Here is a 288,358-nt window from a genome sequence, read left to right as displayed (position 1 = left end):
CCAGAGTACTCCTGAGAGGCAAGAATGGCAAGACTTCATCTAACGGACTTTGGATGTGTTGTCAGGAGACCCATAACTGGAGAAGGACATCATGTTTGGTAAAGCAGAGGGGTGGTGAAAACGAGGAACACCCTTATGGAAATGGACTGGCACCTTAGCTGCCACAATGGACTCAGGCATAGGGACTGGTCTGAGGATGGCGCCAGACCAGGGTAGTCTTTCGTTCAGTTGTGCATCTAGTTTCCATGGGTCCAAGCTGCCTTGATGGCACACACAACTGGTTGCATGTCTTCCAAGACCTATTTGTTTCTTCTAGTAGTCACTGACACCGTGGGGCTCAAGTAAAACATATTTTGGAAATGATAAGGGCAACATATGTGCAAATATTCTTGATAAAATTGATATACGGAATGGTGTAAGAGCCTCCCCCCAAAAAATAATTTTTTAAAAAGAGTCATCTGAGGCAGTGATATCCCTTCCTCTCCATCTACTTATGAATTTATTTTAGGTCCCCTCCTGGTATTTGAAATACTCATGACATAGCTTCCAGCCTTTCAGCAACCAACAAGATACCATAATATGACACATTGACAGTCAAATGGTAATTTTCCTTAGGGGATCATTGAAGCATTGTTTGTGAGTCTCCATAAAAGTAGACTTAGTGTTCTGAATTAATTGCATGTCTATACCTAATTTATGATTTTTCATTTGTCATAATTTTAAATCTCTTCATTTTGATGTAGATGCCTATAGAGTCTTCTCTGTATATCTCCTTTACAAACTATGGTGACATGAGATCCTGGATGAGCATTCAGTGACCTGACTTGGTCATCACGTATCTTTTCATCAGTAAATGACACAGCAGATTTCAAAATGAGAAAGAAGATTTATACATATAAAAGAAAAAATGTCTGGAGAGTAGTTGAGAGCATGTAGAAGGCCTAGGTAAATCAAACGGCATTGTAATGAAATGTGAAACATTTTTTAAAAACATTTTGTTCATCTAGATCATTGGTTCTCAACCTTCCTAGTGCTCTAATGCTGTGAGCCTGTCATACAGTTCCTCATGTTGTGGTGATCCCCAACCATAAAATTATCTTCATTGCTACTTCATAAATGTAGTTTTGCTACTGTTATGAATCGGGCGACCACTGTGAAAGCGTCGTTCGATCCCCAAAGGGGTCATGACCCACAGGTTGAGAACCGCTGCTCTAGATCTTCTGATGGTAGTGTTTCCTGCAAAGAATTCTGAATTCTTTGATTTTCAATATATTAAAACAGTAGCCTTGGCATCTTTCAGGGACTCAAATCATTTTTCTCTTAAGTATTTGTGTTTTCAGAATGAAAGTGGTCTAAAGGTGCAAGATCAGGGCTTTGGAGTGATTCAGATAAAATTTTCCAAGGAAATACTCATAAAGTAACCCTGCTAGCATCAAAGAAGGAATAGGAGCATTATCATAATGGGGAAAATGGTCCTCAGTGTAATTTTTCTGGCCTTCTTTTTCACCAATGCACTTTTAAATTTCCTTAAAACATCTTATTAAGTCACTTGATCTCCCTGTGCCCATAAAGAAAACTATTAATATTATTGCTTTGGAATCCCATCTGAGTTGATCACTCTGGCTTGAATTGAACTGGCCAAGCAAATGTGCTATGAACCCACTGTTTGCTTTGACTTTTTCTTTTGAAGATACTTAAAACTAAAATACATGTAACTTGTCTGACGCAACTTGTCTGAAGCCATTCACTGAGCACAGAGACATGTTTAAGTTGGATTTGTTTGGAAAAAACTCTGGTATATATATGAAATATAACCATAGTATTTATGAAACACTTTTAAAATTTATTCTCATATAGTTTTCTTTTAAAATATTTTTATCATTTTCTTTTTATTTTGAAAATGTTTATTGTAAATTGGTGAAAGTGTATAGGGCAGAATGACATTTTTACATTAAACCGTTCAGACGCAATTTTTTCTTCATTTCATCCCTCGCAAGCCCTCCAGTGTAACCTCAGTTACCCTACTTCCCCTCTATGCTTCTGGGATCCCTTCCTCCTCCTTTCCCAACCTTCAAAGCTTTGTCCTTCAATGAATGATGCTGTTGTGATCTCAAATGGCTCATTTTCTAAGGTATACTTACCTCATTCGTGTTATTTTGTCCTTAAAGACTCAATTATTCAGCTATAACGTGAAGCATAGGATCAGTTCTGTTCTACACCTGAAGTACAATAAGAGTCAGAGTTTGGGGGCTTCCACCAGTCTCTATAAGACCGGTAAAGCTGTTGCATTTTGTTATTTTCTGATTGGGGGTTTTGTTCCACATTTTTCTTTTACTCTGTCCAGGACCTTCGCACGTGATCCATGATCATTAGATTTGTGTCAGCTTGATGATACCTGTGTGGAGTCATCGATGGATTCCAGCCTGTCATTTGGGTCGCAGGCTGTGTGTGGTGTGTGGCATTTTTATGAGACATTTCATGGTTATTGAGCAAGCTTGTGGCCTTCTCCTTCCTGCTTGCCTGAATGCATGTCTGTCTGAAAAGGTTGGCAGTCCCTGTGCACTTCCAACTCTGGGAATTATGGTACCCTGCCGGGCTCCTGCTGGCCTTGGGTCCACACTATTCTGTAACCTCCCAGCTTCCTTCTCTGCCTTCCTCCATCGTTTGAAAGCAACTGGATGAGTCTGTGAGTCTCCAGCTAGCATCTGATCCAGGAACTTGAACTGGACCGGTCAGATCTGCTCTCTTGATAAAAAATTAATTTTTGATATAAAGGTTTTTTATACATATACAAATGTAACAATTTGATATTAAAAATATGTCAGTAGATAAAAGTGGTCACAACTTCCATAAAATGAACAATACTATTTTAGTACAATCTATGTTAAATCATTTCACACAGATTTGTTATTCCATTTAATTACTAGAATAAAGTCTCAGTTTATATTTTATTACTTAATAACTAAAATAATGGAGATTCAGAGAAGGTAAATAATTTGCCAAGGGATACACAACTAATGAATGACAAAGCTGGTGTTTTAATTTGGAAACTTCCTACTTCCAAAATGTTTCTGCTTTTCACTATACTTCAAAAAGTATTTTTGAAATAGCTGCTTAAGGCCTGGAGAATACTTGCTTCCAATAAATAACTTGATGAAAGCAAAACATTAAAAAATAAAAAGAAAATTTCACATTGGATACCAGTCAAAAATAACACAAACTCATTAAATTAAAAAGTCATTAAATTCAACTTGGAACTTGAATACTCAAAATAACTAAAACCACTTTTATCATCTAAATTTTAATATATTATTTCAATTCTTTTTGGTTATTTTTCATTCATTTATTATGCCCATGCATTGACAGTACTTTTTGATTACAAATTTAACTCAATGCATCAGAATATATTAATGAGGGAACCAATCTCACAAACTTCAATGCAAGTGTCTTTATTATAGATACTCATTAAAGAGATCAGATGCTTGTTAAGGAGTAAGGACAAATGATAAATGTTTTATAAATGAGAACATGATTTATCAGGTGCAGAAAGAAAATCAGTAAGAAAATCAGAATGACAATAAGTCATTCATATAAGCAAACCTCGGACTATAGTTTCTGAAGTCTTAAATCACTTTCAGATAAAAAAATAGGTTCTTGGTAATTTCTGAAAGATATTTGAAGCTGGCTTTGTATATAAACCAAAACAGAGAAAACATAATTATTTCCTTTTGGGCTATGATATCCATTGAAATAGACTTAATATTCTGTTAATTTAATATTATAATGAGTTAGGTAAATCTGAAACTGGAGCTGTTGTCAATAATTATTCTCTAGGGACTTTATTTTAAAATGAACCAGAAAGTTCTTTAGCCAAGGAGACTTAGAGCACAACTCATCCTTTAGAGAGCCCAGAGATACCATTATTTAGATTGGAAAAAGCTCATTTATGTTAGGGGGGAAAAGACAAAACTTTATTAGCAATATCTTTGAAGTGAAATATAGGCATTCCTGGATCTATTAAACCATGTAAAAGAGCAACATGGCACACACAAGGAGATAAGGGCTGAAGAATAGGCAAATTGGGAGTAAAGCTTCTCCTCTGACAGGTTAAAGATTGATAGCACAAGTAGCTGCTAGAGCTTATTGCGTATACCTTCTCGTGGCTGGTAAATTCCATGTAGCTATATTAAATCCGTTTAGATGCTTACTACATCATTGGTCAACTTCAAAATGTCTGAGTTTAAAAAAGAAAAGTCATATGTTGGTCTGTATGAATGCAATTGGAACTACCTAGCTGAGGATTTTGGCTGTTAAAATGAAGATTTTGACACTTTTTGTGGACAAAACCAAGAACAAAGTATATTTCTAATTAAATAACAAGCCTTAATTCTATTTTAATTTCCTACATATCACAGTAGCACTTATCCCTGTACCTTGAAAGAATCTGTTTACAGTCTGGCCATTAAATAATCTGAGATTTTGTATAATAGACTCCATGTCTAATTCTTCTTCAAATCACAAAAGCTTGATTAACACTATTAGTGGAATACAAGAGCAGACCAACATGATTGTTAAAATAAACTAAATTAAGTGAGAATCCATAGAGACTAAGCAAAAGGAATTTCTGTTATTACTATTGTTGTTACTGATGCCATTAAGTTGGTTCTGACCCATAACAGCCTTGTGAACAACAGAGCAAAATACCGCCTGGTCCTGCAGCATCTTCACAATTGTTGCTATGCCTGAGCCCATTGTTGCCGCCACTGTGTCCATCCAGTTCATTGAGGGACTTCCTCTTTTTCACTGACCCTCCACTTTGTCAACTGTGAAGCCCTTCTCCTGGGATTCATCTCTCATGACAAAATGTAAAAAGCATGTAAGACAAAGTCTAGCCATCTTTGCCTCTAAGGAATACTCGGGCTGTACTTATTCCAAGACAGACTGCATGTTTTTTTGGCAGTTGATAATAATTTCAATATCATTTCCTAGCATCCCTATTGAAATAAATGAATTCCGATCTGGGATTCCTTAGTCAACGTCCAACTTTCACATGTATATGAATCAATGGAAAGTATCAAGGTCAGGTGCACTTTGGTCCTCCAAATAACATCCTTACTTTCCAACATTTTAAAGAGGTCTTGTGCAGCAGGTTTAACAAATATAATGCATCGTTTAATCAATGCTAATTCCATGAGCATTGATTATGGATCCAGCAAGATGAAATTCTTGACAACTTCTATTTTTTTTCCATAATGAGTTGGTCCAATTGTGAGGAATTCGGTCTTGTTGAGTTACATAATGCGTATGGGATTGTGGAGTAGGGCGCAGCCTTACATCCAGACTCGGGCCTTAATCTAAAATGCTGGGATTTCTTTTCCTCATCTAAAAATGTAGAATAAAATAGATCCATCTATTTTAAACCCTTGGGTTTAATATTGTTAATGTTTGAGTTTACCTATAGAGGTCTGTTCTCAGAGGAAAACAAGCCATACACTTAAACATATCCTAAACAGTAAAAATATACGTTAGCTGGTTGAATCAAAGGCAAATAATCTCCTCACCATTACTTTGATCTTTTCGAATAAATCAAAAGCAATCCATAAGGAAATGCCACAATAATAATGTCAAATATCTCACTTTTAAATTTCTATTGTAGTACATGATCTATAATTAAAGGGTAACTATTATAAATAACTAAAAATATACAAAAGGAGGAAGATTTGAAAAATGATGGAATCAAGGGAAGACGGGGAAGAGTGCAAGAGTTGAAGATGATATGCTGGCTCCAGATAATGGTTAGCTCTGAGTAGAACCGGGAAAATCAAATAGGAAGAACAGTCCTTGAAAAATAGGGTCTGTGTGACAGAGAAGAACTGAGGATTACATAATAGAATTTTATAAGACCAACAACTTATTTATTGCAAAAACAGGTATTAGCAACATAAGTGGAAATTATTTAAGTGGAATTCACCATAGAAATCAAAAGGACAGAATCTATGAGAAGAGATGAAAAACCAAAACAAGACCAAAGGCTGTTCATAGACCATACCATCAACTGCTTATATGCTGAGAAGTAGTTGATTATTTAATGTGGTCCTTCTAGCAATATTCTAGTGCCTGCAACAATGGGCTGAGGCATAAGAACCATTGGGAAGATGGCACAGTACCAGGTGTTTCCTTCTGCTGTGCATGAGGTCGCTATGGGTCAGAACCAACTCTATGGCACCTAACAAAGCAGCAGCAGCATTCTTACTGTTCACGATCCATTTGTTATATATAGGAGATTCTAGACTCCATGCTGGTGGTCATGATATCATTTTGGAGGCAATTCTGTTTTACAGGATTAGGGTGGGATACATTTTTGGACCCTACTCACATTTTGGAGGCAATTCTCTATTACAGGGTTAGGGTGGGATGCATCCTAGATCCTATTTTACTGGAGGGTGTAATTTAAGTCCCTGTGCTTTGTTTTACTGAGAGTATGGTTGGCTCAATGATTTAAAGAAAAAAAACACTTCTCCATCAAAAACTTCCCTGGAAGCATAGTGGTTATGAGTTGAACTGTGATCCACAAACTCAGCAGTCCAAAGCCACCAGCCAGTCTATAGGAGAGGGGAAAAAACTCCAGAATTTTGGGAATAAGACTTAATAACAACCTGGGACATGTAGATGACACGATCTTCCTTATTTGTTGACAGTAAGGCGAACTTGCGCAGAGCGGCCAAAGCACAGAGAGGACTATAGGGCCGGTGCCACCACGAGACACGATGTCACTCACTGACTCATAGCGATATAGGGGACAACACTGGAGACACAGTGTGAGAATTGTGCCTGATCTGACCCCACCACACTGAGGCTAAACACTAAGGACGTGCAAAAGAACAGCAAGGGGAACAGAGCAATGAAGTCCCCAAGGGATACCAAAAATAGACTTTGGGCCCAAGATGTGGCATCCCATTCGATTCGACCTGAAAACACTCCTAAAGGTCAGCAAACAGACCTTGAACTATGTACAGGCTTTCCTTTCTTTTTGTCGTTGGTTTTTGCTGTTGCTGTTTTGTTTTCTTTTGTTGTCTTGTTTTACTCTGTCTTGGTTTTTGTGCACATTATTACCTCTGCAGGTCTATCTAGATAAGATAGGTGGGAAAAACCATCTAGAAGAGAAAACAATGGGATCAATGGTTCTGGGGGGACAAGGGAGACAGGGGAAAGGAAGTGAGTGTTAACAAACCCAGGGACCAGAGAACAATAAGTGATACAAAATCAATGGTGAGGAGGGTGTAAGTGGCCTGGTAGGGCTTGATCAAGGTCAATATAACTGAGAGGAATTACTGCAATCTAAATGAATGCTGAACATGATAGTGGGACAAGAGGAAAGCAAACAGAAACAGAGGCAAAGGGCATTTATAGAGATCTAAATACAGGCACATACATATGTAAATATAAGTATGTTTGATGATGTGGAAATATATGTACTATAAATATGCATATATTTATAGGGTTAGTATTAAGGTAGCAGATGAACATTGGGCCTCTACTCAACTACTCCCTCAATGCAAGAACACTTTGTTCTATTAAACTGGAATTCCATGATGCTCATCTTCCCAACATGATCGCTGAAGACAAAAAGGGTGCATAAGCAAATATGGTGAAGAAAGCTGATGGTGCCTGGCTATCAAAAGAAATAGCGTCTGGGGTCTTAAAGGCTTAAAGATAAACAAAAGGCAATCTAGCTGAGCAGAAACAAAGTCTACATGGAAGAAAGTATCAGGCATAGAAGAACAAAAAATCATTCCATTGTGATTGAGGGGGAATGCAGAGTGGAGACCCAAAGTCCATCTGTAGGTAACTGGACATCCCCTTACAGAAAGAAGGGTTGTGGGGATGAGATGAGCCAGTCAAGGTGCAGTATAGCACCTTGAAGCATAAACTTTCCTCTAGTTCTTTAATGCTTCTTCACACAACCACCTCCCCCCACCCCACCCCACTAACACGATCCCAACTCTACCTTACAAATCCTACTAGACCAAAGGATGTACACAGATACAGATAAGAGATGGAAAAACAGGAAATACAGGACAGATAAACCCCTCGTGATCAATAATGGGAATAGGGATACCAAGGGGAAGGTGGGAGAGAAAAGGGGAATGGATCACAATGATCTACATATAACCCCATCCTTGGGGGACAGACAACAGAGACGTGGGTGAAGGGAGACACCAGTCAGTATAAGACATGAAATAATAATAATAATTTATAAATTATCAAGTGTCCATGAGGGAGGGAGGGTGGGGGAGAGAAGGGGGTAATGAGGAGCTGATACCAAGGGCTCAAGTAGAAAGAAAATATTTTGAGAATGATGATGGCAACAAATGTACAAATGTGCTGACACAGTGGACGCGCTGTATATACTTGAGTATTAGCTAACCCTAATATCAGCCGAGGCACCTAATTTTACCACAAAACTGCATTAAAAGTGTGCTGAAAAACTCAGCTTATAAACGGCTATGTATGAATTGTGATGAGTTGTATGAGCCCAAAATAAAATGATTTTTTTAATTTAAGGAGAACTTGTAGACTTACTGATGAAAATCAAAGGCTACAGCCTTTAGTATGGATTGCAATTCAGAGTAAAGGAAATCGAAATCTTCACTACTATGTTTTGTAGTAGTCACTATGCATGGAGATAATATTGACGTTGTCAAGAATCTCCTTGTCTTTGGACCCACAATCCATGCTCAAAAAGCAGCAGCCAAAAAAGCAAGATTTACTATACTGGGCAAATCTGCCGCACAAGAGAGCTTTCAATTACTGAAAAGCAGGCATGTCATTTGGAGAACTAAGTGAGCTTGACTCAATTCATTGTATTTTCAATCACTTCACATGCATGTGGAAGTTGGACAATGTATAAGGAAACCCTGAAAAGAATTGATGCATTGTGTTATGGTTTGGGAAGAATAATGACAGTATCATGGACTGCCAGAAAAAAAAATCTGTCTTGGAAGCAGTACAGTCAGAATGCTCCTTAGAAGCGAATTATAGTGAGATTTGATCTCACATACTTGGACATATAATCAGTAGAGACCAGTCTCTTGGGAAAAATGATATAATACTTGCTTATGTAGAGAACTAGGGGAACAGAGGAAGACTAAGTGAAATGGATCGACCTATTGGCTGCAACAACATATAAAACATGGTGATAAATTGGTATAGCATAGTACACACACAATGTTCTACATGCTCTTTGACGAGCACTTAAGAGTCCGAATGCTCAGGAGTGGTCATTGAAGGGACAACTCTTGTTCTCTCCTTTCCTAGAAGAAAGAGGAGTGATGAAACTGGAAATATTATTAGTTAAATTCTCTAGCACACCACATAAACAGCAATTTACACAACCCTGAGACCAGAAGAACTAGATAGTGCCAAGCTTCCATAGTCAAATTCTATGACAGGGATTAAATTAGAAGCTCCTAGATAGAGTAGGAGGAGTATGTGGGGAAAACTGTGTTGGATGTAAAATTGATGGTCTGCTCTGTCACATTTCAAAGCTGTGCTGCATATTGTTGGTATTATTGAGCTAGTGTTTCTATATGAAGTGATGTCTATACAAAATAATTTAAATGATCAATACTAGGAAACTACCTTTTTCTCAACATTTTTGTTTTCATTGATAAGTTTGCTTTTATTTTTGCTACTGCGTTAGTCTGGGTATACTAGAGAAACAGATTCATAGAGATTCATATGTGAGTAAGAAAGAGGTTTATATACATCAGCAATTGAATATTGAGAAAACATCCCAGTCCAGCTCTTGTCAAGTCTATTAGTCCGATATTAGCCCATATGTCCCATACCAATCTATAAGGTTCTCTTCAGACTCACGAAACACATGAAATGACATCATATGCTGGAATATCATAGTCCAGTAGATTGGATGTCTTCTGGATCCAGTGGAGTTGAAAGCATCTCAGTGCTAGCAGGGGTTTCTATGTGGCATCCCCATCTCCAGAGATCTGGTTGCATCAGGATAGGTCCATGTGTCTTCTCCAGCTCCCAGGGCATAGCACATGTGTCTTGTCAGTAGAGCATCTCTCAGGGAGTCAGTCTTAAGTCATGTCAGTAGAGAGTCTCCAAGGGAGTGAGCAGAAAGAGTGTGTCTCCCACCTCCAAAGAGGAAATACCAGGGTTCCCAGAATTCTCATGGTAGGCCCATGCCTACATGGAGGCTTCATTGACTATGACCCAACTGACAGATTAGACCTCACCCCTTCACTCTTAATTGTCTCAAGTTCCAAATTGACAGATTATGTAACTACCACAGACCACCCCTTGTCATTATGAAACTTTCACCTAACTCTTTAGCCATATATAATTTTCAAACTAACAATAATGAAATCATATCTGTATCTAACAGGATAAAACTAAAATGCATACAATTTCATATATGCCACCCTCATTTGAACATAATATTCCTTAAATGAACAACACACTATTCTATGCCTAACAGTTGAGGTTAAGTACACAAACACCTTAATCCTATAAACCTATTAATATATTCCCCAACCTATGAAAGTTTGTACGCCAAGCACGTCATGCCTTTATCCCCCAATTTTGTGTATCAACTCTCTATTCTGCCCACTTACATCAACCCAGTGCTCTAAGGAGACAATCATATTCTTTGGTGTGAAGAATCTTCATTCCAGTTGGAACCTTGTAAAGTCTGCATCCATAAGCAAAGTCAAATCAGGGCAAGGCATCCAATAAAGTCTTTAGCAATATGCACCAATTCACAGGCTCTAACATCTTCCCTTCATCTGGTCGGGTTCTGGTCAACTCAATGTGGGATGCCTCACTTAGCCTCACCATGGGCCACCAAGTCACCAAGAGGCCTGAGCTGCCATCATGAAGAAGATATTGTCTGACCCACAGAGTCATAAGGTTGGACATGCACAACAGCACTCCATTGTTCAATGGAAGTGGTATGTACGACATCAGGCTAGAGCAGGACCTGAAGGTACAAGTACGTTGCATGAAGAAGTAGCCCAAATACCCACAGTCTCCACTCCCGTCACAGCCCCTTCCTTCTTCCAGCCTGCACCTAGGGCCTCCTGGGGAGTTCCTTTTGATAATTTAACTGAAGAACAGAAAAGTCATGCTTGGTTTACTGATGGCTCTGCGCGATATGCAGGTGCCACTTGCAGCAGCAGCAACACTACAGCCCCTTTCTGGGATCTCCCTAAAGGACAATGGTGAAAGGAAATCCTCCCAATGGCCAGAACACTGAATAGTTCACTTGGCCATTCAGTTTGCCGATAAGGAAAAATGGCCAGATGTGAGATTATATACTGATTCATGGGCTGTGGCTAATGGCTTGGCTGGATGGTCAGGGAATTGGAAGGAACATGATTGGAAAATTGGTGACAAAGAGATGTGGGGCTGAGGTATGTGGATAGACCTCTCTAAATGGGCCAAGAAAGTAAAGTTAATTGTATCTCACATGAACGCTCACCAAAGCGTTACTTCTGAAGAGGAGGACTTTAATAATCAAGTGGATAAGATGACACGCGCTGTGGAGACTGGTCCTCCTCTTTCCTCTGCCACTCCTGTTATCGCCCAATGAGCACATGAACAAAGTGGACATGGTGGCAAGGACGGAGGTTATGCATGGCCCCAGCAACATGGACTTCCACTCACCAAGGCTGACTTGGCCACTCTCACTGCTGAGTGCCCCATCTGCCAGCAGCAGAAACCTACATTGAGTCTAAGGTATGCGACCATTCCTCAGGATTTCAGCCCGCAACCTGATAACAGGTTGATCACATAGAACCACTTCCATCATGGAAGGGCAGCATTTGTTCTTACTGGAATGGACATCTACTTTGTGTGTGTGTGTGTGTGTGTGTGTGTGTGTGTGTGTAATCACAAATGTCCTGGTTTTGTTTCTCTAGAGAACCCTATGTAACGTAGCTACTATTTATGATTCTTCCATGTAGCTTCTTTTTAATGCTTAATTTGGTTATAATTACTAAGGATGTACATAAAATAAAGATGTCAATAAGATATTAATAATCATCTCTCGATTGTAATGCATATTAAGTTTTCAAATTGATTGTTCAATTACTTTATAAAGAAAACTTTCTTAATATGATTAAAATATCACCATATTCATGCTGTGCATAATAAATTTGAGTGCAAAGAATTTTTTAGTATAAATTTATTACCTTAAATATATTTTAATATCAAAAAAGGAAAAAATATTTAAGTCTGCTACAACTGGTTTAATGCTACAAAAATGTGGTGTGCATGGTGTTAGCTTAGTAATTATTTTGTGATCGTGCCACTCACAGAAGTGCTAACGTTAAGGCGCGCGGCTCAAACTACCAGCCTCTGTGCATGAGGAAGGTGAGCCTACCTGCTCCTCTAGAGATACTCACCTTCAGACACCCGGTGTCAGATCTCTGTTCACCAGAATGAATTGTATGGCAGTGGACTTGGTTGGTTTGGTTGCTATTTTGGTTTGTTTTGTACATACTGGCTTGCATTTGACGGTGTATAATTGTAGTTGTTAATTGGGTAGTGTCCAGATCACCCCTAGGTGTAAAGACACTATCTACAACAAAGCCGAACCTTGCCCCATGATGTGCCAACCGCACATTTATTGCTGTGCTCGAGCCTGTGTTTGTAGCCTGTCATTGTGGCCTATTGCTGTAGTTGAGTCTTTCACTGCAGCCTGGGATAGCAGCCTGTTGCTATAGGTACGCCTGGTATTGCAGCCAAGTGAATACCGCAAGGTTAAAAGTCTAGAAAGGTGGGTGTCAAGGTTGATTTCCTCATCACAGGTATTCAAACTGTATGCTGTACAAATAGAGAATCTGGAATATATGCAGAAAAAAGTGTCATCAAGATTGGAAGAAGGCTTACTAACAATGTGAAAAATGCAGATGGCAGTCTTGCCTGCTGAAAGTGAGGACATCAGGCACGTGCTGTTGGGAAGCAAGGATTGCAACCGTCAGTGTGGATTAGAACTGAACATGAACAGAGAGGACTCCTCCCAACTAACCGATAGTCACCCTTCTGATAAATGACGGAAAGATGGAAGTTGTCAAGGATTTCATCTTCCTTGGATCCACAATCAGTACTCATGGAAGTCCCTGCCAAGAGAACATTGCATTGGGAAAATCTGCTGCACAAGAGCTCTTAAAGGGTTGAAAAGCAAGGCGGTCACTGTGAGGACTGATGTGGGCCTGACCCAGCCATGATATTTTCAGTTGCCTCTCATGCATGTGCAAGTTGGACACTGAATAAAAAAGGTAGAAGAATCAATGAATTTGAATGTTGATGCCGGAGAAGGATGGTGAACGAGCCATGCACTGCCAAAGGGACAAACGGACCAATCTGTTTGGGAAGCACAGCCAGATGCTCTTCGGAGATGAAGATGGAAAGTGCATCATGCTTGGTAAAGTAGAGAGGCGGTGAAAAAAAGGAAGACTCTTACGGAAATGGATTGGTACCGTGGCTGCAACAATGGACTCCAATATGAGAATGATTGTGAGGCTGAGGCAGGCCTCAGCAGTGAGTCATTCTGTGGTACAGAGGGTAGATGAGAGTCAGAACGTACATCACTTCACCACTGGATCAGCCTTTCTCATTGAAGATCTACTTGTTCACTAACCGGTTACTTTATCAAGCATGCCATCCTTCTCCAATGGCCTGTCTCTCCTGGAAACATGGCAAAGTACATGAGATGAGATCAAATCTCAGCTCCCTCACTTCTGGTGAGCAGTCTAGCTCCACTTCTTCCAAGACAGATTTGTCCTGGCAGGTGATGGCCTGTTTAATATCTTCATCAACTCTGTAATCCAGACATATCAATTCTTCCATCTTTTTTATTCATTACCCAGCTTTCACAAAACATCAAAACACACCAAACTGACCACTGGATGGTGAACCTTGCATATTCAGCTTCTCTCTACTAATCACAGCCAATTGCCCCCTCATGGTGCCCTCCTTTGTGTCAGTAATATTGTGCTTCATTCATTTTCAACGGTGAATTTTTCAGGAGATTAGTAAACCTTCTTTCTAGTAACTTCTGGATAGACTGCATCTCCAAACTTTTGATTAGCAATTAAATATTAACTGCACTATCCAGGGACTCCTCTTTACTTATATAGAAACAATTTGTATCAGTAACATTTCTCACCAATAAATATAAAAATATGATTTCATTTTATGTAACTGGAGGATAAATATTCTTTTGAAAAGACATTCATGTATTTGTTGTATATTTAAAATGTAACATTTAAATCCAGAGTAAATTTTATATCATGCATTTGTGCATTAATGCAATTATTTAGATAAAGTATGCTCCATATCACAAAGAGAATAGGCAGTAAACCAGACCATTGTGTTTTCATGGAGGATACATGAAATTCAATTAATGATAATACTTTACATTTCTGGAGTACTTAACTTGTGTCAGATACTGTTATAAAATGTTCAGGGATGCTAAGCAAAATATGGCATAGGAATGGATTGACTCAAAGTTCCACCTCCAAGAAATACCTATCTAATCAGAAATAGCTCATGCATGGAATTGCATCTCTGTGTCAACCAGGTAATCTGACGCTCAGCAAGTCACCAGTGCAACTATTGAATCCAGGAATACACTGCGATAGTGTAACTAATGACCAGAAATTGGGAAGCTTTATCCCAAATGTTGCAGCATCGAGAGTGAACTCACTAATTGTCCACAGCAAAAAAGATGTTTAAACAACACATCTATTATGGCACTTAGATCATTTCCAAATACAAATGCCACACTATTTTATTTTAATGGTAATAATTGAAATCAGATTCATACTCTTGCTACAAGGAAATCTAGGAAATGCAATTTTAGTTTTTCAGGCCCTATAAGACAAGAAGGAAAACTAGAAAGAAGTTGGCTTGAAAACCGATCTGCTGTGGTCATCAATCCCAAGGAGCACTCTTGTATACTAAGATTAACACAGTTTTATAAACTGAGATTGGCGATATCAAAGATTGGGTCAATTCCTAGGATGAAGAAAGTCTATCAAGTAGGCCTTGTGGTATAATGGATTAAATATTGGGCTGCTAACTACAAGGGTGGTGATTTAAAACCACAGCCATGCCATATCTACTCCTGCGAAGATTCACAGTTTCAGAAGCCATAAGGAGCAGTTCCACTCTGTCGTGTAGGGTCACCAAGCTTCGTCACCATTTTCAGGGCAGTGGTTCGGGCTTTTGGCTTTTATACATTTCCTCCAAGTGTATGCTCCGTAAAATTACATAAATGTATTTTTATTAAATAAACATTTTAAATATTTGGGTAAAGGAAAGGGAAAAGTGAACCAAATATAAGCCAGGTATTTAAAAAAGAAAAACTATTGCTAGATATAAAGTCTTTGTGGTAAAGATGAGGTAACACAATTGAACAAAATGACCACAATTCAAAATCCATAGAAGGGCATGCTACTACAAAGTTTTAAGAAAGTATTCCATGATATTTCAAAATTAAAGTTAGGATAGAAGTGAGCAAGAAGGATTCCTAAGGCGTGTCATGGTTAGTATTTAATTAAAAATATACTTTCCCCCTCAAGCAAAATTTATCTTCAAATCTATCTAAAATGTTTTTTAGTTTGAGGTAGGATATAAAATAGTTGGTAGAAGATAGGTTCCAGAAATTCAGAATTTTTCAAATAATAAAGGAAAAATTACTAGCAAGGTTTAAAATCCTCTCCGTTTGACATTTAGGGGGCACATAATGAATGCTGGATTTATGCGTAATAAAAATTATAATAACTATCAATCATAATCTGTATTTAAAATATTTTATCACAGCATAACATCCATAACCGCAGAAATAATATTATATGGCTTAGTACCATAATCACGGTAGTCTAAAAAGACTTCGATTTAATTATCTTTACTGAATAAAAGTAAAAAATGACATGATCATCTTACTTGATATTATCCAAATGGAAAACTTCATCGGTTATATTTCCAGTGACCCATCTTCACTTTTGGCAAGTTCAGTTGTCCCCTGAGACTTCCAGCAAACATGAATGTGTGGTATATTTTCTAGTAAAAAAGAGAAAGACAATTAAATGGTAGTAACCCCCAGCAGGACTCAAGGTTACAAAAACTAAAGAGACTGAAACGCTTGAGCAGCGTAAAGGAGACGGGAAGACAGGGAGGAATGAGAGACTATGACCCAAACAAGACCCGGCAACATAAGTTTAGGAGTGCTGTAGATCGTGTGGGATAGGAGGGAATTGAACACAGAAGGAAAAGTACCCTGAACAAGATAGGATCGGATCAGCTAACGTAAGGCAGGTGCAAAAATAGCAGGGAGGGGAGGTGCCCCATCGAGGGTCTTTACAGTGTAGAACACTTGTGACTAGACATTATAATCAGGATGAAGTTTGTTCCCTGAGTACTAGAGAGAAGTGTGGATCTTGTCGTTGGTTAGTGACCCAAGAAGCTGTATTATGGAATGACCTTACAAAGTCTGTATTAAAGCATTTAATACTGTATTACATTTAATAATGTGCTCCATTTATTCCTAATCACTTTTTTAGAAACTAAATTTGTCTTTCCAAAAACAAAATGTCTTAACTTTTATCTAAGACCATTTTTATAAATTAAACATAAATTATAAATTCTTAAAATCAAATCTGAGAATAAGAAAGGAGATGAATGACCATTTTTAGAATGTCTCTTTAATATCTTGTATTTTTTCAGGTAGATAGTTTGTCTCCATGTACTGAACCACTCTTCTTCCTCTTATTGCCTCTCAGACTCTCTGTTCATAAAATTTCTGGGAATGCAAAGGTAAATATCAATGTACAAATATTCTCTCTCAAACCTTTGTATATATTTATGGGTAAACTCTCACTTTCCCTCCCACACTGGTTCATTGGACAGTCTATCCCTGCCTCTGCCCGTAGACAGTCATTGCTAGAGGATTTGCATACAACAGCATTTCCCCTGCTGCCTGTCACCCTGGCACACCTCCCAGTGTCTTCCCCCGCCTTTATCATATTTTGTTTAATGCGGTGCAGCATCTAGAGGGATAAATTCTGTAAGCTTCTTAGGAAAAACCAAATCCTATGTCACTGTGTTAGATCATGGGCGAATCCTGGCCCACCCAAGTTGACTACCATAACCGATACAGAGAAGACTTGATAAGGAAAATAACAACAGCAACAACATCATATCTACTATACCCGGTGCAGAGAAAGAAGTGATGGGAACAAAAAAAGACACATGGCCACTTGGTTCACTAGACAAATGGCGCACATGCACCTCAGTGTCTAAGACCAGGAGATCAGAAAAACGGAGTGATCTGTGACTACCACTACCAACTGCTCTGAAATGTATCCCTTAGAAGTCCCTGGATAAGGTGGCAGAATAATGTGGTTGAAATCAAAAGTAAGACCAAGGTAACTGGTTGAATAAGGGACTAGTGGGACCCCCATACTGTAGCCCTCAGCCACCATTTAAGTATGGAACTAAGCTCGCCTCAGTAATCCAATTTGAGGAACCCTGGTGGTGGACTGGTTATGCGTTGTGCGGCTAAACACAAAATCAGCAGTTCAAATCCACCAGATTCTTCAAGGAAAGGATGAGGCTGTCTACTTCCATAAATAGCTGCAGGCTCAAAACCCCACAGGGGCAGGTCTAGCTTGTTCTGTAGGATTGTTATGAGTCAGAATCAACTTAATATCCGTGAGTTTGGTTTCTAGTGTTTGGGTGACACAATACAACCAAGCAATAGAAAAGTCTATAAGGGAACATTAACACTAGTGAGATATACACACCTTAGAAGAATTGACCACTTGAGATCAAAAGGGCAGCCTTTACCAAAGGTCAATTTTCAAAAGGATTACACTCAAAAGAAGAAGGAATAGAAATAGGTAACACAGGTAGAAACTGAGATCAGTGATATTATGGGACTTATAACCAATGAGATGAAACAGAATGTGTCAAAATTGCTAAAACTGGTCAGTAACATTTCATCCAATTCACAAGAAAAAGTGTAAAATACAAATCAATCAATTAAAAAACAATATTTCTTTTTAAAAGATACTCTTGGATGGTTTAATTCTCAGAGCTCACTGTTCCTGTTTCAAGTTTTGTCTAAAAATATTTTTGTAAATATAGTTTATATTTTATTATTTTCATTTAATAAATCATTTTATTGGAAGTTCTTACAACTCTTATAAAAATTCACACATCAATTGTATCAAGTAAATTTGTACATATGTTGCCATCTTCATTTTCTTTTTTCTTTTTTTTTGTAGTTGAGCCCTTGGTATCAGCTCCTCCTTTTTCCCCTTCATCTTCTCTTTTTTTTCCATTTTCTTTTTTTTAATCATTTTATTAGGGGCTCATACAACTCATCACAATCCATACATACACCAATTGTGTAAAACATATTTGTACATTCATTGCCCTCATCATTCTCAAAACACTTGCTCTTCACTTGTCTAAAAAAAATTAAAGGCATCGTTTTCTCCCAATGTGTGCTTCTAGGTAGCACATTGTTGTAAACATTTGGATCGAAATTGTACTTATGTTCCTCACCTTCAATATGTAATTTTGTGCCTAAATTTACAACTATATCCCCCATTTCCTTATTAAACATAAAGATTCAATGTGTTGTATAACAAATGCAACATTTCATGACTCTTACCCATGTTGCTTGCTTACAGTGGCAGACAGCCTTGTTCATGGGGGTCATGAAAAGATTCTTCACACTAAAAATAGAAAACCTGTGTGTGTGTGTGTGTGTGTGTGTGTATTTTAGTAGAGGAGTGATCTAATTTGGTATTTCTGTCCCTAGTTTATAAAGGTAATGTCTTAGTCTGGGAACTCCTAAGGCAGCTGCACCCTGATCTGACCATCACAAAACAAGAGACTTGAGAACTAGAAGGGAGAGGTTCATCAAGCCATTTATTCCTCTGCCCTTCAATTAAACCCACATGTGTTTATCGGCCAGGTTGGCACAATAAACTCACTCAGGTAATGCTTAAATAAAATCTTGCCAATCTGAGAGTTAATGATGCTCTTGTTACAAAATAACTAAATAAATAAGTGGAAGTTTTATTAGAATCTTTTAAATTTTTCCATTAAATGTCATTGATAATTTGTAGGATATGAAATGTACTTATTTCTATGAGTTTATCAGTTATACAGAGATAAGGTGTGCATGCCAAAGGAATTCATAATGGTATACAGTGAATTATCAATAACAAAGCATGTCTATGAGGGAAAGGTTATTTATGAGTCTAGTAAAGAAGGAAATTGCTTAATGTGGAACTTGACCTGCATACAGAAAGATAAATACATGCTGAAATATTGCTTAGCAACTGACCAGTCTCACCAAATAGATATATTTAGCTAATAAGTACTTTGTCCTTGGATGTATAGAAACCATTTTAGACTATCCATAAGCATTCTAATTTCTGATATAGTTACATTTATTTCATTTTTGTTTCTTTGTTTGAGGGGGACATATTAAATCCTAGATCCAGGATGATTACCCTGTATATTTATGTAGGATTGTTAAGGGAAGGGAGAGTGGGTTCAATACGGCAGTTAAAGGAAATTATAGAATCCCATGTATTAAATAGAAAAGGTTAAAATTAAAGCAGTGGGAGGAAATATAGCAGACATTTCTCAGAATTTGGGAATTGTCTAACTATAAAGAGCAACTTTTATCATATGTGTACTCTAGAACTGGGGTAAAAATCAGGGTTAGGGGTTGTATGCTATCATTTTTAAGTGTCATACACTATTTGGGACACTGAAAATTATAAAAACTATTAATAAAGGCTCATTCATGAGTTCAAAAATCAGCTATTTGTTGGCAACATGGGCATTTCTGGGAAAATAAGATCTCTTTGATCATATGGCCTGCGACTTGGCATGGCACTCAGTGCATAGGCATTGGAGAGTATATGTATAAGAATGACGCTGTGAGGAAGCCTAGCACATCTTTACACATCACCCTTGACATATCAGGCATGGTATAACATATATACATACATAATTTATGATTTTCATTAAGTTGTCAATGATTAGTACAGGCATACTTATCTAGCTTGATTATCTTTACAACATAGAAAGTAGACCACGGATAATTTATGAACATTGAATAAGGAAGACTGACAAAGAACAGATGCATTTGAATTGTGGTGATGGGGAAGATTATTGAAAGTACTGTGCACTGGTGAAAAGAAAAACCAATCTGTCTTGGAACAAGTATGGCCAGAGTGCTTTAGAGGCAAGCATGGTGAGATTTTGTCTTAATTATACATATATATATATAATGTACATATATATACAATGTCATATATATGACATTATAATTAGAAGAAAATGTATTAACAAGATATGCGGATGACACAACCTTGCTTGATGAAAATGAGAAGGACTTGAAGTACTTGCTGCTGAAGATCAAGGATTGCAGTCTTCAGCATGGATTACCACTCAAGGTAAAGAAAACCAAAATCTTCACAACTGGATCAATAGGTAACATCATAGTAAATGGAGAAAAGAATAAGTTGTCAAAGATTTAGTCTTGCTTGGATCCACAATCAATGCTCATAAAAGCAGCAGCCAAGATATAAAAAGCATGTTGATTTAGAAAAATCTGCTGCACAAGACCTATTTAGGGAGCGTATTGGAAAGAAAGGATGTTAGATACTTTGAAGACTAAGATGCGGCTGAGCAAAGTCATTGTAATTTCCTTTGTAGTGTATGACTGTGAAAGTTGGACATTGACTAGGGAAGACCTTAGAAGAATTGCTACATTTGAATTGTGGTGCTGGAGAAGAACATCGGGGGCAGTGGAACAGAGGAAGGTCCTCAGGGAGATGGCCTGGCACCATGCTTGCTGCAATGGGCTCAAGCATAGGAACAATTGTGAGACGACACAGGACGAGCCAGTGGTTCCTTCTGTTATAAATAAGGTCACTGTGAGTCAGATCCAAATGAATGGCACCTAACAATAACAACAGTCTGATAAAAAACCTTTTGAAAGCAAATACTGAAATGAACATTTTTCTACTTTTCATAATCTAGGAATAAAATTTTTTAAATGTATTTTGCTCAAGTGACTGATATCGGACAAGTTCTTCATTGTTGTTAAAATAAACTAGTTTCACCAGATCAAACATAAAGCATGTAGAAGATTAAAATTTACTCTCAGAATAATTATCTCAATACCCTAAAAATTACATGTAAATTATCATAATCATTACTTCAAAAGATGATTTATTTATAGATGGGTGTTATCATGTGCCCCTCAGTCAATTGAAACTCAAAAGGACCCTACATGGTAAAGTAGAACTGTCCCATGGGGTTTCATAGGCTGTAATCATTATGGAGGGATCTCTCCAGATATTTTCTGCCATGCAACCTCTACTTCATTGGAATAGTTCACTCTTTGATTCGTTCCCTAGCATTGACCACTGCACAGCTAGGCTCCTGGCTGCTACGCACCAGATTAGCAGATCAAACCCTTAAGAGAAAGATGACTGTCTGATCCTGTGTTGATTTAGAGTCATGGAAACTGTGTGTGGAGTGTTCAGCTGTTAGAGTCAGCTTGATGGCAGAGAGTTTTCTGGTGTTTGTTTGTGGGGTTTGTGTGTGTGTGTGTGTGTGTGTGTGTGTGTGTTTCATAACACAATCACTCTTGAATGTACAGAAAACAAAAATCCTTCACTTCATGATAAATCAAGGAAATATTTAATTTGTTATTTTACCTAGATCATCAAAAGGCATCCATGAAAGAAACAACCAAGAAATAGAATGACATATTATAGTGGACAAATCTACTGCAAACAACTTTCTTAACATTTTGAAAAACATATCCATTTTACAGCTAATGTGAATTCGACCCAACTCAGGATTATTTTAATCACCTCAGAAGCATGCAAAATGTGTACAATGAAAAGTGAAGACAGAAGAATTGATGCTTTAGGGTTGTAGTGTTTACTAAGAATTCTGAATATAATGTGAATTACAAGAATAAATATATGTATATCTTTGAATATATATAAACAGAATGCTCCTTATGAACAATGATAACAGGAATGTGGTTGGGTTATTTTGCACATATCATCAGAAAAGACCAATTTTTCTAAATGAGAATCATGGTTGCTAAAGTGGAAGGTTAGCAAAAATAAAAGAAAGTCTCAATGAGAAAGATTGACCTAACAGCTTCAACACAGACACCCAGCATTGCAGAGACAATGGTAATGGAAAGAAAAGGGTCAAGTTTGATGTCATAGTACTTCAGGCCCCCTGAGTTTGAGTTGATGCAACAGCAATGGACAAGAACGATAACACAGTACATATTATCCATTTCATATATATAAATAAATACCACTTTCATTATTCACAAACATTAATTATTTATTTATGGGGCTGTTGCCGGTGCCTTTCAATCAGTGCCAGCACAAGAGGACCCTATATGGTAGAGTAGAACTGTCCCATGCGGTTGCATGGACTGTTATCGTTATTTTTCTATGTATATGCATATATGTGTGAAATTGCTTGAGAACTAAGGTGTATTTGACCCAAGCCATGGTATTTGTACTTAACTTATATGCATGTCAAAGTTGGACATTGGATAAGGAAGATTGAAGAAGAATCAGAATGACATCACTGGTGAAGACGAATGTTCAAAGTCCTTTTGGACTGCTAGAAGGACAAACAGATGTTTTGGAATGAGTCCAGCCAGACTGCTCCTTAGAAGGAAGGAAGGCTCCACTTCATCTTGCGTACTTCAGATATGTTCACAGGAGAGGCTACGCCTTAAAGGAGGACACCACACGTGGTTAAGTAGAGAGGCAGTGGAAAAGTGGAAAGCCCGTGACGAGATGGATGGGCACATGGCTGCAACAGTGGACCCCAACATAAGAACAATTGTGAGAATGGTGCAGGACCAGGCGGTGCTTTGTTGTGTTGTACCTAAGGTCACTAGGAGTCTCAACCAACTGTATGACACCTCACAATAACAACTATATCTATATAGTTATATAGACAGAAAACATCGAGTGGAAACAAGCCAGTACTAACTGTTTAGCACCCAACAGCCGCACCATCTCATACACAGATCTATGTAAATTCTAACAATTATTTTAAATGTCACTTTCTCTAAGCTTCTAAAGTATCCATAATATCATGCATATACACAGAAAATACTTTTCTGTACATTAATCTATACACAATAATAAGAAGTTAAATTATACTGAAGTCACGAATGCCAGAATTGGACAGGAGGTATATAATCCATTTATGATTTATGTGCAGTTCTTACATGCATGTAAACACAGGGACTCTTTTCTTTCTAGGCACTCAGAGACCTGGGTAAGTAAAAACTTAACCTTGACTATTTGTGTAGGTTACTACAGCTGGGGGAATAAAATACACTTAACCATTAATTGAATTTAAGAGTTTTAATTAAAAATAAAAGCAAAACCCTATGTCCTATTAGCCAAGAAAATCATGCAGCCACAGCAAACTCGGAAACAGCAGAAGTAAGTATATCCTCTTTATGTAGTACTATGAAGACATGTTAAATCATTTCTCATTTTCACCTGGAAATATGTATGCCTTAGAGTGGCTAAAAATAATTATATAATGCTTAAAATAATATTGCGAAAACATTGCAAAATATTGCATTGGGGAAAAACCTAAATATCTATATTCTCTTACTAGTGTACTAGTAAACAACTCAAAGTCAATCTAAGAAACATACTTCATGTGAATTTTTATATCTTCTAAAAAATTCTAAAAGCAAATCATTATTGGACAAATAATCTATTCTTGAGGTTTTACTGATTAATATTTGGCAAAACAATAAAAATAATAATCTAATGTCTCCTTGACAATTACTTTGAGGACTTAGTAACTTTAAGGAATAAAATGCGCCTGACTCAAGCCATGATATTATCAATTGCCTAATATGCATGTAAAATTTGTACATTGAATAAGGGAAACCAAAAAAAGAATTAATTCATTTGAATTGCGGTTCTGGAGAGGAATATTGAAAGTGCCATGGACTACTGAAAGGACAAACAAATCTGTCTTGGAAGACATACTGCCAGATACTCCTTGGAGGCAAGGAGAGTGAGACTTCTCTCATGTACTTTGACATGTTGTCAGGAGAGACCAGTGCCTGGAGAAGGACATCATGCTTGGTAAAGCACAGGAGTGGGGAGAGAGAGGAAAGCCCTTCACATGATGAGACTGACACGGTGGCTGCAACAATGAGATCAAGTATAGGAACAATAGTGAGGATGGCGCATGACAGGACAGTGTTTCAAATAACGTGACTGAGTTAGTTAAATTGAATTGTGTCAACCTGGCCAATAAACACATGTGGGGTTAATTGAAGTGCTGAGAGATAAATGGCTCAGTGCGCCTCACCTTCCTGGTTCTCAGGTCTCTTGCTTTATGATGATTGGAGCAGGGTGCAGCTGCCTTAGTCAGTTCCCTGCTTCAGCCGGCAAGGTCACTTCCTGTAAGACATCCCTGAGGAGAAGCCACATGGACCTACCCCAATTCAGCCCTGAGTGCTGGAGCAGCCGTGTGGAAACCCCTGCCAGTGCTGAGATGTTTACACATTCACTGACTCTACTTTCTTCCTGCTGTCTGTATCATAGTGTGTGTTTTGTGAGATGGAGGAGGACTGTGTGGATTGGTGTTGGACATATGAGTTAATGCTGGGGTTGTAGGCTTGGGCAACGCTGGGTTGGGATGTTTTCTTGATGTGCACTTAACCTTTATATAAAACTCTCTTTTATACATGAGTTTCTGTGGATTTGTTTCTCTAAAGTGCCCAGACTAACACAGTGGCTATGGGTCAGAAAAGGCTCTCCAGCACATAACAACAACGATGTCTCTTCAAAACAAGTACAAATAACAGTGAAACAATTGAATTATTTAGTAAAAAGAAGTCCTGAATGTGATATTTGATCACTATATTCCAATGTGCTAAACAAATAATACCTAAATAAATAATGTTAAGATGCTTAAGTTTTAAGGAAAAGTTTCTGAATAACTTGAAAATTGCTGTCTCCAAATGTACCTGTATTTTAAGTCATAAAAGCATTTAACAACGGTTTATGTACTGACCTCCTTTTCTCAAAAACCTAAAGCCTGTGAAAATGTGTTCCTTTCCAGAAGTAATTTTATTCCACGTCTGTGGGGGAAAGGTTAGCACAATCAAAATGGATACATTACTTAAAATTTTATATCTCCTTAACTCTATGATTCACTGTATCTATCTTTTAAGCTCCTGGCCTTTCAGCATACCCGGATACAAATTCAAATTATGTAAAAATATATTACACTGTAATCAGTGTAAAATATAGTAAAATGTCAGGTTTTCATGGAAATGGATAAAAGTTAGGACCAAGGGAGGCAGCTGTAATCTTCAGGACACAGAATATTTTTCAAAATCATTGGGAGAGAAAGCTGGTCAAATCAATTATCAATGCATATAATTATAACTACATAAATATATTGATATACAGTAAAATCATATATTATGGGCCTTCAAAATGTATACAAATATAAAATTTTAAGTCATAGGGATTTTTCTACAAACTTTTGGAGGCACCTTGTATTTATGTGTGACTATAAATTGTATGTGTGTTTGTGTGTGTGAGAAAAGAAACATTGCTACTATTATTTCATTAGTACATGTGCAGATTTATTCCAAACCAAATGTATTTCCATGAAAATTCACAGCTGCAGACAATTTCACTCAGTAATACACTTGTCTTAATTTTGATAAGGTGCCTTAAATATATAGATATATATGTAATATATAAAATTATATATATAACTCAAACAGTGGCTTCCAATGGGAATCTGCTGATCACTTAAATTCAAAGCTGAGAAGTCAACTCAGAGGGTTTTGGAAACTACTTTTTGGTTTTCCCAAAGGGTACTCTTGATAGGCACCTCTTTTCAGTCAGCTTGCTGTACTCTGGAGGTTTGTGAGTTTCTGTGACGCTGGAAGCTGTGCCAAGACACTGGCAAGGTCACCCATGTTGAATGAGTTTCAGTGGAGCCACCAAACTAAGGCATGTGAGGAAGACGGAATAAGCAGCCTACTTGTGAAGGCTTAACCACAGAAAACTTTATTAACAGCAGTAGAACATATTCTGAAATATTTCCAGAAGGGAAGTCCACAGGTGAGAAGGTACTCAAAATATGATCTGGGAAGAGTTGTCTTCTAACAGAAGCCCATCATTGCCATTGAGTCAATTCTAACAAAACAGTGACCAGTGCTCCTGGAAACAGCAGTCAACAATTCAAATGGCACGAGGATGGGAGGTGAGGAGGGGGGCGGGAATAGGAGCTGAGACTAAGGGCTCAAATAGAAAGTAAATGTTCACAAAATTAGGACGGCAACATATGTACAATGTGCTTGATACAATTGATGTGTGGACTATTATAAGAGCTGTAAGAGCCCCCAATCAAATAAATATAAAGAAATTCAACAAATACTTTCTGAGTAAATGACCAACTGAATGAAAAACAAAATCAAATGGCACATTTCATTATGTTTAAAGTGCTGAACAGCAAAGATGACATCATTGCGAGGACTAAAGCGCACCTGACCAAGCCATGTTATGTTCAATTTCCTCCTATGCGTATGAAGTTTGAGCTGATTAAGAATGACTGAACAAGAATCAGGCATGTTCATTATGGCACCAATGAGGAATCTTGATAGTTCTGTGACCTGCCAAAGGACCCACAAATCTGTGCTAGAGAATTCTCCGCAGAAGCCAGGATTGAGAGCCTTCCCGTAGAGAACTTTAGACCTGTTAGCAGGAAAGTCCAGTCCCTGAAGTAGAAAGTCAAAGTCGGCAAAAAAGAGAAAGACGTCTGATGAGATGGCTGACACAATGGCTGCAACAATACACTCAACTCTGACAACGATGTGAAGATGACACGGGACCAGGTAGTGTTTCATTCTGTCGTACGTGAGGTCACTATGGATCAGAGCTGACTTGACGGTTCTAACATGAATAAAAAGAGTAAAAATGTGTCTTACGGTATTGTACATTTTTAGGGCACTCAGCATCAGCTTTCTCTCTTGGAGCTTCTGATGGGTTTGAACCAGGGACCTTGCTGTCAGCAGTCATTATGTAGGTGGATGAAGCAACAATTCCAGGACCTTCATTCACTAATGGGTAATGAATTAAAAGGAGAAGAAAAAGCAGTGAACATCCATTAATAATTGGAAAGTAGAACATCCAAAATATGAAGCTGGAAAAGTTGGAGGTCATCATAAATTTTAATGGAACTCATATAGATACATATGCTAGGCATCAGTGAGAGGAAGTGGACAGGAATTGGCCATCATGAATAGGACTAATGTGGATTACTGCAGAGGGAATGTCAGATTCAAGAGTAATGGCATTACATAGACTATTTGATGGACTTCAAAGTAATAAAGGCTGTGCAGGCATATTATGGAATGGAACCAATAATATCATATATATATATCAAACTAGTCTATGCCAAAATATTTAGTAAAACAGCTACATGAAAGTGGTCCATGTTTACTCTCATTCCAAAGAAGAGGACTCAACAGAAAGTGGAAATTGTCAAACAATATCAACATCACATGCAATTAAAAATTAGGGAAGATAAAATTTTGCAACAGAAGTTGAAACATAGAAAGGGATCTGTCAGAAATTCAAGCCAAAGTTAGAAAATGGCTTAGAATAGGGACTAGCATTGCTGATGCCAGATGACTCTTGCTGATGGCAGAAAGTACCAACAAGACTCTTAATTTTTTTATTCATTGTGCAAAGGCATTGGATTATATGATCATTGCAAATTATATATAACATTGCAAACATGGGGAATTCCAAAACACTTAATTGTTCTTATTCAGAACCGTAAGTCCAAAAGATAGTTGGTCACACAAAACAAAAGCATAATGCATGACATAAAATCAGGAAAATGTATGTCAGAGTTATATATTTAAACTACATTCATTTCATTTGTATTCTGAGTACCAACCTGAGAATCTGGACCCCCAGAAGAACTCAGCATGTGATTGGAAAACTACTCATTAGCACCCTGCTATATGCAGATAACATAATCTTGCTAGCCTAGAATGAAGAAGGTTCCAAGGATTCAGTGAAATAGGTTAAAGACTATAGGATTTAGTATGGATTATTTCTCAACATAAAGAAAAACAATTCCTCAAAATTAAACCAAACAACAAATAAAATATTAAAATTATTTCATTTTATTGGCTGAACAATCAATACCCATGGGATCAACACTCAATAAATTAAATGAAGTATTATTGTATTGGAAAACCTCATGCAGAAGACCTCATTGGAGTGTTAAAGAGCAAAGATGTCTTTTTTTTTGTTTTAAATCATTTTATTGGGGGCTTATACAATTCTTATCACAATCCATACATACATCCATGGTGCCAAGCACATTTGTACATTTGTTGCCATCATCATTCTCAAAACATTTACTTTCTACTTGAGTCTTTAATATCAGCTCCACATTTTTCTCTCCTTCCCCACTCCCCCCTCCCTCATGAAACCTTCATAATTCATAAATTATTATTATTTTGTCATATCTTACACTGTATGACGTCTCCCTTCACCCACTTTTCTGTTATCCATCTCCCAGGGAGGAAGTTATATGTAGATCCTTGTAATTGGTTCCCCCATTCTACCCCACCTTCCCTCCACCCTCCCAGTATCACCATTCTCGCCAGTGGTCTTGAACGGGTTCATCTATCCTGGATTCCCTGTGTTTCCAGTTCCTATCTGTACCAATGTACATCCTCTGGTCTAGCCAGATTTGTAAGGTAGAATTGGGATCATGGTAATTAGAGGAAGAAGCATTGAAGGTCTAGAGGACAGTTTTGTGTTTCATCATTTCTACACTGCACCCTGACTGGCTCATATCCTCACCATAACCCTTCTGTAAGGGGGTGTTCAGTTGCCTACAGGTGGCCTTTGGGTCTCCACTCTGTGCTCACCCTCATTTCAATTTAAAGGCTAAAGTGAACCTGACCCAAAGCTATAGTTTGTCCTAAGTCATCTCATATACCTGTGAAAGTGAACAATAAGTAAAGAAGACCAGCGAAGAATTTCTCTATTTGAATTATGGTGTTGGTAAAGACTTGGAAATATCATCAACTGGCAATGTAGTAAACAAACCTGTCCAGGAAGAAATATAGCCAGAATGCTCCTTAGAAGTTAATACAACAAACACTTGTCTCACCTACCTAAGGTATGTTAGTAGAAACGACCAATTCCTAGAAAAAGACATCATGTTTGATACAGTCAAAGGTCAGTGAAAAAGAGAAAGATTCTCAACAAAATTGATTGATATGTTGGCTACAACAGTGAGCCTAACCATAACACCATCTGTGAGCATGTTTCGAGACTAGTCCCTGTTTTGTACTGTTGTGTTGGGTCCTTATTTACTGAGACTAACTGGACAGCAGCCAGCATGCACACGTCAACAGTACTCGGTTTCACAGCAGGGAAAAGTAGAACAGAAACTGTGGACACATGTCACATTTCACTAACAAATTGGAAAATATTTAAATTTGAATAAGGCAAAGCAAGGCGAAATATGACAGAAGAATGATAGGGAAAAAAACAGATGGATATGAAAATGGATTACACACAATAAATCAATGAATGAAGTTAATAAAATTGGAAAATGGACTTTAAAAATATAAAATAAATGAGATAGCATACTTAATACATTAAAATTACAGTGCACTGCCAAAAGAACAAACAAAATATCTCTTGGAAGAAGTACATACAGAATCCTCCTTAGAAACATGGATGGTGAGACTTCAACTCCAATGTCGTGGATCTATTATCAGGAGGAACCAGTGCATGGAAGAGGACACACTGTTTGGTAAGTAGAGGGATGGTGGAAAAGAGAGAAGCTCAACAAGATGGGTTGGCAAAGTGAGTGCAATAACGGGCTCAAAGCTAGGAACCATTGTGATAATGTTGCAGGCAGTGTTCTTTTGTTGTACATTGGCTTACCATCAGTCAAACCAAAGTGGTAGCACCTAACCATGACAGCAACCATAGTGTTGTTAAACACAATGCAATAAACTTTACTATTTGATGAAGATGCTTAAAAATTACTTTCTTAGATATGAGATGATAATCAGAACTCGTATTATTAATCTTTGACTAATTTGTAAAGAAATGATACATTTTTAACATCCTGCAGCATTTTGTAAGAAAAAATTAAATAAAACAGAGTTTATAGCATTAATAAGAGACTCAGTAAATCATGGCTTATTTATTTGTTTGTATATTCATAGACTATGTCTTAATGTACTAGCCATTTATTATATATATGGGCTAGAATATAGACAGGTTTCTGTGAGGAAGTAACACAAGGTTATTTGAGAGAGAAAAATATTGTAACAGTGTTATTGACATGTAATTCACTTATAATACAATTCAATATTTCATTCACCTTAATAAGAGGTGTACAATCATCACAATCAGTTTTAGGGCAAAAAGGAGAAAAAATATTTTTAACATGGCCAAATTGTGATAAATGAGTTACTGCAATAAAGGAATCACAAAGAACTGAGGCAAGACAGCAGCATATGGAACGGCATTGAGAGAGGACATCTCAGTAGCAGAAGAAATGGAAAAATATGTGAATGGGAACATGGGATGGATATGTGCACCACAGTGTGTGAGAGATAGATGTGCTGGACCGTGCAGAATATTAGACATTGAAATTGTGTGTGTGTGTGTGTGTTTTAATAGAGAGTATCGCCTCTTCTGGAGATATATATCATGAAAATATTTTCATTTTGAAAGGATCACTTTGATGATGGTATAGTGAATGAGTTGGAGAAGGTTACAGTGGATTCAATGTGATTGGTCCCGCATAAAGTGATGATGATAGTGATTTAAATGGAGAAATGTGGACAACTAGAGACTTTTAAGACATCTGAGCACCAATCCTTAGTTGTCAGCTGACTATTTTTTTGTGCTTATCTGTGGATGAGATAAACACAGTTTGACTTCTAGGTTTTTGACTATTACAAGAATTTGGAAATTGTTAACATTCATTAAGAAACGGAATCTCCAAGAGGACCAAGTGCAAAAGTAGATGACGCATAAATATCACAATTTGAATCCTGAATAGCACTGAGTTCCGGTGATTTTACATATCTGAGATAATTAGACAGTTGTATCTCAAAATCCAGTTCTACAAAAGAAGTTAGAACTACATATAAAAATTAATTAAATTAATTTCCACAATGGTAAAATCTTCGGAAGCTTCATTTGATGATGGGGCATGATGCAAAATGAGAAGAAACAGCTGGGAAAACCAATTAATAATCAAAACTTTGAATATACAAAGTATGGATCTAAGAAAATTTGAAATTGTGTAAAATGAAATCAAACTGTTAAAAAAAAACAACATTTAGACATAAATGAGCTGCGATGGACTGGATTGGCCATTTGAACCAGAAAATCATAATATAGCTTATTATAATATGATTGAAGCAATCAAAAGGAAAAAACCAACCAGCATAGTTAGTGATGAAGAAGTTGAAAAATTCTACCAGGTCTTCATTCTTAAATTGATCAAATATTCAATCAAGATACATTGATAATTATTGGCAATTGGAATGATAAATTTGGAAAGAAAGGCAAAGGACAGTGTTTGAAAATGTGGTCTTGGTGATTGAAACAAAGCTGGAGATGACATGAGAGAATTTTGCAGGGCCAATTAATTTGCATCACAAATACATTTTTTCAACCACACAAAAGTGAACTCCATATGGAATATACAGAAACCAAATTGACTAAATCTGTGGGAAGAAACAATAAAGAAGCTCAATATCAGCAGATAAAACCAGGCCAGGGGCTTGCTGTGGAAGAAAAACAATTGCTCATATGTAAAATTGGGTTGAAACAGAAGAAAATTGGGGTGGGGGTGAGGTCAAACTCAAAGCTTGAGTCTATCCCACCCCAATTTTGTGAACCATCAAGAACGATTTCGCACACTGAACTTTGATGACAGAAACCTGATTAGCGCTGAGAGGCATTAAGAACATCATCATCCATGAGAGAGCAAAAGGCCATTAAAAAGACAGAAAAGAAAGGAAAACATCAAAGTGTATGCCAGAAAAGACTGTACTTGATCTTAATTTTAGAGTAGCTAACACAATGGAATAAACAGTGAAGTCAAACAGCTGAAAACAAAATTTCAAAGGGAAGCTCAAGAAAAAAACACCCAAATATTATGATGAAACATGCAAAGACCTAAAGTGAGACAACCAAAAAGGAAGAACACGCTCAACACATCTTAAACTGAAAAAAAAAATCAAGAAAAAGTTCAATTCTCCCCTTGCAATATTGAAAGCTTCTATGGGCAAAATATTGAATGATGCAGGAAATAGTATATGAGCAAGAACCAGTAATATTGAAGGAAGAAATTCAAGCTGCACTTGAATTAATGAGGGATTTGCATTAGTCAAAAATAAGACTTCAGGAATTTATTAAATAGAAATTGAAATGTTTCAACAAACTCATGAAGCAATGGGAGCCCTCACTGGTCTATACCAGGAAATTTGAGAGAGCTTGTTGGACAACTGTCTGGAAGAGATCCATATTTGTACCCATTCAAAAGAAAGGTTACCCAACAGATTATTAAAGCTATAGAACACCAATATCATTGATATCACATGCAATTAAAACTTTGCTTAAGATCATTCAATAATGGTGGTAGCGGTACATAGACAGGAAGCTCCCAGAGGTTCAGGCTGGATTCAGAAGAGGATGTGGAACAAGGGATATCATTACTGATGTCAAATGGATCTTGGCTCAAAGCAGAGAAGACCAGAAAGATGTTTACTTGTGCTTCATTGCCCCTGCCAAGGCATTTGATTGTGTGGAGCATAGACAACTATGCCTGTAGCCTCGAGAAGACGAGGAATTCCAGAACACCCAATTGTGCTCATGCAGAACATGCACACGCATCTCAAGCGACAGCTCTGTGAACAGAGCAAGGAGTAATGAATGGTTTAAAATCAGGAAAGGTGTCTGTCATGGTGTGTCCTTTCACCACACTTATTCAATCAGTAGGTGGAGGAAATCATCAGAGAAGTAGCGGGATTATATGCAGGAGAATGCGGCTTCTTAACAACCTCCCATACGTAAATGACACAACCTTACTTGCTGATGTGAGGAGGGTTTGAGGCGTTTGCTGTCGCAGATCAAGGATTGAGCATTGAGTAAGAAAAACTGAAGAAGAGCCTATGCAAAATGATGAAACCATGAAACACCTAACATCAACAATATGAAACCTGCAGAAGAGAATATAATTATCAATATAGTAAATATGTTCAGGTTTATCTTTAAGGAACTGCATAATTTAATAACCTCTTAGGGAGAGGGGAGCTTGCATAAGGGACTACTAAGAAACATCTAGATAAGCAACTGCATTTCACTTTTAATAGAACATTCAAGAAGGAGCTTGATCCAATTGCAAAATCAAGTAAACTGATGATTTAAAAGGTGACACTTAACGTGAGTAAGATAAGGATTACATGGGGGTAAAGTAATGGACACTGAATATAGAACACATCTGCTAGAAAGCTGAGATGTGAAGAAAAATTAAGAGCTACTGTCATATCTAGAAGGACATTTGAAATAAATATTCTTTTACATCATTTCAGGTAGAAGAGAAGAAAGAACTCTCACATATACAAAAAATTGTAATTTATGAGTAGATATAAACACCAGACTAAGAAATCTTAATTATTATTGTAAAATGTCTGAGAAAATGAAGTTAATATTTGGAGAACATAATTGGAAACATTTGTGTCAGGAAGAGAATCAGATACAACCTACTGAAACAGGAGGAAAGAGAAGGACGTGTGCAGAGAGAAATGATGTAAGTCAGCCCACTGAAGACGTCATCGAACTCCAAAACCAAACTCACTGGCACTGAGTCAAGGCCAACTCATAGTGACTCTATGGGACAGGGGCCCTGTGAATTCCCAGACTGCAACTCTCAACAGGAGTAGAAAATCCTGTCTTTCTGGGAAGAATAGCTGATGTTTTCAAATTCACACTTATTGCTTAGGTAGGGAATCTATTATCTTTTAAGCATTTTAAAGTATTAAAGTGGGTTGGGTAGGTTAGGTTAATACTTTTATAGAGAGAGAAATGAGTTCATCAGGGATATTTAGCAGTGTTTGTAGGAGGTCAGCGTCAAAGAACTTTAGGTTATCCATTAGGCTGCTAGCCACAGTTCAACAGTTCAAAACCAAGAGCCATTTCAAGGGAGATAGCGGCTTTTTGTTCCACTAGTAGTTTTACTATTTACTTTTCCCCTAGAAACCATAGGAGCGAATCGCAAGGCCCAGTGAATTAGCACCTTGCATTGGGATGGAGAAGGCAGGAAGACAAGAGAGCCTCCACTTCTATTCAAAGATCTTCAAGTGTGAAGGAATGTCTAAGGGCGGCGTCACAAGCCACTGTGGTGAGGAATTGCCCAGCAAGAGAAGGTGTTTCAAAGAGTTGTCCCATAAGGAGGTATTTCAAAGAGTTGTCACATTTATAACCTAATTTTATCCTTAAAAATCCCCAAGGCAGTTCAGCAAGGGCTTATTATTCTTATATTTCACAGGACTACCTGCAGTGCCAATGACCTTGCTAGATGGCAATTTCTGCACCATGTTTTGGCGATTTCTGTCTGTATCACCTGGAAATCAAGGGGCTTCTGTATTTTTCTGAGGATCAAAACACCATTTGATTGTTTTTGAGAGCGTGAAATATTTTATATATTGTAATCTGCCATCTCTCTTACTATTATGTGTAACTTTATTTCCTGAGCACAAATTTCTTGACAGTAGTTATCTCTGTGAGGAAAAGATTATAGGTGATTTAGCTTTTCTTCTCTTTTTCTTTTTTTTAACATTTTATACCATAAGCATGGTATTGGATTGATTTCTCTAGACAAGAAAAACGAGTGTCATTTATATAGGTACATAAAGAGAGGAGTTTATAGTTTTGCAAATGCCTCACACAGCTCCCTGGGTGGTTAAATCAAGTCTACTTCATGTCGATGGGGTAGATGTTACACTGGAGTCTCTTCCTGAACCCCATAGTTGCCAAGAGCAACTGACCCAAATACAAACCAGGAGAAGCACAGGATGGTGCCTGCCTGTCTGTGGACTTGTTCGATTCTACTCTGATGGCTGCCAGGGTAGGCATACCAAAGTTCTCAAGGTAGATAAGCAAAAATTCAAGATCATGTGACATGTGTGAGAATCAGGACAGCAAGAGAAAATGAAGCACTCCACAGTTCTGTATTTAAATATCAAGCACTTTACACTGCTGTTGCTCTTAGGTGCCATTGAACTCTTCCCTATCTTTAGTGACATTATTCACAAAAGAACAAAACACGGCCCTGTCCTGCCCCTCTCTAACCATTGTCCCCATGCCTGGGCCCATTGCTGCAGCCACTGTGTCACTCCATCTCCTTGAGGGACTGCGTCTTTTTCCCTGGCGCTCTACCAAACGTGATGTCATTCTCCAGGAAACGGTTTCTCTGGACAACACGTGCAGAGCTTAAGATGAAGTCCAGCCACCGCTGCTCTGAAGGAGCGCTCTGACCATATTCCTCCCAAGGCAGACGTGTTGGTCCTTCTAGTAGCCCAGGGAGGGTATTTCTAATATTCTTTGCCAGCACCACAGTTCAAGTGCGTCTGTTCATTTTTGGTCTTCTTTACTCAGTGTCCAACTTTCACAAGCGGTTGAAAATACCCTGGCTTGAGTCAGATGCACTTTAGCCTTCAGAATGATGTGTTCTCAAAAGGGGAGCACACTTACCTAATGCAACATGTCTTTTGAACTTTTGATTGAGCTTCCATGAGCGTTGATTGCAGATCCAAGCAGGACAAAATTGCTGAAAACTTCAAATCTTTTCTCTGTTAATCATAATGTTATATATTGGTCCAGGTTTAGGGATTTAGGTCTTCCTTTGAATCCATACTGAATGCTAAAATCATCGATCTTCATCAGCAAGTGGCTCAAGGCTTCCTGGCGCTCACAAGCAAGGTTGTGCTGCCTGCATATTGCACATTGCTAGTCAGCCTTCCTGCAATCCTGATGCCACATCCTCCTTCACATAACTCAGCTCTCTGGAGATTAGGACAGCGTACAGATTGGCTAAGCATGGTGATTGGGTACAACCCTGGCGCACACCGTTCCTGGTTCTAAACCATGCCATATGCCCTTGTTCTGTAAGCACACCTATGTGCACATTTCTCATGTGTACAATTGGGCGTTCTGGAATTCCAGTTCTTCTCAAACCTTTTCATTCTTTGTTACGATCCACACCATCAAATGCCATGGAGGAGGCAATAAAACACAAGTAAACATCTATCTAGAGTTCTCTCCTGTCAGCCAAGGTCTGGCTAACATCAGCCATGATATTCATTGTTCCACATCCTCTTCTGAATCCAACCTGAACCTCTGGCAGCTCTCTGTCAAGTACTGCTACAACCGTGATTGGTTGATATTAGCAATGGTTTACTTACCTGTGATATCAATTACATTATTCTATAGTTTTAACCATCTGTTGGGTCACCTTTCTTGGAATGGACACAAACATGAATCTCTTCCAGACAGTTATCCAAGAAGCTGTCTCTCAATTTTCCTGGCACAGAGTGTTTCCAGTTCTCCATCAGTTTGTCGAAACATTTCAATTTCTGATTCATCAGTTCCTGGAGTCTTGTTATTGGCTAGTGCTATGAGTCCAACTTGAACTTCTTCCTTCAGTATCATTTTTCCTTGCTCACATTCTACCTCCTTAAAGGTTGAGGACAACCAATTCTTTTTTGGTATAATTACTCTGTATATTCTTTCCATCTTCATTTGATTCTTCCTGCACCATTCAATACTTTACCCATAGACTCTTTCAATATTGCAAATGGGGGCTTAAATTTCTTTTGGAGTTCTTTCAGTTTCAGGTATCTGAGCATGTTCTTCATGTTTTATTTCCTAACTCTAGGTATTTGCATGTTTCATTATAATTGTTTACTTTGTGACCTTGAGCTGCCCTGTGAAAGTTTCTATTTATGCTTCTTGACTGCATCCTTTCTTCCATATCCTTTATGCACTGACATCCACTTTGGTGTTTTCATTTTTTCCACTCTTTTTAATTATTTTTGCCTCCTTCCTGAATTATGGGCTTGATGTCTTTTCACAGTTCATCAAATCTTCTGTCATTAGTGTTCATTGTGTCAAATCTGTTCTTGAGATGGTCTTGAAAATCAAGTGGGACAGACTTAAGGTCTTACTTTGGATCCTATGGACGTGTTTTGATTTTCTTCAGCTTCAACCTTAACTTATGCATGAGTCATTGAATTGTCTCTTCCAGTGTCACCCCAGGGCCTGGTTTTAGTGGCTGATATTGAGCTTCTCCACTGTCTCTTCCCAAAGAGCTAGTCAATTTTATTTCTGTGCATATCATCTGCATGAGCCCAGGTATACGGTTATTGAAGAAAACTATTTGCTCTGAACAAGTCTTTGGCTTTGCAAAATTCTTTCAGGGGATCTCTAGCTTCATTTCTATCACCAAGTTCAGGGTATTAAAGTGCTGTCTTCAAACAAGCAGCCATCTATTTGAGGAGTCTACTGGGCTCATATAGAATAAGGGCAACAGCCTGTGTGATCCAAGCATTGTGAATAATAAAATCCAATCCTGAAGGAGGGAATTGTAACAGAACTTAAATGTGAACACTTGTTTGCTGGATAGCTATGGATGACCGTTGAAACTCAACATCCATTGTAGGGACCACATGTGAATTAATCCTCCAGTAATACCCTTCTGATCATAATTGAGGATTGTGAATAGACCTGCTTTTAGAGCATTGTAAATTTGATTATCACAGACATAGTTAGATAAAAGTGTAACAAGCCAGGGATGTGAATGACCTTTGTATAATGCAGAATAGAGTGGGGTTTTTTGGTTGTTGATGTTTTGTTATGTTTTGATGTATTTAGTTTTTTATGTGCCTTCTGGATATGACACCGAGGACGTGTAGCACTACATAGACAGTGACTGCATCGATGGCTTCCTGTGGGTTATGGCAGAGGAGGCTTGGGGCAGGTGGGGAGCTGATGACAATGGGTACAAAAGTGCAGTAATGTTTTAAAAGTAATTGTGGAAATGGTTTACAATCCCCTTTAATGTGATTGAACTATTGAACTGCATATGCAACATGTAAGGGGCAACCAAAAAAACCCAGGATTTTTTCCCCAAAGTTATGTGTTTACATTTGGTTGTTTTGGGTTTTTTTTTTTTACAAAACAGCTTTATCACATTCAAAGTGCTTTCTGTTACATTTAATACATTTTTCAAATCTGCAATTCCATTCTTGGAAACATTTTCAAACTCATCTGTTTGGATGGCTGACTGCACCGCCTTTGTCTTTTCTTCACCTCTTCTAAGTCATCAAACGCTGTCCTTTTATGCCCCTTTTCATCCATGGAAACAAAAAAAGTCACTCGGAGAGAGATCAAGAGGGTCAGGAGCATGGAGCAAGAGAGACATGCTGGCTTTTGCCCAAAACTGGTGCACTGAGATGGTTGAGTAAGCAGGTGTATTGTCGTGGTAGCAAAACCAGTGCCCCGTCTGTCACCAATCAGAACTTTTTTGTTGCACACTATTTGCAGTCTTTTCAGAACTACTGAATAGAAAGCTTGATTATTGGTCCGACTGGTGGAACCAACTCCAAACGCACTTCGAGTAGACATTTTCATCGGCTGGGGACACTGACTGACTTCAGAATCAGCCTTGTCATTTTGCCCCTTTTGAAAAAGCAAACCACTCAAACTTGAGTTTTCCCATAGTGCTGTCCTTGTAAGCTGTGTTCAACACCACAACAGTTTCTGCAGCATCTTTTTCCTGAGCGGAAACAAAATTTTATAGTCGCACACTGTTCTAAATCAGCCATCAAAAAAAATTGAGGTGCCAACAAAACTGCTTTAACAAAAAATTCACTGTGACCAGAGAGAACCTTCCCAGGTGACATCACTGGATGCACTAAATCAGAGTGAGTTGCTCCATGCTGGCCTAGCGGGAGAAATGTGAACTTCAAAAGCTCTGCTCTGCCCAGCGCAATGCCAGTTTGGGAGGTAGTCCTTTGTATACTTTACGCATTGTGGATATGAATTGAAATTTACTCAAGCTGTACTGTCCATACATAATCCAGTCTAAAAAGCTGATGTTTCCCCTAAAAACAATAAAATTATATAGATACTTAATAAAAATGATGGTGCTATGTGAAGTTCACTCCATAAGCATAAAGTGAGGTTTTCTAGAAAATATGCAGAATCTATAGTCTTTTTCTTTCTAATTTTATATTACTGTTTTTTTTAAAAAAGCAAAGTAAGTTGAAAAGTTATTTCATTATGTCAACACTATTCACACCACATGGAGTATAATCAGTCAACACAACATTATATTATTTCAGGGTTGGAAGAGATTGAAGAGGGATTCAAAAGGTAATATTCTAATTAACAAATCTGTCTTAGGAAGTTTGACTAGTCTCGATGTCTGGTGTCCTTTATCAACTATGCATTTTGCCTTTTATTTCAATCTTTGGTGATAGGTTTTATGAAATCTCACTAACTTTGTGATATCACTGGTAATCACACATCGGGCTTACATGATTTAACATATGTGTGATACAAAACACGATTTCCATATGGTGTGCACTGCTGACTCCGAACCACCACCCCATGGGCTCTGAGATTGTAACTGTATGCGGGAGGAGCCAGTCCTTCAGGGACCGTCCTGCAGAGCTGCCGCTGCTTTCCAGCAGCCTACCCTGCGGACTGCGGCTGGAGGTTTCACCGCCACACTAACAGGGCTCCTCCTCACGGTAAATACTAGACCTGTTTCTCAAATGGTTTTTAAAATTATTTTGTTCATAATTATAATGCCATATACAAAACTTCTTAAAAGGTGAGGCAAAGGAGAGAACCTATTAAAATATAGGTAATGAGTCCTTATTAAAATTTTTTCAGATTACCAGCCCCTTTAAAAATAATTTACTGGGTTTAACTCCTTTTAACTACCAAATAAAAATCATATAAATAGCATTCATTTTTTACAAAAGATAAAACTAAAGATCAAAAAATTTGAAGCAGGTCGACCAAGGTCACAGGATAAATATCCAAATAAAATGATTTTCAAGTGTGACTTTTCAACCTACACAACACCTTACTACTTTGCATAATTCCCCTGCACAAATAACTTACTGTGGGATATCAAGCTTTCTGCCTAGACCACTGCTTATCGATTTGATGTAGTTTGGTGGCCTGCGTGGTTATATGATGCTGGAAGCTATGCCGCTGGCATTTCAAATACCAGTAGGTCACCCGGGGTGGACAGAAGTCAGTGGAGCTTCCAGATTAAGACTAGGGAAAGAGGTCTGATGATCTATTACCAAAAGTTAAGCAATGCAAATTCGATGTATTGCAACAGGGTATGGTCTAGTGCAACACTAAAAGATGAGCCTCTTCAATCAGAAAGCACTCAGAACTCATAGCGGACACACTGCCAAGGCTGAGACAGTGAGATATTGGCACAGGACCCGGCAATGTTTACTTTTGCTGTGCCAGAGATTTCCGTGAGTAAGAGCTAACAGGATGACTGCTACCAGCAATATGCACTGTTACATTTGTATATCTTCCCCATATTGTCTTTGATTATTGTGGATATTCTCAACACGCCTCTACTTTGATGTCCAAGAGTAGATACTTTCCTTAATGTGCAGATTTTTAAAGATTTTTCAAAAAATTCAAAATGATTTCAAAGTACTTTCTCAAGTTTGGAAGGAACAGAGTGGTAAACTCATGGTAACACCGTGGTTGATTCAGCATCAGCTGATAGGTCCGTTCCTTCCCCCTGGCAGTACTTTTGCTCTATTGTTATTGGACTTCACTTAAACCTTTTATCTGATTGTGGTAGGACATGACACTCGACAGCAGACATGTAACTTTGATTTATATCAGATGCACACATAAAATGAAATTTTCAAGGCTGTTCACACATCAGCTGTCAAATATGCATTGAAACACATCAAGAACAGATTATTATACTAGGCACAGAAGGAGACTCCAAAATAGTAATTTAAAAAATCTAGACTACAGTGATTTCAGAAACAAAGAAACATCCTGATTTGTATATTATGTAAATTCATAACTCTACAGTTTGTTTTCATCATACTTCCTTTTTAAATAAAACAAGAAATGGGTGTAAAGTAACTCTTAAAATGCATAGCATATTTTAAGAAAACAGACTGAAAAATTTTCTAAAATGTTCTAATGTGATTATCTCTCAATATATCATTAATATTCTTACATTAAATACAGTTATGTTTCATTGCACACTATAAAGACATACACCTTTCTCCTTTTATTTGTGGAAAATAAAACATCCCATATGGAGCTACACAGCACATCTCATCAAAACAACGCCAGTATCCCATTGAATGCCCACATACACGTAATTCTTTTTATTTTGTTTTGTTTTCCCATTCATTCTCCCTCCTTAACTTCTTGCCCCCTTTCTCTCCACCTCCCCCAAGACTCTGGCCTCATTGTAGTTTTTAGAGTCTTTTCTTTTGGGGTAAAAAACATCTATTTTTTATTTATTATAATGGTGTTATAAAATACCGATCTTTATGAGATTGACTAATTTTGCTGATCATAACACCCTCCCATTTTTTGTCCATGTTGTGAAGTGTTCGATAGGCTCCTGGTTGTTACATAAGGATACATAATATCCCCTTATGTATATGTACCGTAGTATGATTATTCATTCCTATACAGATTGGGTTAGGGATTGTTTCCAGTTTTTTTCCATTATAGAAATGACTGCAGTACCCCTGGGCTGCCTTGAGACTGAATAAACTCAATGTTTTTCGGTTTTAGAGATATAAAGATAGAAAGAACTTCAATGGAAGTTTTAGTGTAAGTAAACTACATATATAGACAGAATAAATAGACCTCTCAATAAAGGGTCACAAATTAAAAGTTCTGATTTAAACAATAGTTAAAAGACAACATTATCAGCATCCAAGAATATCCCCTTGTATCTTCTTCTAATTTATAAATTTAAAGAATACATATTTTAAGCATACACTGTTTGTCTATCTATTTTTGAACTAACAAATTAATACATATTTATCCATAATGTTCCTTTAAGATTGATTTGTTTATACTCAATCTATATTGACATATACTAATCTATTCTGTGGCTATACCATATTCATTTAATTTCTTCTTTTTTGGTACATATTTGAATATTTAATTATTGAAATTGTAGTGAATTAATTCCAATATACCTTATTTTAAAAATATTTTAAAATAAATATTTTAAATGATAAATTTACATATTTTATGAGTACTCTTAAAAGCTATTATAAGCCTTACAGGAGATTTAAATAACTCTGGTGTGCACACAGTGGAATGAATCAGGAAAAAATTAATATTTTGACATATAGAACATGATTTACCTTCTTAAAAGAATCCAACTTAAAAATCACTGGATTGTTAAAGGTTTCATTCTTACATCTTAACCAGAAATGCTTAATAAAAAATAATAATTAAATATTTTTAAATGCTAAAAATGTTTTAAAGCTATAATATTATGTGTAGACTCTGTTTTATACTCCTGAGCATAGGGCTCCAGAGGGAAGTTCTAACCTGATCTAAAGAGTCCCAACGAATCAGTCTTCTTGACAGTAGTGAACTTGGTCTGTGAATTAGTTGTCTTTCACCTGAAATATTCTAAAGGATTTACAATCACACAACATGATTTAAGAGGAATTAAAAAGTTAAAAGTCATAAGCTCATGTACAATGAATGAATAAAACCACTTTTCTATAGCACCCAGGCTGCTCTTAAGTGACTGCCAAAGTTGTTCAATCAGATGAAGACAACTGACAAAATGTCCCGTCTTGGAATGGGAAGGTCATGTCTAGGGCGCAGGCGTCTGTGGAGTGGGCCCAAGTGTTTGGTCCACTCAGATTACTTTTCCTTTAAGATTCGAATGGAACCGAAATCTCTCCATGCACTGCTTACCTTGTACATTCAGAACCTTCTTTTTTCTTCAAGCCACCAGTTGCAAGCTGAGTGAAGGTATTGTTTCCGTTCTTCACCTCTGGTCCCACTTGCCCAATTCAAGTGGGTGGTGTTTGAGTTTTATTTTTATAGTATGTCTTATAGCTGTTATTTTCTTTCTATTTTTCTCCAACCTATGTTTGGAATTTTAAAGTGTTCCTCACTCTCTTAAACTCCCTTCACATAAGTCGACTGCATTTGTTGGTATAAGATTTTGGCCTGTTTAAGGATTTATTCAATTTCAGCTTTGCATGTTAAATGGAAATTGTGCACTTTTGTTCTACATACTTTGAAAAATATTTTGTTAAAATTATGTTAGGTGATGTCAAGTTAGTTCTGAGGCCTAGGGACTCAATGTATGTCAGAAAGATACACTCCATGAAAGAGAGATGGAGATGTCTGGTCCCATTTCATTTAAACCCTGTGAAATCCTGTACAGGTCACTGAGTCGGTGCTAGTGGGTCTATAAGTTTATTTGCTGGTTTATTTAAAATTAGTTTATGACCTATCTTTCAATTCTAGGACTGATGGGCTTCTGTGATGAGTTGGTTTTGAGTGAATTTCAAAGGTTTACTCCCTGAATTGTTTTCAAAATGTTGTAAGTAACGGTGTTCCTATTGAAGCCAATGACTCTGAAAATATCCACTGGGGAAAACTACCAAGTTTGCTATTAATTAACTGGATGGCCAGGGCCAAGTTACTTAAACTCTCTCTACCTTATCTATAAATGGAGATAATTGAATTCAAAGGATTGTTTTGAGTTTATTTAAAATACTTAATCAGTGTCTGGCTTATAATAAATAGTATGTATGTATTGATAGTATTATTACAACCAATATCAAATGCTTCTGAAATCTCCTATAAACATTGTCTATGAAATTCCAAGCAGACAAAGAATCAGAGTATTGTGGACATGGAACCAGGAAGGTTTTGACTCCTACCTCTGCTTTTTAACAGCTCTGATCATTTAAGAGGCTTCATAAGCACTTGGGTCGTCAATCATTTCATCTATAAAATGGGCATTATTAATCCTATTGTGTTAATCTGGATACTTTAGAGAAGCAAATCCACAGAAATTCATGTATGAGAGAGAGTTTTATGTAAAGGTTAAGTGCACATCAAGAAAACATCCCAACCCAGTGCTGCCCAAGCCCACAAGTCCCACATTAACCCATTAACCCATATGTTCAACACCAATCCACAAAGTCCTCCTCCATCTCACAAAACAGAGGCAATTATGCAGACTGTAGGAGGAAAGCTGAGTCAGTGAATGTGGAAGCATCTCAGAGCTGGCAGGGGTCTCAACACGGCTGCTCCAGCACCCAGGGCTGCATTGGGGTAGGTCCATGTGGCTTCTCCTTGGAGATGTCTTGTAGGAACTCAGCCTTGCAAGCTGCAGCAGGGAACTGCTAAAGCAGCTGCACCCTAGTGAGACCATCACAAAGCAAGAGACCCAAGAACTAGAAAGGCAAGGCTCACAGAACCATTTATCCCTCCGCCCTTCAATTAACTCCACTTGTGTTTGTCCGTCTGGTTGGCACAATAAACTAACTAACTCATGAATTGTTTTTCCAAGTATTCAATGATATAATTAGAGGCATGCTTTCAATTCTACAAAGCACTACATAAATGTGAGTTTCTTGACTGATTCCATGTATTTTAACAATGGAGTGGAACATTATCTAATAGCCCAGGGTCACTTGACAAGGGTAAAATAACTAATGTTCAAGGTGTTAGAAGATGAGAGGTAGAGGGACGAAATAAATCAGCACACCTAAACATGTCACATTTTATTCACCTTTTGCTGAACAAACCAACAAAAAGTAGACAGTGAAGCATCTTTAAGAGAATGAAATCTAGTGCGCAATAAAACATGACACATTTATGCCTGCCAGAATTTCTAAAGCTGCAAGATTTCTTTTTTAAAACAGTAGAAAATGAAGAATGTACCTTAGTCTTGCAATATTTACAATGATCATAAGACTGGTAAAAATAAAGTGTAAATCATGTTTTGGAATTACAACCCTTAACCTTCTTTTTTCTTTCTTTCTTTCTCTTTTTAATTCCAGGAAAATATAGTTGGAAATACCACCTGATTCTCCTCTTTTACTTCCTTTGCATATAGTTGCAACTGATAGTTGTTAACAAGATGGTTTGGAGAGCCGACAAATTATCAAAATTTGTATACAAAATATAATACTTATTCTACAGTAAAGTTGTAAACTAAAATCAAATGCATTATTAGAATGTCATAAAAGTTATGAATGTCATAAACAGTTACTTATCCATTACCTATGCTAAGAAAGGGAAATTTAGGAGAGGGAAGGTTGACGATATTAAATATTTACAGCTTTCAATTAACAAGGTATACTTTTGTAAGAGAATTAGTGTATATCAACTATCCAAATATATGCTGGTTATGTGTAATACCAGACAAACACAACATCAAGCTAGGAACTATTTTTATTTTTAATAAAAAATAAAAACCAATGAGTTTTCACTCAGTCATTCTTACTGCTAAGAAGAAATAAACACAAGCTGAGAATTAGAACGTGCTTTTTTTACTTTTTATTTGTCAAACCAAGTTTTGGGTCATCTTTGAGAGGGAAAAACAGAACGTAAATAGCTTTTGACTTTGAACACTTTTTAAAGCAATTGAATATTGAGAAATTTTCATGTCTACAAGACCTATAGAATAGATCTATTCACTATTGTATTATTTTTTCTAAAGAATGCTTATAACCAGCCTCTGTGGTGTAATCAAATTAAATCCCAGTTGAGGTCATAATATGCAAATTTGGGAGGAAGTATTAATTCTAATCAAACAGATTCTGAACCAAATAGTAATATCAGATTAACGGTACTATTTTGTCTAAAATTGCTCTAGACTTGTAGTCATTGAAATTAAATCCCATATAAAATTTAAATTCTCTCTTTCAGAACTTTAAAATGAACAGACTTGAATATTAAAGGTAGTTCATGGGGATCACAATAAAATATTGTTCCATATAATGCTGGAAGGAAAGTCCCCTAGATTGAGAGATACTCAAAATATATGGTGGCTTCAAAAATGCACACAAGTGTCCCATTGATCATAAAAATGATTCAAAAACTGGTGGCATTCATTTATTGTACAGGGATCACTGTGAAACATAACTGATTCTATGGCAACTGAAGACAATGGAAGCCATTTTTCAACTTAGAAGAAAAAGTCAATTGAGGGATATTTGGGAATTGACATAAGATTAATAATCTGAAGTTTTTCTATTAACAGTAAACTTTTAATAAAGTGACCCTTTCAAAATATTTGTGATTACTTTGGGTCACCCATTGTGTTGTCTGTCCTTTTATAAATAAATATATGGATGAATATATATAAATGAATTTTTATCGATCTACCTATCTCACTGTTCGTATTTTCCCTAAATAATGTAATCTACCTTGATTGTCTTATTGTTGTTGTTAAATGCAGTCAAGTAGGGTCCCACCAGCTGTGACGCAAAGCACAGCAGAATGAAGTTATGCGGGGTCAAGCGCCAACCTCATAATTGTTCTTTAGCTTGAGCCCGTCAATGCAGCCACTGTATCCACATCCTTTTGACGGCCTTCTTTTTCAACTTAATTGATATCCATTGCACTTTACCAAACATGATGTCCTTCTCCAGGGATTGATCTCTGCTGACAATATTCCCAAAGTATATAAGACAAAGCCTTGCCATCTTAGAGCCTTACATCTTCCAAGACAAATCAAATTTGTTCTTTTCACAGCCCATGGTGCATACTCCTTTCTTCTCCAGCATCACAGTTCAAATATACTGATTCTTCTATGGTTTTCTGTACTCAAGTCCAACTTTCAATTGCATATGATTCAATGAAGAATTCCATGATTTGGGTAGTTCATACCTGAGTCCGCGAAGTAGCATCTTTGTTCTCCAATACTCTACAGAGGTCTTGTGCAGCACATTTACCTAAGGCAATGTGTGCTCTGATCTGTTGACTGCTGCTTCCGTGAGCATTGATTGAGGATACAAGTAAGAAAAAGTCCTTGACAACTTCAACCTTGTCTCCATTTATAATGATGTTTCTTATTGGCCCAGGTGTGAAGATACTGGTCCTCCTTATTTTGAGTCATAATCCATATTGAAGACTACAATCCTATCCTTGATCTTTGAAAGCAATTCCTCCTCACTTTCAGCAAGCAAGGCTGTGTCATTTGCATACCACAAATTGTTAATTAGCCTTCCTCCAATTCTAATGCCACATTCTTCCTCATAGAATCCAGCTTCTCTGATGATTTGCTCAGCATTACAGGTGGTTTCAAAGAAATAATTTTCCTTATGATTTTCAAATTTCTAGCTCCATTTAGTTTCATGAACCTTATGTTGAATAAGACTAATTCCAAAGTCCTTTATCTTTCCCTCACTTTCTCTCATTCCAACTGAAAATGTGTCCACAACTGCTCTCTACGTTTGTCCATGGTGCCATATATTTATTATTCACCCACCAAGTTTCTTAAACTAGGAGCCTGGAGAATAATCTTAGAATTTTGTTTCTCCCTTCGTGATTTCTAGCTAATTGGTTATTGAGTTCTGTTCATTTGACCTCTTCAGTTCTCCTCACGCTCTCATTTCCTGCACTTAGATGAAGCGACGTCATTCATTTCTGTCAGTGTACCTGTAACGTAATTGATATCCTTGACATCTGTCCTTTTGTTTTCCCTCTGCAGCCAGAATGATTCTAAGATTAAATACAGGCCATATGATTGCCATGTCCTAATCTTCACTGGTCCTGCTTTGTTCTTAGAATAAGTTTCACAGTATTAAAATTAGTAAGAGAAAAAAAATAAAGTTAGTAAGAGAGAGTGTAATACCATATCCCGGTGGAAGTGCCCCTAATATCTAGATATTTGATATAAGATAAACTCTAATTGTTTAGACATAAAAAATTAAGATGCATTAAAGCTGAGCTCAGCTATATGGGTTAAAATCTACACTTAGTAAGAGAAGATAAGATAGTGAAGACATAGATTGCAGCTAGAAAAAACATTTCTACAAAATCTGCTCCTACAATTGAAAGATAAGTAAACAATTTTCACAAAAATGTTTCTGGAGGCTACCTTCAATGCAGGACACCTATAGACTAATTTAATGTTACTAATGTATGGCCAATGGTAACTGTTAAATTTCTATATAAGACCCGTTCTCATTGTATTGCAAAGCAAATTTTTTATTTTGCATATTGTTTTCCAACTGCATTGTAATCTTCCTTCAATAAATCTCTTTGATTTTATTTTAACAGAATACGTTTTTTTTATACTTAGACACCCTTTCCTTTCTTATCCACATCAACATCCATCATTTGAAAAATTTGTTCTCCAGCTACCAAGTTTTCTTAGTCTTCTTAAATTCACTATTCATTTGTCATTGTTGTTGTTCTTAGGTGCCTGTGAACAACAGAAAGTAACACTGCTTATTCCAGAGTTATCTTCACAATTGTTCCTATGCTTGAGACCATTGTTTCATCCATTGTGTCCATTCATCTTTGAGGACTTCCTTGTTGTCTCTACCAATACACTTAACCAAGAACAATGGTCCTCTCCAGTGACTGGTCTTTCCTTACACTATGTCCAAAGTATGTAAGATGAAGTCTTGCCATCCTTGCCTCTAAGGAGCACTCTGACTGTACTTCTTTCAAGAGGGATTAGTTTGTCCATGGTACTTCAGTATTCTGCTCCAGCATAACCATTCAAATGCATCCATTCTACTTTGGTCTTACTTAATCAAAGTCCAACTTTCACATGCATCCTTCAACCTTTTCACTATGTATCATATTACCTTTTGGTCTAGATGTGAGGATGTTTGTGTTCTTTACATTGAGTTATAATCCATACTGAAGGCTGCAATCCTTGATCTTCCTCATCGAGTGTTTCACGTATCGAGTCTCTTCTTACTTCCCATTTCAGCAAGTAACTTTGTGTCATCTGCATATGGAAGGTGGTTAATAAACCTTATTCCAATCTGAGGCTATATTCTTCTTCATATAATGCAATTTCTATGATGGTTTTCTCAGAATACAGATTGAATAAATAAGGTGAGCAGATATAGACTCGTACACACCTTTTCTGATTTTGAATCAAGTACTATTCCCTTGTTCTAGTTGAACTACTTCTTCTTGGTACATGTACAAGTTCCTCATGAGGAAAAATGAAGTGTCCAGGAATTCTCATTCTTCTCAAAATTATATAATAATCCACACAGTCAAATGCCTTGGCAGAGTCAAACATATAAGTAAACATCTTTTTGGTATTCTCTGTTTTAAGCCAAGATCTCTCTGACAGCAACAATGATATCTGTGGTACTTATGTAACCTGATGTCAATTTGGGACTTGCGAGGATTAAGAGTGAAAGGGTGGAGTCTATGTCATAGCCAATGAGGCCTCTCTGTGGGCTTGGCCTTCTCCTGAGAAATCTTGGAACTCCTGGATTTTACTCCTTGGAGGCAGAAGACACTTCTCTCTCTTGACCCTTGGAGACTCTCTACTGACAAGGCTGACACCCTGTAAGAAATCCCTGAGAAGAAGCCACATGGACCTTCCCTGATGCAGCTCTGGGTGCAAGAGAAACCATGTGGTGACTCCTGCCAGCATTGAGATGCTTACAACACCATGGATCCAAAGACTTTCTACCCACTGGCCTGTTGATCATCCTGCACTCAGTGTTATTGCATGTGTTTCATGAGCCTGAAGAGGTCTTTATATATTGGTTTCAGACATATGAACTAATGTCAGACTTATGGGCTTGGACTAGACTAGGCTGGGTTTTTTTTCTTAATATTCAATTGCTCTTGTATATAAACCTCTTTCTTATTTACATATGAGTGTCTATGAATTGGTTTCTCTAGTTTACTCAGAATAACACAATATCCCTTGTTCTATATCTTCTCACTTCAGCCTGAACCTCTTGCAGCTCTCTTTCAATATACTGTTGCAATTCTTATTGGGTGCTTTTCAGAAAAAAAAAGTTTGCTGGTTTATTATATCGGTAATGCTGCTCTATGGGTTGAGCATTCTGTTGGGTGAATTTTCTTTGAAATGGGTACCAATATTTGGTCAGTTTGCCAAGTGGCTGTTTTCCAAATTTCCTGGCATAGGCCAGTGCTTCCAGAGCTTCTTCAGCTGGTTGAAAGATTTCAATTGGTATTCCATGAATACCTGAAGTCTTATTTTTGTCTAATGCAGCTTGACTTCTTCCTTCAGTACCCTTGGTTCTTGCTCATGTTCTCCCTCCAGAAAAGGTGAAATGGTAACTTTTTACCACAGTGATTCTATATACCCCTTTCCATCTTCTTTTGGTAATTCTTACATCATTCAATATTTTGTCCACAGAATCTTTCAAAATTTCAACTCCAGGCTTGAGTATTTCTTGGGCTATTTCACTATAAGATATCCTGAGTGTATTCTTCCCTTTGAGTGTCTCACCCTAGGTCTGAGCATGTCTCATTATACCACTTGACTCTGTCCTCTCCAGCTGCCCTCTGAAATATTCTATCAACTCTTTGACTTCACAGTACATATGAGGAATTGATTGTCCGCTCACAGTTGTCCCCTGGGATGGGTTCAGTTGCTGGCGTTGAACTTCTCCATCACCTCTTACCACAGATGTGGTCAATGATTTCTCCTTACTCCATCTGGACAAGGAAACGTGGATAGTAGTTTGTGCATAAATTTGAATAATAGTTATATTAACTGCATTTTCTTGCACATGAATAGTAATTATCCTATCAAATATAACATTGCACTTCAAGATAGATTTTGAAATATTCTTTTTGAAGAGGAATACAATTCCATTTTTCTTGACTCCTAGCAAAATAAACCATTTGATTTTCAGTTTCAAAATGATCAGCAATACCAGTCCATTTCAGCTCACGAATACGTAGAATGTCTATGTTTATGCATTCCATTCCGATTTTGACAACTTCCTCTTTTCCTAGATTCATACTTAGTACACGATCCAGCTCCCAATTATGGATTGATCTATGCAGTCGTTTCTTCTCATTTGGAGTCTTCCCCGATAAAGCAAGTGAAGGTCCTGAGGGCTTTATTCTCACAGGCTAAACTGCACTCCCTTATTATGGCCCACTCTACTTTGAGAAGACAGCTCTTCCTAGTCACATTTTGCATCCCTTGAAACCTGAGAGCCTCATCTTTTTTGCACAATCTCTAACAATGCTCTGCTTCCAGGCATGAGTTTTTCAGTACCTGACAATGTTTAGATGCTAATTCCTCATAAGTTTACAGCATAGTCTTCCTCATAGTCTGCAAACTCTGCTGAAACCTGCTACCTTTGGTGATCCTGCTGTTACTGCAAGCCTTCCAGCATCGCAGCAGCACCCAGACACCACAGTTCTACACACTGACAGATAAGTGTTGTCATTGTTTTTAGGTGCATTCAAACCGGTTACAACTCCTAGCAGGTCTCTGTGCCCCAGGAGGAAACACTGCCCAATCCTGCACCAGCCTCACAATTGTTCTAATTCCCCACTGTGTCAGTCCATCTTGTCAAAGATTTCCCTTTTTTGCTGTTTTGTTTTGTTTTGAATCACTTTATTGGGGGCTTATACAACTCTTTTCACAATCCATCTATACATCCATCCATTGTGTCAAGCACATTTGTGCATTTGCTGCCATTATCATTCTCAAAACAATTTTTTCTACTTGATATCAGCACCTTGTTTTTCCTCTCCCTCCCTTCCTCGTGAACCCTTGATAATTTAAAATTAATATTATTTTTTCATGTCTTACACTGACCAATAACTCCCTTCACCCACTTTTCTGTTGTCCATCTCCCTGGGAGGAGTTATAGTAGATCATTGTTATCAGTTCCCCTTTTCTTCCCCACCTTCTCCTTACCATTCTTTTATGGCTACTTTCAATTGAGGGACTAATTTCTCCTGGATTCCCTGTGTTTTCCACCCTTATCTGTACCAGTTACATGTTCTGGTCTAGCCAGATTTGTAAGGTAGAATTGGGGTCATGAGAATGTGAAGAGGGAGCATTAAAGAACTCGAGGAAAGTTGTTTGTTTCATCAGTGTCATACTGACCCTGACTGGTTCATCTCCTCCTTGCGAACCTTCTGTAAGGGGATGTCCAATTGCCTAAATAGGCTTTGGGTCTCCACTCTGAACTCCCCCTCAATCACAATGACATAATTTTTTCTGGGTCTTTGATGCCTAATTCCTGATCCTATGGACATCTCATGCTCAAACAAGCTTGTGTGCTTCTTCCATGTGGGCTTTGTTGCTTCTCAGCTAGATGGATGCTTGTTTATTTTCAAGCCTTTAAGACCACAAAACTATATCTTTTGATAGCCGGGAGCCATCAGTTTTCTTCACGACCTTTGCCTATGCACCTGCTTTGTCTTCAAGGATTGTGTCTGGAAGGTGTGTACCGTAGAATGCCAGTTTAATAAAACAGTGCTCTTGCATTTAGGGAGTACTTGAGTGGAGGCCCAATGTCCATCGGCTACCTTAATACTAAATCTATAACTAACTATCTATCCATAGATCTATTCCCCCATCATCATATATAAATATATTTACATATGTACATGGCTTCATTGAGACCTGTATTTAGATTTCCCTGTTCTTTGTGGCCCTTGCATGTTACCAAGCATGATGTCTTTTCCCAAGGAATAGTCTCTCCTGATAGTATGTCCAAAGGACTTAAGACAAAATATATTCTCTAAGGAACACTCTGGTTGTGCATCTTCCTAGTGTGATTAGTTTGTTGTTCTCATGATCTATGATACTTTCAAATGTCTGCACCAGCACCGTAGTTCTAATGCCTTTATTCCTCTTCATTCGTCCTTATTCAATGTCCAATTTTTACATGCAAATTGGCTATTGAAAATACCATGTCTTGGATCAGGCAACTTGCAATGGGTAAAGTGCCATCCTTGCTCTTCAAGAAACAAATTTGCCCAATGTTATATAGCTCTTGATTTCTTAAACTTTTTCCCTAAGCCTAGGCTGTGGATACAGGAAATATGAAATCCTTGATAGGTATTGTTTTTCTGTTTGTCTTGACGTTATTTATTTGTCCATTTGTGACGCTCTGGTTTTCTTTACACTGAATTAGAATCCATACTAATGGTTTCAGTCCTTTATTTTTATCATTTCTTCCTTTTGCTTTCACTAATCTAATATGAAGAAAAATCAGACACTCTTCTAAAATCCATGTTAATCTTTTCTTGCCAGGCTTTTGAATGACCTTTTTCTTTCTTTATGTATTGTGTATTTTGTTCTCGATGTCATTCCATGGCTTTGGATGTTTTCTGTCATGACAGTTTAATGAGTCAATTCTATTCTTGAAATGCTCTGGAAATTAAGTGAGATATACTAAAAATTGTATTTTGGCTCTTGGGAACTTGTTTTAATATTCTACAACTTCAGCTTGAGTGTACATATGCACAATTGATAGTCTGTTCCAGAGTCAATCCTTGGTCTTATTTTGGATACTGATAATGAGCTTCTCTATTGCCATTGTCCTTGGAGAAGCACATCATGCTTGGTAGAGTGGAAAGACATCAAAAAGGAGGAAGAGCTTCAACAGTTGGATTGGCATAGCAGTTTCAACAATAGACACAAGCATAGGAACAATTGTGAGGATGGCAGGAGACTGGGCAGTGTTTTGTTCTATTATGCATAGTGACCCTATTGGTGAGCACCACTTTAACAGTGGCAATAACATTGTCTCTTCCCACAAATGTAGTCCATTTGATTCTTGTTATTCAGTCATGAGAAGTCCCCATTGTATATTTGTCATTTGTGTTGTTGAAAAAGGTTTTGCGATGAATAAGTCATTATTCTTGCAAAATTCTATCATGCAATCTCCAGCTTTGTTTCTATCACAAAGGCCACCTTTTCCAACAATTAGCCCTTTCTCTTTGTTTGATTTTTCATATTTCAATTGTCAGTGCAGCCTCATTGTATGTTAAATCAAGTTCAAACTAAGTTCCATTCCCAGTATAGTTAGCTATAAGATGATCTGATTCGAAATTTCCTATATTAATCCATTTCAGCTCACAAATAGCTAGGATACCAACACTTATTTCATTTTTGATTATCTATAATTTTTTTCATTTCATGCTTCATACCCTCTGTTCTGATTATTAATAGATGCTTCCAGCTTTTTTTGCCATTTTGAGTTGTGCTCCATCAATAAATGCAGGTATTCAAGCTTTATTCCATCCATATCATTATGTTCACCTCTATTGGAAAAGGCATCTTTTCCATAGTTATATGTTCAGTGCCTGCTGAGCGGAGGGGCTTATCTTCTGACACAATATCTGGCAATGTCCCAATACTATTCATAGGGTTTTCTGTGTATCTACCATTGTCTTGATGCTATTTTTAAGGTTCACAGTGATAATCTTTCAGTGGTGAATAGTCTATTCTGTTTTCACAGTCTGTTTTTCAGCTAAAAGCTTGGCTGAAACCTGTTCACCTTCAGTGACCTTGATGGTACTTGAAATTCTAGTGACATAGCTTCTAACATCAGAGCAGCGCACAGCCACCACAGTATGGAAAAAGAAAGAAAGAAAGTAAGACATTTGGTGGGATTCAAGACAGAAGGATATTTAAATGCTTAAAATACAAATTATGGTAAAATTTGAACAGAAGCAAAAATTATCCAAAATAAAAATTATGTTTACATTAAATGATATATAATTTATGATTAAACAGCTTAATTAGACAAAAGAGGATTATTACAAATGATAGGACATTTATGTTATAAAGATGATATAATTCTTGACCCTTATTTACTTAGTAAAATAATCTTTTATGTAAAAATAAAAATTGATGAAACTATAGGAAAAACAAATGGTGCTAATTTTTCGAGTTCTGATAGATCTTGCAGGCACAAGTATGAATATTTAGAATTTTTGAATAGTACTCTTGATTCAAATATATATTTTTGGTTCAGTGAGCAAAAAAAAAAAGGTGTTTGTTTTTTTTTTTGGTTTTTGCCAGCCTTAATCTTTTCAACTCCCACCAAATGACTCAGTGGGACCATGGAAACAGTGTCTAAGATGGGAATTAGTGTATTTTATATCCCACAAGTTATAGAATGTGCCACCGAGAAGCAGGAATGAGTATCTCACTGCTGTCCTGAAAGAAGCGTGTGCTTTGGACCCCCAAGACCTCTGTACGCTGAATGACCTTCATCCTCAAGATATAAAGGAGCGAAACCAGGGAACTGGGTAGCAGTGGCCATGACAGAGGCATATACATCAAGAACGTGGCACAGAGCGAGAGACTGACAGTGTTGGAAAGCTGAGTTCCTTCAGATACTGATACTGAGTTTAACTTGATAGCTTCCCTAGTAAGCCCCGTAAGCTTGAGTGTTGTCTGAGTTCTGGCATTGCAGTGGGTTATCAAACCAGCAGTGAAGGAGGCAAAGGGGAAAGACTTGTTTGCAGGCCTGGTAAGAACGTTGGACCTCCTTGAACTCATAGGCATTTTCCTTGAACAAATGTTGAAGTTGGTTCCCCTTCCTCCTGATGAAGTCGGAAGGAGGTCAGATGTCATCCTTACACCATTTTTACAATGTTGAATTTAAACTCCTAGAAGAACTATTCTGATCTCCTGTGGTCATATGGAAAATAGGACTGAAGTTCACTCCACCCTCGTTTAGAAATGTCAAAGAAGGACTTTTGAGTAATTCATAAGTAAAGAATACATGCTCATGGAAAATTAGAATCGATGTTGTATGCTCTCCGACCAGTCTCACCCAGTGACCCTGTGAACAATAGAATGAACCACTGCCCAGCCCGCACCAACCTCACAATCCTTCTCACGCGAGCCCCTTGCTGTAGCCACGGTGTAACTCCCACTTACTGACGGTCTTTTTTTTTTGCTGCCTTTCTATTTTATCAAACATGATACTCATCAGTATTTTCAATGAAAAAAATTATAGATGGTGAAAAAAAGAATCAGCATGGTTTCTCAAAATAGCTTTCATATATATATATAGATAGATAGATAGATAGATAGATAGATAGATAGATAGATACATTTGTACATATATAGCATCTTTTACAAATCAGTGGAACCACTATTGAACAAAGAATAATTTTAGAACTTATTTTATATATACATATACATCTCTAAATATTCATTACATATACATAAATCTAACAGAAAGGTAAATATTCCTTATTATTATGAGTCTGGTTTGTGAAGTCATAAACCAAATGGAGTTGAATATTACTTTTGTAATAGATACATTTGAAGAAAATTGTGTATTTTGCTATCGCAACTCACATCTGAACTCTTCTTTGTACCTGAAATAGGGGTCCAAATATACCTACACGGTAAGGCAATTCATGTAGCTATGATACACTTTCTCTTTCAATCTTCAATCTAATTGCTTTATTACAACTGTTTTGCACTGTATTATTAATAAATCTCAGCAAAGAATTTTAAGTTTTCTCTACATTTTTACTTAATAGCTCCATTAAATATATCTGACCTCTTCAGGATTATCCTGCTACTTCAATCTTAAATGTGTTCTGCCTTTTCAAATATTTTTAGACCATTTTGGCTTTGATTTTTCATTTGGCCACTTTGAAAAGATACTCTTGACAAAAATATTTTAAAGTATGGAAAATCTGTTTCTGAACTTTTTTCATGCAAAATGACTGAAAAGGTTTCAAACGGTTGCATGTCAAAAGTCACTTTCAAAGAATGATGTTTAATGTGTGTTGGTGGTCAGGCTTGGTTGAGAATGCTATTATTAATGGGAATCTACGTCTCTTTTGTATTTTCCAGGTGGAGTTCATTAGCATTCCCAAGTGATTTAAATTGGATACGTGATGAGCACAATTTTAAGTCTTTGAAATCTGCAGACAAAGGAAGACATAAATTGTAATATATCAGTGTGCAAGTTCATTCTACTGTAAGTGGGACCTGAATGCTTGAGACAGACATAGGTATAATATCCTTAAATCATTCCCCTTAATGTTCAGGGGAGGGGGAGCATCGTGTCTGTGTCATGTACTGTTCTTGAAGAAGCATGGGCTTTGAGGAATTATTAAAGGAATAAGTAAAAACGAGCTGCTAAAATTACAGGCATCCAGAGTCTATTTCCAAATGCAGAAATGCTAAATAGGGCCTAGAAAACTCACTGTGGTCAGACACAAAATAAATTTGCCTTATATCAACAGGCACTATTCTACGCACATTCAACCTAATCACACATTTCATTTAAATATTTAAGAAAGCTCAAAAAATAGTAAAGTTCTAACAAAGTTTAAGGAAAAGAACCAAATTTGAGGAAACCTAACATGATGTCACATGAGAGGCTACACGTGAGACTGTCTCAGAGGCTGACCAGGTTTTCAGTAAAGAATGAAATGGAAGGCAGAATACATACCACGGAAAGGAAAAACACAGACTAAGTTACAAAGAGTAAGCAAAGCTAATTTGGAGGACATGAAACGGCTCACTGAGAAAAGAGAATAAGGCAATTGAAGCAAAGGGTAGAGAAAATGGCAGTAACAGGAAGCTTACAATTTAGGACATGTCATATTATGAAGGGGCTTTTATGGTGAGTTTGAATATTTAACCCTTGGACAATTATTAGACCTTAAGCTGTCCCGTTGCTAACTGATTTGTATCTCGGTGCAAATCCTGGCCCCTGTACCCATAAATGAGAAGCTCTACTGTTGCAGTGGGCGATGTGTCGAGCTGCTAGCTGCTACCTCCGCAGTGAGACGCCACCAGTCGCTGAGGGAGAACGAAGAGGCTCTCTACTCTCAGAAAGATTCCGGGTCTCAGAAAGTTCAACTCTGTCCTAGAGGGTCGCTATGCGTTGGAATCGACTCGATGACGGCTTCTTTTTAGTTCTTATACCCATAAATACGATCGTATTTCAAAATAAAGTTCACTTTGTTTTAACAATTGGATGTATCTTATATTCAAGTACCCTGAATATAATCATGTCTGAATTATAAAGAGAGCAGAATAGAGAGACATAAATGGGGAGAATCCAGAACATGGAGACATATTAATCTACAAAGATTGCTTGCAGCTACTGAAGGTAAAATAAACAAGGAAAGCCCTTGCCTGTGATCCACGCCCTGAACAAGGACTTTTAGGCTCCTGAATTATGAGAACATAAATTTCAGTCCTTTCAAGAAATCTCCTTGTGGTATTTGTATTGTGACTGTACCGTGTAAGTAAAATAAGAATTCTGATACGAAGGCAACATAAAACACACATGCACAAACAAACATCTGGGGTGAAACTCGCAGCCGGGAGGGAGAAAGAAGAGGCTAGCTGGGCTCCCATAAAGATACACAGAAGCCAACGCTGAGTTTCCTCCCCTGAAAGCCTGACGCTACTTGCTGCCCTTTAGGTTCAGCAGGTTTCATATATTGAAAACCGAAAAATACATGACACAACTTCAAGATGGTGGCCCGCAATGACATAACACCTTTGAGATTAACCCTAATAGGAGCAAACAAAAATACAGAGAATGTTGAAAACCAGATCAGGTCCAGTGTGCGTCAGAGAAAAAATCAAGTGACAACATTCTAACTGTTGAAGTCAGGTTTACTCCTTTGATCCTTGGTACTCATCTCTCCAATGCACTCTGTTTAATAGCCATTTTCCTCCCATCCCTCAATTATGGATAGAAGGAGATCACTGGAGGCTTATTTCCTATGAAGTTCCCGCAAGTGGATTTAAGCGCCCACTGTCATCCATAGCCTTCTGCAAGCTGGATTCTCGCAATTCAGACCCTGATACTGATCCCTCCTTAGACTTTGGGTTATTTGCTTCAGAATCCTTCGGTGACTGATGATGGTGTGTTTCATCCATGTGAACTTTGTTGGCATCTCACTTACATGGGTGCTTGTTTGGAGACAAGCCTTTAAGACCCCAGATGCTATATTATCTGATAGCTAGGCAAAATCTAATTTCTTTGCCACATTTTGCTGTATGACACTCATATGAAATGTGCACTTCAGTGTCTTAAAGAGTAAAACATAAAATTGAATATCTGTGAGTGAACATCTGAAAATTATAAACTCAGACAATTATTTCCTTCCACACTGTATGTAATACACATTGAAAATGATAGTATACAGCTCAAGAACATCTAAAATGGACAATCAGATATCCATTTTTGTCAAAATTCAAATGCACTGTAATTTGAGGGGTACCTGAAAAATGTTACTTTTGTCTAAAGGCCACCAGCATTAGCTATTTTTAAAATATTTCTAAAGCACTCACTTGTATATAAACTGATGGAGATTGATCACAAAATTAAAATGGATCTTGTCTTCTAGTGCCTAAAAATATACAAAATCATAAGAAAGAGCCACAGCCTTCTAAAACAGTCCTCAAAACGTAGTGACGCCAGTGTGCTCAATTTCCATGGGCACAGATGTCCTTGTAGACAATCACTTTCAGAATGATTTTTGAAGAAAATAATATTCTCCATGGAAAAGTTTACTAATCTGAAATAAGAACGCAACTTTCTCGAGAAAACCAAAATCACTCCACATCGTGAAATCGACCATTGATAAACTGTAATGACAAAATGAGGGGGCAACAGAGTTGCCTAAGTCGCTCTTGAGCCAGAGGTGTTCAATGGTAGCTTCTGACTCAGTGGCTTCAAGAGAACCACAAATGATCTTATCTTACAGTCATCTTTATAAGCAATTGTGTCTTTTTAACTTAAAAGTAATGCCTATTGTTCACTAGAAATTTTTATCTATATAGTGTAAGTTACTATTAGTCGTTATGAAATAGAAGATTAGATATGTGGGAGACTAGCCTCCACAAATGAAGTGTCCTAAGCGCGATTGTGTATTGAAGGGTAAATTAAAGAAACACCAGACAAGGTATGCAAGGGCTCACCTCTTCCATAGAAACCAGAGCCAGAGAAAGGGAGAGAGAGAGAGAGAGAGAGAGAGAGAGAGAGAGAGAGAGAGAGAGAGAGAGAGAGAGAGAGAGAGAGAGAGAGAGAGCGCTAACGTATTGTCTGACAGGATGATATAGTCTTGAACCAGGAAGCTCTGGTAAGTACAAACAAAACGGGAAGGGGATGTACTGGGGGCATACACGTGACAGGAAGGCATATATTTAACAAGGTGTCTGTGTTCTTGAGTTAAGATGGCAGCCTACCTGGCCGTCTGAGCTAGCTTGACATTAGATGTCTTGGAACTTTTCTTAAGGGGAACAATCTATGATCCTTATCAAAAGGGAGTTGGCTTCACCTAGTCAAGAAGGACAATAGGGACTGATTGCTCTCAGATGGCAGATAACTTCTGGGCATCCTAGGGAGCAGCCATGTGCTTAATGGGAACATCTTTAAGTAACCTATTATTCGGGGAGTTGGTGGGCATAATTTTTATTCAGGAGAATATGACTGGTATTCAGCTCCAACTTACAAATGTGAAAGCCTTTCATCAGAGAGTCTGCCTTCCACACTATTAATTATGAACCTAGAGAATTTGTCTCCATACAATCTCCTCACAACTTTCAGTTTCCCACATAATAATATCATGATACGTTTTCTTTTCTTTGGCCAGGTTTCCTTGAACTCCATATATAATTAAATCATGAAAGTTTAGTAATATTTTAATAATGTTATATCTAAAACAGCTCCTAATAATACCATGAAATGAGTCAATCCATTAAAGAGGAGTATTTATCAAACTTTATTAATGAACCAGATATTGGGAGGGTTGTATATTGCTCAAAACTTAGACAAATTAGTAAAGTTTGGAATAATTTATATATCAAACTATTACAAGAATAATCAATTAAAATACATGAGAGTTATAATAAGTATTCAGTTTTTATTTGAAGTTTCTAGCTAGATGGTTGTTAAATAAAGTAATACATTTCAAGTAGTTTTCAACTTGCAGTAAAATTTAATTAAGCCCAAACTGCATTTATGAATCTCAGTTTTAGTTGCTTTAAAACTGCATCATGTCATTAATAATCTATACTACATAAATGTGGAAGCAGGTAATTATCTGGTTTTATAATTTTCATATGTTCACTTGTAGATATTCAATTTTATTATTTACAGAGCAGTGAACTATAATAAGTAAATCATAAGAAATTCAAGCTGCACTAAATGCATTAGCAAAAACAAGTCTCCAAGGATTGATGGAATGCCAATTGAAATGTTTCAATACTTGGATGAAGCACTGGAAGCACTCACTCATCTATGCCAGGAAACTGGAAAGACAGCTACAAGTCTAACTACTAGATAAAATCCATATTTGTGCTGATACCAAAAATAGTGACCCAATTTAATGTTTAAATTATAGAACAATATCATGGATGTCACATGCAAGTAAAATTTTGCTTAAGATTATCCAATGATGCCTGGTAGGGCTTGATCAAGGACAATCTAACCGAGAAGAATTACTGAAACCCGAATGAAGGCTGAACATGATAGTGGGATAAGAGGAAACTTAAAGGAAACAGAGGAAAGAACTTAGAGGCAAAGGGCATATATAGAGGTCTAAATGCAGGCATATACGTATGTAAATATATTTTTATATAATGATAAGGAAATAGATTTATGTACATATATTTATATGTTAAGTATCAAGATAGCAGACAGACATTGGGCCTCTACTCAAATACTCCCTCAATGCAAGAACACTATGTTATAATAACCTGCCATTCTATGATGCTCACCTTCCTGAAACGATCACTGAAGACAAAATGGGTGCATAGCAAATGTGGTGAAGAAAGCTGACAGTGCTTGGCTATTAAAAAATATAGCATCTGGGGTCTTAAAGGCTTGAAGATAACCAGCCAGTCATCTAGCTGAGAAGAAACAAAGTCCCCATGGAGAAACACACCTGCCTGTGTAATCATGAAATGTCAATGGGATCAGGTATCAGACAAACATCAAAGACCCAGAACAAAAAATCATATCAATGTGAATGAGGGGGAGTTCAGAGTGGAGACCCAAAGCCCATCTGTGGACAGCTTATTAAAATATTTCAATTGGTGTTCTATCAATTCCCGGACTCTTGTTTTTGGCTACAGCCTTCAGTGCATCTTGGACTGCTTCCTTCAGTACCATTGGTTCTTGATCCTTGATACTTCCTGAGATACTTGAATGTTATCCAGTTATTTTTGGTACGGTAGTTTGTTTACTCTTTCCATCTTCTTTGTACGCTTCTGGATACTTCAAATTTTCCCTGTGGAATCTTTCAATATTGCACTGGCGGATCAAATTGCTTCTTGAGTTCTTTCAGACTGAGTGTGTTCTTCCTTTCTAGTTCTCTAACTCTAGGTCTTTGCACATTAGATTATATGTGGGGGACCAGCCTCCCCACAACCGCATGGGTCCAAGGGACAATTGTGCAATTGAGGGGTAACTTAAAGAGACATCAGACAACATAAAGCATGTAAGGGCTCACTTTCTTCCATGATGTCTGGTACCAGAATGAGACCATACTTTATTGCCTCACACACTTATATAATCTTGGGAAAGAAAGATAACAGGAAGGAGTTGTACAAGAGCCATACATGTAACAGGTGGGGGAAAAGCTCAGGGTGTACATCCAATAGGAAGGGGAGGCACTAGGGACACACATGTGACAGCAAGGCACAAATTTAACAAGATGGGTAGGCTCTAGAGTCAAGATGGCAGCCTAACCTTGGTCGTCTGAGTTGGCTTGACCTTACATGTAAGTTGTTCCCTTCCTGTTACATGTATACCTCTTATATAACCAGAATGCATGCGCTTACTGTGGCAGACAACCGTTAGGCGATAGCCTCTAAGCAGTTGACCTTCAAGTATACATAGTAGCAGCCATGTTCTTGCAAGTAGCACCTTAGAATTGGCATTATTATGGAGAGGACTTTGTGGGGATTGACTTTTACTTAGGAGAATGTGAGTGGGAGGCATCTCCAACCCATGAACATAAAGTTTCCTCCACGGGAGCCTTGCCCTCCCAGATTCCTTAACATATGACTGTTAAGAATTTGCCCACATACACTCTCTTCCCAGTTCGTTTTCCGCAATTATAATATATGACCTTGTCTTCTTGTGCTGCCCTTTGAAATGTTCAGCACATTGACTTCATAATTTATAATGAAAACATTTTTTGTTCTTGCAAAATTATATAATGTGATCTTCAGGTTCTTTTCTATTACCATTGTTTTCCAACTATTACTTATCTCTCTTGGTTTCCAATGTTTGAATTCCAGTAGTTAATTTATTAATGCATCTTGATTGAATGTTTGATCCATGTCAGTTTGAGGCTATTGATAAAATTCTTCAATTTCTTCATCACTGGCTTTAGTGATTTGTGGATATATTTGAATAATAGTTGTATTGACTGAATTTTCTTATATGTGGATAGATATTATCCCATCACAGATAGTATTGTTTCAAGAGAGTTCTTGAAGTACTCATTTTGACAATGAGTGTGAGAACATAATTCTTGAATCAGTCGTTCCTGGCAGAGTAAACTATACCATTTTATGATTCAAAACGGCCATGCCAGCCTATTTCAGCTCACTAATGGCTAGGATAACAAAGTTTATACATTCCATTTTATTTTTTATAACTTTAAATTTTCCTAAATTCATATTTCCTATATCCCAAGTTAAAATTATTTATAAATGTTTATGACTATTTCTTCTCATTTTAGAGTGTACCCCATGAGCAAATGGAGGTCCTGAAGGGTTTATCACACTCCTGTCCTGTGACTCGACTGCACTGTGAGAAGGAACCTCTTCCTCAGTCATACTTTGAGGGCCTTCCACCCAGAGGGACCCATCTTCTAGCACCATCTCTGACAATGCTCTGCTGCTCTTCATGAGGATTCAGTATCTGGCATTTTGATGCTATTCATATGGTTTCCATGGCTAATTACTCTGAAATGGACAGCCTATTCCTTCTTCATAGTCTCTTCTTTCCTGGATGCTCTTCGGGAAAATGTTGAGTTTGCGTGACCCTGCTGGTATTTGAAATAGCAGTGACATAGCATCCAGCATCACAGCAACACAGAAACCACCACAGTATGACCAAGCGGCAAAGAAGTACAACTTTCTATAGGAAGTCCTAATGAGAAGTGAAATACTTATGACTACATTGATCAGTGTGTAAATAATCAAAAAAATATTTAAAATTGAACATTTGTCTAAATTCCGCTTATTTTGCCTGTTGAAACAATTTACCAATAGTTGAAATCATGTCAGTACACAGCTAGCTAATAATATATTCTGATCTGTAGGTTAAGATTCCCTCTTTTAAGGTAACATTTGCATGGCTACTGCTGGTGTTTACTTCTAATGACCTCATTTTACTTGGCTTTCCTATTTTCTGTTTGGAAATGTCCATATTTGAAATCAGGTTATATTTATGTCCATCAAATGTGGAATATAGTAGTTTTTCACCTAAATATACTTTGGAAATCTTTATGACCATACCATTTAATTTCCAGTAGTTGGTGATTTACAGTGTATACCTCTACCCAGTTTTACTTTTTAAAAAGTATTCTAGCCTAACATTTAACAATAAGTCAATCATCTGATTAGTACAGTGCCTTTCAACTGAGAAGTTCAATGTGGAAAAGGTGACTTTTCTGCATATTTCTTAGACTAGACTAAGAATAATAATTGGAATCATATAAAAATGGTTACATATGCAGCCACGATCTTGTTCAGAAGCTCAGCAAGACAAATCCGATTTCTCTTTGCTTCTGCTTGCCATTATCAGGCCATAAATAACCTCGCCTTCTTTGTAGGTAAGTTCTAAAGTCGCATATCCACTCATCCTGTTATATGTAACCTGCATGAACAGCTGGATTCATCACAAAAACAAAACTTGCTTTTTCCTTCTACAGAGACTGAAAAGAGAATAATTTAAGGCAGTCACAAAGATGTTTGAATGAAATGGAATATTGGCACGATGTGGGTGCCCTGCCAGGGCTTCTGTTCTAGTAGCTACTTGCGTCCCAGTCAGCAGAGTGCTGTGCTCTTCTTAATGAAGCCCACGTGTTCTGTATCGCTTGCCCTGTAATTTTCTGGACGGAATGAGCTCTGTGTGTGCCAAAAAGAACTACACACTCCATTATCTATTCAATAGGCCTGAAAATTATTTGTTTAAAAACCTTTTCCACTGTCACTTTTAGAAGCATTTGCGAAAGTGATTGTTATAGATTTCCTCCTAATTATAATTTCAGTGTTGCCTCACATTTCATTCTCTCTTATATTTCAATAAGAATATAGATGTGCAGTTAAAAATCACCTGTCTTTCATAATCCTGCCTTTCCCCCTGGTATTTCCCCTTCTTTTTATTCCTCAATATTTTGTATCACAAAGTGCTCTCTTTTCGTGCATTCAGTTACTCCTTTTTCATTCTCTTGAGAGCGTTTCACAGTGTATCCTCTGAGGGACAGATTGTTCCATGCCCTTCATTTCTCTCCTCACCACCCACAAAATCATCACAAAGCAGTGTCAAGAGTTTTTCTTCTTCAGTATTCCATTACTGATTTATTTTTAAGCGTGAGGAGTGCTATAATTCTGGGTCTTTTCTGCCATATTTGTACAATGTACATCACTAAAACATTTCATTTTTCAGTTCTCTGAATGTCGTTACAATGTCCAGATACAATCATGGTCTGTATATAGACAATTACTGGTGTTTGGCTAGCTGTAGCTCAAATACCTCTATTTCATTCTTATTTTAGGTCTCAGTAATAGCTAATCAACCAAAGCAATGTATATTTGATCTCAACAAATACATGATACTTCCCATAAGCATTCTTTCTTTACTAATCTTTTCAGACTATGGCAAATAATATTTCTGCATTAAAATATTGGCATTCAATATCTCTAATCTTTTTCTTCTTTGTGTCTTTTTCTACCCATGACCTCAGAACATAACTCTAAACTAATTTATCTGCACTGTATACATCATCATTTCAGTATAACAACACTGAGAAGGACATCATTATTGGTGAAATGGAGGGGTATCGAGAAAGATAAAGGCCTTCAATGAGGTGGATTGATTGAGGCTCTCAGTGGCATAGATTGATTGCCACAATGGCTGCATTGATGGACTCAAATATAAGAACAATTGTGAGGATGGAGCAGGACCAGGCAGAGCTTCATTCTGTTGTACATAGCATGTCTGTGAGTCAGAAGAGGCATGATGGGACCTAACAGCATTATTAACATTTTAATTTCTAAGCCTTAAAGTTGTTATATCTAATACTAAAAAACTAACACATTAGCCGTCGTGATTTCTTGAGTACTGGCATGAGACATGAAAGGACAGGCTATTACTCAAGCAATGGCATTACCCTGAATATCATTGTTTTCACCAATTGACTCAGTTGAGTAATAGAAAGAGGTTTAGGGGTTATGGAGTAGATAGTAGGTTTGAACACTACTGATCTTATTGTTAGCAGTTCAACGCATAAACCACAGTACCAGCAGGTTCCTTACTTAAGCTAAAGTAATTGGGTATCTCTGATTTAAGGGATAACTGCCTGGCTGAGTTGATTTTATGCCTAGGAAGCTCCCCTAATACAACAATGAGGTCTCAGTTTGGAAGGCTCTAGTGAAGTCTAACTGATTCTCGTGATGTTTTCTTAAATATTTGAAGGTCTCTAAAGTGTGAGACATCATGTTTTCAGTACTCTGCAAAGTCATCTTGTATCTTTTGTGTTGGGTGTTTTCCTACCTCCTTTCCTTATCAGTGCATTGGGCATGTTGGTGTTTGTAGTCCATTTTACCTGCTTTTCACTGTTGAGCCAATGCTATCTTAGGGACTGTTATCACTTTGTTGACCTCTACACGGAGTTGTTCTATGTGGGGGGTCTCTAAGTTGTGCTCAGTGAGTGTTATTCTTCTGCCCTTACAGTCAGCAAGGAATTTTTTGTAGGACTGGGTTTCTTTTAATGTATTCATTGAGTTTGTACCTGTCCAGGAAGACTCTTACTTCTACATTTATCTTGAGAGATAATTTGGTTGGAAAGAGGATTCTTCAATTTTTAGAATATGTTACCCCACTCTCTCCTCTTTTTCATAGTGTTCACTGATAGATCTGAGCACATTCTTATTTGGCTACCTTTATAGGTGACTGCTTTTCCCCCCTCCCTGCTTTAATGATTTTCTCCATTTCCACAAAGTTGAATAGTTTAACTATTACATGCCTTGGTGAATTCTTCTTGGAATTCAGTCTTGTTGATGTTCTTTCAGGTTCCTAAATCATTGCCTGGATTTCATTTATTATGTTGTGGAAGCTTTATTCTAAGAATTCCCTAGCTATTTTTGCCATTGACTTCATCGTGTCCTGTTCTGGTAGTCTAATTATTCTAATGTTATTCCTCTCCATGGCATTAGGCATGGTTCTCAGGTTCTCTTCAGCTTCTCTGATAATCTTATTTGACTGTCTTTCCCATTTGCTGAAGTCTGCCTGGTTATCCTCTAAGTCAAGGGTGTTAAACTGGTGCCCTGTGGGCCATATGTGGCCCCCAAGGTAATTTTTTGTGGCCCACGATGCTCTGAAATAAAATGTAATGAGGGAATTGTGTGTACAGTATTGCCCCCAATCTCCCCTAAGTACTATTTTCTTCATAACAATTTTTTAATTTTTCATTTTATTTCAGAGCATCGTGGGCCACAAAAAATTACCTCAGGAGCTGCATGCGGCCCACTGGCCACCAGTTTAACACACCTGCTCTAGGTCACTGGTGTGATTCTCTGCCTCTTCAATATTATGGGCGCAGTCTGTAAATTTGCTACTAGCTTTGGGTATCGTGTCCACTAACTCTTATATTTCCCTTTGTTGCATGGCCTTTATATCTTCTATCATTTATCCTATTTCCATATTACTTCCTCATATCCTGTATGAATCTAAGCAGCATCCTGAAGGTTTCTTTAAGTGGCAGGTCAACTTTTGCCTCTTCTCTGAATGCCATTAGGTTCAGGTCATCTTCTGACATTGGATTTTGTTTCTCCTGTTTTCTTGTTGAGGCTACTGAGGTATATTGCTGTTTACATGTCCTTCTTGGAGGAACTCAGTGCTATTTTCCTGAAGGTTGAAGAGACCTGGGCTCTTTCTTTGGGAGTTGGGTATGAATGTTTCTTTGATCTGCTTGTAGCCAACAGCCTGGGAGGGGGGATAGGGATGTTGGCTTCATGTTTGTCCCACTGGGGTTTCCCCGTCACCCTAGGCTATTGGGAATCTGTGGTTTTCAGAGCAGGTTGGATGGCCCTCTCAATCATCAGACTCTGAGGTCAGCTTGTGTTGCACTCTAGTAACTCTCAGGCTTTCCTAGAGGCCCATTCACATCTGTGCAGGCGGAGGTCTGAAGAAAAGTGTTGGTCAGGGTGCTGGAGCATCGCTCTGGGGGTTGGAATGTGGTAGCGGTGGGGATATTCTATTCCCAGCTGGAGGCACGCTGACAGGCAAGCAGGCAGAACAAGGGCAGCTCCATCAATCAGAGCACAGAGGTCAGGGGAGCATTTGGCAGAGCAGGGAATAGGTATAAAGGAGAATGCAGGTCTTGGAGGAGGAATCTGCCAACAGGCAGTGGGAGGGTGGGTGCTATTTGGGGTATCAAAGAACAGCTGCATGAGACTCTGCTAGGTGGTTTGTAGGCTTGGGGCAGTGCTCCTGAGGCATAGAAGCCGGGGTGATGGCTTCAGTGGTGTCCACAGTATCATTGGTTGCTCAGGCCAGTCCAACTCCTGCATAGGCCCAGATCCTCAGGACTCTGCAGCAGGTGCAGGAGATGGGGTGGAAGTCTTGTCCTGGTTCAGGGACATGCTCTGGGCTGTTGTGGGAATTAACCGGCAGCCTTGGAACTTCTATTCACCTCCCAAATTTTTCCACTCACCAAACTCCATGGATCTCCCACTATGAGTAGCCTATGTGGTCACCATTTTGCCACTTCCCTGCATTTTCCTTTTAAGTGCATAATTCAGTGACATTAATTTAATCCACCTTAAGGTATAATCAACCCTGGTCTCCATTTCAAAATAATGCTCATTTCCTCAACATAATTTTAGTGCCCCTTTCACAATAACTTCCCATTTTCCTTCTCTTTTTGCTTTATATGCGTGGTAGTTACATAATTTCATGTCAACTTGATAAATAAGTGTAGGGATGGAGTTGAGCCTATCATTAAGGTCACGGCCTGATGTTGCTGCCTTGCGGGTGTGGCCTCTCATGAGGATTCTGTGATCTTCCTCTTCTTTGAACTGGACGTGGGCCACACTGTCCCTCTGCTTCACTTTCCTGCTTTTGAGACAATTGGAGAGCTGGAGGAGCCACATGGAGATTCACGCCAGGGCTGAGGTGCTTTCACCTTGACTAAACCTACATGACTTTTCACCCACCAGCCTGTGATCTTCTTGCATTCAACATCATTGCATGTGCTGTGTGAGTCTGAAGAGGAATTTATAGACTAGTATTATACATATGGGCTAGTATCAGACTTACGGAATTGATCTAGACTGGGCTGGGATGTTTTCCCTTTTTTTATCAAATGCTTTATCAATTGCTCTTCAATATAAATCTCCCTCTTATACATATACATATGAATATATCTGAATTTGTTTCTCTAGTTAACCCAGCCTAAAACAATACATATTCAGAAAGAAGGATGTGGTGAAAAATAAGAAAATATGTGGAATATTCAGTTTAAGAAATAAAAAATTCTAAACCGAAGAACTCTTTTTTATTAAGAAGAATATTTGTGTATCACGCTATGTAATTCTATCTAATCGTGATTTTACAGAACAGGCTGTAACCATCCCTGTGTGTTCCCAAGGCTGTAACTCTTACCAGGTAGATAGCCTCGTCCTTCTTCCCGAGAGCATCTGGGGGTTCGATGGCATTGAGTTGGTTCTTTGTTTGAAAAAAAAAAACATATATATCATAAAATAACTTGTCAGTTTCAATTTTACTTTTTTATGTTTTATTTTTGACTTAGCAGATGCTATTCTGAGATATTTGGATACTGAAACAAAATGATCAGAGAATATGCTTCCATTTTTCCAGCAGAAAGTCTGGGTGTCAAAGACATTTCATTTTATGGTGACAACAGTTCAAAACCACCAGCCATTCCCTGGGAGAAAGATGAGGCTTTCTATTGCCCAAAATATTTACAATCTCAGAAATCCATAATGACAGTTCTACCCTGTCCTGGAAGGCCACTGTGACCCAAAATCAATTCAGTGATAGTGAGTTTGTTTTCTGTTTCTAATAGCTTCTTTCATAGATATCATAAAGCAATACACAGAGCTGAAACTTTGCTAGTAGAGAGTGTAGATAATACCATGTGGTTCTGGACCAGAGAGCATCATTGAATCCTAGTGATTATGATTCTTTATGATTGATATATAGATGTAGATTTAATCAGTGATTTCTTAGCCATTGAAGAGATATTAAACTTTTTGGTTTGGTTCTACTTTGGGGAGACTGAAATACTTTTTGAAAATTTTCACCTGTGTTTTATAAAGTTGTCTCAGTAATTCTGAAGGCTATTCCCCCTACTTTCGCCCATATAAGTGTTGAAATATATCTCACATACCATAAAATTAACTATAGGAAATGTGTAGTTAAGTAGTTTATAATATAGCCACAAAGGTGTACACCATGAGTATAATTAAGAAAATGAAACAATCATTACAAAAAGAAACTGTACACATTAGGAAACATTCTCCACTTTTCTCTAAACTCCTCAATGCTAAGCAGCAAGTAATCTGCTTTATGTAGATTTTCCTATTCTAGACATTTCATAGAAATGGTATATGTACTTTTATGATGAGATTATTTATATAGCAGGATATTTTAAAATTTCATCAATGTTATAGCATGTATCTGTATAAAATCTTTTTAGTCTGATTCCTTTTACTTAGTACAAGTCTCTGAGTTTCCATTTCTCCATTCTGGAATGGAAATCAACAGCCGATTCAAGGGAGAAAGATGGGACTTTCTACATCCATAAAGAGTTACAATCTTGGAAACCCACTCCTGCTACTCCTGTTGGCTTGATAATACACACTAGAATGACTCACAGATCCATGGAGAAAAGATCATACTCAAAGCTAGCCATAAATTAAAAACATAAAGTATGTAAATATATATAAGGGGAGGTTTGGAAGAGATCTTGGCATGAAGCTTCCATTTCCTTAAGGATCCAAGGAACTCCCTCCTCCAAACACCACCACTTCCACCCACCCTAGAGCAGATGTGTTCACCATCAAGGAAGGCTGAGTAACTTCTATATTCAAAGCTTTTATTGGCTTTATTACTCAGTCATGATTTGAGCCTCATTGCATAGTCATGATTGGAGTCTCATTACATATAAATGACTGAAAATCCATACTCTGTTGTTCCCTAAGATTAGCTGGGCAAATGGTCTCTGCAGACTGGCCATGCCCTATTCCTTTGCACAAACCCTGTAAGATTATATGGAGGTTTTAAATAACAGGTTTTTATAACCCCACAATGAATGGTAATTCTGATTTGTCACATCCTGAACATCATTGGTTTTTTGGGTTGTTTGTTTTGATTTTGTTTCATCATAACCACCCTAGTGACTGTACTAATTCCTTTGGGTTTAAAATAGACATAATCAACTCTATTCTTTGCAACTGAAGTATAATTAAAATAATAATTTTACTCTATGAAAGCAATTATATATATATATTTTTTTAATTTAAGAAGTAGACATCTTTGATACACTATAGACTACCTCAAAGACATGCTTAGTAGATAGTGAGAGGAATTGAATTGTATAAAGAAATATGCAGTATCAGGGTTGGAGGAAAGCTTATTGACAACCAGTGATGTGCAAAACACAGAACATTTCTTGAGGCAAGTGAGGACCACTTGAAGCACTTGATGATGAAAATCAAGGATTGCAATCTTCAGTGTGAATCACAACTCAAAATAAAGAAAACCCAAATCCTCACAACTGGACCAAGAGATAGCATCATGATAAACAGGGAAAAGATGGAAGTTGTTGAGGATTTCAACTTACTTGGATCCATAATCAATGATTATGGAAGCAGCAGTCAAAAGATCAAAGGGCATATTGCATTAGGTAACTCTACTGCACAAGACCTCTTTATAGTTTTGACAAGCAAGGATATTTCATTGAGAACTAAGATTTATATATTAGTTCTACACTTAGCCTAATTTATAATATTTGTTAGGTAGGCAGAGGCTGGCAAAGGGAGATGATGGCAAGAATCTGGCAGATATCTAACATAAGGAGAGAAGAAGACATGCTTCTGCATGTTCCTCTCCAACACAAAGGAAGGTAAAGGGCTGATAAGACTTATTTCCTAATCAATGGAAGAAACCAAAGATAGAGAGGAGCTAAGGAAAATCTGGATGGAGCAACACAAGATGTTCACACTACTTTCCACAATGACTGAATACACTCTTGGGTTTCAGGTTGATATAAGAGTACAGCATGAAGTCTGGGGTGCTGGGGTGCCAAAATGCACCTGGAAAGAGGAGGTACTCTATCAAGAACCAGCCAGTAGCAGAAAACCAGCCTTTGATGTGAGGCAGAGCATTAACAGAATATAAGAGCCAATTTTATATATTGCACTCTTTCTAGACTACATTAAGGGCCCTTTTGACTTCTTTTCCAAGGTATTTCCTTCCGTAAATTCACTCTTGCTATGCAAACCTTTTATCTGACTCTCGTCTGAATTTTATCTTTTGCTTGAAATCTTTCTTCCCAGCGAATCAAGAACCAAGGTACCAGAGGCTTGAAACTGAGCCTCCTTCCAGTAACAGTATTGCCAATTGGCTCATGTGCATGTGAAAGTGGGGCGCTGAATAAAGAAGACTGAAAAACACTTCAATGCACTTCAACTATGGTGCTGGTGAAGAATATTGAAAAAATCACAGACTGCCAAAAGAATACACAAATTTTTCTTGAAAGGAGTACAACACAATGCTCCTTCTGGCTGGGGATAGGGAGACTTAGCCTCACATACTTTGGGCATGTCATAAAGAGAGACCAGTCTTTAGAGAAAGTCATCAGGCGTGGTAAATTGGAGGGGCAGCAAAAAAAGAAGGCCCTTATTAGACGAATTTATTGGGCTTCTGGGATGGTTTATGCTGGTTCTTATTTCTCAATGCTGAAAGAATTCACATGGCAGAAACACTTTTGTAAATCCAAGCACCTTCTATGAGGGAAAGGTAAGTTTTGGATAATACAGTCCCAGGTAGTACGCGCTATCTTTGGAAAACATGCAAGGCTGAACGGTGGGGCCATGGGAAAGTTCACAACCAAAAATAGTCACTTCAGGAGAGCATGAAAAATAACATGGAACAATGGCCATTAATAGGAGTCCACAGAGCCCAAAGAGTTCCGGAACCAAAAAAGGAAGAAAAACTCAGCAGAGAGTGAGTGTGGGCCCTCAGACGGCCTGAGGACACTGCTCACGTACACAGGAGATATCCTGTCCTACCTGCAAGAGCGCACCTGAAAGTGGGGGTGCAGCCTGCCCTCAATCTATTTATCCACTCTTATTCCCCATTGAGGGTTTGGGCCGATATTAGTGACTGAGTTCAAGTGCACCTGTGTGATAGTATTGTGTCCAGGTTTGATAAGTCGGTATATTAGGGTCAAAGAGGGGTTGTCCTTCCCAATGCCTGGGCTAAACGAAAATTAGCTGCCCATGCCATCATAAAGGGGTTGGAAGAAATTAGACACCCATTAATCACCTATGTGAAAATTCATAACTGAGCATGCTCAAACCCAAGTCCCACAGACCCAGGTGGGAGGTCCACCTGGGCGCACAGAGTAGGTACCAGCAATGTTACATCACACAGATGTGTCTAAACTCAGCCAATAAGGCCGGCCAATACTCTCAACCATGCCTCCCCAGCCTGAGGAGATAAAGGCACACAGCAGGCAGGCCATAAGCCTTTTTCTTCTCTGCGCTTGCTAGGGTGCACGCTGCCAGGGGAGGGGGGATACGCCCACGTGCAGGCGTGCAGAGGCCTCCTGCCCACTGGGGTCCACTCAGGGCCTGCCCTCTCTTGGCCCCTGGGATTTGCTCGTGCCACAAGTGTGGCTTGGTGCTCCTGTTTGGTCCTGTATTCTTTCCATGTGGTTTTTCACGGTCCGTTGCAAACTCCTGTGTGGTTCCCACGCAGCCCGTTTCCTCTCCCTTTTCCTCATTAAAGTCACTTGGATTACAAACATCCTTCTGCCTCGTCTAGTCTTTCAGCATTACGGAGTAAGAATCAACCGAGGTGGCCAATCCAGACACCTAGTAGTGTAACCTCCCCATGGGCCTCAGTGAGAGGGGTCTGAGCATGCCCAGCTCTGGATTTTCCCATAGGTGTCTAGTGGGTGCCTGATTCCTTCGCAACCCCTTTGCTGGGGCATGGCCAGATAACTTGCAGGCATTTGGTGGAGACAACTCCCTTTATCCCTAATCTTGCTGCCTTTTGTTCAGACGCAGTGGCTGCGACAAAGGGCTCAAACAGAATCGTGAGGCTGGTGCAGAAGGGGCCAGTGCTCCATTCTGCCGGACACGGGGGACCAGGAGTGCTAGGTTTGGACCGGACTGAAGGATAACGACCACAGCAGCTCATCGGAAAAGAATATGCGCCTCTTTCCTGTATGTTTTTGTCTAAAATCTTGAAAAAACTATTTTCGTTACTTCAAATCTGATCTAAAGCAATCCATTTTACTTTTAAATGATATTGAGTAGTAATAATATCAAAATGATTGAGATCATTGAAATATCAAATAATAGTTCCATACAGGCAAAGAACGTTAAGATAAGTCCCTATGACAGAAGTGAACTCAAGGTTTTTGGAGATCGTTAACAGTTTCTCGATGGGTAGTGAATAGAAATCGAGGATTATTTATAGCAAAGACAAACATGATGGCTCCAACTGCATCATAATGTACAGAATCTCTCTCTCTCTCTCTCTCTCTCTCTCTCTCTCTCTCTCTATATATATATATATATATATATATATATATATATATATATATATATATACACACACACACACATATATATATGTATATATATATTGCCAGGCAGTTATGTCTTTAATAAGATGACTCTTCCCGTCCTGTAGTTGGATAATTGAAGACATGACTATCACAGACACTGATATTAAATTCAATGATTCATTGTATTCAAATTGAAATCATTGCGCTTTGAGCTTTCAAGAAAAATCTGGCTATAACCAATCACCAGTTTTGCTTCTTAGAGATATATTCAATTAGAATATCTTTCAACATTTTTATTAAACATTCAGTATATTTGGAGATTTGAAGTCTGTCATGACTCACTGTTATGGTATCAATTCTGACCCATAGCGAGCCTATTGGACAAAATAGAATTACTATTTTGTTTGTCTGATGCTGTAATTCTGGACAGTGGCAGTGTGTTAGCCCAGGTAGGCTAGAAAAAAAATTTCTGGACACACTCATATGTGTACAAGAAAGAGCTTTATATAAAAGAGCAGTTGAGTACTGAGAAAACATCACAGCCCAGTCGAGATCAAGTCCATAAGTCCGGTACTAGCCCATATGTTCACTTCCAATCTATAAATTCTTCTTCAGACTCACAAACACATGCAATGATGCCAAATGCAGGGAGATCACAGCCAGTGGGTAGAAAGTCTTGTGGATCCAGTGGTTGTGTAAGCATCTCAATGATGGCAGGGGTCTCCACGTGGCTTCTCCAACTCCAAGGCTCTGGTTGCCATCAGTCTGTCTCCATGTGACTTGTCAACAAGAGTGTCTCACAGGGACTGAGTGAGTGTCCGGCCTTCAGCGAGCTAATTATCTCCTTAGTACCTCCAAAAGAGGTCATCAAGCTGTGACCTGATTGACAGGTAAACTGCACCCCTTCGCTCTTAGTCTGAAGAGGAATTTGTAGACTGATATCAGACATATGGGCTAATATTGGACTATGGACTTGATGTGGACTGGGCAGGGATGTTTTCTCAATATACAATTTCTCTTTGATATAAAGCTCTTTCTTGTACACATATGAGTGTCTTCATGGATTTGTTTCTCTAGTCTACCCAGACTAGCACACCGACAAACACATTTTGTTAGATTTCTGGGTTTACACATAGTTACTGGATGAATGGTTTCTTGGGGTATGGCAGGGGAAGTTGGGCTAAAATCGGCAACTAGTCACAATGAGTATAGGAATGAAGAAGTGGTTTTAAGATTGATTGTGGTGATGATTGTACAACTCCGATGAGTATTCCTGAACTAATGAATAGGATGTCTTGTGAATGTATGCAATAAAACTGTTTCAAAGAAGAAATGAACACTGAAGTTGACTATATCTAAAGAAAGGGAAATCTTACTTTTATTTTAAAGTTCCATGTAAATGTGATATTTTTAATCATAGAACACAACTAATTTTCTAGGTGAACTTATTTTCATGGCACCCTCTTCTTAAAATGTTAAAGGTATCAACATTAGTAATGAATGATCCCAGCCACAGTTCAGAGTGAAAAATTTGAGAAACTGAATATAGTCTTGCCATACTGCTATTTACTATAAAAAGAACTTAAAGAAACTAACAACACTTAACAGGTGCATTAGAAATTATCAATGCCATGTTCCAATATAAAAAAGTCATGTTTAAAATAAATTTGATTATTAGAACCAAATATAATTCAAGTAGAAAACACAGTTTTCAAATCAAACGCATTTAAATTAATTTTAATCAGTACAAAAGATAATGTTTAGCATTAATTTGCATGTAATTACTGAGTTTTAAAAATTTATAAACAGCAAGTAAAATGCCGCAATCAAGGTCAAATTGTCTTACATTTTTAAAAATTTAGTGACTTCTCCCAAATAAAACAAGGTCACAAATTAAAAATACTATTAGGTCCTGAATAGTTAGCATATAGCCATACTGTCACTCAGAAAATTTCAAATTTCTTGTAATGTGAACATTCAGAATTTAGGGTTGGTGCAATCATCGTGCAGAACTCTGGGCATAAAATCTTATTACCTAATTATAGCAAGGGAAATGCATTTCAATCCTACATGCTTGTTTATTTTCTTATTCAGCAATGAATACAAAGGTTTTCTTCTTGAAGTTCCCATGCATATCTCCCATACGAATGTACTGCCTGAGCGGTCGTGCTCCTTAGTATAGAGCACAATACCTGATCGGTATTTGCCCAGGACAATCTTGAAAACAAATAAGTTATCAACAAACTTGAAATAAAAAATAAAAACCCAAGATCAACAAGCAAGGACTTATTAATGGATGGTAAAGCCTACATGATGAAAATTGGGGCTTCTAAGTTTAGTTTCATTTTGACTTGGTAATTGTAAATTAAGCTTCTTTACATGCCATGCTTGGTTATTTAATGTTGAAAAATAAAGGAGTAAATGGGCTTCAAATCTATTAGAAGTCATTTCAAACATAATTCTGCCTCAAACTTCTTTGTTTCATCGTCCTAGTGTCATCTTTTTTAATAATTAACATTGTTGGAAGTTATTGTAATTATGACCACTCACTGTCCTTCGGGTTTCTGAGATTGTAACTATTTATCAGAATAGAAAGCCCAGTCTTTCTCTCTTGGAGCTGCTGGTTGTTTTGAACTGCCGACCAAGTGTATCGCAGCCCAACTGTAACTACTCTACCACCAGGGTGCAAGCTCATAATTATGGTAAGCTTCCAGTTGGGCAACAAGTTACTAAGAAGTAAATTTGTGGGGAACAAAAGCATAAAATACTAAAATGTCACATCATCTAAACACATTGAATAGATACAGTTCCAACACATGTTTATTCGGGGTCACCACAGACTATTCTCTGTAAATAATAGTTTGCAAGACATTGATGAAATCTACAAATTGTCTTTTCATGAAATTCAAAGCTCAAATAGTCATAAAACAACAATATGAGAAATAAAAACACAACTTGTCTCACTCCTAACCTAACTGGCAGAAGGATAAGGGAAAGATTTAAAAAGAGCGTGCTTGTGACAATGTACTTAAACAACTTAAAACATTTCTCACATGCTATCATGAGTTATAGGACACACACAAAATGTAGTACCGTCCCAGAAGCTAAATTGCATCTAATAATGGTGAACAACTTTACTTAAGTGGATTTATTTGTTTACTGCACAGCACAGAGTGTTCTTGTTAGTGTTTATTGAATTTTGTCTTGTAGAAAATCAGAGAATGGCCTTGGGACTGGACGAAGGCTCCCCAAAAGGTGTGAATATAAATATGAATTAAAGGAAAACAAACAAGTTTTTGTCCTGTTTTCAATTTTGCCGAAAATGTATCCTAGATTGACACCGTGTCGTTGGTATATACTGTAGATTCTACATTTCCAGAACATCCAGAATCACATACAGCTCATGGTAAGCTCCAGATAAAGATATTCAGAGTCCCATTTAATTGAAAAAGAAATTAATACATTTGCAAGTTAACCAGCTATTTTAAAGTGCTCTCGCAAACATCCATTGATAAAACGTGCAATTCAAAGATTGTCTTTTCTACCTCACCCATTACTTCATTGCCTTTGAGTAGAGCCACACTCAGTGACACCACAGGGCAGAGTGGAACTACCGTACGGGGTCTCCAGGGCTGTGATCCACACGAAGCAGACTGCCATGTGTCTCTGCCATGAAGCAGTGGGTAGGTTTGAACCACTGACCTGTTGTTTAGCAGCTGAGGGTGGCACCAAGGCGTTTAACTTACATACTAGATATAAGGAATCATTTTAAAGTTTCTAACTCAGAAACTTTGTGCTTGGAATCAGGGAAAATAATGAAATCATATTGAAGGATATTTCTAAGCATATGTTAGGACGCAAAGTAGATTCTAACTAATAAAATTTTAATGTACTTATTTTTTAATTCTATTGATTAATTAATGCTTTAATGAGAGTAACATGTGTGGTGAGATTCATTAACAGAATAAATTATATTACATATACTTATCTGTATTTCTGCTTCTACTCTTGGGAAATGGAAGTTTGTTCTCAGAATTCATATATAGACAGGTACTTCTAATCAAAGTAAAACATCAAAGGCTTACTGAAAATATTTTTCTATTAACTGTTAATCCCTACTGGTGAAGTTCACTGATGCAAAGTATTAACTACAATACACAAAAAGAAAAATAAGAAATGAAATAACAAAAAGGTGATTTGAAATGGGGGTACGTAATCCTTGCGATAAGAAAATGTTCTTTATAAAAGCAGATAAAAATAACATATAAGACACAGGCAATGGTTTAAAAATATTGATAAATAAGAATTTCAAAGAAAGCATGATAACATATATTATCAGCAAAAGATTTCAAAAACTTGCTATATTTTCCCAAAAGCCTTTCACATAAATTTTATCTGATAAAATTTGCTTATCTTGCTAGAATTAAGACTGTTAAAACAACTTTAAAAATATATTTGCATTTGTAATTTTCCCTTCCTTGGGAATGATAAAAGGAAAATCACTTACTTTTGGTGTTGCCTTAATTAACAACACCCTCCTCTTTTTCTTTTAATTCTTTTGTCTAAAATATCTTTCCTGGGTTTTGAGGCACTGAATTTGTCTTTATGAAGAAAATATGAGTGTTTAAATATTTAACAGAAAAAATTCTATGCAAATACAAATTTTGATGTAATAGGGATTTCGGCTGTTATGGAACTTTATTAAGTACCATCTTTTGTTTTTAATGTGTGAATTAAATAGAGAATAACAGTTCATCATACACTTACTTTTCCACACTGATGTGAGTAGTTTGGTATAGTCTCCACAGTTTTGTAAGCTCCAAATATTAAATATAATCAATCTTCCCCCAACTAAGTGTTCTAATGTCTTTCTGCTTTGGATTGTGATTTTTCTGCTTCAGGTTATGATTTTTTCTGCTTCAGATTAATAAAGAGGAAGTTCAAGGTGCTCAGGAGAAGACATCAATTAAAGAGAAATAAATGTCTCTACAGGGAAGGAATGGCACAAAACTCACAATACTCCTGAAATTCTGAGTTTTTTTAAATAAAACAATTAAAAAAGTAAACATCTTGCAATTGTTTCAAAACTGTACAGGTAGTTTTAGGAGGGGCAAAGGCTAATAACAATAACAGCCCATCTCATAAACTTGTTAATAATGTCCCAGATTTCAAATTAATTGAGTTTTTGCTTCATAAACATGGCCATGCATATTCTAAGCATGTGAAAGGGAATTCTTCCTAGATGCCAGAGAACAATGACAATGCAGAATGTTTGAGTGTTGTCCTTTCCCCTTTTATTGAAAGGGGGTGCATACAATGCAGTGTCCCTAACCCTTTGGTTTCTCTCTAGAATCCATCAGAATCTCAGGGCAAAGCCCAGTTCCCTCCCCCCAAAATACAAAAAGAGCCCCTTCAACACATGTGATATCCATACAGTTACAGAAAGCAACGAGGAAACTAATATTGTATATGCTGTTTTAAAAAAACTTATGAACTATTTATCAAAAGAAAATTTTGGAAACACGGCTCAAAGGGATCACTTATTCAACCCTGAGACAAACTGGAACTAGAGAGATCCCTGTAAAGATCATTCAACAGTACAACTGGCACTTTAAAAATCACCAAAGTTTTAAAAAATTTATTAAATGGCAAATTAGTTATCACATCTATATTCAGACAAATAAGAACAATGATGGTACAGCAAACAGCTACCATACTAATACATCAGTGATATCATAGCTCATAAAACAATAAAACAAATTTTGGTGCTAAATTAAGTTTTACACGTTTCATTAAATGACTTCAAGTGTTTATAAGAATGAGATGCACTTCAATATGCAACTAAAATTGTGTGGGCTTGATCTGAGTGGTGCTGGCGACAATGCAGAACAGGGCATCTAGTAGGAAATTTTTAAAATGTTGAATAAGGATTAGTTGAAGCTGAGCTGGAGCTATACAATGACATGACTATATGTACCTCTCTATATGTACATCTGCTTATGTACACTTTGTACAGACCATAACTCTTTATGACAATGTACACCGCAGGAAGTGGATAGAGTCCTTATAACCCAGTGAGTACAATATTAGGAGGCTAAAATTTTGTTTCCTGGGGAAAAGACCTATTTTTTGCTGTGTGATAATTCCATCTGACTCTTACTTTGTAAGTATTTTAAAACTAGTTTATGGATTCAGAAATAATAGTAAAAACCATGGATATAGAAGATAATTTTCCATGAAGCAGCCTGCCTCTTTCCATCAAAATAAATGATGCTTTGGATTTATCCAACCTTCAGAAGTTAATGAACTAAAAAGAAAGACCAGACCTACATTATTGGCACACATGAAGTACCAAGAAGTCATTTGGCTCAAAAATTGTTAACAACCACAAGTGAAAATTACAATAATGATAATATTATTTCTGATCCCTTTCATAAACTCTATCAAAATTGGTGGCATCACTGTAGGTACAGCTCTTGGACTAAGATAGGGATGAATCTTGTCTTTTGTCCTATGAAAACTGTTATTTACAATTATTCTTACATATGTACATATTTATAAATGTATAATTTAAAATTAAGGGGAGTTCAGGGAAAATGCAGAACTTACAAGGGAAATCTTTTTTAAAGTGCCTAATAGATGCATACCATACAATGCTTGTCTTCCGGCATTCCAGACTCTCTTAGAATATTGCACACTTGCCTACACATCACAGAGGAACTATATTATGTTTAAATGTATAACAAATTGGGTATCTTCTGTTTCACTGAATGAAAAGAACAAAACACATTTTAAAAATATTTTGATAACAAAAATATTGGAAAGGGATTAAAGAAATTCATTTATTGGCATATGTAACAAGTTTATTTTATTGAAGATTATGGATTACCTTTGTGAGGGTTTTATTTATTTTTTTAAATCAAGGCTGACTTCATGGCAAATTCTGTTAATAGAATGCATTTATGACCTTGGTATTAATACAATCATGCAAAGCACACAGTAGAATCACATTAAGACAACAAAAATGAATATAAATAACTAAAGGAGGCAAAGTAAATCATCATTTATTGAGATTTTGCTTATTTCCATAAGATATGCCTTTTATTAATTTTTGAACATACCTATTTATGCACTTTACTCAAATACTGTACAAAACTGCCAGAAATGCCACGATTGGACTACTGATGTTTCTACAAAGACACCATCATAAAGTATTATCTAATTTTCAAAGTCAACTAATAACTGCTAATGTATATGTGAATCAAAAGGACTTTAGATTTGACCAAAACTTTGAATTCAGGTATGATACACAATTGTTAAATTTCATTTGCTCTTTCAGGGACAAAAGAAGTTTTTAAAACGTTAAAATTGAAAATATTTTCGTTATAATTGTTGCTGTTGGATGCTATGGTGTCAACTGACTCAGTGACTGGCCCAATTTGACAGAGGAGAAGTGGCCCACAGGGTTTCCTAGGCTGTAATTTTTATAGAAACGGGTTATGTATGTCATCCATTCATAATTACTACTTGTATAAAATTTGTAAAGTGTGACTTCTAACTTAACTATTTGTTTGTGTCTTCTAATTTAACTCTTTGTATGTGAGATTAGTATGTTTGTATGCAATTTTAATAACCCACTACCTGTTGAAGTTTCAAAGTTTCAGGTTAAAAATGTTCAACTCTTACCAAAATCTCATTTGGTATACAAAGCTATTGTAAATTTGAGTCCGTGAAATTTAAAGTTGCAATTTACAAAGGCAGATTTACATGAATTCTTAGCCAAAAAAAGCTGCTTTCAAGGCAGAAAAATGTGCCAGCTAACAACCTTTTCCTTTACAATGAGTGGCTTCTGAGTCCTGATGAAAAGAAGCCGTAAGGCAGAATTTGCAGTAAACAGGAAAGAAGAGAATCAGATAAGGGGTCATCTATGTTCTGTGACACCTATGAATTCTCATCAGTGGGAGTTTTTGGCACAATTTTCTCATCCAAAATGAACGTTACTCCATAGCAGCCAACCTGGATGCTTTCCTAGTCTCCAGCACCAAGAAAATGTAGTTGATCAATTTTAATAGAACACATACCTGGAAAGAGCAAGACACTTTTTTTTTTTAATTTAAGGTAGTTTCCAATGAAAATAATTTGTCAATTTCAATTATTACTTTCAAATAAGCTCTGAAGTGAAAAATGCAGTGACCATGACATTCCAACGGTTATTAAATTCTAGACATAATTTAAATCCTGTCAGGGGTAACTCCTGTAATTATTTGAGCTCACCATGCTTCGTATGTACATGACTATAGATAATATTCAGGGTAATTAAAAGCTGATTTTGTGTAGTCTCTAGTTTTTCTTCTTATGTGTGCCAAGCTTTCCAGTCACATTAGCCAGGATTCTGAGCACTCAGGAAGGGAATTGATGTAGCTATCAGGCCCTGCTATTTAGAAGAACTTGTTTGTGAATGACAATCTTACCTTACATCATGAGTAGGCAAGAGTAGAAAATATTCATATTTAATACTTAAATAAAAGCATAAATACAAGAAGGTTGTAGCCCCCACTTTTCCTCTATCTTAAAGGGCAGGAAAGAAGTCAGGACATTTCAAACCCATTTAAACAAACTCCTAATGTAAAGTTCCAAAAAGGCGATGGCTCTTCTGGTGTAGGGGCTGCTTTCTGCTTGCGGTTCCATGGATTAGCAAGTGCGTGACTCCTTTAGAGATCTACTGGGAAGCTATGTCGTGATATGCATACTGTACATGTTCATTCACCAGTTAGCAGTTATTAGTTGAACTGTACATAGCAAAACAAATGGAGTTTCATGTTGCTTGACATCGTAATGATTCCCTTGGGTCTAGTTTCAAGGACTGAACCCTAACACAGGTTCCCTGTTTAAATATGTAGCCCAGTACACTAAATTAAATGTACCAAACAAGACCGGGAAGACTATTCTTGACATCCTGTCAATTTTGCTAACACTGTTGAAAGTCTTCTTGGCTTCCGCTGGCTTGTTTTCTGGCTTTCGGTTGGGTTCCGGCGTGGTCGCACTCTTGGAGATGGTGGAGAGAACTGGATCTTTCGAGAGATTCGGGGCGTAATTGGCAACAGCCACCGCATAAGCATTGTTCTGGATCATGACCGAGGCTTTTTCTTTCTTCTGTTGAAAAACAGAAGAAATCAAAGAGTAAGCATGAGTCAGGTGTAGAACATTTTCTGCAACTAATTACCTTGAACACCATTACCCGTTAGAAAGAAGGAATTTAGAAAATTAAATAAGTCTTTAAGTTATAAAAACATCATGCTATAACTTAAATAAGTCTTTAAGTTATAAAAATATTGAGTTTCTCATCTATTTGGTGAGTAAATGAGTGAAGAAAAAAGTGAAGTGCAGAAATATTTTAATAAGCGAAATGATCAGTTATGACAAATGCTTTTAATATCTGAATAAAGAAATTTAACTTCATAAAATATGTCATTTTATGCCATAAAATAAACCTAAAACATAGAAGAAAAATAAAACACAAGCTTGGATTTTCACCCTTGGATTATGTTACTCCTCTTTTAGAAACATTTTTAAATAATATTCAGTGGGACTAAATCGAACACTCCTCATGACCTCTTTCCTTCTCATGACATGCCCTCTGCAGGAATTCTCTGGCCTTGACACCTGGTGCTACTAGTCCCTGGTCTTCTCCTTCCCACGGAGCTACTTCTCTCCCACTAAGCACTCTCCATCTGGGAGATCCGGGGATGATTCCCAGCCAATGCACCTCAAACACAGTCTCCATTCACTCATCAATAAAATGTGTGTTGCTAAGACGCTGAATAGGTTTTGGCAAAGTGTCAAGAGAAAGAGAAGTCAGAAAGGCTGGATGATCCATTCCAAAGATCCGTGCGGGGAAACCCCAGAGATCACAAGAGTCGGGTCTGCAGTTGACTATGATCATAACCAGGCAGCATTTCATTCCATTGGGCCTGAGGTCACCACAACTGGAAGACAACTCACTGATAGCTAACAGCATTTCCCTCTCACATTTGGTCTTTAATTAAACAATCGTTCCTTAGAAATGTCTCCCCCACACTGTACCCTGAAGGCCTTGCCCTACAGATGTCCTTTCATACTACTCGTTTCTTCCCATTAGGTGTTTTTCACAAGGTGGGCACACTTCCATTACGTGTGGTAATAGCTTCACTGACACCCTCTTCCCATTAAGATCTGAATTCAGTGAGGGCCACTCTTGGCTTGTTAATCTTTGTGACAGTAGCACTCAGCTGTGATAGCTTCTATAGGCAGGTAGATAATAAGTAGCTCAATTAATGATGCTTCCAAATAAAAAATGCCTCTACCCAAATTTCTATAGTAATATAAGGAACCCTGGTGGTGCAATGGTTAAGCACTTGGCTGTTAACCAAAGACTGTCAGTTCGAACCCACAGTCCACCATGCTTTCTGCAGAGGAAAAACTTGGCTAACTTTTCTGGTGAATATTCCAAATCTGGAAACCGAAACTCTGTGACACAATTCTACCTTCTTATACAGGGTTACTGTGAGTTATCATGGCCTAGATGGCACACATCACACATACACACACATACAACATTATAAATGCATTATTGTATACATGTAAAAAACTGAGTCAGCACTTAGTTATAGAAAATAGAGAGGTGAGGTTTATGGGAAAGGTCACAACAAAATTTGGTTCACCAATAAATTTAAATTAAGATTTCTCAAAATTTGCAAGTAAAATGAGATAAGCAGGGAGCTCTGAAAGCCTAGCAGTATCTCCAAACCTGCAAGAGTTTCCCTTTTGTTCATGGTCATAGGTTTCCCCACTTTCTCTGTGTGAAACCTATATCGTATACATATGTGTACATATACACATGCATATACATAGAGGTGTTTCTCACAAAGGAGAATTCAGCGTAAGGTAAAGCTATTTTCTGAAGAAAATAACTCTGTTTTACTTGTTTCTTTTTATATTTTACTCTGACTGCCAAGAAGCACAGAATCTTCTGCTCACTAACTATAGCTATGAATGACAGTTATTACTCTGGCCCAAATGGGGGACATATTTAAGATTTACTGTCCTTTATCTTATTTCTTATTTCTATTTTATATATAATTTAAATATATGCATTTTTTAGAAAAATGCCCAGAAGTCTTTTGGAACAACATTGGATATTTAAAAGGATATAAATGGATAAATGGATTTGATAATGTGATTTTCTATGCATTTCAGAAAAAAGACAGCCCCTAGAAATAGCACAGTTCATAGCAATGTGGATGTAATGTTTCTAGGTCTGTATTTCAAGCAATTTATTATCTAGTGTTTTGTTTTGTTATTAGAAAATGGTTTCCTCAGCCAGTGCTGACCACTGATCCAGACTTAAAAATAGGATCAATATCAACAAAAGAGTTCATTTAAAATATATATATTCAAAGAAACCAGGTGTGAGATGCCATGTTAGACAATGGCAGCTACAGTGATGAACATGAAAACACTATTAACCTCTCAAACTTTAGAGACTAATAGCAGAACTTATATTTTAATTCTTAATGTAAAGTGATGATATAAAATAGATTTGTGCAAGGTACTTTGGAAACAATGATTTCCAGTAGTTCTTACAGGATAACTAAGATACATCCTTTTATAAAAGGAAGGAGGGAACACTCTAACAAGAGGAGTCAGTATTTCTAAAGTTTGTGAAGAAGCTTGACTGGGGAAATTTCATGGTCAGAGAAAGCTTATAAACTCCAGGCGAGAATAGCAACACTGAAAGTACTACTCACTCCAATTGCATCAGTTCTGACTCACAGACACCCTACGGAGCAGACTAAAACTTCCCTGCAGTTTTCTGAAGCTATATTCGTTACTGGGTCAGGAAGCCTCATCTTCCTTGTGCAGAGCAGCTGGCGGACTTGAACTGAGGTGCTGATATTGTAAAGATACTACAGTTCATTCCGTGTGATATATTTACAAAGGAATTACCAATGAAAAATGTGAAACTGAAAGTGCAGCGATAACCAGTATGACTAAAAAGTACTACTTGTAATGAAAATTCAATATATTATATGCAAAATGAAAACATAAATCAACAATAAAATGCAATCAGCATGCTGAAGTAATCTAGAAAAACAATCATGAGTTCCAGGATACAAATTGATCACATTGCTTTAATCTTTACATTTTTTTGCTATTAGTAGGCCAAATAGAGCTTGTAAAGTAGGGGTGGGGAAATATTCTTATTAAAACTTCTATAGCTTACAGATTTTAGGAACAAGACTATAAACCACAATGCCACTTATTTGTATGCCTATTCTGCAATACAGTCATAGAAAAAAGGAAAAAAACACTATTTATATTGAAAAAACTAAAATTGACAGCAAATCAGCAAGTATTTTGTTCTCAGTTTAACATGAGAAGCTTTTAGGAAGACATATAGGTAAAAGAAACCCTTCAAATAGAGCATTTTACTATTATTAAGCATAGTCTCCATCGTATTGCCTCTCATTTAAACCTCCTTCTTAGCACGTGGCTAACGATCTATAGGTAAGAATGGACGCAGCTGTTGTATCTGTGCACATCATTCTCACCAGTGTCCGTATCTGAAACCAAAACCTTCCCAACGAAGTTTGTCTTGAAATAACTTTTTCTTTAGCGACTACAAGCCCAACTTAACATGCGTAGGCATTTCAACACCCACTTACTTATTTCATATGACAGAAAAAATACGAAAATGCCAAACCCACTGCCACCTAATCAATTCCAACTCACGGGGACCCTACAATCTTTACAGGAGCCAACTGCTCATCTTTCTCCTAACATTTCAGTTAGCAGCCCAATACTTAACCCCTGTGCCTCCAGGATTCCTTCAAACTCCACAGGAGTGATGCAAGTGCAGGCTGGCCTTGTACCTCAGTGCCCTAAATATGGGGAGAGGCGAGGCACACGAAATTCACTTAGTAGGCCTGAAATAGGTAACAGTAAAATATGCAACAGTTAAAGTAAATAGCTACTTTCCACTGTCTCCATCAAACATGTGGTTTCAGACTCACTCACTGCCATAGAGTCAGCTGTAACTCACAGCAACCCAATAGCTAGCGTTGAACTGCCCCTGTGAGTTTCCTACACTGTAAATCTTTCTGGGAGTAGCAAGCTCCATCTTTCTTCAGCAGAGGGGCTATTGGATTAGAACTGCTGACCTTGAGGTTGGCAGTCCAATTCATAAACCACTTCCCACAAGGGCTCCTCATGTTTAAAAGCAGAAAGTATACTTATTAATCAGTTTTGAGAACTTCAGCTAAGTATGAACTGTACTAAACCACCAATTCCGTACCTGGGGTGGGGTGGGAGGGGTATAAGTAATTAAGACACTCGTTACAAAGCTGCTGTAAAGATTACGTGAAACAGCATATTTTAAAAATCTAAGCCTTGGTGGCTTACAATCACCAGTCAGAGGTGAGAAAAAAGATGGGGCTGTTCGTGCCTTAACGATTTACAGCCTTGGAACCCCAAAGGGGCAGTGCTCCTCCGCTCCATAGATTTGCTGTGAGCTGGAATCGACTCCATGGCAGTGAGGGATGCACAGGGCCCGATACTTAATCAGAGCTTAACGGATGCTAGAAAGGTTTTTTACACAGAATTTCCACTATCCAAATACTCATGAAAGAGTTCAGGCTAGAACAAGAATAGACTTAAAAGAAATGTATATGATTCAAATTCATTTCGATATTTAAAATTGTGCATGTTATTAGTGGAGACATAGCTATCGCAAGGTGATTGTACTCCCTTCGTTATAACAAGAATAGTCTCGCTTACCTTGTCATTTACTACACTCTTCCCGTCCCACGCCCATCCTCTTTTCGTGAAGTAGTTAACAGTTGCGAATTCGATTAGGGCCGAGAACACGAATGCATAGCACACCGCAATAAACCAGTCCATGGCAGTTGCGTAAGCGACTTTAGGGAGAGAATTCCTGGCGCTGATGCTCAGGGTCGTCATGGTCAGGACCGTCGTGACTCCTGCAGAGGCGGAACCACACATACCATCAGTCGGTTGGGCGTTTTGTGGGTAGGTTTTTTAAAACCACTTTCAAATACTTTCTACCCAGGAGAATACAGTCCAAAACTCATTGCCTTAAATGGTCACTGGATTTCTTAAATGACGGACTAAAACATTTTCAATTTTTGTTCTGTTCCACATGAAGCATTTTTTTCTTATCTAATGTGGAGGTTACAAAGACTAATAAGACTGCAGTAGGATTTTCTGTGAGGAAAAGTAGGCACTTTATTGCCTGTTGTTATTAATTTACAAATGAAACAAAAACCCCACGAAGCCCTAAGTTCAGTGGCCATTTGTTTGAATGCCATAGTAACCAAAGGACCAGGCAGTGGCACTGCATCCTTGCTTACAATGGAACTGTGATTAGGAAGGGCCACATTCAAAGGAAAGCTAAAGAAATATGAATTAAATTATGGATTACAATTCATGGCGAGGATACAATTTCTTTCTTAATGAAACTTAGCAATTTCTAGGAGATAAAACCAGTGGCTGATAAAATATAAAACCCAGAGAAAATGTACATCACTATTTTGAAAGACCTTTTTCTACCTCTGTTGATTTAAAAGACAACTTATTTTCTTGTATTGTATCCCTCTTTTGCCAGCAGTTAGGAAAATCATGATTACTGAGCAGAAAAGGAGGCAATTAACTCTGGAGGTTAGTTGTGGTATCAGCACCCATGATGTCTGCAAGCAACTATGTTATAGGAGCGCCAGCAGAAGTCTAATCATGCACATAGGGGATCAGTTAATGTAAAAGAAAATGTACTTTCAAAATATTTATTTATTTTTACTCACCTACAATGCTGTTTATTCTATAACCTCAGAGTCTATTCCAGCCCACAGTGTTACAGACTGCCCTTTGAACCAGTTCTTTTCTGCTTGAGCTCCCTGCAGAGAATTTGAATGTCTACCCTCTTTTGTCAACGGAATCAGAATAGACATTTTAAACAGACCCCGGGGTGATTCTTATGCATCAATAAGAATCTTGTGAAATGCTGGTTTTGCTTTAGTGTGTCTGAGGTAGGAGTGCAACTTATCAGAAGCTGGGAGAGCCGTGTGCACCAATCCAAAGCCTGGCTGCAGAGCAGAGCTGTGCTCCCCAGTTTTCTTCAATGCCATCCTCGTGGAAACCGGGGCCTTTCATCTTGTACCGCAGCTCCTCTAACCCAGAATCAGCCTTTAATCAGAGCCGCAGTGGCATACATAGTAGGTTATGCATTGGGCTGTTAACCACAAGTTAGGCAAGCAGAAGCTACCAAGCAACTGCCCTATGGGGGAGAGGTGAGGCTGGCCACTCCTGTAAACACATACAGTCTGAAGAACTAAGGGCCGTGAGTGGACTCGATGGTAGGGACTCTTTTGAGGCCTTTCATTCTGCCCACTGATTGCTGGGCTGGAATCGTCAACCTATAGGTTAACAGTCTCCTAAGACACCTTTGTACCACCTAGGGATTGCTTACAGTGCAAGTAAGTGATTCAAAATAGCAGTAATTCTATAGACTCAAGAGCGACCACATCTGGGAAGGTGATGATAGTAGCAGGAATAAAGTCAGAAAAATAAATTTAGCTTGCTTGCTGCTGAGTCAGTTCTGGAGATGTCTATAGAGACACAGTAAGTTTGTGTTTGAAGGCATCAAACTCATCAAGGTACGAGTATCAAAGGGTTTTCTTGAGAGATTCTGATACAGAGGAATCAATAAACAGAACATCAGGCAAACGTGTGTGCATACATATACACAGTATAGAAATGCAGATGATAAATCATTTGGAATATGAAAGTGTATTCAACTTTTGTATAAATAAAAACAAAGGAACAGTGAGATGGCTTGTTTGGATACTATTATTAGCAAAACATCAAGTAAGCTTCAAGGAACTTTTAGTGTCCTGGTATTGAGTAAGATATAGTAACAGATGCTCTCTGTTATACTGATTTAATCTCTCTGAAAAGTTATTTTTTGATAGCTCCTAATGCTTTCAAACAGTTTCATAAAGGTAAATGTATGCACTATAGTTGTCGATATTCAAAATATAAATCTGACATTGATGCATACACTTATGACAGTGTTACCACAATTATGATAATCAATATTTATTACCCATTGCAATCCTCACTGCATCTATTTCTTCATCTCTAGTGAAGCACTAGCATGCTCTCTGATGTTGTAAATTAATATGTATTTTCTACAATTTTAATATATGAAATTATACCATGTAAATATGGTTTTGCCTTTGTAGTGTGTATCTATAAATCATTTTCTTTTAATGGAGAGTAATATTTCATAGATGGCTGGGTTATATGTGTTTGGAGGCAAATTTATTTACAAAAAAAGTGGCTGTGAACATTAATTGTACAATTCTATATGTATATGCATTCATTTTTCTTATGTATTTTTGTCATTTTAGATGATATTTAATAACATAAAATTTGCCATATTAAAGTGTATGAGGCAGTACCCCCCCAAAAAGCCAGATTTTTTCAAAGCTATATATTTAATATTTTTACAAAGCAACCTTATCACCTTCAAAGTACTCTCCATTACATTTACTACATTTGTCAAATCTGCAATTCCATTCTTGGAAACATTTTTCAAACTCATCTGTTTGAATGACTGACAGCACCTCCCTCGTTTTTTTCTTCACCTCTTCTACATGGTCAAATAGTTGTCCTTCCATGTTCCTCTTCATTCGAGGAAACGAAAGAAGTCGCAGGCGAGCATGGTCAGGTGAGTAAGGTGCATGGGGCAAGAGAGGCATGCTGTTGTTTGCCAAAAACTGGTGCATTGAGATGCCTGCATGAGCAGGTGCAGTGTCCTGGCAAAACCAGTCCACTGTCTGCCACAAATCAGGCTTTTCTGCCCCACACTGCTATATTGTCTTTACAGAACAATGTAAATAGAATGCTTGATTAACAGTCCGACCTGGTGGAACAAACTCCAAATGCACTGTGAGCTGATATTTTCATTCGTTTGGAAAGTTGACAGATGTCTGGAATGAGGTTTGTCATCAATTGATATTTCACCTTTCTGAAATGAGAAACCCACTGGTACACTTGAGTTTTGTCCATAGCGCTGTCCTTGTAAGCTGTGCTCAACATCACAACAGTTTCTGCAGCATTTTTCCTGAGCAGGGAACAAAATTTCACAGCTGCATGCTATTCTCTTAAATCAGCCAACACAAAAAATGAGATATCAGGGAACCTCACTGTGACAGTCCCAGGCAACACCACAGGGTGCACTAAATCTGGGGGAGCTGCTGCATGCTCGCCTAGCCATCAGCGAAAGGGAATGCATAATACGGAAGCCCCACCCATTGGAGCTTTTTTCCCTTTTGGTTTTGTTTTTTGGTACATTCTCATACATGATATCACAATGTTGTGACTATCTATCTAATCCAAGAAATTTTCATTACTCCAAAAAATTAGTTGTCTCTCCTAATTCCGCACTTTCACCAGCTCCTGTTAATTTGCCTTTAGTCTCTGTGCATTTGTCTATGTTGGACATGTAATTTGACTTGCATGTGACATTAATGATATTGTCTGATCAGTTCTACACTCTGTTGGGTCACCTTTTCAGAATGGGTACAAAGACTGATCTCCTCCAGTGGGCTGGTCAGACAGCTATATTACAAACTTCTTGAATTATACAAATGAGTGATTCCAGTGACTTCAGTTGGTTGAGACATTTCAGTCAGTATTCTGTGAATTCCAGGAACCTTGGTTTCTGCTAATGCATTCAGTGCAGCTTGGACTTCTTCCTTAGTGCCACTGGTTCTTGATTACATGCTGTCTTTTGGAATAGTTGAAGGTTTATCAGTCTTTGATATAATTATCCTTTGTATTCATTCCATTATCTTTAAAAAATAATTCCATTTATATTGATGTAAAAATTATGTAACACATTTGCCAACTCCCGAATGCACAGTTTAGTGGTATCCATTACATTAATTGTAATCAGTGTCACATTTTACCATAAATATTGACTGCTGCTCCCTTTGAGGCTTCCTGCATCTTTCAATATTTAGCCCAGGGAATTCCTCAAGATTGCAACTTGAGGCTTGAATGTTTTCTTTGATTCTTCAGAGTGAAATATGCTGAATATGTTCATTTTTGTATATAATGAGGTAGGAGTTCAAATTAATTCCTTGAATGTGGGTATCCAGTTTTCCCAGGTACATTTTTTAAAGAGACTTCTCTTTCCCAACAGTTTTAGCAACCTGGTTAAAAATAATTTTATCATATGTATGTGCTTATTGTTGAGCTAATATGAAACTGTTGTGTTGACTAGTTTTATATTGTTTTCAAATCAGGATATGAGTTATTCAATTTTATTTTTCAAGATTTTGCCTATTTTGGGGACCCTTATAATTCCATATGAACTTAAAGAAGAGATTTCTATTTCTGAGGATGGCAAAAGAAATTAAAGTCCTTGGAATCTTGATAGAGATAATATTGAATCTATGGATCATGTTTAATACTGACATCTTTAATAATATTAAGTCTTCCAATTCCAATTCAAGAACACCTGATATATGTTGATTCATTTAAGTCTTCCTTAATGTCTTTCATCATTGCTTTGTAGTTTTAAGGTGAAATTCTTTCTAAGTTTTGCTATTTGCTTTTGTCAGTTTCACTATGTGGAGTTTTTAATGGATCTATTTGATCATAATCTATCTGCAGTTCATTTATAGTACAAAGAGCTTCCTACTAGATGTATTGTATAATGTATTTCCTTAAAGTCTGAGGACTCTCTGGACACCACTTATTCAATTACTTTTTCTTTCCATCTTTCCTCTCGATTCTCCTTCTGTTGCTAACATTACTCTAACGATGTCTTTCCAATCTACGTGGGTTCATCCAATAGGTCATTGAGGGTCTATTCTTTTTCTTCACTCATTTGACTTCTTGTTTCTAGGATTCAGAAATCTAAGAGATATAATTTCACATCCAGTGATTCTTATTGAACGTTAGTCCCCACAGTGACTTTCAGTGATAGCTGTGTACATTTTAACTACCAAGTTTCTGTTTGTTTCCTTTTTATATTATAAATACTCCTTTATTGATACTTAATATTACTCATCTGACAGTCTGTGATACTGTGGTAACTCGGGTGTTGCTGTGATGTTGCAAGCTATGTGCAGGTTTCACAAATGCCAGGTAATCCCAAAACGGTTGAAGCAGTATGTCAACAGGGGGTTTCAAACACTCGACTTGGAGTCAGAAAAGGATGCGGCACCAGGGGTGGCAGCGCTAACATCAGATGCATCTTGGCTGGCAGCAGAGAGCACCAGAAACTCCTCACATGTGCTCTCTTGACTCTGCAGAGACATCTGACTGGGGGAATCATACTGAATTCTAGATAGCATTGTGAAAATGGAGATTCTAGAACACTCAATTGTTTTCATGGGGAACCCATCACAGTATAACAGCAGTCATTCAAAACAGTCAAGGTACACTACCTGGTTTGTTACTGAGATAGGTTTTAATCAGGATTTTATTCTTTCATCATACTTATTCAATCTGTATGCTGAGCACATAATCCAAGAAGCTGTGGTGTATGAAGAATGTAGGTTGAAAGTGAAGAAGACTTGAAGTATTTACTGATAAATTCAAATTCTTCAATATAGATTAACCTCCATATATAGAAAACGAAAAGCCTCACAAGTGAACTTATAAGCAATATCATTATAAATGCAGAAAATATAGAAGGTGTCCAGAAATTAACTTTTCTTGGATTTACAATCAACGCACAGGGATGTAGCAGTCAAAAGATCAAATGATGCATTGATTTGGGCAAAATCAGCTGCAAAAGATTTCAAAGACTTGTTGAAGAGCAAAACTGCCATTGTGAATCTTAAAGGCTACTTTAACGAAATCAAGGGTTTTTTTGATCCTATCATATACATACAAAAGCTGTTCGATGAAAAAGAAAAAATTGAAGAATTGATGCCTTCAAATTATGGTTTCTGTGAAAAATATTGATTACACCATGACTGAAGAAAGAATGGACAAATCTGCGTGGAGGAAGTAGAGCCAGAATGCTCCTTAAAGGTGAGGAGGCCAAATTTCTTCTCACCTACTTTGGCCATCTGAACAGGAAGGATCAAGCCCTGGAGGACATTATACCTGGGGAAGTAGAGGGTCAGCAAAAGAGAGGAAGACCCTACATTAGACTGATGGATTCACTGGCTTCAATAATGGGATTCAACAGAGCATGTGTTGTGCAGAAGGACAGAGTAGGGTTTTGTTCTGTTCATGGAGATCACCATAAATTCAAATTGACATCATGGCACCTAACAAGATGATAACAATAATATTTTTTCACTTGTTTTTGGTGAAACATTGCTATGCACTCTTTTAATCCTTCAGACTTCATTTCCTTTATTTTTGCATATTAAAAATGGTTAATTTAAAGCTTTTATTCTAATAAGCATAATGTGCAAACATCTCCAAGGATGGTTTTCCTTGAATATTTTTATTCCTGTGAATTGGCTATCATTTGTTTTTGGGTTTTGTATCTCATTTCTTTTATTGAAAACTAAACAATTTGAATACTGTAATGTGAAAACTGAGAATCAGATTCTTGTTCCATACTAGGTCGTGTTGTTTTTGCTGCTGCTTATGGTACCTTTGTTTGTTTATTTATTTATGTACAGTAAGTGTTCATATCTAATACTATGAAGTCTGTTTCCTTCACTCCTTGTAGTCACTTACGTCTCTGCTCCCTTATCTTACTGCTCAGCTAACTGTTAGGTAGAAAATATTTAACATGTGTAATCCAATGTTTCCAGTGTTTACCAAGTGTCTCCATGTGCAGATGTATAGCATATCTTCAATACTCAATTAGGCCATGCCCTGTTCTACCTCAAACTGCACTCTCTGCATGGGTAGTAAGTACTTGTAGGTCTACCCTAGGTCTGCTGAGGTGGTACTTCTAAGCTTAATTTTGAAGTCCTAAAAGAGTTATATTGATGATATTATCCCAATTTTTCATTTGTTCTATGACATTTTGAATAGGTACACACTAAGACCCGGAAATTACACATTTAGGTCAGGCAGGATAGAACAAAATATTGACAATATTGAGGCTATGTCTTTAGAATTTCTTATTTTAAATACAGGTTTTAGCCATTAGCTACCGTGTGGTTTTGGTTTACTCAACTCCTTTTTTCATCAACCCACGATATATATATATATATACACATATATCTATGAAGCGATATAGTACTTACAGTGATGTTGTGCATAACAGTATATTTGCAGCACTTAGTATAAATCCTGGGATATTTCAAACTAAATACTAACTATTTTAGATCTTTTGTTATTACTACTACTACTACTACCATCAGAAATAAATTTTAATGAAATGACAGCAAAAAAACATAAGATATAAATGATGCATAAAGCTTTTCAGGTGAGGACTGTATATAACAGCTGAAAAGTGACAACCATATTACAACAATGTTGTCAGTGACTGTGAAATAATTTAATAAGTTAGGGAATAGCAATGCCAAGAATGTGATGAAAAAATACCATGAATGAAGCAGTGCTGTATATGCTTATAAATTTGTGTACAATACAGTCTACTTAAAAATGTCTCATAATTGAATTTTAAATATATATGTGGATATGTACATCAATCCACATACATATTTCTCTATGAACTTAGAAAATACTTTTAAAGGTACTATCTAAGCTTCGTACCATTGGCTACTAGAAGGACAAACAAGTCTGTCTTAGATGAATTAAGCTAAAATCCTTCTTAGAACAAAGGATGACCAGACTTTGTCTCATGTGTTTGGGAGCCTGGCTAGGAGACACTAGTCTCCAGAGTGGGACCTCATGCTTGATTAAAGAAAGGGTCATTGAAAAAGAGGAAGACCCTCCATAAGACGGGTTGCCACAATTGACTCAAACATGACAATGTTGAGGATGATACAGGAGCAAGTACTGTTTCATTTTGCTGTAGACTGGCACTCTGTCATAACTGACTCAAAGCCAGCTAATGATAACAATAAGATTAGTCTCAATACTCAGAAAAGGTACTCACCTAATAATCTCCACCTAGGAGGAGAATGTAGTACACTGATTGGATAGATAAAAAGGAACATAGACTTTTAGCAAAATTTTTGTTTTACATATTTGATATTTTCATATAAATATTTGGTAGAGAAGGAAAGAAAAAAGTCCCAAATGGTACCGAAGAAGAGTCCTGGTGGCGTAGTGGTTACATCATCAGGCTGCTAATCGCAAGGCCAGCAAATTGAAACCAGCGATTCCACTAGAGAAAGATGAGGCTCTCTGCTCTCATGAAGAGTTACAGCCTCAAAAGTCCATGGGAAAGTTCTACCCTGTCCAAGACGGTTTGCTGAGAGTCAGAACTGACTCATTGTCTGTGAGTTTGGATTTTGCCTTTTAAAGTTATAAGAAGCCAGTTGTCCTTAAGTGCCTCCAGCTCATGACAAGCCAAAGGGTCTCAGAGCACACCTGTAATGGTTTTGGAAGATGTCTAGTCTTCCTCCAAGACACCTTTGAGTGCATTTAATCTTTCCAAGTTTGCTTAGCGGTGGCGCATATAACCTTTGCACCACGTACAGACTAAGCAGCCAGGATCACACCAAGGTTACCATTCAGAATTAATGCTGAAAGCATTTTATTATTTCCCTGTTCTTTTAATTTGTTGTGAGCCTGCCTTGTGATTCTGATTTTTTCGAAAATAAAAATAAAAGGTTTCTTTTAAATAAGGGGGGATTTGATGACATTTATAATTTTCCACTTAAGTGAAACAAGACATTTGGTAGAAATGTACCTCCTGCTGAAGGCATTGTTGTGCTGTTGTTAGGTGCCACTGAGTCAGCTGTGACTCTGGTTGCCCTAAGTACAACAGAAAGAAATGCTGCATGGTCCTATGGCCTCCTCACGATTGTTTCTGATGGAGGCATTAGTGTTGTCTAATGTAAAAAAGAAAAAGGGCATCCCTAAATTCTCAATAATAAAATCCTGACAAACCTAAATCTTATTGCTTTTAAGCCCAAGCTGCTGCTTTAAATCTTAAATGTGGGTCTATTCATTTAAATCAATAATATGTTAGAGAAATGTCCACATTCATGCTACCTTCCCCTGGATATAATAAGGGAGATTGTCTGATATAAAATTTTCTTTCATCAAACTTTAAAAACTTATCTAAAAAGTGTTGACTTAGTCTGTATATACCTTGGTTCTTCCATCTCTAGGGCCCTCCCCCATTCCTGTGCCTTCTCTCCCACTGGGAGGGCAATGTCTTCATAGGCCAGGTTTCCTACCTGCTGGTTCAGTGTCGCATTCTCACTGCACTCGAAGTAGAAAGTGCTGGACATTGAAAAGAGAAGTGATGCACTTACCTTGACAGCTCATATACCTTCAACATGCCTGTCTCCCAATCACAGGCAAGTCCCTTTCTACCCACTGAAGTACCCTCTAGAAATGAACATTCTTCTCAATGTTTCTTCAACACACTGCTTCATCCCCTACAGCAACAGTTCTTAACCTGTGGGTCTCGAACTCTTTGGGGGTCGAATGACCCTTTCACAGGGCTTGCCTGATTCATAACAGTGGCAAAATTACAGTTATGAAGTAGCAACGAAGATAATTATAAGGTTGGGGGTCACCACAACATGAGGGACTGTATGAAAGGGTCATGGCATGCGGAAGGTTGAGAGCCACTGCCCTACAGTAAGGTTGGGGAATGTCAGCCCTTCGGCAGTATAAGGCCCTCAAAATCATCAATGCCAGCCAACATCACATGCCTCACCCAAGAGAAGCAGTTCCAGCAATTGCAGTAGGGGTGAGCTAATTAAATGTTTGACTGGTATGGCCTATGAATGATATTAGAAATGTCCAAATGGCCCTTGACAGGAAAATGGTCTCTGGGTCTTCTACAGTCTCCTGTGACTGCCATACCTAATCTCTTCTTTGGGAGACTTGTTTCCCAGTAAAAATTTTTAAAGCAATACAAATGCTTTTAGCACACAGATCTATAGGAGCGGCTTCAATAAGGTCTTGGGAAATTTTGATTTTTAATTCTATTTTTCAGTATAATTTTAAAGCCTTCTTGTATATATTGGTGTGTGTGTGTGTTTGCATGTATATGATGTATATATGACCTTTGGCCATGTATGAGCAATATCTAGCACATAGTTACCACTACTTCTATATTATGACTTTATTTCACATAATATTTCTTATTTTAAGGTGCAGATGTCAAGTTGTTGTTGTTGTTAGGTGCCATCGAGTCAGTTCTGACCCATATTGATGTTATGCACAATGGAACAAAACACTGCATGATCCTGTGCCATCTTCACAACTGATCCTCTGCATGAGCCCGTTGCTGCAGCCACTGTGTCCATCTATCTTGTTGAAGCCCTTCCCCTTTTTCGCCGCCCCTCCACTTTACTGAGATACCAAGACGCTTGCATAATTAGCTGATATTTCAGTCTACAGCGGTTGAATGAATGAAGTCTAAGCAAGGCATGCTGGGCGTTGAAGGGAGGTGTGCATTTGAGAAAAGAAAGTCACATAGGGGATGTGGTTTCAGGATCAGAATTTTACTTTTGTTTAAATGGACACAATTTTTAATCTCTTTATACCTCAAAGGACCTCTGCTGCTGCAGGGGCTAGGTGTTGGGTCGCTAAGCACGAAATTGGCAGTGCCAATCTGCTCTGAAGCTTGTCTGCGAGGGAAAGATGCGGCTGTCTGCTCCAATAAAGGCTTCTGACCTCAGAAACCCGGGGAAGCTGTTTTCCTCTGGTCTGTGGGGTTCCTGTGGGCCAGAATCAACTCCATAGCAGCAGAGTGAGCTTGGGCTTCGGTTTCTTCTTTTGCATAGTAGGGGTTAAAAAAAACATTGCTTTCCAAGTGAGCTGTTTCACTGACAAAAAATGAGCTACTGCAGGTAACTCATATAGGACATTGCTTCTACTATAAAAATAAAAAGGCTTCATGTGAGAAAATAAATTACATGGAAAGTAGAGCCAATATAAATTGAAATAAGTAAAATAAATCCAAAACCTCTTATAGAACTTTATCCCCATTAAACGCTTGTGTGTGTGTGTGGGGGGGGTATTTGAGATGTGGAATACAAATTTAAGAGAAAGTATGAGAAACTAAAACGCCACATATGCCCAGCTCCCTACCAGACCCCCAACCCGCAACAAACATAACCTTCACAAAATACGCATGTAAGATTGATGCCACCTGCTGGTTACTTGTAGAAATAGCAGGAAGGACAGCAGGCATTCTAATAAACGGTATAATGCTTCCACCCCTCTTGAGCCTTGTGGACAAAGCAACACCTTTCCCACTCCTCCAACACATAAAAATGAATTTTACAAACATAGTCTAAATGCACTATAAAAGGTTACATGTTAATTCATCATTGCACTGCATCTGAATAAATAGCATTGGCATCCTTATGCTACAAAGCAAAACTCAATTAGAGTAACATGTCTTTGTAACAAAACCTAACTAAGTCAAATAGCACACATTTAAGATCTGTTATAGAGGAAAATATGATGAGATTATGTGAAGTGGCCAACGCTGCAGGGAGATTGTACACTGTTCTCTGGCTTCTCTGATTATGTCCTGCGTTCCTTACACAACACAGTCCTCTGTCAAACTCTCTTTGCTCCTCAATCCCTCTTGCAGTCAAAGGCATCGCAACTTAAATGATGACATTTTCAAATTCTAGGATAACGTTGGATAACATGCATAAGCCTACAAGGAAAACTAGTTAATGTAACTATTATTCAAATTTATGTACCAACCACTAAAGTCAATGATGCAGGAACTGAAGAATTCTGTCAACGTCTATCATCTAAAATCGATCTAATATGCAATCAAGATGCATTGTTTATTACTAGTGATTGGAATGGAAAGGTTGGGAAGAATGGGGAAGGGGTGAGAGAAGAAGTGGGAGGAAGGAAGAAGGAAATATGATCCTGGGGGTAATTTGAAAACATTACCTTGGTGATAGAAATTAATTTGGACACTACATGATAGAACTTTCAACACTAATTGTTTTCCATGGGGAACACATTTTTAATGATTTTAAATTGGCTTATAATTCACATATCATTCAACTCAATAGTTCAACCATTTTGAGAAGAGTTGGGCATTAACCACCATCAACTGAGAATATTATTAGTCCCCCAGTTCCTCAACCTCCTCTGCCATGTCACTGGGAATCAATAATCCATTAATTGACTCTAAAACGTCACTGATCCTGAATTTCTTTTAAAAAAATTTAAACCAAAAAACCTATCCGAATTCCATAAAAAACAAAATCAGTAAACAAAACAAGCAAAACAACAATGACAAAGGGAAACAGAACAAACAAATCTTCATTGAACAGAAAGTAGACTATTTTAAAATCTGAAACAAAGTCAAGATGGGTAAAACAGAAGATCAAATGATGACCTGTTGCATTTTCCCCTACGTGGATCTGAAATGTTCGACTTTGCAATGCTCCCTTCTAGTTAGGTTCTTCATCTCCCTGGAGTGTGGTCAGAGGGGATTCGCCCGAGGCTTAATCCTCCTGGGGACCCTGCCAATAGATTTGGGCTTCCACTCTTATCCAAGCCTTCTGCAAGCCAGATGTCCAGATTCCAACTCTGATACAATACCCTGCTCTGCATTTCAATTTTAATATTTATAACCTGTGGGTAACAGAGACTGGTGTGCTTCTGTGTGAATTTAGTTAATGCCTCACTTAGATGGTGGTTAGTTTTAAGACACACCTTTAAGACTCTTCATACTGTTCTTTAAGATCGAAAGAGCACTATCTGATGTCTTCATGACCCTTAGCTTTAGCATCCATACCTTCAGTGATCTCTTCATGAGGGTGAGGACAGAGCAGGGCCAGGTCGCGAGAACAAATTGTTCTTAGATTAGGGCTGGGACTAGCTGTGAGCCCAAAGTCCAACCACATGATTATGGTTTAAATATGTCTCTGGTTCCTTTTAGATACAGCATTATTATTTTATTGGAGAGCATTATAAATCATTCCCATGGTGCATGAAGTAATTCTATTGATGGTAGCAGTATTTTAGCCAGTGATATAGAGTTTAAAACACCGCTGATAAAAGGAAATTATACATATATAGGCCAACTGTGATGCTGGAAGGTCACTGCTGCCTCAAATCCCAGCAGGGTCCCCCAAAGAGAAGAGATTTCAGCAGAGCTCCCAGGCTAAGAACAGACAATGAAGAAGGACTAGGCTCTGCATTTTGGCCAAAGCAGCCTGTGTTAGTCCAGGTAGACTAGAGAAATAAATTCATAGACATGCATATGTGTATAAGAGAAAGTTTTACATGCAAAAAAACTTTGCACATAAAAAAAATCACAGCCCAGTCCAGATCAAGATCATAAGTCCAATATTAGCCCATACGTCGGATACCAATCTGTAAAATCCTCTTCTGACTCAAGAAACATGTGCAAGGACAGCGAATGCAGTAAGATCACAGGCCAGGGGGTTGGAAATCCTCTGGATCCAGGGGCATATCCGCACTAGCAGGGATCGCCATGTGGCAACTCCAGTTTCCAGGGCCTCAGGCATGTCCCATTGGAAGTGAGCAGCGCGAGAGAAGTGTCTCTCACCTCCCAGGAGGAAATACAGGAGCTCCCAGAATTCTCAGGAGAAGGCCATGCCCACACAGAGACCTCATTGGTTATATCTTGATTGACAGGCCAGACTCCAACCCCTTAACTCATAATTCTTTCAAATTGACACCAGATTATGTAACTACCACAGACCACCGTTGTCAAATTGACACTTTCACATAACTCTTTAGCCATATGTAATTTTCAAACAATAATGAAATCATATCTGTACTAACAGGATAAAACTAAAAAGCATATAATTTAAATATGTGCCACCCTCATTTAAACATAACATTCTAGAAGTGAACAAAAAAATACCTTAAAATCCTATAAATGTATTCCCCCACCTATGAAAGTTTGTATGCCAATCAATCAACCAATGCCTCTATCCCCCCAATTTTGGGCATCCAATGTCTATACTACCCACTTACATTGACCCAGTGCTTTGAAAAAACAAACATAATCTTTGATGTGAAGAATCTTCATTTCAGTTGAACCTTGTGAAGTGCGCATCCATAAGCAAAGTCAAATCAGGACAGGTCATTAATAACGTTTGCAGCAATATACACCTATAACTCTCTTCATCTGTTCAAATAACTTCTCTTCATCTGTTTGGGTTCTGGTCAACTCAATGTGGACTGCCTCACTTTGCCTCACCATGGTGTCCCTTGGTCACCTTGCATTAGACCATGGCCCCATGACAACTTCTCAACAACCCTAGCCCTTTGTGCTAGGTCATTTCCTTCAGACCAGTGAACCCACTCTCATCTTCTCTAGTTTCTGTAAACGAGGTCCACGGGTATCAGTGGCCAACCCATCTCTTTATTGCTACATTTCTCCCACTTCCACTCAACAAGTGGATCCAGGTGGTTACCTGGCACGCATTTCAGCCTGCCCATAGGTTTCCTTTAACGTTCAATCCCAGAGAATTTTCTTCATGGTCCCAGATTCTTTCCAGTTTTTGACAAAAACCACTAGAGTTCAAACATCAAGAGTTTCCTTTTTATCAATCTGCCAATCCTGCCCCCAGGCAAGTCTCGTAGAATGCAAAAATCCTGAGTGCTCCAAAGCACTGGGTGAGAAATATCTTTTCAAAGCTTTCTTTGTAGGTGTGGCCTAAACCCATCTAAAGATCAAAGTTTTATGAATGAAGAAAAATGGGTTTACAAGCTCTCTATTTTCACACTTCCCAATAAACATTTCTATCAATCATTATATCAATAATAAGCCAAAGATAGCAGTATAAACAAAGTAGAATCCAACACTAATCTTAATGCTAAAAAGAGTCCAGCTCAATCCTTATCTAGCTATCAAAATCCTTTCTATTCTATTGATACAAAAATCTGGGATTGGGCCTCAGAGAGCATACAAACAGATCCAAGCTTTCTGTCAGCCATGTTGACCTTCTGTCACCCATTTTCCTTAAGCAGCATGGTTTCTCAGACATTCAAATGGTAATTTCTACTCCTGAGCTCTAAATACACATTATTCACAATAATTTTTGTCATTTCACACAGGAATAACAAACAAAATAATCCAAACTTTAACTTCTCATTTTCTTTCCAAAAATAACTCAGTAAACTGTAAGGCTATATCTGACTTCAGCACTACCATGAGGAAGAAGTCAAACAAACATGCACTCACCTGTCTCTTCCACAAAATGTCCCACTAGTCTATTATATTGAAGACATTAAGCTGACTGGACCCACTATGGAGGATGTATCAAAGACTCTAGATTCATTGGTACAACATATGTGTGCATGAGGTTGGGAAATTAACCCAACGAAGATTCAGACATCCTCCACCTCAGTAAAATTTCTAGAGGTCCAGTGGTGTGGGACATGTCAAAACATTCCTACTAAAGTGAAGGATAAGCTACTGCGTCTTGCCCTTCCCCCAGCCCCCACCCCCAACAACTAAACAGGAGCTACAACGCCTAGTGGGCCTCATCGGATTTTGGAGGCAACATATCCCTCACTTGGGTGTTCTACTTCGACCTATTTATCAAGTGACACAAAAGGCCTCCAATTTGAGTGGGACCCAGAACAAGACAAGGCTCTGCAATGGGTTCAGGTTGCCATGCAAGCTGCTTTACCCCTGGGACCAGATGATACAGCTGACTCAATGGTGCTAGAGGTGTCAGTTGTAGATAGAGACGCAGTGTGGAGTCTTTGGCAAGCTACTATTGGTGAATCACAGCATTGACCTTTGGGATTTTGGAGTAAAGTTCTGCCATCCTCTGTAGACAACTACTCTCATTTTGAAAAGCAGCTGTTGGCCTATTGCTAGGCATTAGTGGAGAATGAATGCCTCACCATGAACCACCAAGTCACCATGAGGTCTGAGCTGTCCACCATAAAGTGGGGTTTGTCTGACCCGCAGAGTCATAAAGTTGGACATGCACAGCAACACTCCATGGTTCAAAGGAAGTGATATGTATGACATCGAGCTAGATCAGGACCTGAAGGGACAAGTAAGCTGCCTGAAGAAGTGGCCCAAATGCTCACAGCCTGCACTCCTATCCCTATCACTTCCTACTCCAGGTCTCCACCTATGGCCTCTTGGTGAGGTCCTTGTGATAATTTAACTGAAGAACAGAAAATTCATGCTTGATTTACTGATGGCTCTGCATGAAATGCAGGTGCTACTCGTAAGTGGACAGCAGCAATACTACAGCCCTTTTATGGGATCTCCCTAAAGGGCAGTGGTGAAAGGAATTCCTCCCAATGGGCAGAACTTTGAGCAGTGCACCTGGCCATTCAATTTTCCTGAAGGAGAAATGACCAAATGTGAGATTATATACCGATTAATGGGCTGTGGCTAATGGCTTGGCTGGATAGTCAGAGAATTGGAAGGAATATGATTGGAAAATTAGTGACAAGGAAGTATGGGGAAGAGGTATGTGGATAGACCTCTCTGAATGGGCCAAGAAAGTAAAGATAACTGTGTCTCATGTGCATGTTCACCAAAGGATTACTTTTGAAGAGGTGGACTTTGACAATCAAGTGGATAAGATGACATGCACTGGGAAGATTAGTCCTCCTCTTTCCTCTGCCAATCCTGTCATTGCCCAATGGGCACATGAACAAAGTGGACATGGTGGCAGGGATGGAGGTTATGCATGGGCACAGCAACATGGACTTCAACTCACCAAGGCTGATTTGGCCACTGCCACTGCTGAGTGCCCCATCTGCCAGCAACAGAAACCAACATTGAATCAAAGATATGGGATCATTCCTCAGGGAGATCAAACGGCTACCTGGTGGCAGGTCTATTACATAGGACCACTTCCCTCATGGAGGGGACAGCGTTTTGTTCTAACTGGAATAGACACCTACTCTGGATATGGATTTTCCTCCCCTGCATTACAGAATGCCTTATCCACTGGCATGGCATCCCACATAGCATTGCTTCAGATTAAGGAACTCACTTCACAGCAAATGAAATGAAGCAATGGGCCTATGCCTAGGGAATCTACTGGTCATATGATGATGTTCCTCATCATCCTGGATCAGCTGTCTTGATAGAACCATGGAATGGCTTCCCAAAGACACAATTATGGCACCAGCTAGGTGGCAACAACTTGTGGCGCTGGGGCAATATCCTCCAGGAGGCTGTATACATTCTAAACCAAAGGCCAACTATATGGTGCTGTGTCTCCAATAGCCTCCAGGAATCAAGGAGGCAGAAGCTAGAATAGCACCACTCACTATTACTCCTAGGGATCCACTTACAGCATTTTTCATTCCTGTCCTGGCAACCCTATGTGCTTCAGGCCTGGAGGTGCTGGTCCTGAGGAAGGAACTCTCCCATGGGAAACCACAGCACTGATTCCATTGAACTGGAAGCTGATAATGCCCCCTGACCACTTTGGGCTTCTCATGCCTTAGATAGGATATCTAATGACCCAGACCCCAGGAATGAAGGTCTGAGTCACCCCACCAGGTAAAGAACCACAGAGAGCTGAGCTGCTGGCCAAGGGAAAAGGTAATACATAAGGGGTAGTAGAAGAAGGTAGTTATCAGTTACAACCATGTGACCAATTGCAAAAGCAAAGTGCGATGGTCTGTTTATCTTCTTAATGTGTATTTATTGAATATCTTTCCTTTGTTCATATATGAGGGACCAGATACAATTAGATTCGGTGTGTTTTCTTTTATATGTATGATAGATGTTTGATATGATTTCATTAATGTCTGGAAATTATACATGTCTGGAAATTAATATATGGCTAAAGAAGTGTGTACATGAGCCAAGTTGGCAAGGGGTGGACTTTGATAGGTAAGTTAATTGTGTCAACCTGGCCAATAGGAACATGTGGGATTAATAAAGTCGCAGTTTGATTGGAGGGCAAAGAGATAAATAGCTTGGCAAGTCCTGCCTGTGTCTCTCTTGCTCTCTGGTGATCGGACCAGTATATGGCGGTCTTAGCTGATTTTCTGCCTCAACTTGTGAGCCACACTACCTGTGGGACACCCAACCCTTGGCTCATGTTGCTAGAGCTTGATGTTCCTTCAAGACCTGCTTCACCACACTGCTGGTGTGTACATCACTTGAATTGGGGACCATACGATCGTGTCATCTGGCTGACTGTTGGTGACCTGCCCTGATGTTTACTGCCTGTGACTGGAGTGCCAGCATTGGTCTACAGAAGACTCTGATGTCTGCTTCCTTGACCTTGGACACAGAAACCCTTGTGAGTTGAAGGACTTCCAGTACATTAACTGTTTCATGGATGTGAGTTGAACTGAGCCCTCTGTACTGCTGTGTGGACTAATTAGCTGTTATATTCCTTCATGCTGTATATACATATTCATATATATATATATATAATCATAAGTGTCCTGGTTTTGTTTCTCTAGAGAACCCTGTCTAACACAAAACCACTGAAAACTTTATGCATATCTTCAAAGAATTGTCAAATACTGAAAGCCTAAACAAAAGCAGCAGAATATTGCCAGAGATACTGTCAGCAGATGGGCCTCTCATCAAGGGCACTCAAAATGTGGAGTTGATTTCTTGGACGAGAGTCTACCATGGTGACATGAATCAGGTAAACTTGTGGAAGTAGAGTTTTTGGGCTCTTCATTTGCTGATAAGGCGCAACTCAAGGTAAAGAGAAGAAGCTGTAAAAATCTTCTAATAACTGGAGTTTTAATGTGAGAAATGTGAATTTTTCAAGATTGAAAGTGGTCAAAAATGAAATGGAACACATGAAGATCCATATCCTAGCATTAGTGAGCTGAAATGGACTGGTATTGGTCATTCTGAATTAGAGCGTCATATGATTTACTTTGCCAGGAATAACATAATCAAGAGGCATGGCATGGAATTTATTGCCAGAAAGAATTTTGCTAAATCCATCATGCAGAACAATCGTGACTGTGATAGGATTATATCTCTCTGTCTTCAAGGAAATTCAATCAATACAACTACTATCCAAATGCATGCACCACCCACAAAAGCTAGTGCTGAATCAACGGAGTAATTCTACCAATGACTTCAGTCAAAAACGGATCAAGCATGTAATCAAGACACACTAGTAGTGATTGGTGATTGGGATGCAAAAATTGGAAATAAAAAGGAAGGAGAAGTAGTTGAAAATCTGTACTTGGTGATAGAAACGGAGCTGGAGATCTCATGAAAAAATTTGCAAAAAACAAAGGAGTTGTTCATAGCAAATACTTTTTTTTTAACAACAGAAAAGGTGACTATACACATGGACTTACCAAGATAGAATACAGAGAAATAAAATTGACTACATCTGTGGGGAAGACAAGATGGAGAAGCTCAATATCAGTAGTTAAAACCAGGCTAGGGCTTGCCCATTTAATGTACCATCAATTGCTCATATGTACATTCAGGATAAAGCTGAAGAAAACTAAAATAAATTCACAAGATCCAAAATAAGACCTTGTGTCTATCCCACCTGGATTTTGAGAATGCCCTAAGCATAGATTTGACACAGTGAACCCTAAAGACAGAAGGAAAGATGAGCTGAGGGAGGATATCAAGAGCATCATTCATGAAGAAAGCAAAAGATCATTAAAAAGACAGGAAAGAAAAACTCAAAGTGGCTCTGAAATAGAGACTCTGAAATTTGCTCTTAATAATAGAGTAGCTAAGGCAAATGGAAGAATGGATGAAGTCAAGGGACTGAATAGAAAATTTCAAAGGTCAGCTCAAAAAGACAGAGCCATATGTTATAACAAAATGTATAAGAACCTAGCATTAATATTTTTTTAAAAAGAAAAAAAAGAAATGCAAATGGAAGATACTCGGGATATATGGAACGGGAAGAACTGGAGAAAAAAGTTCAAGTCTTGAGTTAAAATCTTGAAAGATTTAATAGGCAAAGTATTGAATTATGCAAGAAGCATAAAGAGAAGATGGGAAGCATATAGAGGATTGCTGTACCAAAAAAGACCTAGTCAATAGTCAACCATTTTAAGAGGTAGCATATGAGCAAGAAACAATAGTTCTGAAGGAAGAAGTGCTGAATGATTAAAAACAAGGCTCCAGCATTTGATGAGACCATTGAAGTGTTTCAGGAAGCTGAAGAAGCACTGGAAGCTCTCATGCAGGAAATTCAGAAGACAGCTCCTTGACCAACTGATTGGAAGAGCCCATTCCAAAGAAAGGTACCTCATAGAATACTCACACCATCGAAGGACGTCGTTCATGTCACACTCAAGCAAATTTTTGCTTAAGATCATCCAATAAAGGTTAGAGCAGCACATGGCCATGGAACTGGCAGAAGTTCGCGTCAGATTCAGTACAGGACATGGAACAGAGGACAAGATTGCTGATGGCAGATGGATCTTGGCTCAAAGCAGAGAACACCAGAATGATGTTTACCTTTGTTGCATTTATTACGCAAAAGTAGTTCATTGTGTGCACCGCAATAAATCATGGATAATTTTGAAAGGAATGGGAATTCCTGAAGACTTCATTATGCTCACATGGAACCAAAACCCTCTTAACTGGACAATAGGTGACATCATGATCAATGGAGAAAAGATTGAAGTTGTCAAGGATTTTGTCTTGCTTGGCTCCACAATCAATGCTCCTGGAAGCAGCAGTAGAGACCAAAAGACATATTGCATCAGGTAAACCTGCTGCACAAGACCTCTTTAGAGCATTGAAGAGCAAGGATGTTATTTTGAGGACTAAAGTGTGGCTGACCCAAGCCATGGTATTCTCCATTGCATCATATGCATGTGTAGGCTGAACGCTGAAGAAGACAGACTGAAGAAGAAGAATGCATTTGCATTGTGCTGCTAGAGAAGAACATTGAAAGTAACTTGGACTTCTAAGAGGACAAACTGATCTGTGTTGGAAGATGTAAAGCCAGAGTTCTCCTTAGAGGCAAGGATGTCAAGACTGTGTCATATATGCTTTGGACATATTGTCAGGAGAGACCGATTCCCAGAAAGGACATCATGTTTGGTAAAGTGGAAAGGGCAGCGAAAAAGAGGAAGGTCCTTAATGACATGGATTGACACAGATGCTGCATCAATGGTCTCAGGCATAGGAGCAATTGTGAGGATGGCACAGGGCAGAACATTGTCTTGTTTTGTTGTGCATAGGGTCACTATGTGTCGAGTTGACTCAATGGCACCTGACAAAAAAACAAGGCCAGCTTTTTAAACCACAACACTTAAATTGCTGACTAGTCCAGATTAAAAGCTTAACTGACTGGACAAATTTTATATAAGTAGCGAGGGCTGGGTATAGAGCAAAATATCAAAAACACTCATTCACAAAGGCAGTCATAATAAAAGAGAGAGAATGAAAACTGAAAATATCTGGTAGTCCCTGGTTCCAGGTCACCAGACATTGGGCACCCTCAAAAAAAGTGATCTGAACAAAAGTCCCAAGACCACCAATTCTATAAACTTGGGATATTGGTCATCTGCTTCTTCTCACTTTAGGGTGTTTTTGCCTTAAGTTCAAGAAAGCATTTCATTTCCTTAAGTATGCTACAGGTGGGTTTAAAGTAAAGTCCAGTTCACTTAGTCAAGTTTCCAAATCAGGTCCTCCTGATATGTAGTGCGATAGGTGTGATGAAACTGGGAGACTACTAGCTGGCCAAGTGGCTTGAATAGATCCATATTCATGCCTGTTCTAAAGAAAAGTGATCCAACAGAATACCAATATTTTCAAACAGGAAACTTCCAATAATTCAAGCTGGATTCAGAAGAGGAAAACTGAACCAAGAATATCATTATTGATATCAGATGGTACTTGGCTAAAAGTAGAAAAGAACACAAGGTATTTACTTGTGTTTTACTGACTTTGTTGACTGTGTAAATAATAATAAGCTATTGATAACATTATATAAGAATGGGAATTCCAGAATTTATAATAGTACTTATTGTGAAACCTGTAATATATACAAGGGGCAGTAGATCCAGCATAATAAGGTAGTATTAAATGGCTTAAAATCAGAAAAGTTGTACATCATTGGATCTATGTTTACTCAATCTACATGCTTAGCAAAAATCTGAACAGCATGGTATCAAGGTTGGAGAAAGGTTCATTAACCACTTGCAGTGTTTAGATGGCACCATTTGCTTACTAAAAGTGAAGAGAAATTGTAGTGTTTATTGATGAAAATCTAATATTATAGCTTTATTTTGGATTACAACTTAACATGAAGAAAACAAAATCCTCACAACTGCAGTAAATAAACTGTGAAAGACCGTTTTAAAGTGTTAAAGAGCAAGTAAGTTACTTACTTTGAGAACTGAAGTGTGCTTGACAAGAGCCATGGCATTTTAAATTGCTTCATATGCCTGTGAAAGCTAGGAAGACTAAAGGATTATTGATGCACTTGAATTATGATGTTAATTAAGAATATTAATATAGCATGGACTTCCTTAAGAATAAATAAGTCTGTCTTGGGACAGATGCTGAAAGATGTTCCTTAGAAATAATGATGTCCCAACTTGGTCTCATCTTCTTTAGACACCTTATCAGGAAGAAGTGATCACAGGTGACATGCATCAGACTTGGTAAAAAAAGTGGTTTGTGGAAAAAAGAGGAAGATTGTAAATGAGATGGATTGACATAGTGGCTGTAACAATGGGATCAAACCAAACAATTGGGGGGGACAGTGCAGTACAGACTAGTGTTTTCTTTGGTTGTACATATGTTTGCTATGAGTCAGAACTGACTCAGGCACCTAAGAACTACATCATGGTTCAAATGGCAAAGACACGCCTATTTTCATATTCTGGGAAATTGCACATTTCTCCTACTTAGAATGTTTTCTCTGTTACAATTTCTTTTATAATTTAGGAAACTCTTAGTTCTTCCCTGAATAATATTGAATTCTGGCACTGAAAGCAATAGACTGCTAACTGCTAGGTTGGTGGTTGAAACCCCCTAGCCACTTAGCAGGAGAAAGATGAGACTCTCTGCTCCTGTAAAGTTTTCATATTTGAAACCTTATATAAAGTCACTGTGAGTCAAAATAGACGCTATAGCAGTGGCTTTGACTTTTGGTAGCAAATTGCAGGTTCTTTTTCAGGTTCTAGAGAACACAACAATTAACAAAAGTAACAAAGTTACCTGTACCTAAAGATACAAATCCTATTAATGCTGCAGAAGATACAGCTCATTAATTAACTTCTGTAGGATATCTTTCCTAAAGACCCAGAATGCATACATTATATTATAATTTACAAACATGTGTAGACAGACATACACATATACATTATATATGGCATATATACACATATCATATACAGTATTATATCCCTTTTAACTCTTAGGTTGATTTACATAACTGTATCCCATAATAAGCTAGGTGGATTTGAGCTAATCTGTCTTCTTTTCAAAGTGCAAAAGAGTACTAATAAGAGGTTAAGATATTTTCTGAATGGATTAATAAATAAATATCAAATCTACTCCACCAAGGATCTTCATTTAATAAGAAAACAATTATTAAATTAATCACAGGAAATAAATTCGTTTATGAAGCCAGAAATCTAGTCCTTCATTTCTGAAGCACTGTGTTGGTGGGAATGCAATCTGAGTAAAGGAGATAAGGTCTCTATGGGGGCATTAATGCCATAAAACCACAATTAACACAAGGGCTAAAGCTATTATGTTATGGTCTGTAATATAATGAGATCTGAGCTACACTGGAAGATTGAGTAAAATTTCCCTGAGGAAATAAAGGAAAGAGTTAACCATCACTAGACACGGAAAATGCCTTCTAGAGTGCATAAGGAACATGTACTGAGCCCTGGAACTTAAGCAAGGCAGAAAGTTAAAAGCAGTAAGCGAGGCAGTTCGTTAAAAATAATTAAAAGAACCAGGCAAAACGAGGAGGCGGAAAACAAAGGTCATGGAACGCTTCATGTTTGGGCGTGCTTGGCTAGAGTCGCAGGAATCAGATCAGTCACAGCATATTTGACCATGTTAAGATTATTTCAGGAAAAATGATAAGCCACAATAGTCATTTTTGTTGCTGTTAGGGTCGATTTTAAGGTGGATAGTGACGGTACTTCTTTTTGAAAATTGATGAGGGATACCATATATAAATGGTTTGAAAGAAGAAAATACATTGGAAAAGGAATAAAGAGGCTTCAGGATATTAGCTTGGAGCCAATTGCGATTTTCTCTTAACGTAAAGCAAGGTGAGAGAAATGGACAAGTGGAGAGTTGAGGATGTACACGCAGGACACAGTGATGAATTACGTCTGGGGGTGAAGAAGAGGAACATCGGAAGCATATACCCTAAGGTAGTTCCAGTACCCAGTTGCATTCAAAATAAATCTATCCTTTGGTTTCTGCAGGAAGATATCGAGTGGGAAAGCACAGCATAATAATTTTATAAAAACTAGACGAAATAATAGATTTACTTGTAATTATTTGAAAATTGGGGCTGAGGGCTAATAATGAACCCCAAATCGTAAGATAAACCGAATTTTTAAGGAGAAACAGCAGGATCCAGGTGTTCCTCTCTCAAACAAGCAGACTCAACTAGACACTTTCATCAAATTGCTAAAAGCTGCAATCAAAGGAGGGTGTGAAGGCTTTGGAGCCTGCAAATACAGGGGGTTTCTATCTTTTACTAGCTGCTTGGGGTGTGTGGGGTTCTTCCCTGAAAATTCACCAGACAGTCACAGGAAAGATCTGATGCACCTTGAGAAATGTACCCAGTAGAGTTGGTTTGGCAGGGAAAAAACAGCCACTTCTGAAACGATAAAAACTCACCTTCACTATCTGATATATAACAGAAATATTCCTCTATTTCCAGGGAGAAAGGCAACTAAAACCTGAAGATATTGGTGAAAATCTAGTTCAGCAAGGACGGAAAAACAAAGTTACAAAGGAAAAGAAAAAGTTCTGTACTGGTGAAAGGGGTAGAATGTCTTGCTAATTCCAACACTGCATCGGGAGGAGGAGCAGAAACACTTGCAAAGAGACCCGGGAATTTAATATTTGACTTAAAATAAGGCTTCATCAAGAAATAAAAAGAGAACAATGAATAAAATAATACTAAAATCAGCTGGGACATATACAGGAGACACATTCAGGAGATTAGCACACGGAAGAAACCCAAGATAAACAGAAGCAGGCATTGGAATCAATTAGATATCAAATTAGCTCATACCATAAGCTCATCAAGGTGTAATTATTATTGCAGAAATTTGATGGTTCTCCTTTTCAGGTGGTAACCATAGCAACAGCACGCTTCAAAGGCCAACTCTTAGAGTACTATAAACCCCCCACACCAAGGTTTAGCGGAAGCAAAGGCATGCTCATTTGACAGTCAGGTTTTGCGGTTGTGGGAGACTGAGAATACAATCCCTTATTCAGGTCGCAGCCTTCTGATGTTTGCTCAGGAGTGTGGTCGACTTGCTAGCTAAACAGACACTGTGAAGAGCCGCTTCATTTCGCTGGCCTGGACCGCACAGCAGGCTCCCCACACGTGTCTCTGTAGACTTAGGTCAACTACCCACACACGTCCTGCTAGCCTGACCCACTGACCATGGACTCACATGTGCAAAGATCAGCTCTATCCTAATATTTTGGCACTCATAAAAGTTTGTTGAAGCCAAGATGTTCACTTCAAATTGAAAATAACAAATCTTCTGAGACCCCAACTCCAGTAGCTCTTGCTTCAGTGGTAATTCGGTGGTCTCTTCACACCAGTTCCTGAAATTCAGCCATGGTGCCTTCCTTTGTTGATGTCTAGGGTCTTCCCTCTGGTGCCTCAGCTTTGAGGGCTTTCGAAAGGTTCCTAGAAATGCTTGATACATCTGAAAATATGTTTTGTATGGAGTAGCATAATTGTAATGCATTGCCAAGCTTCCATGATTTGTGAAGGTTGTCACTGGGTTAAAAATGTTATATTTATGTTATCCATGACCTGAAAATCAAAATCAGTTTGTACTAGGTCCAGAAAGTATTCTTCTTTTTTTCTAAGACATTTTAACAAGATTGAGTCAAGTACATAAGGCAAGAGAACTTTTCTGCAGTCATGTACTGATCACTTGTTTGCAAAAAAAACTCATGTATATCTGAGTGGAAATGCCAGGGACAATTATTTTTACTTCCCCTGATAAGAGATGAAATAGTAAATATTTAACCTAAAGAAGAGATGAGTAGGCAAAGCCTGAGTGATGGGAGATTAATACGCATAGAAAAAACAATAAAATTATGACAATACTGAAAGATTGTGACAAATGTAACGAATACCACAGAACAATTTGTATAAAAGTTATTAAATGGGGACCAAGTTTTCTCTGTAAACTTAACAAAGACACAATAAAATGTTATTTAAAATAAACAGATAAAGGAATGCGCTTGATATAAATGATGTATGGAATTTTTATAAGAGCTGCAGTAGCCCCCAGTAAAATGATTTATTCAATAAATAAAATAATTTTGGTGATTCACATCTGAGACCAACTAGTCAAGGGTAAACCTACACCAAATCTGCTGCCATCAAGTTAATTTCAGTGTAGAGAAACCCTCCAGGATTCAGTTGAGCTTTTCATTAGGGTGTCTGGGACAGTAACTCTCTATAGGTGCAAATGACCTCGCTTTTCCCTCACAGAACAACTGGTAGGTTTGAAACATCGACTGCATCAATTAGCAGCCCAATGCTACTCCACTGTGTAGTCAAGTGCCACTCTGATGACTGCAAGGAAATTCTTTAGACAGTTTGAGGCTTAGTTTATCGTTTTCTCAAGCAACGTCAGATTGCAAGTATTAAGTTTGATTAAAAACTATGTTCTTATGGATTGAATTGTGCCACACAAAAATATGTTGGAATTCTAAACCTCAACCTATGTTAATATGCCCGTTTAAGAATGGGAATTTCTCTTATAGTTAATATGTCCACATCAGTGTGCTTTAAGTTAACCACTTTTGAGAGAGAATGAGAGATTAGGTATAGAGGCAAGTAAGCACAAAGGGAGAAAGGCTGACTTCACCTGGAAGTCATCAAAGGGCCAAGACCGAGAATCTAAGAGACACGGGCTTTCTCCCACGGCTGACAGAGGGCAAGGCCTCTTTCTAAGGCTAGTACCCTGGCCCGAGTCTGCTATTCTGCTAAACGGCGAGAAAATGCATGCCTGTGTATTGAAGCCATCACTATACCATTTCTGTTGTAGCTTCATAAGAAGTGACACGTGGGAATGTGTCTCAATAGATTTCAATGAATTCGAAATGAGAGTATACTATTTTTTTTCTTTTTCTCACCTAGATCTAAAAAGTTCACTACTCTTGTCTACTAGCAAGCACATTTGACAAGGGCATTTTAAATCGATATTTTCCATGCGATATAATCCACAATGCTAGAAAAATGGTTTCTAAAACTACATATAAGATTGGTCCTTTTCCCATTATACTACGTATTGAATTTTCTGTAATTGCTGACATCACGGTTTCCCTATCAGAGTAACTCATTAGAGACATTAACGTTGGCTCTTCAAGTTGTATCCAATGTGTGTAAGACCTAGCAAATGTCTATAAATATTCTGGGAAGGAAGAGAGAATTAACCAATTAGCAAGGCAGCACTCGCTGACTTGTGCTTACTTGCTAATTTTAGTGATCACTTGCATATGAGTTTCACATTGACTTTATCCGATTTCCCTGTTTTCAATTTTATTAGTTTATCTTGTAATTTTATTATTTGATTTTTCTGTTTTTGTTGTTATTTTGTTGTTATTGCCAGGTGCCTTCAAGTCAGTGACCCTGCGAATAGAACAAGATAATGTATAGTAAGTACTGCACCATCCCCACACGTTTGCTCTTCGTGCCCATTGGTAAAAATTCATGTCAATCCATCTCATTGAAGGTTTGCCTCTTCTTCTCTAACCTTACACGTAACCACATACGATATTCCTATCTAGATACTGATCTTCCTGAAAAAATGCCCAAAAGAGGTGAGAAAAAAATCTTGCCATCCTCACTTCTAAAGAGCATTCCGGATGTATTTCCTTCAAGACAGATTTGCTTGCTCTTCTGGTAGCCCAAGGTACTTTATATATTCTTTGTCAACTCTATTCCAATATATATAATGTATTTATTAGCTTTCACGTGCATATGAGGTGATGGAGGTAAATACCCTGGCTTGAGTTAGGAACGTTTTATTCTTCAAATTGTGTCACTATTGTAAGCCTCCGAGTCTTTGTGTTCTAGTTTCTGATGGCAGTGCAATGGTTAAGCACTCAGCGGCTAGCCAACAAAATCACTGATTCAAATCCCTCAAATGCACTGCAGGATAGCAACACAGCAATCTGTTTCTGTGAAGATTAAAGCCTTGGAAATCCCTGTTCCCCTTTGTCCTATACAATCACTGAGTTGGAAATAACCTGGCAGCACCAACATCAAGCTACAACTTAGGTTATTGATATTAAATCAACACATGATGCTTATCTCTAAGCATATTTTTGGAATGCATCTCATACATTTTTGTTAAGTTGTGCTTTCATTTTCATTTAGTTCAAAACCTTAAAAGAAACCTTCTCTGGAAACATCTTTTGGGGATATCTATGAATTACGTGATATGTGTTCTACAATTTTCAAGTATTTCAGTTTTTATTTCTTTGTGGCATGAGGGCATACTTTGTATGACTTATGCTCTTCTAAATTTATTAGTATATGTTTTATAACAGAATATGATCTACCTTTTATTTATTGTTACATGTGAGCATGAGAATATGTATTCTGCTGTTGTTGGAGTGAGTGTTCTATAAATGTCAATTAGATCAAGTTGATTGATAGTATTATTCAAGTTATGAATATTCTTATTGATTTTCTGACTGCTATACTTAGAAAATACTGATAGGGGATGTTGAAGTCTCCATTTATCAAAAAATTCATGGAAAAATTTTGTGAACATAGTTTTCTTTGAAATGTTATCATATTTTACTTCATGTAAATTCCATACTTTTGTTAGATCTATATAAATCCCAGTGTTGTTAGTTTTTTAGAATGTAACCTTACATCATTAACTAGTGATGCTTTTTATCTCTGATATGCTTCCTTGTTCTGAAGTCCTCTTGTCTGAAATTAATAAATATAGTTTCTATGGGGTATAAATAGTATATTTTTCTCCATATTTTTTAACATAGCAGGGACAATAATATTTAAGGTGGATGGGTTTCTTATATACAACACATAGTTGGATATTGATATTTTGTCCACTCTGAAAAATCTCATTTAAGTCATGTATTTAGATCATTCTAACTTAAAGTGAGTACCACCACTTGTCTGTCAGTTTATTGTACGGTGATGGCGTGTATGTTGCCAGAAGATAAGTCGGTGGTATTTCAAATACCAGCAGGGTCATTGAAGGTAAGTAGGCTTCAGGAGAGTTTCCAAATTGAGGACAGACTAAATGAAGGAATGGGCTGTCATCTCCTGAGGGATTAGCAGTGATAACCTTCTAGATAGCGAGGGAGCATGGACAGAGAGTGACAACCTCAAGAATAGCAATGGAACATTGTCAGGTAGAATGTCAGAAGAGAGTCCCTCTGGTTGGAAGGCACTCAAAATATGACTAAGGTAGGGCTAATTTCTTAAAGTAGAATCACTTATACTGATTTAAATGGAGTAAAGCTTTTGTGAGCTTCACTTGCTAATAAGAAACAACTCTAAGAAGAAACAGTTGTAAAAATCTGTTAGTAACTGGATTTTGGAAATTATGTTGTACAAATGTAGGAAAATTGAAAGTCATCCAGAATTAAATTGGGCACAAAAATATTAGTATGTTGGGGATTAGGGCTCTGAAATAGTCACCTATTGGCCTTTGTGGATCAGAAAATCATATGGTACTATGATGGGACTGATAAATGCAAGAGGAATTGTGTCAAATTCATTATTTAAAAAAATCAAGATTTATCATGAAGTGCAATGCTATCTGTGATTGGTTGATATCTATTCACATACTAGGAAATAATCTACAGGCAACTGCTAACACCAGTGATATAGAAATTGAAAAATTTTACCAACATCTGCAGTCAGAAATTGATCAAACATGCAATCACGAAGCTCCAGAAAATATTGACCATTGTAATTCAAATCATGGAAATAAAGAGGAAGGAATATTAGTTGGAAAAGATCGTATTGGTTACAGGAAGAAAGCTGGAGATCTCATGATAGAGTTTTGTAAAATGAGCCACTGATTCATCACAAATATCTTTTGAAACAACATACATAGTGACCACGTACATGGATTGCTCCAAATGGAATATACAGAAATCAAATTGACGACATTGTGGGAAGAGGCAATGGAGAAACCCAATCGAAGCAAAATTATGGAGCAAAATATCAGTTGTTCATACATAGTTCAAGTTGAATTTGAATAAAATTCAAAAAGGTTCAGGAGAGCCAAAATACAACCTAAAGTATTTTGAAATTTGAGCACATCTCAAGAATAGATTATGTGACTCATTGAACATTAATGGCAGAAGACCTGAAAAGATGTGGACTGACATGAGCAAAAGACTATTAATGATATAGGAAAGAAAGAACGATCCACGTGAATGTCAGAAAAACTCCAAAATTTGCCCTTAATCATAGAGTAGCTAAAGAAAATGGAAGAAATGATGAAATCAGGAGCTGAACATAGAAATACAAAGGACCTTTGAGAAGACAACCAATCATAATGAAATGCACTATGACCTAGAGTTAGAAAGCCAAAAAGAAGGAACACACTCAGCATTATCTTAGTTAAATTAACAGAAAAATAATAATCCAGCCTCAAGTGGCTATATCAAAAGATTCTATGGGCAAAATATTGAATGATGCAGGCAGCATCAAAAGATAATGGAAGGAATATGCAGAGTCACTGTACCAAAAAAGGATAAAAACATAATTCAACCATTCAAGAGTGTAGTAGTTATATAATAGTTTGTCAATTTGAAAGGATTAAGAGTGAAGGGGTAGAGTCTAGCCTGTCAGTCAGGTCACAGCCAATGAGGACTCTGAGGGCATGGCCTTCTCGAGAGGATTCTGGAACTCCTGTATTCCTCCTTGGAGGTGGAAGACACCCTCTCTCTAGGCCCATTCCCTGAGAGACTATTGTCAAGACACATGGATCTATGCTGATGGCAGTGAGAGCCGTGGACCTGGAGGAGCCCTGTGGAGACCCATGCCAGTGTTGAGATGATTCCACAAACACTGGATCCATGAGACTTTCCACCCGTTGCCCTGTGATCTTCCTGCATTTGGTGACATTGTATGCATTTCATGAGTCAGAAGAGGACTTAATAGATAGGTTTCAGATATATGGACTTATATCAGACTTATGGACTTGATCTGGACTGGGCTGGGATGTTTTCTCAATACTCAATTGCTCTTGTATATAAAGCTCTTTCTTATACATGTGAGTGTGTCTATGAATTTGCTTCTTGAGTCTACCCAGACTAACACATTCTGGTATCTTTGGAGTGGGGTGCTGGAGAAACAAATTATAAGATGGAGAGTGGATGCTTGTTTGACCTCTCCCTCATGGTAGTGCTTCTTCTTTGGCTAGCCAGAAGTCAGATATGTCTATGCAGTTTACTGGGTTGCTTTCTGGAAAGAACATGGAAAGTTAATGTTTGGATTCTTTTCATTGGTTGTTGTCTTTGGCTATTTCTGTTTTAAATGGTGAAAATCAATGTGACTAAATGTATTTTGAGCCCAGAGCACAAAATAGCTCCCCCGAATATTTTCTCAGTGACCACGCTGACAGAAGGTCAAAATGGCTGACAAAAAGCCTGGATCTTGCTTGATGCCCTAGTAGAATAGTTTAGATAAGGATTAAATTAAGCTAAATAAGGATTGAATTTGATTGTTTTAAGAATTGAGTTTATTTCCCCATCCTCCTATATATATTTGCATGTACATGTCTTTGTCTAGACCTCCATAGATCTATGTGTCTATATTTATAGGTCAAGTATTAAGGTGGCGGAAGGACCTTGGGCCTCTACTCAAACACTCCCTCAATGCATGCATACCTTCTTTTATTAAATTGGAACTCTATGATGCTCACTCTCCCGACACAACGGCTGGAGCCAAAGTGGGTGAACAAGTAAATTTAGTGAAGAAAGCTGATGGTGCCCGGCTATCAAAAGAGATAGTGACTGGGGTCTTAAAGGCTTGAAGATAAACAAGCGGCCATCTAGCTCAGAAGCAACAAAGTCCACATGGAAGAACACACCAGCCTGTGTGATCGAGTGGTCCCAAAGGGATCAGTTACCAGGCATCAAAGAACAAAAAATCATATCATTGACTGCACACCTCCATGATAGGATCGCTGAAGACAAATGGGTGCATAAGCAAATGTGGTGAAGAAAGCTGATGGTGCCCGGCTATCAAAAGAGATAGTGTCTGGGGTCTTAAAGGCTTGAAGGTGAACAAGCGGCCATCTAGCTCAGAAGCAAATAAGCCTACATGGAAGAAGCACACTGGCCAGTGCGATCACGAGGTGCCCAAGGGACCAGGTATAAGGCATCATGCAAAAAAAAAAAGATATGTGTGTGTATGTATGTGTATATATGTATATATATTATATTAAATAAAGGGGGAAGTGTAGAGTGGAGACCCAAGGCCCAAGTGTCGGCCAATGGAGATCCCCTCATAGAGGGGTTTAGGAGAGGAGATGGGTTAATTAGGTTGTGAGGTAGTATCGATGAAGAACACAGCTTTCCCCCAGATCCTGGATGCTTCCTCCCCCCAACTACCATGATCCGAATTCGACCTTGCAGGGCTAGATAGGACAGAGGCTGTACACTGGTACATATGAGGGTTGGAGGTACAGGGAATCCAGGGTGGATGATACCTTCAGGACCAAGGGTGTGAGGGACGATGCTGGGAGAGTGGAGGGTGAGTGGGTTGGAAAGGGGGAACTGATTACAAGGATCCACATGTGACCTCTTCCCTGGGAGAGGGACAGCAGAGAAGGGGGGAAGGGAGACTCCGGATAGGGCAAGATATGACAAAATAACGAGGTATAAATTACCAAAGGCATATGAGGGAGGGGGGAATGGGGAGGGAGGGGGGGGGAAGAGGACCTGATGCAAGGGGCTTAAGTGGAGAGCAAATGCCTTGAGAATGATTGGGGCAGGGAATGTATGGATGTGCTTTATACAATTGATGTATGTATATGTATGGATTGTGGTAAGAGTTGTTTGAGTCCCTAATAAAATGTAAAAGAAGAAAAGAGAAAAAAATGATTAGGGCAAAGACTGTACAGATGTGCTTTATACAGTTGATGTATGTATATGTATGAACTGTGAAAAGAATTGTATCAGCCCCAATAAATTGTTAAAATAAAAAAAATTAAAAAAAAAAAGAATTGAGTTTAGTATTTGAACTACTTTGGTCCTACTGATTTCTTCTGCTTATTATTGTTGATATAAGGAATTCCAGAAATGATCAATGGGAAGTATTAAAACAGAGTTTGTAAACTCTGCCTTCAGCCATTAAACTTTGAATTGTTAAATGGTTTTAGGACATGCCTGCAAGCAAGGGTCTGAAAAGATAAGCGCTGCCCAGTGCTTTGGATACTCAGGATAGTTGCATTCCAAGAGAACTGCCTAGGGAATTATTGACAGATTGAAAAAAATAATAAACTCTTTGGATTTTTGAAGTTTGAACTACTGTTTTTTGTTAGAAGCTAGAAAATATCTGGAACCATGAAGAATACTCCTCTGTAGGACAGAACATTAAAGAGAGTTTGGGGTTGCCTGAAATGCTTGCTAGGTGCCCACCTGGATCCTCTTGTTGAGTAGAAGTGGGAGAAAAGCTGTAATACAGAGGCCGGTTGAGTCTGGCCTCTGACACCTGTGAAACTGGTTTATAAGAACTGAAGGAGGTGAGAGCATGTGGACAGATTGAAGTTCATGGCTAGGCTTCTTGAGAATTTGTGATAGGGCCATGGTCTTAAGGGAAGGTGACCAATGGACACTCTGTTGAGGTTAAGTGGAGCAGCCCACATTGAGTTGACTAGAACCTGACCAGATGAAGAAGAATATTTGAATCTGTGAACTAGTACACATTGCTACTGACTTTATGGACGGCCTGTCCTGATTTGACTTTGCTTATGATGCAGATTTGAGAAGGTTGCAGCTGGAATGAAGATTCTTCAGGTCAAAGAGTATGATTGTCTCCTCAGAGCACTGGGTTGATATAAGTGGGCAGTATAGAAATTGGGTACCCCAAATTGGGGGGAAAAGGGACAGAGGCATGAATTGGTTGGTTTATCAACTTTCATATGTGGGAGAATATATTCATAGGCTTATAGGATTAAGGTGTAGGTGTTACTTAACTGAAATTATTAGGAATGGGATATTTTTGCTTTGTTCACTTATAAAATGTTATGTTTAAATGAAGATGGCACATATTAAATGGTTTTATCCTGTTAGGTACAGAAATGATTTTATTATTGTTTGTTTGAAAATTGTATATAGCTAAAGAGTTGTGTGAAAGTGTCAAATTGACAAGGGATGATCTGTGGCAGTTACATAATCATTTGTCAATTAGAAAGGATTAAGAGTGAAGGGGTGGAGTCTAGCCCATCAATCAGGCCATAGCCAATGAGGCCTCTGTGAGGGCCTGGCCTTCTCCTAAAGAGTCTACAAACTCCTGTATTACTCTTTGGAAGTGGGATACACTCTCTCTGTAGAGACTCTCTATTGATAAGATGCATGGAACTGTACTGGTGGCAGTGAGCGCCCTGAACCTGGAGGAGTTTCTTGGAGACCTCCGCCGGCACTGAGCTACTTCCAGCATCACTAGATCCACACGACTATCCATCCACTGGCCTGTGGTTTTCCTGCATTTGGTGTCATTGCATGTGTTTCATGAGTCAGAAGAGGACTTTACAGATTTGTATCAGATATATGGGCTAATATAGGATGTATGGACTTGATCTGGACTGGGCTCAGATATTTTCTCAATATGCAGTTGCTCCTGTATATAAAGCTATTTGCAATAAACATTTTAGTGTGTCTATAAATTTATTTCTCTAGTCTACCCAGCCTAACATAAAGAGGTAGCATTATGTTTAGTCTGGGTACTTTACAGAAACAAATCCATAGAAACTCGTGTATTAGACAGAGTTTTATATAAAGGTTAAGTGCGCATCAAGAAAACATCCCAACCCAGAGCTGCCCAAGCCCACAAGTCCAACAATAACCCATTAACCCATATGTCCAACTCCAGTCCACAAAGTCCTCCTCCATCTCACAAAACAGACGCAATGATGCCGACTGCAGGAGGAAAGCCGAGTCAGTGAGCGTGTGTAAATCTCAGCGCTGGCAGGGGTCTCTACACGGTGCTCCAGCACACAGGGCTGCATCGAGTAGGTCCATGTGGCTTCTCCTCAGGGATGTCTTGCAGGAATTCAGCCTTGCCAGCTGAAGCAGGGAACTGGCTAGGGCAGCTGCACCCTGGTGCGACCATCAGAAAGCAAGAGACTTGAGAACTTGAAAGGCAAGGTTCACCGAGCTATTTATCCCTCCACCCTTCAATTAACTCAACATGTGTTTATCGGCCAGGTTGGTACATAAACTACCTCATATATGATGAAAAGCCAATAGCACCACGGGAAAAAGCACATGGCACTGAAAGCATTACTCCACAGCAGGCTGGAGGAATGACAACTGAAATGTTTCAGCAAGCTTAGCAAGCACTGGAGACAGTCATCCAAGCCAACATATTTGGAAGACAACAACCTGGATAACTGACAGAAAGAGATCCATATGTGTACTTATTTCAAGGAAAAGTGACCCGACTGAATACGGACATCACAGAACAGTATCATTAACTATCATTCAAGTAAAATTTTGCCAGAGACGAATCAATAACTGTAGCAGCAGCACAGCTATAGCAAGCTCTCAGAAATTCAAACTGGATTCAGGAGAGGATGTGGAACAAGGGCTCCTAACTTCAAGATCAGCCGTTTGAAACCACCAGCTGTTCTGTGGGAGAACCATGGGCTTTCTATTTCCGTAAAGAGTTACAGTCTCAGAAACTCACAGGAGCAGTTCTTTCTTGTCTTTTAAGGTCAATAGGAGTCGGCAATGACAGTAGCTGTGAGTTTAGGGCTTTTTTCTGTCTTCTTCAAAATTAGTTAGGTGTGAGTACATTGTAACTCTTAGCGTTCTGAATATATTAACTTAAATATTAAATTTATAAGTTTATATATACCATACATACTCGAATATCACCTGAGGCACCTAATTTTTCCACCCAGACTGCATAAAAATGTGATAAGAGTAGTATGAGTCCCTAATAAAATGTTAAAAATAAAAGAAATGAAACCCTAAAGAAATTTTTTAATGTACTGAAAAAGCTCGGCTTGTACACAAGTATATATGGTAGTTTACAGAATACCCTTTTAACTAATGGAAGTTCGGTTTCAAATGCTATGATGTCACTTCATAAGTAGTGCAAATATTTTATGACAAATCCTCCCAATTCTTCCCTGTTCTATTGCCATCAATCATTTCAGTCACATGCCACACTGACCCCAAAGATTGTCCAAGTATGCCATAAACAGCTATATTTTACATAATTTTAGCACTCAAAATTAAAAACATTTTATTACATCTTCATTTATCTCATAGAGAATTCTTTACCTTTTTTATGAAGACTCAAGTTTTTAGTCTATACCATTTCTTTTCTACCTAAATTACTTCTTTAAAAGTCCTGGTTGCATAGCGGGTTACCCGTTGGGCTACTAGAGCTTGATCTGTCTTCTTGAATTGCACCCAGAGCTTGCCTTCCTTCTACTTTTGTTCTTTACTAAATCCCTTAGAACCTTAAAGGCAGTGCACTGAGGCCCCTGACCGATGGACCTATCATCTGCATCCGATCCGAGTTTGGTTCTGATCATTCTTTGTCTCTTCACATTGTGCGTGTGTATTTCCTCTTTCAACTGGACTTCGAATTTTTTGGTTGGAAATGGATATGTTGTATAGGCTAATAAGAACCGATGTAAATAGTTCTTTCGCGTAAGATTTCCCTGTCTCTGAGTTTGATTGCATTTGTTGTAATTAGAAATGCTAGGGACTTGAAATCTCCAATGTCCTTATTGTTGTCCAACCTCTTTGCTTATGTCTTCCTAATTCTGCTCTTTGTCTTGTCTCGCTTGTCTTTCAGTGTAATCTATAAATACATGCTTTTGCCCCCTGGAGGTTGGTAGATTGTGCAGGCAGCACAGTGGTGAGTCATCTGATGGTTAAATTTCACTCTTTAAGTAGATCTGTAGCTTATATCTTATTCGTTCATTCCCTTTACTGTCTCTTGGCTACAGCATTCCAGTTGACTTCCTTAAAGTTGACTTCCTGTCTGCTCCTCCCTTAGTTCAGAAAGAAATGCCAGAGGAAGCTAAAGTGGGAGGAATGTCCTTCTTCCGTCAAGAATAAGACTCTGGAAATCTTTCTTTCCCTGGAGAGTAGGATGCTGAAGGTATTGCTTCATGATCACTCCTAGCCTGTCCCTCCCTTCACCAGGTCAGAATGAGATCTTTCTTAGACGTTCATCTTGGGATTGATTCTACAGGGGCCCCTGGAAGTAATGCCCATGAAAGTGAAGATGCCCCCTAATATTGTTGGCTCCCTTAGTTCCTCACTCTCATGCTACTCTCAGGCTCTGGGCATTCAGCACCATTGCAAATGAAGCATGACTACCAGTATGCAGTCTTGGCAGCTCTGTTCCAAGTAAAAGGATCCTGAGGATGTTTTTTTTCTGAATGTCTTGGCTCTTCAGGTTTGCCTGTCATCTCAGGTCTCTGCTAGGTCCAAGAGCAGTCTTTTGATTTTCTATTTCCTTTGCCATTACTTGTCACAGGGAGGTGATGGCTTGTGAGCTCTTTACATATCAGAGATGCAGACCAAAGTCAGTGCTGTGATTTTATTACATGATAGTTTATAGTGTATAACTCCATATGATATTAGTTAAAATTCTCTTCCCTACCCTGTTACCCTTTCCCCCCACACCCTTCCTTTTCTGTGTTTTTTTATTGTGTTCTGAGTGCTAAATAAACAGTAACATTGGCTAATAAGTAAATAATATAGCCAAATTCTGGAATGAAAGGGAGCATATGGCTGATACACAACAAGGAAAATTCTCAAAATCTCTGAATTTTGTCAGCAATAAATATACATGAAATGCAAACATTCTAACAGCTCACTGTGTCCCTGCTAAATGGATCCTAAGAGAAAAACTTTGAAAGCCTACAATAATAAATTAAAAATTAATTCTACCGTAGCCTAAGAGGATTGTTATAATATCATTGTACCATTTCAAAACAACTTGTTTAAAAAAGGCTAAAATTCACACTATCAGCTTAATTACTATGTACCTGCTTTATTCAATGCACTTGCCTTTTTTAACCATTGACTTTTTAATTATATTTTGTTAAAGAACTTCAACTGTATTTATTATTTAGCCTATTATTTTAAGATCTTCACCCCAGGCACAAATAACTGCCACACTTTAAGATTTAAGTTAAGAGGGTAATTCACACAGTTATACTATTCAAACTAATTTGCTATCTATAGACACTAACTGTCAAACTGGTAAGATTTTAAAACCTCCATGGGTATGACATATGTATTTGCAATCAGTTAAGAATATGAAAGCATGCACTTATTCACATATAAATATTCAGAACTCCGGGGTATTAACGTCGAAGCCTGAAGCTGCGGAAAGTTGTTCATATTCCAGCCCTGGGTTGGGTGCTCATGTTCATGAGAGAGTGTCCTGAGTATTCCCATAACGCCACACAGGCTATTGTGTTGCAGTTGTTTACCTATTCGTCTCCTTAACTAAATTGTTAGTTTGGGATGGTGGAGATCAAAGCTTTCTAATTTTCATCTTTTTTTCTGTAAGGCATAATGCATCTCATTTTCAGAATCAAAGAAGGGGTAAATACAGCATGAAGTAAATAAATATGCCTATTATTCTGTAGCAAAACAAGAAACAGACACATGTGTGTGCATGTGAGGTGAAGTAGTCTAATTCAGTAGTCTAAAATTCACTAGCTAGGGAGATTCGTGCCTTAGGGGCATAGGGTTAGAGAGAGGCATGCATTTTCTGACAGGATCTATGTGTTCAGAGTGCTGACAAGTATTTATGTACTCGATCAATTCATTTAAAAATATAATAATCAAACATATACAATGACAGTTAGACATGCATATATAGCCTCACTTACTGACATGGTTACGTTCCAAAGACTACGCTGTCGTGCCAAACTGGGGTGGTCCAAGGAGAGGGATGAGGAGGGTATGGAGAAGGCTCCAGAGTGTTCTCCAAAGGAATGCATTGCAGACCTTTTGCAGCTCCCAAGAAGCAGTGAGTGTGGAGAGTCAGGCCTTCCTGATGAGCTGGTTTATGGACGGGCAGGTAATCTGTATGCCTTACTGTACCTGAACACAGGGATTGGTCCAGACACACTGTATGAGCCAGCCAGTGAAGAAGGAGTCATTGCTGTTATTGAGTCAGGGGAGAATTTGTCAAGAGAAAAACGAAGCGATGTCCTCTTTTATATAAATAGCACGGGAAACAGTATGCTGGAGCAACCCGTCATCGGGCAGGATCTGCTACATGTGAAGGCAACCAGCAGCCAAAGGGGACAAGAACCCTTGAGGGAAATGGTGAAAAGCGGTGTCAATTATGCACATCACAACAAATTCCCATCTGGGAATTGCCCGTCATCCTTAAGCAAGGAGACACATAGATTGGTCCATTGGTACCATGGTGCCCCTGGTGTCTCCACGGGCTTATGCGGGCATACAAGGCGTTTAAAGAGAAGTACATGAAGGATGCCATGGGTGCACTGATGTGATCTGGCAGCGAGGGTTATGGCCTCTGCTATCGGTCAGCTGGAAATGGCTACTCCTTCCTGTCTTTGTACTATCTCACACAGGGCAAGAAATACCTTTACAGAGCTTGCAAGTTTGTAGAGTGGTGTTTGAATCACGGAGCACATGGGTGTCCTATTCTTGACAGACCCAATGCTATGTTTGAAGGCATGGCGGGTGCCATCCACTTCCTCTCTGATGTACTGGGGCCGGAGACATCACAGTTTCCAGCTTTTGAACTTGGTTCTTCAGAGGAATAAAGAGATGCAAAAAGACAACTAAGTCAACCATTTGGACCACAATTTAGTAGCTTTCTTAGTGCCTGTCAAAGACCAACTATGAAATCTGAAAGAGAACAACAACAAGAAACACACCTCATCGGCCCCCTTCTGGTCCAAAGTCCTTACACTTTGAGCATAAAAGAAGACACCATCTGTTGACGTGCTGTAACCCCAATTGCCTCATTGTTCATAGCAGGAAATGAAAAATGATAAAATGTTTGTTGTTGCCTTTTATTCTCCCTATTTAGCAGTTGTGACTATAAAGCATCTAAGGATAGGATGGGTTTGGTATCAGAGCCCTGAATTTCCTCTGTCTTACTTTTCTGCCATTCCCAAAGTATTACCAGGCTCTGGGGAAGGTTCAAGAAATGTCATCAACTTGGTCTGCAGAGCAGCAAATGGGAAGCAATGGGGACAAAGGAAAGGCACATTATCCATTTTAATGGTGTCTCAACACCGAAGGTCACCAACTGATAACTACACACCTGCTTTTCCTTATAATTCTTTGCGAATTTACTCATACAGCCAGATCTGGTTGGAATCAGAACTTCTTGGCTGGTGCACACAGATGAAATCAGGACTTACATATCTTTTGCAGCTATTTGGATATGAGCAATTATTGTGGACAGAGGGAGACTTGTGATTATGCATTCAGGCTGTGAATTGATTCTAAACTCGGGAGGGGAAGGGAATATCATTTTATATTGACACAGGACCTCATTAATAAAACATATTTAACATGCAAATAGTCTTAATTCTATTATTCTAGCTTCTGTATTTTCTTTGCTCCCCATGTGAGCAAGTTAGCATTCGTCATCTCTATTCAACTCCCATTCTCTCTCCACATCACTGCCGTATGCGTATATATGCGCAAGCTATAGAGTTACTGAACAAAAGTTGAATTGTCCTTTTCTCTTCCTCTCTAGCTTCATTATCTTCATCTCTAAAATGGAAATTATAATATGCATCTCATAGAATTATAAGCCTTAAATAATAAATGCAAATTCCACCTGTAGACCCAGCAAATAGCAAACACTATAGTTTCCCTGTAACATTTGAGTTCCTTATACCCCCAATGTGTTTAAGGAGAAAAGAAAAATGTGGAGCAGGGATGCACGAGTCCCATCTAGTGGTGATTTAGGAAAAATCAAAGAACACCTCGGGATTGCTTTGCTGAGATGGTTGCCGAGAACACTTTGAGCTATTTTTCTTGAGTTCTTTATTTCTCACCTTCAAAATAATTTAAGGCATCTCACAAGAAAGAGCAAGTAAAACATGGGTCTGAATTCCTCTCCATTCCGCACTGTTCCAAAGAAGCTTAAAATATTTTAAAAGTATATATCTGCTTCCTGGATTTCATAGTCCTAATGGCTGAACTACTATATTTCTAGATTTCTAAATATGATTAAGCTGCTTAATTAGGCATAATTTGACCTTCTGCCTGGTGCTAGCACATGGGTTCCGCGATGTCATATAGCTTTAGCTAGCATGATTACCCATCTCGTTTTAATCTAGTATATTTGTGATAGGTAATATCTAAGAAATATAAAACAATTCACATCTAATTTAAAGGGAAATCAGGAGTGAGCTAGAGGTTCTGAAATAATATACTGAATATACTGTGCACTACCAGAAGGAACAAACCGATTCAGAAAAAATGCAATAAGAATACTTCTTAGAGCTGAGGGTGCTGAGACTTCGTTTCCTTACGTAGGATAGGTCAGCAGGATAGACTCATCTCTGAAACCAACATCATGAATGGTAAAGAGCCTTTGAGAACGCAGGGAGGGAGATAGCCCACAAATCTGGGCTCAAATGAAGCAAAAACTCTGAAAATGGCTCCGGGCCAGGAGTCAGAACCAACCAATGATAGCTAATAGAAGCAACAAGAAGGCCTATCAGTGGCTGAGCAGCCTGTCCAGGGATATCACGGGGAGACCTCTGATGTGGTGTAGACCCCTGTACCAATACCCATAAAAACCCAATCTGGGGTGACTTCTAATTGTGGGTCAAAGTAAAATTCTGATTTCACCAGTTTAAAGTCAAAGAAGACATGTAGTATCACAACAAGAAAAGAGCAGGAGGTGACACATAGAAAGCACTGTGCTGTGTAAACTCCCCGTTACTAACAGCCCGTTTGCTACGTCATACTTGGCATTGTATTGCCATAAAATGCAGGGTGCTTTTCAAATGTTTGGTGATTCCTTACTGCACCCTGAGGTGATTTAACTGGGAAGTTACTATGCAACTTGTGATATATAATGAATTATTAGAGAATTATTATCACAAAAGTTACCCAACTATAATGCATTTCCTTGCACTATTATTACATATTTGAAAACAAATAAATACATTTATTCATTTTTTACTAAGAGGTCATCATTTTCAGACAAAAAATAACTAGGAAAAATAGACACTCAATTTTTATATTTAATTACTTGAACCTATAGAAATAGTAAAATAATCAATGTGTAAAAGTCATTAGTTTACACTTGATATTTGCATAGCATCTGTGAAGAAAATAAAAACCAGAGAGAAAGAAAGAGATAGAAGGCTTCTAAAAGTTCATGAGGAAATGGAATTAAAGAATAATGGAATTTTCCATGAAATTTTAAGATAGACACGTGCACACACAAGAGAAAAACACAACAAAACAAAAAACAAATAAACAAAAACCATGTTTTTCTTGAAAGACCTAATGTCTACCTTGTTTATTCTGGAAAGAAATCAAGTGTTCACACTAAGTACCAGACACAGTATCTTACTCTCAACTCACGGCCCTGGCCCAGATGCCAGCACATAGGGATCCTCCGGGAGAGGGTAGAATTGTCCCTGTGGGTTTCCATGACTGTAACTCTTTATGGCAGTACAATGCCGTATCTCTCTCCCACAGAGTGGTTGGTGGTTCCAAACTACTGACCTTGGAGATAGCAGATTAATGCAGAGCTCATCGTATGGCTAAGATTAAAGGAATGGCCACAGCATATGCTAGATAAATGTGCTTAAAGAATGCACTCAAAAGCAGTAATGAAAGTGACCACTTCACTTTGGACAGAAGTTCCTAATGACTAAAGTGATTCTATTTTACCAGTTTGCCAATCAAAAGGTTAGAGTCTTGGCATGTGGGGTACACTCTGTTTGCACTGCTAGCTTCCAGGTCAACTAACACTGCATAGACAGATGAGGCTTTCTGCTCCCACCAAGATTTATAGCCAAAAAAAAGGATATAGCACATTTAACCTAAAGGTTGCTAGTTAAAACCAAGCAAAACACACTCTACTGCTGGAAACTCTACTTCCAAAAGGCCATTGCCTTAGAAACCCCATGAGGCAGTTTTAATGAGGCTTCAGAAATATTTGTGAAAAAGGAAACGAAAAGATAATGGGACTTTCCCACCATTCGTTGGAAGCCCTTTATTACTGTGCATACACATCGAGGCAGCCATAAAACAGAATCTATCCAACAGCATTTCTACAGAAACTATTTAGCATCACCTAGGAGGAGTAGGTTAATTTTGCTTTGAAATGTAGACCATGATCAACTCACCATTCCCGTAGAGTGGATGCTGACTCCTAGTGACTCCACAGCACAGAGAAGAACAGCCTCCGCAGCTTTACAAAGCTTCACGGGAGCAGAAAGCCCCATCCTTCTTCCACAGAGAAGCTAGTGGAGTTGAACTGCTGATCCTATGGTTAGTAAACCCAACTCAATCTCCTTGCCACCAGGACTCCTTGTGGAATGTGTCAGGTGTGTGAAAAAGAAGTGTCAAAACCCAGTAATGCTTCAATTGCTGTGTCATGCTTTGATGCTATTGACTTCTAGTGAAAGCAGGGAAACCCAAATGCTGCAATAGAGAAGCTGGTGAAAACCAGGAGGTCACTGATTTGCTGCCAAAGACAGTCTATGGTGATCTTATGTAACAGTAGAAAAGGCCATAGTTTTGTCTGGGCTGTAATTTTGGTTTTGGAACTTTATAGGAAGGAGCCTTGGTAGTGTAGTGGGTTAAGCATTGGCTTGTTAACTGGAAGGTCAGTGGTTCATATCCACCAACTCTTTCTCCAGAGAACGATGAAGCTGTCTGCTCCACTACAGATTTAATGGAAACTCTTACATAGCGTCACTGTGAGTCTGGATGGACTGGATATCAGTGAGCCATTTATTTATTTATTAATATTAATGGTAGTATATTACCAGGCTGCTTCTCCCACTGAGCTATTGGTGAGTTAGCACTACATCCCTTTTAATAAGCCAAGCACTTAATCACTGTGTCACCAGGGATCTGTGCACGGTTGTCAAATTACAGGGCTCATTTCAAATTCTGGTCACCATGTAGTCCGTATTGCTCTCAAACTAAAATTACTCATGTGGAAAACAATCACCTACGACGATTTTCCCCTTCAGACACCCAGTTTTTTAAGGGAATAAAACAGCTTGATGGCAGAAGGATACATGAGAAAGAGAGTTTGCAATCAGAAACCTCAAAAGTCAGATAGCGTTTTAATACCACTTTGCAGAACGATAATGAGGCAGCCTTTTATCAGCACTATGTCCCAATTTGCTTCGCTGGGATAGTGACACTTTTCCAAATTTGTTTCCCTGCCTCCCCACCCCCACCCCACCCAGATTTGAATAATGAGCAAATGAGAAGTAGCTAACTCAGGATGATACCTAGACCCTCAACACACTACATCTTTTAATGTAATCTCCTCATACCTTTTAAATTGTTTTAATGTGATAGTGTATATCCTCGTCAAAATTAAGTATCAAAAGCAAAACATCAGATTAATAGTATATACTTTTAATACCCCCTACTATAAAATCAATAATGCAATCATATCAATTAAGCTTAAGCAGGTTACCTGCTTTCATTCCTGAAACAACTTCTAAACCTGACTCAAACCTAGAACGCGCAAGGCTTTCTATTATTCTTATCACTCACTTTCCTAATTGACAGCGGGGTGACTGGGATGAACCTCTGCCATGGGGAGAAGAGGGCTAGTGGGCGGGCAGCTTGCTGATTAGCAGGAGCTGCCCTGCGCCAAAGTCAACAGTGGGCTGCCAGGTGTGCCGCCCATTACCACGCCACAGCCCAAGCTTGTGGACGACAGGGCCTTGGAATGAATTTTTACAGATCATTTCAGCCTTGCTCAGACATTCTGCTTACTGTTTCTAAGCCTCATTTTTCCTCTAGAGCCAGCCTCCCACTCCCAAACAATTTTCCCAAAATATTAAAACAAACAAACAAAACACAGTGTTCCGTATGGATTATGCCTCAACGTAAAGAAAACAACAATTTTCAAAACTGGACCAACAAGATCTAGTCAACTGGCACCAATTTCAAGTGTTTAAACAGAGATGTACCACCAAAGGTGCTCACTTTGCTACGCCAAGAAATTTGGAAGAAACCTACCTACCTGGCCAATCACCGGGAGGAGATTCATACTTGTGACCATTCCAAAGATAGGTGACTTGCAGGAGAAATTATAGAACAGTATCACTAATATCACTAAAAGTAACTAAAACTTCACCAAAGATTATTCATCAACTGCTCGCAATTCAAGCTGGATTCAAAAGAGCTTATGGCACGAGAGATATCATTGCTCTATCAGAGGCATTTGGACTGGAAGTAGAGCACACCCAAAAGATGATTATGCTTCATTGACTGTGCAAAGGCATTTGGATGTATGTGTGAATCATAACACACTATAGATTTACATGGACAGTGAGATGCACAGGAATTCCAGAGCCCTTCATTGTGCTCTTGTGGGACTTACATATGGACAAAGAAGCCGTTGGTTAGGGAGAACAAGGGAATGCTGACTGCAGAGATCAAAAGCAGGAAAGCAGGAAAGGTGAGGGTCAGGGCTGCATTCTCTCACCATACTTCCTCAATCTCCGTGCTGAGCAAATAATCTGAGAAATGGGACCACGTGAATAATAACGTTGCCTCAGGTCTGGAGAAAACCTTATTAACAGCTTGCAATATGCGGATACTTCCTAGCTCGCTGAAAGTAAGGCAGATGAGGCATTTGCTCACGAAGATCAGGAGCCACAGGCTTCAGTAAAGATTAAAACTGGATTACAACTCAATGTACAGAAAACAAAAATCTTCACAACGGGACCAATAGATCTCAGCATGATGAATGAGAGAGTATTGACATGGTCAAAGATTTCATTTCCCCTGGATCCACAATCAATGTGTGGATCAATAAACCAAATGCAGCATTGCAGTGGGCATGTTTGCAGCATTGCAGTGGGCACGTTTGCTGCACAAGACCTCTGCCATGTGTTGATGAGCAAAGATGGCACACTGAAGATGAAAGAGCATGAGACTCAAGAAATGATATTTTTAATCGTCTCATATACATGTGAATATTGAAAATCAAATAAGACCAAAGAACTGATACATATGAATTATGGGGATGGTAAAGAATTCTGAAAGTACTGTGGACTGCCAGAAGAACAAATACATCTGTCTTGGAAGAAGTACAATCAGAATGCTCCTTAGAAGGATGGCAAGACTTCATCTCAAGGATTCTGGACATTTCTTTGGGACAGGGCCTGGAAAAGGGCAGCAAGCTTGTTAAAGGTCAGCAGAAGAGAGAAACATCGGGAAGGAGATGGACTGACACAGCGGCTGCAACAATGGGCTGGAACATCAACAGAGGAGAGCAGAGGACTGGGCTGTGTTCTGTTGCACATAGGATCCCTCTGAGTTGGAACAAACTCTAAGGCACCTAAGAAACAGCAAAGCTGAAGCAGATTAAGGGTCCTGGTGGCCTGGCCGGCTGTGCGTTATGTGGCTAACCTGCCAGTCTTGTGATGGAGAGAAGTGAGGCCGTCGCCTCTGCAAAGATGGTTTTTATGTCTTGGAAACTCCAAGGGGCAGTTTTCCCCTGTCCTGCAGGGTCATTCTGAGTTGAGATTGACTAGATGGCAATGAGCTTCTTTGTTTGCTTACTTTATGATATGGAAGATGATATCTCTGGGTGGCACACTAACCTAGAGTTAGTCTACTAACCTACCGGTTTCTGCTTAAAAGTCAACCAGTACTGCGGAGGCACAAAGGTCAGGCAGTTTACTAATTTATTTCTGTAAATATTGTAGCCAAGAAAATCCTATGGACTAATTCTATTTGTTAATGTATGGGTTCCCATGATCAAAATCAACCAAATAGCAATGAGTATGAGGTAGATGGAACTCCTAGTTGGTGAAAATGGTTAATTAGCTAGGTCTCTACTAGGAAGGATAGAGGTCCAAGTCTACTCAACGCTGCCTTAGAAGAATGACCGGGCTATCTACTATCAGACAAAAGAAAATCAGGCATTGACAACTTTATAGAGCATATACAATTCTCTTCTAATATGCCTGGTGTCACCATGAGTTTAAATCAGATGGACAATAAGTGGCTGGTTATGGAGTACACGACATACATTGTACATCCCTTACACATGTGAAATGATGTCCCTCTGTGGGAGAGAAGTACACAAGGATTATAAACATGATTTGGCAGAGTGTGTGGGTATGAAAGCTTGGATAGATGAGGTAGTGAGAATGTAAAGCGGTTCTCTTCTAATCATTTCTATTTTCTCGAAGTAGAAGTCAATGGCATCATCAAAGAAGTAGTCATAGTTGGAAAATTAGCAACAGAGACCAATGATGAGTGAAGTGTTCTCTCTTTCTAATAAGATCCTGCAGTTCCCCTTTCTTTCAGAATTTCCAGATTTGATAATAAGGAGTGATCCTGTGGCCCAAGCCTGGCTAACTGGTATGCAAAAGGGGCTTCAAAAAGCTTTTAAAGAAATAGCATTAAAGATAATGGGATTTTTCTATGAGCATTTTGAAATCTCATTGTATTTGTTAGAGGTGGTTCTATCGGAGAAAACATGTGATGCATATTTAACTCTTTGGGACTCAGTTATGGGACTTAGAGCTTGGATGAAAATCTTGAATGGGATTGATGTTGGTTATATGACAGGTACCCTCAAAATAACTGATACTCATTTTTATTTTCATGTAAGGGGGACAGTGCATTTGGACATCATCCTACCAGGTCAGACTGTTAATTAAGATTTCGATGTAGAGGTTCTGAAGATTGTGTAACAGTGTGCAACAAAAAAGGCCTAATTTGTGGCAGATGGGGGATTGGTTTGCCCCCACAACAATGCACATGCTCATGCAGCCATCTCAGTGCACCAGTTTTTGGCAAAACACAGCATGCCTCACTTGCCTAGTGCTTACTCATCTGTCCTCATGCCGTGTGACTCTTTTTGTTTCTGCAAATGCAGAGGAACATGAAAAGACAGTGATTTGATGACATAGAAGAGGTGAAGAAAAAAAATGAGGGAGGTGCTGTCAGCCATCCAAACAGACGAGTTTGTAAAAATGTTTCCAAGAATGGAATTGCAGATTTGAAAAATGTATTAAGTGTAATGGTGAATAATTTGAGGGTGATAAGGTTTTTTTAATGTACAAAAATTTAAACACATAGCTTTGCATAGAAACAAATCCTGGTCTTTTTTGGGGGGGTATGCTCTCATATATTCAAACTCATCATTAGTGAAAATGATGTTGGTAAAGAGGCATAGAACAGCATCACTAGTGTTTGGTTCCATTATGCTGGAGGAGAATTGAGTAAAACTGAACACACACTTGTATATTTCACCTTTAGTAGAAAGAGATGTCAATTATTCTGAAATTCTCTTTAAACAAAATAAAATATTGATGAAATATTATAGAAAGTAGCTGGAGACCAGCCCAGAGCTATCTCCCCTGGAGGTTTATCAAGTTCAAAACTCTCACAATAGACTACCTGTGAGAAGTTATTACAATTATTCAAAATAAAACAAAATATGACCATCTTTTACATATTTCCGTTACATACAACATTTTAATATGAAATTACAGAGCAAATAGGAAACAACTAAATCACGATGATAATACTATATATCTAGAACTGTTCTAAGTGTGTGTGTGTGTCGTGTAATTCCCTAACTCTCCTAGAAGGTGGTTATTATTATTCCAGAGTGAGGTGAAGCAAAGGTGATGAGAAGACACCCAGAAGGCACTAGCTCAATAGCCACATAGCCAGCATTTCATTCAGCACAGCGTGGCTTCTGAATACCTGTGCTAAACCTCTTATAATCTTCAAATCTTAGTTTTCTTCTTATAATAGAAATTTCCAGCGATCAACCTAGTATTTCCCATTGATGCTAAATCAATTCTATCTCACAACGATCCTGCGGGCCAGAGAGTGATTTCCCCGCAGAGTTTCCATGGCTGTAAATCTTTACAGAAGCAGACTGTCAAAGCATTCTCCTGTGAAGCCATTGGGTGGGTTCGTAGCAGCTGACTTTTCTGTTTGGCAGTGATTTCAGTGCTAAGAGGCCATTACTATTTCCTTTTAATTTTAGAATACAGAATTTATTCAGGATGACAAGTTCTCAGACTCTCTGGTTACAAGATTAAGTTATAGCTAACAATATATAAACATGAGATACTTGAAGTAATCCTTGGAAAATTTCTTATAGGTTTAACAGAAAAACTGGGGAGAGCAGGTACTAAGCAACCACAACAACAAGAGAATTACACCCTAATGTATATGTAATATTTGATATTCTTTGTAATGGGAAAATAACACTTCTTATACACTGAATATAGCATTTAAAATATGAGAATATATTAAACATAAACAAAGTAAACACACTGCAATCCGGTGGATTTGAACTATATAGAGGCCCTATATATAAATTTTCAGTGCTGTAGATCATGGGAACAGAGAACCTCATCTTTCTCCTGTGGGATAGCTGGTGGGATTGAACCACAAATTATGCTGTTGGAAATCCACAAGGATACCGTGTTTTATATAAATGCCCACAATATAAACACTAGTTGGAAAATTCCACATAGATATTACTTACATAATGTCATGAAGAATGTTAAACAACTGAAAATACTGGAAGCCATAATTTCCCAAAATAAGCTAAATAAAGCACACAATTGGGGTTGTATGTTGCAAATGCATTGGCTACTTTCAGAAGGCTAAGGCATTGAAAACCCTCATAGATCTTAAGGTATTGTGCTAAACATTTTTCCAGATGCTTGTTTGTTTGTTTTATATTACTGGCAAGAAAAAATCAGCTACGTCCTCATGGAAGAAGTTATGCTTACTTTTGTTCAAAAGTATTACAGGCATATAAAATGTGCTGACAAATAGTTGTTCAATAAAAAAATTTTGGTGCTTAACAAAATGGGTACTTTTGTTAAGAGTCAGAAAAAGCAAAAAGAGCTTTTTATCATTGCAACAAACGTGGCCAGTCTGTTTGAATTATTGTATTTGAAAGACATCAAGCTGGTACTACATAATCACAAAACAAATGCAATAAAAACATAAAATGTAACTAGATAAGACCCAGCATTAAGGGCCCAAATCCCTAACAACAAAGGTACACATTCTCATTTCAACTTTGCCTTCTGACTTATTCCTTCTGTTTTCTTTTATACCATTTACAGCATGGAATCCTGAACAACCCCAAAGGTTGAAAATTTTGAATAGTGTCTACTCAGACAAATTAATTTCATAACCAAATCAGTTTTTTAAAGATCAGGGTGGCTAATCCACCACTGAAAGCCCCAGCGAGAAGGGTTGTGCAGATCACTGAATGATCTGTCATCAGCTAGAGAGGCTGTAACCCCACTGTGATTTGAGAGAGAGAGTAGAAGCATGGCTTAGATATCTCCTGTGCAGCAATCAGGGATGACAATGCTCATCCTCAGGAGAAACCAAAACATACTGGATGGTAGTCTCAGGGTGTCCGAAAAAGGAGGGGCTGGGAGCTTTCAAATTCCATTTAAACCATATCTTTAGAGCGTCGTTGTTTACTTTCCACCTGCAGATGCACGCATGCACACGCATAACCCCACACAAGCAAGGATTCCACTCAAACGCACATGCACAGATGCAAATAACTTTACTATAGTCTTTACAATATTTTCTAGAAATGATACTATGAATACTTGAATAACTAAATCTGAATTTACAAAAAAAGACAGTAATTCTTAAACCTCTATTATAAATAAGTCACACAAAATTAACACTTGCAAATATAGACTTGATTTTAAATTTCGTTACATATATCACCAATCTTTGAAAACATTTACATAGCTGAACAAAACAGCCTTGGCACTAACATATTTGATTGATACAAAGTTAAATATCTATACATATACTTATTCTTCCTCTGTAACTGGGACAGGCAGAAATTTCTATGCGGAGATTTATGCTCCAAAGTCTGTATCTTTACATACAGAAAGTAATAGTTCATTTTTCTACCAACTTTTATTAAGTAAATTTTTCACCATTTGATTTTATTTACCTGATTTGTTTTTTCTGGAATATAAATTATGCTCCTTTCATTCATTCCCTAAAATGTTTTTGTCTTAACAATTTGAATTTCAAAAGTTTTATAACCTTATTTTTCAAGTAATTTGACTAATTCTTCTTGCTTATTAACCATATTTAAATGATTTTTTTGGCATCCTGGCTCAGTAATTTGACAGCTTTTGCAACTAGATAACTGAGGAGATGCAACTGAGTCTAAAGTTTTGGGAACCTTTGATGTTCTGACCCTATGCTCTTCTTGAAATCATGACTTAATCTATATTTGCTTTTCTTTCTTCTCTGTCGTTTCCATGGTTATTTTCATAATCCCCATATTTAATTACATTTGTAAACAAGATCTGGGCCTCTGTGCGCTGCAATTCTTTGTGCCTTCCTGTTGGTTTTGCTCACATTAGCTGAAATAATATTTGTTAATTCTTATCATCAAATATCTTCATTGTTTCAAATTGTCTTAGTAAATTTCATATGGAGATATTATCCAATGCTATAAACCTCAAAAACCAAACTCGCTGCCATTAAGTGAATTCTGACTATAGATTGCATGATTATCCCTAAACCAATTACTAGTTTTTCATAATTTATTTTTAATACTTAAATGTGCCTTGTGCTTTGCTAATAATCGTTAGTCGAAACTCTGAGGAGTGAGGCACACCTGGAACGTGACCATCTGTAATGAAATATGAGGGTACAATAATACAGACATTTACAAAATTCTAGAAGAAAGATAATGGAGCATTTTTTTCTGAATTAAATGTATTAACTGATGATCTTATTAATGAATTATCTATTAAACTAGGTCCAATTTTCTTGAAATTTCATATAGAATCTTACCATAAAAGCAAAGCTTAATTCATATATAAAGTTCTAGTATTTTATTCCTTATATGTACAGCTTTTAAAGAAATGTATACTAAGTATTATATTCTGGAACATAATTCAACATGGGTTGTGGAGGTATCACAAAAAACTGCAAAAGACATGGGCATGTGTTTGGAAACTATATTCTGTAGTGTGACTCCTTCAATTTTCTGTAATAAAAAGATTTTAAGCATGGGAAATGTAAATGCCATTGTAATGACCAACAAACGTCAACCATTTTGAATGAAACTTGAGTCAGTAAGGGTGTTCTGATTTAACTTTTGTCTCCACAATAAATATTGAAAGCCAAAGTTATCCTTTTTGTTCTCTTTTCTATTCTCCCTTTTTCTTTTTGCCCCCTGTCCTCCATGCACTTGTGTTTTCTATTTGTTTTACTCCAATGCTTTAGAGCAAATCTAGTCTGCACAAAAGCTCTCCCAGTTTTCTGCAACCAGGATGTAATTTTAGCTAACTTAATAATTTCTCCCTGCTATTATGCATAGGGTTGCTACGGGCAAGAACTGACCAATGGTATCTAACAACAATGACATCTCAAGTTACCTTAATGTCTGTAGCTAGTGATATAGTCTCTAAGCATTTTTTTCTATAAGTGAACATAGTAAAATGTTTTCAAGATACAATATTTTTAAGTGTTCAGAAAACCCTTGGGGACGATTTGGAAAGATGCAAGCCGTAACAGAAGTGATCTTGAACTCTTAGTTTGAACATCCTAATTTGGAAAATACCGTTTCTCACTTTTATGGTTCTAGATTCCAATCCTAAATACTTTATTTATGGACTGTTAACATCAGAAACGCCTCCCTCTGCAATATATTCAATCTTTCTCCTCTTTCTCAACTCCTTCTTCTTAAAAAGAAAAGCACAAGGGGACACTACACAACTCAAGAAGCATGGGTTTTGCTGTCTCTTCTGCTTCAAGAGTTTCCAACAAGATGCCTAAAATTATACAGTCTCAGCATTTTCATTTTTAAAATCAGGATGTTATAGTCCACCTTAAGGGGTATAATAAATAATGGTTATGCAATGTGCCTAATTACGCAATATGGCGATGTGTGGCTTAGCATAGAGGAACTTCCCCAATTATAATTCAAGTTTCTATGTTAATGCCAATAATAATATTAATTTTCTATTATGACTCATATATACATAACGTTTTCAAAAGTGGACCATCTCTTCCTTCACCTATATGTCACTGACTATGTCCATTATGTGAGTTAAATTATACCTAACATAACAAAGAATACATAATTGTGCTTACGTGAGATTTGGACATAGATCAAGAGATTGCTGTTCAAACAATACAAAGGTATCCTGAATGATTTAAAATTAGGAAATGTTTGCATCAGGCTTGTATCCTTTTACCACATTTGTACAATTTATGAGTCAAAATAATTCAATGCCATTGAATCAATCCTGACTCAAAGTGGCCCTATAGGACAGCGTAGAACTCTCCCTTTAGAGTGCCAATGATGTAAAAACTTTATGGAGGCAGAAAGTCATCTTCTTCTATTGCCGAGACCCCGATGAGTTTGAAACATTGACTTTACAGTTGTTGAAACACCACACCATCAAGGCTCACAGCAATCTGTGTGCTGAGATAATCTAAGTTGAACTGGAGGACGAAGAACGAAGGAGCCAGACCAGAGGAAGACTCATCCACTAACAACCTTCAATACGCAGATGGCATACCATACTGGATGAGAGGGAGAGGGCTACCATGAAAATTAACGACTTCAAAGTGGATTAAACCTCAACATAAGCAAAACACAAATCCTCAAAACTGGACCAATGAGCAAAATTATGATAAACAGAGAAAAGATTGAAGTTGGCAAGGATTTAATGTTTATTTGGATCCAGAATCAATACCCATGAAAGAAGCTATCAGAAGGTTGAAGGATGAATTACACTGACCATATCTGATGCGAATGGTCTTTTTAAAGTGGCAAAAGGCAAAGCTGTCATTAAGAGAACTAAGGTGTGCATGATCCAAGTCACCATATTTTCAATGGCCCATTATTGATGGAAAAAATGGATAATGAATAAGAAAGCAAAAGAAGAATTGATGCTACTGAATTACGCAGTTGTCAAAATATTATTTAGATCATAGACTATGAAATTAAACAAATCTATATTGGAAGAGGTCTTGTGTAGCAAGATGTTACTTTGAAGACTAAGGTGCCCCTAAGCCAGGTGATGGTATTTTCAAGTGCCACATGCATGTGAAAATTGGACATTGGAAAAGGAAGAGCAAAGAGGAAATGAAGCATTTGAATTGTAGTGTTGATGAAATATACTGAAAGTACTAGGGACTGTCAAAACGAGAAACAAATGTGTCATGGAAGAAATACAGACAGAGTATTCCTTACAGGCAAGATGACAAGACTTTGTCTTACCATACCAGTCCTTGGAGAAAGACTATGTCTAAAGTAACACTCCTTGGAGAAGGACATCAGGTTTGGTAAATAGAAAGGCAAGAAAAAAAGAGGAAGACCTTCGCCAAGATGGACTGACACCGTGGCTTCCACAATAACCTCAAGCATAGGAACAATCGTGAGGTCGGCACAGGACTGGGGAGAGTGTCGTTTCTTGTGCATAGGGTTGCTATGAGTCAGAACTGACTCGATGGCACCAGAAAGCAACAAGTGGAAGCATTAGGAAGAATGGTCCTTAGCAGCAAGAATGGCACGCCTTTGCCTCATATACTTGGGACATACCATCAGGAAGGATCTGTCCTTGGAGAAGGACGCCAGGCTTGGCAAAGCAAAAGGTCAGAGAAAAAAAGGAAAACCCTCAATGAGATTAATTGACACAATAATTCAACAGTGTTCGCTAACAAAGCAATGGTTTTGAGAATGGCACAGGTCAAGTCATGCTTCAGTCTGTTGTGCTCCTGGTCCTTATGAGTGGGAATGGATTTCATTGCACCTAAAACCAACTTAGCCCAGCTACCAGAACAGCCACTTTAGTTTTGCTCTCCTTCTTCATCTAAGTATGGTCTGTACTCAATTCCTCCCTTTTGTCACTGGACAAGATGGAGTGACACAGTGGTACAGCGATGGGTTCAAACATAAGAGCAATTGTGAGGCTGGCACTGGGCTGGGGAGCGTTTTGTCCTGTTGTGCAAAGAGTCACTGTGAGTCAGAACTGACTCGATGGCACTTAAGAACAACATGACTGTTTCTATCTGATTTTATTCCATGGCAACTATTCTGATTTGCCGTTGGTGTCTGCTAAAAATTCACTCAATACTTCTTAAATCTGAGCTGATTTGATACCATACATCCAAAAGCTATACATACGTATATTCTTTCAAAAAATCATTTGTTTTAATGACGATGTTTTCCCTTTAGGACATTGTTCTCTCTTGGTTTTCTTTCTTTTCTTTAAAATCATTTTATTGGGGGCTCTTACGGCTCACATCATAACCCATACTTACCAATAAATGCATAAAGACGAATGACACATAAATCCATGTGTCAAGCATATTTGTACATTCTCTTGGTTTCTTTCTAATTGTCTCATAGTTCTTACTAACCTTTTTATCTTCTAAACCCTGAAATGTCAGTTTTAAAAAAGATTATGTGCTCTGTTCGCTTATTTACCTATCAATTTTTCTTTAAGATAAGTTTTATAGTTCAGTAATTGAGCAGCTGATGATTCTCATATTCATCAACAGCACCTACAATTTATCTGTTTATATATATACATATCTGTATGTTTATATATATATATAATTGCCACCAGTCACCAGATGTTAGGATCTCTCTCAGAGCCTCCGCAGGGACACAATTCTGCTGAAGGCTTGATTTCAGATTTCTGGCCTCCAGAATCATGAGAGAAAATTGATATTGTTTTCAGCCTCTAAGTTTGTGGTGATTTGTTATAGTAGGCCTATAAATCTGATATTTGTGCCTTTGTAAAAACCTAAATATTATTCTACATTATTCTTTTATATTTAGAATGCACATACATACATCAATTGAGCAAAGCACACTTATACATTTGTTGCCTTCATCATTCTCAAAATTCGCCTTCCACTTGGGTTTCTGGAATCAGCTCGGTGTCCTTTTTCCCCCTCCCCCTCCCTCCCCGCTCCCCCCCTTTCCCCTGCACCCTTAATAGTTTATAAATAATTATTTTATCTTATCTTACGCTGCCCGGCGCCTCCCCTCACCCGCCTCCCCATTGCCCATCTCCCAGAGAGGAGGTTACACATAGATCCCCAAGATCGGTTCTCCCTTTCTACACCTCCTTCCCTCCTGGTGTCGCCACTCCCACCGCTGGTCCTGAGGGGTTCATCTGTCCTAGATTCCCTGTGTTTCCAGATCCCTACTGCACCGCTGTACATTTCGAATGTATACACATATGTTCACTACATTCAGTGGTTGTATACACCAAGCATTATTTGACCTGTGTTCGTTTCTTCTCTTGGTGATGAGGTTTACTGCCTCACTTGGTGAGGAGCTCAATAGACCTTACCTTGGCTATTTCAGTAGTCACTTAACTTTCCCCTCTGGCTCTGGCATTTTCAGCTCTCAATTTATTCCTTTAGCTTATCGTCCCCCAGACTATCAGAGCTTTCGAAAGCAGAATCAGGGTCAAATGACTGGGAAGATGACTCCCTAACCCTACCATAGCACCTATGATACGCTCGGCATTATTCTAAGGAACACATACACATACAACGTCTGAAACCACTGTCGTAGCTTACTGTCACCTGTAAGTTAAACCTGGCCTATACGGCTCTCCCCATCTTCTCATGTTGACCTTAAACCGCATCTCGCTGCCTCCACTAACAACGACGTTACAGAACTTACCATGGCCTTCCGTCTCTCGGGGACACTGAAAAGTCTATTCTTTTTGCCTGTGATACTTGTCCTATTTCATGTGTCTGAGAAACTCCTATTCCTGCTGTAGCAGCGAGCACACATGCTAACTACTGAATCAGTCCTGTTGTTTTCTGTAACAATTTGCACATGGGTTTATTTTCATGCTTCCATTTTGTGATTCTGTTCTCTGTTTCCATGCCTGCTTATTCTACTGTGCACCATGAACCAGAGATAATTTAATGCAGAAACAGGATTTCAGTTGTGCTGCAGTTTCATATCCAGGACCTGGTGTAGTATGAGGCAGAGTAGGTTCTCAATGGAAAGTTCCTAAGTAAGAGTGGACCAAACACACGAAAGTAATCTACTTGTTCACAAAATGTGCCGAGCTTAGAATATATATTTATAATACCATCACGGTGCTTCTGTGCATAATATTAGTTAAAATAAGCTATTTAGTTGAACACAGTAATGGAGGGTAGAAAGCTCTCCCAACCACTCCTTTAAAATCAACGTATTAAAAGCATCTTTTTTTTATCTAAAAACAAAATAAACACAAACCTATAAAGCCTTGAAATATGGTGCTGCGATACTCTAAACTTAACGTTTTAAGACAATCCTCCTTCCATAACCACGGAGACAAATACTGACAGAGCTGCATAACGTAACATAAAGAGTACTTATTTTCAGAAGGTTCAACTACTCTTTACATTCTGTTAGCAGTGAGATACTGACTACATTGACTCTGTTTCACCTGCCTGAGTCTCAGGTTCCTCTAGGCTGAAACCATTCGTTCTTGTTCACACACTACCAAGCAGTGAACTGAGGATCCAGTGAAAGAATGTCTTTAAAAATACATCGTGAAATATAATGTGTGGTCCAACAAAGTGTGTAGTTCTTCACTCACCAAACACAGTTCTTGCAGGCACAGATTCTCGATTAAGCCAGAATGACACTTGGGAGAGAATGACAGTCATGATGCAAGGCAGATATGTCTGAATCACAAAGTACCCAATCTTTCTTTTCAAGTGGAAATGAGCTGTCATTACGGTATATTCACCTGGAAGAAAAATTTAAGAAGCTTAAGAAACTGTAGTCGTCAACAGTCTGCACATTTTAAAGATGGAAGGGATTAGAGAAACAACAGCTCAATTAAAAAATAAAGAATTTATCCCAAAGAGGACATGAAAAATGTCACCTTTAAATGTCTTATTAGCATATCAAGGGCATTAAAAGGAGAATTTTAATACTACCAAATGCGTTGCCCTGCATGTCCTATGGTCACAATGTATCTTTTTATTTTGAGCTCATGCTTCTTGACCAAGGGGCCCAAGAATTCATAAATGCTCTCTGCCACATGGATGACTTCATTCCCACGGGCACCAGTCTCAAATCTCTGCTCTGACTATTCTGTTTGATTCCTCCCTGGCTCCTCAAAGAATCAATGCCCGGCCATGTTGCAGATCCCTAGGGGGGCTGTTAGAGACACACCACCCGCGGGTGCCTTAAATGAACAGCACGTCATTTTCTCACAGTCTCACTCAATGTCACCAACACTGTGTTGCTTCTGATGAGAACGAAGCCTGGAGGCTTTCTGAGACAGTAACTTTTTATGAAACTAGAAAGTCTCTTGGTTCTCCTGAGCAGGCCCTGGTGGTTTCAACTGCTGACTTTGCTGGTAGCAGTCCGCCAGGGCTCCCTCTCACAGTTTCTGAGACTAGAATCGCAAATTCAGGTCTCTGGTTCTAGAGCAAGTCTATCTGTTGGCTCTTGGTGAAAGGTTCTTTCCCTTTGTTCCTTAGTGATCTCCACAGGGCATCAATCTTTCTCTATTTATACTTGCTTCTGTAGCTAATTGACTCTTTTGTATTTTAGAAGTGGTTTAGGACACAACCTGTATGGGTATGGTGTCATCAGCATTAGACAGACATGTCCCTATCCATGTGGGTTTTTACTCACAGGAATGGGAGTTAGAATTTACAGCTCATATTTTTGCTGCATCTCATAAAGATTGGTCTCCTGGCACACGGCTACGTCTTTTCCACCCTAAGCCTTCATCCATTCTGGATTGTTTTCTTTCTGTTGTAATTCACTTCAATGAGTTGTATCCAATCTTCCTAACTAGCTTCCTTTCTGCTTTATGAGTTTTAATGATGGTCAGATGTAAGGTAATTAGTCTACACAGCTGCTTTTCTGAGGTGAGGGTGGCTCTTTGAGAGAGTACCAGAGATTTCTCACACAGGCCACTAGTAATTATCCATAAATCAAGGGTTGCATAATCATATATTATCCAGGTTTGGGGAAATAATTCAAAATCCAGCAACTGTAACACACGTGTGAAGGTAAATGTTAAAACTAAACTAGCATGCATGAGAAGACCCATATTTCTTGAATAGTTACTTTAGGCAAGTGTGTCTCAAGTTTTCATATACCGATGAGTCTCTTGTGAATGCTATTAAAACAAAGTTCCTGGTCAGTAAGGAGTAGAACCTCATATATTTCATTTGTGAGAATCCCCAAATACTATCTATACTTCTGGTTCCTGGATCATAAGGGAAAAAGACATTAGGTAATCTGGCAGATTACAAAGGACTTAATTCATAAACTCTCATAGAAAAGGGCTTTTCTTTATAATTTTACTAACCTGTACTTGATTTGATTGTCTCCTTTCCAATTGACTGGCCCAGCAGATCATACTGATTTAGCCTTGAGCCATCAGGAGCAACTTGTACTGAATCAGAGGCATTGTACGTCCAAATATAAGTGACCTCTGAGGTTGTATATGCATCTGTAGAAAATCAAAACAAACAAAAATCTTGCTAAGCACTTTAGGAAGGTTCATCAATAGAATGAAACAACAAAGCTTGCGTATTGCATAAAATCACTGGTTACTAAAAAGCTGATATTTTTAGATGGCATTTTTTAGGGCAAAAATGCATCCTTGGAATTTGTAACTTCAATATGACAGATTAAGAAGAAGACAAAAAAGAAATAATAATGAGCATGAAAGTAGATTCATTGCAACCATTTTGAGATGGGAAGAGAGCATCTCTTACAGCCAGCAAAATTACTGGACCATTGGATGCCAAATGTATCTCTCGTAATCCTAAACTAGCAGATGAAGATATGGTAGTAAACTAGTTATGGATGTCCAAAGTCTAGCTAAAGTACTCATCTCAGAAACAGTAAGCAGTCATGAAACCAGTCATAATCCCACATGATGCTCATTTTGGAAATAAAAGCAATCCAGTTCAGAATTTCATGCCTTTAGCTACCAGGATACAGTGCATTTCATTTGGAGGATGAAAACTAATTATTGCAGAGCATGTAAAGTACATGAAAATGTTACAGGTGTATCAAGCTGCAAGCTCTTTAAAATACTTGATTATTTTAAAATTCGTTAAAGCACATAGATCTCATTGGACTGGACTTCCAAAGGATTCCAATTAAGTTATGGATTAGGTCACATAGAGAGTAGGTGCAAATTGCTTATTTCTTTGAACATGGTAGCCAAACTGAGCTCTCCCTCTAGCTGTCATGTAGGCAGCATGTGTTCATAGCCTTTCCCTGACCCTGGCATTCCCTTACCCTTGTCAGCCCTGTGGCTGTGCGCAGGCAGGGTCGGCTAGGGCTGAGCAAACAGACATGACTTGTTCTCCTGCGGCTGTCCTTTTGAAGAACATTTATGTATTCATCTTATGGGAATTTTCTGAAATCTTGGAGCTACTAGCTCTGGAGCAACATTCAGCACTATCGCCATATTCTCAATCAAGGGAGAGAAAGGCAGTTACCCCTGGCAACATCTCTGCCTGCAGCTCTCCAGGCTACCGGAAATGTAATGTTGTTTTCTTGTTTAAACTCCGGGTGGTGCAGTTAATATGCACTGCTGCTAACCTGAAGCTTGGAAGGTCAAGTGTACCTTTTGAGAGGCATCTTGGAAGGCCTGGCAGTCTACTTCCCCAAAAAGCAGCCACTGAAAACCTCGTGGAATCAAATTCTAAACTGACACGCACAGGGTGCCATGAGTCAAAGTCAATCAATTGAAACGGGTTTGATGTTATTTTTCATCCTAGAGTAGTTCTGCTACTAAACTTCACACAAAATCTCTGATCACATATCAATTCCCATTAAAGCATCATGAAGTGGAGAATGAATATTTATGAATACATGTCTTCCTCTCAGTGTGGTCCTTTATAGCATATGGTAATGATGACTGGTTTTGTGAATGCCATTTTGAAATGCTAGTATCAGTGAAATACTGTTTCATTTACAAGTATTTACCTATACCTACTCATTATACTTCAACTAATGCAAACAAAATCCCCACTACTAGACCACCAAAGCAATATATGATAAATGGAGAAAATATTCAAATTGGTACACCGGATTTCATTTTACTTGGATCTTCAGTAAATACCCATCTGTATATGAAATCCCGGGAAGGTAAATCCATGGAATCAGTAACTGGATTACCTAGGGACATGGCAGTGAAGGTTGGGGAAATAAAGGACTAGCAATAATAAGTATGAGAAAGAAAGGAATGTTCTGACACTGGGATGACGATTGTACAAGATTGAACTGCTGAAGTGCATGATACGTGAATGATATACTAATTATAAAAAATAATCAAAGAAGAACTATGATGAGAACCAAAACCAAAACAAAACAGAAAATAACAGAGAGAGTGTGGAGATCCTATAACCCTCATACAGTGCTGGTGGGACTGTTAACTGTACAACCAGTGTGGACGGCCACCTGGGGCTTCCTGAAGCAATATCGGAAAGAGAAATACCGAATGACCCAGCAATACTTTCACTCAGCATACACCCGAAAGATGTAAGAGCTGTAGTAAAAGCAGATGTATGCACACCCCTGTCCATTGTCACAATATTGAGAAGGTGGAAACAAACTACGTGACCATCAGTGGAAGAATGGATAAACTTTGATATATACAAAAAATACATACAAGGGAATACTATGCGTTGCTAAAGAATAATGATGCATATGTGAAGTAACACACAATGTGGATAGGCATGGAGGACATTTTGCAAAGTTACCAATCACAAAAAGACAAATATTTAAAGAGACAGTTGTTATAAAAGTAAAAGCCAAGACAAAGGTTTTTCCTAACAAAGGAACCAAGACTGGTGGTTACCAGGGATGAGAGGGTAAGAAAGAGAAGGAGGAGCAATAGGCTAAAGGGTACCCAGGTATTAACTGGGATGAAGGGGCAACAATCTTCTACTAGAGGAATATTCTACTAGAGAAGACAAAGGTAGGCAGGAGCTTTGGGAAAGGTAGTGGGAGGTGTGATGAGTTGCTTAAACTGCTGAACATGAAAATGATGACCTAAAATGTAGACCCCATTTAATACACAACAAAAGTTATATATAAAAAGAGATCAATGTATTACATTGAGCAAATCTGCTGTTAAAGGCCTCCTTCAAGTACTAAAAAACAAAACAGTCTCTTTGAGGACTAAAGTGCACCTGACTCAAGCATTTTATCTTAGCCATAAGAGGCTGTATAATGAATAACAAAGACCAAAGAAGTGCTGATGCCTTGGGATTATTATACTGCCAAAGAGTCTGGAATTGATCATCAATTTCCAGAAGAACTAACAAATTCATCTAGAGGAAGTGTGTCTAGAATTCTCCCAAGAAGGGAGGATGGTGGGGCTTCACTGCACATGCTTTGGACATATTAGAAGGGAGGTTCGGTTTTTAGACAAGGGCGTCATGTTTAGTAAAGTACAGGCTCAACGGAACAGAGGAAGAGTCTTATTGGAGGAACTGACACAGTGGTTTATCAATGGACTCAAAATAGTAGATGATGAATTTTTGTTTCCTAGAAATTATAACGATTCCACTGCTTTTCAATTTGACTACAATTTTTAAATGTGACTAAAACAAAATGAAGCCCCCAAAATATTATTGCATTGCTATGCCACATTAGGAAACTAAAGAGATACTGAAAGGTCAAGATTCTGCTCAATTCATGTATGCATCTCCAGCCTCCTAGTACATTGCTAGATCCACAGAAAAATGTGTGTACTATGTTCTTGCTGGATAAATGAACTCATAATACTTCATCTCTACTATTTACTCTTAAGAGGCAAGACCCAGGATACATTTTTCAAAACGATCCTCAATGGGTCCTTTTTTTTAAATCCATTACCACATTTAATTAGTTAGACATTAACCTGACTTCTTTTTAGATTTTTAATATAGTGCTTAAAGATGTAATAGAAAATACTTCAACAAAGTTGAGAGAATTTCCCTGATATGCAACCAAAGGTATAAACCAAAAGGCCATTAGAAATCTTTTGGATAAAGGACAAAAGGTTAAAACAGTGGTTTGTTTCAAAGTAGGCCTCCTGAGTATGAATTCTATAACTAAATAACTACATTAAATTTAATAGATAAACCAATATTTACTATGAGGTTGCATTAAACTAATTCCTATTATTTGTTAACTAACAAAAATACCCCATAATAATTTATAATTATTATTTTAATCTAAAAGACAACTTACATTTATTTTCAGCTAATGCATGGATGTGCTCAAATTTATTAAAAGTTTTAAATCAATTTAAACCATAAAGAGAAATTAAAGTTGGAGATGAAAAAAAACATAAATAAACAAAATTGAATTCAAATTGTAAATACAGAAAATCATTCTTTTATTCAAATATAAAGTTGTACAAATTTTATTTATTAGTTTTGAGTATGTATGCTAAAGACACCATTTCAATGAGGAGACTAAATAACAGAAGAACAGTAATTAGCTGTTTATACTAAACTTCCCTATGCTAGTTTTAAATGTGATTTGCATTTTTGGCCAATTAGTTTACAATGGAGACCATAGTTTCAACACTTAATTTATCCAGAACCTATAATGACCAGTGAAAAGTTAGAAATCAGTGAAACATGCAAATAGTTTTTTTCACTGTGGCAGGAAAATAAACTTGGAGGAGATAAAATTAAAGATAATGACCAGCAGAAAACATGTGTCCACAAACTGTCGGTTACTCATACCATTTCTAGATACAGACAAATCTTAGTTGCTAAATTCTCAAGAATATCATAGTTCACTGCTCTGTAAATGTAGCATAAAATTATTTTAAATAAGAATAGATGCACCTGAGAGATATTTAAATGCAATTTAAAATATCTCTCAGGTGCATCTATTTTTATTTTCAAAAGTGAGACATCATTTAAATTTGATGTCTTAATAATATCTTCTCTATTGAAAAATGCTTTTCTTGGTAGATTGTTACTTCTTCTTAAATCTTTCATTTAGCATCAGAGCTTTCCAAGTTTCCTTTTAATATCACTGTACATAATGCAAACAAGTTTTTCTTCCATGCGTCTGCCATGAATTTTTGAGAACAGTGTTTACACTGTTATATTGTTTACATTGTAAAACACTGTTGACTATGTTCGATAACTCCGGAAGAGATGCTGGCATTGCAGCAATGGTTTTCATGACAATAAAGGAAAGCGCTGAAAGTAAATAGAAAAGAGATTCTGAAAGAAAATTAAGAACTTGCTCCTTTTGTAAGAAATTAGATGGTTTTACAGGCATATCAGCCACCACTCTTCCATGTTTGTCTTTGTGATTCTGAATGTGAGGGGAAGATGCATTCAGTTGGCCGTGCATGTTTATAAGCTGAGAGATTTGCATTTCTGTTCCACAAAGAAGAAAAAGGGGAAAGCTGTTCAGATTGGACAAAGATGGGTGTGCCTGAAATAACAATTTCTAAAAAGGTCAGGCGATGGGACATCTTCACACACAAGAAGCTGCCTTTGCTGGTCCACAAATTTATCTCAAACCTGACCTGACTGCCTTGTGAGCCACAGGAGATGTCTTGATCTTGCCTCCTTTTCAATTATTTCAGGAGTGTGAATGCAGTTGTTGGCACACAGGTATAACCAGGGACCTAGAAGGCCCAAGAGCAGAGTCTTTTCTGAAATGTTCTATGTATTCAGAAGGAACACATGTAGCTCTCTAGCTATTTCATCTGCTTCAGATTTATCTTTGGAACTCAAAGGAAACCCCATCCACTTTTTAGAAAGTGGTAGGACAATTGTTGCTCTTCCTGTTATTTTCAACAGGCTGATTGCAATTTTAATAAACAGTAGAACAGTTTTCTTTACAACTCATTTTTCTTTGATTAAAAAAAAACCTTGTCTTTGTAATATGCTACAACTTAAAAACAAGGTAAATAACATTGTCTGCATCTTCAACAATCTCATGATCGAGTTTTACACTGGTAAATACATGATGCTCTTTATTAACAATAAAATGATCGATAATTTAAACACCATGATTAAAATATAATGATATTTGAGAAGTATCATAGGGCTAGCCAATTAGTTCCTTGAGGGTAATCAGCATATATTTTATTTCTGTATCTTACATAAAAAGTATTAAGTATTCTGAAATATGAGAAGAAATTTAGAAGCTACACATACAAGCAGAACTGATGACAATTTCTGTTATTATTAATCACAAACATGTCCCTTCTTCTTAGTACTTACAGCTGCCAAATTTCAGAGGACATGAATGGGCATCCATTGGAAAGTCCTCCAAGTGCATAGGACACTCAGCTTGCACTGTCAGCCTAAAATGCAAAATTTCACTTTGTGTTTAGGGAATTAACAAGTCAAAATAAAGCATGTCACTGTTATCAACAGAATTAATTATAAGGAAGGGATTTCATAACAGCTAATTAATATTTGAATACATTATTTTCCTTCAAATTTAGGTGAATTTATATATTGTAACATATAATTTCTGAGCTCGAGAAAAAAATGTATTAAAATCATAATTTACCTAGCAATTTTGTATCCTGTTTTAATGTAATATAAAAGTCATGTGCATTTAAGGTTATCCTATATAATTATAAATCCTTTTTAGTAATAACTAGCTATATGAATTATATGAATCAAAAAATATGCATGCTTTCTTTCATTTAGAGAACCTTCGTAACGAATAAAATCATCATTGCATTATGTTAGAACTCGCTTAAAAAAACAACCACAATTTTGATGGAGGTCTGATGAGATTTTAAAAAGAAAATTACATGCTGCTATAAACAAACTTTAAATAATTAAAATTCTACTAGGAATAAAACACAGTGTAAATAATAAGTCACCAAGAAATCTTTTTAAAAATATAATTAGACAATTCTTAAGTTTTAACATATCAAGAAGAGAGTAAATAATATTTCATCTTTTTTGGAGTAAAGCATATTTATGTACTTCCATTTTGAGTTATAAAATCTTGTACTAATACCTGACAGCTAGAAAAATTGATAACTAATTCGTGGATTTCCCCAGTGTTTAGATGGATGATTTCAAATGGAGATGGTTTCATACCTCATCGTGTAGAGCAGAGTTCCATCATCCTGAATTCGCAGCAACTTGTTTGGCATTGTCATATTGTGAGCTACTGATTTCTTCCCATTGTGGAAGAAGGTATCGGGAGTCCAAATTTTGCTAGCCATTAAATTGTTAAGTCGAAGAATGTTCATGGGACCTTTAAACTTTAATCGCTCATCTTTCCATTTTTGTCGAAAGAAAACATCAATTGTATATTCCTGAAATGCAAAATAGCAAGCCTTTGAACATAGCAAAATTTTTAGATACAAGAATACCATAAAGAATTGTGCCGATTGACCCCACCACACCAAGGCAAAACACTAAGAGCGTGCAAAAGAACAGCGGGGAGCAAAGCAGGGGAGGCCTTAGGTAGTACCAAAATAGACTTTGGGGCCAAGGCGTGGCACGCCATCAGACTCCACGGGAAAACACGCCTAAAGGTCAACAAACAGACCTTGAACTATTTACAGGCCTTTCTCTCTTTTTGGTCATTGTTGTTGTTTTGTTTTCTTTTGTCGCTTTGTTTTACTCTGTCTTGTTTTTGTATGCATATTATTATCTCTGCAGGTCTATTTAGATAAGATAGGCTGGATAAACAATCTGGAGAAGAAATCAACGAGAATGATGATGGCAACTAATGTACAAATGTGCTTGGCCCACAATGGATGGATGGATAGATAGTGATAAGAGTTGTATGAGCCCCCAATAAAATGATTTTTTAAATACCATAAAAACCCAACAAAAATAAAATTCTAAATAAGTTTACAAAAAGAGAAAGTACTGTACAGAGAAATTTTGAGTCAGGAAGAACAGTCGCTTCATTAATCAATACATTTTACCACATTTAATGGGATAAACCAGAAATAGGAGTTGCTCTTGAGTAGAGTAGCAAGTACAGTGTGTCACGGCAGGACTTAGCAGTACAGGGGTTTTAAAAGGCTGTGCCATTTCTGAGTAGACCACTAGGTTTGGGGGTAGGAGTTGGTTGGTTGTCTAGTGCTTAACAATTGATGCCACCCAGGAGCTCTTATAGAACTACTTTTCCATAATTGTTTGTGTTTTGTTAGTTGCTATCAGGTAGGGTCTGACTAATAGCAACCCTCTCTAAAACAGAAAGAAACAGCACCAGGTTCTGTACCATCCTCATACTTGTTCTGATGTATGAGTCCATTGTCGGTGCCAGTGTCAATCCATTTCAATAAGGACCTTCCTCGTTTTCATTGCCCCTCCACTCTACTAAGCATCATGTCCTTCTCCAGGGACTGGTCTCTCTCGAAACATGTCCAAAATACATGAGACAAAGGGAAGCCATCCTTGCTTTTAAGCAGTATTCTAGCTGCACTTCTTCCAAGACAGATCGGTTTGTCCCTCTGGCCGTCCAGGGTACTTTCAACAGTCTTCACCTGCACCACGATTCAAATGCATCCATTCTTCTTTGGTCTTCATTTTTCTATGTCCTGCTTTCACATGCACGTGATCTAATAGAAAATACTGCCTGGGGTCAGGTACACCTTAGTCTTCAAAGTAACATTCTTGTTTTTGAGTCTTGGGCATCAGATTTACTCATAACAAGATGCCATTTGATTCTCTTGCTGCTGTTTCCATGAACACTGATTGTGGATACAAGCAAGATGAAATTTTTGACAATTTCATTTTTTCTCCATTTATCATGATGATTCAGTTGTGAGGACTTTACTTTTCTGAGTGGTAATTCATAATAAAGACTGGAATTCTTCAAGTTCTCTTTACTTTCAGCATATGAGCTTGTGACATTTGCAAATTAGAAATTGTAAATCGGTCTCCCTCGAATCCCGATACACATTCTTCTTCTCTGATTACTGGCTCAGCACACAGATTGACTAAGCACGGTGAGAGGATACACCTCTGACACACCCCTTTCCTGATTTTAAACCAAGCAGTAGTCCCTTGTTCTGTTTGCACAGCTGCCTCTTGTTCCATGTACAGGTTGAAATGGACTTCCTCTTGAAATGAACTGTTGACTTCTTGATCTAGTGACTCTGTGTATTTATTTATTCCATCTGTTTTATACTCCCTGCACCATTCAATATTTTGCCTGTAGAATCTTTCAATATTGCTTTAATTTTTTCATGAGTTCTTTCAGTTTAAGGTATGATGAACTTCTTGTTCCTTTTTGGGTTTATAACTGTAGGTCTTTGCACATTTCATTATAATATTTTATTTTTTCTTCTAGAGTTGCCCCATTGAAATTGTCTGTTCTCTTTGGCATTATCATTTCTTACATCTACCTTAGCTGCTTTTTGATCACAAGCAAGGACAGTCTGTTCTGATATTCACTTTGATCTTTCCTTTCTTTCCTGTCTTTTCATTGAATTTTCACTTTCTACATGTGTGATATTCTTGATGTCATACCATCACTCACCAGGTCTTCTGCCATTTGTGTTTAATAAGTAGACTGCTGTTTCATAGTATGCTCTTAGTCTGGAAACTCTGCTGAGCTTGTTCACTAGGGTTGACCCTGCTGGTATTTCAAAGATTAGTGACACATCTTTCAGCATCACAACAGTACAAAAAATTGACAGTTAAAATGGAGATATTCATAATTAGCCATATACTTCTGTGAAAAGGTTTTGGTAAATTTACGTTATCTAGCCTATTTCAACTGAACAAGGTTTAAGACATGTTGCTTTACTGTAATCTGTAGTTTGGAACTGCTTCTAGAGGTGACCTATCCTTGGACAGAGCTTAAGTGGATTTTAAAATATATATAACAAGAAAAAATGAGCATACAGTCACCCCAGTAGCCAAAAAGAGAGGGAAAAATGTATTAAGCACACTGTCAGATCTATATGAGTCATCATCTCCTGTTGTCAAAGCAACTGTAGAATATTTCTTTTTAATTAATCCTAAAAATGTTGAGATTATATTGTTGGTAAGACTGTCAAAGGATGATGACTTTAATAAAGTTTATATCATGAAATTATTTGTAATAAAAATATCTTAGCGATTTCCATAATACTTCGATATGATTTTTTGGGAAACACATTCTTTTATACAGACCGGCTAATGACAAATTTCTTCATAATTATTTTCCAATACTGTAACATATTAAAGATCTCTCTCTTCCCCCACCTTTCCCTTTATCCCTACACCTCTTCTATCTCTATAGGGTTTTCTCTATACCTCTTTTAAGATGAAAAATCACATTCCTTTTGATGAGCTATATAATTTTCTTTTTTTTGAGCTATATAATTTTCATTTATGGTCAGTATTGAGAGTTGATGTTAGTTGACATGGAGTAAATTCAGCTCATGGTAACCTCGTATGTGCAGGAGAGAACGGAATACTCTCTAATACTTTCTCAATACTTTCACAAGCAATTGGCAAGCACCTATCTTCAGAGATGCCACTAGCTGGTTTTGAACCATTGACATCCAAGTTGGTGGTTAGCACTTCACCATTTGCACCACCTACAAACTCCTCTGGCAATTTTAGGGTTTATTTTTTTCAGTGCAAACATTTCCATTATAAATAATTAAAAATTTTAATTACATACCCGTGATTGGAAATTTAGAAACTGTATTTTCAGCCCAGAATCACACCCACCACATATTTGAAAACAAACATCTAAGCAATAAGCAATATCAATAAATAAAAATTGTTCTTTCTAGAAATGATAGGTTTAAAAGGTCATATACTTTGAAAATATAAACTAATTTAGACCAATCTGAATCAAGTAAATGGTTTCCAGTTAGTTATCAAAAATTATGTTGGTGGTGACCAAGTGTGGACTCCCGATGATGACACAGAAAATAAATAGCATCTCTGGATTGTGCTTCTATTTTTTCCCTCGTATTTTCCCTTCTTTCTTGTCACAAAACTTCAGTCTGGATATTGTTCTCAACTTATCTTCCAAATCAATAAACCTGTTCTCGTTAATCTACTATTGCATTGCATGATAAAATTGAGTTTTGTAATTTAGTTAATTTTCATATGGTTCTTTAAAAATTGCATTACATTTCTCTGTGTAAACTCTCCATCGTGTCTACTTTTTTATATTGTTATGTGTAACACACACAGAGAACAGTATGCACAGAGCAGAGCCCAGCCCATGGAAACACTGACATTATCCCTGAATGCCTCCACATGCAGGTGCGTGGCACTGTCTTTTTCTTCCCCAGTTCAGCTGTTGGCTTCAAAGCCTGCTTCCTTGAGTGAGAAAACCACTTTTCTTAGTTTTCCTTATATTACAGTGGTGTCATGCAGTATTTTTTGTTATGAGAGTCACTAACTTTGCTGAATACAAATTTGCCCATAACATGAGGTGCTTTGCAGGTTCATTATTGTATTTTAGAAAGGTATGCTATCTATTTATGCACATATGTAAAAAAGTTCACTCATCCATTCATCTACAGGGGGTGTTTTTTGTTGTTCCCGTCTCCTTACTATTGTAGAGAGCACTGCCATAAACATCGGTGTGCACGTATCTCTATGTATTTGGTTCTTTATTTTTTGGCAGATATACACTGAGCAGAGAAATAATAAGGTGGAATGGCATTTTCTATTCATATTTGTTTAGGGAAATGTCATACTGTTTTCTTTAATGGCTGTATACTTCTGGATCACCACCAGCAGTGTGTGAGTGGTCCAGTTTCTTCAAATCCTTTCCAGAATGTTATTTTCTGTTTTTCATAGCAAAGTAATGCTACTCATGCAGGGAGCCCTGGTGGCATAGTGGTTACACATCAGTCTGCTAACTTCAAGGTCATTGCGCTTAAACCCCAGCCACTCCGTGGGAAAAATGATGGGGCTTTCTGCTTTCCTAAAGAGTTACCGTTTCAGAAACTCACGGGGGGAGTCCTGCAGGATCACTCTGAGTCAGCATCAACTGGATGACAGTGAGAATCAGTGCTGGTTTGAGGTGGGATCTCATCAGTGTTTTAGTTTATATTTATCTGATAACTAAAAATGAAGAGGATTTCTTCATCTTACTCATTGTTGGCCTCCTGGATGTCATCTTTAATGAATTATTTATTCTTGATTTCTTCCCAATTTTGATTGTAAAATTGGTGTTTTACTTATAGAGGTGGTATGGTTTTCTATAGACTTTTGAGAAAGCCTTTTATCCAGCATACCATTGCCAAAATGTTTTTGACAATTTGCGGTTCTTTTTCAATCTTTCCATCAATTTTTTAGATATAGATAAATATCATATTTGACTGAGGTTCCAAACCTCTCTTTTGTCTTCTTCAGTGTGGGTGTTTCCATTACGTTTGGGAGTGGATTTATGTCCTGTATTAGGGCCCTTAAATTTGTTCCTATTTTTTCATTGGTGATCTTTATAGCTCTGGTGTACATTTATGTCTTTGATCCATATTGAGTCCAGTTTTGTATATGGTGTTGATGTATGCCTCCCTATTCTTTATTTTGTAAGTGAGAGATCCAATTATTCGAATACCACCATTTGGTGAAAAGACTATCTCTTCCTCCATTTAACATGTTTTAGTACCTTATCAAAAATCAAGTGTTCAGATGCTTGGTTTTATTTCTGGGTTCTCTGTTCTGATATATTGGTTTACCTAGCTTTCCTTGTACCAGTAACATGCTGTTTTGTTTACTGTGGCTGTATAATAAGTTTTGAAATTAGGGAGTAAGAAGCCACCGACATTCTTATTATTTTTAAATAGTGCAGTATTTATCCTGGCTTCTTCCTTATCCATACGGAGTTTGTTATTAGTCTTTCCATTTCTTTGAAGAACTGTGCTGGTGTCTGGATCAGAATTGCATTGGATTTATAGAGTGTTTCCTGTAATGACATATTTACTATATTAAGCCTTCTTCTCCATTAACATGGAACATTCTTCTATTTATGTAAATATCTTATGGTTTTCAATTAGTACTTTATAGTAATGCTTTATAGTTTTCTTTGTATATGCCTTTTAATGCTATGGTTAAGTTTATTCCTAAGTATTTTGGTCTTTGACTGGTTATTGCAAATGATATTTTTAAATGTCCTGTTCAGTGTCCTCTTCCTTAATATACGAGAATAGTTGATATTTGTATGTTGAGTTATAGTATGCTATGTTGACAAATTTTTCCAATTCATGCAGCAATTATTCTTAATCAAATCTTTGTGATTTTATAAATCTAAGAACATATTGCCTGTAAACAGAGTTTTGTTTCTCCTTTGTCAATTTGGATGACCTGGATTTGTCTTCGATGTCTAATAGCGTTAACTAATATATTAACTAATATATTTAATATTATAATAGTTTTAGAATATATTGCATAAAAGTGGTGATAAAGATTAACATTGTTTGGATCCCATTTGGTGGGTGAAAGCTTTCATTTTCTCCCCATTTAGTGAAATGTTAACTGTAGGCTTTGCCATATATGACCTTAATTCTGTTGAGGAATTTTGTTCTGTTCCTATTTTAGTGAGTGCTTTTATCAGGAATAGATATAGAATTTCTCAAATGTCTTTTATGCATCAATTAACATAATTGTAATTATTTTATTTTATTTATATGGTGGATTACATTGATTTTCCCCTAATATTTAACCATCCTTGCATAACTGGTATAAACCATTGGAACATGATATATTTTAAAACTGTTTACTGAATTTTATTAGCTAGAATTTTATTGAAAAATTTTAATATCTATTCATAAGTAATACCACTCTATAGTTTTATATTCTAGTGATTTTTGTCTAGTTTTGATATCAGGGTTATTGATGCTTCATAAAATAAAGTTGGTACTGTGTTCTCCTCACCTATGTGCTGAAATACTTGGAATTGAATTGGTGTTAACCCTTCTCTAAATGATTGGCAAAATTACCCAGGAAACCATTTGATTCTAGAATTTTTGTTTCTGAGAACTTTTTTAATTATTTTTTATTAAAGGATCATTTTATCGGGGACGTTTACAACTCTTATAACAATCCATACGTCAATTGTATCAAGAATCTCTGTACATATGTTGCCATCACTCTTTTCTAGACATTTACTTTCTACCGAGCTCTTAGTATCAGCTCCTCTTCTTTTCCTCCCTCTCCTTCTCCTCGTGACCCAATGATAAGTTACAAGTTATTATTATTTTCATATCTTGAACTGACCGCTGTCTCCCTTCCCCCATGGTTTCTGCTGTTTGTCCTCCTGGAGGGTTGTGGGTCACTGCAATAGGTTCCCCTCCTCTCCTCTCCCCAACTTACCCCTACCCTCTGGTGTCGCTATTCCCATTCCTATTCCTGGATTCCATGTGTTGTGCACTGTGCACATGCTCTGCTCTAATCCATAACGAAAGGCAGTACTGGGGTCAAGATAATGAGGGTTGAGGGAGCCTCAAGGAACCAGAGGAATATTGTGTGCTTCATCAGTGCTTTACCGTGCCCTGGTTGACTCATCCCTTCCAAGTAACCCCTCTGGGAGGAGATGTCCCATTGTCTACAGATGGGCTTTGGGTCTCTACTCTGACCACCCGGCATTCTCATCAATATGGTTTGTTTGCTTGTTTGTTTGTTATAGGTCTTCTGATACTTGTTACCCAGTCCTGATGACAGCTCATGATTGCACAGGTTAGTGTGCTCTTTCATGTGGACTTGTTGCTTCCTAAAATCAAAACAAAGGGGATGTAGAGACCCTGGGGGTGTTGGAGTACCAGTAATTGAGCTGAGAAGAATTACAAAGAGGGGGAATTAGGAAAAGCATGATGGTGGGGCAGGAGGAAGGTAAAAGTAAACAGAGGAATGACCTAGGAAGCAAAGCTATGGATAGAGGTATAAGCATAGGTGTGTATATATGTAAATATATTAATTCATAAAAATAGAGGTATTGGTCTAGGTAAATATATTTATATAGCAATACACTGAGGTAGTGAATGGACTTCGAGCTTGGACTCATACCCTCCCTCAAGGCAAGAACAGTTTGTTTTAAAAAACCGGCATTCTGTGATGTTCACCCTCCTGGGACAATTGCTGAAGACAAAATAGTTGTACAAGCAAATGTGGTGAAGAAAGTGGATTGTGCCCAGCTATCAAAAGATATAATGTCTGGGGTCTTAAAGGCTTGAAGTAAAACAAACGGCTGTCTTAAAGATTGTTTAATGATTTTCCCTCTCCACCCCCTTGTGCTACAGGCCTGTTAAAGTTCTGTTTTGGGTGTGTGTTTTGTTTTTTAAACTATCAATTGGGAATTAATACATATATCATTTCATTGTTCAGTCACAACCATGAGAATTTTTCCACAATGTTTCCAAATATTCTTTTTCTTTTTTTTTGTAATCAATTTTTATTAAGAATATATTCAAAATATACATTATAGGGGAATAAGGCAATGTAAAATGAACTGTCATAAAACTAATGGAAATGCATCAGCAAAAAACATGAAGATAAAAATAACAAAGTGGTTGAAAATAATAAGGAAATGCATTGAAATCCATGTTGCTTAGTGAAAATATAGATATAATAGAAACACAACATTGCCCTGTGCATAATAATCAATCTAATTAGCTAAGTGAAAACACAGTGAAAACTGGAAGAATATTAAATGAGCCCAAACTTCCCCTAAACTGAAGTTCATAATGTAAAAGAACCCTAAAAGTACTGAGCTAATAGGAATGATCCTAAAAGCAGTGAATCAAAATTACATAACCAAAAATGAAACCCACGACTGCTAAGTTGATTCTATGTCAAAGTGACCTGAGAGGAAGGAAGAGAATTGTCCCTTAGAGCTTCCAAGACCAAATATTTAAAGGTGGAGAGAGCCTTGTCTTGCACCCAAGAAGCTGCTGATGGCATTTTATAGTATATGCTATTTTCCAATTATTTTATTAGCGGCTCATACAACTCTTATCACAATCCATACATACATCAATTGTGTAAAGCACATTTGTATATTCATTATCCTCATCATTCTCAAAACATTTGCTCTCCACTTAAGCCCCTGGCATCATGTCCTCATTTCTTCCCCTCCCTCCCCACTACCGCCTCCTTCTTGAACGCTTGATAATTTATAAATTATTATTTTGTCATATCTTGCTCTGTCTCACATCTCCCTTCACCCACTTTTCTTTTGTCTATCCCCCAGGGAGGAGGTCACATGCAGATCCTTGAAATTGGTTTCCCATTTTCAACCCACCCTCCATAGGCCCTCCCAGTATCACCACTCACACCATGGTCCTGAGGGGATCATCCGATCTGGATTCCCGGTGTTTCCAGTTCCCATCTGTACCAGTGTACATCCTCTGGTCTAGCCAGACTTGCAAGGTAGGATTCGGATCATGACAGTTGGAGAGGGGGGGGGGAGCATTTAGAAACTAGAGGAAAGTTGTATTTTTAATTGTTGCTACATCACACTCTGACTGGCTCGTCTCCTCCCCAATACCCTTCTGTAAGTGGATGTCCAGTGGCCTACAAATGGACTTTGGGTCTCCATTCCGCACTCCACCCCTCATTCACTATGGTAAGATTTTTTGTTCTGATGATGCCTGATACCTGATCCCGTTGACACCTTGTGATCGCACAGGCTGGTATGCTTCTTCCATGTGGGCTTTGTTGCTTCTGAGCTAGATGGCCACTTGTTTACCTTGAAGCCTTTAAGACCTCAGGCGCTATATCTTTTGATAGGCGGGCACCATCAGCTTTCTTCGCCACATTTGCTTATGCACCCATTTGTCTTCAGCGGTTGTATCAGGGAGGTGAGCACACAATGATATGATTTTTTTGTTCTTTAATGCCTGATAACTGATCCCTTCGGCACCTTGTGGTCACAGAGGCTGGTGGGTTTTGTTGCTTCTGAGCTAGATGGCTGCTTGTTTACCTTTAAGCCTTTAAGACCCCAAACGTTATATCTTTTGATAGCTGGGTACCATCAGCTTTCTTCACCACATTTGGCTGTTCACCCTCTTTGCCTTCAGTGGTTGTGTTGGGAAGGTGAGCCTCGTAGAATGCCAATTTAATAGAAGAAAGTATTCTTGCATTGAGGCAGTACATGAGTGGAGACCCAATGTCCTTCTGCTACCTTAATGAGAAACCTATAAATATATGCACATAGATCTATTTCCCCATCTTCATATATAAATATATTTTCTACATAGACTCCTTGACATCGTCTCCCCTTAACCCTGCCACCACCACTGTACCTCCCTCTGTTAAAGGTTTTTTTTCTATATATTAGTCTGTGTTAATTAAGTTCAGTGTATCTAGAAATGTGTCCATTTCTTCTACACGTTAGAATTTATTGGAATAATGTGCATCAAATCTTTAGAGAAAATTTCATAATGTACCGCTCCTCAGTTTATATAGTCCAGTCTTTTTGTTATTATTAGTTTCCATCTTAACAAAATTCAGTAGTCAAAAATATTAAGAAATGAGCCTTTGCTAACTGATAAGGCTTTATGCAAGTCAATTTCAATTCATAGCTACCATGTATGCAGAGTGGAACTAACTCCTCCATGGGGTGTGCAAAGAAGCAGATTGCAAAGACTGCCCATAGAGCACTTAGGGACTGGTTGAAAGTGTGACCGTGTCATTTCACTGTGAAGTGCTTAACTGTGCCAAGTCTTATTTATCCATATCTTGGTATGGATAAAAAATGTGTAGCTATTTTGACATGTGTGAAATGGTTCATCATAGCTACCATTTTAGTTTCTCGGTTGACTGGTGAAGCTTAATTTCTTTTTATATGTATACTTAGCAGTTTGATATTCTCTTCAATAAACTGTCCATTCGTTTAATCTATTCTGATTTTAATTTTGAATTAGGTAAATTCTTTATATATTTTATGTCCTGACCCTTCTTTATAGAAATCATATACTCAATATGAAAATATCATTAATATCATAATATATATATAACATTACAGACCTTTCCTAACTCTAAAGATGTAAGACTTCCTCTTTACATTTAGGCCTTTAATCCATCTGAAATTATTATGAATGATATGAGATAAAGATGCACGTCCTTTCATTCAAATAAAAAATATCATTAATATTTGTTGTCAAATAGATTCCTGCCGACAGATATGCAGTGGCATTTTTGTCAATGTCCTAGTGTCCATATAGATTTTGGTCTGTGTTTGAGCTTTCAATTCTAAATCAGGGTAATTATAGATGTATAATGTTTGTAATCACACTATATTATTATTTATTAAAATATCTAAGTTTACATTATGATTTTTCTCTTTAATTACAGAAATATTGTAAAATGAAGGCTTACATTTCCAGATGCATCGATTTCTTATGATTACACTTTTTGTAATTTATGCCTAATTTTACTACATCTGTTTTAAGAGATTAAAGATTCTAATGCATTTACAATTAAATATTGTACGTAAATGTTGTAATGCAATTCATTGTGTAAAACTATTGACAATGTCTTAGTATTTTTTAGTTGAATGCAACCATCTTTACTTATTAATGGTCATTTAGTCCTTCTACATTTATTATATATACTGTATTATATTATGTTATACTTCATTAAGATAAGATGTGACCTATATACCAAATATACTCGGGTATAAGCCGAGTTCTTCTGCATATTTTTAATGCAGTTTTTGTGGTAAAATTAGGTGCTTCAGTGGATATCAAGGTTGGCTTATACTTGAGTATATATGGTAAATTCTATATGATCAGCTATTTAAATAAGGGCTCTAGAAGATTGAAAAGCAGGGACCACAAAGGAAAACAAGCAAACAGCAAGAGAAACGATGTACAACTAAGAAAAAATAAACTTAAGGCGCACATAGAGATCACTAGATGCAAACAGTGCAGGAAATCATGAAAATCCAGGTGCTGAGAATGACAAAGCAAGACTATAGTAGGCTGAAGACTGAGATGAAGGTGCAAGTGAGGAAAGTGTGAAATGGCCTCCCTCTCCAGGCCTCAATCTGGAAATACCTATGAGACAAATCAAGGAGTCTTCATGGCTTAGTGATTTCAATCGGGCTGCTAACGGCCAGGCCCACAGTTCAAAATCACCAGCCTCACAGTGGGAGAAATATGAGGCTCCCTAAAGCCCTGTAAAGAGTTAAAATCCAAACTCAGTTCTACCCGGTCCTACAGGGTTACTATGAGTCTGAATTGAATCAATGGCGGTGATTTTGGTTTCAGTGTTACAAGACAAATCAGAGTTTAACGAGGAATATCTAGAGATTAATTATCCATTAGTTACTTACTTAAAACACCCAAACTCTCACTGCCATTGAGACTATGCCAACTTACTTGATGAAATGGGTTGGGTTTTCAGGGTCCTATTATCAGCTCAGAAGTCTTGAGGCTGAGGTTTTAGTTATCTCAGTTGGGCTCACTCCTGCATTTCTGGGACAAATAGCCATAGGTTGACTTAGCCTTACTTATCTACGGCCACTAGAAAATTTGACTTTGATCCACATGTCTCTCACCGGAGTCTCTGACTACCTGGGCATGTGTTCTGTATGGCAATAGCAGAAGTAAAAGAAAGCAATCCAAATGTACTAGTCCATTTCAACTCTTTAAGATAGATGGTAATGTTTGCTAATACCCTATTGGCCAAAGAAAGTCACGTGACTGGGTTGAGTGTCAAGTGGTACAAGGGGGGAGTCCACTCACAGTGGTACAGATTTCATTACAAAAGGATATGGATACACAAATAAGCCATTATTGCCACCTAGCTCTTTGTGAATGAAAAACAAAAGTTGTTGGTAAATTAATACAACGATTAAGAGAATCTAAAACTTTGGGCAGCTTAAAACTTAATAAATGTCACCATAATGGACTGCACTTTATTATAGAAGCATGATGTAATGGAAGCATAATGATCAGCCTAGAACAGTGGGATACCCAGTGAGATACACACTGCCACGTGGAGGGAGGAAGAAAGCATTAGAACCGTTGCTTATATATAACACTCGTACACAAGGAAAGAAGCAAACAAGCCTCGATAACATACAATACATGAAATAATTATGGATATGTGAGGTATCCTTTCAAAAGAGAAACGGTCATAACAGGGAATGACTGAATCCTGTCGTATTCATTGTGAAGTGACTCGGAGTGACCCTCCAGGGTGGAGTAGAATTTCCCCACGGATCTATTTAAAAATTAGAATTCTAAGTTAGATTAAACTAACTATAGAGAATATAGTCCAATGGTTTTAAAAGGCTTCTACTAAGAAAACATAGGCTAAAAAAAGGGAAACAAAAACTATTAATTACATAAGAATGTGTACAGAAGAAAACAGAAGATATGCTACTTTTCCAAAGTGTAATTTGAGCTCTTCTCTACCTAAAGAATGAACTCACAACTTCTCTAGCTAAAGAATGAATAAATTTTCAAAGTAAAATTTATAATTATAAATGAGGCAATAGAAAATATGTGTTTCTACCCACTGTTTTTTATGAGGAGGTCTATCTTAAATGTGTAATGTTTGCGTGTGTGTGTGTCTTGAAGTGCAAAATAATGACAGCATGAGGTTACAAAAACTAGAAGTAGTAAGTGATTGAAAAACTAAGAATCCAGAACGGGAAGGTAAGCATCTAAAATTGAGGAGTATATTTAAAGTTTAACAACTTGGCTTAATAAGTACATCAATAGCTATGATGTACTTCGCAAATTTGAATTCACTTACATTTTTCAGTTATTGCAGTCATTAAAATTCATAGTAAAGGATTAATTTAGAACTAGACTTTGAAATTACTGTATCATCAAATAATTTTTTAAAGACCCAATGATAAACACAGCACCACTGGAATCAGACTGAGAAGTCCCCCCAAAAAACTATATCTATAAGCAGATTGATTTCTACAAGGGGTCAAAATTCCTTTAATGATGGGAGAGCAGAGGACTGTCCCTTTAAACATTACAGAAAAAATTAAATTTTAAAACCATAAAAATATAAATGTTAACGTTAAAACTAAGATGTATGTGGAAGATAACATAGACACAGAACTATGTGGACATTATTTTGTGCAGAAATATATGATCAAACACAACTGCAAATGCACAAATAGAAATTAGCCTCAAACCCTAAGAATTAAATACACATGCTAATCAAAATATTTTATTAAAACAGGAAAAAGAATGTGATAGGTAGGTTTATAGTGCCAATCTGGGCAATAGGAACATGTGTTTATTAGGTCACAGTTTAATTGGAGGGCAAAGAGAAAAATGGCTCAGCAAGGTCTGCCCCTCTCTCTCTTGCTCTCTGGTGATCAGACCAGTTTGCCACTAGTTAGTTCTCTGCCTCAACTTGCGAGCTATACCAACTGTGGGACACGCCAACCTGTGGATTATGTCCCTAGAGCTTGAGGTTACTTCAAGACATGCTTCGCCATGCTGCTGGTACATATGTCACTTGAACTTGAGAATGGTGGATCCTGTCCTGTGGCATTGCTTGAGTTCAATATCCCATCTGGGTCTGCTTCGCTAAGCTCCTGAGATGCTGACTGTTGGTGACCTGCCCTGCTGTTTGCTGCCTGTGGGCGGACTGCTTCCATGGCCTTGGACCCACCCACCCCCATGAGCTGAAGGACTTCCAGTATACAGTAGTAACTGTTCCATGCAAGTGAGTTGAACTGAGCCCTCTGTGCTGCTGTGTGGACTAATTAGCTGTCATATTCCTTCATGCTGTATAAACCTATCCATATATATGTATATATATATATACATATATATATATAATCATAAGTTTCCTGGTTTTGTTTCTCTAGAGACCACTGCCTAATACAGAGAACCTACAGGTTAGGGGGGTGGAGAATGGGACAAAGTGACATTCAATAGAGTCTAACCACCCAAACATAGAAAATGCCAATAACTAAGGAATAAAATGAAAAATTACCCAACCAAAAAGAAATAAAGATCAGAGGAGATGAACAGACACTTCAGCAAATCGGGCATCAAATGATCAACAAAATATAGACAAAGATGTTTATAATCATTCTAGATGTGTGAATCAAAACTACAATGATACATCTGTAAAATGACACAATTTTTAAAAAGGAAAATAAAACAATCAAAGCTGCTGGAGGGGAAATTGAAACTCCTGTCCACTATGGAGTTATGGTGAAAAGGTACAACCATTATGGAAAAGGATATTGAGCTTATGACAAAATAAAAATAATTTATGATCCAAAAATCTCATTTCTACATATAAACTGTAGAGATCCAAGAGTGGCAGAAAAAGACACACACAGCTTAGTTCATTCAATACTATTCAAACAGGAAAAATGGAAAACAACTCAACTGTCTAACAATGAGTGAATGGATCATCAAATACGGTATACATGCTGTCCAGGACTTGTCTATCAGTTTGTCCTACTGTGATGACTTGTGTATTACTGTGATGCTGGAAGTTATGTCACTGGTATTTCAAATACTAGCAAGGTCACCTAAAGTAAATGGCTTTCAGCATAGCTTCCTTACTAAGAACAGACAACTAATGCCCAACCTGAGGACGGAGCCACTGAAAATCTTATGCAAAGCTTTGAAACACTGTCAGATACTGAAGTCCTAACACATGGAAGCAGAACACTGTTCGAGACAGGGCTGGGGGATGGGGCCCTCAGGTATGACAGCACATGACATGTGACTGAGGACGAACTGCTTTCTGTGACATGAATTGAGCAGTCTGAGGGAGTGAAGCATTTGGGATCTTCATTGCTGATAGGGCATGACTCAAGGTAAGAAGGAGCTGATAAATCTGCTAATGATCAGAACTTGAAATGTGAGAATTATGAAATTAGAAAAACTGGAAGTGGTCAAAAATGAAATGGAATGCATAAATATTATTATTCTAGGCATTAGTGAGCTGAAATGGACTGGCATTGGTCGTTTGAATCAGAAAATCATATGATTTACTATACCATACCAGGTTTTCCTGGTTTAGTAATCAAGCGATATGATGTTGCATTCGCTGTCAAAAAGGACATTGCATTTGCTTTCAAATACCATCATGAAGCACAATGTTGTCTGTGATAGGATTATATCTATCTGCCTGCAAGGAAATCCAATCAGCACAATTATTATTTAATTTAAGTAACAGTCTAACTACTAATGAAAACAAATTTAAAATTATTTCAATGACTTACCATGGAAATTTAAAAATTCAATGAAGATGCAATGATAATTACTACATTTTCAAACGCAAACGTTGGAATCAAAGAGGAAAGAATACCAGTTGGAAAATATGGCCTGGTAAGAGAAACTAATCTGGGGATCACATGATAGAATGTGCCAATAAACAGAAAGTAAATTGACTACATCTGTGGGAAAGAAATGATGGAGAAGTTAAATATTAGCAGCTAAAACCAGACATTGAATCAATTATTGAAGCCTTGTTTTTGGATAATTTAAAAAAATCATTTTATTGGGGCCTTTTATAGCTTTATAACATTCCACACATCAATCATATCAAACATAGTTGCACATAATTTACCATCATCATTTCCTTAGTGGGGCTACATATCCAATATCGTAATGGGTTCCTCCTCTCTCCACCTTCCCCCCTCCTCGATGAGGCCCCTCCCCTGATATTGCTTTTCTCACTATGGTTCCTTAGGGTTTTTTCTGTCCTAAATTCCATGTATCAAGAGCTCTTATCTGTATCAATGTGTGTTCTCTGGCCTACCCAGATTTGTAAGGTAGAACTGGGTCATGGTAGTGGAGGGAAGGGGAGGAAGCAGGAACTAGAGGAATGATGTGTGTTTCCTTGGTGCTATACTGCACTTTGGTTGAATCATCCCTTCCGTATAACCCTTCTGTGGGGGAATATCTAATTATCTACAGATGGGCTTTGGGCCTCCACTCCAAACCCCCTCATTTGCACCAATATAGTTGTTTGTGTTGGATCTTTTGATACCTGATCCCTTAGACACCTCATGATCACAGAGGCTAGTGTGTTTCTTTCATATGGGCTTATTTGCTTCCCTGCTGGATGGATACTTATTTAACTTCAAACCTGTAAGACCCCAGATACTACATCTTTTGATAGCCAGGCACCATCCATTCTCTTCACAACATTTGCTTATGCACCCATGTTGCCTTCAGTGATCATGTCTGAAGGTGAGTATCAAACAGTGCCAGGTTATTAGAACAAAGTGTTCTTGTGTTAAAAGGGAGACCTTGAGTAGAGACCCAAAGTCCATCTACTACCTTAATACTAAACATATGAACACATATACATTGTTCATTATAAATTAGTATATTTACATATACACATGTCTATAGCTATAGCTCTATACATAGCTTTTGCCTCCTATTCCTTTTCTCAATTTCCTTTCAATTTCCTTCTCTCCCACTATCATGCTCACCCTCCATTTGGCTCTCAGCTGTTTCTCTAAGATACATTGCACTTGATTAAACCCCACCAGGCATTCAACACCCTACTTATCATCAATTTTAGATATCTTGCTGTTCCCTAATACCTAGGGGTTGTTGGTTCCCAACTAAACCTCCCCATCTCTTCTTCTCCCATGTCTCCCCCAAACAATGGGTCTAGTTGTTTTTTGTTTCTTCAGGATTATCGATCCTGCCTATCTTATATAGATAGACATTGGGCAAACAAAACAAAAAACCTGGTAGTTCCAGGTCTGTCTGCTGACCCTTATGAATCTTTTCTGATCAAGTCTGATGAGGTGCCAAGTCCTGTCACCAAAGTCAGAAATCTATTTTCAGGATTTCTCGGGGACATGGTTACTTTAGACCCCTGGCTGCCCCGTTGTACTCACTTTGTGTTTGGGGCAGACCAGGCACTTTTCCACACAGTGTCTCCAGTGCTGTCCCTATGTGTCATTGAGGGACATCATGTCTTATTGTGAGGACGGTATTGGTTGGTCTGAGCATGGAGGTCGTTGGAGGGGCTTGATGGGCCATGATGAGGTTCTTCTTCTCTTTTCTTCTCTTCTCTTTCCTCCTCCATCTCCTCCTCCTCCTCCTCCTCCTCCCTTCTCCTCTTCTTTTCCTTCTTCTTCTCCTTCTCCTCCTCCTCCACCATCTTCTTCTTCTTCATCTTCCCTTTTCTTTCTCTCTTCTATTCTTCTTCTTCTTTCTCTCTCTCTCTCTCTCTCTCTCTCTCTCTCTCTCTCTCTCTCTCTCTCTCTCTCTCTCTCTCTCTCTCTCTCCCTCACTGCTCCCTATGGTCTGGACAGACCCACCTCTCTTCCCATGGTCTGGACAGACCCACCTCTCTTCTTCTGGTGAGGGGGTCAAGGGTCAACATAGCTCATTGGCCTGGTTCTATAATCCTCTCTGTTAGTTCATTGCTCCATCCAGCGTATTGCCCTGAAGGTCTGGTCAGTGCAGCTTGAACTTGTTCCTTCAGCATCCCTGGGGATTGCTCATATGCTACCTGCTGAAATGGTGGAACACTCACTAGTTCTTTTGGCACTCTAACTTTGTATATCCTTTCCATTTTCTTTGATGCTTCCTGCATCCTTCAATATTTTGCCCACAGAATCTTTCAAGATGGAAACATGAACTTTCCATTTTTCTTGAGTTCTTTCCATTTAAAATATGCTGATCATGCTACTGCTTTTTTTGCTTTTGTATCTCTAGGTCTTTGCATAGTTCAATGTAATATTTAGCTTGGTCTTCTTGAGCTACACTAAGAAATTTTCTATTCAGCTCTTTGACTTCATCCTTTCTTACAGTTGATTTAGCTGCTCTACATTTAAGAGCAAGATTTAGAGTCTCTTCTGACCCCCATTTTGATCTTTGATTTCCTGTCCTCTGAATGAAGCTTTACTCTCTTCAAGAATCATGGTTTGGTTTCCTCCAACAGCTCACCAGGTCTCTTTCATTAATGTCCAATGCATCGATTCTGCTCTTACAGGGTCTCAATATTCAGTTAGTATAGACTCAACCTGAACTTACTTAGGAGAAATTGATGGCATATTCCACATTTGGCCCCTGGCCTGGTTTTATCTGGTAATAGTTAATCTTATTTCTTTGTATTCCATCCAAAGAAGTTCATGGTTGTTGCTGTTAGATTTTATGTCAGCTTGCATTTGTTTAGGGCACAGAGGAACTGGGGGTCCTCCACTCTCTTTCTGCCCCATTTTCCTTCCTACTTGCTCATACTCTGTTCTTGCCACCTGAGACCTGTCAGCACTCTGCCATATTTCCACCATCTTTAGATCCAAGCAACTCTTCATCCATTGGCCTGTGATCTCCCTGAAGCAGACCTGCAGCTATGCAAGTCAAAAGAGGACTCTGATGTACATGGATACAGGGAAGAGATAGAAACACAGGGAATCCATGACAGATGAAGCCCCCAGGACCAATAATGAGAGTAGCAACAGTAGAAGGGTAAGGGACAGGTGGGGGGAGAAAGCTGGAACTGATCACAATGATCTACATATTATCCCTACCAGGGAGAAGGAAAACAGAAAAGTGGGTGAAGGGAGACATGGGTCAGTGTGATGACATGAAAAATATTAATAATGTATCAATTGTCAGGGGTTCATGAGGGAAGGAGGGTGGGGGATGGAGGGGGGAAATGAGGAGCAGATACCAAGGGTTCAAGAAAATGTTTTGAAAATGATGGTGGCAACTAATATACAACTGTGCTTGACACAATGGATGGATGGATGGATTGTGATAAGAGTTGTATGAGGGATCCGGCTAGCATCAGATCCATGGTCTTAAGTTGGACAAGGCTTAGGTTGAATTGGCATTCTTGTTATAAAATTACTTATTTATATAAAGCTCTTTTAATACAAATATGAATGTCATGGGTTTTGTTTTCTCTAGACAACCTAGTTTAATATAATCCAATAATATGGAAATGGGATATTAGAGAAAGAAATCAATAAGATGGAGGGGGAGGCTTCTTTGATCTTTCCCTCATGGGAATTGTGTGGGTTGGATTTTCCTTTGCCGTTGGATCGCTAGAGAAGTCATACATAGCCATATAATTTATTCTTTTCATTTCTAGAAAGGGCATGGGGAATTAAACATTTGATTCCTGTTATTTTTTTCTTGTTGTTAAGTAGCATCTAATTAGCTTCATCACATAGCGATCATATGCACAGTAGAACGAAACACTGCACAGGCCTAAACCATCCTTACAATTGTTCTTGTGCCTGAGTCCATTGATGCAGCTACTGTGCCAATCCATCACTCTGAAGGCCTTCATTTCTCCACCACTCCCACTTTACCAAAAAAGACATCCTTCGCCAGGGACTGGTCTCTCGTCACAATATTTCTGAAGTATGGAAGACGGAATCTTGCCATCCTGGCCTCTAATGAGCATGCTGACCTTACATCTTCCAATACAGACTCATTTGTCCTTATTGCATCATGCTTCCAATATTCTTTTCCAGCACACAATTCAAATGGACCCATTCTTCGGCAGTCTTCTTTATTGAGTGATCAGCTGTCACATGCAAACATGAAATGGAGAATAGCCTGGCTTAGGTCAGATGCACCTTAGTCCTCCAAGTAACATACTTAACAAGGTCTTGTGCAGCAGTTGTACCTAGTGCAATATGTCTTTGGATCTCTTTACAGCTATTTTCATGAGCATTGGTTGTGCTTCTAAGTAAGAAAAAAATCCTTGACAATTTCAACATTTTCTTCATTTCTCATGATGTTACCTATCGTTCCAGGTGATCTTCATCAGCTGGTACTTCAAGTCCTTCTTACTTTCAGCAACCAAGATTGTGTCATCTGAATATGGCAGGTTGTTAATCTTCCTCCATTTCTGATGCCACATGTTTTTACATATAATCCAGGTTCTCTGATGATTGTTCAGCATACAGATAAAATAAATATGGTAATGGGCTATAGGCCTGTCATACACCGTTCACGCCGATTTTAAACCATTCAGCATTTCCTGGTTTTATTCGCATAGCTTCTCTTGCAAGAATCCATGTACAAGTTCTGAATGAGCATGAAGAAGCATTCTGGAATTCCCATTATTTTAAAGATTATACACAATTTATTATGATACTCACAGTTAAATGCCTTGGCATAGTCAATGAAACACAAGTAAACATCCTTCTAGTATTTTCTGCCTTAAACCAAGATCCATCTGACATCAGCAATAATATCCCTGTTCCGTGTCCTCTACTGAATCCACCCAAATTTCAAGCAGTTCCCTGTTAATGTGCTGCTGTAACCATTGCTGTATGATCTTAAGCACACTTTTACTTGCATGTGATATCAATAATATTGTTCCATCATTTGAACATTCTGTTGGGTCACCGTTCTTTGGAATGGTCCTGAGTATGGATCCCTTCCAATTAGTATCACAATGAATTTTTCTTAGAAGATTTATTTGATTAGACCTACCTGAAATAGTGCAATACAATGTAATGAATATTAGGTTATAGCTCAGGAGATGAAAGCTACTCTTGGACTCTCCTGAGGCAAAAGCTATTACGCTTAGTCAAAATGGTAGAAGACCAGGCCATCAGATGGACCTCCACAGAACTAAATCCATTGAATATTAATGGGGTACTGTAGATAAGAAATAGTTGACTTTAATGGTTTAAAAATAATTGTCTTGTACTGTCAAATGTCTTGTCTGTTGTCCATCCCCTGGGAGGGGGTTATAGATAGGTCATTGTGATCAGTTCCCCCTTTCTACTGCTACCACACAAGAAAAAATAATAATAATTTATAAATTATCAAGGGTTTTTGAGGTAGGGATGGAGGGGCAAAATGAGGAGTTGATGCCAAGGGCTCAAGTAGCAAGTAAATGCTTTGAAAACAATGATGGCAACATATGTACAAATGTGCTTGAGACAATGGATGGATGTATGAATTGTGATAAGGGTTGTATGAGCCCCCAATAAAATGATTTTTTAAAGAATTTTCTTAGGATCGGACTGTACAAAGATATATTGATTTTTCCTACCTACTGTTATTGAAATAATGAGTGAAAAGACTGATTATTAAAGATTAATGATTTGAAAGAGCCTATAAACTTGCCAGCTTTTAGCCTGTAAAATTGTATCTCTTAAAGGAAACATTAGGCATTGCCTGGAGGAAATGTCTTTTTGTTTGAACCAAGATAGAAAGCTTAGAAAAGGTAAGCCCCACTCAGCTTCTTGAGTTTCATTACATTTGCATTTGAAAAGGCATGCAACTGGAACTATTGAGAGATTTTTCTTTTTAGTCTTGAGCAATCAGTTTGCTTGTGGATGTGCCTAGGCTGGAAAAGTCTGTGGAAATTGGCACTGAATGTTCAGTGGAGCTTGTGGGCAGTCTGAAATCCTCCTTAGGTGACCAATTGGATCCACATGCTTAGTGTAAGAGAGGAAAACACTGCCTTAAGATGTAGATTGATTTTGGCCATTGATACCTATGGACCTGGCTTACAGGAAATACAAGAGAAATGAATGTGAGCTGGTTAACCTGAAATTTAAAGAGTTATGCAGAGTCATATCCTACAGTATGACAGGCTGAGGGAGCCAGGGGTGTTGAGAAGTTGTCAAGGGGCCAGTGGTTTGAAGGGTGGAAAATGCCTTGGGGAAATCCCTAGCTTGCTAGGGTGTCCATTGACCTAGCTTGGGTCTGAGTTGACAAGAATCCAACAAAATGAAGAGAAGATATTTGACCATGTGAGCTAGTGTGCATTGCTTGCTGATTTGCTTGTTGGTGGACTGTTCTCTGACTTTGCTTATAGATGCAGCCACACAAGTTTCCAATGGGGATGAGGATTCTACACATAGAACACATGCTTATCTCTCAGAGCACTGGGCTGATAGAAATCTACAGTTTAGAAATTGTATACCCAAATGAGGGAGCAGGGAATAAAAACATGAAGTGGATGGCTTACAAACTGTGATGGGTAGGGGGAGATGTTGTTAGGATTATAGGCTTAAGGTGCAAGTGCTCACAAAATTGCAATTGTTAGATATAGAATATGCTTTGTTCTCTAATAGAATAGAAGTTTTAAATATGACTGGAGCATTTTTGGTTGTAGGAGTTTTATATTGATCATTTAGGTGTAAACATGATGTTCTTTTTAAAAGATTACATATGGTTAGGGGAGTTGTGTACATGTGTCAAGTTGACTAGGGTGATCTGTGACAGATTCTGTCAGCTTACACTTGCATGGAAGTGAAATTCAACCTGTCAATCAGGTCACAGGCTGATAATTGATGCCTCCTGGGAGCCATGGACTTTTTATGACATAGACACCAGGGACCCCTCTCCTCCCTTTCTTCCCTTCATTTTCCTGCTTTCTGGGACTCTATGCCTGACTCCAGAGATGGTTCATGTAGTTCCACCAAAATCTGAAAGCTATGAGCACCCTGCATTTTTCCACTCCCCATGGATACACAAGACTCTTCACTCCCTGGCCTATGAACATTCTGCATGCCACGTCATCTGTCTGTATCAGCGGCCTGCAGTTACATGAGTCTAGTGAGGGCTCCAGCTAGCATGGGTCAACAGAGTTAAGTTGAACTGTGCTGTGATGTCTTTTTGACATGAGACTACTTCTTGATATAAAGTTATTTCTTATACATATATGAGTCTCACTGGTTTTGCTTCCATAGACAACCCAGTCTAATATAAGTGTATATTAGCCCTTTGTGTTGTTGAAAAATATTTCTACTTTGAAGAAGTCCTTGGTCTAGCAAAATTCTGTCATGTGATCTCTAGCTTCATTTCTATCACCATGGCGACATGTTTCAACTACTGTTCCTTACTCTTTGTTTCCTACTTATCAATGCCAATTCCTACTGCCAATACTTATCAATGCATCTTATGAATTTGTGATCAATTTCACACTGATGAAGTTGGGTTAATTCTTCAATTTATGCAACATTATTTTTAGTGGTTGATGCATACAGTTTTTAATGGCTGTATTGACTATTTACTTGTATGTGTATAGATTTTGACCAATCATATAGCATTTTATTTTAAGATATCTTGAAATATCCTTTTGGAATACGAATGCACCTCCATTCCTAATGAGTAAGTTTTCCTAGCACAGTAAACCATATGATTCTAAGATTCAAACGGAAATACCATTCCTTTAGAAGTCACTATATAGGAAATCTATCTCTATGCATTGCATCTATTTTTGAGGATTCTCAATTTTCCTAGATTCATATTTCATATATTTGGAGTTCCAATTACCCATAAATATTTAGCTGTTTTTTTTTAATTTTGTGTCATGCCCCACCAGCAAATAAAGATTCTGAAATCTTACTCCTCAAAGGTTTACTCAATCCTTGTTATTTTGGTCAACTGTACTTTGAGAAAGAAACTCTTCCACAATCATATTTTGAGTGCTGTCTGACTGAGGGGCTCATAGTCTGGCTCTATCGCTGACAATTGTTCTTTTCCACACACAAGCTAGTCAGTTATCTGACAATTTCTGATACTAGTCATTGAGATGTGTGCATGCATGTACCACTGCTCTGTCAGTTTGCCACACTGTGGTGCTTTGGGTTTGATGTGTTACTAGAAGCTATGACACTGTATTTAAATTGGCAGCTGGGTCACCCATATTGAATAGGTTTCAGCAGGACTTCCACACTAAAAATAGACTCCAAAGAAGGAATAAACTGCTAACTCCTGAGAAATTAGATACTGGAAACCATATGGACGGAATCGAAATATTGTCAGATACTGAAAACCTCATGAAAAGAAGCAGAATATTTTTTGAGATACTGCCAGAAGATGAGTCCTTCAGATCAAAAGAATTTCAAAATATGCTTAGTTGCCTTCTGAGAGGAGAGCCAACCATAATGATATGGATAGATTAAAGCCTTTGTGACCTTCAGTTGAGAATGGTGCACAAACCCCAACAAAGAGAAACAGTCACAAACATAAATTAATAATCATAATTTGGAATGTACAAAGACTGAATCTAATAAAACTGGAAGTTGTAAAACAATAAAACGGAATACATACACATTGATTTTCTAGGCAGTAGTGAGTTGACTTGGACTTGAATTAACCATTTTGAATCAGAAAATCATGTGGTTTACTATGCTGGGGAAGGAAAGCACTCAAAGAATGTACAGATGTGCTTTATACAATTGATGTATGTATATGTATGGATTGTGATAAGAGTTGTATGAGCCCCTAATAAAATGTTTTTAAAAATGTTTGAAAGGGGAAAAAGTTTTTTAAAAGTTTTTAAAAGGGGGAAAAAGTAATTGATTTTGCAAATTATTCACACCTGCATATTTTTTGAAATCTTGAAAAATCAAAGTATTGAAACTACTTCAGTGAAATGTTAATAGGACTTCTTTGTTCTGTCAGGAGCAGGATGTTGGTAAGACCTATTTTGTTCTCTCAGAGTAGTAAGAGAAATGCCAGGGGAGAGGGCAGAAAATTCACTCAGGATCACTGTGTCACGAAAGCAGTGACCAACTCTTCATGGAAGAAATTTTACTTGAAAAGTCCGTAAGAAAAAGTCTCAATTGCCCAAGAACATTCTGCACAAATGCCTTCCCTTGTGTTTTGAATATTTTGACATAACTACAGCACCTGTGTTCATGAAGGAAAAGAAAACTTTACTTTTACACCTGCATTTTGCACCATAGCTTTTAAATTTGATCTTATTATAAACTATATAAGTTACGGTTCTTGATCTTCAATTGCCAATTTCTCTTTGAACATGGCCAAAACATCAATAAATATTTACATGACAAAGTGAAAAAAAAGAATGGAGTTGCATTTATTATCTAAAAGTACATTTCAAGATCTATCCTGAAGTGGCATGATGTCTGTGATACAATTATGTACATAGGCATTAAGAAATTCTAATAAAACAACTATAATTCAAATACATACAACAGCCACCAAGTCGAGTGGTGAGGAAACTGAAGAATTCCACCAAGAGCTTCAGTAAGAAAATGATAAAACATGCAATGAAGATCATTTGTTTTGAATATGTAGTAGTTGAAATTATAACCTTGGTGATAGAAATATCATAGCGGGTAAACCCCACGATCTTGGTGATAGAATGATCAACAACTTCTTAAAGCAAATACCCATTTACAACATTGCAAAAGACAACTACACATGTAGTCTTCTCCAGATGAAATCACAGAAATCAAATTGACTACTTCTGCAGGAAGAGAGAATGAAAGAGTAGCAACTATAATGGGGATTGGGGCTGACAACATAACAGACCATATATAAGTTGTTGATACATAAGTTCAGGTTGAAGTTGAAGAGATTTAATACAAGTCCATGAAAGTCAAAATAGGACCTTGATTCTATTTTACCTGAATTTCAGGAACATTTCAGAAACAGATTTGACTACTTGAATACTAACATAAGCAGACCTGAAGACATGTGGAATCACATCAAGTACATCATACATGCGAGCAAAAAACTATTTAAAAAGATAGTAATAAAGGAAAGATCAAAGCTGATGTCAGAGAGAGTCTGAAACTTTTAAATCATAGAGTAGCTGAGGGACACAGAAGAAGTGATGAAGTCAAAGGCAGAACTGAACACTTCAAAGGACTGATTGAGAAGACAAACTAAAATAGTGTAATGCAATGTGGAAAGACAGTGCTAGAAAACTAAAAAACAAAGAACATGCTCAGAAAGCTCTTAAACTGAAAGAACTAAATAAAAATTTCAAACTTTGAGTTCTAATATTTAAAGATCCTACTGGTAAAATTTTGAAAGATACAGATAGCACCAAAAGAAAATTATAAGAATACACAGAATCGGTGTACCAAAAAGAGCTAGTCAAATATAACTATTTCAAGAGGTAGCATATGAGCAAGAACCAAGGGTGTGTAGTTATATAATCTGTAACAATTTGAGGGCATTAAGAGTGAAGAGGTGGAGTTTAACCTGTCAATCAGGTCAAAGCCTGAAGATACCTCCCTTCTCATGAGGGTTCTGGGAACTTCCTCTCTCTTGGCCTTGTCTTCTTGTTGCTAATCCACATGGGGACTTGCCAAGCCCTATGAGGATCTCTCTCTCTGGTTGGAGAGTCACATGGAGACCCGTGCCAGTGCCGAGATGCTTCTACCACCATTGGATCCGCAAGACTTTGCACCCAACTGGCCTGTGATCTTCTTAAATTTTTCATCATAGTGCGTGTTGTGTGCATGTAGAAAATAATTTATGGACTACTATTGGACTTATGGGCTAAGATAGGACTTATGGACTTGATCTGGATGCAGCTGGATGTTTCTAAATATACAATTATTCTTTGATATAAACCTCTCTCTTATACATATATGGGTATCTCTGGTTTTGTTTCTCTAGTCAACTGAGCCTAACACAAAAGGTCATGAAGGAAGAACTTCATGTTTCACAACAATCTTAGTCAAAAACTTAGCATCAGGATTGATGGAATACTAATCGAAATGTTTCAATAAGCTGATGAATAACTAGAAGCACTCACTCATCTCTTTCAGAAAATGTGAAAGACAGTTGTTGACTGGGAAAGATTCATATTTCTACCTATTCCAAAGAAAAGCAACCCAACAGGTACTCAAATTATGGAAAAACATTCCTAATACCACGTGTAAGTAACATTTTGCTTAAGACCATCCAGCAACAATTGCGTCAGTAATTTACAGGATCTGCTGGAGGTTCAAGTTGGATTCAGAAGAGGACAAGAACAAGGGATCATTGCTGATGTCAGCTAGATCTTGGCTCAGACCAGAGAATACCAGAAAGATGCTGACTCGTGTTTTATTGACTATGCAAAGGCACAGGGCCGTGTGTTAGTCTGAGTAGACTACACAAACAAATCTAGAGAGACTCATATGAGTATAAGAAAGAGCTTCATATACAAGAGCAATAGAATATTGAGCAAACATCCCAGCCCAGTCCAGATAAAGTCCTTAAGTCCAATAATATCCCAAACGTCTGATACCAATCTATAAATTCCTCTTCAGACTCACGAAACACATGCAATGATGCTGAGTGCAGGAACATCACAGGCTAGTGAGTGGAAAGTCTTGTGGATCCAGTGGTGGAAGAAGCATCTCAGCGTTGGTGAGTGTCTCCAGGTGGCTCCTCCAGGTCCAGCGCTCTGGCTGCATCAGTGTAGAAGCATCAGGCTCACCTTCAGTAATGTTTTGCAGGGAGTGAGAGTGCGTCCTGCCTCCAGCAAGCTATTGATCTCCTTAGCACCTCCAAATGAGGTCATCAAGCTGCGACCTGATTGACAGGCTAACCCCCACCCCTTCACTCTTAAGTCTCAAATTGACAACAGATTATGTAACTACCATGGGTTGTGTGGATGATATAGGTCAACCAAATAATAATCATTATATAATCACTAAGTACAATGAGGGAGCCCTGGTGGTGAGTGTTTATGTGGTGGGCTACTAACTGCAAGGCCGCCAGTTTGAAACAACCAGGCACGCTGTGGGACAAAGAGGAAGCTTTCTATTTCTGTGGAGAATTACAGTTTTGAAAGCCATAGGGGCGCTTCTTCCCAGTCCTATAATGTGGATAAGAGTCAGAATCGACTCCCGAATGATCAATTTTGTTTTAAGTACAAAGAGACAGGAGGTTGAATGGCATTGTGGGTAATGGGTTGAGATAATAATCACAAGTTTGAAACTACCAGGCCCTCCCAGGGAGAAAGATGAGGCTTTCTATTCCAATAAAATTAGTCTTGGAAACCCACATACCTTATACTATAGGATCTCTATAAGTCAGAATTGACTCAACGGCAGTTAGTTTGATTTGGAAATACAATGAGGGCACCTGGTTGCAGTTACAATTTGGCTGCTGACCACAAGGTCAGTAGTTTGAATCTACCAGCCACTTCTTGGAAAATGAAGATTTCTGCTCCTGTAAGATTAATAGCCTTGGAGACCCAGAGGCCACTATGGGGTCACTGTGAGTCAGAATCAATTCATGGGCAAAGAAAAAATTCATGGGCAATAGGATTTCCTAGGAAAGTACTTGGAAATGATTCCCTTCAATGAAGGTAAACTACACACCCTCTGTATTTGAAAAGAGTATTTCAAAAGGTTCCTAAAAGTTTACTTCAATTCTCCTTGTGTAGATATATTAATTGATGTGTATTGGAAGAGTATTTTTAGAAGAGTACAAAATAGTTCAGTCTTAACTCATGAAACCAGGAGTTAAGTTAAATATTTGAATAATCAGTATCAACCAAATATTAATTAAGAGAGTAAACAAGTACTTGAAGAGCACATTTAAAACCAACAAGTAAAAAACACAAGGAAATATCAGCATGCATTCATTTTATGGCCTATGAAGAACAGAAATGAAGCCCAACTGGAGACTGAAGAGGCTAAGAATTCATGCATTTCACAATCTGAAAATCTCCCTATAGGTAATTTAATCTCCTTTTATGATTAGGCTCATAAATAAATGTGGTGCATTGTCCAAGATGTCGCTTCTTAGGAGATACTCCAGATAAAGATGCAGTTTCCAATCCAGTGTTGATACCCCCATTAAGTCTCTTCATTTATAAAGTAACCCCTTAAGTATATTCCATAATCTTTCCTGCAAACAAGTACATCACTGTCTATTACAAAGCTGATTGTAGAAACATAATCTCAAAGACACGCTTAGTGAAGATAAGATACTCTTTAGCACCTACGTACATTGATTATAAATCAATGTGGATCGTTCTGCAGAATCATATGCACTCACAGAAACGCTTCCAAATAGCAGAGCCGCTTTCAGAGTGATTTCCTGTTTAATTTTATTTACTGACTGTATTTTAAAGTATCAAAATTTGCTTCATTACTCTCCTTTTACTAATAGAAGTTAACCTTCCCTGAGCGAATCCCCATCAGTGTGATTCCATGACAGTCTCCATAATGATGTAAGATGTGGTTTATGAAGCAGGAATGTAGCCATTAACAAAACAGCAGCCTTGGAATACGCAGGAACGGTCAAACTCAACACTTGCAATTGGCACTTAAAGTGAAGTGGACAATAAATTTAAAACAGCATTACTATTGCAACAACTAACAGAAAGATGAGACGCTCAAGAACAGATCAGTAGGAGTGCCCATAAAACCAATTAGTGTAAGAACACAAAGCCTTGTAACACAAAGAAACTCACAACAACAGAAATTTTAGCCCAACATTCCGACTAGATATTCTTATCATTTGGGAGGTAAGATATTTGTGGGTTTTTTTCTCCCACTGTAACCAAAGGCGGGACCAGTTTCCATAACAAATTAGAAATACGTACTATATATTAATATACTATATATGCACACCGGGAGCCCTGGTAATATAGAAGCTACATTAGTAAACTAATTGTAAGGTCAGCTCTTTCAAACCACCAGCTGCTCCAATGGACAGGGCCTCCGCTGTGTCATGTCCCATCTTAGCACCCAGGCTCACTTGATCTTTGGTGGGATCTCTCTCTTCTGCTAGCCCTCCACATCTGGCCAACTTCTACTCCATACTAAGTCAAGAACCTCAAACACCTTCTTCCATGCTGCATCTGACAAATATGGGAAACATGCCATAATTAGCCAAGGAAGGAAACAGGACTGGGGAGGGAAGGACACCAGCAGGCAAGCCGGCAAAGGAAGGAAAGAAGGAAGAGAGGGAGGGATGGAGAGATGGCGGGAGGGAGACTAAACAGGAAGGACTAAATGCAGTAAAAAGAATTTAGAGCAATATTGATTTTAACGGTACATAAGGACAGCAGAGGCAGATGGTCGAAAAGCTTTTAGATATATATGGTAAACAGGCACCTGGTGGCTTAATCTCTAATCTTTAAATTCAGAAGTGGGAAGTGTTTTGCCTGTATGCATGTGTATGTATGTCTGTGTAATTATATTAAAGTAATGGCAGAAATTATTACTTTGCATATTAGTTATATTTTAAAGAATAGTGACATATAGCAAAAATATCATGTAATCTATTTCCTGTAAAATAATGCTATTATGCGTCAACATTTTATTTTGGCAAACTTTTCTGTTGTTGTTATTGTTTTTTAATGTCCATTTTTGTCCCCAAGAAACTAGCTATAAAGGATCCTTAAGGCTTGGGTTTTTTGTTTGTTTATTTGTTTTTTGAGGTTCTTTCTTCTTTTTCTTTTTAATCATTTTATTAGCGGCTCATCCAACTCTTATCACAATCCATACAAACATCAATTGTGTAAAGGTGTACAGCACATGTGTACATTCATTGCCCTCATCATTCTCAAAACATTTGCTCTCCACTTACGCCCTTGGTATCAGGTCGTTTCCAGTCTTATCATCTCCTAACTTCCCAAGAGCATGCTAGCCAGGCTCCAGTCCCACTAAAATCGTGCATTTTACTAAACCGAACAGGCTTTTCCAATTTGAGCTAAACTCCTTTATCCTCGTCATGGAGCTGGCAGTCTTTATTTGTCCATTGTACCTAATTTTTTCTAGAAACTTCCCCAGACTCCACTTCCTTTACCCACAACCCATCTGCTACTACATCAATCCACAAATAGTACAATCAATCCATTTTCACACTTTCTCAAAAGTAATGATTTTTCATATCTTTCTCCTCATTATATAGTAAACTTGAAAACAAGGACCGGTTTTATTTATGTATTTCAGCTATTAACATTATGATAAAAACATAGTACTTACTAAGCAAATCTAGATTAAGTAGGCACAAACCATGCCATCTAATGGATCAGATTGTAGAACAACAACATGCAAAGATTTTTATAAGCCAGCCTGAAATCATATCAAAATACGAAGAATAATGGTGAACCACAAGGAAAGGAAGGTCTGACCCTATTTAGAGAAACTTAGAAATGCATCTGTCCCTCCTCTCCTCCCCATTCTATCCAGTCCATTGTAATCCAGAGTAATGCTATGGGACAGGGGAGAACTACCATATATACTCATGTATAAGCTGAGTTTTTTGTGCTGAAAAACTGGGGTTCGGCTTATACACGCGTCAGTGGTACCCCAGCGAGGTGTAACATCTCGCGGGTGATGGCCATTCCTCCACTGTTCATTCAAAGCCCCACTGACACTGCAGGGCTGTGAATGTTTGTTTACTCATATCTAACCAATCAGAGCCGTCCTATGATGTGGACAGCTCCAATTCGTAGAAGCACCAGTAGTGATTCACTTACGCCAGCAGTTGGCAGCTGAACTGGTAAAGATGTGTCTGTGGCTGCACTCCTTCTCTCCCCTCTGGTCTCTGTGTTAATTCACATCCTGCATTTCCCACCCTAGGCTTATACTCCAGTCAATCAGTTTTTCTGGTTTCCCAGGTAATAAGTAGGTACCTTGGCTTATACTCTGGTGGACTTATATTTGAGTATGTACAGAAATTGTCCCTGTGTGTTTCCAAGGCTATATTTCTTTATAAGAATACAAAGCCTCATCTTTATCCTTTGGAGCCCCTGGTGGTTTCAACCTGCTGAACTAGCAGTAAGAACCACAGGGCTCCTCAACCTGTTCTTCAGGAGCATGCAAATGGTTAGGATGCTCAGCTAGACCAAAAGGTTGGAAGTTTGAGTCCATCCAGAAGTATGTTGAAAAAGAATCTTTCTGAAAACCATCTACGGAAAACCCGATGGGACACAGGTTAACTCTGAAACACATGGGGTAGCCAGAGTTAAATCCATGACAGCTCATTTGGAAAGACAACACATCAGATGAGATTTGAGTTGGCCTTGAATACAGAGATCTCCAAGTGGTAAAGGGGGAAGAAAATTTAACCGGCACCAAGTAAGTATATTTGCAAAGCCAGGAAGCTGTCATATTAAAGGCATCTTCTGAGAACAGTTCAAGGCACATCTTTAAAAAGAAAAGCCTCTCTATCATAATAAAGAGAACTGATGGATTAGTGGGTTGTGTGCTGGGCTGCTAACTGCTAGGTCAGCAGTTCAAAACTACCAGGTGCTCTGGGGGAAATAGAAAGAATGGTGGCTGTTTGCTCCCATACAATTAGTCTGGGAAGCCCTAAAGAACAGTTCTGTTTGGTCCTGTAGCGTCTATATGAGTCAGAATTGACTTGATGCCTGATGGTTGGTTTGGTTTTAGTGTGATACTGCCTTGCAGCTACTGTCTCTTTCTCTCTCCTACTCTCCTCAGCCACACTGCTTAAAAATGTTGCCCCCACTCCTTTTCTATTTCTTCACTTCCCACGCACCTCAGCCCACTACAATCTGGATGCTTTTACCACAATCAGCAAATGTCTTCTGGTTCTCATTCTAATAACACACTTAGGCCCTTTTTTTCAATTTACCATGATTTATGATACTATTTTTTCACTCCTTACTTTTTGCAGTACTCCATGCATTGGATTTCTTAAAAACAACAATTTGTGGCGGTGTGGGAAACTCCTGCAACCAAGAAATTCACATGTAATCTTACCACTGGGAAAATGTTTGTGAAGAACCACAATGCACTATATCTATTAATCTTCAGCAAGACATCCACGATCTGGGTGGCCTTTCCTAAAAGACAATCTATATTCACAATCTGAGAAAGGGGGTGGCGTGCACCCAACCTCCGCAAACGCAGCCACGGTAATTGCCCTGTCAAAAATCACTCAAGGTTCAGAAGTCTTATCTATTGCTATTTGTTGTTGCTAGATACCCTCAAATCAGTTCTATCCCATAGTGACCTTACGAACAATAGAAGGAAATATGTCACTATTTTATCATCCATGCTTTTAAGGACTTTCTGGCCATACTCTTCCAAGAGAGATTAGTTGGTCCTTTGAGCAGTCCATGGTAATTTCAATATTCTTCTCCAGATCACAATTTAAATGCATGGATTCGTCTTCAGTCTTCTTTATTCAATGTCCATCTTTCACACACAGAGGACTTCATGGAAAGCACCATGGCTTGGGTCAGGTGCGCCTTAGTCCTCAAAGTCATATGCTTGCTTTCCAGTCCTCACAAGAGGTCTTGTGCAACAGATTGCCGAATGCAATAGTCTTTTCATCTTTTGACTGCTGCTTCCATGAGCAATAATTGTGGATCCAAGCAAGAAAAAAAATCTTTAACAACTTCATCCTTTTTTTTCATTATCATGTTGGTACTTAGCAGATCAGATCTAAGGGTAATTGGTCTTCTTTGTATTCAGTTGAAATCCATACTGAAGGCTGAAATCCTTATTTTAGTTAGCAAGTGCTTCAAGTCCTCAATTTCAGCAAGCAAGGTTGTATCATCTGCATATTTCAGGTTGTTAATAAGTCTTCCTTCAATCCTGATGCCACATTCTTTTTCATATAATTCCATCTTCTATGATTATTTGTTCAACATTACAGATTGTTACTTAGTTCATATAAACTAATTAGGAATGTGGGCAGGAAATAACTTTCTGTGTCCCTAGGAAACCAAGAGACCAATAAATGGATGTACTAAATTTCCACAACATTCTCACCCACATCCCAGGGAGGTGATAGGAGTCAAAATACCTTTATGTCCCCTCTTTTTAAGAACAGGTTCTGGCTTGCTTACTTATTAAATATTCAAATTGAGGCCAATTCTCAATCTTCGGAAATGTCAATGCCTTCTAAAAATTAACTTTTACCCCACTTCCTAGGGAAATTTTTGCTCTGGAAAATCCCAACGGGTCTGCTTCATTACCAAATGAAACACAGTGCCTGCAACATACAGAACCCCTCTTGGCAGAGAGCTGTGACACAGATAATATATGGCAAATGTACATGATGGATCTGATGGGAACTAAAAGGTAGTCTGATTCTTGCTTTTTACGGTCAAAACACAATCTAGGTCTTAGACCACTGTGAACAACATAAACAACAGGCAATAGCATTAACAACACAAAAATTAAGATAAACAAAACTCAAGATAAACAGATAAGACAATGACCCAAATCCAATGGAATACACAGAAAAAGAAGAAAACAGAAGAATGATATTTAGGATCATAAAGGAGGTCTGGGGAGTAATCATGAAAACAAAGGAAGAAATTGATGCTCTAAAATCCTCACAACCAAAAGAAATCCTGAAGATGAACTGACAACAGATTGGAAGGAAAAGAAAGTGCTATCAGTGAACAAGAAGACCACCATGACGACTTCACAGACAAGAGAAACAGTCGAAGAAAGCGCAGGAGTCTGATGAGGGTGCTGGGGAGCACTATGAAGAGAAATAACATATGGCTCATTGGAATACTGGAGCAGGAAAGAAAACAGACAAGTCTACTGATAAAACAGGAAGAGGAATCGTGAAGAAAACTGTTCTCATTACCACAAAGTGGGAGATGATAACCTTCCAGGAGGCAGAGAGAAATGCAAAAAAGTCGGAGCCTGGGCGGGGAGGGGGTGGTGTGGGGGAAATAATTTGACATATTGCTATTAAAATTGGTCAGATTCAAGGAAAAGGAGAGATTCTTGAGAGCAGTTAGAGAGCAAAAAATAGTCACCGACTAAGGTAAACTGATACAAAGAAGGGGAAGTGCAGAGTGGAGACCCAAGGCCCATTTGTCGGCCACTGTAGATCCCCTCATAGAGGGGTTTAGGAGAGGAGATGGGTCAGTCAGGGTGCGAGGTAGTACCGATGAAGAGCACAGCTTTCCCCCAGATCCTGATGCTTCCTCCCCCCAACTACCATGATCCCAATTCTACCTTGCAGGACTGGATAGGGCAGAGGTTGTACACTGGTGCATATGGGAGCTGGAGGCACAGGGAATCCAGGGTGGATGATACCTTCAGGACCAGGGGTGTGAGGGGCGATGCTGGGAGAGTGGAGGGTGAGTGAGTTGGACAGGGGGAACTGATTACAAGGATCCACATGTGACCTCCTCCCTGGGAGATGGACGGCAGAGAAGGGTGTGAAGGGAGGCCCCGGATAGGGCAAGATATGACAAAATAACAATCTATAAATTATCAAGGGCTCATGAGGGAGGGGGGAGTGGGAGGGAGGGGAAAAAAAGAGGACCTGATGCAGAGGGCTTAAGTGGAAAGCAAATGCTTTGAGAGTGATTAGGGAAAAGAATGTGTGGATGTGCTTTATAAAATTGATGTATGTATATGTATGGATTGTGTTAAGAGTTGTATGAGCCCCTAATAAAATGTTAAAAAAAGAAAAATTTACCAAGGCAATTGCTACCAAATTACAATTTAACTCAGAGAAAGGAATGATTCTTTATTTGGACAAATGTCCCTAGTTGTTACCTCTCAGTTTCCCCTGAAAGCTACTTTATCTTCTTTTTATTCCTTAAATATTGGTATTCTAAAATTTCTATGAATCATTATTACCTTTTCCCTCTATTCGCTAACCTTGAAAATTTTTTGTATGTCCACCACTTAAGCTATAATCAAGTAGCTCTTCAAACTATCCACCACCTCTCTCCCCATGCCTGACCTCCAGATTCATGTCTGACATTGAGAAAAGAAACAAAAGACAATTGCTGCCTGTGGACTCCAACTCCTGGGACCCATTTGTGTTTGAATCAAATAAAGTTTTCACTTGGTGATTTTTCAGCAGTACATCACCAGGCCTTCCTGTTGAGTTGTCTCTTGGTGGACAGGAACCTCCAAACTTTCAGTTTGCTGCTGTTTGCCTAGTGCCTGTTACCAACAATAAAAAGTCCCACTGCCACCGAGTTGGTTCTAAGTCATAGCAAAGGTTTCTAAGTCTGTAAATCTTTGTGGGACTAGACAGCCTCGTCTCCTTCCAGAGGAGTAGATTGTGAGCTTGAAGCTGTGTCCTCATGGTTAACAGCCCAAAACTTACCCGATAGCACCACCAGAATTATTTTACAAATATTTCACAGGATCCTCAACTCAACAATGCTCAAAATAGAAATATTGATCAATCCAGAAATTTTAAAAAGACAAATAAAACCATTCCCCATGGGTTTCATAGCCCAGTAAATGGTACCACTATGCACTAAATTCTCAAAGTTTATACCCTGTACTACTTCAATTCCTGCATCCAACAAAGCAGCAAGTCCCATTAAAATTGAAACAGAGATCTTGGAAATCATCTCAGGTCTCTCTCGTTTCAGTACTACTATACTTATCTACAGTCATTTCTGTAGCCAAGAATATGACAGTTCTCTACCCCGTTTTTTCTTCCCTCTAATTTTAATTCATGGTTACAGAAAATCTGACCTTGTCACATTTCCTAGCCTCTAATCTTCTACCACTTTATAATAACTCCTCACTGTCCTCAGCACAAAGTCATATTGCTTCACCTTTGAAAATGAAGTCTTCCGTACCACACAACTAGCAATCATAGTTTCACCACTAATGAAAGGGGACAGGAGAGGAACATGGAGAGTAGAGCATTGTTTCTCATGTAAGTGTCTGTGAACCAGTTTGAGAAACATTATTATAAATTCCAAGCGGGTATTAAAAAGTGCTAACATACCACAATGCTTACATACCACATGAGTGCTCCCAATTCTAACCCTTCAAAAATATCAATGTTTCCAATAATCAACTTTTTCTACATTCATGCCATCCTTAATGTGAATGAACTTTATTAATTTATGTTATAAACTTAATGTTTTCCATGTCTTTAGCCGATTTCCCTAACTACACATTCACAATTGAAACCTCTGATAGAGTTTAACAGTATCATTTTTGGCCAAGTATTAAGATCTAATAACTTTCAAGTGTGTACTATGATGCTGCTTACTGAACTACATAGCCTCTAGAGATTTTGAAAAATCATACAGTCTTTGATCCCTAGGGTAGAAAAGCATTAATAAAGGAGATCAATATGATCAATAAATTAAGGTCAGCACTTACCTGACTGCTTGCTTCAGACTGCCTGATGGTGAACTCAAGATTATTAGTATTGAGCTCAGTTCCAAATATTTATTGTTCAAGTTCTAACACTAACACAGTACTGTCAGAATTTGCCATGTTGGCTATTTCTTAGACTAATTTGAAGTGTAATAATATCACCTATGACGGAGGAATATGCATGCCAAATGAAATGTTTACATTTAATACAATAAAATACATTTTATATTTAATACAATACACGTTTGCACTTAATACTGCAAAATGCATTCTATATTTAATATAGTAAACAAATTTTATATGAATCCAAGACAAAAACAAGAGTGACTTTTGAATTACCAAAATACTCATGGAGAGAAATTGGCATTTCGTTGCTGACCAAAGAGCAGCAGTTCAAACCACCAGCCTCTTTCCAGGAGAAGGTTGTGGTGGTGAGCGTCCATGGGATTTCAATCTTGGCAACTCGCAGGGGCAGTCCCACGCTGCCTTATAACGTTGCTATGAGCTGTGATCCCCTTGACAGCCACTGGGTTTGGGCTACGAAGTTTCAAAATGTAACTGCGATCTCATGTATTTTTAAAATCTTGAAATAAAATAGTTTAATTGAATTGTGTGGGCCTTCTAGTAGACTCTTTAGTTATGATTTACTCTCATAATAACTTCATTGGGAAACATGCTGGATAGATATGGTTTCTGAGATAGCAGCGTGTGTGTGTGTGCGCGCGCTTCCTTTGGTTCTTAATTCTTTTTGCTATGCTGCTTTTTGCTCTCAGGTTAATGTCACAATGAATCTACATCATGGACCTGAACAGTAGGATTAAGAGGTTTCATTCTTGCAGCTTATGCACAGTGCAGAGAAATAAAACTATAACAGCTAAGCTAATAAAGGTGAAATTAAATTTATCCTTTCTTCCTTGTTTCCATTAACAGATTTCTTTTGTATGGCATTAGTTAGATTTCTCCATATCCATGTTTGTTATTTATAAGTAATAACACTGGCATCCTTTTCCCCCATTGGGAGGATACTTCTATGTCAATTGCCACCGCCAAGTTTCATTACTTAAATAAGCCATCTATCATAACAGCAATTCAAATATTTCCTCACTATTTATATTGCTTTTCTGACAAAAAGTATCATTCCTTCTGACCATCATGAATGCCAAATCATTCATCTTCATAAAAGCTATGCAAGGGTTACTGCTTTGCTCTGCCTTCACCAACAAACCTCCCATGTGAATGAGTGTTCCCGTGAGTGCTTACATATGTTGGTGTGAGTGCGCTTTATAGGTATGTATCTATCTATAGGCGGCCAATGAGACTATCTGATTCTCAATGACTTCAGGGGGATCAGAGTAGAATGGTGCTCTGTACAGTTTGGGCTGATTTTTTTTTTTAATTTAGTAAAAGATCATTTTATCATGGGCTCTTTCAACTCCTATAACAGTACATAAATTAACTATATCAAGCTTATTTGTACATGTGTTGCCATCATTATTTTCTAAGCCCTTGATATTAGCTCTTCTTTTTTCCCTCCTCCACCCTCGTGACCTCTTCATAAATTATAAATTATTATTATTTTCATAGCTTCCACACATTTTTGTTGTTTGTCTCCCTGGAGGGGGGTGGTGTATGGTGATGTGTCCATCATCAGTATTGGTTCCCCATTCCTCCCTTCCACTCCACCACACCTTTCCCCTACCCTCCTGGTATCACTTCTCCCATTCCTATTCTTGGATTAATGTGTCATGAATTCTTATATCTTATCTGTACCTGTGCACATGCTCCTGTCTAGCACACAGTGAAAGGCATGACTGGGGTCATGACAGTGGGGGGTGAGGAAGCCTCAAGGAACCAGAGGAATATTGTGCTTCATCGGTGCTCTACAGTGCTCTGGTTGACTCATCCCTTCCTGTGACCCTTCTGTGAGGGATGTCCCTTTGTCTACAGATGGGTTTGGGGTCTCTGATCCGACCCTCCTCATTCTCAACAATATGATTTCTGTTTGTTTTGGAGTTTTTTTGATGCCTGGTAATTAATCCCATCGAAACCTTATGATGGCACAGGCTGGTGTGCGTCTTCCATGTGTGCTTTTTGTTTCTCTACTAGATGGCCACTTGTTTAACTTCAAATGGCTCATTTTTCAGAAAAGGATCCCCAGGCCTTTCTTTTGGGGCATCTCTGGTGGACTCTAACCTTCTACCTTTTGATCTGCAGCCACCTAGGAACTTTCAAGATATGTTATTCAGCTTTAAATTTCCCCAGTAATTGTCAAGTAATTAAATTACTTCCAGTCTATAATTTTTGACTCATTCATCACCTCTCCACTGAAAAGTCATCTGTTTTTCTTTATTTTTGATACTGGAGATGGATCCTGTAGGCATTGTACCTTTGCCAACAGATAGAGTGTTAGGCTTGATAAATAGGGTTTTGTCACATGGCAAGGAAAGGGGGTTTCACTTTATGCTTCTCTTCATGGTTCTGGCACAGTGCCATTCTTGGCACAGATTCAAAGGCCTGGCATGCTGTGAATTTTCAGCCACCTGGCACTGGATCAGTTCCCGCATCGACCCTCAGGTGTTTCCTCACCAGCTGCAATTTCCAGTGCCTGGGCCAGAATTCTCTCTGATGATATCAGACTCTTCGTCTTGGGGAGAAGAGACACTTCATTGCCTTTGGTCCTTCCTAGTTCATGATCCTTCATCCTTAGAAGTACATGCTACTTTCTATATTTGCTATTCTTACATTCCTTAAAGTTCTCGTTCACTCTTAATATCTTTTGTTGTTGTCAGTGTCCATCTAGTCAATTTAGAGTTATGTGGCTTCAAAACTTCAGCAGTCGATCACCGGGCTTTTATTCCAAAGCCCTTCTGATTGAGCTCCAACCATCAGCCTTATGGTTGGTTATGCATCAATTATTTATCCATGTACTGCTTAACAATTACTTGTATTAAGTTCTCTTTCATATTACTGGAATGGATTATTTTTCCTTACAGGGACTTTACTATGCAATATGTATAACTTTAGTCAAAAAACTTTGTGATTTACTAGACTTTAGTTAAATGAACTATTGGTAACACTGGGTGAACTTAAAAACATGGAAATAATACAAATAATCTGACACGGGCAAAGAGAATTCTACAGGTTCTGTAGAACCTAACACCCTGTTAGGGCAAGAGTGTTAAGGACAATGTATCATTAGGAAAAAGTGACTCTGGTACAGATAGGAACTGGAAACACAGGAAATCCAGGGCGGATAATCCCTTCTGGACCAGTGGTGTGAGCGACAATACTGGGAGGGTAGAGGGAGGGTGGATTGGAAAAGGGGAACTGAATACAAGGATCTACATGTGACCTCCTTCCTGGGGGATGGACAACAGAAAAGGGGGTGAAAGGAGACATTGGACAGGGCAAGATATGACAAAATAATAATTTATAAATTATCAAGTGTTCATGAGGGAGTGGGGTGTGGGGAGGGAGGGGAAAAATGAGGAGCTGATGTCAAGGGCTTAAGTGGTGAGCAAATGTTTTGAGAATGATGAGGGCAATGAATGTACAGATGTGCTTTACACAATTGATGTATGTATGGATTGTGATAAGAGCTGTATGAGCCCAAAATAAAACAATTAAAAAATAATAAATATTTTTTTTAATGGAAAAGTGCCTAAGGACTGACAATTTGTCAAGGGCCTATGGAGATTTTAAATACATATTTTGTTTTGTGACTATGGCAAGGAGGGCAACACACACAAATGCATCCATAACATACAGTATAAAAAGGCAACTAAACAGGAAAAATAAATGAAATTGTATTGAAATTTCCCACTCAATTCAAACCTTACAATTTGGATAAGTCAGTACATTTTAGTATTTGATATAACATTAAAAGACCTTAAATTACAGACACATTTATTGAGGTTGCTAAATGCTTTTAAAGTCCCTGGACTCAGCTCATTTAGATAAATATTTTAGCCCAATTATGAGATGAAGAATTAAATATATGTATGTACTATTGCTAATGACTGCACACCGAGATGTGGTAGTGTTTCCAAAGGAATGGTCAAAACAAATAGAGTTGGAAGGAGTGACTCAGAAACATTACTGGAAAAGAGTGACTTCATAGAGTTTGATAAAACTGTATGACCTAAAAAGGAAACAGAGGAAAGATATGGGAAGCAAAGCTATGGATACAGGTATAAACATAGATGTGTACATGTGTAAATATAGTAATTCATAATAATAGATGTATTGGCCTAGGTACATATATTTATATAGCAATACACTGATGGAATGAATGAACTGTGGACCTCTGTTCAAGCCCTCCAGCAATGCAAGAACACTTTGTTCTAACAAGCTGACATTCTGTGATGCTCACCCTCCTGGAACAATTGCTGAAGGCAAAATGGATACACAAGTAAATGTGGTGACGAAAGCTGATGGTGCCTGGTTATTGGAAGATATAGCATCTGGGGTCCTAAAGGCTTGAAGTTAAACAAGCGGCCATTTAGGAGAGAAGCAAAAAGTCCACATGGAAGAAGCACACTAGCCTGTGTGATCATAAGGTGTTGACGGGACCAGGTAACAGACATCAGAAGACCCCCCGCAAAAAAACCATATTGTTGAGAATGAGATGGACCAGAGCAGAGATTCCAAACCCATCTATTAAAAATAGGACATCCCCTCACCGAAGGGTCACAAGGAAGGAAAGAGTGAACCACGATGCAGAGTAGCACCAATGAAATACACAATCTTCCTCTAGTTCTTTGAGGCTTCCTCACCCCCCACTATCATGACCCCAGTCCTGCATTTCAGTTCTGACTAGACTGGAGCATGTACACTGGTACAGGTATGATCTCATGACACATCAAATCCAGGTCAGAGAAACCCCTCAGGAACAGAAATGGAAGTAGTAATAACAAGAGGATAGGAGGATGGGGAGGGAGAGAAGTGCAGGAAGGAGGAACTTATACCAAGGGCTTAAATACAAAGTAAGTATTTGGAAAATGATGATGGCAACGTAGGTCCAAATATCCTTGATATAATTGATGTATGGATTGTTGTAAGAGCTGTAAGGGCCCCCAATAAAATGTTCTTTTTAAAAAAATTATTACTTTTGTCTCATATTTACCAGACATGTTCTAAAACTAGAAAATAAATATATGTATGCATGTATTATATGTTTATGTTTCTATATTATGTATCTACATGTTACATGTATAGGTTCATAAGTCAAAATCAAATTAATGATGGGGTCTAGTGGTTACATGTAGTAATCCCTTTTGCAAAAATAAATAAATAAATCCTAAAGTCATCCCCTGTGGCAGTTTGCTTTAGTAGCCCCTGAAGCAGCAGAGTAAGGAGACTCAGGAATCAGTCAAGAAACTAGGATATCTCCATGAACTACAGTCTCCTTTGCCATTAGATCAAAATAACTAGCTGCAAAGTTACCATTAGTTAATATTTTACCTAAGGATTCAATTGATGTATCCCAATAAAAAATTCAGAAATGTGCAATAGAATTTTAAATTCTTAAATGTAACTCTGACTTCCTAGATCTGTTTAGAATGGATGATCTACTGCCCTGAGATAACCCTTGAATCTTAAACCCAAACCATTCCAACAAGTCTTCTTAAACCTGAAACCAGCTTAACACAATTAGTAAATAATATTTGACTTCATCATTATTCTCAATATATCAAATAATATATCATATATCGAGTAATCAGATCCATGAAATCCTATTGACATTAACTCTAATTGTATAGGGGTCATGATTCTAAATAATGGAGGCAAAATGCTTTGAAAAGAGAGAGAAGATGATGATATATTGTGCCAGGTGTAGGTACTGTCACTGAACTGTATGTAGAAATTGTTAAGTGGATATGCATTTGACCATGTATTTCTACAGGAAAATTGAATGGAAAATGTCTGACAGGCCCAAATGCAAAAGGTCCAGTATAGTTATCACCTTTTTACTTGGAATCCACAGTTGATTAGAGAATCCTGTTATGATTTCAAAAACGAATCGTTTCTCAAAAACCATTTTACATCAACTAGTTGAGAGTAAATGTATCATTGTTACTAAAAAATAAAATGTATGGCCCCAAATAACTATTCATCAGTTCTACTTTGTAATGAGTATGTTATCACCAGTCAGAAGCAACTCCTCCACAACACAACGCCTCCACAACACAACACAACTACTCCAAAACACCACGCCTCCACAACACAACTACTCCACAACACCACGCCTCCACAACACAACACAACTACTCCACAACACACCTACTCCACAGCACACCTACTCCACAACACAACTACTCCACAACACAACGCCTCCACAACACAACTACTCCACAACACAACGCCTCCACAACACAACTACTCCACAACACAACGCCTCCACAACACAACTACTCCACAACACAACTACTCCACAACACAACGCCTCTACAACACAACTACTCCACAACACAACTACTCCACAACGCCTTAGTACGTGTGCGATTACTTCATGTGTGTCAGGAAAGAAATCTGCTCCATAAGGTCTTCAAGGCTTTCTTTTTTCTTTCCAAAAATAGATTCTCAGGGCTTTGGGGTGAGGCTCCGAGGGACTCCTACCCCAAACTTCCCAGGCAAAAATATTAGCCATTTGTACACTGAGAGACTCCACAAAAATCAGCTTGATGGACATTAGCTTTCGTTTTTGTTTTTAAAATACTTATGTGTTGACAAGATGATCATCAGCCACCTTACACAATGCTAATGCAAAGATTTTTATTTATCACACTGTCCATGATTACATTTTGTATGAAGCATTTTTTTCCATGGAATTCTATGATACATATCCAAGCAGACATCTGATAACTTTCAATTATTTGTTTTTTAATCAATTGTCTTTTTATTACTATAGCTAGGAATACAGCCAGCAAAGAGGATATCAATTTATACAAGGCTAAACACTCAAACTCGCCTTGAGTGTCTATAATCATAATAACGCACCAACATTCCATAGATCTTGGTAGAGTAAACATATATAATTTCACCACACTAAAATATATATTTATTATAAATGATCCCTCCAACTTCCATATGTAAAGGAAACAATGCTTAAAAAATACTCACCATATCCGTATCTGAGACTGGTCCAAAACTGGTCACATAGATGTTAGTGAAGACTTCAGTAATACTATCTGATATAAGAAAAAAATGTTAAATATAGATATTACATACTGAGAGCCACAGGACAAAGAAGTTGTCAGGTAATGGTATGGTTAGAAAGCTGTATGGTACTTAGTAGCTTTATATTTTATTTTCAACTTTTACAACTAACAAAAAATATCTATGCTGATCAACATTTTAATAGTTTCTTTTTGTTCTAAAGGTAAAACGTCCAGTAGGGTTATTACTTAGAAACCATAGGTGATTAGAGAATTCTGTTATATTTCAGAGAATTATTTGTTGCTTAGAAACAAACTTAAGTGAACCAAGTTAATTTAAATTTATCAATACTGAAAATAGAAAAAAAGAGAGTACAATTGTGGTTTGATGTGGTCTTAAGTTTTCATTTTAAACTAATATTTCAATGGTTCTTCATGATGATTTGACGTTTAATCTGAATAGTTCCACTGGTATTTCAGAGTTATTTTGTAGATTGTTTATCAGTAGATCTTCTCCACGAAGCAATAAAACAGATATTTAATCATTATAAATAGACATAATCCATACTACTCTAAAAAGATTTATCATTCAGTGGCATAAAACATAAAAGCAAATAATTTACATTAATCACAATGTTTAAAAACTGGTTTAAAAACCAGTTTGATTTTCAAAGTATTTAAGAGTGTCAGCAGTGCTAAGACTATTGTGAATTAGATTAAAAATGTCTAATTTATTAAGTGTAGCACAATTAACTGATTGCTCAATTAACTAGGTGATTTAGATCTTTCTTTTTACGAAAAGATAATTGGTAACAGAAAAAGATGTTCAATGAAAGGTTTTAAAAACAAAACCTTTTCAATTTTCTCTTATAAGATGAAAAATACATTATTAACTTCTATCATCCTGAGTTGAATGCTTCTATATCAACTGTCAAATATAATTCTACACAAAAGATACCATGAAATATGTTTACTATTAAAGTAAATATTAAATTACAATCATGAAAGAATAAGTTACATTTACATAATGTATCTTTTGAAGCCAAAAAATAGAAATATAAGGTTTTGGAAAAAACGAAAAACCCAAAGCCACTGCAATTTAGTCAATTCTGACTCATAGCCACGATGTATAGGGTTTCCTAAGCCTTAAATCTTTAGGGGAATAGACAGCCTCATCCTTTTCCTGAAGGGTGGGTGGTCGGTTTGAACCAATGACCTTGCATTCCAAAGCTTAACAGACAGTGCCACCATACCAAACTAAATAAACTTTGAGTGTTCACTATATCCTAGATATAGTGCCGTGGTTAGAGCACTCTGATGGTCGCTGGAACTTGGTGGATTGAAACGACCAGTCGCTCCACAGGAGAATCACATGAATGTCTGCTTCCATAAGGATTTAAACTCTTGGAAAACCCACAGGGCAGTTCTAACCTTGGTTACATGAACCAGAAAACAAACCCACTACCATGGAGCCGCTCAAGGCCCACAGAAAGCGGCTCTGTTTAGGGTAAATTTGAAGGGAGAAGGCAGCTCAGTTGTCTTCCCGAGAGCAGTTGGTGGTTTTGAACGGCTGACTTTATGGTTACGAGGCTTATATCCCAGCATCTAACATAGTATTTTGGTGATTCTTCACGTGCCTTTAAATATTATGCTATCCTGTTACACTTACTATAAACGAGTAAGCAGACACACAGCAGAGTAAGGAAACGTTTAATGACCCATTCCTGGTCAAGGTTGGCATCCACACCTGGTTTGGAAATCACGTAATATGGCTGCTGAGGCCTCAGACAGCCCACACAGCCACAGTTCACAAGACATGCACTTGAACCTGGACGCCGTTTTAAGCGAGCTGCACAATCGGTTCGCGGGAACACCGTGCGCTCCAGGACGGACTGGGATTGACTGGGATACCTCGGGCACAGCTACCACACTTCAGATGAAGACGCTTCCTTTTAGGTTTTCTAGACTCTATTGTTAAAAGCGAGCCCTGCTCCTGGCTCACCACTCATTTACCATCTACAAGGTGGGTGATCAGAACGCACCCGCCAGCCGCCAGCAGACAGCGATGGCAGGCTGCTTCCCTAAACAGACGGACTTGGAAACCCAGGAGGCCATTTCAGTCTGCTCCATAGGGTGCCTACGGATCAGGGGTGACTCATAAACACAACAACAACAATAACAACAAATAGCATTCCAAAACCTTCCTTATGAAATGATACTATGAAAGTAATTTAGGGACAGATGTGTATAAATTCTTAGCATCGGTCTTTCCCAAAATCAACCTCCTGTGGGCACCAAGAATATTCCCAGGATTGGCTTAATGTTCTGATTTTGCAGTCTACAGATGATTAATTTGAGCAAGTATCCTCAAATTTTCATTTTTCATTAATTTTCACAAATTATACAGCTGACCCTTGATGAGTACTACATATGGTATTGAAGGGTATTTTTAAATGGGATCCAAACCAGTCCTATCACATTCATTCAATGAACAAATGAATGAACTCTTGATATTTTAGATCGTGGGTAGCACAAGTTCACGATCAGTGACTGACCCAGAGATTGGCAGTTGGAACTACCGTGGTGTGTCCACAGGACAAAGTCCCGGCAGTGCACTGCTGCAGAGATTCCAGCTGAGGAAATCTTACCGAGCAGTTCTCCGTGCATTGGAACAGATTCTTCAACACCACGCTAGGTTTCATTAGTAGTTTTACATAATTATTTAAAATATCCCAGAGAAACTCAGATGGGAGAAGCAGGGGCCACGTCTATATTAGGAAAGGGGTTTGCACTTCTGATGGTGGGTAAACTGGGTGGGACACGTCACCATAGACAGACATGCTGCACATCACTCATATACTCCAAGGGCAGCATGTTCCCTTGGCACTTTGGACTGGGCACTTTGGACCCTGTTTCTAACTATCCACTGGTGGCCCAGGCAACACACTACACAGACAACCAGGCCATTCGACTAGGTTCTTCTGAGGGGCACAACTGCTTTTGTAGAGCAGAAAGATCTGAAGTGGAAATTCCACTAAGAAAACTGGATTTCATCTTAAGCTCTCTTTTAACAGAGGTTAGGAACTATAATACTTCCTTAGACTTAAATTTGAAATGCTCTGGTGGGAGAAGAATCAGATGCTTGTCATCTCAAGGTTAGCGATCTGGTGGTCACGGGACTTTGGTTTGGTTTCGACCTATTGCATAGAGGTGCCCATGGAATGGTGACCCAGGACCAACAGATATTTACTGTTTTCACACTTTCTCTCCTTTTTGGCGACATGGTTTAGCCTACCAGGTACGTTTCGGTCTTTGTAAATGAATGATACTGAACGTATTGCCTTATCTAACCCTCATGGCTTGTCTAACTCTTGTCCAGTTACCAAAGCTATATAAGTTAATGTATGTGTTGTAGTCTAATCATTCCTTTTCCCAACTTTGTCCTAAGTTCTATATCACTACCTAAAATAATGTTACTGTAACTAGTATTACCTTAGGCCACATGGGGATGATTTTTTATGCACTCCAATAGAAAGACGATGTCTCCAAAATGAGCCAGGATCATGTATAAACCATAGATATCTGACTGGATTTTGAGGTCTTACTTGCTAATAGCCCTTCCATGAGAGCTGTTTATTCTTGTGACATAGCCCTGCTCGGTACTCGCCCTCATGAAGATATATGTATTATAGCAAAGTGTGAAGAAACCCGATGGTGACCAGTTATCAGAAAAAACAATGTCTGAAGTCTTAAAGGCTTGTCTCAACACAAGCAGCCATCTGAGGTGTCAGTAGGGCCACACAGGAAAAGCACATCAGTCTGTGTGATCTAAAGATCATAACGAATAAACTTCAAGGTCAACCTGAATGAGGGAACAATACCAGAGCCTGGAATCCAAACACTAGATTTGCAGAACACTCAGGATGAAAGTGGAAGCCCAAATTCATGCGCAGAGCACCTCCATGGATCGAGTCTCCGATGAGTCCCTGCTGACCATGGTGTTGGAAGGTTGCACCAGCCTTTTTTTTTTTTTAAACATTTTATTAGGGGCTCATACAACTCTTATCACAATCCATACATATACATACATCAATTGTGTAAAGCACATCTGCACCAGCCTTAACATCAGGAAAAGTGCATTTGGAAGTGGCTTTTAGCAGGTGTTGTAGGCTGGAATGCAGCACACTGTCTTTAGATCTCCCTTTTGAAATTATTCTAGTTTTAAATATTGTCTGATTCTCTTTGTTGAGGTTTTCCATGTTTTAGTTGGTCATTTCTGATGTGTCCTTTTTTTGTTGTTTTTGCTTTTGTCATGGTTTTGTGTTTTTTTTGTAGAGGGAAGTCAGGATGGGTGGATCCATGAAGATAGCAGCCAGATTAATGATCACCTGGGGGCATGGCAGGGGCAGGTGGGTACAAATAGGGAGCTAACAGCAATGGGTACAGGAATGAAGAAAATATTCAAAGTTGACTGTGGCAATGAGCGCACAGCATTTCTGACTATGAATGAACTAATAAATTGCCTGACACATTAACTACAGCACTTTAAAACTATTTTAAATGTCCCAGAGAAAAGAAATTAAAATAAGATAGTTTACAAGAAGTAAATTAAAAATTGTCCCTAATCTAGAGTGTTCCTTATTGTCCTTATTCAGGAGTGGTAGAAAATGCATGGCTAAGTTGTTAATGAGGATAGGGACATAGTGCTTGGAAAAGTGCAGAGGCAGAGAAATGAGAAAGCCATTAAGTGGGATTGACAAAGTGGTTGCAGCCATGAGTGCAAACACAAGAAAACGTTTGAGAACAACGCAGGACTGGTGGTTCTTTACTCTGCTGTACAAAGGGACACCAGGGGTCAGAACAGAGTTAATGGCACCTAACAACAAAAATAATATAAAGAACATCCACTCTACTCCAGTAAACAGTAATGGAGGGTATTTTATCAATACCTAGTGGTTATATAGTTGAGAGTTAGCTAAAGTGGCTAAGGATTTACAGACAAAAGATATGGTTGATTTCAATGCACGAAGCATTATGAGCAACACATAGGGAGTAAATCACTGATATGCATGTAATCTTCAGAATGAAAATGGTTTCGTGGTTTATTAACTTCATAAACAAAGCTACAGAATTGTGATTTGAAAGGGCAGCTGTCAACTATGGCAGGTCAAAAAAAATATCACCAAGCCAAATACCAAGCATCTAATAGTTATCTGTGCCTGAGAAAGAGATTCACAGTCTTAACATTCCAAGGATTTCTGTACACAGATGCTCAGAGAGTAATCTTTAGTAATCTGTCTGTGCTATACCAGAAATAGCACAAGTAGATGACTAGTTACCAGTCTGATTAGTAGGTTACCAGTTTGAATTCTGACCACTAGTTCTAAATTAATGCACAGGGGTGCAGCAGTCAAGCGATCAAAAGATGTGTTGCATTGAATGACTGCTGCATGAGACCTCTTTAAAACGTTGAAAGGCAAGTGTTGGTATTTTCAGTTGCTTGATATGCATGGGAAAGTTGGACAATGAATAAGGAAGATTGAAGAATTGATGCATTTGAATTGTGGTGCTGGCCACAAATAACTGAAAGTATTATTGAATGCCCCAAGAAGAAACACATTTGTCTAGGAAGAAGTCGAACCAGAATGCTCCTCAGAGGGATAGAAGGAGAAATTTTATCTCAAGTACTTTTGACATGTTGTCAAGAGAGCCCAGGTCCCGGAGGACATCATGCTTTTTAGAGTAAAAGGCCATGACAAAGAGGAAGAAGGATTGGCAAAGGGGCTGCAACAATGGATTCCAGCAAAAGAGCCATTGCGAGGATTGCACAGGTCTCACGGGGTACCTGTAAGTCAGAACCGACTCGATGGCACCTAACAACAGAAGCAGCAGCAGCAACAACAACAACAATTTTCCCTCTTTTGGGTGTGTGATCAATTGCAGCAGCTACACAGAACTTACAGACAAATCGCTAATTAAAGAGTTTATTATAGAAGTTACCAAGTTGTAAAGCTGTGAAAAAAATGTTCATGGTTGAGTTGTTTATCAAGATATATTCTTTCAGATCTGCTAATAGCTATCCAAAGGGACATACCCACTTCCCTGTAAGACTCAACCAGAAGACACTTGCCTCAAGCTCTGGGGGTCAGCTAACCCAGCTCCTTGGATTAAGTACCTAGAGATACCCCACTTCAGTAAATCTAAGCCAGTAGTAATTCAGCTTCACTTATGCAAACCCAACTCCCCACGTTAAGTGATCTGGGACCCCATTCCACAAGCCAGTCCCCTGCACAAATGACTCAGTTTTGTGGGCTGGGAAATCTATCATTCTGTTCTGCCTCCTGGTTCCGCCGCTGCCCCGCAGATCTTATACCTGTCTTCACAATCCAGGAGGTTCCCTGCAATGGGATCTTGAGGACAGACAGAGCAGGTGCTGCACTCTGAGCTCTTGCCTGTAATGAGATTCCTCCCCTGCATCTCAGAGAACTCATTTTATACACAGCAGGAGTCCATTCCAGTTTCTTCCCCCAGCTTCTTACTAAACTCATAAAGATTTTGGTTTGATTTGTAGACTTTGGCTAGAAAAGCCACTTTCCATGATTCACTGATCCTACATCACCCTAAGCCATTTACTACTGACTGGATAGTACTATCACATAACATCACTGAGGATAATTACACCAATATATAACTACAAAATTATATTGTCCTATGACTGCCAAACCACTGAGAATTATAATCTAGGCAAAGACACAAAATTTAGCCATCATATCATATCAACCAACATGAACTGTTAGTTTAAAAAATTCAAGTCTGCTACTACAAGGTATGTACAATGTAACATGATGGAAAATGTTGAAATATAATGTCATCAGGCATCAAAGAACAAAAAGTCATATAACTGGGTGCACACCTCTATGATACGACCGCCGAGGACAAACGGGTGCATAAGCAAATGTGGCGAAGAAAGCTGATGGTGCCCGGCTATCAAAAGAGATAGTGTCTGGGGTCTTAAAGGCTTGAAGATGAACAAGTGGCCATCTAGTTCAGAAGCAACAAAGCCCACATGGAAGAAGCACACCAGCCTGTGCTATCACGAGGTGCCAAAGGGACCAGGTATAAGGCATCATCATATATATATACCATAGTGAATGAAGGGGTAAGTGCAGAGTGGAGACCCGAGGCCCATTTGTCAGCCACTGGAGATCCCCTCACAGAGGGGTTTAGAGGAGGAGATGAGTCAGTCAGGATGCATGCAATGTAGTACCGATGAAGAACACAGTTTTCCCCCAGATCCTGGATGCTTCCTCCCCCCAACTATCATGATCTGAATTCTACCTTGCAAGACTGGATAGAGCAGAGGTTGTACACTGGTGCATATAGGAGCTGGAGGCACAGGGAATCCAGGGTGGATGATACCTTCAGGACCAGGGGTGTGATGGGTGATACTGGAAAAGTAGAGGGTGAGTGGGTTGGAAAGGGGGAACTGATTACAAGGATCTACATGTGACCTCCTCCCTGGGGGACAGACAACAGAAAAGGGGGTGAAGGGAGACGCCAGATAGGGCAAGATATGACAAAATAATAATCTATAAATTATCAAGGGCTCATGAGGGAGGGGGGAGCGGGGAGGGAAGGGAAAAAAAGAGGACCTGATGCAAAGGGCTTAAGTGGAGAGCAAATGCTTTGAAAATGATTAGGGCAAAGAATGTACAGATGTGCTTTATACAATTGATGTATGGATTGTGATAAGAGTTGTATGAGCCCTAATTAAATGTTCAAAAAAATAATAATAAAATGATCAAGTGGATGTCAAAAAAGACTCTGAATGTTGTGCTTGTATGTAATAGCTAAAACCAATGAACACATTTATAAAATGAAAAAGATAAATAGACATTTCCACAGGACAACTCAAAAAGCAAAGTACAAAGAAATAAACAAATACCAGAGTAAGAAATCCAAAAAGGAAACACACACTAAGCATGTCTCGAGCTGAAAGACCTGAAGAAAGAACCCAACCCTCCAATTGTAGAATTAAAAGATTCTATGCGCAAAATAGTGAACAATGTAGGAAGTATCAAAAGAAGATGGAAGGAGTGCACGGAGTAATTGTACCAAAGCAACTGATCAAAATTCAACCATTTCAAAATGCAGCATATGAACAAGAATCTATGCTAATGATGGAAGAATTCCTAGCTGTACTGAAGGTGAAAAATTAAACTCTCAGAAATATTTCAAGAAGCTGATGAAGCACTGGAATATACATCCATTCCAAAGACAAGTGACGAATCCAACAGATGTGGAATTTTCCAAGCATTGTAATTAATATCACATGCATGTAAAATTTTGCTGAAGATAATTCAAAAACAGTTGCAACAGTATCTCTACATACCGACAGGTGCCAGAAATTCAAGCTGGGTTCAGAAGAGGACTTGACATAAAGGAAGGACATCATTGTGATGTCAGATGGATCTTGGTGGAAAACAGAGAATCCTAAGAAAAGGTTTCCCCGTGTTTCACTGTGGAAAGGCATTTGACTATGCAGACCACAACAAACTATAAATAGCATTGCAAGGAATGAGATTTCAAGAAAATCTTAATGTGCTGATTTGGATTCTGTACATGGAACAACAAGCAGTTTTATAAGCAGAAAAAGGGATGCAGTTTGGTTCAAAATCAGGAACGATGTGTGTTAGAGTTGTATCATTTCACCACACTTATTCCATCCACATGCTGAGCAAATCATCTGAAAACTCGTCGATGTACAGAAGAGTGTGGCATCAGGATTGGCGGAAGCTTATTAACCAGCTGTAATGGGAAGACGACACAACCTTGCTTGCTGAAAGCCAGAAGGACTTGCACAACTTTGCTGATGAAGATCACGGACTGCAGACTGCAATGTGGATTGCAACTCATTGTCGAGAAAACTGACAGATGCACAGCTGGAAGCAAAACCCCATCATGAGAAATAGAGGAAAATAAAGCAGTTTTCAAGAAATTAATTTTGCTTAGATAATCAGTGCTTGTTAAAAGAGTAGCCAAGGAATTTATTCTATCATGTGGTCTCTACCTTCATTTCTGTCACCAAGGTCAGATTACTGTTTCTCCATCTGTGTTTCCAACTTCTGTATTCTATTTGCCAAATGTTATCAATGCATCTTGATTGCCTGTTTGATTGATTTCAGACTGAAGACATGGGGCAAAATTTCCAGTTTCTTTATTGTTAGCTTCAGTGGCTGGTTCACACATTCGAATAAGGGTTGGATTGATTGGCTATTTCTTGTACGCGCATGGGAAGTATCCTTTCACATTCAGCACTGAATTTTAGGATAGATATTGAAATGTCTCTTTTGACAATTGACTATAGTGTCATCCCCAGCACAGGAAATCATATGATTCTCTCATTCAAATTGGCCAATACGAGCCCATTTCACCCCACTAACACCTAGGATGTTGATTTATATGTCTTCCATTTCATTTTTCATGACTTCCTACTTTAATAGATTTATATGTCATACATTCAAAGTTCCATTTGTTAAAGGATGTTTGCAGTTGTTTCTTCTCATTTTAGTCATGCTTCACAGCAAATAAAGGTCCTGGTGGCTTACTCTCAAAGGCTTAGCTCCATCCCTTCCCTTATGGAGGACTCTACTTTGAGAAGGCAGCTATTTTGAGTGCCTTCAGATCTGAGGTGCTGACTTTCTGGTACTGACTCGGACCACGCTGTGCTGCTTGTCAGGAGGCTTTACTATGTAGCAAGATGTCGCTGCTCTCCATTAGGATTTTCACTCGCCAATCCTTCTGAAGTCTATTCGGTCTTTGTAGTTTGTTCTTAGTCTGGAAGCTCACCTAAAATCTGTTCATTTGGGCTGAGCCTGCTGGCATTTGAAAATGCCAGTGACATAGCTTCCCGGAGGCTTCCCAGTAGCATACACACCACCAAGAAATGACAAACTGACAGACAAGTAGTGGGAAAGTCAATCTACTCCCTATTTCATGCAAGGGCTCCTTACTAATTCTCTCACACACTTCACAGGACATTTAAAAATTTGTTTTCATTTTCATACCTTAATACTTTTTCATCTTTTTCTAGTTGAGTTTGGTTTGTCTCTTCAAACATATGCCAGCCCCATAATGAACAGAGGGAGTGTCATTTCTGTTGACTGCTATTACTATCATGGCTAATGGTGCATTTTGGGTACTTGGTGTTTGAATAAACAGATTACCTTAATTATAATTCACTTACAAGACAGATATTTTCCCTAAATAGTTTAGCAACAGTAAAACAATGTGAGGTTACTCAAAGAAAAGGCAGCGGTAATCATGAGATCAAATCAAAGTACTCATTGATTAGATGGAAGGTGAGAACTTAAAGAAAGTGTTCCCAGGGACAAGGGAACAGCAAGTGGTTCAAAACCAGAGGAGGGAAGGGGTGGGAGGACTGGTAGGGAGTGACCAAGGGCAAGGTAAATTCCTGAAACCAGAATGAAGGAATTACTGAAACCAGAATGAGGGCTGAACATGGTAGTGGGGCGGGAGGAAAGCGAAAGAAAACAGAGAAAAGGAGTAGAAGGCAAAGTGCATACAGAGAAGTCTAAATACAGACATGTACATATGTAAACATATTTATGATTATGGGGGAAATAGACTTATGTGCATATATTTATAGGTTCAGTAGTAGGGTAGCAGATGGACATTGGGACTCCTCACACATACTTCCCCAATACAACAGCACCTCACCCAGCTAAGCGGTCATTGCATGATACCCACCTTCCCGACATGATTACTGAAGACAGACGTCTGTGTAAGCAGATGTGGTGAAGAAAGCTGATGGTGCCCGGCTATCAAAAAGATATAGCGTCTGGGGTCTTAAAGGATAGAAGGCAAACAAGCGGCCATCTAGCTCAGAAAAGACAAAGCCCACAGAGAAGAAGCACACAGCCTAAGCGAATACAAGGTGTTGAATGGACCAGGTAGCAGACACCAAGGAACAAAAACAATCATTGTGTGATCACTTTCCTCACATAAACGCTGAAGACGAAGGTGTGCATAAGCAAGTATGAAGAAGGCTGATGGCTCCCGGCTACTGAGAGATATAGCGTCTGGGGATTTGAAGGCTTGAAAGCAAACAAGCGGCCATCTAGCCCAGAAGCAACAAAGCCCACAAGGAAGTTGCACACCAACATGGGTGATCATAAGGGCAGAGGAGACCAGGTCTCAAACAACAAAGGCGGGGCGGGGAGGGTGGTGGTGGTAATCACATCACTGTGAATGAGAGGGAGTGCATGATGGGGACCCAATGTCCATCTGTAGACAGCTGGACATCCCTTGCAGAGGAGTAGTGGGGAGGAGATGAGTCACTCAGGGTTCAGTGTAGCAACAATGAAACACAAAACCTTCCTCTAGTTCTTGAACGCTTCCTCCCCTCCCAAGTATCATGACCCCAATTCTACCTTGCGGACCTAGTTAGACCAGAGGATGTACAGCGGTGCAGTAGGGATCTGGAAACACAGGGAATCTAGGACGGATGAACCCCTCAGGGCCAGCGGTGGAAGGAGGTGTAGAAATGGAGAACTGATCTTGGAGATCTCTGTGTAACCTCCTCTCTGGGAGATGGGCAATGGGAAGGTGGGTGAGGGGAGATGCCGGGCAGTGTAAGATAACATATAATAATTATTTATAAAAAGTGTAAGACAAGATTTAATAATTATTTATTTATATAAACTATTAAGGGAGCAGGGCGAAGGGGGAAGCGGGGAGGGAGGGGGAGGGGGAAAAAAGGAAAACGACCTGATTCCAGGAACCCAAGTGGAAAGCGAATTTTGAGAATGACCAGTGCAATGAATGTATAAGGGTGCTTTGCTCAATTGATGTATGTATGGATTGTGATAAGAGTTGTATGAGCTCCAATAAAAATATTTATTAAAATAAAAAAGAAGAAATTGCATTTGAAGAAACCGTTAATTCAGGAAAAACCAAAATTAAACTGCTGAACAGTAAGCAGCTGTGGACAGCAGAAAGATTTACCATGAATTACCTCATATAAGAGCTAAATAGTTTACTTCAGAAACACCAGCAGCATAATATGCAGAAGCCAGAGAATCTTCCATATAAATTTCTCAGAGGAAAAATATCATGAGGTTAATAATAGGTAATTTATGAGAATAAGAGAATGCATGTGGTAAATAAAGAGAAATGTTGGCAATTTGGAAACAATCATATTCTTAGTAACACTTACCACGAGAGAAATGGAAAGGGGGAAACATGCATGATGGGCTTCTAATATATTTATACTGTTTCCTTTCTTTTGAAAGGGATTGTTCAGTTTTGGGCAAGCGTTAGGATTTGAGAAAGCTGGTTTTTTTAATTAATCATACATATCCATCTTTATTCTTCTCTGAAGGCTGGCCTTCTTTATCGCTCGTCCAGATTTCACATGAGCGCACGCAGTGACTCCAGCCACCGCGGCTTGGGTCAGGTGTAACTGAGTCCTCAAATTGGCATCTTTGTTCCTTGACATCTTCTCAACCCTTTTCTCATTTTAATGTGTGATCCTTTTATCCCTTAAAGTGTCCTTCCTTTTTATAGTGGATAAAATGGTCAAAAACTCTGTTCTGACAGATATTTGCATAGCTTCCTCAATTCTACTTTTCTTCCTATTCGTATGACACATTTCCTCATTACTTTTTAATTTTACCCTATTATGTCTCTGATCCCAAAATAGATCTTCTTTAGAAGACTCTAGTTACGAATTTTTAATCCCTTCTGCTAAGCTATGTTTTAAATCTAGTGCTCAGTGCATTTATATTTATATTTTAGCCCTGGAGAAGAATATTGAAAGCAGCAAGGATGAGTAAAAGAGCAAACCACTCTTACTTGGAAGAAGTATGGCAAGAGTGTTGCTTAGAGGCAAGGATAGCAGGAATGTATCTGCCATAATTTGGAGATAGTGCCAGGCGAGACCAGTCCCTAGAGAAGGCCAACATGCTTGGTGAAGTGGAGGAACATCAATAGAGAGGGAAGCCTTAAGGGGACGGATGGCCAAGATGGCTGCAACCATGGGCTCAGCCGTAGGGACAATGCTGCGGACTGAGGCCGGCAGTGCAGCACTCTGTGCTGGTGTGCGCAGGTCACTGGGGTTGGGACCGACTCCATGGCACTTAACAACAGCAGCCATCTCTGCTAGGTTAGCTTATGGTTAGCTAATGGTGGCACAATATTTTCTTACATGCAAGAACCAGCACGTCACTCAGTCTTTACTCCAGGACTCTGTGTGTGTGTGCGTGCGTGCGTGTGTGTGTGTGTGTGTTGAGATATATTTTCAACAATCAAGCAAACAGTTTAAAACTCTGACTTAGCCTTCATTTGATACTCGGGTGCCCTGTTAGCGTTTCAGTTTCCTCTCCAGCTATACTTGTGACTCAGCCCCGCCTCATTCACCTCCTGGAGTTCCATCATGTGTCTTCCTTCTCTACAAGCATTCTACTCAGCCTAGGATGGCCTTAATACAGTAGGCACACAACACACTCTCACTTCGTTTATGTATGTATATATGCATTTTCACACATGTTCATGTAATGTTCACTGACATGAGTTAAACTGCATCCCCCTAAAATATGGGTCAATTTGGCTAAGCCACGTTTCCCAGTATTGTGTGGTTTTCTTCCATTTTGTGATCTGATTATGTGCTACTGTGTAATGTCTCATAAATCCTAGCCTCTATGTCAATGGCTATGATCTTATTTGGGAATGAGGTGTCCTCTAGGTTAATAAGCAAAATTAAGGCATGTAAATGTAAAATGTGTTATTGTGTATGTGAATGACTAAGGCTAGGATGGGATATATCTTGAATGACAGCCATCCACAGCCCTATAAAAGATAAAAGAAGAGAGAAGCATGCACAGAAAGGACTGCGTGTCAAAAAGAAAAAAGAGCCAAGAGCAGAGGATGTCCTTTGAAGCTGTTGTCTCTGCCGGCAACTTTCAAGACCCACACGAAGGCTGCTGTCAAAACACAGACACATAACAAGAGATGTCAGAACCACAGATGTTGACAAAAGACCAAGTCAACCCTCAGAGCTAACAAGAAAGAAAGAAAACCTTCCTGTAGAGCTGGTGCTCAGTGTAGCCCACTGATGAGAAGATGCTAGGCTTAGAGACCATCTCAAGAAGATATCATTTCAATGAACACGAATGATCAAAGACCAGAAAGGTTGTAAAATGATATCAGGGATGTTATACATGAAGAAAGAAAAGGAGCATTTAAAAGAATGGAAAGAAGCGGGGAGGGGTGATAAAATAGGGTATCAGAAGAGACTGAAATTCACTCTGGGGTGTGAAATAACTAAAGTGAAAGGAAGAAATAGTGAAAAGACTGGAGAGAGGGTTCTCAATGAGTGGCCGGAGAAGATAAAGTATTTTAAACTGAAATTTGTGAAGACCTGAAGATAGAACATCAAAGGAGATAAACACCCTCATGTGATCAAAGCTAAAAGAACAGAAGAAACAAATCAAGACTCCAGTTGAAATATTAAAGGATTTATAGACAAACTCTTAAACAAGAAAGGAAGCATCCAAGCACTTCGGGAGACAGCACATGTTCAAGTACACATGGCATTGAAGGAAGACGTCTAACTTGCCCTAAAGACATTGGCTTAAAAGAACAAAAGGCTCCAGGAAGTGACAAAATATCCATTAAATATTTCAACAATCTAATCCAGCACGGGAGGTATTCACTGATAGCCGTAAATATGGAATAGGGTCCAGGAATTTAGAAAACAGCTATCTGATTAACCAATGAGAAGAAATTCATATTCATTCCATTCCAAAGAAATACAACAGAATTCAGAAGTATCACACGCCAGTAAAATTTCACAGATAGTAATTCAAAATTGGTGGCATTGGGGGTGCCAAAAAGTCACACTGAATTTAAAGTTCAATGTCATGAGGTGCGTTCTGGATGAAAGGAGAGAGGGCAAGAATCATGTTTTTCAATGCTTTACTCATCATGAAAAAACATTCAACTTTCGGGACCACAGAAAATCAATGTATAACATTGCATAAAATTGGAATTATAGAACACTTAGTTGTGCTCAATCAGGAAGTTTTGCCTAGAGCAAGAGGCAGTTATCCGCTGCTTCATGGTTTAAAATCAGGAAAAGTGTGTGTCAAGAGTATGCCTCTTCATAATCCTATTCAATCTTTATGTTGAGTAAATGACACCAGAAGATGGACAACATGAAGAATATCTAGGCATCAGGATTGGAGGGAGGCTCATTAACAACCTGTAATATCCTTGCTTGTTGAAATCCTTGCTTGTTGAAATCAAATCCTTGCTTGTTGAAATCAAAGAACATGTAAAGCACTTACTACTGAAGATCAAGGACTATATGCCTTTCAATCTGGATTATTACCGTTATATCAAAATAGAGTAGAAAACTCCTTATAATTTACCCCATAAGACAATGACTGATGTCAAGGATTTCATTTCACTTGTATTAACAAGGAAAAGTCAAGCAATAAAATAGCATATTGCACTGGACTCATTTGCTGCTACTACTGCAAGAAAAATCTCTTTAAGGGTCCAAAGAAAAGCTGTTACTTTGAAGACTGTGTGCACATGACCTGAGCATCTATATTCTCATAAAATCAGAAAATGAATAAGGAGGAACTATGACAAACTATGAATGATGGTATTGGTGAAAATGTCAAATATACCATGAGTGTTGGGGGAAAATGAGCGTGTGTCTTGGAAAAAATACAGACACAGTGTTTCTTAAACTCAAGGCGGGCAAATGTTCTCAAGGGCTTTCGTCATGCCAAGAAGGGCCAGGCCTTGGAGGAGGACAGTGTGTTGGTAAAGCAGAGACCTTGGAAAAGAGAAAGACTCCCAAAGGCGATGTATTGTGTACACAACCCGGGCCAAAACACATGCAAAGGTTGTGAAGATCCTGTCAGACCTTGCAATATTTTGTTCTGATGAACACAGGGTCACTATGGAGAGCACTTCACAACCGCACCTACCAACAGCCACAGAGCTGCCATGCCGAAAATTATCTTCTCGCCTCCTAAATGAAGAGAGAATTACTTTCCGTTTAAAACCATCCAATTGTGCTATTTCTGTTATGCCATCGCTAGATTACAGAAACATGCAACATGTGTCAGACACGATTTCCATACTTCCTACCTATGAATTATTTAAACCTTTGTTCAAAAGTCATTGTGTTGAATGTGCCCCAGCTTGACATTCTGATTCAAACCGCCGTTTCTCATCCCTGTGGCCTGTATTTATTTTCCCCATATGTATAATCCTGCCTAAAATTGCACGTAATTCCCTTGATGTATGTATTACTTAACATAAATATTCTGAAGAGATAGGCATATTTTTCTTTTGTTTACTGCTGATTTCAAGAACCTACAATAGTGTCTGGAATATAGCAGGTCCTGAATAAATGGTTGTTGACAGAATTAGTCAAATGAGCAGGAACTACCCTATTGGAAAGTAGGATTTAGACTAGTTTCTTGGCTATCTTTTAATAAGATAAAAACGATGCATTGTAGTAGCGTAAGAGGTGAGGACATGAGGCGGGCATAGGAGAAGAGTTAGTTCTCAGTAGTAAAGAGCAAAATGCACACTCATACATTGTGAGATGGAAAAGAGATGAGTCTTTTGGAAAGTGAAAAAAATTTCTATAAAGTGTACAAGGAGAGAATAGGAGAACAATATAAAATAAAGCTGAAGAAATAGGCACAGATAAATTATACAAGCCTTGTAATCTAGGAAATGGATATAATTGCCTCATGGGTTTGCTATGAAGATTAAATTAATTATTTTATTTAAAATGGTTTATAAGATGCATAAAAAGAAATATAAAAATATTTGCATCTTTATAATTATACCTAATGGGAGTTATGCTTTGCAATTATTATAGGGGAGTCCCTTTCTTCACTGAATTATAAACAGGCAACTCTATGTAATAAAGATTTTCATCTTTAAGAAAATAATAAAACAAATAAAATCTACATTTCTGCTTGCTGAAAGGATTATGGAATATATGAATCATATGATAATTCCAGCTTTAAATTTATTATAGTTTTATATATGATAATCCAAGGAGAAGATTCTTTCACCTAAGATCAGAATATAAACCAAAAAGAGAAAAACAAATCCTAACCTCAACCTCAAGAGCCTACAAAAGGAACTTATCCAAGTCAGGTGAATCAAAAAAAAGTACATTGAAGAGGCAGACAGGAGAATTTAGTGTCCCAAAGATCAATAATACAGATGTTACAAAGGCAACTTAGACCTCCAAGAGAATGAAGTGATGAAAAGTCAAAGCTTTTTACAGATGATTTGAGGAGTAATGTGGTCTGGGGTTGACTACAGTTAATGAATACAGAGGTATGCAGAGGAGTAGAGGACTAAAACCCAACAATGAAGTCAGCTTGGAGTAGGAAAAATAGAACTGGCAATAGATAAGAGTAATCTTTGAACAATCCTTGAGAAATTTGATTGTGAAGATGTACAATTAGCAAAAAAAGAAGGTATGTTAGGCTGGGTTCTTCTCTAAAGAAGCAAAATAATACATATTAATATATATATGTGTGTGTGGATATAGATAGATGATAGACAGATAGATGTAGTTCTACAATCATTTGTCAATTTGAAAGAATTATGAGTGAAGGGGTGGAGTCTAGCCTGTCAATCACGTGATAGCCAATGAGGCCTCTGTGTGGGCGTTGCCTTCCTTGAGGATTCTGGGAATTGCCGTAATTCCTCCTTGGAGGCTCTAGACCTATCTGTGCTCCCTCTCTGCTCCCTCCCTGCGAGACATCTATTGAAAAGGCAAATGACCCTAAGCTGATACACCCCGTGCCCTAGTAGACGCCAAATGGAGACCCCTGCCAGCGCTGAGATGCTCACAGCGCCACTGGATCCACAGACTTTGTACCCTCTGGCCTGTGGTCTTCCTGCAACCGGCATCCGCTGCATGCATTTCGTGAGTCTGAAGAGGAATTTTTGGCAGGTACTGGACATATGGGCTAATATCGGACTTATGGACTTGATCTAGACTGGATTTGGATGTTTTCTCAATATTCAATTGCTCTTGTATATAAAGCTCTCTGCTGTACACATCTGAGAGTCGATGGATTTGTTTCTCTAGGCTACCCAGACTAACACATTAAGGTACCTTAGGAGTGGGGTACTAGAGAAACAAATCATAAAGATGGAGAGTGGGTGCTTGTTTGACCTCTCCCTAATGGCAGTGTTTCTTCTCTGGCTAGCCAGAAAACAGATATAACCATGCAGTTTATTGGGTTGTTTTCTGGAAAGAATATGGGAAGTTAAAGTTTTTATTATTGTGTTTGGCTGTAGCTTTGGTTATTCCTGTGTGAAATGTCAAAAATAAATGTTGTTAATGTATATTTTGAATTCAGCGATAGAAACCATTTGAATTTCTTAGAAACCATGCTTCCTAGGGAAAATGTCTGACAGAAGGTCAAAATGGGTGACAGAAAGGACGGATCTGTTTTGATACTCTCCAGTGGCCTAATCCCATGTTTTGTATAAGTAAATAGTTTAGATAAGGATTTAGCAATGCTAAATAAGGATTGAACTCCTCTGTTTTAAGAACTGAGTTTGTATCTGATTCTACTTTGTTTATATTGTTTTTTTCTGCTTATAATTTATAGAAATGGTTACTGGGAAGTATGAAAGTAGAGAGTTTGTAAACTCACTTGTCTTCAGCCATTCAAATTGTATCCTTAAATAGGGATTAGGACACACCTGCAAAGAAGGCCTTAAAAAGATAAGCCCCACCCAGTGTTTCTGAGTACTCAGGATGTTTGTATTTGAGGAGTCTTGTCTAACTCTAAGGAGCCATTGTTGGCATTTTGAAGAAAAGGGAATCTTTGGCATTTTGAAGTTTGAATTCTAGTGGTTTTTTTCAGAAGCTGGGAAAAAAATCTGGAATCATGAGGAAAACTTGTCTCTAAGAATGAATGTTAAAGGGAGCCTGTGAGCAGGCTGAAATGCTTGCTGGTGGACCACCTGGGTCCACTTGTTGAGTGGAAGTGAGAGAAATTCAGCAGTAAAGAGACAGGTTGAGTTTGGAAAATGCAGCAATAAAGAGATGGGCTGGCCACTGACAGCCATGGACCTGGTTTACAAGGAACTAGAGGAGAAGTTTAGAGCTGGTTGACTGGTCTGAAGTTCAAGACCTAGCACAAGGGGGCTAGGGTTGTTGAGAATTTGTGATGGGGCCATGTCTAAAGGGAAGGTGACCAATGGGCACCCTGGTGAGGCTACCTGAGGCAGCCCACATTGAGCTGACCAGATGAAGAGAAGATTTTTCAGCCTGTGAACTGGTGCATACTGTTGCTGATTTTATGGATGGCCTGTCCTGCTTTGACGCTGCTTATGGATGCAGACTTCACAAAGTTCCAACTAGAATGAAGATTCTTCACATCAGAGTATGACTGTCTCCTGAGAGCACTGGGGTGATGTGAGTGGGCAGTACAGAAATTGGACACCCACAATTGGGAGTCAGAAGAGACTCTCTCTCGGCTGACTCCCTGAGAGATACTCTACTGACAAGACACATGGCACCATGCTGATCAGACCCTGTGCCCTGGGAACAGGAGGAGCCACATGGAGACCCTCCACCAGTGCTGAGATTCTTCTACCATCACTGGATACACAAGTCTTTGCACCCATTGACCTGTAACCTTCCTGCATTTGAATTCATTGCACGTGTTTCATGAGTCAGAGGAGGACTTTATAGATTGGTGTTGGACATATTGGCTAATATCAGACTTAAGGACTTGATCTGGACTGGGCTGGGATGTTTTCTCAATATTCAACTGCTCTGGCATATAAAGCTCTTTCTTATATACATATAAGCATCCATGAATTTGTTTCTCTAGTCTACCCAGACTAATAGGAGAGAGAGAGGGAGATATATAAGTTAATATCAAGAAAATGGCTCACATAGTTACAGAAGCAGGCGAGTCTTGAATGTGTTCACAAAGGCTGGTGACTGCAGAGAAGGGGGAATACAAAGTCAGCAAATGTGGCTTGTCTTTCATTCCCTCTCTTCCTCCCTCCCTCACTACCATCAAGTCAACTCCTACTAAGAGCAACCCTATAGGACAGGGTAGAACTGCCCCAGTGGGTTTTCAAGTCAAGACTAAATCTTTACAGGTGTAGAAAGCGTCATCTTTCTCCCTTGGAGGGACTGGTGGTTTTGAACTGTTGAACTTGTGGTTTGCAGCCCAACATATAACCTTCTATGCCATCAGAGTTCCTCACTGTCTTATGAGTGAAGAGACAAATTAATCCACGATCAGTAGATAGCATGGCAGATCAGGAGGAGGATGGCTTCTGGATTGACAGGAAATACAACCATCTTTGGCCACATCCAAAGAATCAGAAGATGAAGAACCAGATGCAGGATCCAGACCCAGAAAAAAGCAAGAAAGCGTTACCAGGGTCCATTTATATAAGAAGCAGGTCGCAGTCCTAAAAAAAATTTTTTCCATTTCATCAGGGCTGTGTCCTGAGTAGGAAGGGTGAATTTCACCCTAATCTTAATCAGCTACTCACAGTAGATCCCATTATGGAGTTGATTCCCCTGAGGGATTACTAGGCCTTAACTGCCAAAGCACTGAAACTCCTGACCTAGCCAAGATGACATAAAACCTAACCATGATTTATTGTTCTGCTCCCTTACAGTAGAAAACAGTTGAAAAAACTGCAATGACAAAAGGAAAGGATGGTAAAGATGGAGGATCTGAACATGCAAGAAAGACAGCAAATCAATGACAGGAAAATTCCAGAGAAAGCAGACAAGGTGTTCATTAAAAGAAACTGATAATACGAGGAGGAAAGTAAAAGGAGTGGGATATCGAGCCTTAATCAAAGCAGGACTCAGAGGGAAGAGAGTTGAAATATTTAAAACAGGCTTTAGATCAAATGGTAGGTAAAGCTGAAGAAGTTCCTGGAGGAAAAAAAATTGAATTTAATGAAAATATCTGCGTGCCATTCTAAATACAGCAGATGGAGATTTCAAGTAAAAAGTTGGATAGTTGAAAGCAATTAACAAAAATTAAAGTGTTGCCTATCTATAGAAAGTTATAGATAGTTGAAAGCAATTATATATATATTTGAAAGCAATTAACAAAAATTAAAGTACTGCCTGTCTTTCGAAAGCCCCTATATCCTATGCTATTGGTTCCTTGTCAAAATCATCTTGGCAGTCACAAATCCCATACAAGTTGTGGTGCTCTGTTGAACTGCCCTGTGAATGTCTGCCTGACGTCATTCCATGGTTGTGCAAGGCAGAGTGGAAGTAGAGAGTTGAAGCTTTTGGTTACCCCTCAACCAGTGTCTAATAAAATGTGGAGGAAGTACAGCCCCTCTTTCACATTCCCAGTTAAAAAATCTGAGATGTCTTCCATTTACGCCTCAAATGTTCTCACTTGACTAAATCTCAGTTGCTCTCATTAGCAACCAGCTCATCAATACACCCTACAATGGCTTCCAAAGTTTCTTCTCTGTAACACTTCATCATCCTTCTGTTAGTGGGTCCAATACTTAGGGCCTCCTTCTTATGGGAAACAATGGCCAACTGCAAACATCATTAAATTCTTGTGGAAAAAATAGTAAACTTTAGATACTAGTAAGGTATTTCTTGCATTTACAATAGCTGGGTTTACACCTATAATTTAGATATTAATAGTGATTCTAATGGAAACAGAAATCTAAGAGTAAAATCACACTGTATATGACATCCTTTCCAGGTCAATATGCTAATAGTTTTGCTCATCTTGTATCGTAACTAAAATGTGACATACACAATTTAAGCCAAGTTAGTCATTGCTGTACTTTGCTTTGCTCTCTAATCAACAACAAAGGCATGTTGCTTCCTGGAATGATTCCCACAGCAACTACATGTTCCATTCGTCATCAATCGATTCCATTCAAGTCAACAAATTCTTATTAAGCGGCTCTTGCAAATATGGCATTTATTGTTGCAGATTAAAAGTTTAAAACTTTGAATTTTATAATGTAATTTGTCATCAGCCTACCACAAGGAATTGCTGTAACTTATTCAATGGTTACTCCCAGTAAGCCTCAAACCTGTTTGATGAAGAGGATGACTCAAATAATGCAGTGCTATATTTAGACAGTTGCAGTAATTTTCAGAGAAGCAGCAAGAGTTAGGAAAGATAATAATACTAACATACATTTTTTAATACAGTCAAGTATTACTATGGTCCTATATTTTTAGCTTTGAATTGTAAGGATTTGGGAAAGTGTAATAACAAGATATGTTAAATATATCAACTTTTCGCTCAGTGTAAGCTTCTTAATGCTTTCTTTGTCTTTTTGCATCTCTAAATTTTCTGGCTTTTGACACTTCAATCCCTACCCCCCCACACACATTAATTTATGCATTGATCCAAAACATATCATCCAAATCCCAAACAAGAAGGGCTGTTTGTTTATGCACAGGATATAAGAAGTCTGTAAAGAGAAAGTAAGACAGATGATCTTGATATTTTCTAATGGTAGGTTGCAATGCATTGAACTTGGAAGTGGCTACAGACTCCACACACATCTCCATCAGCATTTGGTCTTGTTTGAGCTCCTCAAATCCTCGCCAAGATTTGTAGTGTGCTCCCACTTTAAAAGGTCTCCTTTTAAAAGTTCTTCAGTATCCTTGTGAGGAAGCTGAATAAACAATTCTTTCCCCACAAAACACTAGGAAAAGCATCACATAGGAAAGAGGAGAGAAAACTGAATGCACATTGATTCCCATCACGTGGGACCATTGGTTCAATTAACAAATCACTACCTAGGGCTTGTTAAGTACAGCTGAGAGGCATCCCAGCCTTAGCGATCAGGGGGAGACTATGTCCAAAGGGAAGCTGTTTGTGTTACTAGAGCTATTTACATTCCTCAAGACAGTGTTTGATCGAGCCAATGCTGCCGCTCAGTCAGGAGCTGTAACAAGGCAAAGAAGGAACGAGGATGCTCTCTTCATTCAGTTCAGACGCCATTTCAACTGTTACAAATTGATTGTTAAAAATAACAGCTGCACATACAGGAGTCCAGAACACTGAGTCCAAAGTTCTGGAAGAACACTGGCTACTATAGATCTAGTATTCCTAGGAGTGTTAGAAACTTGTAATTATTAGGTACCATCCTGACATCCCATATCAAAGAGCTGCTAGAAACCAGTTTGTTACGTTAATAAGAATAATGTATATGTAAAGAGTTTGCTTTAATTTACATTTTGATAACCCAAATTAATTTTAACAAAAGTTTCTGATACCCAATATATTATAGGAACAATTTTTTTAAGATTTGACAAACTGAAAAAAATTGGAAATTCTTAACAACCTAAGAAATACAATTCATATTTGTATATTATTCACATCAAGAAATTCAAACATTCCACAGTATTCATTTTCTTTTTATGACCATAGTTATGTAAGAGTGTTCATAAGTTTGGTAATTGACTTTTTCTTTTATAGCCAGTTTACCACCATAAACAGAATCAAATTAAAAAAACTCACTGCCATCACTCTATGCTGATTTATGGCCACCATTCGGGACAGGGTAGAATGGCTTGTGTGGGTTCTGGGACTGTTAACTCTTCCTGGGCTCTCACACAGCCGCTGGTGCTTTTGAACTGCTGACCTTGCAGACCTCAGCGTAATGTGTATGCCACAAAAACAGAATTCTGCTCTTAAAACCTATATTTTCCTGTAGTGTGGAAAATAAGTTATCCCTTTAATATTTTTCAGGAAAGTATACATGGGTAATAAACAATAATAACATTAAAAACCTAACTCAAACAATCTCAAGATGGTATAGGAGCCATACTTTTTCAAGTATGCAAAATTTTGTTCCCTCTTTCCCCAGGTAATCTAGGAAATTTAAAAGACATTTCCATTCAGCCAGAATTTGCAACTCATATTCCATATTTTAACAACTACCAATGACCTGTGGAATGGCTTCTTTGTGTATACTTTGACTGGATAATTTGCCTTTTTTATTCATTTGCCTTTTTTGTTAGAATTCTTTATGTATAAGGGGACTTCAAAAAATTCACTGAAAATATAGATTTAATATATAATGTTTTATTTTTCCATGAATTTTTTGGGTACCCTCCTATTCTACAAAATATCTCTTATTGTTATATAACTTCCAAAAATGCACACCCAATTGCCTTTACTCTATTCATCACTCTATTGATGAAGCCCTTTGATGAATAAAACTTTTAAATCTCTTTGTTTGGCTTTTGTTACAGTGCTTTCAATATCATATCTAATAATCCGTTATCAAAAAAGTAGATCGTGAAGTAGTCCCCCTATGTCTTCTAGAGATTTTATGGTTATGTTGATCATGGGCGTTGAAGCATTTTCAGTTAGTTTTTGTATCTGATGATTTTTTATAAGGAAATGTAATTGTCTCATAATGATCTACTGATGAGATGTTCTTTACACCGTTGGATGGAATTTTCAAACATCAAATGAGTAGAGATGTAGAGTATTATTTATAGACTCTTAACCCTACCCCCTTGCTATACATGTCTATCATGATACCAGTATCAAACTATTAAGAGTACTATATATTTTAAAATATGTTTTGAAGTCTAGAAACCTGAGACACCCTCCCACACACCCCAGCCTATTCTTTGTTCTCTCTTACAAGATGGTTTTGGTTATTTGAGATTGAAATCACTTCTTTATATCATTTTCCTGTCACTAATCTTGCAAATTTCGATTTGTTCTACATGACATGTCCGTAGAGACCATATTTGACAAAGTAAAACTGCCCCCAAATGATGCTCTAGGTCATACTCCACACTGGAACAGATTACAGGGTCTTTTGGGGACTGGCTGGAGGTGAACCACTGACCTTTCACTTAGCGAAGTATTGTTGGCAAATTAGAATAACAGAATAGGCTATAGAAATTTAGTCTTAAAATTATTATATATATAATAATCAATAATATATCATCTCTGTACCCTCCAATTATCTAGGTTAGGTTTCATGTATAAAAAGTATTATGAAGGCAAATTCCTGAGTTATTTACCTGCTGGCTGTCATTGAGAAAATCCCACCAGATGGTGATCACATAGCAGAGTAGACCCACTCCACAGGGTTTCTAAGGTGATAATCTTTAAGAAAGCACCTGGCCTCATCATTCTCTACCAAGCAGATTCAAACAGCTAACCTTACATTGAGCAGGCTAATGCTTAACCCACTGTGCCACCAGGACAAATGAATTACACTTAGTCTGTATCTCAAAGGTTGTAAAAGCAAGTTTTAGATTCCTGACACATGGTTTGAAAACCATTTGCCTTTGTCCCAAACAAGATTCACTTCTGACATTTAACAATCCAACGTATTTTATCTAGAACATTAAAGGCATGCAGAGCCATGTTGGCAATGTTACAAGCTCTTGGATCTTTCCCTGACTCTCTTGGCTCTGCTTCAGAAAAAAATATGTGCTTCCAACACAGAGCTTATTGATATTCTAATTGATAGTATCACTTTCTTCTTAAAATAAATTTAGCTTACAGTAGCATAAAAGTTAAAAAGAAGTCTAAAATAATTTTATCACATATCACAGGATGCTGTTTTGGGAAAGTGTAAGTATTAGAAAATACTATGATTACTCTATGACTTCTATGTACCTAGAAATCTTTGGAAATTTATTTAGGAATCCTTAAAGAATTGTCATTCACTAAGTTCCCAAATGTGCTTACTACTTAAGGAAAATATATTACCTCAAGTTAAATTTCATATAAATGATCATATAAATTTCATATAAATTTCATATAAATGATCAAAATCACCTTATGATGGGAGCAAAATTTCATCTAACTCTAACAAAAATATAAATAGTGGGTTTATTTTTTGAAAGAAATTTCATATCTTATTTTGAAATTTTTTTTCAAGGGTCAACATATCATTTATAAGTTCTACATATATGCTTTAAAATATCCTGATTTTGAGATACTATTGTTATTGTTATTGTATATGTTATTTCTACTGTTTACTTAGTATCAAAAGTCTAAAATAACAAATTTTTACTCCAAAGCTGTTATTAAACAGCTGTCCACAGTTATAAAGCTGTGTTCTGGATTTATAGTTCTGCTCCCTTGGTGTATGTGTCTGTCATATTCCAGCAGCAGGCAGTTTTGACTCCTGTGGGTGTTCAGTGGGTTCTCAGATTGGGAGGTGCAAAGTCCCCTGAATTGTTATTCAGTAATGCTTTACCTATGGATGGTCGCTTGCATTTACATACAAATGGGAGATTTGTTTCTGCATTTCATTAAAGAATAGTGTTGGGATTTAGACTTCAGTTGCATTATGTATAAAGACTGGTTGGGAAGAACTGATAGTTTCACAATGCTTCTATTCATTAGCATGGTACATTTTTCCATTTGTATAGGTCCATTGTGGTTTCTTGCACTAGTGTTTTGTAGTTTTCCAAATATAAGCTCTTTACATTTTTCCTCTCTGCTCTAACACACTGTTTTTGTTGTTGTCAAGTGCCACTGAATGGGTTCTGGCTTCTAATGGCCCTGTGTACAACAGCATGAAACACTGCCCCTTCCTGCGCTATCCTGACCGTTACTGTAATACTTGAGGCCATTTTTTGAAGCGAATAGGTCAACAAATTTCATTGAGTGCATTCATCTTTTTTGAGACATAATGGACTTATGATTCAATAGTTAAATTGTATTAAGAAAGGCTATTCATTCATTACCCCAATCAATCTCAGAATGATTTTTTCCTTCTTGTACCCATTACTGTCCACTCCCTATTTCCCCCACCCCCTCTCTGGGCTCTCATCTAATAGTTAATCCAGTTGCTGCCATCATGGTTTTACCCACCCTGGCTGCCCTATACAGAAAAACAAAGGCAGAAAAACAAAACAAAGCAACAGACCTAGTCGTGATGACCAAATAAAACAGAGAAAAGTCTCAATCAAAAAGAAAGTAGGAAATATGTTTTTAAAAAACAAAAAATTGAAAATGGTTCAAAAGAGAAATCTAAAGTTCAAAATCAAAAGCTCAAAATTTGTAAGGTGTTACATTACAACCCAACATTTGCTAAAATCCACTTTACAGTGTTCTTTGTCTGATATATATTTTTAATCATTTTATTGGGGGCTCATATAACTCATCAAAACCCATGTATCCATGCATCCATCCATGCATCCATGCATCCATCCATCCATCGTGTCAAGCACATTTGTATATATGTTGCCATCATCATTTTCAAAACATTTGCTTTCTACTTGAGCCCTTGGTATCAGGTCCTCATTTTCCTCCTGCCTCTTAGCCCACCCTCCCACATGAACACTTGATAATTTATCAATTATTTTGGCATGTCTCACCCTGTCCAACATCTCCCTCACCCACTTTCCTGTTGCCAGTCCTCAGGGAGGGGATTACGTGGGTGGAGATCCTTGGAGTCAATTCCCCTCAGGCTGTTTACCTTTCTAGACTCCAGTCTGGGGGAATCACTGGATAGTCAATCCATGCAGGGACCTTGCGAATGGATTTGGGACTGCCGTTGTCATCTGTAATGTTCTGAAAACAGGGTGTTTAGAATTCCGGTCCTGATATTGTTCTCTCCTCTTGGTTTAGCTCTTATTGCTTGCAATCTGTGGATCACGTAGGCTAGAGTGAAGCTTCCCTGTGGACAGAGTTGACTCCTCACATACATGGCTGCTTGTGCTGACGCAAACCTTTAAGACCCTGGGTGCGTTTTTGTTTTGTTTGTTTTTTAACAGCCAGGAACCAACTGATTCCTTCACCACACTTTGCCATAACACTCACAGCTTCAGGGGATCTTCTCATGAGGGCTAGTACCAAGCAGAGTCAATGTCATAAGAACTAATTGAAGAAAAAAAAAAGAACTAATTGTTATGGTTATATTAGAGTTTCCGTCAAGTGACAACTCAAAAGTCAATTAATCTCTCAGGGTTACATATGTCTCTCGTTTACATTAAAGACACCTGTATTAATTTAGTGGAGTACATTATACATTATCTCTATAGGGCATAAAGTAATTCAATGGATAATATCATTAATTTAGTCACTGGCATAGAGTTTAAAACACTGCTAAGAAATGGAATTTATTCATGAAGCGTTTTATTTGATTACAATACATGTATTATTAACTTGTATTGCTTCAAAACTTAGGTAACTAGACACTTGTTAGACAAACCACAAGGGTTGGAGAAATGTCAATACTATCACTAATACTTATTTACAAAGACAAAACCATGCCTGGTAGGCTAACACGGGTCACAAAAAAGCAGAGAGATTGTGAAAGCAAAGCAAAATCATGCATGCTAGTAGACACCCTCAAGGCAATAGATCCAAAGCAAACGTACATCAAAATCCAGGGGTCCTTTGTGATACTTTTCCTTTGAGGTCTATATAAATAAGACTCCGTGTTTTTCTCAATGGTGGATTGCTCCATCCATATGCCCAGGGTCAGAAGTGTCATCACTGTCTCTGAGGTAATCATATTCTTTGCTGACCAACTACTTTATCAAACACGCTGTCTTTTGGGGCAATGGGGCCAAGGCTTTCCTAATAATATGTCCCAAGTACAAAAGATGAAGCCAGCTTTATCCACACTAAGGTGAATTCTGATGATCTTTCATCCAAGACTAATTTGTTTGTTCCTTTGATTGTTCATTGTACCGTCAGTATTCTTCCTAAACACCATAATTCCAATTCATTACATTTTATGGGGTGTGTTAGTCTGGAATGACTAGAGAAATCCAGAGATATTCATATGTGTATAGGAAAGAGCATTATATATAAGAGCAGTTGAATATTGAGAAAAGATCCCAGTCCAGTCCAGATCAAGTCCATAAGTTGATATTAGCCCACATGTCCAATACCAATTTAAAAAGCCCTCTTCAAACTTACAAAACATATGTAATGACACTGAGTACAGGAAGATCACAGGCCAGTGGTTGGGAAATCTTATGGATCCCATGGACGTGTAAGCATCTCAGCGCTGGCAGGGTCTCCACGTGGCTTCTAAGGCTCCAGAGATCTGACTCCATTAACCTCTCTTCATGTAACTTCTCCACAGAGATGTATCGCAGGGCGTGAGCAGCGACAGAGGCAATCTCCCGCCTCCAAGGAAGAAATACAGGAATTCCCAGGATCCTCAGGAGAAAGTCATGCCCATACAGAGACCTAATTGGCTATATGCTCATTGACAGGTTAGACTCCACCCCTACACTCTTAATCCTCAAATTGACACCAGCTCATGTAACTATCATATGGGGTCTCGCTTATTAATTGTCAAACATTCACAACCATATAAGGCGACTGAAAATACCATGACTTTTGTCAAGGGCACCTTAGTCCTCCAAGTGACATCCTTGCTCTTCAACACTTTCATAAGGACTTTAGCAACAGATTTGCCCAACACAAGTACCTTGATTTACTGACTGCTTCTTTGGTGAGTGTTGCTTGTGGAATCAAGTACAATTAATGTTAAACCATCTAATCAAAACCAACCGATCGATTATAAACTTCAATAATGTACTAAGATTAGAATGTTCTTAGGTGCTACCGAGTTGGTTCTGATTCACAGTAAACCTGGGGACAACAGAATGCAGTGCTGCTCGGTCCTCACCATCCTCACAATTGTTCCTATGCTGGTCTATTTTTGCAGTTACTTGGTCAATCTAAAGTGAAAAGGGCCTCCCCGTTTCTTTCTTGCCCCTCTACTTTACTGTGCCTGATGTCCTTCTCCAGCATATTGCCTCTTTCTGATAACATATTCAAAGTATTTGAAACCAAGTCTCACCATCCTTGCTTTTCAATAGAAATCTATTTGTTTTTCTTTCAAGACAAAATTCTTTGTTCTTCACCAGCACGATAACTCAGGTACTATCATTTGAAGTAGTTTGAATGTCGACTGGTTCTTTTTCGTAAAGTGACTCTGTGTGTTCTTTCCATCTTCTTTTGGGGCTTCCTGTAATACTTTGCCCACAAAACCGTTCAATATTGCAACATGAGGCTTGCATTTTTTCCTTCCTTCAGTTTAAGATATGCTGAACATGTTATTCTTCCTCTCTGGTTTTCTAATTCTAGGTTTTTGCACATTTCATTGTAATATTTTACTTGGCTTCTCAAGCTGCCCCTTGACATTTACTATCCACCTTTTCTAGCCCATCATTGCGTCCCATTTGCCTTAGCTACTCTATGATCAAGAGCAAGTCTTACAATCTCTCCTGACATCTATCTTGATCTTTGTTTTCTTTCCTGCCTTTTAATTACCGTACTTGAATATGAGCCGACCCAAGTATACGTACTTGAATATAAGCCGAGGTACCTAATTATTACCTGGGAAGCCAGAAAACTGATTTACTCGAGTATAAGCCCAGGGTGGAAAAATGCAGAAGCTATTGGTGAGTTTCACTGATCAAAACAAATGAAAATAAAATTACTAAAAATTGAGACATCAGTGGGGTAATGTATTTAAATATTTATTTTAAATAAAAAATATAAATAAAAGGACAACAAGTCATTTAACATTAGTAAACCTGCACAGTAAGTGGAAAATAGGTTCAACAAAAACAATAAGGTATCAACAATGATACCTTAAGGGTACTATTCCCTGAGCTCAATCAGCAACCAAGCTAACATGTAAAATCCTTCAAAACTGGATTCCTCATCATCATCTATATCCCAATGCAGAGCTTCAGCTGGTGTGAGATCATCATAGACACTGTCCTCGCTGGGGTACCACTGACCCGTGTATAAACCGAATCCCAGTTTTTCAGCACAAAACTCGGCTTATACACGAGTAGATACGGTACTTTTTCTTTCTTCCTGTAAGATGACATTGATGTCAGCCCACAGCTCACCAGGTTTTTTGCCCTTAATGTTCAATGCATCAAATCTATTCTGGAGATGTTCTCAGTAACCTGGTAGGAAAGACTCAAGGTTGTATTTCTACTCTTGTGGACTTATTTAATTTTCTTCAAATTAAACCTGAACTTACACATAAGCAATTGATGGTCTGTTCTGCAGTCAGCCTTTAGCCTGGTTTTAGCCGTTGATGTACAGCTTCTTTACTATGTTGGTCCTCAGGTATAGTAAAAATTATTTCTGTGTATTACATCTGGAGAAGTCTGCATTTTTTATGTGTTTTTTATAAAAAGGTATGTGTGATGCAAAAATCTATCATGTGATCTCCTGAGCTTAGTTTCTGTCACCAAGGCCGTATTTTCCAATTGCTGTTCCTTTCTCTTTGTTTCCAACTTTCAGATTCCAATGCCCAGTAATTATCAATGCTTCTTGATTGCATGTTTTTGATCAATTTCAGACTAAAAATACTGGTATAATTTTTCAATAGTTTCATCAATAGCTTTTGTGATTAGTGCATAAATGTGAATAATAGTTATATTTACTAGATTTCCTTGTATGAGAATAGTTGTTATCCAATAAGAGACCACATTGTACTTCAAGATATATCTTGAAATGTCCTTTTCCTCTTGAATCTATCATTCCTAGTATAGTAAATTTTTTTATTTTATGATTCAAAATAGGCAATACCAATCCATTTCAGCTCACTACTACTTAGAATCTAGAACTTTATGTATTCCATTTCATTTTTTACTTTAAATTTTCCCAAATCCATACTTCATACATTCTACATTCCAATCATTAATAGAGGTTTATAACTGCTTCCTCTCATTTTAAGTTTAGGATGGAATGATCTATTCTTTCTCAGGTGACAGACCTAATTCATTCAATTTTCTCAAAAGTGCTTGCAATATAAATGCATACTGTGGGCAGCTTGCTTTCTTTTTGCTGGGTCTGGACTCTGTACTGGTCCCACTGAGCTCGGTCTCAATGGCCTACCCTATTGTCTGCCCTATTGTCTGCCTACTCTATTGTCTGTGCGACCTGGGAGTTTTCAGTAGCTTGCCTCAGACAGGTTTGGATCTGTTTGGTTCTGCAGTTATCAGCTGAATGCCTTACTGCTGATCTTGGGTTCATCGGTCCCCCTAGGTACATGAATCAGGACAAGTCTTCAGCCTATCATCTGCCCCAAGGACTTGGGACCTGACTTGCCCACTTCTACAACCAGGTGAACTATTTCCTTGAAATCATTTTCTTTCTATACATAAGCTTCACTGATTTTGTTCTCTTAAGAACATAGCCTGAGGTGCATCCAAATAAACAGAATAAACACACACACAGTCACATTACTAAATTGACCTGATCAACAATCAACCACTTTTAGAGATAGAATATGACCATGGCCTTATGTTATTGAAGGAAGAAATTCAAGCTGCACTGAAGGCAGAGGGGGAGGAAAAACAGGACTCCAGAAGAGACAACATTCTAATTGAACTATTTTAACAAGATGTTGAAGAACTGGAAGAACTCTCTTCCAGGCCAGGAAGTTTGGAAACCAGCTCCCTGGCCAATGAACTGGAAGAGATCCAAATCTGTGTCCATTCAAAAAATAATAATAAAAACCAGGTAACCAAACATACTTCAGAAATTATGAAACAATATAATTACTGTATATACTCATGTATAAGCTGAGTTTTCCAGCACATTTTAAATGCAGTTTTTGTGGTAAAATTAGGTGTCTTGGCTGATTTTAAGGTCAGTTTATACTCAAGTATATATGGTAAGATCCCATGAAAGTAAGATTTTGCTAGAGATAAACCAATAACAGTTGCAGTAGTACATCTACAGTAAGCTCCCCGAAATTCAAACTGGTTTCCAAAAAGGAAATGGCATGAGGAATATCAATGCTAAGGTCAAATGGTCTTGACTGAAAGCAGAGAATAGCAGAAAGATGTTCATTTCTGTCTTATTTACTATTTAAAGGCATTCTACTATAGGATCACAGAACACTGTGGGTAACATTGTGAGGAATGTCATCCAGAACACTTACTAGTGCCCACGTGGAACCTGTGCATGGACCAAGAGGCACTTGTTCCCATAGAACAAGGGGATACAGTGTGCTTAAAATCAGGAAAGGTGTGTATCGGGGTTGTGCCCTTTCAGCATACTTAAAGAATCTGTTTGTTGAGCAAATAATTTTTAAAAACTAGACTGGATGAAGAAGAATGCAGTATCAGGAATGGAGGACAGCTTATTAAAAGCATACAATATGCAGATCACGTAATGCTGCTTGTTGAAAGCAGGGAAGACTTTAAGCCCTTGCTTATGAAAACCAAAGACTGCCGCCTTCATTAGGGGTTTCAACTCAATGTAAAGAAAATAAACAGATTTCCCACGTGGAGGAATAGACAACATCATGATAAACAGAGAAAAAATGAATTTGTCTACCAATTTATGGACGTAGCAGTCAAGAAGTGAACGGACCTGCTGCATGGGATGAATATGTCGCACAACATCTCCTTCAAGTGTTGAAGAGCAAAGATGTCATTGTGTTTCATTTCATTTGTATAGCGTCCCTGTGAGTCAGAAATGACTCTAGGTGACCTAAACACAACAACCCACAGGTATGTTACACCTCACACAACACTGGGAGGTAGCCATTCCTTCGCCTTTTGACATTGGAATGCAAAAAATAAATTAATAACTTGTTACTTCTCAAAGATAAGGCAGATCCAGAATACAAATTCATGTAAAACTTTAACACTTTAGAGTTTTAACCCACACCTTAGATTACAAAATTTCACAGGAGGTAACTAGTCACTAGCTGACTTTATGCATACTTCCAGGTTTCATGAATTGACTAGGCTCTTAATATGTGCACTCAGATAAAAATTCCCCAGTCAACTTACATTCGAATCATTCTCTACCCACACCAACATTCTTTTTTTTTTTTCACTTGCCTGGTAAATCATATTAGTAACAGCAATTTACATCACAGGTTCAATCTAAATATTGTTGCTAGGGTTTTCTTAATCTTTACAGTTCTTATAATTCACCTGGTCACTACTTGTGCGATAAATACAAATTACTGTATTGGCAGTCAACAGAGTCCTAGAATTTAAACACACTAAAAAAATTTGGAGGAGCAGGAGGAGGGATAAACATTTTTTTGTGCTTTAAAAATATCCCAACAAATTGTCTTTCTAAATAGTGCCTAAAATAGCAGTTGTCCCTTCTTATGCTAGCTCTGTGAAGAGATAATACATCATTCAGGGTCAATCTAAGCTTCATTTTTTCCCCAATAGTCCCTCGATGTGCAAGTAACTTTTTAAAAATGGATTATAGAATTGTTTTAGAATCAGAGTTATTGAAGAAAACATAAGAAAACTTGTGGTGTATAAACCACTCATTTTCACAATCTTTCAGGATATCTCATTTAAATAGTGAGATTCTTGACCACATTGTTGCCCAAGAAACCCCACAGCGTCTTGAGTGTTCTAGGTGTAGCACGGCCAGAGCATTATTGTTGCTCTTGGTGCCAGCAGTCGGCTCTGACCCATCGCAAGCTTCTGCACAAGAGAACAGAACACTGCCAGGACGTCTAGCCATCTCCTTGAGGCCCTTCATCTTTTTCACTGCTCCTATACTTTTCCACATATGATGTTCTACTCATATCTGGTCTCTCCTGACAGCATGTCCAGAGTATGTGTGATGAAGTCTGACCGTCCTGTTCTCTAAGGAGTGCTCTGACTGTACTTCTTCTGAGACAGATCAGTCTGTCCTTTTAGCAGTCCATGGGACTTTCAATATTCTTCTCCAGCAACACAATTCCAATGCATCAATCCTTCTTTGGTCTTCTGTATTCAATGTGCAACTTTCACATGCATATAAAGCAGTCAAAAGTGCCCTGGCTTGGGTCAGTAACACCTTCGCCTTCAAAGTCCATCCTGGCTTTCAGTACTCTAAAGCAGACTTGTCTAGCAGAATTACCTAATGCAGTATGTCTTGTGATCTCTTGACTGCTCTTCCAGGAGCATTAAAGGAAAATAAAAATATATTATGGTATTATCTACTACATGTTTCCACCTTATTAGCATTTATTTATGTTTACGTTAGTTTAACTTATTAAATAAGAATGGCAGTTTAATATCAAGAATATTTATAGCTCTTGCTTAATGGGTACTCTATAATATATGTTGTACACTTGTTTAGTTATAACTAAACATGGTTTAAAAAATGAGAAGCTGATGCCAAGGGCTCAAGTAGAAATAAATTATTTTGAAACTGATGATGGCAACAAATGTACAAACGTGTTTGACATAGTAGATGGATGTTTGGACTGTGATAAGAGTTGTGCAAGTCCCCAATAAAATGATTTTTATTTTTAGAATTCAGCAAAATAAAATTCTGGTTTATTGTTGGACAACATTGCTTCACACATACGTCAAACAGGCCAAAAAAATAAATAAATAAACAGCAACTTCATAGACAAAAAAAAAAGAAGAAACCTTTTATCTTTGGCCTTTTTAACCATCTCATACAAACCAACTACTTATAGTACAGCTAAGTACATACACAAAAACAGTTACTGGAATGCTCGGAATAAGATTGTATTTTTTTGTTGTTGTTTTTGCTTTTTGTACAAGGGTTTTTTTTCTCCTTTGAGATAATGAACATGGTCACACCACAAGTAGAGTCAGACGTAGGACAGAGAACGCTCCAAAGGCTGGCTTGGTCATCCGAGATCATTAAAAATGTCTGACCTCTAACAATATGTACAAAAATATAAAATGTAAATAAAAAATACAAACAAATTTTCCTTTTTAATGTACTTTTAAGAAAAAAAGCAGGGCCCGGGAAGTTTTGGTTATTTTTGCCTCCCCTGTTGCAAATTCACGGTGTCGTTTTGGTGGGGTGGTGGTGAGCCCGTGTCTGCAGTGGCGCAGCCCAGGTGGGTGGGGTGGGACTCTTACTCAAAGGTGACCACTTTTAGATTCTGAGACAGGAAGTGGAGGGTGAATAGGTCACGGTGGCCTTCGTGTTTTTGTTTTGTTGTTGTAAGTTGAACTTTTCCTTTTGCTGTCTAGTCGTCCTCGTCAGTCTTCTGCTTCTTGGTATACACATCGTCATCCTCATCATCTCCAGCTGCCCGTTTGCCTGTAGCTGCCTCAGCCTCCTCATCCTCATCCTCTTCTTCACCATCACCTTCCTCCTCTTCATCCTCCTCTTCCCCACCTTCTTCCTCTTCTTCATCTACCTCGTTGTCAGCCTCCTGTTCCCCATTTTCCTCATTAGCGTTCCAGTTAGGGGGGGGCCTCTCTCCCATTCTCCGCCTCCTCCACAACCTCCTCCTTCTCCTCTAAGTCCTTGGTGGTGATCTCGGAGCTGGTGTCCACGGCCGCATCTGACATGGTGGGGCACGCTGGTGATCCGGTACAGCGGATGACAAAGAGAGCGAGAGTTCGGGGACTCTGGCTAGGGAGCTGCCCGAGTCTGTGGCGGAGGAGGAGGAGGAGGAGGAGGAGGGGGAGGGGGAGGGGGAGGGGGAGGAGGAGGGGGAGGGGAGGGGGAGGGGGAGGGGAGGGGGAGGGGGAGGAGGAGGAGGAGGAGGAGGAGGAGGAGGAGGAGGAGGAGGCGCGAGGCAGAGGTGGCGTCAGGGTAAAAACGAGGAGCTGATTCCAAGAGCCCAAGTGAAAAGCAATGCAAAGATGGCTTTTCAGAGCAGCCAGTGGGCAAAATGATTTTTTTAAATGGCTTTCTCTATATGGTCAAAAACAAACCAAATTCACTGCCATTGAGTCAATGTTGACTCATAGTGACTCCCTGTGGGCTTTTGTAACTTTAACTGTTTACTCGAGTAGAAAGCCCAGTATTTCTCCCGTAGCGCTGCTAATGGTTTAGAACAGCCAACCATGGGGATCATGGCCCCATGAGTAACTACTGGTTATATGAGTTTATCCCAATTTGCATTTAAGTGAGGTGGGCTCCTACCTGTCAATCAGGTCACAGCCTGATGATGCCTCCTGAGAGGTGTGGCCTTTTTATAAGGAAGAATCTAGGCGCTCTCTCTCTCTCTCTCTCTCTCTCTCTCTCTCTCTCTCTCTCTCTCTCTCTCTCTCTCTCTTTTCTCACCCACTTTGGTTGCTGGGACCCTGATGGCCTCCAGAGGTGGCCCCATGTGGGCTGCCAGTCTCTGAAATTCAGGAGACCCAGCACCCACCAGCCTAAGAACTCCCTGCTTGTCACCTTTCTGCATCATCCCTCTGCAGCTACATGCGTCTGAAAAGGCACTTACAGACTATCACTGGGCTGAACTTGAGTCCACAGCACTACCAGTTGTGCCCTCTTGACATAACGACTCCTTGTTATAAATCTGTTTCTTATATATACGCGAGTGCTGCTATATTTGTTTCTCTAGACTATCCAGACTGAAACAGCTTACTTTCCTCATTTATTATTCCTACCATGGTATCCCACTATTGCCTACTCTAAGAGGCATAGGGACTCATTTTCCCCTTCTTCAAATCTGAGGAAATGGAATGTTTTCAGCTTCACATAAGGAACAATGTTAAATCTTTTTCACCACCCTTGCCCTTGGTACCCCTGTCCATGTATTCCTCTGAAAGGATATCCTTTCTTCCCAAATCCACCTTTTTCTTTCTGAAAGTTAATTCTTCAAGCACTGCTCTACTATGTCCCGAGTTTTTTTTGCTTGGAGGGGGTCAGATTTTTTTATCCTGTTTTGCTTTGCTTTTAATCTTTCCCCCCCAAGTCTTCTAATTTTATGCTCCTGTCCAGTCCCTTTCCGTGAATTTTCTGAAGTTGCTTTTCTGATTTTTAAAACTCCCATTCGAGAATTTACTTGCCAGAGTCTTTTCACACCCCTCCTCAAGCAGGACACATATTTGCAATTACCTGGAGGTTTTCTGCCTCCAGCAGAACACAGCCACTATGCTTTAGCTCCCCAAATGGATGATATTTAATAGCTCCTCTCCATATTGGGTATCAAACGATAACTGGGTGCAGACTTGCTGTATCAGACTATGTATGCCTTTGAGGAATCTCAAGTCTGCATATTAGAATCCTTCCCAAGATTTACACGCCGCTAGACACGTGTTAAAAACTATAAAAACTAATATAATGGTGTCGGGATAACCCGTTGCCTAATTTACTGCAGATCCCCCTCATTGTGATATGTAAGACAGAGCAGAAGACCCAAGGCGGGGTGGGGCAAGAACCCAAGTCATTCTCTCAGGGAGCCAGGGCTTCAAACAGCAAACCTAGCAGTGTGCAGCATGGCACGTAACCACTGCACCACCACGGGTTGGCCTGTTCTATTTTCCAAGGGGGTCTAAGGAATATGATATAACCCCCCACACACTGTGTAAGTTTGGTCTAGTATTAGGGGAAATCCTTTATTACGTGTACAAACTCAACTTTTCATGGCATTTCCTTCCCTAGAGAAAAATTATTGAAATGATACTCCTGGTGTCATTTCCTCTATTCACCACCCATTCACACCTCCACTCAGACAGGAAAATTCACTTCTGTGACAAGTGAAATTGAGGAAATGTCTGGGCATGCTCAAGGCTACTTTAGAATCTCAATTTAGGTTTAGGATCTACCTGCTCAAGAGAGCTGAGTTCTATTCTCTGGCTTCTATATGAGAAGTGTGTAAGTCCAGGCTTGCCATCTGAGGCAGGGCGGAAAGGTCAGACAGGAGGCTCTGTGTGACACAGATGTTGAAGCACAGACCTGTAGCAGAAAAGTTCCGGTCCAAATCCACTCAAAGGCAAGTTGGAAAAGAGGCCTGATGATCTGCTTCCAGAAGGTAACAGCCTTGAAAATCCTACGGACTTTCCATCCGACTGTAGTCCAATTCTGAGCCCGTGGAGTCCCCAAGGGTCAGAGGAGACTTGAGAGCAACGAACCATAACACACAAGGGACAGTAATCACAGGTACGTTTGACTCTCAACATGCCCAAATGCCATCTAAGGTGGTTCTCCCAAAGATGGCAAGTGAAAAGGGTGAAGGGAGACATCGGACGGTGTAAGACATGAAAACACAATAACAATAATAATGTATATGAGAGGTCAACACTGAGACACTGACTGGAGATAGGATTGAGACAAAGAGCGAAAGAGCTCCCGGGAGGGCAGGGAGAGCAGAGAGAGGGACAGGAGCATCTTGAGCTCCTGGGCGGTTCCGAGACCCAATGAGTTGGGTCAGGGAAATTGCAGCTTGTCGGTGTGGTGATGGGAGATATATAGAGCTCGAGCTAGGGAGGTATACATTGACAATAAGAAGGAGATTTTGTACTTATAGCTGCAGGATCTTGAGTCAGGATGCCATCCGTGGGAAGTGCCTTTGTTGTTTGCCAACCTACTCCCTGGAGTGCTGGGACGGGGGCTGCACAACCTTGGTCGGCAGAGATGAGCTCCTGCGAATGTTGGGGCAGAAGATGCAGGCTTCAATGGGTCATTTATCCTCCAGAGAGGCTGGAAAGGGGGGCCTTGAAGTTTTATCTTCCTGAGGAGCCAGAGAGGAGATGGGGGCTGCCTAGTCTGGCCCTGGCCCAAACAGTATACATTAAAAGGGTTCCTGAGGAAGGGAGGCAGGGGAGGAGGGGGAAAATGAGGAGCCAATACCAAGGGCTCAAGTAGAAAGAAAATAAATTGAGAATGATGGGGGAAACAAATGTACAAATGTGTTTGACACAACGGATGGATGTAAGGGTTGTGATAAGAGTTGTATGAGCCCCCAATAAAATGATTTTAAAAATGTAAAAAAAAGAAAAGTATTAGAGAGTTTGACTGTGACAGCACCTCGAAGCCCCACGCCCCAATCTAGACTTGTCAGTAGTATCTATTTTTTAACCTCCGTATTTCTGTCTCCTGTGTTTACTTTTTAGTTGGACTGAAATCCAAGATGGTCTTATTAATGCTGTGCATACATCTCAGAACCAAACCAAAGCATACTCACAACCATCAGGTTGATATCTACTCACAGGAACCATAAAGTATAGAGTATAAGTGCCCTTGTGAATTTCTGCAATTCTAATTCATTATGGTAACTAGAAAGCCTCATTCTGCTCTTGCAGTATGGCTAGAGGTGTTGAATTGCTAGTTTCAGTTAAGAGCACAATGCATAACCCACTATGCTGTCAGAATAAATTATTCTTGCTTTGTACTCAATGTGTCGAGTTTCACTTGCTTAAAAAAGTGGAGTGAAAACCTAGAATAACTTAATCAGAATTCTCTCCTTTTCTACTTGAATCACAGAGTATATTATATAACCTCCTGCGTCTCAAATCACTAAACCCTACTGTTGGGTGCAATCAAGTCGATCCCGACTTAGAGCAGCACTATGCACAACAGAAGGAAGCGCTGCCTTTCCTATGCCATCCTTGTCATCGTCCCCATGCTTGAGCTCCTTGTGGCAGACAAGGTGTCAATCAATTTCATGTAAGGCATTTGCCCTTGTCCCTAACCCTGCACTTTCACAAGCATGTCCTTCTGTAGTGACTGGTCTCTCGTGATAACATGGCCAAAGAACTTGAGATGAAGTTTCACCAACCTTTCCTTGAAGGAGCATTCTGACGACTTTCTCAAAGACAGATCTGTTTGTTTTTGAGCAGTCCGTGGTATTGTCAATATTCTTCTTCAACACCGTGGTTCAAATGCATCAACTGTTCCTCAGTCACCTTTATTCAGTGTAGAACTTTCATATGCATATGAGGCAACAGAATATGCCGTGGCTTGAGTCAAGTGCATCTTAACATTTATAATAACATGCTTGCATTCAGCACTTTAGAGAGGTATGTGCAGCAGATTCACCCACTGCAATGTGTCCTTTGATTCTTTTTACTGCTGCTCCCATAAACTGATGGTGGATCCAAGTAAGACAAAATCATTGACAACTTTAGACTTTTCTCCAGTTATCATGATGCTGTTGGTCTAGTTTTGATGCTAACTATTGGTCCAGTTATATGGATTTTTGTTTTCTTTACATTGAATTACGATCGATGCTGAAAACTACTTCAAGTCCTCCTCCCTTCTTGCATGCAAAATGGAACCATCTGCATATAACAGGTTGTTAGTAAGCCTTCCTCCAATCCTGATGCCAAGTTTTCTTCATATAATCCAGCTCTCTAATTATTGGCTCAAAATAGTTTGATCAAGTATGGCAAAAGGATGCAAACACACCTTTCCTTATTTTAAACCAGGCAGTACTACCGTGATCTGTTTACACACAGCCTCTTGAATCGCATAAATGTTCTGCAGTTAAGTGTTCTGGAATGCCCATGTTATGACCCACACGTGTTGAATGCCTTTGCATACTCAATGAAACCCAAGTAAACTTCTTTCGGGCATTCTCTACAATCAGCCAAGATCCTCTGACATCAGCACTGATATTCTTCGTTCCATGTGCTCTTCAGAATGTGGCCTGACCCTCTGTCAACTCTCTGTCAATGTCAAATGCTGCAACCACTGCTGAGCTTTAGCAAAATTTAGTTGCATGTGATATCAATTAGATTTGAGGGAAACTGAGAATGGGGAGGAGAGAGTATGCGGATATTTCTTTTCACTCACATTTAAAAAGCCGAGGAGGCCAGGATTGTGGTGGAGACAGGCCTTCAAGCTTGTGAGTTGGAGAAATATCCAGTCACATTTTTCTGACTAAAAGCTGTTCCCCCCGATGTCCCCCATAATAATGCCAATGTGAAGGTGCTGCTTGCAAGCCTATGGCTGCTATTGCATACACTTGCCTGAAGGTGAACTGCCATCAAAACCAATCAGACCCTATTGTCTGTCCCACCCTAAGCAGGGCCCACTCCCTTCTGGTAAGACTCAAAGATTGTTCCCCTGGAGTATAGCTCAGGGACACTTAAGGTTAAGCCAGCTCAGAGACACCCAAGGGTAGGCAGTCATCTTAACTCTAGTGCCCTGCTATCTTCTTAAGTATGTGCCTTCCTATCATGTGTATGTCCCTAGGACCTCCCGTTCATGTTGGGCATATATCCTTGGCTAGACATATATGTCTCTAATACAATCCCTTCCTGTTATGCACGCGTGAGGCGTGGTTTGCATCCCTGAAATGATATAAACTTGTGAGAGAAGAGATTCACTGTGCTTCCTGCTGCCGTGGAAGGGTGAGCATTTGCATGCCCTGTCTGATGTTCCTTGAATTTATCCCTGAATTACACAACCGCCTCTTGGACCCATTCATTTGTGGAGCACCCCCAACCCCTACCCCAAATAGTGTTCTGTAATTTTCCCATCCTATTGGGCCATTTTTCTTTGGAATAGGTTAAAAATATGAATTTCAGTCAGTCAGTAATGGATCTCTTGCAGTCAGTTGAACAAATAACTGTCTTCCAAATTTCCTGGCACAGTGGAGTGAGCGTTTCGAGTGCTTCATCAGCTTGTGAAAACATTTCACTTGGTATTCCAATTGCTGGAGCTGCGCAAGCGCGCACGTGTGTAATATTTTCATTGCAATTGAGATTTCTTAGTTCACCACCATCGGGTCTTGTTCAACTGCTAGCTCTTGAAGTGGTTCGATGTGGATGGATCCTTCTTGGAAGTAACTCTATGTTCTTTCCATCTACTTTTGTTGCTTCTTGCATCAATCAATATTTTGCCCACAGAATCTTTGAAGTAGCGGCCTAATTTTGTTTTCTTGAGTTCTTTTGATACTGAGCTTATTCTTCCATTTTGGTTTTCTACCTCTACGATTTGCACATTTTATTATTTGACTTTGTCTCCTTGAACTACTACTTTTGGTTTTTATTTCTGCTTACCTCTTTCCCGTCATCATTTCTTCTATTTGCCTTAGTTACATTACAATCAAGAGCAAGTTTCAGAGTCTCTTTTGACAGGCAATTTTATCTTCTGACATCCATTTTTTATTTCTTTGCTTTATTTTTAATGATTTTTTGCTTTCTTCATGAATAATGTTCTTAATGTCCTCCCACAGTCCATCATGTCTTCTGACATTAGTGTTCAATGCATCAAATATGTTCATGAGATGTTCTCAAAATTCAGGTGTGGTAAACTCGTGATTTTATTTTGGCCCTTGGATTTTTTTTTAATTTCTTAAACTTCAACCTGAACTCGTATATGTGCAACTGATGGTCTGTTCACAGTGGCCCTGACTTGGCTTCACCTGCTTCTATTGAGATTCCCTAGCATCTCTTTCTGCAGAAATAGTCAAAATTATTTCATGTATTCCATATGGAGAAGTCCACATGCATAGTTACCTTTTGTGTTGTTGAAAAAAATGAATTTGTGTTCCAAAAAATCATTGGTCTTCCAGAATTCCATCATGTGATCTCCAGCTTCATTTCAATCACTAAGGCAATATTTTCCAACTACTGAGGAACCTTATGAGGAACCTTGATGGTATAAAGGCTATATGTTTGGCTTCTAACCACAAGGCTAGCTGTTCAAAACTACCAGTCACTCTGTGTAGAAAAAGATACAGCTCTGTACTTTTGTGAAGAGTTAGTCTTGGAACTTACAGAGGCAGTTCTATCTATAAAGTCACTGCAAGTCAGAGTTGATTTTATAGTGCGTTCGGGTTGGCTTTGGTTCCTTCCTGCATCATTTCCATTGTTTCCATTCTAATCAACAATTCTCATTATGTTTGATCAATTTCAGACTGAAGATGTTAGGAGAATTCTTCAATTTCTCCAATGCTGGCTTTAGTGAGTGGTTCATAAATTTGAATCATATTTGTATTGAATGGATTTCCTTGCATGTAGTTAGATATGATCCTATCACCAACAGCATTGTATTTCAAGATAGAATTTGAAATGTTCCTTTTGAAGATGAATTCAATGTCATTCCTCTAAAATCTATAATTTCCAGCATAGGAAACCATATGATTTTCTGATTCACAATAGCCAATATCAATGTATTTTCACTCACCAATGCTCAGAATATAGAGCTTTATGTGTTTCATTTCATTTTTATGAATTTCTATTTTCCTAGATTCATAATGGCAATAGTACATTCCTACGTCCAATTATCAATTGTTGTCTGCTTCCATTTCTCCTACTTTTCAGTCATACTACATCAACAAATGCAGGCTTTCCTCCCTCGCAGTCACTATGGTCCATTCTGCTCTGAGAACAGCTCTTCATTAATCACAGTTCCAGTGTCTTCCGACCAGAGGGTTCTTCACCTGGCACTCTCTCTGACAATGCTCTGCTTCGATTCATTCGGTTTTCGATAACTAGAACTGCTTTGATGCTATCTGTATGATTTCCCATGGCTAATTACTCTGAAGTGTAGAGCCTTTGTCTTCTTTGAGGTCAGTTCTTAGTCCGAAAGCTCTGTGAAACGTGTTCACTTTGGGTGACCCTGCTGATAATTGATATAGCAACAGGATGGCATTCACCATCACAGCAACGCCAGCCCCTGCAGTATGACAAACTGACCTGCAAGTGGGGGTTCTAAACCCTGTATTCCCCTAATGCTCAGTAAGCACAGAGTATGTATCAGACACCGTTTGGGGGGGTAGAGTGAACCAAGAGCCAAACTATCTGTCTTCATGGAGCTTTCCTCCTAGAAAACCCAGATAGCTTACTGACATGAAATTATATGAATATTCAAACAAACAAGGAAATGTCCACACCTACTGTCATGTGGTTAATTCTGACCCCTAGTGACTCAGAACAGAATTGTCCCAGAGGGTTGGGTACAGACTCAGACTGTCTCATCTTTTCCTCATGGGTTAGCTGGTAACGCTGAACCACTGACCTTTTGCTTAGTAGTCAAGCCCGTAATCATGTTATCATGAGAGATCCCTTTGTGAAGATTAAAGAGAAGAGCCTTAGGAGATGAGCTGCCATTGTTACTTGGAGCAAACACTGAAGAAGTGATGGCGAGGACAATGACTATGACCATGATGATGATAGGATGCTAGGGTTCACTGAGGGAAGCAATGCCTATTGTGGCTGAATAACCCTGCTATTACTGCAGCACTTTTTCTCTGAGGGTCCCTCAGCTTAGCGAGATCCCATAATGCAATGAGGATTCTGAGGTGAAAATATTTTAGAACTCTTTTTAATGTCTCCACTCAGCTCTCAAACCCTGCAATCAGCTCCCTAGATGATATTGTTATTTAACCAGCTATGATGTATCAAGAGAAACTATTTTCTGACTTTGAAAACAAATAACTTTAATCTCCTTTTCCTTTTTTCAAGATTAGGGTAAGGCATACAACATGCTTAGTATACTACACTGTTATTTTAAACATTACATTGTGGTAGGAAATGTTTATTTACTTATTTAAAAATACTCTGAGTATGACACTGTTAAAGGAAAAATAGCTAGGAGTCAAATAAGAATGTTACCAAACAGAATCAGCACCTCTTTAAGAAGTTTACTTACTATTTCAGCTATAAGCAGTGGATAGGTAGTGATTCCATATATTTGCTATTTATTCTAATGTATGAAAACTATACTGATAGAAATTTACCACTAGGTCCATATAGGATTACTGTCTTCAATGCATGTAATCCCGATGTACTCCCTGGCTGAAGTTTCATGCACACTCTTCCACTACAACACCCTTTAATCTACATGCAACAGCAGCTATGGGGATCTCATTGGTTTCCCTGGTTACTGGTTAGACTTTCTCCATTTGGATTCCTATCTGTCCCTTGGTCCATTAATCTCAGGGAGATTAATGTTTTCAACATAGGAATGGTGCATTATTCTCACAGATAATAGATGACTACCAAGCATGGTTCACTTCTTTTTGCCTCAATTCAACTATCATGAAGACATGACTATGATGTTGTGCTCTGCATACGAAACCAAACATAGAAAGCTTACATATGTAACATGTAACTCACAATTATAGCAAGTATCAGAGGCAGTAACCAATCTATAGTCCTCCTGACTCTTTATCTTTCTGACTTTCAAATCAAAGAAGGCGCTTTGAGGAAACTTACTCACAATTTACCAGTTAAGTTTCAAAGTCTAATGAAAAATCAGTCACATCTGTGGGGCTAGCCCCAATCTCAGTTATGTTGACCCCTCCCCCAGAATGTACTACCCTGAAGATCTGGCCCGGGTGGGGGGGGGGAGGCTCTTCCCAGACCACAGAGGAGCCAACTAACAGGGAAAGAAAGAGAGAGAGGATTGTAACCTGGCCCACCAAGCCCCAAGGACATTCCTGCTGATAGCAACCAGTGCACAGAGAGGTCAGTGGGGCCGGCCCCACTACGAGACATAATGCCCCTCACTGACCCATAGCAATATGGGGACAGCACTGGAGACACAGTGTGGGAATTATGCCCAACCCAACACCTCTCTCCCCTCAGACCCCAGCCCCCAACCAGGGAAAAACACAAAGGGAGCACAACAGAGCAACTAGGGAAGCAAAGCAACAAAGTCCCAAAGAAATCCCCCAAATAGAGTTAGGACTTAGGGGGCAGGCTTGGCACATCATTAGAGTCTATCAGAAAACATTCATAAGGGTCAGCAGGCAGACCTGGAACTATTTATAGGCTTTTAGTTTTTGTTTTTCTCTTTTGTTTTCCATGTGTATCTCTATAAGATAGACAGGATAAACAATCCTGAGTTGAAATCAACTGGACCAACAGTTCTGGGAGGTCAGGGAGGAGAGGAAGCTGAGGAAAATGAATGGGGAGCCAATAAACCCAGGGACAAACGAACAACCAGTAATCTACAATCAATGGCAAGGAGAGAATAGAATGCCTGATGGGATATGATCAAGTGTAATGTAGCTGAGATGAATTACTGAGAGATAAATGCTGATCAAACATGATAGTGGGACAAGAGGAGTGTAAAACGAAAATAGAGGAAAGAACTAGGAGGAAAAAGACATATATAAAGGTATACATAGGCATTCATATACATAAATATATTAATAGATAATGCTAGGGATACAGGTCTATGTACATATATTTATATTTTAAGTATTAAGGTATCAGATGGACATTGGGCCTCTATTCAAGTCCACCCTCAATGCAAGAAAACTGTTTAAAACAACCTGGCATTCTGTGATGCTCACCCTCCCGACACTATTACTGAAGACATAATGGGTGCATAAGCTAATATGGTGAAGAAAGTTGATGGTGCCCGGCTATTAGAAGATATAGCATCTGGGCTCTTAAAGTCTTAAAGTTAAACAAGGGGTCACTTAGCAGGGAAGCAACAAAGCACACCATCCTGTGTGATCATGAGGTATCGACGGGATCAAGTAACAGGAATTAGAAGACCCAAAACAAACAATCATATCGACCTAACAAGGGGTTTGGAGTGAAGATGCAAAGCCTATCTGTAGACAATTGAGCATCCTCTCACAGAGGGGTCACAGGGAAGGGACAAGCTAGCAGGAGTGCAGTATATCACTGCTGGAAACACACAATATTCCTCTAGTTCTTTAATGCCTCGCACCCCCACAATAATGACCCCAGTTCTACCTTACAAATCTAGCTAAACCAGAGTATGTAAACTTGTACAGATAAGAGCTCTCGACACATAGAACTCAGGACAGATAAACCCCATAGGAACAATAATGGGAATAGCAATACCAAGAGGGTAGGGGGAAGGTGGAGAGAGAAAGGGGGAATGTATCACAATGATTGATGTATAACCACCACCCCCAAAGGGGAAAAGCAACAGAAATGTGGGTGAATGGAGACAGTGGATGATGCAAGATATGAAAATAATAATTTATAATTTATCAAGGTTTCATGAGGATGGGAGTGTGGGGAGGGGTGAGGGAAAACAGAGGAGCTGATGCCAAGGACTGAAGTAGAAAGAAAACGTTTGACAATGATGATGACAAACCTGTTTGATACAATTGATGTGCAGATTATTATAAGAGCTGTAAGAGGCCCAATAATATGAGTTACTGGCAACAACAACAACAAAAACAGTGGCTTTAAATTTAAGGTGATTTTCTTAAGTCCTTATAATAAAGCACATTTACTCCAAATTTAAAGATATTTATTCTTAAACTATATTTTTATGAAATTTAACAGTATCTGATATGTTACTTCCTTCTTTTATTGTGGACATTTATTATATTCAGTATATAAAAAAGAAACAAAAAATTATCACCATTAATTCAATTCCGACTCATAGTGCCCCAATAGGACAAGGTAAAAGTGCCCATGCGGTTTTTCCAGACTCTAACTCTTTAAAGGAGTAGACAGCCTTGTCTTCTCTGCATGGAGACTCCTCGCTTTCCACCGTGGGCCTGTGGTTAGCAGCCCATCATGTAACCTCTACGCTACATTCCCAGTCCCTCCCCAAAATGGCAAACAAGATAGCAGATCACTGCCATGTCTTTCCTTACTCACTACTATATTATGAAAACACATCAACATCACATTTCCAATATATTTTAAAGTAAATTTTTATTTTTGTTTTGTTGACATGTAATCAACATATAGAACTCAGTGGTTTAAGCCTATTTAAACGACCTATGCAGTCATAATTATCTATTTTAGAATATTTTTCCATTTTTGTAACCATTGTTATTAACTCCCTAGTATCTCACTTACCCTGCCATAACTCTACAATTCAAATTCACTGGCATGGAGTCCACGCTGACTCACAGCAATCCTGTATGACAGGGCAGAACTGTCGCTGTGTCTCTGAAACCACAGGAATAGACAGTTGGATTTTTCTCTGAAGAATGGGCTGGTGGTGCCCAGCTGATGATAGTGTGGTTAACAGCCCAATGCATAACCACGGGGCTCCCACGCCATAACCCTAAGGAACTATGCATCCAGTCATTATTGCTATCGACCGCCCATCCTGGACTTCAGGTACAGTTTCCTAGTGGGTATAGCAGTTACACATTGGGCTGACTACAGGGTCAGCAGTGGGAAGCCACCATGGACTCTACCACAGTTAACGGGCTACACTCTCAGAAACCTGCAAGGGCAATATGGGTTGGAGTTTTGGTTGGGGGATTCCTATAAAGAACATCATTCATAAATAAAATTAGAATAAAATAAAACACAGAATAATGTATCTTTAATCAATCAGGTGATCTTAAAAATAAATTTGGTGAGCCCTGGACTATACAGAACTCTTTTGTTTTTCCACAAATAATTACTTTCAAAAGGAAGGACTCCATTTCACATTGTTTTTCTTTCATTACGATACCTAGTGATACATCAGACTTTGACAGCACCAAGGGAGTGGTGGGGCCTACACGCACATTCCTGAAAAGGGCAAGACAACAAACAAACTCATAAAAGAAAAATTCTCCATTTTGTATAATAGTTGTGTCAGCAAGAAAACTGGATAGAAACGCCTCCTGATTATCTGAGAAGGGGATTTGTTTAAGAAGCCCAACAATAATAAAGCCAACATTCCTTAAAATTTGAAATAAGGCACTTCATTAAAAAAGGTTTTATATTGTAAAGATTAACCTATGTCCCATCAACCAGATAAAGACAGCTCACACATGGAATTAGCTGAAAATACTTTAAAAGCAATCAAGGTAAAGATTAAACAATACGTCTTTAAATCTTTATGTGTCGCCCTAAGTACTAGTAGTTAGTTAGAAGTCAGAAGAAATCCATTTACTAGTATTCTTACATGCAGTAAAGCAGAGGCTAGCCAAAAGGTAAAAGATGATAAATGAATAATTAAACATTTCCTTGACGGTCCTCTTTGACGATTCTTGATAAAGTGTGTGAAAAGATTGAATTAAGAGATATTGAATTTTTCCCCACATTTTGCAGGCCCTTCCTATGAAGAATTCTATGGTAAGCATTGTGGAGATAAAACAATCAAGACTTGGTTTCTTTAGTCAAGAAATTTATCATCTTTTGAGGAAGCTAAGGCATGTGTGGATGTTAACTAGCATTCATATCTTTTCTATTTAAGTCTCAGCCATTTGTTTAAGTCAAAATTTTTGAGCCATCCTATTTTGTTGTTTTCTTCTTCTTTCATCTCATCGAGTCAAACAAGCTATACTCCACTACCTGCCAGACATACCCATATCGTGTTTTAGAAAAATTAATAAAGCAACAATAGCCTAGATGATAATGGCAGGATAATAAAAGTAGGAGATGAACAAATGAAGTATTTCAATAGACCTAAAAGGATTTCAGTAGTACAGGTATTGTTGAGAATGAGTAAAAAGAATTAATTATTGTCACTGTTCAATTTTTTCTCAAAGTGACCTTATAGGACAGAGGAGAACTATGTCACAGGACTTCCAAGATGCGAATCTCTAGGAAAGCCGACTACCAAATCTCCCTCCCTGGAAGGGTGGGTTCAAATGGCAGCCTTCCAATTAGCAGGCAGGCATTTAGCCAATCCGCCACCATTATGGAGAGTTGATAGTAAGCATTAACAAAGGAGAGCGATGGGAAATGTTAACAACTGCAGCAGCCTCCAAACTAAGAAAGGATTCTTTAATCATTTACCCAGAAGGGAACTGACTAAGGATGCTGAATCCCTGAAAGTGGATGAGACCACCATTAAAAACGAAAATGGGAGCAAGAAATATAGAAATTTATTGAAGCAGAGCTAGAAGAGGTCATCAGAGAGCAAGGAGCAGGAACACATCAATGCTCGCTAATAAATACAAGAGATAATATGGCCTATTAGGGAATTGCTAAGGACATAACTACTCTAAGAGAATTCAGCAATGGAAGGCTTAAAAATAAACTTCATTATAAAGAATTCTTAATCTATAATATTTTAGCCTTTTAACTATAAAGTTAATATTCTGAGAATATTTCACATGATGTTTAATGAAGGTATACGAACATTAACAATCTTAATATGGCTTTAAAAGACTTTCATTCAATATAGCCAAGTGATAAAGCAAAATTAAACATTATGAAAGTCTGAATAATACACTTTAAAAGTTAGTCATTTCTGAATATGAAATTTTATTCTGAATGATGACAATTTTGAACCATAGCTGATATCCACATAGGGAAAGTTTTTCATAACAATTTAAAAGAAAAATGCACTTAGATAAAATGATGTATTATTATAACACCTACAAATAGTAATCTGAGCCCAACAATTAAATTAAGTCATGATGTCCCTGGCTGAGGATTCAGAAATGAGCTATTGGTAATGGAGTAAACTGCAGTTGTTGGTAGCTGGCGTGCAACTTGTTTCTAGACAATGAAGGTGCATACAAGAGTCCCTGGGTGGGGTAACAGTTAAGGTTCTCAGCTGCTAAGGAAAATGTTGGAGGTTCAAATCCACCCAGGACAACCACAGAAGACCTTGTGATCTAGTTCCAAAAAAATCAGTCACTGAAAACCCTTGAGAAAATAAAAAAGAAACTTGAAAAGGGCACACAGATGGAAGGTGAGAAGGCAGGTCGGTGTCAAAAATGTAAACTTCTCAGCAATTTTCATATATATTTTGAGATATTTCTCATCGGATACTCAGGTCACTATGACTCAGAATTGACAGGACAGAAATCCATACCACTGCAAGGAGAATGTAAGACCTCAAGATTTAAAATCATAGAAATCTAAACGTAAATCTGAGTGACAAACTAAGTTGTGTGGCCCTGATAGCATTTACTGGTACACACCTCATTATTAAATTAATCTCATACTTTTCCAACAGTGTTTTTAACGTTAAATAAGATGGTGCATGTAAAGTATATAGTGTGTCCACGGCAGATGTAATTGAAAAATGACAGGGTTCCCCCATTAGCATCAAGCATTGAAAAACAAGTCCGGATCATGCTGACGCAGCCCCACCCTCACCCCCATGGCACAAATATGAGTAGATTTAGCAGTGAACCACTAGCCAAAACGTTGGTGGTATAAATCCACCCAGAGGTGGATTTGCAGGCGTGAGGGTGTGCTTTGAAAGGTCACCGGTTTGAAACCCTCTGAAGCGGCTGCATTGGGCTCACATGGGGTCACTGAGCTGGAATCAACTTGAGGCCAACTAACAACAGTGACACAAACCAGCAAAAAAGGTGGTTTTTTTTAAATCCATGTCTTGGTTTCAGGCCTTTTCCTCACCTCAGTTCGAGGTTCATAGACATGGTATTCCACTATAGTTTCAGCTATAAATTTATACTGATTTATTGATTTATCATCTAGTTCTAAATATGAGAATTCATACCCATAAATTACAAATAATACAAAAAAGGTAAGAAATATTTTTGAAAGGATTCATATTAAAGGACTTCCAAGAGAACCTGTGTATAGACCCATGGTGGCTAATTGGTTACACGATTAGCAGCTACTCATAAGGTCAGTGGTTTGAACCCACCGGCCGTTGACAGATTTAATGGTTTGGAGATGCAGAGCCTCAGGATTTTCTGTCCTATAGATGGCAGCGGATTTTTCTTTCTACTGTAGCAGGCTGCACAATGTATACAGGGACTACCAGTCGGATCCTGCAAAGCCAGACTATAGCTTAGAAAGGTGGAAAAATGAAAAAGAAAATTGAAAAGGCACATAGATAGCAGGTGTGAGGGCAATTCAGAGTGTCAAAAATAAAAGACTTCACAGCGATTTTCATATGTACTTTGAACACTGTAATATCTAGACATCAATAGATAATTCATGTTAAAGGTTTGAGAGGTTAGGTTGACTCCAGACTTTTTATGGATAAAAAAAAATAAAACTGACTAACTTTTCTTTTAAGAGTTTCTATTTACAGATGAGACGCTGTGCCATCTTTTCACAGGACTCAAACACTACAATTTTAATGGAGGAGTTCCAACTGACAGACGCATGTTGGGATTCAGAACATTTGAATCTATATTATACCAAACTCACCACCAGTCAGTCAATTGTAACCCCTAGCAACCCTGTACTAAGACAGAGTCGAACTTCTCCTGTGGGTTTCGGAGGCTGTGCGTTTCCTTCAGAGCACACAGTACCACTGTTCTCTTGCAGAGTGGACGGTGGGCTCGAATAGCTGACCTCATGGTGAGCAGTCAAACACATAACCCACTGTGCCATCAAGGTATTTATTTATTGGACAGTAACTCTTATTTCTTGCACCTTTTTGAGATAACAAAATGGGACTGCCTGCTATCCAGTTCCTAATAAACGTGAAGTGATAGGGAAAATTCTAAGTCCAGGTCCTTTGTACTCTTTAGATATCTGTTTGTATTGAAGGCACTATGTGAAATATAACTTGACCTAAATATTGAATTCAATGTGAACTACTTTAAATAAAGCCAGAATGCACTTCCTCTATCTCAGGCTAGCTAGCTCCATATTAAGATACCCTAATCTTTTTATGAGTGAGCAGCATGAGAAGGGGTGTATAGCATATTTCTGTATCTTAAAAACTAGAATTGGGAGGGAAAATCTAGTACCATTTTTAGAATCAGCAGGTCAAATATACCCAGACACAATCTAGCATTTGAGCTATTTAAATGTGCTAACCAGTGTTACCATACTTATATTCATATTCTATTGCTTCATAACAAATATTGACAACTAAAAGATTAGTTAATTGCTTCATGAAAAACACAAACCTAGCAGGATCAAGTGCTCGGTTCAGAGTAATAGAAGCCTGAAATCAGAGTGCCAAGCACCATTCCATCCCAGAGGCTCTGTGTAAGATCAAAAGGTGAGCAAGGAATTGACCTCTAATGAATACCGACCACATGCCCAGTACTTTTATGAGCATGTTACATAATTTCATTTATCCATAGTACCATTCCGGTAGAGAGCTGGTGGCACACTGGCTACCTGTTGGGCTGCTAACCAAAAGAGGTCAGCAGTTCGAAACCACTAGCCAGTCTGTGGGAAAAAAGACCAGACTTTCTAGTCCCATAAAGAATTGCAGTCTTAGAAACCCACACGAGCAGTTCTGCCCTCTCCTATAAGGGCACCGTGAGAGGAAATTTACTCAATAGCAGTAAGATTGGCATGGTTTTCTTTGAACCATTGCTGTGAAGATTCATCATTTTATATCTATTTTATCTATGAAGAAATTGATTCTCACTTACTGATCATTTCACTTACTTTCTTGTCTTGCTCTTTTTTCAGATGTCCAATTTTTAAATTTTGACTTACAGTAATATTTTCATAGTTGAATTTCATTATTTCATACAAGTGCATAATTCAATCCACAAAATAAGTGTGCACCTATCATATGCCAGGCAATATTGGAGTTATCTGTGCCTCTCAGTCTTCTTGTGTCCTTTTGACTAGCTCTTCATGATAACATAATAACAGCACAAGCTCTGATACACATTAAATTAGATGCCACCCAGCAGATTTACATCCAAACACTCTGGCTATAATTCACAATGTCCCGAGAGGTTTTCAGCTAATTACTGTCCTTTCTGTGCCTCCAAACCTAAACCCAGATCTAACACTAGGATATATGTCAATGTCAAGAGTGAACACTGAAAGTGAACATGAGAACTCCTAAGTAAATAAGAGAGGATGGTTGCACACAGTCCTCCCCATTCCAGAAGTGCCGATACCGAAGCTAATGCCTCCCCGGTTGTAATATATAACAACTTACACTCTCTACAAAGTTCTGGAGGCATGCTGGTTAAGCACTGGGCTTTGGCTTGCAAGGAAGGCAGTTGAAAAGTACAGCCTGCTCCTCAGGAGAAAGATGGGGCTTTTTATTCCTGTGAATAGTTAATCTTGATACCCTCTCCTAACTAGTCTTGCTATGAGTGAAGATTGACTCAAAGGCAGTGAGATTGTTTGGGGTTTTTTTGGTTTTTCTGTACTCTAAGAATATCATGGTCTTCCTTGCAATTAACCACTTCAGCGAATCTAGGGTTTCCTAATTTTGGATAGATTAAACTTGAGGATGATTCCTCCATTGGAATGCCCACTGTATTACGAAATAGTTGCATGACAAGACAAATAATCAGTATCTGACTCATTTTCTTAATAGTAAATTAAAGGTCTTCAAAAAATCTACCTCTTGGGACTTACAATGAATGAAGGTTAAATCATAAAGTACTCAACACTGTCACCTACTGCTGTCAAATCTATTCTGAATCATAGTGACTCTGCAGGACAAAGTAGAACTTCTCCAGAGGATTCTCCATAGGATTGCCAACAATGTACATTTTTTAAATAAACCATTTTATTAGGAACTCACACAACTCTTATCACAATCCACACATACATTAATTGAGTAAAGCACCCTTATACATTCATTGCCCTCATCATTCTCAAAATTCACCTTCCACTTGGGTTCCTGGAATCAGCAGATTTTTCCTTTTTTCTCTCCTTCCCTCCCTTCATGAACCCTTAATAACATATACAACATTACTTTTTCCTATCTTACACTTCCCCGGAGTTTCCCCTCACCCACTTTCCTGTTGCCCATCCCCCAGAGAGGAGGTTACATGTTGATCCCCGAGATCAGTTCCCCCTTTCTACACCCCTTCCCTCCTGGTGTCGCCACTCTCACTGCTGGTCCTGAGAGGTTCATCTGTCCTAGATTCCCTGTGTTTCCAGATCCCCACTGCACTGCTGTGCATCCTCTGGTCTAACCAGGTCTGCAAGGTAGAATAGGGATCATGATAATTGGGGAGGAAGAAGCGTTCAAGAACTAGAGGAAGGTTTTTGAGTTTCATTGTTGCTACACTGGACCCTGAGTGACTCATATCCTCCCCACTACCCCTCAGCAAGAAATGTCCATCTGTCTACAAATGGGCATTGGGTCCCCATCACGCACTTCCGTCATTCACTATGATATGATTTCCCCCGCCCCCGCCTTTGTTGCTTGAAACCTGGTCCCCTCAGCTCTTCGTGATCACACATGTTGGTGTGTTGCTTTTTTTATGATTATGGGGGAAATAGAGCTATGTGCATGTATTTATAGGTTCACTAGAAGGGTAGCAGGTGGACATTGAGCCTCCTCACACACACTTCCTCAATACAATAGCACCTTGCTCAGATAAACAGTCTCACTCCATGATACACTCCTTCCCGACATGATCGCTCAAGACAGACGTGTGCATAAGCAAACTTGATGAAGAAAGCTGATGGTGCCCAGCTATCAAAAAAGATATAGCATCTGGGGTCTTAAAGGCTTGAAGGCAAACAAGTGGCCATCTAGCTCGGAAGGAACAAAGCCCACAGAGAAGAAGCACACAAGCCTAAGTGAACACGAGGTGTTGAGGGATCAGGTAGCAGACACTGAAGAACAAAAACCATCATTGTGTGATCACCTTCCCCCACATAAACGCTGAAGATGAATGTGTGCATAAGTAAGTGTGGTGAAGAAGGCTGATGGTGCCTGGCTATTGAGAGATATAGCATCTGGGGACTTAAAGGCTTGAAGGTAAAAACAAGCAGCCATCTAGCCCAGAAGCAACAAAGCCCACATGGAAACAATGTACATTTTTATGGGAGAACATTGCCACATCTTTTTCCCATGGAAATGTTGGTGAGCTCAAACCAATGATCTTTTGGGTAGCAGCTACATCCATTAACCAATGCACTCCCCAGGATTTCTCTTAGCATTGCATCTGACACAAAACAATGTTATATGTTATTAACATATGATTACCATCATTTTAATAGTGTTAGTGTCAGATGAAAGAGCACACTGGTCCAAGAGCTAAGTGGTAGAACCTACTCAGCAGATTAGAGGGAGAAAGAATTGAGGAACATTTGAAAGTTTGTAATAAAGGTGCAGTGTAGCAACGATGAAATGTACAACTTTCCTCTAGTTCCTAAATGCTTCCTCACCCCACCCCCTATCATGATCCCATTTCTCCCTTACAAATATGGCTAGACCAGAGGATGTACACTGATAAATATAGGAACTGGAAACAGGGACTCCAGAACAGAGTGGTGGTACAGGGAGGGTGGAGGAAAGGTAGGGTGGAAAGTGGGAACCGATAACAAGGATCTACATGTGACCTCCTCCCTGGGGGACGGACAACAGAAAAGTGGGTGAAGGGAGATGTCAGACCATGTAAGATAGGCCAAAATAATAATAATTTATAAATTATCAAGCATTCATAAGGGAGGGGGTGGGGGAGGGAGGGGAAAATGAGGAGTTGATACCAAGAGCTCAGGTAGAAAGCAAATGTTTTGAGAATGATGATGACAACAGATGTACAAATGTGGTTGACACAATGGACGGATGTATGGATGGTGATAAGAGTTGTATGTGTCCCCAATAAAATGATTTTTAAAAATTAATAATAATTTTACATCATATTAACATTGAAAAAATTTAGATGTGCGCTGCTCAAGCTTTTGAAATGCATTTTGGTGGTTTTGTTTTTCCACAATTACTAACTAGTAACTTTTCCACAGAACACACTTCTGAACACCCTACAGACAAGAGAGACTATGAGGCTTAAGTTCATGATCATGGCACCCAACCTCCAGCAGAGAGGGCCACTGTTAGAAAGCCACAACCAGAAGCCCTCTCTGTTAGTCCTTTTTATGAGAGGAAGTCCAAGCCTCTCTCCATGGTTCTAGACTTGTATATGCAACTGAATGAAGGTTCAGCACAACAACTGAACCCACAGAGCAATCCACATGGTTTCTGAGACAGGAATTCACCATTGGCAATGTCAGAAGCCTAACGCACTGACTTGTAGAGCTGAAACTTATAGACATATGCACAAAATGATATGGGAGCCAAAAGTAATCGCCAGTCACCCAGCTAATGCATATTTCTACATTGTGATGCACTTGACTGTTGAATTCATAGACATAATCCATTTCCCCACAGTGAATTCTAGGTTCTGTGCCAGACACTGAGGATGCAGCCAAAAGCAAGATGCACATGCTCTGTCTCCTCCTCCCCCACTGAACAACAAGCTAGGTGGCAATTATCATTGCAGACATTTGACACCGCAGGGTAACACTTAAAGGGCTACCTTCTAGAAACCTGCAATTCAGGCGATAGCTTCACAGTCCAAATGACAAATGTCTTTATTCTAGGTAGCGAGGGAAAGGCGGCTTTGAATATATGTAAAGTCACCTGTGTGTCAACCGCATAACCTTAACCAGAAAACCTCTTCCCACATTGCGCACAAAAAAAGAGCTGTTGAATTAATATCTTGCCTCCAAAAGATATGACCTGCCTCCTCACACAGTGCTCATCATCAGTCACTGCTGACGGTGAGGTGCTTCTCATTGCCATGAGGATGGTTGTGAGAGCTGCTGGTGCCCTGAAGCTGCATATCTCTCACTCGGGTGTCCCTCATTAATGTTTAACTGGGATCCTATATACACACCCACTGGCAACACCCTGTCACCCAGTGTCGTGTAGGGCAGACACCGTGGCACTCAGGCAATAGTCCCACTCCACCTCTCACCCCCACCATTTACTATGGAGCCAGCCAGCGCGTGACAAACTCGCATGAAACCCTCCAAGTGGCCCTCCACCAGTCTCTGATGCCACAGATGCCCAGATTGGCTACAAGAATCTCTACTCTTTTAGGCAAACACATAGTTTTATTTGCTTATTTTCCAAGTACCAGGGTATTACCAAGCTTCACCCATGGCTCCTTAATTATGGCTTATACTTTTGTACATACACATATGGCTTATACATATATAACCAGTAATAGCATTTTTAGACTATTGCATTAGAATAATGAGGCCAAAATTCCCTTCTGGGGATGTCCTGAAAAATGCACAGCATATGCATGTATGCACTGTAGAAGAAAGATTTGCATATCTTCATCATTTTCACAAACTTTATATGTGTGTGAATTATGTACATGGGTAGGCTATTAGCAAAACAATATGGCATATAATCAAATCTAATTTTTTTTAAAGCCTAGTGATACAAACATGAGGGTAGGACTGGGTTTATATGAGGATAATATATACAGTTCAGAATAAATTATCTCTGACTGAATGCGACTTCTGAATCCAAGAATAAGTCATGAACCTCCTCACAGTGTGGCTGCGGCTCAATTTCAATGTCAGAGAGAATGTGAACTTAGGTCACCAGATCTACCATTTTGAAAACAGAAGAGAGAATTCCACATTTTTAGTGAAAATGTCCTGGATGTTTGAAATCAATTATTAAAAAATAAAAATAGGCCAAATGTAATAGATGATTTTTTGTCAACTTGAAGATGTTTGAAAGTATAGAAGTGCAATCCAACCTGTCAATCAAGTCAAAGCCTGATGAAGCCTCTATTGGCCTTCTTTCTAATAAGTAGGGGATTGAGGGGGATACAATTAAGAATTATCTTCCTGCTTAAAAGACTCTGTTGTTGACCTGGAGAGCTGTTGGAGACCCTGCTGTTTCCACAGACCTTAGATCCATGTGACTCTGCACCCACTGCCTGTGATCACTCTGCTTCCCAGCCCAACATTCAGAGTCAACGGCATGTGTCTATGGCAGTCTGAAGAAGGACTTATAGACTAGCATTGGCTTTGTAGACTGAATCAGACTGAACTGGTGTGCCTTCTTAATGTAAAAGTGCTTCTTAATATACTGATTTTTCTTAAACACACATGCGCTTTACTAGATTTGTTTCTCAAGTCAACCCAGCCTAACACATCAATCAAATTGCGTTCTGTATATTAATGGGTAATAGGATTTCAGGCAGAAGACAGGAAATAAAACACATTTTAAAGTTTTTATTGGATGGATTTTTTGCTCTTTTAGCTTGACAGAGACTGATGTTATTATCCATGCAAAAGAACCTCAAGTTAAAGAGGGGGTGACAAAATTATAAGTTTGGTTTTCTAGGAGTTGGAGAAAGTCACATAAAAAAGATACAGTTTATCTTTTTTCTGCGCATCTGTTCAACAAATGTTTCTCTATGTACTACTTCCTATAAACATTATACATAGTATTAGGGACAGAATATTAAACAAGGAGTCATAAATCTCTGCATTAAGGTACCTTAGATTATAGTGACATACATTTACAATAAAACACATACCTTTACTATAAAACCCAATGTTTTAGCAGATATGATCATGGATGGATTCTCATTAGAGATGTAGAAATAGAAAAGTCATAGAAAGCCTTTGAAAATTACAGATAGATAGAATTTGAAAAATGAAAGATGTATCACCAACAGAGGCACTAGTCTGTGTAATGCCCCATAAGCTAGAAAAATAGCTCAATGAAGCTAAAAAATTAAAATGAACACAAAGCCAGCAAATCTGGATCACCTTGCACAAGAAAGTAATGAAGGGTGAGAGATAAGGCCAAAATTGGGAGTAGGGGCCGGAGCATACGTGGCTGTCTAAACTATTTCAAGTGCTCCTAGACTTGATCCTAAATGTTGTGTGTTTCACAGAAAATAGTCCATTGGGGCAATAACATGGGAAATTTACATCAGAAAACAGGTAAGGTCCAGGGGGGTAGAGATGTAGGGATTAAGGACACCTACTGCAGCAAGTTTCTTTAAAGTGCTGAAGAGCAAGTGCGGAAGTCTCTGAAGACCAAGGTGTATCTGACCCAAACTACGGTGTTTTCAGTGGCATCATAGGCATGTGAAAGTGAGGAAAAAGTACGGAAAAGCGTGGAAGACGTGCTGCATGGCAATAATGGCATTGGTGACGTATCTGAGAGCACTTCCCACAAATCACCCACAAATCTGCCGTGGAATGGGTGCAGACAGAATGTTCCTTAGAAGGGAGTCTGGCAAGACTGGATCTCACTTATTTTGGACATAATATCAGGAGATGCCAGTTCCTGGAAAAGAACATCATGCTTGTTAAAGTAGATGTGTCAAATAATGGAAGGAAGCCTCTCAATGAGACGGATTGACATCGTGGATGTAGCAATGGGCTCAAATACAATACTTGTGAGAGTGACACAGGACTGAAAAGGGTTCTGCTCGGTTGTATGGAACATTTCTGAGTGGCACCTAGCAATAAATAACTATTAGATGATATTGTAAGGATCCCTGGAGGTTGTGTGAGATAAACAAGGGACTGCCAACCACAAATTTGGAAGGTCAAACCACTAGCTCCTTTGAGGGTGGATTAAAATAATTCAAATGCTCCCTTAAAGCTATACAGTTCCATAAACCCTGAAGAATAGTTCTACTCTGGCCCGTAGGGTTGTTATGAGTCAGAATTTACTCAATGGCAGTGCATTTTATTTTTGTAGCTCTTTTAAGAATATTTGCTAGTACAATGATTAATGTGCTTGGCTCCTAACCAAAATGGCATCATGGTAAACAGTTTGAACTCACCAGCTGCTCCAGAGGAGTAATATGTGGCAGATTGCTTACATCTAAAATAATAATATTTAGAACCATGGAAACCTTATAAGGCAGTTATATTCTGTTCTATACCATTGATATAGGTTGGATTGCTAGAAATATGAGGTTTTGTTTCTTTTGTTATGGGGGCTGTTTGGGGGGGTTGGTCTAATTTTTTGTTTGGGTCGATAGTAGAGGCTGCAGAATTGAGATTTCCTTTGGAATTGAGAGTTCACCTAGGGAAACCATGGTTAATCATGTTTAAGAACTGAGAAACTGAGAAGAAACAAAAGACTCAGATGGCTAAAGGACACCGAGACACAAGAGCCAGGGAAAGTAGGAATACTGAGCACGGAGTAGGCACAGTTTGGAGAGGAGAGGGGGCCTTTGGTGGGAAGCAGAGTAAAGAATGAACCTGGAGGGCGTGTTGTCGTTTGCATAACAAACATAAAGAGGGTAGCATAAGTTTTAGAAGCAGAAGCACTGGAAAGTATAATGTGGCACATTCATCACTAACGCATTTGTGCAAACCACTTCCTACTCAAATTTTACTCTGCTCTAAGAGAAACTCTTAATTGGTCTTGATATTTTATGTAATGGAAGTATCAAGTGTTGTTCGATCTAATTGCTGGGTTAAAACAAAGTTTTTGTATTCTTCAAGGTTTAACATACTCGAAGGCTTCCCAGCCCTATGCCAGTAGCTGGCATTCCGGTCTCATTCTCCCGTCCTTCTACTTCTCTATAATGAAGCAAAAACTGGCTTCGATTTCTGCTCCAAGAACCTTGTTTTCTGCTCTATTTGTCTTGAAAGAAGCCAGAGAGAAAGAGAGCGCACTTAGACATTCGTTGGTTCCCTTTTCTTCATATTTTAGAAACTGAGGCCTAGAGATAATAATTGATTCTTTTGAGATTATAACATTTATGAAAAGTAAGTAAAATAAACACATATGAACCTGTGTTGGTTATACTCTTGTAAACTGCTTTCTCACCCAGAGAGCCCTCATCAAAATAAAGACCTTTTCTCCTCTTAGCAAGTCTTAAAACATTAAGCTACCATCAATTACGAACCAACTTAGGATCCTCTAGTTTTATGATACGGTGTCTGACGGGCATTATAATATAAATTATTTACAATAATTTTGAAAGAAACACTTGTATTTTATCCAAACAAAAGTAAAATGCTAACACACTTTTATAGGGCATCAAGTGATTTAAAGAGCTCTATTATTTTTTACTTCAAGATTATATATTTATTATAGTTTTATTTACAACACCACAAATTAATATTAAGACTAAAATCATTTGTATAATAATTTATAACAAATAAATAAGATTCATTTCTTAAACCTTACATCAGCTCCCCCCTTCAAACTAGTTCATTCCAATTCCAAATACGTTTATATAAAGAAAAGTTCAATAGCACCATGATGTTATAACACTATTTTAATTTTTCCATGTGTATAAACAGGTCTTATTTATAGAGTGTGTTACAATTAAAGTTCACTGATGACTGGTTAGAGAAATGTTGCTTACTATATGTAGCATATTCACAAAAATAATGGGCAATCTGAAACGTATTAGTGATTTTTGAAAAGCAAATTGTAATGATTATCTACATCATATTCTTATAAATATAGCATTTATTACTGCCAATTTTCAGAAACATAAATTATAAATTCCTAAATACCAGAGAAAGCAATGGTAATAATAGTAATAACAATGATAGCAACAATGACAACAATGACTAACATTCACTGAGCACTAACAGAGGTTGTTCTCTTTGGCGTATAATATTCTACAAATGCCCTCTGGAAGTGGTACAGTGGAGCACTTTGTTAATACACAATGTAAGGTCATTAACACTGGGGCTTGCTAATGCAGAATCTGAAACTTCACAAAGAGATATTAGGAATTCAACAGCACAAATATTCAAGAAATTAAATGTCATGTTATATTAGGTAAATGAAATCGGTAAATAAAATCAAAGAACACATTGCATTTGATAAATATGGTACACAAGACCTCTTTGGAATGTTGAAGAGCAAGAATGTCACTTTGTGGATTACACTGGACCTGGCCTGAGACCTGATCATTTTAATCACCTCATGTACATGTGGAAATGGGACACTGAAGAAGGGAGACCAACATAGAATTGATTAATTTGAATGACTGAGATATAGCTAATTAATATTGCAAGCCATACTCTTATATAGTGTATATAATATAAAAATTCTAGCCATAAACTCTTATGCATTTGAATTATGGAGGCATTTGAATTATGGTGAAGAATATTGAAAGTACCATAACATGCTGAAATTATATCACTTATGGACATGAAAATATATCATCGGGGGGTAAAATGAGAACCCACAGATTAGGAAAAGCTTTTTACCAACAACACATCGGACAAGAGTCTAATGATCAAAATATACAATATTATACAACCGCTCAGTAAGAAAATAACCGACTACCCAACTGAGTGGGAAGGAGACAGCAACAGACAGTGCACCAAACAAAAATGAAGTATAAAGAGCTCACAAGAGCATGAAGAAATGACTGGCCTTCAGGAGACACAAATTAAAATGACAATGAGATATCATTTCACACCTGCAATGCTAACGGAATTCAAGAAAACAGAACCCAACAAATGCTGGAGGAGATGTGGAGAGAGGGGACACTGTTGGTGGACTTGTAAACACAGACAAGCACTATGGGAAATGATACGGTGACACTTAAAACACCTGGGAATGGAGACACCATATGATCCAGCAATACCTCTACTACGCATACCAGGGGGTACCAAAAAGAAAAAAGGAATTTTTTTTGCAAAGTTGTGTATTTAAATTTTTTTTACAAAGCAACATTATCACCTTCAAAATACTCCCCATTACACTGAATACATTTGTCAAATCAGTGATTCTATTATTGGAAACATTTGTCAAACTCATTTGTTTGGATGACTCATGGCACCTCCCTGGTGTTTTTCTTCACCTCTTTTGTGGCTTCAAATTGCTGTCCTTTCATGCCCTCTTCATTCAAAGAAACAAAAAGAAGTCCCACTGAGTGAGGTCATGTGAGTCAGGTGCGTGGGGCAAGAGACACATGTTGTTTTTTTTGTCAAAAATTGGTGCAGTGAGATGGCTGCATGAGCAGGTGCACTGTCATGGTGGATAAACTAGTCCCCCATCTGGGAAATCAGGACTTCTTTGTCTCACACTGTTAGGCAATCTTTTGAAAGCTTGATTAACAGTCGGACCCGGTGGAACAAACTCCAAATGCACTGTGCCCCTTAGTTAAAAAAAACAGATGAGCATTTCCTTGATCTTTGATTTCACTTGACAAGCTTTTGGGGGACAACATAATGATTGCATCTTCCACTGGGTTGATTGAATAGCACTCTGTCTCCACACGAATAATGACCTTGGGGAAAAAATCTAGATAACTTTGGAGCTGTTCTTTCAAAGCACGGCTTCCACTTGACTCTCTTTTTCCTGGACAGTTGGATCCTGAGGCACACATTTCGCAGCGACCCTTCTCATTCTCCATTAAAATTTGTTGAACTAAGCTCCCAGATAGTCCAGATAATTTCTCCATGTCTTCAGTGGGCTGTCATCAATCATTGAGCACAAGTGCATGGACTTTCATCCATTCAGGCAGTTGATGGACGTCCAGAATGAGGTTTGTCATCAATCGACATTTCACCATTTTGTGAAACGAAAAAACCACTCGTACACTTCAATTTTTTCCCTAAGCACTGTCCTTGTAAGCTGTGTTCAACACCCTAAAAGTCTCTGTACCATTTTTTCCAGAGAGGGAAACAAATTTCACAGCCACATGCTGTTCTTGTAAATCAACCATCACAAAAAATGAGGTTCAACCAAAACCGCTTTTATGAAAAAATTCATTGTGACCACAGAGAACCTCCCCCCAAAAGGCACCACTGGCTGCACTAGCTCAGAGACATTTGCTGGATGCTTGCCTAGCAGAAAAATTCATTCTACAAAAGCTCTGCCCAGCATGGCTTTTTCCTCTTGTTTTTTTTTTTGGGGGGGGGGCGTATGCCCTCATAGAACCCAAAGAAATAAGAGACACGACCCAAGTGGATGTATGTGTCCCCATGCTTACAGCAGCACAGTCCACAAAAGCAGGAAACTGGAATCGGCCCAAATGCCCAACAGTGACAGAATGGATAAAGAAACTATGGTACATACACACAATGCATTCCTTAAAAACAGTGGTGAAAACGTGTCCGGAAGAACCTGGAAACCATTATGCTGAATGAAGTTAGCCAGTCACAGATGGACACATATTGTATGAGTCTACTCTTTTTTTACATCATTTTATTGGGGGCTCGTACAATTCTTATCACAATCCATCCATCTATCCATTGTGTCCAGCACATTTGTACATTTGTTGTCATCATCATTCTCAAAACATTTGCTTTCTACTTGAGTCCTTGGTATCAGCTCATTTCCTCCCTCCTTCCTCGCTCCCCCTTCCCTCATAAACCCTTGATAATTTATAAATTATTATTATTTTTGCCATATTTTACACTGTCCAACATCTCCCTTCACTCTCTTTTCTGTTGTCCATTCCCCAGGGAGGACTCAAAAAGAAAAACACCAAGCAAACAAATCTTAGCGACCAAACCCAAAACAAAGGAGCAGAAAGTCTACCTACTACTCCTGAGCCATGCCTTACACCCCTTATGCGCCCTTCATAAGAACCACCTTGAAAAAAGCAGACGTCCATCACCTGGGCCCACTCCTTCAAGAAGAGCGAAAAGGACGGTGAGCATCCACTTGTTGCTACACATCCCTGAGACAAGGCTGCGGCACATCAATAGGGTCTCCAGGGAAAAGAGAGGGGAACCTTACTGGAAAATCAAGGGACAGCCAGGGGAGAGGCGCATCTGCATGTCACAGGAGGCACTTATGTGTCTGTGGGGGTAGGATGGGTACATGGGGAGGAGCAGCCTCACATTGAGAAGGGGTGCTAAACAGTAACTGCAGGAAACTGAAGGAGAGACTAAAACTAGTGTTATATGCCTGGGTAAACAATACGTTTCTACACAACCCTCAGGGAACCACACCTCGGCACAAGGATGAGCTTTGATGCTGGCCTTACAGGGCACTTGGCATTGCCTCAAAGGGAACGCTGGAAGGAGTTGACGTGGAGGCTCGACTGAACAGGGCCCTACCTCAAAACTATCTATATCCGTGGGACTTAGGACTGAAACTCCCTGATGTAAGAGGACGCAGAAAACAGCCACCTCAAGACTGGTGAAAGGCGGTCGTTGGACCTCGGCTGTTTCACCTAGCTTAGGGACGTCAATGTAAAGAGTCCTAGAGCCACCATATATTGAGAACATTAATTATCCCCTTGCATTAATAAGACAGTTATTAATCTGATAGGTAAGGATCTGGCCTTGTAGGAAATGATAAAGTAAAATTTACCCCAGCACCAGTCCCCATTCTCAATGTAAACAGAGCTCAATCAATTAAGAATCATTCTGTACAAAGCAACATCCCGTGGATTGTATCTGGCAGCACATAAGCTTCTTCTATTAGCAGTACCTTGAACTCTATGACATTAGATAAAATGTTGATGTCACCCATGCCATTGCCTTATCCTCCAGGAGGGTGATTCACAATGCTTTTCGTTCTTGCTTGTTCTTCGTATGTTGCTTTTTTTCTGTGTTTCTGAGATCCCCTCTCTTTTCATTTCTGTCTTTGTTTGTCTCTGTTTTCTTTGGTTGGTGTTCTTGTTGGTTTAGGATTTTAATTGTTGTTATAATATGACTGCCAAAGTGAACCAGATTTGATCAAATCCACTGGACCAGCAGATGGATTCTGGGCTCCCACTTAACTATAGCCCCAATTCAAGAACAGTTTATTCTTATAACATCGCCCTGCTCAATACACACCTTCATGAAGAAATCACTGAAAACAAGGGTGCTACAGTATAGTGGGGCGAAGCAAGCTACGGTGCTCCCTCTCAAGTGGAATAACGTCGGGGGTCTTGTATTCAAACAAGCAGACACCTAAGTGAGGTGTGGAAGAAGCACACCAGCCTGCATGATCAAATATGACAATAACAAAATCTGGATATGACAAAGGGTAAGTATCAGAGCTCATATTTGAACACCCCGTGTGTAGAAGGCAAGGGAGAACAGATGCGCTGCGACTTAGTCAGTGTCAATGCATAGACTCTATAGTACAGGGAACAACTGGTCGTTTTGAACTGCTGACATCAGTTCTAGTGCAGCCTCCCCCTCCCGCATCCGTTGTTTGCTCCCCCACTCCTCTTAGCCTCCCCACCCTTGTCCCATATAATCCATTAATCAAGTATTGTCTCGATTCATCCATTCTTTCTGTGTTTCATAAACCAGGAAACCTAACAAAGACAATAAAAACTAAAAACAAAATGAAGCCGAAAGAAGAAAGCAATGTAATAATCATAATAATATAAAGATTTTTAAAAAGGAGTAAGAAAGAAAAGAGCGCTAACAATATTAAAAAGGCCAGAAAAGAAATTTCTGTTGTGAAACAAGCAAGAAATAGTTTAGCTTAGAGAAAATTTAGCTTGGGTCAAGAGGGAGGTCTACTGGCCAATAACCATCTCCTACTAGAGTTTGATCCACCGTAATCAAGTTTACATTAGTCCCTGTCTGACAGTCAAGCTTTGATTTCTGTGCCCAGATGAATCTACCAGAGGCCTAATCTGACTAAATAATCTGCAGACGGTTTCCGGTCCTACTGTTCTCCATTACCTTCTAGAACTAGGTGTTCAAAATTTGAGCTCTGATACTTACCCCTTGGTCCTATCTGGATTTTGTTATTGTCACATTTGGATCACGCAGGCTGGTGTGCTTCTTCCGCATGGACTTAGTTCACGCCTCACTTTGAGGATCAGGTGCACTTTAGTCCTCCATGTGACATTTTTATTCTTTAATATTTAAGCATATGCTGCTGCGCAAGGCCCTTGCTTTCCCAGATGCCTTAGTTCGAAAGTATTAGGAGTTAAAGGTAGAAATCAGCTGCCAGTGCTGGGGAAGGATCCTTCCACCGCCATGAAAGAAAGACACGGAGCTTGTGCGCCCCCTTTCCTCTCATTTCGGCCTTAACCATGGATATTGCAATTGGAATTGCGACAGCCCATCCTGAGACTATGCTTAAGGTGAGACACCAGCAAGAGGAAAGGGAAAACGAAGCAGAGTCTGAGTTCTTCCTAACATCATTTGAGACTTCACATCATGCTAGGAACCACCTAACTTCTAGATGTCTTGCTTGTGAGAAAATACATTCCCCAATGAATTCACTGTAGATGGATTTTTCTGTTCCTTGCAGGCAAATATCTTCCTAACTGATCAGGATACTATATATTTTTTTCTTACCTTTATTTTTTTTTAAACATTTTATTAGGGGCTCATACAACCCTCATCACAATCCATACATATACATGCATCAATTGTATAAAGCACAAGCACATCTGTACATTCTTTGTCCTAATCATTTATTACATACTCAATGCTACAAATAAAAAACCTCCTTTGTTTCCATTATCATGAGCTTGCACTATGAAAAAAAGCCACTTGAGTTTATTATGCTGTCTTTCGACAGAGCTATTGCATTGTCACACCATCCTTTCGGAGCGTGTGGAGAAAATTACTGAAATGGCAGGCCACAAAACAGTACCCTTAAGGGAAGGGGTATGATGAAGAGAAAGCTGCTTTCCACCCCACTACGTTTCATATCCACTCACTGAAGCATGCACCTGCCCACTTCCCTGCTCTGCTGATAGACTGGACTTCCCTTCCCAGCTGTTCCAGGCAGTGCCTTAGCAGCAGACACTGCAGCTGCCCCTGCAACTGGTGGCACTCTGTAGTCTGACACCGAGAGCGTCTCTATTAGAAGCTGTCACCAAGATGACAAAGGCCAGATTGGGTGTGGTAGCAGCTAAAAGTGAATGACACATTCACGCAACGCTGATGGAACAGGCAGAAAGGCACTGAATGTAAATGTCTCCACCCTGAGTCAGCAGCTGGGCCTTCTGGGACTTGCCATCAGCCTGGATTTCATGGATAATAATATAAAACTTAAATGACCCTCCCTCCCGGAGTTGTGAGTCATCCATCAGTTTGGTGGCAGCCAAAAATACCTCCTAGAGCTCTTCAGATTTGCTGGGAAGCTTGATGGAATTAAAGTTGAAAGGCATTCTTTTGCTACAGCGATCTATTTCTTCCCCCACCACTTCATCTGCCTGGTCTTCTTATTCAAGAATTCCCTAACTGTTATCTCTTTGGTTAAGTTTTAAGAATCTAAGTAAGTCCAGTTGTTTATAGTTAGCCAATTTGAGGAAGTGTCACTCTTTAATGTAAAGTCAACTAATAATATTGGTCTATTAATTATTTTCCTTGTTTGCTATCTTTGATTCCCCTGACACTAGACTGTGCAAAAATGAGATTCAAAATGATTTTTAAAAAACCCTCAGTTTTAATGTTTCATTAGCAAGGGACTCTATTATCCATCCTCTCAGTGATGCTCTAATGCCCACTGCCTTTCGAGTAGCTCAACCTTTACCCCACTCTTTCAGAACGCACGCACCCAGGCCACCGCTTCTTCTCTTAAGATTCTGAAGTTTCTCTTACACTAGTAGCTGTTGGAAGATTCCTTTGCGATTCTACCCAGCAAACGCAGCAGCCTCACTGTTTTTGCTTCGATGATTATCTTCTTATACGCCCTAGATAACTAATTAAATCAGTCCTCCCGCATTCCCCTCTACCCGACCTGAACACGCGTCTTGCAGTTCCATTTTCTTTCATTAAGACTTCTTCTCTCTTGGTATCCACATTTTAATCTTCCTTGTAAACTTGGCTGGCATTTTAGCCCACGATTTCCTTTCCTTGGAAATTGATGAGTTTCCATCCATAATCACAGTAACAAAATGAATTTATTCTAGTTACCCTTATCACTGATTATGGCTAACTTACTTAATTCTATGATAATGGCCTCTAAAAAAATCATATAACTGAGAAAAAACAGGACTATCCAACCCAAAATTGGAGTAGGAAGCATCTTTTGCTTCAGAATCTGAACTCTTGGGAGCATCCTAGAAAAAGTGCTCCTCTGTTTCTAACATCTTCCAGGACAATTGACTTCTCATCAAAGCCACTCCTTCAGTTCAGGTCTGGAGCCTCCTCTGTCTGCAAAAGCTTTTAAAGTACAACGTTCTAAAGCACCTGGTTCTTTTATTTTCTTAATGGAAACCAAATGCTTCCCCAATAGCCACAAAAATACTTTAGGTGCCACTACAAAACACAATCTAAGTAATGGATTTTGGAATCCTATTAAGAGACATTTATTATTTCGTCTTACCCAAATCTTCCTTTTTGGGATGACTAGACTCTACTCCATTTGTCCTATCTTACCTATTACAATAAATTCTTGAAATACTTACAAAACGGATCAGACTAAGCTAACCATCTCCACAAGATAATTGAAAATATAATTATTTTACTTTTGGGTATTTATTTTTGTGGGCACTATATCAGATGAAAGAAAACCTTATATTTCAAAATGACTTTTATATAAAATACCATATTTGAGGTTACCATACATATCTCTAAAATGTTGTACTGTGTGGTATTTACATTATCTAGTGTCAACTTGAGGATATTAAGATGGAAGGGGCAGAGGCTTGCCTGCCAATCATGCCTCCTTGTGGGCATGGCCTTCTCATAAGGATTCTGGGTACATCCTCTTTTGCTCCCTGAAGGCAGGCCACACTTCATCTTCCTGCTGAGGAGTCACACTTGGGGAGCTGGAGGAGCCACGTGGAGACGCATGCCAGCACTGCGATGCTTCCACCACCTTTGGATCCACAAGCCTTTTCATTCACTAGCCTGTGTTCTTCCTGCATTCGGTATCATTTCAGGTGCTATGAGAGTCTGAAGAATTTATGGCCTAGTATCTGACATATGGGCTAATAGTGAAATTATAGGCTTGATTTGGACTGGGCGTGGATGTTTTCTCAATATAAAATTGCTCTTGATATATAGCTTTCTCTTACATATATAGGAGCTAAATGAAGCTAACATCATGAATATTAATAAAGATATTTTTAAAGGATGCTTTCAAAACAGAGTACCCCTGTTTTCTAATTATATGTAAAGCTAAGTTTTAGAGTTTAGCATGATTTAAATATTAAAATAAATAAGGATTATGATAAAGTTGATAAAATTAAAGTTGCCATCATAAAAGATATCAAAATTACTATCTAGTAGACTTCTTTAAGATGAATATTCCAGTGGAAATTCAAAATATGTATCCATGACAACTTGATATCACTGAATTATCGGGTCTGTAAGAAATATATTGAAACTTAGTTTTATTTTTATCACACCTTAATCCTAAAAGATATGTTCTATATCCCAAAGGGTAATGGTATTTTATCTTAAAACCAGCTTTCAGAATCTGTGTTTCTGCAAAAACAGTAAATATCCAAAAGATTAAAGTTGTGAGATAATCTTAACAATGAACATACTTAACTCATTACTTTGTTGGATTTGTTAGGTTCCATCAAATCTGTTCCACCTCATGGCAGCCACACGCCAACAGAAGAAAAACAACCCTCACAATGGACTGTGTGGTTGAGCCATTGCTGCGGCCGCTGGGCCAGCCCATCGTATCGAGGGTCTTCCTCTTTTGGCTGCCCCTCAAATTTACCAAGCATTAGTGTCCTTCTCCAAGGACTGGCCTCTCCTGGCAACATGTCCATAGTTTTGGGACACAATGTCTCACCATCCTTGCCTTAAGGGGCATTCTGGCTGTACTTCTTCCAAAAGAGATTCATTATATCACACCCGATCGCAAATATTCTTTACTCCACACTGCATGTCTAGTGATTCCTCGTTAGCTAAAAAATAAATAATAAGATAAGGCAGAGGGGGGAAAAGTGTTTTTTGTTGTTTGTTGCTTGTTTTGTTTTTTTGTTTTTGATGTACCCCTAGGAACATCATGGTTAGCACAACCCCTCCCCCCCTCCGCCACCCCAGGTCTCCTGCTATGGTCTAGGAAGACGTGCTCCCTGAAACAATATGCTAATCTGCGATTGCAGAAGTTTCAATGTGGTAGTGAGTAAATCAACAAAGACTTCCCCCTCCTAAGAAATAAAACTGACAGTTCGGTAAAGGAAACACGGGATTACTGCATAGTATTCTTAATTAATGCCGTAGACCCTCGAGAGGCTGAGTCATAATGTGTGATGTGAATTTACACAAAGACTGTATCATGCCCATCATTCTTTTCCAAGTATTTAGAGAAATACCCCCAAATTCTTCATCTTCAGTTAGAAATGGCTCTGTGGATAGAGCTATAGAATGTGGCTAACTCCTGTCATATAGTACAAGCAAGGCGATTTCTCGCTTCTTTAATCTTCAATAGCTCACTCTCATAATGGAACATGTGTTCTGCTGTTTGGAGTTATTTTGAGAATGAATGTATCATCTATCCCTTCCCCCACCCAGGAACTGCAGCCCCTGTAAGACTAAAACCATGTTTTATTCATCTTTATGTCTCAGAGTGATATCTGGCACTTTGTAAAACTTTAGTACACTTCTGTTACAGAAGACTAGAATAATTTCATCTGACTCCTTCCATGTCAACACAATGAAAAGGGATGAATTTCTAGCCAGTCAAACTGTTATTTTTAGCCATATCTACCTTCAATATAAATTTATACAACATGATTGAGCTGTAGCAATCCAAAAAACGACACTAGAACAAATGGATTGGTCACGCCTGTGGTCCAATTTACCCACTCTGTATTAAGAGGGCGAAAAGGTTTGACTGCACCGAAGCTGTAAGTGAAGCATACGGTGAGGAATATTGGTGTCTCGCCGTGCAAAGATAAAGAAATAGAACAGTCCTTCAAATTACGGATTATGAAACATGAATTATGCACTTCAAAAAACAGTGGTCAGTTGAAGAACCTGCTCCTAACTTTATCAAAGACGAAGCAAAGCCATAGTGTTACTCCGTTAAAAGAGAGATACCGTTCTCCAAATGGTGTACTCTCATGACTTCACCTGTGTTTTCCCAAAGCCATGTTATTTGAGGGAAAACACCACCATTCAGTGCAATGCACACCAGCGTGGCCTTGTAACGAGGCTTCGTTTCCTTTCAAATAATCACAAGCTGTGTCTCTACTCAGAAAAAAAGAACGGAGAACAATTTTGCAAAAATACCTTGCTGTAACTGATGCCTGATTGAGTCAGGGCTGGTCAGGTTCTTGGTCACGGAGTGAGCACAAGACACGCACAGTGGGGCTGCACAGAGATGCCCTCAGCGGGTGTTCTTTATTCTGAAATTTCAGAATATTAAAAGGAAGAACCCAAGACAGCCCTAAGCACTTGACCCCGGTTTCTGGCTAACCACACGCTCCATGATAAAGTTCATCAGTGCACTATTTCTGTGCCAGTTGGAGAAGAAATAGGGCAAGGCACAGACACAACTGAAGAACCCACTTTGAAAGCATGGTCAGGGTTCCCAGCCTTCCCTGCAGCACTCCTCCTTCAGGCAGGCTGTGCCTTTGTTAATTCTGTGTTTTATGGTTCCCATAAAAACAACTTCAAGTAAACAGGAAATGGCAAGTAACTTGATGTCAATCACTTACACTTTTGCTAAAAGCCATCTATGCAACTATGTGGGTTTGCTGGGACTTACTCCCATTTCATCACCCAGGAGAACCATGCCCTCGTAAACCCTGTGCTGACTCAAGTGGGTGGAGCAGGTTTGATGGTAGAGTCCAAAAGGCCCTCACATTAGAAGCTTAACGCTCCTTGTGAAGCTTATTCTCCTCTAGGTACTTCAGGGGACTCCAGAGAGCTGAGTCAGAAGAGATGGGAGACTGTATTCTCAGCTGCCTCTGGCCCCTGGGGAGCGTCAGCCCTGAATGCAGCTGCTGAAGGAGGGAAGGACGCCAAAACTCACAGATATTCAAAGAGGCAGAAGAAGCCCCAAGAGCAGGCGTTTCCAACTGCCAGAATTATTGAACAATTCAGACCCTTCCCTGCTGTTCTTTCAACGTTCCTTCCTCCTATACCCCCTCTGCAATTCTGTAAAACTTGTATTAACTTTTCGTTTCCTTTCCAGGAACTTTTTGAAGTCACCTTGGATATACTGAGCTTTCAGGCAATTCTCATGTCTCTCTCCTCATGATGCCAACACTGCTTGCCTTAAAAATAAGTAGGATGGCACCCACATCAATTGAATGTGGATGGTATGAGAGGTTTGGGTGAGATAATAACAGAAAGGTTGTCAGTTCTTACCAACCCACAAAAGAATGGCCTGGCAAACCACTTCCATAAAGATAACTGCCAAGTAAACCCCAAGGATAAGCTCCACTCTATAACTCAACACACTGGCTGGCATGAGTTAGGGGCAGACTTCACGGAGGTAGCAGATATTAGCATCAGCTAAATACCAGGCACATACTCTATAGTCATCAGACCAAAATTGGTTGCTGTCTAGCAGCCCGCAAAGTGAGGTTGGTTGTCATGCCATCTGTTTATGCTTTGTAAGAACCAAACTCAGTGCCATCGAATCAACTGTAACTAGCCGTGAGGTCCTGTGGGTGAGACCGACTGTAACTGTTTACAGTAGTGGAAAGCTCAGTCTCTCTCCCCTGGAGCGGCTGGTGGTTTTGAATTGCTGACCACATGGATCACAGCCCAAGTTGTAACCACTTCACCGTAAGCATCATCAAATTTACATAAGGAGTTTTTAGTCTGTATTATAGGGAAAGTCACTGTCATAATACCACACTGCTACATGGGATGATAACAATGACGGATGACAATGTCAGCTTTGGCGGGGTTATTGGTTTTATTTTCAGAAATTCAATAGACATAAAGATATACCCCCCAAATAAGCAGACTCTGCAAGGCGCACACAGCTATCTCTGATCTGCAGCTACATTATGTGTCCTGCAATGGTAACACTCTCAGAAGTCAAAATTACATACGCTAAGCCAAACGTGCAGCAACGCGTTCTGTTGCATCCCCTGCAGAAGCAGTGGCCACACCACCTGCAGGTATTGAGTTCCTAATCTGTTTATCGAGCAAGGTCCAAAGGACTTCAATGTACAAAAAAAAGAGAAAAGAGAACTTTTTAAAAAAATTCTAAACAAACCCAGTAGTCACATATTTTATGCTAATTGTATCAAAACAAGGAGTGGCTAAGGAACATGCTGAAGTTATGAAATTAATATATGGCTGTAGCAGAATTCAAATCCAAAGTTATTGGTACCTACAGTTACTAATCTTAACTTTTATGTCACAAAATAATGCAATCCTATTTTGAGGTTATATTTCCTACTTAGATTCTGGGAGAAATCAGATTATTTCTGTGTTCATTTTGCCTGTCATGTGGCAAATATTCAATGCTATATATTTGAGAGTAAAACATTTCATATCAACATGTATATTACACCTATATACAGCCAAAGACTAAAGTCCAAGGGTGAAGTTGAACATTAACTCTGGTGACCCACGTCTGTGATTTGACCTCACAGTTCTCATGGCTTGAGAAATCAAGTTCCATCAAGGAGCAGAGCAGAAAGCAACGGGATCATGAGAGGGAAGTTCTACTTTCACAGGCTCCTTACAGCCACGTCTCCTCACAATGCAGGGAAGTTCAATGGTCATTTTTTATTCAGAGACCAAGCCTTGTCAAGTCTAGTAGCTGTCACTTCTGAGCATGGCAGATGTTCACTGTCTGTCTGCACATTCATTTTTCCGGCGAGTCCATAAAATGGGTCTAAAAAGCCAATGTTGCTTCTTTTATTCGGTTAACAATTTTAAAGCCTCTAGTAAAATGTAAAAATCCACAGATACTCTAAGTTGTTTGTGCCAATGAGTAAAATGAAGACAGAAGGTAAAACGGATTTAGCTAGTATTTCTAGATTATCTGCATAGATGTGCTTTGATAAAGAAGATGTCAAGGCAAACCTATCTTTGGTCCAGACTTACAGACACGGGCTAACCAAATAATGCTCGAGACCTGCCAATATCTTCTTGATTTCAGAGAGGAGGCAATCAAGAACTTATCACTGATGCATCTAATAATAGTACCTCTTGTCATGCATACCCAAGTCATAGCAATCCTGCAGGGCAGAAGAGAATTATCCCTCAGTGTATAAGACGAAGATCTTAATGGAAGCAGACTGGTGCATCATTCCCCATGGGGCAGCTGGAAGATTTGAACTGTCCACCTTTTAGTTAGCACCGGAGCATGAAACTACAAGAACTCCTTCTACGAATAATGATAACTAGCAATTTTGTGAAGCAGTATTCTTTCTTAAGAATTTTAATTTACCCAGCCCACACAACATCCTTGTGAGCATAAATGGAATAAGAAGAGCACCTCCTTCCATTTCACATATGAGTAAATTAAGTCACAGGTGAGATAAATGACTCACCCGCAATCACACATTTATTTCATAGCAGAATCACAGCTAACGTGGATGAAAAACTTGAATGGTTGGCATTATAATTATTTTAGTTCACCAAGAGGTCAACCCTAAAATATGTTAAGACATTAGTAAAGACCCTGGTGGTAATTCAGTGATAATTATTACACTGGTTTTAAAGGATCAGTGGGGTTCCATCGTTGATTCTTTCTAAGGTACCCCATTAAAATAAGTGAATAAAATGGAAACCCATTCAAGAATTATTTGAGTGCGCATGATGTGCCAAGCATGCTTCTGGAGTCTCTTGAAAATACCTTGGTGTATTTAGCAGCGAAACAGGCAAAACTCATGATATCATAAAGCCGACCCTCTAGTTAATTGACAGCATGGTAATGAGTGCATAAGCTTGTGTTTTAAAAGATAGTAAGCGTACAGGATCCGATAGGAGGCAGGTCAATTGCAGTCCTTATTAGGCCAGTCAGGGTCTGCCTCTGCCCCACTGTCCTCCAGGAGTTTCCACTCCCAGCGAGTGGAGCTGCCCCGGCAGGTGTCCCTGGCAGGTGTCGCACACGATACACCTTTAAAGAAACAGACAGCCTCAGCTTTCTTGTGTGACCTTGCAGTTATCAACGCAAGGCAACCCCACTCGGCTACCCCAGCTCTGTAGGTCTCACTGAGAAACTGAGCTCTGTGGACACCTGGATAAAGAGGAAGCAATCAAGCAAAATAAAAATATCCGAATAGTATGCTGGCTAAGGAGGTGTGTTCAAGGAACACAAGGGAGCCAATGTGGTGGAAGCAGGGTTAGCAAGAGAGAGAGTTGTTGGAGGTGAGTCCTGAGAAGGAAGGTAGAGTCAGGTTATGTGGGGACTTGGAGAACTTGGCGTGCCATTGCCCAAATAGGAGTTGGGGCAGCAAAGTGGCGTGTTCCCACTTAAATTTTAAAGAGAATGTATTATTAATTATTACTACTGTTAATTATTAAATACTTTAACATTTAATCACCCAATGCATTGCATAATCTTAGTCATATACATGAATCTCAATTATCCCTGCAAAAATCCCAAACTAAAACTATCAAATATTTATTGCTATCAAATAAATTCACACAGTTGATTGCATGTGTTATTGAGATGAACTGTTTAATAGGGTTTTCTTGTCATGACCTTTAGAGAAGCAGATTGCCAGGCCTTTCTGCTGCCATACCACTGGACGGGCTCAAATGGCCCACCCTTATTTTGGTAGTCCAGGGCAAATTGTTTGTAGCAGCCAGTCACTGGTTTTGACCACCCACTTCTACCAAAAGGATGCTTTTGGTCTCATTTTCCCAAAGAAAATCTCAAGGTTCAGAAGCCATATCCACGTAGCTTGTCTTGGTTAAGAGAATGTACAAACCTGATGGCCATCAACTTTATACCAACTCATGGCAACCCTGGGCATATCAGAGCAGAATGGTGCTCCCTAGAGTATTCCATGGGATTTTTCAGAAGTAGACTGCCAGGCCTTTCTTCTCAGATTCCCCTAGGTGGTCCGGAACCTTCAACTTTGGGATAGTACCTAAGCACATTAGCCATTTGCACTCTTCAAGAGTAGGGTTAGATGTTGTTCTTGGAGTCAATTCCGACCCATAGTGACCGGATGCACAACAGAACGAAACGTTGCCCGGTCCTGCGCTGTCCTCCCAAGCATTCCTATGCCTGAGCCCATTGTTGCAGCCACGGTGTCCATCCATCTCATTGAGGACAAGATATATTAAGTAGTAACCCAAAATCAAACTCACTGCCAGAGTGAAAGCCAGGGGAAAAAATGTGCCGTCTACTACCCCTTAGCCACCATCTGCCAAAGGCAGAGCGGAGGGAGCCACCCCGATTACATGACCAAGAGCAGACAGGGCCCCTTGCAAAGCAGTGTGATATTCAAAGAAGATTCATTTGACTGCGAGATACTCGACCCTAATCTAGCCAATAATTTGAGGATTCGAGAAGAAAGATGGTAAGGTAGAAAGGGCACTCCGTCTATAGATTAACCCAAATAGCAAGATAATGAGTTCTGACTAGGGGAAAGAAACGGAGGTAAACACTGTTCCATAAGTACAGGGTATTAATAAGAATACCTCTTCCCTTGCCAATATATAACCATATAACCAGAGTATAAATATTCACCTTAAAATCTTAAAGAGAGAAAATCTGCATGCTCAACTATTTTAAGAGTTTGGGACCACATATTTATTTTAAAATAATAAAAGCTATGGCTTAGGGAGGATTTGCTTTAGTTTCGTCTCCCTCTGAGGTTAACCATCATAAATTATGACAGACTTATACTTGACACACTTAACACACGTTTGGCATTAGCTTAACATGGCACATATGCTAACATGGAAGCTAATTCCTTACACACAAGCTTAGTTAGCATATTCATTACTAAGGGGATATTCTTTTTTGTTTTGCTTGTATAACTATACATGCTTGGATGAAATGTGTCATCTTTGTAAACATTATTCCTCTGCAGGACTTTTCTCTTAAAATTCTAAGTGCCAATTTGCCACCCAGGGATTAAAATAAAAAACTAATAGTTATTAAATGGCATGTTATTAAACAACAATTTGGATTTCTTCAAAACATTTTGACCCCTGCTTATTTCCAACCATGCAATGGAAGAGAAATAAACAGAATTGAATTCTACCTATATTTCTCATATAAAAATTTTACAACATCCAAGCATTTGGTCAGTTCAAATCTTTCAAATAACTTAATAATGCAAAGTTGTCAATCTAGAAATGACCAGGCTAACAACATATACCTTTGGTTAACATCAAATTTTCAACAAATTTGCCTTAATTTTCAATTGACTGTTAAACTTAAAACTAGTAAATGTAATATGTGAATGCATGAATCTATGTGTGTCTGTATATGTATCATATTAGAACTGATGAGTAATATTTTGATTGTGAATCCTTTTAGGAATTTGACACTTATGCTTAGCTCTACTTGAACTTCTTACTACCACCTAGCTACAATGAAAGGCAATTAAAACTTAATCTATTTGCCAAGACTAATTCCCATTACCTTTATAAATATAGGTTTGCTTTTCTGTGTTGAAAACAAACGTTTCCCGATGAAATTGTACCATAACCCAATACATTTAGACCCACAGCGATGTGCAGTGGCTTTGAAATATTAAAGGACATCAAATATTTTTGAGCTGAGAAATATTACATGTTACAAATAATTATCACATTATAATCCTAACAAACATATTAGTTGAAATGTAGCACAGATACTTTTTTCCTCCTCCTTTTTTATTCATTTTTTTAGGTACATAAATTTCTGCACATCTATTCTGGTATAAACACTGTCAACTGCAATATAGGGTGGAAGGAAACAGTGTCACAACAGAATCAAATCTGCTCAATCCTGTTAGATTTTAACATACTCAACATTTGACAAACTTATGACATTAAAATTTCAAAACTATTGATTCAGGAAGTGTGGCCCATATGACTCCAGGCATTCTATAAAAGATATATTAAGTACACTATGTGTATAACTTAAATTGTTTGTTTTATATACCATAATTTCTCTTATCTGAATTTTAAATAAATACTGATGCATTCATACATAAAACATATTAAGGTGTGAACATTAATCTGAAATTGTGCAGGCATTAGTTTGTGAGTGTTCCAAAGAAGTAAAACTGTTTTTACCTCCTAGTCCTGGTCTAAGCCGATTATCGTAACCATCCAGAAGTCTGTCTAGAATTCTTGTAAAGATGGTAATGTTATTTTTAGCTTCGTCTTCTTGGATGTTAGCCAGCACAAACCTAAACAGACAATTTTATAAGTTGGTACAGTCTCCATAGGTGGGTTTTGCAGGTGCCAACATGCCCTTCTTCCTTAATCTTGACCTTAAGGTTCTCTAATCGGCTAGTGTCCCCCATGTTTTCTCCTTTCTCTGTAAATATCCGTGTATCTGCTGGAAAGGCAAACCTGCTGTTGAAATGGATGCTAAATATTAGATGATCAGAAAGTTTGATGTCAACAGCATTTAAGATTTCTACCACTTAGCAGTCTGCATGCACTATTCATTTCTTTCTATGAGTCATTTCCCAGAATAGAAGATAATTGTAGATTATCACATGTAGATACAATTAGCAATGTTACTCTCCAGTTAGAAAGGTATAATAATCAAAGGGACTCATGAAATAATTCTTTATTGATTTGAATATTAACTGGAAAATAAATTGCCTACATGGAAGTATATAATTCCTCTGTATACCTCCTAATTGCCTTCATTTTCCTCTTAAGCCGAGATGATTTCCTTACTTTGGATATACCTCCACCCAATGGCCAAGTGCATTATAGACATCAGGGAAACTCCACTGGCCTTATGCCAAGCTTCACTGATACTGCCAGAGAGGCAGGCAGGGAGACAGAGGTGGGCTCTGACTGGATCAGCAACACACACACAGCTGCAGCAAGCCTTGGAGGACAGTGCCTTCTGATTGATCTCCAAGGAGAGAGATCAGGGACCACATAAAGATTAAAACGCTCAGCCATGTTTTCTGTGATATATTTGTAGGAAGAACAACTGGTCTTAAAATATCCACCAAAAAAATGGTGACAAACAGTGATTATTCTTCCTATGATTTCTCTTTTCACAATGCCAGAAACCTGATTCCTAACATCCAGCAATCTGATATAGAGGAGTTGGACGTGTAAACAGAATATCCTCTCACACTGCCATCCTTTCCCACAAAAGTTCAGGGATAGAAATGATTACCCACAAAGAATCAATTATAGAATATAATAAAATACTGAGTTTTAGCACTCCTGGTTCAATATAGAACAGGAAACAAGTGGAAAGATATATGGACAAGCACTGAGGATTTTCACTGATTATAGATGTATCGTGACTTGTTCACGTCTTTCAAGTTAAAAGATTATGTGTGACTGCATTTTGATCAAGGTACATTATAAAAATGGACAGTCTGGTTAAATTTACATAATTCCAGAACCAGTAGATAACACTATTATTAATTAATCAAAACACTGATAACCAACTCCAAACAAATCTTGCTCTTAGAGCAGAGAAACATTACAACGTTGATATAAAGATAAAAATGGTGCATTATGTATGTAAATCGGTTCATACCCTCTAGCCTGAAAAGCATCTATATAGCCTAATTAATCTAATTGTAAAAACTATCACTAGGATTGTCACGAAGTTCCACACAGATGGATATTTTTCACTCAGAACTGGTTTTAAATTACATGTCATATTTTCCTTATAAAAACTGTATTTTCTAATTTTAATAAAGTAGTTGAAGAAGTAATTGTTTTCTAATTTTGATAAAATAAGGTTTATAAAGAGGTTTCTTCTCAGTCTAGGGAAATAGTGCTTTCATATATTAGCAATTAGTTAGGCAAGGAAATGAAAACATTAAAAGCAAATAAAGGTCTAATAAAGAATAATTGGTTACACAGAAAGGGTTATGAAGCTAGTGTTCTAAGTTATCTGTTATTTTGAAAATAGTTCCCTTAAGGCATTGAACAAAATCTGTCTATTTAAGGGATCAAGGTAAAAATAGAACTAGAAAACAAATAAGATGAATGTATCAAGGGAAATAAACATTAATTGTATGTGTGTAGGAACAGGGAAAGCAAAAATCGATGTTTTAGACAGTTAATTTTTAGAATAGTGAGAATTTTAGGAATAAATGTAACTCATGAACATAAAAAGTTGAGTAATAAATGAAGTCTTTGTTTTAATGTTTGTGATTGTGAGGTTGTATGCTACCTCCACCTAGAGGCTTAAGACTCACACACATTTGTGATTTTTCTAGATTGGGTAAACGAACCAATTAAAATAAAAGGTTTGCGGCAAAAATGTAAAGTTAACACTCACATAATTTAAACTTGCGCTTTCCCAGTTGACTTCAAGGAAAACTGTTGGATACCTTACTAAATCTTGTTGTGATTATGAGTGTATTTAACTTAACTACTTCAATTTCTTGTGAGAAATATACCTCTCAATAGAAATACAGTTCTTTTGGAGGAATTTTTCAATTTTTTTAGCTTGGTTTAATTTACAAAGATGTTTCAGTTCCCTTTCCTACCTTATCATTGTGAACAAGTCGCACAGAACTTTTTATAAGCAGGCTCTACTACATCGTATGTCAGGCTTCGATTGCATCCCTGATCATTAGGTCGAAATTCATCCAAATAATCCAGATTCCCAAAAGCCAGCGCTGAGATGATGGAACCCCCCCAAACCCACACTGACTCTGAATTAAAATGACCAAAAAGAATAAATATCTCACCTGGCTGGGTCCCCCACCAAGAAAGCCACAAGCAGCAATGGCATTTTGTAAATGCTCCATTTTGTCTTCATTCCTGTTTTATTTTGGGGGGGACGGACTTTTTTTGGTAAAACCTTGAAAGAAAAAGGAAAGATATGTCAAATTACATCCAGTTACCACTATCCAAGTAGCCCAAAGATTTTCAAAAGAGAATCCCTAGTTTACAGAGGAGAACTAGAGTTAAAGCTATGGAGATTACCCCAGTAGAGTGAGTGTAGGGTGTAAGGATTGGGGGAAGGGATGAGTGTGTGTGTGTGTGTGTGTGTGTGTGTGTGTGTGTGTGTGTGTTTGCGCGCGCGTGCTTTCTTGTGGACAGCAAGATGACCAAGTATGCAGACTTTGCTCAGCCAGGAACTTCCTCTGACCCCACGTCCAGCAAACACTGTTGTGTGCACACATATCCCCACACTAGGAGCCCTAAGTGGATAGATGAGCTGGAACAGGAAGCCAGGGTGGATTGGGAAGGGGGTGGGGGGAGTGGAAAAGGGGAGGAGAGATGCTTACCTAATGCTACAACCTTCTCCACTAAGACCACCCCCACCCCACCCACCCCCGCAACCACAGCCACACACACACACACACACACACACACACACACACACACAAAGCAAGGGGCAAGCAGCCCACTTTGTCAACGATTCTTTTCATTAGTGTTCTGCAGTCCTCGCGTCTTCACTTCTTCACTGGTTCCGAAATCAAATCAAATCAAATGAGCCCCCTTCCTACCCCCCCCCCCACAGTGGCCCAAAGACCCCGTCTGGCCCGGGAGCGAGCCGGGTTTGACAGCTGCGAAACGCCGCCTTGGAGCGCCGCTCCCAGCAGAGGACCACAGACCGGGAAGGAGCGCGAGCTCGCGGATCCAAGCCCGGGCGGCCAGGCGGGCAGCGGCAATCGCGGCGTGCAAAGTTGGGCGCAATCAAAGAGCGAGGCTCCCGGGCTGCCAGCCCGGCGACTGGGCTCCCATTGTAGTTGCAAATAGGCTGCTGGGGCTGCGTGTGGACAAGATGCTTTTTAATGGGCCCCTGAAGCCCCGGGGGGCGGGAGGGCGACTTGACCCTCCCGGGTTGCCAGGGAGCTCGGGAGAGCGAGTGGGCTGGCGGGAGCCAAGCCCTGCACCAGAGGCGAAGACGAACAGAAATGGTCCCCGTGTTGGGACCCACGCGCGCGCCCCTACCTGAAGCAGCGAGGCGAGGTCGGCGTCTCTTCCTTTTGCCCCGATCTGGAGGAGATGGGAAACTTGCGAGAGGTGACAGCGGGTGAGAGAGATGAGAGAGTGAGGGAGGAAGGAAAGAGAGAGAGAGAGTGGGGGGGACTGCAGCAGCAGCCCCGGAGCTGGCGGGAGCGGCGGGCTGGTGCGAAGGAAGCCAGAGGGAGCGCCCAGAGCCGCGGCGGCGGCGGCGGCGGGAGTAGAAGGCGGCGAAGGCGTCCGTAGTGGCGGTCACGGGCGGAGGAGGAGTTGGAGGCAGAGGAAGGGGGAGCGACGGCGGGCGCGGGCGGGGCGGTGCCAGGAGGAGAACGGGGGCGGCGGCGTGGTGTGCGCAGGCGGTGGCGGGCACGAGCCCCGCGCCTGGAGGAGGAGGAGCCAGGCGGTGCAGGAAAGCTAATGAGGTTCCCGGCGACCGCAGGGAACCCCCCACCCCCCTAAGCGACCCCATTGGCCGCCCGCCGGGCACCTGCAGGGACCCAACCCGGAGCGACGGCGGCGGCGGGCGCCCGGAGCGCCTCTCGCGCGTCCACGTCGCCCGGGAGGAGCGGAGTCCACGCGGCGCCCCGGGCTGCTCCCCGCGGCCGCCCGCCGGGGCTCCCCGGAGGCCCCGAGGTTCCTGGGGGGTGGGGATGGGTGGGGGGAGTCCGTGGGGCGTGCAAACGCGGCGGGTAGGCGCTGCCCCAGCTCCCAGGCGCAGCGCGCTGTGGCCCGCTCCCCAACATGCCCAGGCTCGGGGAGACGCGGCAGTGGAGGGAAGAGGTAACGAGGGGCCGCTCCCGCTGGGGGGCGAAGGCACTCATCACGCCTGGATTGAGTCATCAGCGCCTCCACGCATGGCCAAGTTCAACGCATGTGGCGTGGAGTGGGACAGCAGGGAGTGTCTAGCTTGTTTTGTTTTTGCTTTCGGGTTTCCTGAGCCCTCTTGATGTAGCCCACCCAGTCCTCCGGACTTCTGCCAGCAGCACCCATTTCCCCGCGATAGCGCAGAGGGGCGATCGGTAAAGTGCGTTTGCAGAGTGTACACCTCTGGAAACCCTGAGCTGGCTCGTCATCAGCAATTCGTTGCCCATCATCTTTGCATAAGCATTTTCTCTCCCTGGTGCTGAAACTCTTATCCGCAGCTCTAAAAAGTTTACATTACCCTAGAGTAAAAGCGAACCTACTCTTCAATTCATTCGTGTGGGGGGGGGGGAGGGGTGCGGGGTGGTGGGGAGTGGGAGATGGAGTGAAGAGGGTTGTATTGGGGTTGAGATTTCCTCTTTGTGCTTTCTGGTCATAAAAGGACCTGTTGTAATTCCAATGCCATTGTTCTGCATTCATCATTGTATGTTTGATCAGTCTCACTTCTTTTTTTATCTGGGATGATAAAATTTCAAATGTTCAACTTGAACTAGAGAGAGAGAGAAGAGAGGGAGATTGATATTCCCTTTGTACTGCACTTAAACAGAATATCGTGCAAATTCTCCTAAGGAAAGCGGAGCAGATGTTTATTTCCTCCAGAAGTTATAAACATTAGACACCTTTTTAAGAAAGAGGCGGAGGGAGGGAAGATGAGTACCCTGATATATTCAGAGTCATTATGTGCCAAGCACGTCTGTTTTGTTAGGATGCACCAAAAATTCAGATGTTTTTCTTAGCGAGTGCAGTTCTTATAACAGCAGCCACTGCTAATAATCTACAGTGAAATTTAGCGTGGCTTTAAAGGTATGTGAGTCAGAATCTTTACATTGTAAATATGTTCAAGCTGTTCTTTTTAACCTCTTAATCACCACTCTCCAAATGAGGATTGAATATACTACAACCTAATCAAGCACTTGCTCTGTTCAACTGGCTTGGTGAAGAATAGAGTACCACCCAGCTTTCTCCTCCATCATTAACATTCCCTTCCTGACTTCCTCATTGCAGAGCCTAATTGAAATTCACAAAGATAAAAAGCATGCCATTTAAAACCTTGCAACTAGGGGAGCTAAACATCTTTTACTTGGCACGAACACTTCACTTCCTACTGTATCTTCCAATTTTCCATTTCTTGTAGTCAATCTCCATTACATCTCTATTTATATTACTACTAAATGTTTTATATTTTATTTTGGAAGTCAAGCAGTGCATGACTTAATTGGTATGCCCTAAGAAAACTTCTCTTTCATGAATGCCACAATTTTTATGCATATCTTCATAGACTAGTCTCCTACTTATCGCAATAGTATTTCCCCAGTATTCTAGTAACATAATGGGTATTAGTTTTAGTTACTTTATCTCAAAATCAAAGGTAATGATTTCTTCTTAAAAAACAGTCTTTCCCGCTAGTCCTTTTACTATATTTGTAAACCTATTCCATATAACCCAAATTGAACCTCACAAAGTTCAAATCATTTCTTTATTTTCATCATGTGTTCTTTTGTTAAGTGTTGTGTTGGAACCATGCAAAAGAGGCAGGTGCTCAACAAGCTAGAATGACACAGCGGGTGCAGTAGTGAAGGGCTCAAAGGTAACCACAGCTGAGGGTGGCAAGGGAGCAGGCAGGTTTTCTTCCTTTGTACATATCTTAAACAACAAGGCTTCTAACAACAATAGTTCACACATTTGAAGTTGCCTTTGCTTCATAAAATCCCATAAAAAACGCTAGATTATAAAATTTTGACTTGGGGCTCTTCCTCACACAGTGCTTTGCAGTTTTATAGATGTTAAATAGTCATGAGTTCAACTTGAAAGTACTTAAAGAGAAATGGAAATCAGAAAATTATACCAATCCTAACCTGCAGAGTGGACCTGTAACTTTAATTGCTATTTAGAAACTGATGTTTCCCTGCTACTATCATTGTTCAGCATCCCAACACATCTGCCAAATCCAGCCCGATTTTCTTCCCTTATTTTTGTGATCATGTGGAGGCAAACAGTCTGAGATTTGAGAGTCAGTCTCTGGATTGTAACTAAACTCTTCTACTCACTGCATTTGGAGCATGTCCTAAGACAACCAGCCTAATATTAAGAGATGACAACTAATTGGTAACTAGCATATCCATTGCCATCTAAGCCAGGGATATTCAATCCCACTCACAATGATTGAATTTTAGGTGTCACTTTTTATATATTCCCCACTCTCAGCCTTTAAGTCCCAAAGTAAAATTTTGACAAGGACCAAACACTAATGGAATTAGGGGAACAGGCTATTTTTTCCCTGAATTTTCTATACGATTATATAGTTGTAAAGTTAATCATGAAAAACTGTCCACGTTTTTGAACAAGTACTTTAGAGAGGTTTCAGCTTTAGGGCACATTTATAAAGAGATTTGTCTGTACTGGTCCAGGAAACAATGTTCTATATGCCTCAGGAAACTTCGCTACTCTATGAGCTACATTCAAGATAATATGCCTATTATTATATATGAACATCTTAACACATACATATAGGACACATTCATATAGATATCTATCTTATTAAACACAGGCATGGCTTTGAATAAGGGGGCCCTT

At 38.7% G+C, this 288,358-nt stretch overlaps 1 protein-coding gene and 1 pseudogene across 1 annotated transcript; one reads left to right on the top strand and one right to left on the bottom strand.

Annotated features, from left to right (window-relative positions):
• Positions 1-84,107: 84,107 nt before the first annotated feature.
• Positions 84,108-283,709, bottom strand: GABRA2 (gamma-aminobutyric acid type A receptor subunit alpha2). Its single transcript, XM_075544982.1, has 9 exons — positions 283,639-283,709; positions 281,024-281,139; positions 200,738-200,805; positions 156,043-156,263; positions 155,203-155,285; positions 149,304-149,447; positions 147,567-147,719; positions 89,067-89,269; positions 84,108-84,404 (listed from the first exon to the last, which is right to left on the bottom strand). The coding sequence occupies exons 1-9, from the start codon at positions 283,707-283,709 to the stop codon at positions 84,108-84,110; spliced, it is 1,356 nt and encodes a 451-aa protein (XP_075401097.1).
• LOC142443097 (lanC-like protein 2 pseudogene) lies at positions 128,629-129,555 on the top strand (annotated as a pseudogene).
• Positions 283,710-288,358: the final 4,649 nt, after the last annotated feature.

This window comes from Tenrec ecaudatus, chromosome 3 (assembly GCF_050624435.1).
Source record: "Tenrec ecaudatus isolate mTenEca1 chromosome 3, mTenEca1.hap1, whole genome shotgun sequence".
Lineage (NCBI taxonomy): Eukaryota > Metazoa > Chordata > Mammalia > Afrosoricida > Tenrecidae > Tenrec > Tenrec ecaudatus.
The sequence above is the reverse complement of the archived record's forward strand: the minus strand, read 5'-3'. Positions and strand labels throughout refer to the sequence as shown.

Excerpts from the sequence above, each read along its gene's own strand:
- GABRA2 (XM_075544982.1), bottom strand. The coding sequence starts at position 283,709 with ATGAAGACAAAATGGAGCATTTACAAAATGCCATTGCTGCTTGTGGCT. Across the intron at positions 149,448-155,202 it reads TCCTCTGAAATTTGGCAGCT|ATGCATATACAACCTCAGAG; the intron begins GTAAGTACTAAG and ends GATTTTCTACAG. Across the intron at positions 147,720-149,303 it reads GACAATCAAATCAAGTACAG|GTGAATATACCGTAATGACA; the intron begins GTTAGTAAAATT and ends TTTTTCTTCCAG.